The sequence below is a fragment of the Acinonyx jubatus genome, chromosome A3 (genome assembly GCF_027475565.1).
Source record: "Acinonyx jubatus isolate Ajub_Pintada_27869175 chromosome A3, VMU_Ajub_asm_v1.0, whole genome shotgun sequence".
NCBI classification, from domain to species: Eukaryota; Metazoa; Chordata; class Mammalia; order Carnivora; family Felidae; genus Acinonyx; species Acinonyx jubatus.
Window position 1 is genome coordinate 20,325,728 of NC_069388.1, and position 286,312 is coordinate 20,612,039.

The following is a 286,312-nucleotide window of genomic DNA, read 5'->3' on the forward strand; positions in this document are numbered from 1 at the left end:
TCCTGCCGATGGACGTGACTCACCCCTCCCAACTACTACGGTCCCCCTCCCACCGCACTCCCATTGGGTTAAGCGGCCTCCCGCGTGCCTCCTTATGCCGCAGGTGATCATTTTGTTGGGAACGTTTACCCAGACGTGGAATTTCCGGACTGTGGGGCACGGTGCCCTCTAGCATGGCCACACCAACATTCCACTGGGGTCCCCACATCTCTGCCAACGCTTGGCATTACCCACCTTTGCACTTTTCACTAATCCGACAGGTGCAAAGAGCTAATAGTTGCTTTGGTTTAGATGACTGAAACATCTCTCCATAGGCGGGGTAGACTTTAGGGTCTGTTTTCCTCAACTGTTCGTTCCCCTTGCCCATGCTATTTTTCTGTTTTTTCTATTGTCTTTTGATGGGTGATTTGTAGGAGTTCCTTGTCTATTCTTGGCAGTGAATCCTTTGCCCATTTCAACCACTGCAAACCTCTTCGCTCAGCTCCCACACCTACCAGTTAGGCCTGTCGCCAACCATGAAAACAAACGAAGCTGACTAAGATATAGCAGAAGGCGGGTAATGGAGGGGAAATGAAATGGAAAGTAAATTGTACAGGGGAGTTTAAAAAATAGTAATATTAAGGGGCGCTTGGGTGGCTCAGTTGGTTGAGCATCCGACTCTTGGTTTCAGCTCAGGTCATGATCGTGAGTTTCCGTCCGTGAGTTTGAGCCCAGCGTGAGGCTCTGTGCTGAGCATGGCACCTGCTTGGAATTTTCTCTCTCTCTCTCTCTCTCTGCTGCTCCCCTGCTTGTGCTCTATCTCTCTCTCTCAAAATAAACATTAAAAATAACTAGTAACAGGGGCGCCTGGGTGGCTCCATCGGTTAAGGGTCTCAGGTCACGATCTCGCAGTTCGTGGGCTCCAGCCCCATTTAAATATTTAAATGAATGTTTAAAAAAATAACTGGTAATATTAAAATGAAAATAATGTTAGGAAATATTTACAGAACAAAAACAAAAACCTAACTAAATGAGATTTCTTTTTGTACCTAAAAGTACAAAATAAAAGTTAGAAACAAATAAATAAAGTATAAACAAGATCAAGAAGTTAGGGACGCCTGCATGGCTCAGTTGGTTGAGAATCTGACGTCAGCTCATGCTGTCTCTCAAAAATAAAAAAAACATTAAAAACTTTTTTAAAAAGTTAGACTATAGGCTAAGGTAAAAATACTTTTTTTCTTTTTTTTAAAAGTTTATTCATTTTTTGAGAGACACAGACAGAGTGCGAGTGCGAGTGGGGAAGGGGCAAAGAGGGAGACACAGAATCCAAAGGAGGCTCCAGGCTCTGAGCTGTCAGCGCAGAGCCCGACATGGGGCTCGAGTTCACAAACCGCGAGATCATGACCTGAGCCGAAGTCAGACGCTTAACCGACTGAGCCACCCAGGCGCCCCAAGGTAAAAATACTTCTTAAAAAAAGTAGACAAATGAAGCAAACCCCGCACATCCATATTCACTTTCAAGTTTCATGGTAAAAAGGGAAACAATGCAGAAGTCAGAGAGGTAAAGACTAAAGGGACAAAGCATCTGCCCCAGTGGAAGTCAAGCAACAGGTACTAAGAGTAAACACGGTAACAACAGAACAGAACAGAAAGCAAGCAGGACCGAAAGAAAAGGCTAAAATAAACCAGTTGAGGGCAGACAGGTAAGCCCTTATCAGCCAATCCTGCCCTCAGGGCTCCTGGGGTCCAGGGGTGAGGGCAGGAGGCAGGGAGCCTGGCTCCTTTTGGATCATGTAAGTGTTTGTCCCCTGAGTCCGGGGCCAGCGAAGAGCCCAGCCTGGACCTCCGGATTCAGGGCCACGGTTAACAGACAAGTCTTGGGCACCACCACACTGGCTCCCTTGCAAACCTTCCGGCCTCCTTGGCTGGCTCACTGCCTTCAGCAGAACCCAGGCGGAGGCTGAGGCCGCGTATGCCCCACGGCCGGGGGCAGGTGCCACACTGGGATCTCTGCTGTGAGTTGGGAGATGGCCTGTTGGAACAAGCTCAATACCACCCAAGAGCACAAGGTAGCACCTCCGTGATCCGCCAGAGACAGTGGAACGTCATCTTGGCTTGCCAGAGGGAGCAATGACCTTGAGGACCGTCTTTAGGAGCCCTGCCACGCAGGCTCCAGCTACTTACCCGAAGTGGCCAGCGGTGTGGAAAATGATTTGATTGGCTATTTCCAGTTTCGATGACAGAAGGATTAAACTGAAATGCAGAGTTCCACCATCCTGTTTTAGCACGAGTTAAAAGCCTGAGGAAGATTCCAGGTGAGTCATGAGAGTGGAAAATATCTGATCTTATCTAAAGATGAGGTAAGGGATGTGGGGGCCCAGTCCCGCTAATTCGAATCCTTCCAATTACATCAAGACAAGGGAACCTCCCAGCGGCTCCCAAGGTTCACCGGAGAGTCAGCTGCTTGCCAGGAAGGTCGCTCTCCCAGGGCTGCGCTGCCCAGTGCTGATGTCACCAGCAGGCCCCAAATCTGCTTGGCCCACAATCCAAGGGGTCCCTGCCTTGCGGATCTCATCAACCAGTTTTCGTGTTTGTTTCGAATTCGTTTTGAACGGGGAGACTGATGTAAGGCTGTAGGGATTTTACTTTTCCAAGGAACAGACTTTCAAACTACCATGTAATTGTCGCCATCATTTTCTAAAAGAAGGAACGTGTAGCACCAAAAATGGAAAAAAAAAAAAAAAAAAAGACTAAAAGGTCTCTTACAGACTCACTTCAGCTTTTCAGAATGCTCATTACTCCATGCCCCTCATTCTGGAAGGGCAGCTGGTAAAAGTGTGGGGCCGGCACCTCGTGACCCCCCCAAAGGACCAGCCAGCCCATCGGCACTGGGGCCCGCAAAGCACAGCTGAGAACAGGGCAGAAGGCCCGAGGGGGCCCCGACTAAATGGCAGCACCCGGGCCACCGAGAGCAAGCAGCGCCGGTCACAGGCTGCCCCGATGTCGGACAACAGTAGACGAGCGCGGAGCTGGGGCCCTGCATCCGCCAAGTTCACAGTCGAAGTGAAACGTTCAGCTGGGACAGCACAGACAGGGCGGGACATGAGCACGATCTACGTTCACAAGGAAAGGGTCTTGTCGTGGGGAAGCCTCTTCTGGGTGCTGCCCTGGCCTCTAAGTGCCACCTTGGCCTCTGCGGTCCCTCCCACGGGGTAGCTCTCACCCGCCCACCAGCCCAGTCGCTTGTCACCAGCACACAGCCCGCGTGCCCAGGCTGTGCTGATGGACTGGGTGAGCAGCGCTGGGCCAGGGCCCCTGTGACGGCACCCTCAGGGAGACCGGCGACAGGAAAAGAGCCACCAGCCAAGAAAACTCCATCTCGGGGGTACAGGACACCACCGCCTCTATGATGCTTCCAGCACAAACTCCCCTCCACCGTCTCACCTGAGCACCTGCCTTCAAAGAAAGACACTCAGTGCCGTAGAAACGTCACTAAAAACACCTGGAAACCTCTGATGAGCCCCAGGGAACTGGCTGTCGTGAAACTACACGGGGACAGTCTTGGGGTGCCAGGCAATGTGGCCACGATGGCCACGGTCCCCACTTTCTCCTCCAGGCCGGGACGTGGCTGACAGGCTACATTCTTGTTCATACACAGGAAGGGGGCCTTCAGCCAGGTCGGGTCTTTGTGGCTGTGCCCCGGACAGTGACGATCCCTCTCCACCTATAACAGCCGCCCTGCTGAGGGCTGCCCTGAGAGGCGGAGGTACAGGGGCAGATGTGTCCAGAGCCAGTGACACCCAGGGAGAGGTGGCCAGTGACGCCGTGCTCCAACCAGTCTGCGCACTGCCCCACCCCCACCACCTATTCACTCTCCCATTCTGGATCCCCAGCCTCACCCCAGAGGGTTCGGATCTTGTGCATTTTCTTCCTCCCGCCTCCCACAGCGGTTTATTGCGATCAGCCCTGGTCCTAAATTCAGACCTTACTGACCTTTCTACGGAATGATCCCAATCAGAAACTGGCAAAAATTAGCACCTCTTTCGCACTTTATTTAAACAACATCTCATGGTTTGCTCTAATGAGCTCCTGAGGGCACATGGCTGCATCGACCTCGTTTTATGAGGCTTCCCATGTCCACGGGGCCTCAAAGGCTACTGTGCACCAGATCATCAGGTGTCTTAGCGAATGTCAGCCCCTCTCTCAGAATTCACTGGACCACGTTAAAATACAGACCACGAGGACCATGGGCGGGAGGGAACATGTTTACTTTAGGTAGAAAGGTTTACTGTTATTAACAAGTTATCACTATTATTTACATGTTTACAAAATGGAAATAAAAATGACATACATATTTGGTGCCAAAAGTGGCACATCCAAACTAAGATCAGTACAAAAATAAATTTTCAAGCTACATGTTTTTAAAATAAAGGTCATTGAAACAGTAAGGGGAAAAACACCTGCATCGGCATGTGCTGAAACACAAACGTCATCACGGCAAAGAAGCCCCGGGGCAGCACCGAGACCAGGGCCTGCTGGAGGGACTGCCCCGGTGTTCTCACAGAACCCAAGCAAACAAAAACCAAATATACAAGTTGTATTCCTGAGCTACAGAAGCTTAGAGCCTCTAAACGGTTGTGAATTTCTGCGAAAGAGGGTTCCCGACGGGGTTTGAGCTGACGAGCTCACCGGTGCTCAGCTGATGGCATCAGGACGTGGTGTCGTACGCAGACAGAAAGCTAAGCCCACTTGTGAGAGAGAGAAATCTTCTCTGCTAACAAAGGACAGTGCGCACGAGTCCCGCCTACGGATCACCAAGCCTTGCGCATCTCCTGCCGCACACAGACAGGGACACGGCACAGAGGGAGAACAGAAGCTGCTCACCTGGGGAGCCCCTGTGCCTGCCAGACACGCGCCTCAGTGACTCCAGCAGAAACTGCAGTGCGGTCTCCTCCCTTCGTAGACGCATGCTTGTCACACCTGGCAGCGGACTTCGTTGGTCAGCACAGCCGTGGCCCCGCCAGGGAAAGCGAAGCCAGCCCAGCAACCCTCATCCACCCTGCATAGCACTTCTGCCTGCGGTGGCTAGCTTTCCTCCTGGTTCCCCAGGAAGCTGGGCCAGAACTCTGTGCCTGCTGGAAGTGGCATGCTGGGTCAGCGAGGGTGCTGAGTGAGCAGAGAGCACGGCCCTCCCACCCCCACTCGGCCTGGGTGCGGCACAGCGGGATGCCTGCTCATGCACAGACTCCCCCGGGATCCCAGCAAGGAACGCAAACGTGGAGGGCAGCGGGAAGGAAGGGGCTAACGGACGGGCTGCGGCCCACTGCAGGACAGCGGAAGATTCCATGTGAGCCGGGGCCTGCTCACTACCCAGGGCTGGGGGGCCACAGTGTGGAGGAGAGGGCACCGAGGCCCCTGCGGCTGAGCTCTGCTCACTGGTCCTGGACCTTGGCCCTTTTCGCTTTGAGGGACAGGTGCTGCAAGAGAAAAGAAACACCAGAGTTAGGGGTGCTAAGAGACCGGACTTCACAACGCCCACATATACAATCAAAGCCACCCTCTGGCTCACACCTTCTCAGCAGATGCCATGCCCCTCGGGCAACAGTCTGGAGGGAAAAAGCCCAAGTGACGGACAAAGGCGATGGACCGGCTTTGGGAAGGCACAGCAGCCCGAGGCCCAGCCCGCCATGGCCGAGCCTGCTCACCAAGGGCTCTGCAGGAAGGTGTCGATGGAACACGCTCTCCCTCTGCCCCAGCCCCTCGGACAGCACTGCAGCCACACCTTCCGTGCTCAGGGGACTGGGCTCAGGCTGCAGGTCACTTCACGTTTCCAGGAATTTCTTGCAAATGGTCAAGGAACCAGGAAATGGAGGAACCATTCCTCCTCCCCTCAGGAACAAGGAGATCCATCATTTCACCAAGCATCTCCGCGTGCAAGTGCATGTGCTCAGGGCACAGACCCCCGTGCACCCCCTTGCAAGTGTGCGTGCAGGGAAGGCACACAGGAAAAGGACACCTTTTTTTCCTTTCAGAAATGTTGCTCCCCACCAGTACAACGTACGATGTACAACATCATCATGGGCATCGGATGATAGATTTAGGGTTTCCATCAGACTTGATGTTCTAAGGTAAAGTCAGAAGTGCCTTTGAACATGTGAAATATGCATTTAAGGCAGAGTATGTAAACATATGCTTTTGATAAAGGACCTCTGTTTACCATCTGAGGTATCCCTGGTACCCCCTCGACAGTCACAAACAAGCAGCCAAGGGACCTTCACACGAGCAACTCCCAATCGGACCACCAGTCCCCAGCGCGCTCACGCCCAGCACCCGACGGCCGCACACCCACGTGGGCGGAGGCGGCCGCGCCACTGCTGAAGGGGAGTTGCAGGCCCTGGAAGAGCGCGGGGTGCAAAAGATGCCACACACCACCGAGCACGATGCACCAGTTGATGGAGTGAGTGGGACACGAGTCTAAGGGAGTCACAAGAAGTCTCCTTCTAACCGCGTAAGCTGGAGAAAGGACCCATACGGGCTCTTGCAAAGGCCCTGGTTAGGGTTCTTCCTAGATCCCAAGGGCATCTCTGAGAATCAGGACATACAATTTAAGGACAAGAAGGCGAATCTCTGAACGGGTCACCCTGCTGCCTCCAGCTGGGAGTCATTTCTCTCCTCCTCGCACTTTACCCGCTGTGACCCCTCCAACTAACGTGAGACGCTCACAGCCCTTAGCTTGGGGGTGAGGATGACGTCATCACGCCTGTGGGACCGTTTTTGGTGCTCTTTTCCGACAAGAATGCTGAGTATGAACACAGCCGACTCTGGACCATTTCAGGCCCCTACACAGGGTGAGAGTGACACTCTGAAGACAACAGCGATGGAAAGTCACCACAGGTGCCAGGAACAGAGCCGGGGATCACAGGTGGGGGGGGGGGGGGGCGCGGGGCGCTGTGTTCCACAAAGGAGCATCCACCACACATGGGCAGCCACTGGGGACCTGCGGGGCTCCTGGAGAAGTCCGTTCATTCCGGGCAAGTTCATACAGAAGGACCTCTGAACCGTCTGGGTAAGAAGGGACCGAGGTTCTTGGGGGGTTTCAGGGCCTTCGCCTGTACAGTGAAGGTGTGGCACCGGATGACCTGTAGAGGCCCGGGCATCTCTAAAGATACTCCGATCGCAGGCAGTGATCTGAATGGACTGATGAGTGGACCACAGGCATCTGGAGAGAAGAGGCCAGTGCAGAAACCTGCGATTGTCATTTCTTCAAACTCCTGGGGGCTCTCTGCCCTTTAACTTGCTGGGCTCCAACTGTGGTTCCGAGCTGAGAGGGGAAAAGGACCCAGCCTCTAGGTCAATCCTGCTCCCCAAAGAACGAGTCCAAGACGGCTCCGGGTTCACCCCTCGAGCCCCCGCACGCTACGACCTGAACCAGCCCTTCCCTAGCGTGTCGCTCTCAGCTCCCAGCCGGCGGCTCTGCCCACGTCTCCTGGACCTCGGAACTCTGCTGTTTCCCACCCGAAAGGTTCTCAGGGGCAGACGCTCCCTCACTCCAGGTGTGTTCTTGCCAGCCGGACCCAGCACGGGCGACACACTCTGAATTCTGATCAGTGCCTGTGGCTGATCTCGTTCCCAGCTGAAGTATCCGTATGAGGACATGTGGAGAACTATACAGGCTTGAGATAGTTTTCCTTTGACTGGATAAGATTTAAATAGTGTAAGAAAGTTCTGGAAGAACAATGTCCCCTGATATTGCTGGAGGGGAAGAGATGAGAAGAGCTTTCCATTTATGGGGCCACAAGTCAAATGTGTCCCAGAGTTGAACAAGTGAATTAATACACAAGTGAAGCCGGACTGTGGCCCCGGGACAGTAACAGTCACAGTGCGCAGCCGCTCCTCACCCCTGCTGATTGCTGCCGACGGGTCATGCGGGCCCAGGGCCGGCAGACTTAACATTCCGAGAGAAACTTGAAATCCATAGTCATCGTGAAATCTCCCCATTTTTAGATGCGCCCGTCAATCCAAGTTTTGGGTTGAGGACACTGCAGTCTGGTTACAACCCTGATGACGGAACAGGTTTTGGACTTTCCTTTCTGGGGCACATAGTGGTAAAACTGAAAAAGTATCTGAAGCAACTGTCTTTGGGCACTGGGCAACAGACAGCAAGGCAGGAAAAAAGAGAAAACGAAAAACAAAACCAAACTAATTCAGACGACAGAAAACCACCAGCAAGATGGCGGACTTCACTCTAACCATTCCAATAACTGCACGATGTGTGATTATGCTGAACCATCCAGTGAAATACAGGACGCAGACCAAACAGCAGGAGTCAACGGAAGTTTGTGGACGCTGGTTTACCTGTTTTCACGCCAGCCTTCCAGATAGAACCACCACTCAATTAAAGATCTTATTAGAAGAATGTATGGCCTTCCCCCCTCGCCCGATGAACAGACCATTTTTTTGGTGAAAATAAAGAAAACAGGACCACGGGTCTCCTCTGCAAGGCTCACCACCCTGCGGGCCCTGCGCGTGGGCTTGGCAGGGAAGAAGGACAGACGTTCACGGTAATGCCAGCGCTCAGCATCACCCACCACTGTGTGAACCACGCCGGGTTTAAGCTCGCACACCTGGTTGTGTTGTTTGTGAGGCAATCTTCACCAGAGAATATTTGTGCCACTCCTTGTGAACATGGTCCAAAGTGTGATATACTTTCTTTCGAAGAAAAAAAGCAGAGGGGGAGAGGAAGAGTGGAAGATACATTCTCTTTGTTGTCTTTTAGGTTGGAGGGATTATTTCTAAAGAAATACCTCTAAGTGCACTTCATGATGAGCAAATGGTCCAGTGCTTTTACCCAGAATGGGGCAGAGATATGGTAGTGACCTTTGCACCCCATGCACTTTTGAGGGGGAACAAACTTAGGGCACTAAACGGGCGCGGAGCACCGATCTGTACTTCAACATACGGAGAGGCAGCTAACGGGTGGTTTTGAGGGACGGTCTCTATTCACCCCTACCGTTCCTTGTTGATAGAAGTGCGGAGCCAGCTCCAACAGCCAAGCAGACTCAATGGCGGTCACGTCCCTCATGTAGTACTTGGAGGTCTGTATGACTTCATTGTAGATGACCCTGCAACCAGGAGAAAACATGGATTTCCTGTGTCTTACAATGAAAATCAAGCACCACAGCAATCAGAGACGGCGGATTCCCTCCCGTTTACCAGGGACCCATCACGTGCACCAGAGACCACACACAGACGCGTCCGCGCTGCTCGCTCGCGCCTCATGACCTGAGGGGTGGGTAAGTGTGTCCACTTTACAGGCGAGACTCAGTCTGACATGACTGTTGTCTGACACATCAAGTCTGTTCAGACTCATGTCTGAGCATCTGTTATCAGCACAGGACCTTTCCGGATTCCAGGTCTGCATTTACAGAACTCTCAACAGAACACCTGACTCTATTAGAAGATGTAGAAATAGAAGCAAAGACCTACCCGATTCTGAAGGGGATGGAAATTAACTGTAAAGAGACACAGGGAGGTTCTTAGAGATGAAAACATTCTCCATCCTATTTGGAGTGTGGCTTACATGGGTGTGCACAGGTGCCAATGAGCTCACTGTACATAAATTACACCTCTACGTAAGAGAAAAAAGGAGTTGGGGGCGGGGGGGTTGGCCTGAGGCTGAGGTAAAAGACACCAAGAGCCAAGAAGATCACTTCAAATCCCCAGATTTTAGAATGCATTTTTAGATAAGATACCGTTTCTGAGCGCCCGAACTGCTGATTCAGGGCTCCCCTAACAACTATAATCACCCAGCCACACTGCCACCGTGCGCCCTTTGAAGACGGCAAATAATCGGCTGTTGAAGGGCGGATCCAGTGAAGGGGGGCTGTCTGCAGAAGCAGGAGGGGAAGGGTGCTTCCTCGGCCACCCTAAGGTTACGGGGCTGCCTCAGGACGGGCCCTATTCAGCCACGCTCCCTTTGCCCTTGAGGGCTCTTTGGGAATGAAGCAGGAAAAAGAAGTCTCCCAAATTAAGCAACTCCCAAATTAGTCATCCCGAAGTCAGCAGACCCTTGGGGAAGGATCTAGAACGGAGATTCGCTTCCCTCTTCAACTCATTCTGCACGCTAATGGACAGAGTATTTTAATCCATTAAAAAAAAATTTTTTTTTAATGTTTATTTTTGAGAGAGTGAGCGAGCAAGAGAGAGACAAAGAGAAGATCTGAAGTAGGCCCTATGCTGACAGCAGACAACCCAATGTGGGGCTTGAACCCATGAACTGCAAGATCATGACCTGAGACCAAGTCAGATGCCCAATCATCTGAGCCACCCTGGCGCCTCGACATCGGGTAACATCTCTAAACCCCGAACTGACTGACCAAGCCCTGCACTGGCTCAGCAGCTTTTGGACCTGCACTGGTTACAGGACAGAGTCTGATTCCTTGGTCTTGGGGACAGGATCTCAAACTTGACCCCTCATCAGATCACCTGGAGGGCCTGTTGAAACTGGCTGCTGGACCACCCCCACCCCAGCTTCTGATTCAGAAAGGCTGGGCAAGGCCTGAAAATCTTCCTTTCTAACAGGCTTCCAGGTGAATCGGATGCTTACCTGGAGATGACACTTTGGAAACCACTACTCTGAGGTGCCAAGTACCTTACAATGGGCCTTCTTGCCCTCTACTTTCTCCTGCCGTGATCCCCTCTCCCCTCTCCACACATGGCACGCTCTTGCCTAGGCTTCTCCACCTAGCTGTGGTGAAGAACCAGCTGTTATTGTAAAATTTTCCCATCCGTTGGGAAAGACATGTTTTTGTAAAACACAATACAAATGAATTACTAGAAAAATGAGATTTGAAAGACACACAAAAGGTAGGCTCCAGTTCTCCATTATTAAATTGGGCAGACAAAAACTTAACCTAAACGTGAAGCACCGGGATGGCTCAGTCGGTTAAGCATCCGACTTCGGCTCAGGTCACGATCTCACGGTTCGTCGGGCTCTGCGCTGCCAGCTCGGAGCCTGGAGCCTGCTTCGGATCCTGTGTCTCCCTCTCTCTCTGCCCCTCCTCTGCTCACACGCTGCCTCTCTCTCAAAAATAAATACATGTTAAAAAAAAAAAAGTCTAACTGCCTCCTTTTAACTCGAGCGTATGTCTCTTCCTCCAGACACGTCGCAGACTCACACCGCCTCCCAGACCACTTTGGGGCAGGCCGCCCCGATGACTCCCCACTTCTCAGAAAGGGGGTTCTTTCACGTTCCCATGACTTTGCTTCCTCAGTCTGTATTCCCTTCTCATCCTTTTCTGCCCAACAACTCCTATCTGCAGGCCCCAGAGCAAATGTCGATTCCTCCACGAAACCAGCCGTCACTCTCCCTGGCACATGAGGTGCCAACCTCCGTGTTTTCTACCCCTCCCCCGGGGCCCTTGTCCTGAGGTGCTGGATGCTCAGGCCTGTGGCCCAGGACCCAAATTCGCCTCCACACTGCTGTGCCCAGTGCAGGGTTTGGCATCTAGTCTGTGGGTGAAAATGAACATTTGCTGAGTCCACGAATGAGCAGAGGAACATCACCATTTGCATAAGGAAATCTGTGACAGGGCAGAATCCTGTGGACGACTCAGCATAACAAAGTCAACAAATGTGTACTCCTGGCACAGTGCCAGGTCCGGGGGCCCAGGGGTGAACGGGAACCAGTCCTGGCCTTCTGAGCCGTTACTAGGCTAAGGAGTAGGGGGGTGCTCACCAGCGAGGCGGCTTCTCTGCGTAGAGGACCGAGGCAGGGTGGATATGTAATTCATGGTCGTCACGGATAGTCCTTGCGAACAGAAGAATTTAATCGGAAGTCAGTTTGAAATACTTACAGCAGGACTCTCCCACAGATGGTTCATATTATCAACAAATGTATGCAGATCATACTTGACTCGGCCGATTGTTCTCTGTATCTTCTCTAGAGCCCTGACTGACCCCTTGCCCACTGCCCCCCGGAAGTCAGGAACAAATCACGCAAAAAAGGGAAGAGGAGAAAAAAACAGCATGTGGCCATTCGGGGAAAAACATGAGAATCATACTGCTCTGCCCACGTTTATGTTTATCTTGCACACGTTCTTTTTCACAACAATCTCCTTAGGGAGAGAAATAACATACATGGTTACCTCTATAAACTTTTCTATTCCACAAAGTAGTAAAGATAAAGACCATGGGGGACATAAAAATAGGGGAAGAAGAAGGTTAAGTATGGGACCCTCCATTTCTCTGAGACAGTATTTCAAATTCCAACTCGGATTTGATTCAATTTAACTAAAAAAATAACTACAGAAACACAACAGTAAGATCCGATCACAAGAGAGCATGAACACGTTAGAATGCTGCCACCCAAACCCTAATTATGGAGTGTTTCTGTGGGTGCCAGGGAAGCAGTTCGAGCACCATGGGTGAGCTCCTCTCCAGATCTGTAATAAACCAACATGCTGGGGTCCTGGCTGTGCCACCAGGTGGCCTGAGCTCATTGACACTGAACTTTTGTCTCAGAGGAACTGACTGACCACTAAACCCTGTTATGAAGCCCTTAGTTGAGGACTCCAGTGAAAGAATTTTTTCAATACTGGTAGAAATTGCTTATTAATACCCTTGAGGCAGGTGGGACAATCAAAATGACAACAAAATGACAGGCCTCACTGGAGAAGCTCACAGGCCTCTCCAGAGTTGCCTCCAACATGGACAACTCAGTGCCGGGAGGGGGAGCTCATCATGATGGGCAACAGAATCAGGACACTGATCACGGGCTAGAAAACTTGGCCATACTAGTATGGAACTCGTATAAAACATACCAGAGGTAAATGTCAAGGGCAGGGGCTCCGTCAGCTACTAGGATAGCAGATGTAAGAGACCTGGCTGCCAGAGCTCAATGCAACTCTGAACTAGCTCACAAAGCCCGGTGTCTGGGAGGGAACATCGTGGCTGACCTCCCCCCCAGGGAATGGGAACAGAGTATTTTCTGAGGGAAGAAGGATGACAAAATAGTATGAGGAGGAAATGCAAAGAAAAGTCGGAGAGAAAGCCTTTGGATTGCTCCCGTTTGAAAGAACAGATGCACTTTAACAGGCTCCGGTGAAGTTCTGGAGCAGAACAGCCGAGGTTCTGAGGTTATTAGGAGGGTGTCGGTGACCAGTGATTTTCTGCCCAGAAAGTGGAACTACAAGAAACGGGATGTGGTCTGGGGCAACAGGCAGATCCAGCGCCGGAAGAAACACCTGCCAACACCCACAGACCAAAGTTACGGCGCATCAGGGCAGGCCGGGGTCTCGGTCCCCCAGATCGCTAGAGACCAAGTGCCGACGGCCAAGGGAGCTTCTCCTGGAAAGACAGTCTCTAATAGTCCCTTCTGGTTGTATTATTCTGTTATTAGAATGGAAACATTTCCAGCCTCCAGGCTTGTAATTATCATCCTTCTACAACATATGGATGGGCTAAATATTTGGGAATCATTTCCGTGAAGTTAAGATATTATGCTTAAAGCTATGTAGTTAATCTCAACTGACCTCTGGAAGCAGGCAGATAAAGACAACTTATTTAACTTAATTTCTGTACTTTCCCGGCACATCAGCTTTCTAAGGGGGCTGGGTCATTTTTAAGATTTCTCCTTTAACAAATGACTTTGCAAGGTACTAGTTACCTATAAGCTCCAGTGGAATGAAACCTTGCTGCATTGGCAAAGAATCCCGAAACAAGGCACCTCAGGACGGGATCCGGATCACCTGTACAAGGTGGCAAACAGAGCGATGTGTGAGCCCCCGGCCTGCCCTATACTCTGCGCGCTCAGGCCTGTGTTGTGAGGCCCCACCCAAGGCTGTTTCGAGCCTCCTTGAAACCCCGTCCTGAACCAGCCCCAGCCCCGTGCCTCCCGGTGCTGGATGCCTGCCCTGGCAGTATCCATGGAGGCCCCACCCGCCCACAACTGGCTGTTGAGGGTAGCACGCTGAACTGTCCCTTTAACTTGGGATGCCCCAACCTTCCTAGGCCACAGGATGACCCAACCAAGGCTGGGCACCAGAACCCAAGAGAGCACACCACAGGCTGGCCAGTGACCAAAAACTCCTTTTTAGGAGACAATCTTGTGCGAATAACGTTTCTTCTGTAAGACACAACGTTATTTCTGTGGTTATGAGCTACTGCACGTAATTCTTTGCAAGTTTTCAAATGTTCCATTTTGATTGGTATCTGTATTGCTACAGTGATCATCTTCCAAGGATACAGGCTGACCATTTATGAGATGATGTCCACAGGACGCATTCCAAATTATTGTGCAAAGCATAAGGTCACCGAGGTGGCTTATGACATATGGTATTTTTCATTCATTCTAAGGTTCACTCTTTTTTTCCCCTTTAACTCACTGAAATCAGGACAGCCTTTTGTAATTATAAGTCACAGTACTTTTTTCTCTCTTAGTGGTACATAAAATAACAGCATGCCTTACAAATGACGGCATCTTAGAGCCAATGAAATACAGTATGTCTGTAAATAAGTTCCCAAAAGGTGGTATAATTTACAGAGCCATCAACAGTGCAGAACAATGTCAGTTTCACTGCATTCTTACCGGCAATGTTTTGGCAAAAAGGCACCCCTTCTTTTATTGTGTTTATCAATTACTATCCGTAGTTCTTCTTTTGTGAGTTTTCTGTTCTTGTGCCCATTTATCAACTTGGAAACTAGTGTTTTTTTGGAGCATGTTAAAGGAACTCATTCTATGATAAGCTTTTTAATTTTTTATCTCTTAGATCTGCTGAAAATATTTTCATTATTTGCATTTTCTTTAACATCTAGAAGTTTCAAATGTGTAATTTACTGTGTTTCCATGATTTTCTCTATTGTTCCTCAGCACAGAACTGATAAATCTCAAATCTACATTTCTAACCACAATCTGATCCAAGATTCAGTCTCTTCTCTCCCACTGCTGCCCAAAAGAAATTTCTATGTAGACCATACATTCTTATCATTATTAGGGTGACGTCACTTCCAAAGGGATGAAAATGGGCTCTTGGGGGCAGGGAAGGGGGAAAATCTCAGATATTACAATGGCTATGGCCCACCAAGGCTCAACCCTACCTTACAGAATCTTATTCTCCTTCGTATTTAACTTCTCTCGTTAGGAAGAATTTTATTTTATTTTTTTAAATTATTATTTTTTTTAAGTTTGTTTATTTTTGACAGAGACAGAGTGTGAGCAGGAGCTGGGGAGGGGCAGAGAGAGAGGGAGACACAGAACTTGAAGCAGGCTCCAGGCTCCAAGCTGTCAGCACAGAGCCCGATGTGGGGCTCGAACTCACGAACTGTGAGATCATGACCTGGGCCAAAGTCGGACACCCAACTGACTGAGCCACCCAGGCGCCACCAGGAAGAATTTTAATTTAATGTAACTTTTCTCCTGACCGAGGGGTTGATAATGAAAAACAGGTTAGGAAACACAGATGTAGAAGTAAGGCTGTCCTCTGTCTGCTAAGTGACAGGCACTAGATCAACTAACTTCAGGCGGCTCTTGGTTTCAGCTCAGGTAATGATTTCACGGTTTGTGGGTTCAAGCCCTGTGTGTGACAAGTGTGGAGCCTGCTTGGGATTCTCTCTCTTTCCCTCTCTCTCTGCCCCTCTCCCATTCATGTTCTCTCTCTCCCTCTCTCTCTCTCTCTCTCTCTCAAAACAAATAAATAAACTTAAAAAAAAAAAAACCCCTCAGAAATAAAAATGGACCTTCTTAGAAAAAACAGGCTACTTTTACACACTCTGCTTTTCGCCGACACATGCCTGTGAGCCCGGTGCCGCACATCAGCACCACACCGGCATGTCCAGGGGTGTGACTGAGCAGCAGAGAAGGGGGCGTCCCCAGGCGAGGTGGCCTGCTCTTACCTTCGCTAGATTTCTTGGGCACTTGAAACTTGACAAGAAGCTTCTTCAACTGCTCTCGCACTGTCGCAGCTCTGACAAGACCCTTGTAATTCAGGAAATGCTCCTGGCACCACTGAGAGTTTTTATTGTGCTGCAGGGCGACCGAGACAGAGGGTGAGTGAGAGACACACAGACAAGTTCTCGACCACAGCTAAGCTGCGAGGTGCACCGCTTCCTCATGGGGACAAGAGCTTCTGGTGCCGATGGGCCCCTTTCGACCCCACCTCCCTAAATGGGCGCTGGCCACCGTGCACTGTGACTGCTCTTCCAGCTCAGTCCCTGTGCTCAAGGGCAAAGGAAAATGTGCTGACAAGCAGTTGTTTCCTATCTGAAACACCCACCCGGGTGGCGAATTATCAGAAAGAACCACTTCCCTGTGGGTCTTTGTCAATTAACTTTGTAAGTCAACTTTCTCCGAGTTTATCAATTTGCGAGACTACAGGTGAGCAGCACTTGCCAATCTAGAAATAATGTGCAAGTTATTATTATTTATCCCCAAAGTATGATTTTTCTATCAACAGTGCTTAATTTTATTCTACATTCCTAAGCGTGATCATTATGTCTTACACTGAGTTACTGCCGTGGGAATGTTATGTCTGAAATTATGCCGTAAGCCAGAAAGGACGATGTTTCACGTAAGAAGATGTAATTCACAGACTTTCGGAGGCAACTCCGCACAACGGTGGTGTAGACCTGTGCCCGCCCTCCCCCGGTGGAGGGAGCCTCAGACTGCAGACAGCACACTGTGCCGGTACAAACGAATTCTAACTGAAGTAACTCATAATTCGTGATCTCAGTTAAGAGATGGGGCTTTTCTGAAGACTGTTCATTAACTGAATAATCTCCCTTAGATCCCTGGCAAAACAAAAATTCAGTACTTCTCCACTTCTAAGAAAGTATTTAAGAAAATGATACAAGATACTGAAAACCTGAAGCATCTAATTTCCCCCTCCCACCCATTCCTATATATAAGAGGTTTCTTATGGTTTTCATCAGCTTTAGAGCTGTCAGGACAGCTTTTCAGCGGTTTTTAGTGACAATTTCAAGCCGCATTATTTGCTGAGTTTTACAAAATGTTAAGAATATTCCAGAAAAACACAATAAAAATGAACAGTACCTACGGCTAAATATGGGTACGGCGTGTGAACAGACACGGGTCCTCACCACACGCCCCTCCCACGGCCTGTCACGCCATCTCACACGCCCAGAGACAGCTCTGGAGATGCCACTCAGGGCCTTGCTTATTTGGCAGAAAATAGAACAGGGCTTGGTATTCAGATGCTGGCTAGTGCGAACCAGCATCACCGGCGGGTGTGAGGCAGTAGGGAGAGCGCGGGCCCTGGAGGGGCACGGCCAGCCGGCCACGTCTCCAGGCAGGGGAAAGCCAGGGCGACTCGTGCGTTCTTCCAGGCAAAAGCGCACCACGGACTCTGGCAGGGGCCCCGCCCGTGGATCAGAAGTCCTGGCAATAATCTAATAGGAAGATAGGAGGTCTCTCGGTCATTCCTTTATAAACTGAACCTCTGGACTCCCCACTCCTAGCTCACCTCGAGTGGGGTGGAGGGGCCTTTCGGGTGGGAGCTGTGCTTACTTTGATAAACGCTTCATACACGTTGAGCATAGTGAGATGATCACCCTCCTCCACAGCAAATTTTCGGTGCACTCGCATCTGGAAAGAACAAAGTTGACTCCTGTGAGCCTCCTGTACCGGGAGCTAACATCACGCGGTGAGCAGCTCATGGCCTGCGTAGTCAGAAAGACCTGGTCTGCACCGATGCTAGCTCTGCCTTCCCTGAAAACCTGACTAGTGACGTAACCTTTCTCTTCCTCAACTTCCTCATCTGTCAAATCAGGGTATCAAACCCATCGAGACTGTTGTAGGATTAAGGTGATTCACTGTAACAACACCGGCCACAGACGTCAGACAGATGTCAGCGTTCTTGTCTCTCTCCTCCTCTGTGCAGTCAACACCACCTCTTTCAGAAGAACCCCTCCAGCCCCCAGTAGAATATAAATTCTAGGGGGCTGGGTGGGGGCAGCTGTCTGGCGCGTGGTAGACACTGTATTCGTGGGCTATCACCAGCTGCACGATCCTTTCAGACCCCATCATTCAATTTTCCTTTCTGTTACCTCCTGGGCAACACCACCCTGCTCCCGGGAGTTCAAGCAGCACGTACGATACAGATTTGAGCTCGCAAATACACTTATCTGCACAATTTTCTCCTTGCCTCAAATGCCACATAATTAACCGACCTACCTACCCGCCTCCCTGCCTTCCATCCATTCCTTCATTAACTGGTATTTCCTGAGCACGACCAGAGGCCAGGCGCTGTTCTAAGCACTTGGAATGTAACAGTGAACAAAACAGGGGTGGGAGCAAAAACCCAACAGGTTAACAAGCCAAACATATAGTAGAGCAGGTTGTAAGAAGCGTTGGAGGAGAGCAGGGCAGCGGAGGGGGTGCACGGCCACGGGGACGTGCTGCCATTTCAGACATATGGCGGTCAGGACCTCAGGTTCCTCACCTTGGAAATGAGTCTGCCTGTTCTGAAGGAGGAGCGTTAGATTAACAGAAAAGCAAACAGGGGAGCCTGGGTGGCTCAGTCGGTTAAGCGTCCGACTTCAGCTCAGGTCATGATCTCGTGGTCTGTGGGTTTGAGCCCCGCATCGGGCTCTATCCTGACAGCTCAGAGCCTGGAGCCTGCTTGGGATTCTGTGTCTCCCTCTCTCTGCCCCTCCCCTGCTCACGCTCTGTCTCTCTGTCCTCTGAAATAAACACTAAAAAAATAAATAAAAAGGAAAAAAAGGAAAAAAAGATAATAGAAAAGCAAACAAACAAACAAAAAAACAATGGAGGAAATGGACATAACCACCAGGCACAGGGACAGGCAAACTTTGCAACATATGACACGACTGTCAGGAAAGGGGACACCAGCCCGTAAGAAAGTCTCTCCTCCCCGGCACACACCCAAGCTGAGTTCCCGTGTGTGCAGGGCGGCCGCTTCTCGGCCTCTTCCCGCAGGAACCATCCCAACCTCACCTGGCCCGCCTCACCCCCAGGGGCTGACTTCTCCAGTCTCCCCAGCACCCACTCCTGCAGTGCTGTCTGGTGCCGGGGCCTCAGGCGGGGGGTCCTGCCGCCTCCTGGGCTCGGAGCACCCCTCCACCAAAAGCAGCCTGCTTTGCCTAGGCACGACTCATTACGTCACTAGTGTGTGCCACCCGGCTTGTCCCGGAGCAGCCTGAAGGCCCGTCTCCCTTATGGGGAAGTCAGCGGGACACAGGTTAAGACCGGGGTCTCTGGACTGTGAAAGGCAACGGCCCCATGGCTGTGCAATCACAGACGAGTTACCTAACCTTTCTGGCCCTTCACCTCTAAAAATGGTGAGGACGGTGTCTACCCTTCCAGGTTTATGAAGATATGACGGAATGAGGCACAATGTCAGGCAAACACTGAGGATGCACACAGACTCCATCTGCACAGCCCTGTCATCGGTGGCTCCCGGGTCCTTTCAACAAGGAAAGCCCAGAATAAAGACTTAGGTAGGAATGGCTTGGGGAAAAGGCTGAACTTACTGCCTGAGACTTCTGGTTTGAGGGGACCACAAAGATATTCTGGATTTGCATCATGGCTGCAATGCTTAGAATTTCCTGAGAACAGCCAAAATTTCCTATAAAACAAAAAAAGCACGTTTGATTTCAAACACATATTGTGTCGCTGAGAAGTGAAAGACATCTTGTTATTTTCCTTACACCACAGTGTCACCAAAATCATACATTTATAAATCGTCTGATTACCACATGAACTTTCCCCTGCTGAACGTAACGTCCCATATGTGGCCCCGGTGAACGCAGGCCTGGGAGGATTCTGAGAAAGCACAGCCTCCGGGCTCAGCAGCTGACGGGGGCGGGAGGGCAGGGGGCCGCATCACTCGGGGCAGGTCCACTCCACACCGGTTCCCTACTCCCATGTGGACAGAGGATCCTGGCCAAAACCCAAGAGGGAACAGAGGGGCAGCAGGGAGTGTGTGGGCTGTGTCCCCTCTGTGATTTCTCTCCTCCTGTACCCTCCTCTGGGGTGGCCTCCCTCTCGCTAGGGCCCACCCCACCTGGCAAGCTCAAGGCACACGTAGACCAGGGCAGCACCCTGCCCTGGAAACTGGGTCTGTGGCAATCAATGCCTCAGGGCACTGGACAGTGAGAGCAAACTGCACTGCCTGGCCCCCTTCCCACAGCTCCCTGCCTCACGACTGATATGCCCCCCCCCCCCAAACTTAAGAGTCCCGCTTCTCAGTGTAAGCCCGAGGTCATCTGGGCACTCCTAAACACAAGTATAGCTAACTCCCACCATGCTTAGTCTGGCTTAGTCTGAAATACAGCTTTGCAAATTCCTAGAGAGTGCACAAGCTAGCCAAAGGCAAGAAAAAATTCTTACTTCCTTTCCCACCAGGGGTGGTGGCTGGGGGGAGAAACACATAAACTATAGTCTCCAGATGATTCTGACGTACAATGAGAAGATCTCTGACTTATGAACTCAACTCATAATCTCACAAAAATCTGAAGGCGTCAGAGAAGTTGGGACCCTCGTGTGCTGGGAGAGGGAATACAAAACAGTGGAGCCTCTGGGGAAAACGGTATGGTGCCTCCTCAAAAAAATTACAGAGTTACTGGATGGCCCAGCGATTCCACTGTAAAGTATATACCCCAAAAAAGTGAAAGCAGGGACTCAAACAGATGCTCGCGTGCCCATGTTCACAGCAGCACTATTCACAACAGCCAAAAGGTGGAAGCCATCTAAGTGTCCCTCTGCAGATGAATGGTACATACACACAATGGAATATTATTCAGCCTTGAAGAAGGACATTCTGACAGATGCTACAACATGAATGAACCTTGGAAGACAGTACATCAAGTGAACTAAATCAGTCACAGAAGGACGGACGCTGTAGGGTTCCACGGAAGTGAGGTTCCCAGAGTAGTCAAATTCATAGAGACAGAGAGGAGAAAGGTGGTTGCAGGGGCTGGAGGGGAGGGAACAGGGAGTTGGTATTTAAGGGGTACAGAGTTTCAGTCTGAAAAGATGAAAAACTTCTTCTGGCAGGTCTGGAAGCGGACAGTGATAGGGGCTGAACAACAATGTGAATGTACTCAATGCCTCAAAACTACACACTTAAAAATGGTTAAAATGGTAAATTTTACGTATTTTTTACCAGAATGAAAAAAAAAAGAAGAAAACCTCCCTGTTTTTGTTTGTTTGTTTGTTTGTTTGTTTTAAACAGGTCAGGCATTAGGTCTAGGCCCCCAGAAAAGAAACAAAAGTTTTTGCTGAATTAATGATGACGGACACTGAATCCCAAGTTAACAACATGCCCCACATCAGACAGCATTATGGGAAAGCTCCTTCGCTCCTCAGAAGATTCCGTGCCCTCTTCCCCAGGGTGCACAAAAGTCGAAGAAGTTGGTGACAAAATCAGTGAGAACTGTCCGTCTCCACCTACCTGATTCAAGCAGCATTTTTGCAAACATGGGATTCAAAGGAAACTCTGCTATTCTCATGCCGAGCGGTTCAGTGAGGCGACAGTCTTTGTCCAGACCTTCCAGAAGAACAACAAGGAAAATCAGAAGGCACGTACCACTGTGTTGGAAGATGTAGTTATCAAGAGAATAAAAGAAGATATATGCTAAAAAAGATACCCAAAGGATGAATCATGCTACCAAACTCCATCTGACACCAGAGGGCTGTTACAGTGAAAGAAGAAAAGATCCCCTCTGGGCTCCTGAATACCCAATTTTGAAAAACGGAGACTTCTAACAGCTTCTATTCAAGGACTGAATTACAAGGAAAGGGCCCTGCAGCCCCCCCTCCTTCCCGCTCCCCTCACCCACCCCAGAGCCTGCTCTTTTCAAGTGCAGATGTCCCAGAATGGCATCCTGCACCCTCTGTTCCTCCCAAGAGAGCCAGTACAAGGCCAGCGACTCTGAAGCCGAACACTTGCCCACATCTCTCTTGGATGCCAGTGCCGGAAGTGTTTATCCAACTGCCTCCTGGGCAGTCTACTGAATTGGGCGGATCCCAGTTCCCCACATCCCTCCTTGCCTCTTCACCACTAGCCAATATACAGGGACTGGATTCCTGAGACGGTGACTTTTATTTTACTACTGTTTAGACTGTTCCCGAGGTGTGCCGGCCCAGAGAGAGTGTGAGCTGCAGAGCTCAGAGTAAGACAGAAAAGGCAATTTCTCCTCTGTTCCCATGTAATCAATCATCTCTTGAAAGGTGGTAATTCGGCTGGTAACTGTTAATTAAGTCAGGTGGTTCCCCCTGCCTTCTCCAGCTTATTCAGGGAGGTGAAGAAAGAGAAAATAATTTTAACTTCCATTCTGTTGGACTGGAGGAAAATCAAGCCAAATGAAAAACTATGTAGTCAGTGTTCCCTCATACTCGTTACAGACCATCCCAGGAAAGCCGACTCTCGGGTTCCTACTACACGCCTGAGAACAAGGGATGGAAACCTGCTCCAGCTCACACTCTCCCTGGCTGACATGATGAAGACCCACCTAAAGGTCTTTTAAATCACCGACCATCTTTTAAATCAGTCATTGGCTATTCCTTCCCAGAGAAGTATCATAAAGGTAATGGATACAGATGGACCCCATACAAAAAAAATTAACCCATAAACGGATCACAGGGTCACCGCGGTGGCTCAGTCGGTTGAGCGTCCAACTTCTGCTCAGGTCACGATCTCGCAGTTGGTGAATTCGAGCCCCGCATCGGGCTCTCTGCTGTCAGCACGGAGCCAACTTCAGATCCTCTGTCCTCCCCTCTCTCTGCCCCTCCCCAGCTTGTGCTATCTCTCTCAAAAAAATAAACATTAAAAAAAAGGGGGGGGGGTCACAAATGTACTAAATGTAAGAGCTAAAAACTATACAAACCTTCCAAAGAAAACCTAAGAGATACCCATGCCCATGGGTCGGGCAATGGTTTCTTAGGTTAACACACCAAAAGCACAAGCAACAGAATTAGAAATATGTATACTGAACTGCGTGAAAACTTAAAGCTTTTGTATTACCAACGATACCATCAAGAAAAGTGAAAAGCCAACCCACTGAGTGGGACAAGTATTTACAAATCACAGATCTGATAAGAAATGTATACCCAGAATACATAAAGAACTCCTCCAACTCAATAATAAAAAGACAATAACCCCAGGGAAAATGGGCAAAGGATTTGAATGGACATTTCTCCAAAGTTCTACGAATGGCCAATAAGCACAGGAAAAAGTGCTTAACGTCATTAGTCATTAGGGAAATGCAAATCAAAACCACAAGATACCACTTCATATCCACGAGGATGACTATAACACAAAACACAGGTAACAGGTGTTGGCAACTTGCTCGAATGTTATTATGTGAAGCAAGTGGAATCTTCATACACGGCTGGTAGGAATGTCCACCAAAAACTAGCACACAAATGTTTACAGCAGCATTACCTGTATTAGCCAAAAAGGGGAAACAACCCAAATCAACTGCTCAGTGGATAAGGATACTATCTGGTATATCCAACCCACACGATGCTATGTTATTCAGCCGTAAAAGGGAATGAATTATCAACACACACTACAACATACATGAACCGTGAAAACATCATGCTGAATGAAAGAAACCAACCGCAAGAGACCACATATATGTGACTCCACTTCTGTGAAATGTCCAGAACAGGCAAATCTACAGAGACAGAGATTCGATTAGCAGTTGCCTAGGACAGTTGCGAGGAGGAGGGGACAGAGAGTGGGAGTGAGCACGAGTGGGTACAGGGTTTCTTTCTTAGGTGATAAAACTGTTCCAAATGTTCTAAACGTGGGGTGATGGCTGCACAACCCTGGGAATATAGTAAAACCACAGAAATGTACATTTTAAATGGGTAAATTCCACAGTATGTGAATTATACTTCAATAAAGATGTTAAAAACAAAACAATCTCAAAGGACAAAACCTCTACTGAAACTCACTACCATACCAGACATTATGCTCACTTGGGGCAACATTCATAGAAAAGATAGGTACTTCCTGAACAGATGAATTCAGGCTACAGTTTTCTCTATCTTAAGATAAACACTACATTTTTATTTATTTATTTTTCATTAATTTTTTTCAAAGCAGGCTTCCCATCCAGCGCAGAGCCCAACATGGGGCTTGAACTCACGACCCTGAGATCAAGACCTGAGCCGAGACGAAGAGCTTAACCAACTGAGCCATTCGGGCTCCAACACTACATTTTTAAACGAAGAGAATAGAGGTTTCTCGATAACCTGGTGTTTCCTTGCCCCCAAAGAATTCCACAGGCTGGTCATCAACCCAATTCTCCACAGGGAACTCCAAGAATGGAATGATGGGGAAGAGGGAGACAATAGTGAGCCTGAGATTTCAGGATGCAGTGGAGGGACTGAGAAAAAGGTCTGGAGAGGTAACACCTGAAATACTGGTAGGCAATCTTCTAGATGTCTTTCAGGAGTGTGGCTCCAATGATGGTTATTAATAGCTTCTGATGTACTGACATGCTTTAGGTATTCATTGTCATAAGTGGACTTCATCTATTAATTATGATCCCACCTTTTTTATTTCAATAAAGCTTAAGGGTTATTAAAAGGATTGCATATGTGGGGAGAACCAATCCCACTCCTAAAGACACCAAGAGCCCTAGTGTGAATACAACCTACCTAATACCATCTATTAGTAAACAGATTAGAGAACACGGATGAGACAGGCATACCTCCCAGAGCATAGAGTAACTCCAATGCTTGAACCATCGACTGTGCTGGAGGGGGCTGTAAAAACATAAAAATCCTCCTAAGTTAATTTTTTCGGGTACCAGACACAAAATGTGACTATTTCCTGCTCAAAGCCGCTCTTCCCTCTTACGTGCCCCATACTTCCCGGCCTCCGGGCCTCTATTCATGTCAGCGCCCCCTGAGGTGTCCTTTCTCTCCTCAGCATCCTTAGTGCTAATAGGTCTTCAACCTCAGCCTGATTAAACATTGCCCCTTGAAGCGCTCCCCACGCTCCCCTCCATCAGGAGTGATGGCTCCCTATCTTGAACAACCTCCCTGTTTTTCTCCACTCCCATCGGACATTTCTGATTTTTTTACTTCATAGTCTCCACCTTCCATTCCAGCAGCCCCGGTGGCCAACCCTGGACCACCCAGAGCCCAGCTCCAGGCCTTGCCTACAGAGGGCAAATGACAGAGGCGGGATCTGAATTGCTGAAAACAACAGAGAATGCGAGGCAATCTGAAGTTAAGCAAAGCTGCTATTGTGACCTTCAGTCTGACTCTCTGAATCCAAATCACATCCCTAGTATTTTCACCTAACCACACACACCTAGTATTTCTCTCTGGCCTCATCTGATTTGGGACCGTATGTGAACACTATGTTTTAAGATAGCTGGAAGGACTACTTATGTATAATTTTAGTTCGTTTTTCTCATTGTATGATTTTGTGTTTTTTCACCCATAGAAACTTCACCGTGATTATTTGGATGGCTGCATAATATTCCAACCAGGTCATACTCTGTAAAGTAAGCAACTGTCTTAGTCCTGCGCAACTGACTTGTTTCCAGTTCTTTGCTACATAATTAACACTGCTAAATATACAAAGTTACATGTACCCTGTGATTTCAATTGTTAAAAAAAAAAAAAAAGAACAACACAGTTTCAGGAGAAAACAACCAGAGGGAAATCAACAAAGATGAATTTATACGTATTTTCCTCATTCTTCAACTGTCCACAAGTTTATGATTTTCATTATTCTACTTAAAAATTTGATACACAATGATACTATAAACATGATCATACACCGAAGTGTTTTTTCTTCTGAATTATTTTTTCAGGAGAAATTTCCCTGAGAAGAAATACCAGGCATTTCTACGGCTCCTTAGATAATGTCGGAGAGCCCTCAGGGACTCAAACGGGAGAATATAACTGCCGTCCCAAACCGTGCCAGCTTTGGATTTTACCATTTTGCTTCATGGGATCATTTAACTAACGTAAAGCGGTGCCTTATAGCTCTTTCAGTCCGCACATATCTGTCTCCCACAGAAGCATGGGTAAGCTTCCACTGTCCACGCACTCTGCTGCCTCCTTTCCTTCGGCTCCTTCCCCAGCAGGTAGCTCACAAGTTCCAAAGGACGCCTGAAAACTCTTTGCACTTTCTCAAGTGCTGATACGTCATTTCTGCCATAATACATATTTCCTTTCATCCTAGATGTGAGGTTCTTCTTAAGCTTCTAATTTGCATGTACTGTTATCTTTTCTTTATAACTTCTTGCACACACCAGTAAACAAGGCGTGCGTTTTTTCCATATTTATGGTGAACACACAATTGTTTTCTTTGGGACACAGGCTGACGTTTTCTATTCCTTCATTCACCTAGTTCATCATGACATGTATATGCCATCAGGGACTTTACCATCCGGGAACCCAGGGTTGTCACACAACAATGCAGTCGGGGCAAAACAGAGTTAAAATTCAAGCCTTCAAATCATAAAAATTCAGGAAGAAAACATGACTGAATGTTTATTAACTGACCTAGATACGGGGAAGTGTGTCATAAGCAAGGGAACAACAAAACAAATCATAGAGACAAAGACTTGACTGTGGGAATATTTATAATGTCTGCACATTTAAAAAACAAATACAAAAAAGAGTAAAATAACTGGAAAAACCATTTCCAAGAAATACAACAGACAAAGGTTACTGTCTTTATTAAAGGACTCCTAAAAATCACCACGGACACTAATTCTAACAGAGAAACGGCTTAACGATTCGGAAGAAATATAAAGTGGACAATAAATTTTTTTTAACTGTCTTTTAAGAAATCAAATATTAAGGTACAGCTATTTTTCCTTCCTCCCTCCCTGCCACCAATGCAATCAGCAAAGCTCTACCAGAAAACAAAACGGCATGATGAAGGCACCACGAGTGGGCATCGTGCAATGCCGGACTTCAGGCATAAAAGCAATCTGGCCACAGGTCAAGGATGTACAAAATGGCTATGGCCGTTGGACCCAATAATTTCACTCCTGGAAACCTGTCTCAGGAAATAATCCGGAAGGAGAGCGGCCACAAGGACGTCCCTGCAGCTCTCCCCCAGCTGTCAAGCTCCCTCACGTAGGCCCACACACGCTGGCTGTCCTGGCTCTCCCGCCCCTCCCACGTGCTGAGATCCTTCTTGCCTTTCAGGTCTCACTTCACACACGACTAACCAGGGCGGGGGCCTTCCTTGGTCTCTCAGAGCACCGGGCCCACGCACTGCAATCAGTTACTTGTCTCCCCCCCGGCAGACAAGTACAGGACGTTGCGTCTGCCGTCTGCCTCCACTCCCCCGTACCCTGCGAGGGCCTGGTGCAAAGTGGCACACGACGCATGAGCTAAGTGGAAATAAAAAAGAAGAGTGACGTGCTCTGCTCTATCTGATGTCCTGACATTCACCAGTGGGCATGCAGACAGAGAGCAGGACTTACCGACATGAAGTGGAACCTGAGGACGTTGTCGACCCCTAGTGCTTTCAGCTGGAGGATGACAGGTGCCAAGTTGCTACGCTGCATCTCAGGGACAGTACATTGAGGCAGCTTGTCAAAGGCTTCCTCTGAGGATAGGAAATCAGAACTGTTTGGGGTCAAATGCCACAGTCAAATGCAATCGTTGTGCCCAAGGCACAGATGTTCGTCTCTGACAAGAGGCTTTAAGATTCTAGGATCGGATGCCTAGGATGTCACACAACAAAGTTGTTTCATATTTAGAAAAGACCACTCTATACAAAAATACCTTAGCTGTTTATATCTTTATAAACAATATACCTTTTATTGAAAGAGAGAAAGGGGGAGAGGGAGAAAGAGAGAGAGAGAGAGAGAGAGAGAGAGAGAGAGAGAGGGAGGGAGGGAGGGAGAATGTGTGAACACGAGTTGGGGAGGGGCAGAGGGAGAGAGAGGGACAGAGGATCCGAAGCAGGCTCTGTGCTGACAGCAGAGTCCGACGCGGGGCTCAAACTCACAAACCGTGAGATCATGACCTGTGCCAAAGTTGGACATTTAACCGACTGAGCCACCCAGGAGACCCCCTCCCTCTTTTTTATTTTTGAGAGAGAGAGAGTATCTTTATAAAAGTCTGTCCTTTTACTTTAAGAGCCTTTTTTAATGTGCTTTTTGCCAGTAAAACATTAATCAAAGCAACAAGTACTTGCTGAATCCCTACTGGTGCCCAGGCACCATTACCCTCTGCCTGGGCTGCATCAAGTCTAGAAAGCAAGAACTGTACATATCGGCCAAGAACAATCTCAACGCAAATCACCAAAACGGTAACCACAATAGAGCAAATGACCAAATCTTACAAAGGGCAAAAATCGCCCAAATCTATCTTTTAAAACCAACGGGCCAGGCATGCGTCACACTCAGAATCTGAGGCTGCCCCAAACAGATCAAGGAATGCTGACATGCCCCATCAGGGACAAAAGGTGACCGACAGGAAAAAGCACCACAAGGTGATGCCAAGATGGGAGGCCACAGGAGAGGGGTAGGGAGGAAGAGGCTTTGGGAGGCCTTTTAATAAAAGCCTGACAAACAGGGTGGAGGAAAAAGAGGGAGGAAGGGATTAAATCACTTCTGTATATATTCAGTAAGCTTCTGGATTATACACAGCATGCTCCACCCACAAATCCCTCTAATCAGTCAACATTTTAACTACGCACACCCTCTTTAACACAAGGCTCACCCAACCTCCATGCAGATCATAAGGTTTTGGTTAACTAAGGAAAGAAAACAACAAAAGGTATCATGAAGAAACAGCACTATCCCTGAAGAACTTCAAAAATGTTTTCAGAAACAACCAATATTCTGAGGACTGATGGATGCAGATTGCCAAATGCACAGGTCTAGCTGGAAGGTTCAGAATAACAGGCGACAACAGGAAGTTCCAAATGGGATCCTCCCTCTGGGTTTCAAGAGTATCTGGGGACAGCTTTTGGTAGGATAACCACATTTTCCAAGCACACTGCTGGCCAAGGGAGAGCAAAGTTATCAGATACGAGACAACCCTGCTGAGATACCGCTCTCAGGAAGCAGTGCTTCCCAAGAGTTCAAGGACACTCAATTAAATTCCACTGAGGACTCGACTACACAAGGCCCTGGGCCAGGAGCTGCGGGAGCAGCTGTGAGATGCTTCAGTGATATGAAAGGGCTGGCACCGAGACCGGAAACAGTAAACTCCAAGGCTGGGTCCCAGTGAATGGTCCTCCTGAAGGAAAATGGAGGCTCAGGGAAGGAGGAAGCACAGTCATTAGAGGAAGCATCTGAGGTCACTTCATGAGGAAGCTGCCATTTGAGAAAGGATCTGAAGGATAAGGGGGATCTGCCGGGCAGAGGAAACAACCCAAGGAAAGGTATCAAAAGGATGAGAAATGGGTGTGGACAGACAGAAGGTATGTTCGGGAAGAGCACGGTTCAGCTCGGATGCAGGGCAGAGCAGGGTACGTGGCTCGTGGCAGAACATAAGTGAGGGCAAGTTCTGGAGGGCTCTGGGAAACGGTGAAGGGTCTGAGCAGAGAGCACTCTGCTCAGGGCTACATTCTGTGGAAGTGCATCTGGAAGCCGGTCAGCCAAAAAAGCCTAGAGGCTGGATGCTAACGCACCCCATTTCGGTCAGGTGAACCCTACCCAACCCCACTCCACTGAAACTGTTCCTGCTAAGGAAGTCAGTGACCTTTCAACCAAATCTACCTGCCTATCTCCAGTCCGCATTCTACGATCTCACTTCTTTGGAGCACGAGATAATGCGGGCCATTTCTTCTTTAAAAATAACAAGAGTTCCTCAAAAAGTTCAACATAGAATTATCATATGACCCCACAATTCCACTTCCAGGTTTATGTCCAAAAGAATTAAAAACAGGTACTCAAAACACACATTTTCATAGCAGCAACTATTCACAAAAGCCAAAAGGCAGAAATAATCAACTGATGAATGGATAAACAAACTGTGGTATATCCATCCAATGGAATACTATTCAGCCATCAAAAAAGAAGGAAGTGCTGGGGCGCCTGGGTGGCTCAGTCAGTTAAGGGTCCAACTTCAGCTCAGGTCATGATCTCACGGTTTGTAAGTTCAAGCCCCACATTGAGCTGTCAGCTCAGAGCCTGGAGACTGCTTTGGATTCTTTGTCTCCCTCTCTCTCTGCCCCTCCTCCCACTTATGCGCATGCGCTCTCTCTCCCTCTCTCCCTCTCTCTCTCAAAAATAAATAAAAATTAAAAAAAAAAGAAGAATGAAGTATGAATACAACAGAGATGAACCCAGAAAACATTTAGCATTCATTATGCTAAATTGAAAGAAGCCAGACACAAAAGGTCAACATCGTATGATCCCATTTATATGAAATATCCCACACAGAAAAATCCACTGAGACAGAACAGACTGGTGGTTGCCAGCGGGCAGGGAGGAATGAGAAGAAAGTGCTTGATGGGTATGGAGCGATGGACATATTCGGACATCAGAGTCAGTGGGGCACACTATAAATGTAACAAATCCCACTGAACCGTTCGATTTAAAATGCTTAATTTTATGTAACGTGAATTCCACCTCAATACATTTATTTTCAAGTATCTTGGAACTTTCTCTTCTCCTAACTTTCCAGATCCTTTCAGGCTCAGTGCTCTCCTCTCCAACCTTTCCTTCGTGCCTTCAGTGGTGGAAGACCCCTCCACTCTGGCCTCAGGCTCCGCCTCCCCACGTCCCATGAACACTCCTTACTCGCTTCCTCCACACCAAGTACCTGCACCTTCCATTCCCTCTGCCTGGTGCTTATCCCTTCACCTGGATAACCACTGGGCAGCCAGTGAGATCAGGTGCAAATACTCAGTCGTGAAGCCCTCCCCAGCGGGATAACTCCCTGCTCTCTGCTTCCAAGGCTCATCCCGTTACGGCAGCCCTATCACACCGCGACGTGCCAATCTGTGTCGGGGGCTGCCTCTACCCCCTGGGCTGTCCGCCACGTGCCCGCAGCCCACGCCTCGCCTAGGCCTGGATCTCCAAACCCTGGCACGATGGCTGGCATACAGCAGGTCCCCCGTAAACATTCGCTACAAGAAAGCATAACATCAAGGACTGAACAAGGGGGATGGTTACCAGAAGGAAAGAAGAGACAAATGACAAAAGCCCTGATCTGGGAAATGAGTGCAGATGGATACTGGACACAGGAGAAAATCAAAAATGGTGTGAAAATTAGGTCTGGACAACTGGGAGAAACCTTGGTGCCATCGCCCACAAAAAGGCAGCACAGAGAGAGAAAGCAGCCGTAGAGATATCACCGCCGAAGGCAAGGCTGTCTTCAAGCTGGAGAGCAAGTTCCGTGAGGACTGCGACAGTCTTTATCCTAATTTTATTTTGCTCCCTCAGAGTCTAGCCTGGTGACTGGAGTGGAACAACTACCCGTTTCCATCAGTGGTCTCAGGACAGAGCTTGCCAGTTTTGCTCTGCAAAGACGCTCTGAACCAGAGGTAAAGATGGAACCCAGTGTGAGGCCTCACAGGAATCAGGGATGCCGGAACAAGAAAGCAGCACATTAAGCTGAGGGAAAAGGTAAGAAAGACAGGACCCGAGACATGAGGCCCAGGCTGCAAGGTCACACGGCCACAGGCAGGCCTACACCCAGACGTGAGGGTGGAACGGGGACAGCAAATAACTGCTGACTCATGGGCTCACTCTGGCCGATGGGAGCAGTAGCAAAAATGTGCTAAGTTTAGAGTCAAGCAAGCAGCAGGGGCCGAGGGCAGAGGGCCTTGTGAGGGGGGTCTGGATTTTATGCGAAGTTCTGCCCATTAGGGAAAACGCGTGATCTTCTCCAGTGCTCAGGCTTCACTATGAGAAAGTCAAAAACCCTTAAGGAAAGCCACACTAACCTGTATAAAGGCGGTAACATTTTCCCGAACGGCTGCGGCCGCCACGTCCTGCGCGCTGGTTGGCTGATGCCTGGGACACTGGGACCACCACCAAGCACTCGATGGCTGTCCTGGGATTGTAGGCTCGGAGTTTCACGAAGCCACAGTCGATCACATACACAATCCCGCTGATTGTAATGGAGGTTTCAGCCACATTGGTGGCTACGATCACCTGGGTCCCCACAGGAAGAAGAGTAAAAAAGAGCTGCTTAGATCTTTTCACTGTTAAGAAACTACTCAAAATCCTACAAGATTTACTAAAGATATTTCCAACAGTGTAGAATCTGTATGAGGCAGTTTAATAGACTGGAAAGGACATGAGTTTTAGGGTCAGTGTGCCCTGGGCTTGAAATCTGCCTAAGGTGTGACTTTGGACAAATTACTTAACCTCCTGCACAGCCCCTCACCTATGTAATATCCACCCCTCCTGGGCTGTGGAGGGGATCAAGTGTGAACTATATACATAAAGTACTTACAGCCTGGCGCTCGGCCCATAATAAACACTCAACGAATGTTAGTTTTTGCCTTTTGCACAACTGAAGGAAATGACCACCTCGTACATCCCTATTCATTTATTTGCTCGCATTCGAACCATTTCTGAGAAGCTGTCTGTGCTTTGCAGGTACTGCTCAAGGTGCCAGGGATGTACGGGGAACAAGAAAGTCAGGGCCCCTGTTCTCCCAGAGTCTGCATCCTTGTGTGAGAGTCTGGGTGAAGAAGCAGTGAGCATGAACAAGCAGACAACCTCAGAGAGTGACAAATACTATGAAGAAAATGCAACAGAGTAATAACACAACATTACCGGGTGCAGTGCTCATTATGTGTTAAATAAGAATAATGTGGTACGCTACTGTGGATGGCCAAGGAAAGTCTCTCTAGAAGATTTTGGGCTGAGGCCTGAGTAACGAGAAACAGTCAACCTGCTAGAGACACAGACAGAAGAAACAGTTCGAAGCGGAAACAGCCAGGGAGGCCAGAATCCAGGGGAAGTACAAGAGGAGGCTGAGGACAGCCAGGACCAGATCGCGTACAGGCTCTGGGCCACCAGGAGGGCTGGCATTTTATTCTAAGTGCACCAGGCACTGCCCCTGGAAGATGTGAAGCAGCAAGGAGCATGCAAAACAGCACTCAGAACCTTTCAAAGGCACTTCTCCGTCTATCATTTTGTAAAAATACACATTTACTAGTTTATACTAGAGACCCACCTATCCAAACTTGTTATTTATGCTTCGCAGCTGAGAAAACTGGGCCTTGAGGTTGAGAAACCCATCCAGGTTCCGAGTAGCTCAGGCACAGAGTCCAGGTCTCCTGACTGGTTGGCCACAGTCCACGGACTCGCAGGCTTGAGGTGCTCCACCCCAACGACCAGGAGGCTGGGCAACTTCTCCCAAGTGATCAGAATCGGGAGTGGATCCTCAGACCGGCCCTCACCCACCGTGTTCTCTACCATCCGCTTGCTGATAAACAGCTACAACAAGCCAGCTTCAGGCCAGGTCTGGGCCTTCCTCGTCCTCTGGGAAGGAAAGCTGAGCCAGGCCCAGGGGACAACGAGCGGGACACAGGCTGGCTGCCTGCTCATTCCTTCCAACTCATGTTTCTCACCACACCCTTCCCCACCCCAATTTCCAGGCTAAATATTTTTAAAACCACACTTTGAATTAACTGATCCAAACTTGGCTCCATAGGCTAACTGCTGATGCCTAAAACAAACGGTTTAGAAACCATTTGTAGTAACTCATCTACACAATTCACTAAGACACTCACGTCAGGCAAGCCAGTTTCGTGCCATAGGGAACAATATTAAGCAGACAGAAAAGAGGCAGAGAGGAGTCACTTGTTCTGATCATTGCTGTCACAGTGATCCTTCTGTGGGGCAGCTTTAGAGATTTCTGAACACAGTATTCATTGTGATTTATTGTGTGCGTTTAGATCTACTGCACAGAAACCCGGACCTAAAAGTCTTACCAAGTTTCACTTCCATTAAAAAACAAGCAAACAAACCAACAAAAAACCTTCCCAGCCATCACAGATGGCTGCCAAGGCCCTGGTCAGCGGGTTAGTCTCACCTTTCTGACGCTGCGTGACACCCTTTCAAACACTTTCATTTGCTCAAAGGAAGGCAGTCCTGCGTACATGGGCAGGACTCGGAGGTGTCTCTTCATCCCAGTTCGCCCTAGAGCCCGAGCCTGCTCGATTAGCATAGACACGACCGTTTCCACCTCTTCCTAAAAACATCGAACCAGGAACCAAAGAACCTGAGATCAGTTTGAAGCACGTCATTTTTGAAAGAAAATGTTAATTCAGGACCAGAATTTTAACTGTGGTAGGATTCACGATTCCCAGGGCGAGCACACTCTGCTCTGGGGCGGTTTTTAATCAAATGCTACTGAACAGTGGTGTCTATGGGGTGAAAATTTGCAACTGTCAGGTTCATTACTGACATCTATACTATCTACAGTGAATACAAGAGCTCCCAATCAACAAAAACAATGACGATCTTACTCGGCTTTCACGTACTGTGGTAAACAAAGCACGTCCTACAGGTGGACAAGCTGTGACACATAAAATCACTACAGGCTTTCCCCAGAAAGGACTACCGTACTGTGGAAAGTGTTCGACAGTGGAAAAGACGACGGCTGGAGGGTGGTTCTGAACAGTGCTCCAACCCTGAGTGAGCAGTGGGGCTTGTTCAGGTGATTTTCCAGGGATGTGCCCGCTCACCACCCCAGGAGGGGTGGTGTCGCCGGGAAAGAGGCATACAGCAGCCAACGCACTTGCACACAGCATTTCACCACGGTTAGCACAACAGCCCGCTGACTGCCTCGTTTACTTTGGAACCAACTAATAAATTTAAAATACGCTGAACCGTCTGCAGATAGAACAGGCGGGAGCTAATGATTCCCTGACAATCCAGTCGGTAGATGAATGACATCAATCCAAACAATTTTATATGCAATTAATTAATCACAAGATACAATAAAATCAGAAATGAATAGTTAAGTAAAGGAACACGCCCCTGTGTTAATTTTGGTGTTGCCTTAACATGTCTGTTTGTCAGAGAAAATTCCAGTGGAATTACCTGGCCAGTAAGAAATGCTAGTATGTCTCCATCTCCCTCTGTCTGGTGAATTTTCATCACAGTCTCTACAGTTGACTTGATATAATCTGGAACAGGACTGAAAAGACGTAGGAGATGAATTCATCACTAGGACATGCTCATCAGTTATAGATTAATTAGCCTCATAATCCAGCAGCAAAGCCTCATGAAAGTTAGTTTGGGCCTGCCTGGCAGGTGAACAGTATGTGAATGAATAAAATAGTCATTCACTTTTTTCCTTTTTTTTTTTTTTAAAGGCAGCATTCAAAAGTAATCCATAGGGGCGCCTGGGTGGCTCGTCAGGTAAAGCGTCCAACTCTCATTATTTCAGCTCAGGTCATGATCTCACGGTTCCTAAAATCCAGCCCCGTGTCGGCTCTGTGCTGACAGTGTGGTGCCTGCTTGGGATTCTCTCTCCCTCCCTCCCTCCCTCTCTCTCTCTCTCCCCCCCCCCCCCACACACACACACGCATGCTTTCACTCTCTCAAAATAAACATTAAAAAAAAGTAACCCATAATTACATGTATACCATGATTCTTAGCTTTACCTGCAAAGATATAAAAACTCATGCAAATAGATGTGCTATCTTTAGCATGCAAAGATGGCTGGTCAGTGGAAACTGAGGGCTATGGTTCCAGTGCTAAATTCCACACTCTTTCTATTTTCCCTCCTGATCACTGGCAGCAAGTCTGAGTGGGGTACTCGAAGCTAATTGGATGCGCTGCCCGGCGAGAACAACTCAGAAGTCAGACTCCCAGCTCTGGCCTTATCAACCACTGCGCCAGGCTCCTGGTGTTCGTCTGTGCAGTGACTAGGTGTAGGAATTAGGATGGACCCTTCCCATCCAAGGGGACTCCTCCCAACCATGTCAGCCAGGCCTTCTTGCAAAGATGAAGAGAGCGAAGAAGCAAATGATTCAAATCGTTACTGCTGCTCTCGCAGACAGGCAGCCTGGGAAACCCCCGTTCTGAAGACCACCAGGCCTCCTCCCTGTAATCTCGTTACCCCTTGGCTCTTTCCCACTGAGACCGTGACTGCAGACGCCCAGAAATCTGCCCACCAGTGTCAAGAGTTCAAACGCATCGAGCAGCGACACCGAGCAGGGCTCCAGAACATCCTGCCAGTGACAGGAGACACGAAACATGCCCCTCTCCCCGGCCTGGCATACTGCCCTTGGGGCTGGGAGCGGATGCAATTGCTTCTCGTTCCACAACACAGGCCAGGTCTACTGACGACCATCATTAAAAAGGCAAGGGTCATCAAACCTTTGTAGATAAAAGATGTCCACTGGAAATGTTCGCCCTTCTACTGTAAGGATCACGCACGTATCCCTCGTTGGGTCGCTGGTCTCATTTTGATTAAAGAAATCCCGGAATTTCTATTAAAACAACAAAACAAAACAAAACAAAACTTAATTTCTCTAAAAAAAAAAATAATAATTCACAGTAACTCACAAAAAGAAAGAAAATAATATAAAACTGGAAGAGCAGGGGCTGGGTAGAAGAGACTGAATATATATTACATGGCCTATGGGTTATAAAATAACTACTAAAAATTGTGTTTTTATTACTGCAATTTTCAGGAATGACATTTCAATGACGGACTGACTCTACTAAGGTTTGATAAAAAATAATGGAGATTTCAAAACTATTCACTAATGGATCTGGGTCAACATGTAGCTGTGGTATTACTTATTTTTACCCTGTGTATTTTATTTAACAGAAAACTGGGTCAAAAGGTGTGATGCAAATTAAACACAGATTAAATCGGGCCAATCTGGAAAGCACATATGTGATCACACAGGTTATCAATTAATAGAGGAAACTTACACTTCCATGAACACCAGGTATGGTCCTGGCACCATGGTTACGGATACCTATTTACGATAACCTTCTCAGACTTTAAGCAGGGACGGTGTCTCCTCCGTCTTTCCATGCCCTGTGGGAGCGGGCACAACACTGTGTATGGGGGTCATGCACTACACACCTGAGCCCTCCCACAGCACCCAGCGGACAGAAGTAGCTCCTGGCAGTTTCTCCGGGAAAGGCGGCTATGTCCTCTTTGGGGGCACTTGACCACTAGACTGGCAGTCTATAGGGAGGCCTGGCCCGAGAGCTCTGGCCAAAGATGCAGCAGGGAGGCACCACTGAAGATCCCCTCTCGGAGAACACGACCCAAGATACACAGAGAAGCTGGCAGGGGAGCGAGTGCCAGACAGGAAGTGGCTGTGCCAACGGCAGAGGAACACGGAAACCCTGCTGGGTGGAGTGTGTCATCTGATTCCCGCCGGTGATATCCCAGTCCCCCCGAGGCCTGGCTGGGCATCCCTTTCTATTATCCTGGGAGGTCTGCCTACGTGATCACAAGTCCTGCCTCCTTTACTTCCCCGCCTATCTTTGCCAACCATGCCGCGGCCCGCTCCTGGTGCCCGGGAGCCGGGGGCGCAAGGAGGACGGCATCGAGTACCGAGTGAATGGACGTGGAGGAATACTTCTTCTACAGTCGACCGGATTGAACTACAGAAAATGGGATGCTATACGCTGACCTCAAAGTTGTGTCTGAGAAGAGTCGGCACAGACATACAAGTGCCTCATGCCAGCAAAGGACCATGTTTTGCTATGAAGAACCACAGGGCACCATTCTTCGCTTCCCTTTTGGATAAATTCCCTTCAAGGGACTTCAGCCCTCCTGTGTCCGTTGATGTGCATGTATAACAGGCAGGCTGCAAGCGACGCCCAAACAACTGAGCAGGGACGGCTCCTCCACACTAGAGAGACTGAATACTCCAGGGGACAGGCGCGCAGAGAACCAGTCACAACACAAAGCGAGGCAGAGTGACTACGTGACCAGAACAAAGCTGCCAGTGACTGGGAGAGAACGAAAGGTCAACGCTGAGTGGCTTTCAGGGAAGGCTTCAGAGAGGCAGCAGCACCCCTGGCTGAGCCTGAACGGATGAGGAAGATGATCACTGGCTGCGAAGGAGATCAGACACCGCCCCCCCTGACCCCAGGATGAGAGCAGAGTGCAGACTAAGACATAAAGCGGCCCCCGACAGAGGAGAGGGCCCAAGGTCTAGGGCAGGCCAGCCCTGTTCGGAACTAGTCCTCTTGTCTACAAAAGAGACAAACTGCTATCTCCCCTGCAAGGCCACCACACAGGCCACATAAAGCGTACGTGACTATAGTCCACAGGTCTGGCCTAAAGTATGTATCATCAGTAAGCGATTGTATTACCGCTCTGAAAGGGCCAACGTCAGGCCGCACGGGCACTTCACCTGACTCACAAGGCGAGAGCGGTGAGGACAGGCGTGACGTCATCAGACCTGCCTTCTGGATGCCTGGCTCCGGTGGCCGTTGTGAAGGCAGGCAGGGGCAAGAAGAGGTTGGAGGCCAGCCGACTAACTCAGGAAGCTATCGGAAGAGCTCAGAGGAGAGAATGAGGCGTACGCTGGGCAGGGGCCGGGTGAAAGCGAAGCATATGCCAGAGGTAAGACTGACGGGGCCCGGCAGCCGGGGAGTGGAGAGAATGGAATTACTTCTTGGTCAGGGATAACACTCCCTGAAGCAATGCAAGTCTTGAGCCTGAACAACTACGATGAGAGAGGACCACAGAGAAGCCAACAGTCACGGGGCTGTGAGTTCAGGTGGCCGGTGACCAGCCAGCTGCGAACAACTCAGCGGGAGCACAGGAACGTGGTCGAGATGGCCACAAGCACAAAGTGTAGGCTGAACCAGAGGCCGCGGAGGCGGGCAGCCCTGAGGAGGAACAGCAGCCGGCAAAGAAGTCTGAGGGGAAGCCGCAGGGAGGCAGGAGAGAGGGGAGACGGCAGGGATCCGGAAGTAGCAGACTGAGAAGGAAGATTTTAAGAAGGGCTTGGTGGGGGTGCCTGGGTGGTTCAGTGGGTCAAGCGGCTGACTCCTGACTTCGGCTCGGGTCAAGGCCTCACGGTTTGGGAGTTCAAGCCCCACGTCGGGCTCTGAGCTGATGGCTCTGCGCAGACAGTGAGGTGCCTGTTTGGGATTCTCTCTCCCACTCTCTCGGCCCCTCCCCTGCTCGTGCTCTCTCTCAAAATAATAAACATTAGGAAAAAAAAGGGGGGGGGGCCTGGTGAAGAGAACCGAATGTTACCAAAAAGGCAAGCAGAACAAGGAGGATGGCTACACCTCATTCCGAACATGTGGTGCCGAAGAGAACGGACAGGGACTTGCTCTTTCAGGAAATGAAACTCAGCGTTACTGAGGAGGCACAAGATTTTTAGCCTCAGGATAATTACCTTTCATCTTCATCTGGAAACGTAAAACACACACTACATAGAGTTACAGGCTAGAGAGCAAATACAGCGTGAGGCCGAATGAAGGAGCGGCGAGAGCGAGGAGGTGAGGAAGGAGCTCCAGGAAAAGGAGCGTGTGAGTCAGGTCTTAAAGAGGTGGGCTCGGACCAACACAGACACATGGCCCAGAACATCAAATGACAAAAAGAGGACGGTCTCTGGAACAGAGTATAAATGACGAGGACATCTGCTGGGCTGTCTTCCCAGCTCACCACTTTCCCCTCCCCGACAGCTGCCCAGACCTGACCCACAGAAGTGGACTCCCAGCGGCCATGTCTACACCACACGCCCACAGCCCTTGGTCAATGCAGATTGGTCCCGAGGGGGTACCTGACCCCAGCTGACCCTCAGTTCCTTCTCTAGGAATCTGGAAAGACAAATCAGTCTTCTGCAAGCAGCTGGACCAGTGACAAAAAACCTCGGCATTGTCAGCAACCAGATTTCCTGCCATGTGGATGGAAGCACATAAAAGAAAAACAATAGCCTGTGATACAATGGTCAATTAATACTTCCTAATTATACCTGGTCATGTTCTAGAATTGCTCGCACAATTAAGCTTCCATTAACAAAGCAGCTAACCCAATCAAGGCCACGATCCGATGGGCCCTGCCTCTGCCCCCCCCAGGCCGCGGTCACCGGTGTCTTCACTGCCAGGCTAGGTGTCCCCAGGCCCTGAAACCAGAGCAGATGGCATCTACCCCTCCAGACAGCGGGGCCTGGAATTAGTCCGTCACCCACAGAGCCAGGAGCTGAGAAGCCAGGGGCGAGGGTCTGGCACGCCTGGGCCTCCAGGGCAAATGCTGCTGTAGCCACATCCTGCCACCTCGACCCTCACTGTCCCCACTCCCTCACTCCAGTACACTGATTTCCCTCACCCTCTTCCTCTCACGTAGGGACTCCCACCCCACGCCCCACACGCACCCACTCCCACCCTCCGACGCCCTCAGTCACATAGGACTAACTCCGGCCCACGAGATCCCTGCTCACACACACACAGGCTCCTCCCCCTGGCAGGGGAGAAGCTGAGCAAGGGTGGGTGAAGGAGCGAAGGCCCAGCATGCCTTGCATCATAAAGCACCCCCAGGCCGCGCCAAGCTTCCTACACTCCACTCTCCCACTTAAAAAACCTACTTCCAGAAAGTCCACCTATATCAACTACTATAGGCAGAATGGAAAGAAGCCGTTTTTTTTTTAAGTCTCTGGGCCACACCAAAAGACAAGGAAAGGATACTGGAAGCAATAAATTTCCACAACAATTCTAAGAAAACACTGGGACGTCATCATTTTCAAACACAATAAAAACTGTTGGCAATCATTTTTAAAAGAGAAGGGGAGACGAAGGTAAGAGGTCAAACAGAAGCAGATGCTCTGTGCAACGTGGGCACGGAGGCAATGACGGGAGGTGAGGTGGGGCAGAGCCCTCTAACCCGTGTGCCGGCAGGTGCCATAGGCCATGGGGTGAGAAGTAATTCAAGAGGGCAACAAAGAGCTTTGACCCAAAGGTTATCAAGAGCCAACTAAAGACAAGAGACGGCCTTGAGAAGGTCCGAGAAATCAGCCAGGCTACACACGCAGACACCCCTCTTAGACACACTGAGTTTTTGCTCTCTCCAAGTTTCTCTGAATCCCTGAAGCCACAGGGAGGCCAGGAGCCAGGGGCCAGGCCCTTTTCACATCTCAGCTGGATGAAAGAACTGGCCTGCTGACTGGTATCTCTCTCCACATCTACTCCTGCCTCGTCTACAGGGCACCCAGAGTGATCTTTCTAGAACTTAAATGTGATCAAGGCACTGCCCCTCCTCACACTATCCCAGGGCTCCCAACCAGGTGTGGGGTGGATCCTTCCTCCTCTGCTTGGCCTATAAGACCTTCCATCATCTGACCCCTCCCAACCTCTCCATTTTAATTTCCAGGGCTTCCCATTCTGTCAAAATTCCCTAAACCTAAAAGCATCTACTCTGTGCCAGACACTGTTTCAGGTGAAAGGGATAAAATACTAAGACATTCCAAGTCCCAATCTTTGCAGAACTTTTATTTCACTGACGGGAGACACGCAATAAACGAACACTTGGCTATGCATACAATGCTGGGTACTAACAAATGCTAAACAGAAGAACTGAGCAGAATACGATAATGGAGAGCAGCAAGGCGCGGTTTCAGTCAGGGTAGTGAGAAAAGGCCTCTCAGAGAGACTAATACACGGTCAAACCCGGGATGAAGTGAGGGAGCCACGAGAACGTGTGGGAGCACCGTCTAGAGAGAGGGTCCCGCCAGAGTAAAAGCATACTTGGGTTTTTCTGAGGAACAGCAAGATGAGGCCGGGTGTGAGGTGCATAGGAGAGACTGTGGACGGAGAGGAAGTCAAAGAGGTGACAAGAGAGGGGACTGGGGGCAGATCGTACCCCATAGGCCCTGGAGGCAAGGGAAGACTCCCACCTCCCCTTGCCTCACAGCCCCCTGGACACATGGCATCATGCGCCCATGGTTCTATGCTTGCTTAGAATGTCCTTCCCCACCCCTGCCCATCTGGTAGACTTCTGCGCATCTTTTGAACCCAAATGGGATGTCTGACTTCCGTGAAAGCTTCTGGACGTCCTCCAGCCAGCTGGACTTAAGCAGCCCTCGCTTTAGCCGTCTCAGCACCTTGACATACTGATCTGTAAACATCTATTTATGTGTCAGCTTCCCAAGAAGTTCAGGGAGGGTATCGATCACCCGTAGTCAGCACTGTGCTTATTAGCACAGTATATTAGTATATACTTATACTTACTTTATTAGTATATATTTATACTTATATTTATTTACGTATTTACATACAGGAAGTGATCAAAATTATCTAAGTTGAACTGCTATTAGAACTAAAATATTACTTGGTAAGAAAGAAAAATAATGTAAGCTGGGCTGTCAAAGCAATAACATGGAAATTATTATACATACAGGGAAAACTTCAACTGCACGTGCAAAAAAAATCTAAACATAAGTGCCGCAGTCATAAATAAATCCAAGAAATATAACCTCATACCGAGAAAAGTAACAAAGAAACTGCCTGCGTGGGGAGAACCACAGTATGTAGAGAAACAAGACAAGTAGGTAATTATGAACTCACTTGATTACAGGCTAATTTCCACCCACAAGCTAAAAAGGAGTATCCTCTGATCAAACGGAATCTAGGACATCGGATGGCCCCACAGGGAAGGTAGGCCATTCCACCAGAGATCAGCTCTCGTTACAGGTAACTTCCCATGGACACGTCCAACAATCCCAGTGCTTACAGGGGACAGCGGGGGCTGGGGGAAATGCTTGTACCTCTGCATCCAGAGTGGCTGAAGCCACAATCAATCGAAGATCCCCTCGCTTTCTCTGAATCTAAAAAAGAAGGCATTAAGAAACAATGACACAGTGCAATACTCTGGTCCCTGAAATTTACTTCAGAATAATTCAGTGCGTCTATTTTTGGGGGGCCTGGGGGGAGCTTACAGTTATAAGCTGGTGTTAGAGTGACAGGTAAAAAGGTGGCTCAACATACTATGCTAACTGTGTAAGTAGTAAAATTTTCCAAAATAAAAAGCTAAAAAAAATGTCTATAGAAAGCATAAAGGAGCTTTAAGAACTGAATTTGAATTTACCAAAGGTAAAACCATTTTTTCCTGATACTTGGGTCTCTGGATAGCCAGACAGTATACACAGTTAAAGCATAAAAAAATTCATTAAAAGCAAACAAATAAACATTAACACCAAGACAGAAATATGGACAAAAGATCTTAAGGTATTCAGAGAAAGAAACGGTCAACAGGCAGAGAAGCAATGATCATATGAACTGCAGCAAAAATATACAGTAACAATGACATTTCTTTCATCTACCACACTGGCAAAAATCTATTTAAGGCTAATTACTCAGGATTGGCAAAGATGCAGTGACATAAGCCTCTTATTATACTGTTCCCAAGAGGATACAAGCAGGTGGGATAATCCCTCCTAAGTATCAGAAGTATAAATCTCTGGCCAAAGAATAAAAATAACAAAAATAACAGGAACAATGGCAACTAACAGAACTAACGTAAACTAAGTCACGCGCTATTCCAGGGTCCCTGTGTACAGCCGTGTGGCCTATGTGCTGCACAAAGATGCCTGGCTGAGGCGGCTAGGGGCATCTGAAGTCCAGACCACCCTCCCCTCACCTAACTGTGGACAGACTCTTAGTGTGGGCATCTTTTTCTAATTTGCACAAAGGTGGGACCTCACAGTCTATTTGTGACTCGGTGCCGGGTACCGTCCTACGAATTGTACACGATCTTACTTGAGCCTCACAATAAATTATGATACAGAGCAGCTCTGTCCCAGAGAGCTCTCTCCAGTGACAGAGAGGCTCCGTCCAGTGCAGTAGCCCCTGGCCACGCATGCTTATAGAGCTCTTGAAATTTAGTCAATGTGACAGAGGAACTGCGTTTAAATTTTTAATTCTACTTTCACTAATTTAAATCCGACTAGCCACGGGTGGCTAGTGGCCATATGGGAAAGTGTACTAGCACAGATGGAGACTTCTACTATCCCTATTTGAGAGATACGTAAACCCAGCAGAGTCAGAATCTGAACCCAGGCGGTCTGACCCAGAGTCCATGCTTTTAATCACCCTGTTCTATCACCTACCTCTCTCTAGACTCCTGCGATTAGGACTGCGTCCAAAGAAAACAATCGGAAAGTACGGGGAAGGGAGGCGAGGTAAAACTGAAACAAGACTGGCAATAAGTTGTAATAGGTGAATCCGGATGATGGGCACAGAGGGGTCATTAAGCCCCTCTCTTTACTCCGTGGTATACCTGAAACCTGCTACAGTAAAAAGTTAAAAAAAGAAAAGAAACAAATGCAACAGATTTCATTACAAAGGTGCTCACTGCAGTATTATTGAAAAGACTTCAAATCTGGAAGCCATTCAAATGCCTAACAGTAAGGCAAGAGAGAGACATGTGATTATATAGCCATTATTAAAAATAATGTCTTCGGGGACTATTTAATGACACAGAGAAACGATCTCGATGTAATATTAAGAGAGATGTGCGAGATACAAGTTAGCACATACAATCCAATGCCTCTTATTGCCAACACAGATTCAGGTACACACACAGATACACACAAGAATAGAAAGAACCGTATCAACATTCTACCAGTAATTTTCTCTGAGTGAGCAGAAGTATGGATCATTTGAATGTCTTTCCTTCATATTTTACTGGATTTCCCAAATTGCTACAATTACTTTCCTAACCAAGCAATAAAACAAAACAGAAACAGAAAAACAAAAGTCTGGCGGCGAAATCACACCTTTTTCAGCAAGCCAATGGCAATGTCTGTGTACAAGGTCCTCTCGTGGGCTTCATCCAGCATGATGGCACTAAGGATCAAAGGGAAGACCTCAGTGAGCACCAAACAAACCACCTGCATAATCCCACCCAGACCATCAAAGGGACTTCTGGGTATCTAGTCCCCATGCAATCACCTTGTATCGAAAGGAGAGCTAAGTAACTCGTCTTTGTCAAGGAGCCGACTATTCAGCTAACAAGAATGGTGACACTGACATATCTTGGTGAAGAACGGTGCATATTTTTTTTGCTATCTTTAAAGAGTGGTATAACCCACACTGGATTCTCATAGGACCTAATACCTGACTTTTAAATCACAATATAACACATAACCCCCACAAAGCACATAGAATTACGAGCAAGGCCCCACTACCCGAAGACTGTTAGGCTGCAGATAACAGCACAGACATGTGAGCACAGATGGGTCACATGTATACATGGGTGTCAAATGCGACATCCTTTCCCAACATACCCCAGAGCCTGTGTAGGACAACGTTGGTACGTTAATGAGTAATGGACAAAGACACACAGAGTGTAAGTAATTATTTGGACTCTGCATATAATATCCAACCAACATCGCCCATTTCTATGCTGGCATCCACAGTCACCATCAAGCCGGGGATATAACAGTGGCCAAGATAAGTATGACGAGTCAACAGATTATTCAAATAATGACAGGGCTTTTAAAGTGCCCATTTTTTACTGTCAGTAAACTCTGAGAAAGCGTCAAAGGTCAAAACAGCCCAGGTAAGGAGGGAAAGCTTTGGGCCAACTGAAGGCAGTTGCAAATCCCAGCTATTGACACAACTGCTTCTCAATCTACTTGTGTGCCTTTCAAACTTCAGGGAAGTTATCATAGGAAAAACACATTTACCTATATTTTGTTAACAACGGATCAACCATCATTTCCCTGACCAACATTCCATCAGTCAGAAACTAAAAAACAGAGACACAAAGTTTTAGAAATAATTCATTTACGCTGTACGTTCATGATTTTTTTTCAAAGCTCAAGTGTAACCAAATGCATACAGCCTCTTTGCCAGTATGCGTACAAGGTAATTCCCACAGAGGACTGAGGAAATGCCCCGACATTTTTGTTATCAAGCCATGAAACTGTTCACAAACAAGACTTCAATTACGGGGTCCGCGGCTGGGGCCTGCAAATCTTCCAGCAGAATCCCACCCGCATTTACCATCTGACATCGGCTCAACCCCGCTTCCTCCGGGCCTGCACTCCCAGTACTGTGGATGAATGGCCATGAAGACAAACCCTGTCTGCGCAAAGAAAGGCCATGAATCTGAGGCCGTTGTTCTTAAGATGTTCCAGGGGCCCCTGGGTGGCTCAGTCGGTGAGCGTCCGACTTCGGCTCAGGTCATGATCTCACGGTTCCTGAGTTTAAGCCCCACGTCGGGCTCTGTGCGGACAGCTCGGAGCCCAGAGCCTGCTTCGGACTCTGTGTCTCCCTCTCTCTCTCTGTCCCTCCCCAGCTTGCACTCTGCCTCTCCCTCTCTCAAAAATAAATAAACATTAAAAAAATTTTTTAAAAAATGTTCCAACTCAGACTTGCAGCTCTGAGGTTGCTAACTTGGGCTTCGCCTGCTATTATCTTAGGGAGGCTGGATAGGGCGGTGGTTAAGAAAGGCTGTGGTGTCCGTGGGCTGGGAGCCCGGATCCTCTTTCCGCCTCTCACGAGCTGTGTGAACCTTGGGCAAGCCACCTACCCTCTCTGAGCCTGATTCCTCATTTGTAAAACGGAGATAATAAAGGGATGTACCTCAGAGGGTTACTGTGGTATAACTAAGAGAGACAGTACACGTAAAGTGTTCAGCACGGGACCTGGCACACAGTGTTCAAGAATATCAGCTATTATTATTTAGGATTAACGAATGTTTATAAAATGCTTCAAAAACATGCAGTAGTAACTACGTTATTAATGTCGTCTAAAACAGCTCAGTACTTTAACCAGGCTAACCATCTCCCTCGCATGCTGTAGCTCAGTGTTTCTACTTTTTGTTTCGTGTTTAAGAACAGGATGCGCTTCCATCCTGAGCCTGGTACCAGCTGCCACACACACGCAGAGCAGTGAGGAGGAGGACCCACCACCGACGACAGGCACCAGGTAGGAGCAGAGCACCTTAAAAATGATGGCCAAATGGAATACAGAAGCTTCTCGTGAAAGACTCAGAAACGACCATTTGTTTTAACAATTTGCTAAATTACCTACTTTAAATATATTTGATGGTACAGAAGAATGTTCCCTTGACCTGGCAAAATCTCAAAGGTAACAAAATACAGAAATCTAGAAAATAAGATCCCTATTTTTATAAAACACCACCTTGTTTGGTTCATCTGATTATTTTCAACTTTCCTCTGCTGCAAATTGAGAGGTAATGGAGATTCTTATAACCAATTTCCATTTCATCAGGGCATTTTCATTGTTCTGCAGTACTGTCTGATGAGAACGACTCCAGCACTGCCCTGAGGAGCAGACGCCCCGGTGACTGTACACTGATTACCACGGATGCTGATTGTTTCAACAGTAGCAACTAGTCAAAGAACACACAAGTAAAATCTGTCATCCTGTAAAAATGGCCAAGTTCTAACTTTGGGAATTCCATGCTTATCAACTGATACTGCCTTGTCCCTGTCGTTAAGTCTTTCGCAGGCAAGTTTCTTTGTTTTGACAGCTGTGTGAATTGGTGGAAAAACAATAAAACACATGGAAGAAAGGACAGCCTCAAGTCCTGGTTCCATCACCAACGGGCACAGACCTCAGACAAGCCATTCAACCTCCCGGGCCCTCAACCTCTTCATCTGTCGAACCAAGGGCTTAACCTTCCTTCCAAGGTCCCTTCTGGGCTATGATTCAAGGACTCTCTGGGAGAGCGCCGCACCTCCCGCGGACTCATCTCCCTGAGGGCAGGGTGAGTTCATACACTTTCTGCCATGGCATCAAGGTCCCCGTCAGCAGTGAGGCTGCACGTTCGTAATTTCCCCCCAATAATCTTCTTGGTTCACAGCACGAAAAGCAGTGTGAGCACTTCACCTTAATTCTCGTGGCCAGTGGGTCGGTGCAGTCATCAAAGCGGATGCAGTAGCCCACCTCGTGGCCCAGCAGCGCACCCCTTTCCTCAGCTACTCTCCCTGCAACCTTTGGGAAGAAAGATCATGCTGAAAACAGAGACGCAGAAATTACTGCACAGAGCACATCCTGTGGAAAATCTAAAGGTCCCTTATTTTTTGAATAGTATGTGAACACCATGGAGAATGAGAAGAAAAGGGGCAGGTCATTAGAGAGCAAGCATGTGATTTATTCTACACCCAACTTGAGGCAGCTTATAATTAACTACCATGTAACAATAAGCCGCACAATGGAATCACATAAAGATGTTACGGACCAAAGAAATGGCAGATAAAATTCAAAAGACCAAAGCCAATGAGAGAATTTTAAAACATGGATGTGCCAAAATGATTTCAGTTGAGCCACAAATTCGGCTCGGCATTTCCTGGCGGCTGAAGCAAAAAGTTGAAGAAGTGACAAGATTACACCCTAGTAAAGCTTTCTTTAGCACACGGACTAAGGACAAATTTTCACGTCTTCACGCCTCGAAATAAAGTACCTTCCACTGGACCATGAAGGCAGGAGAACAGGAATGATCCCATTCAACACTGGGCCAAGTTCATTTTCCCTTTGGAGGCAAAGCAATGACGTTTCCAGAGGCAGATAACCTAAAACAATTTGCAACAGTGCCCCAGCTACCAAAAAAGCAGTAAAAGGGGAAACAAAAAAGAAGAACGTAGGTTAAAAGATGAAAAAAAGGAACAGGGTGGATAAGCAGGTGAGAAGGTTAATGAAGGATCCAAGTTACCTTAATAAAGTAAGAGTAGAAAACAAGGCACATAACAATATATTAGAAAGACCACAATCCATAGATTTCTTCTTCACTTACCAACATATGACAAATGAGAGGTGAACACAGGAAAGAGAAGACAAAACCCAACGGCAAGAACTCCCACCACCCCTCGAAGGCAAAGGCTGTCAACTCATTAATGGAGAATATTTGAAATAATAGATAAATATCAAAGTGGGAGAGCAATAAAAAGAAAATAAAGAGTTTAATGTTCACCGTATAAACTACCTAACTGAAAAGAACCACAGGCAAACGGTAGTAGAGAGGCTTCCCGGGGACCTGGCACACCGCCCCCCACGCGAGGCAGGCAGCCGGGCACCCGCTCCCACAGGTGAGGCGACCTCTCCACGGAGTCTCCGAGTCCTGGGTCGGGGACGTGGGCCGGCACAGGAGGTGTCTGCAGGCAGGGCTTCCTGCCAGTGCCGCTGGGCTGCGGCGGCCCCAGGGGCAGGAGCCCGGAGCCTCCCTGCACTCAGCCCTCGGGCCAAGCCTTATTACTTCATGATTCGGACACATCTGCTATCCAAGATATTTTATTTTCAAACTTTTTATTTTAGTCTTTCATGTATGATCACATCACTGGACACTGAAAAGGCTTTCTGACAGATTTTTACCTCTACTATTTAAGTTTCACTCCCAATGACTCCATCAACCGGACCGGGTAAATACTATGTTTTTGACACAGGCAAACAAACACAGGGAAAAGGAAACAAAAAGGAGAACCCAGTCACCGAGCACTAACCACTGGCCCGTGCTGTGCTCCAAGTTTCCAAAAACTGTATCTCGCTAAATACGCGCACGGCCCACGAGGTAGGCGAGGTACCCTTGTTTTCCCAGAGGAAGAAACCGAAGTAAGACAGGGTTAGGGCTTGTCCTGAATCACAGGTCAAGGCAGGGCCTGGTCTTGAAGGCGAACCCAGACCCTAGCAGTCCAACAGATATCCTCATTAGGCGGACCGCCTCTCACGGAGATCGAGCAAAGGCTTGCGCGATCTGTTCTCAGGCTCTGAGATGGTTTTCAGAGTTTAGTCTGCACACAAAGTACTTTTTGAGATGTAGCATTCCCAACTTCACAGCTCTATTAACACTACCCCGTTGATTTATACACTCTTTGACCTTTCAAGAGAAGGCATGGGGCTTCGTGGAAATTATCCATAGCTACAAATTTGGAGCAAAACGCGGCATGATTAAGAGCTGGGAGTCTGAACTACATACAGGAAAAATTGCTCTAATTCCTAAGTAACTGAGTCATCTTTCAGTGACATAGAAGGTTACTAAGTCTAGTGGTTTCCCAACTGTTATCTCTTGTTTTTACTTACACAGGCTCAGAAAAAATGTTTATCAATAATTTCTGCCTTGAAGACAATCAGAAAATGGACTTTGGGGAAAAAAAAGAGGACACAATAATTAAAACTCAGTACAGAGCACAAGTAACTCAAGGCAACAGGATTAGTTTCTTGTCCAGGTAAAGATGGCAAAATAGAGGCATTCCTCTGAAGAGCTAATTTAAAACAATAAAAGAAATAAAACATATTAATCAGCCACAACCTGTATCTCCGATGAAAGGAGGAAAGAGCCACAAGGCCAGACAACAAACTGGGAAGCACAGCTGCCAGATGCCCTGAGGCCTGACTCTAGAGAGGCTCCAAGGTCAACCATGGCCGACTACTACGGCTTAATGTGGCGCCACGGCCCCAACAGTCAGGACGGGCAATCCTTATTTTAGGAAGACAAGAAACAGCAGCGTGTTCGGGTCCAGAAGACCTAGGACATGTCTCAGTGGAAATCCATTTTGATAGCAGACAATCACAAGGGGGAGAGGACTGAAGGAGAGGCATGCAGTCAGGCAGCAAGTATCGAATCCTAAGCCAGAGAGCCCAAAGAATTTTGTCATGAGCCTTGACAGACCTCTGCAATCACCTCGGCGTGCGCCTCGAGCTCCGCAGCCCCACCTTGGCCCAGCAAAGGAGGAGAAGAGATGTGGGGGGAGGCCGTGCGTTATCCAGCCCAGCGGAGCCTCACCATTCTGCAGCCGTCGGTGGCCCACTGCAAGGATGAGCAATTATCATCAAAGTACTAACGCCAGCCCGCCGCAGCGAAGCCGACCAGGAAGGAAAGAAAGGCAGGAACACAAGGAAAAAAGCAATTAAAAAGAAATTTTAAAAGTCTTTTCCACAGTTTAATCCTAGGTTCCGGCACACACGAAAAAGGGATTTTCCCAAGAAACAAGCAGGATTAAGGTCTTAAGTGGGCAGGTCACAAGTCAGTCTGTGGAGGTCCCCAAATCTCACAGCTTCCATAGGACAGAACCCTGAGAGGCTTTTCTCAAATTTGAGAACAATTCCCCAAATGTATACAATGCTACAAACAACCACTTACAAAATTAAAGAAACTTTTCCTCAGTGGCAATAATAAAAAGCAAATGTGAATCGACTGTTCCGGGGAAACACGAAAATGTTGCTCTACTCCCTCTGTAAAAAAAAGAATAGGAAATCACTGTCGTGTGAAGAGGCGATCCATGGCAAGGCAGTCAACAACTGCCGGCCAAAAGGATTTACAGAAATGTGTCAGGCAGTTAATAATAGCACTGTGTTATTTTTCTGGATTTTTTAAAAAAAATTTGTAATATTATCACCTTTAAAATTTGTAATGTATTGTAATATCTCCTCCCATTTTAGACATTTATTTTGAGGGAGAGAGAGAGAGAGAGAGAGAGAGAGAGAGACAGTGTGTGTGCACATGCAGGGGAGGGGAGAGAGAGAATCCCAATGCAGGGCTCAAACTCGTGAACCATGAGATCACCACCTGAGCTGAAACCAAGAGTCAGACAACTGGGCTACCCAGGCGCCCCTCACTTCTCTTTTAAAGCAAAACAAATAACAAAACAAAACAAAATGAAAAAAACCTTCAAAGAAGTGATTATGAGACCCAAGTAGAGATATAAAGGAACCCAAACAGAATACATTTGACTAAAAACAATCACAAACATTGCGGACAGGCTTGGAGAAATCTTACAAAAGAAACCGCAAAAGAGCAGATGATTCCAGAGATGGTGATAAACACTAAAAGCAAACAAAGGATATCTAATATCACTGAATTGATGCCCTTACACAAAAGAAAACATATATGGAACGGAAGTTTGCCAACATCTAACAGAAGAAAACCTGAGATTTGAACCTGAAGGCGGAAAGTTCTTCCATATTTAAGAAAAAATGAGACAGAACAATCAGCATCGAGATGTATCCTGGCACAAAAACAAGCTTACAAGCAGGGAAAGTGAGCCAGGAGGGCAGCGGAGAGAACCCACTGGAACTCAGGCATCTACACAGTGATCCTCCAGGCCAAGGGCAGTGCAAAGTGTCTGCACAGTTCCTAGGGAAAGAGAGTGTGAACCAAGAATTTCGTAACAAAGACCACAATCAAACGTTCTCAGGCACAGAAAATTCAGCCAATGAAGCAATAAGGCAAAATGAACCATTTGAGGTTAGCAAAACCACGGAAGAGAACTGGTGATGAACACTGGCTCTATTTAAACTGATGAATTAAAGTTCATCAGCTGTGGGAGCGATTGGTGATTACAGGAAAAGAACATGTATTTATAACCCTTGAAATTAAAAATCCTAGCGCTGCATCTATAACAAACGGAGGGAGAAAATATACAGAGAGTTAAGTGTGCATTTGTTCGTCTGTCACAGGAAACTACCGAACGTGGTTTCAAAAACGAGTAACATCGTCAAGCTCTTTGGAATCTTTTTTCTTCGTTTTTAAGCTCTCATACATTTTCCTGTGGCGAACACCCATCTCTCCCGCGTTCAGCACCGACTCCTGCTTCACTCCAGTTTCCCCTTTTGTTAAATCCAACAAAGGCAAATGCACAGCCGGGACCCCATGTTTGCAGAACTACTCCCGTCCATCCAGCCGATTCATCCTTACGTGAACATAAAAGCAGAGCTTGGAACGAGGTTCACAAATGTTCACAAGGTTTTCACTGGGCGATGAGATTTTCGTTTTTTCATTATTTTTTATTTGTTGTGATTTCCTCTGTACTTTATTACTACTTAAAAAATTCGTCAAGCTCATACAAGCACCAACTTTGCAAAAGTAAGCAGGTCACAGCTCTTTTTAAACTGAGGAATTAAAATACTTAAGGAGCCACTTCATATTCACTTGGAGCTCTCAGGAAACAAGAAAACAAAATAAGCCACTGAAAACAGAAGATGCAGATGGAGTTTTTGCAACCCGGAAAAGAGACTCACTGTGACAGCTGCCACTCTTCGGGGCTGGGTCACTCCCACGACTCTTCCTTCGGCCGTCCAGCCAGCTTCTGCAAGGTACTGCAGAAAAAAGCACACCTAAGTTTGCACGCGACACCACTTCTCCAGAACCCACTTTCCCCAAGGTAACCTCGTCTTGTGTCAAAATCGCCGACAAAGTTAGTAACAGAGCGTTCTGATCCCAGCAGACATTTTGGAAATTATTTCGCAAATGAGGGATCTGAGGCTTGGAAATGTTAGGTAATTTGCCTGCGTTCACATCAGAGCTAATAATCAGAAGAACCAAGGCACATGGTCAACATTCTGACGCTCCGGTCTTACTAATTTCCAGGTGCCAGCGCTGCCTGGAGGAATAAACAGCTATCCGTGGGTCACACAGAACGCTGCTGAATCCACAGAACAAAGAATTTTAAAGTACACGCCGAGCCAACTCAATGTAAATATCAACCATACAAAACATCTTAGTCAGATTAAATAAAAATAACTGGGTTTTGTCCGTGTACATACGCCATTACATCAGTACACAAAAAATTTGATTATGTGTATTTATCTGATTTATTTACATATTTATTTGCTTTATGTATTCATTTGTTATATATTTATTTTATCGTTTACATTTTTAAAGCCTAAAGTGGATAACAGTGGTTATCGGTTATATATTTTTATAACGTCTACATTGTTTCACCAGGAGTACGTATTCTACAGTAGGAAAAAAAGAACAAAAATGCCACTACATAAAAACGTACCTGCTCACTTGTTCAAAAGAAATAAGGGAAGGAACTAGAGAGAATGCCGGTCTACGAAGGATTCGCAGGAAAAAGGGAGAAATAGAAACAGGGCAGCAGGGGACGAAGAGGGAGTGACAATGTTCTGAGTAGATGATTTTGTGGAGCTCTGACTGTTAGAGCCAGTCATGTTTCACGTGGTCTTCAAGTACCCAAAAACTAAACAAACTGACCGAGATGTAAGTGAAGAGAAATCAGAAGGAAATACAAACGCTGACACATGGCCCTTTCTGTAGTACAAATGAATAACGTGATCACAACGAAGCCAGTGGAAAAGACCTGACCTAAGTAACTGGAGAACAATGTCTGGACTGGATGCTGTAAAGCCAAAGACAAAGAGAACTGTGATCCAGTTAGTAAATGTTAGTAAATAAGCAAATGGGCATATGGGTTAGCAATTCTAAAAGTGCTTTATGTTTATACTAGGATCTAACACATAAGTTAACATACTGTAAACAATGAGGTCTGAGTTTCTCCCTGTTGGAGAAAAGTTACAAATCAAGAAAGGCTAAAATGAGCCCTGTGGTGTGGGACTGGAATCAGAAGTATCGGCATAAGTTCAAGGTTTTTAATACATATACAGATTGACACAGATATACAGATGCTCTTATATGTGGGGATTGGTAGTCACATAAAGATTTCCTAAATCTACCCACTGAAGACTCACAGCAATGTCACCTCAGTAGCAATGGGCACCCTAGCACCCAAATCTTGATTTCTAAACACCATTCTCCAATAAAGGAACCAGGGCTCCTTGCAGTGTGTTGGATTCCAGGTCTAGTGCAGGGAAAACCTTAGACAAGCCTGGAACATCCTATGGTACTAGAAGGTAAGGAAAGGTTCAAAAAAAAAAGGACGGAGGCTTTTAGAAAGAACACAGGGCCTAAGTAAAGAGCTCCTAATGATCAAACTAACAAACTAAAAAGGATAGCACTGGATTTTAACCCACAGAACAAAATATAGAGCCATGAATCCACATTGATGTACATAAATAATTGAATAAATAAATGAGCGAGAAAAGACAGTTCTTCCTTACAGAAGATTCCATTTAATGAAGGAAAAAAAAGAGAAAAGAGAAAAGAGAAAAGTATTAAGCAAACACCTGAGTAACTGCTGCAGACAAGACCCACTGAGGGAGGGGCATCTGGGTGGCCCAGTCAGTTAAATGTTTGATTTCAGTTCAGGTCACACATGGTCCTGCAGTTCGTGAGTTCGAGCCCTGCATCGGGCTCCTCGCACTGACAGTGTGGAGCTGGCTTGGGATTCTCCCTCTCTCTCCCTCTCTCTCTGCCCCTCTCCTGCTTGTGCGCGCGCTCTCTCTCCCTCTCTCTCTCTCTCAAAATAAATAAATTAATTAAAAGAAAAAAACAAAAGATCCACTGAGGGATGCTAACGTTAGGAGGCAAATCCTGAAGGGAAGGGGAGTATCTGCAGTCTAAAAATATCTCCCCCCAGGATATTTACCAACTACAAAGGGAAAGACAGTAACTTTATAGGCAAACCCTGGCACCTTAACCAAGATGAACCTCACCAGTGATCACACATTAGCATCTCAAACCCCGTGATATGACGCACTGAGAAGGATACCGCAATTCTGTGGTATTCTTTCCCAAAATGCATCAATGCATCAGCCCATTCTAATCATGGGAAAACACCATACAAATCCAAACTGAGAGGGATTCCAGAAAATAAATGCTCAGTACTCTTCAAAAATGTCAAGGTCACGAAAGATGAGAAGACAGACTCCAGGCTAGGTCACTGTGCCAGCCTAGAGAAGACCAGGCAGAAATAACAACTAACTACAACATAGGGTCCTGGATCTTGGAACTGGAAAAGGACACTGGTGAGAAAACTGAAGAGACTGGGTACGATCTCCAGCCCAGCTGTTGCACCATACCAACAGTGATGTCCCGTTTTTGATTACTGTACTAGGGGAGGTGGGGTGAGAGGTTTAAGGGAATTCTGCATTGTTTTTGCAACTGTTCCGTTCGTCCAGAATTAGCTGGAAATAACAGTTTTTAAAAAAAATGACTAAGGAACAACATGTTTTAGATAATGTAGGTTTTTTGCTATAAAAACTGTCAAGTTTCTCTCTCTTCTATTAAACATTAAATACATACACAAGACACTACCAACCACACCAAACAACACAAACGCAAAACCAGAGCCACAAGAAACAATAGTTACAGGGCGCCTGGGTGGCTCGGTCCATGGAGCATGTGACTCTTGATTTTGGCTCAGGTCATGATCCCAGAGTCATGGGATCAAGTCCTGCGCTGGGCTTCTCACTGGGTGTGAAGCCTGCTTGAGATTTTCCCTCCCTCCCTCCCCCCACGCCTTTCTACCTCTCTCTCTCTCTCCCCCTCTGCCATTCTCCCCTGCATGCTCTCTCTAAAATAAAGAAAAAAAAAAAAACTTAAGAAAAAAAATGAAATAATAGCCAAGATTCAAGGACTACCTTATTAAGTGCCAGAACCGTGCTGAGCACCTTGCACACACAAGCCCATTTAATCCTCGCAACAAATCCTATAAGGAAGGTTAACAGCATCATCAACAATTTAGAGATAAGCAAACAAAGAGATCACATAACTTGTCCCGGGGGGACAGATTAAAAATCTAAGCCCTGGAATTTAAGCTCTGCAAACCACAGCCCTGTCACAAAACTGGGACACAATTCTCCCATCCAAAATAAAACATACATAACTGTAGTCAATCTCTTAATAACAGTGGTAAGCGAAAGAAAAAGAATTTCCATAATAACAAACAACCTGTCCACAAGGCCAGTCTCCTCAATACACCTGTGATTCAGACTTCTGCATGCTAATGACCACTGACAGATGGAAATGTAAAGCTGCTGCAAAAGCAGGTATAGTGTTGCTATCAAAAGGCAGTGTTATGTCACGCTGAATTCCATCTCCGCTCTTTTTAAGGGTCACCAAATCCGGTCCTCCTGTTAAGGAGTGGGATTAGGAAGCACTCCATCAAAAACAGCACTAATAAAAATTGTAGTAAGGAAGCTTGTTTGCATAATCCATTGTTTTGACAGAGCTCTGGGAAAAAATATCATCTGGGTTCTACATATAGTTTGTGAAATTTCAAAACTGGTGTTTGGTGCTTCAGCATGCAGTACTTTTCCAAGGAAAGATATTATATAAATCCAGCAAGACGGTTTGTTAAGAAAACCTGCTCCATGTTCTTGCCATGACCTTCAGCTCCTCACTCAGCCTGTCCAATTTTCCTAGGCCATAATAAGAAGTTGTGGTAATCTCGGAGAAGAGAAACTCCGTGGTGAGGAAAGGGAGATGATCCGTCCACACGAGGGGTAGCAGATATTCGGACCAACAATATAATCATCTATCACAATGACCTAGCCAATTTCACCAGCAAAGCTTAGGAGACTCACGCTTTCCCATTTATTCTTTTGCGCTTTTTTCAACTGTGTACCAGAAGAATGCATTAAAAAAACACAGTGCCTGTAAGAAAATACAGTTCCTTAAAAGTAATTAAATTCAAATGTACGTGCCCTTGGATCCATTACCTCCATAACTCCTCTATTTATTCTGTAAGTATACCCATATGCGTACAAAATGATACATATGAAAATTGACTCACTTCATCACTGCGATAATACAAAACTGGAAACAACCTAAATGCCTCTCAACTGGGAACAGGTAAAATAAATTATGGAGAATCTATGCAACTGAAAAATGACACATTAAGTGGAAAAAAGGACCAGGTATATTAAAGCATGGATACGTGCCACCATTTGTGCTTTAAAAAGAGGTACACGCACACTTTTCTGTAAACGCAATAAGAAAATCTCTATCTGCGAAACTACTAACATCCGTTGTATCTGTATAAAGGAAATGAGTATCAGAAGATAGGGCAAAAGAGAAATCCTTTCTTTTGATGTTCTTCCATGCCTTTGAATTTTAAACGATGTGAACCTATTGAATATTCCTCCAAAATTAAAAAGATGAAAATAAAGTAAACGTTAAAATAAACCTTAAAATTTAAAACAAATTACCTTCGTTCGCTGCCACACTGCCCAGGCTGGATCCTCAGACCCCGCTCTCTGGCCTCCAGGCCACTCTTTCCCTGGACTCGCCGCTCAGCAGGCCCTCTCTGTTACCTGGCAGCTAAGCCTTGCTGGGGGAAATGACCAGATCGTTGTGCTGTACGGTACTATGGATCCAAATATCTGCCACCCACCTGATAGGAGGATTACATATACCGCCACCCTACTGCTATCGGGCCGGGCCGTGAAACTTGCTTTCTCCAAGGCAACGTGAGGAGTGCCAAACCAGTCACGAGTCCTGAAACCTGAGCCATCTCACAATTCCGCCAGCTACCGTGAAGACTCCCAAGGCCCAGACAAGAACTGGGCCAGCATCCTAGGTCCCACTGACCATGTGGAGCAGCCATCTTGGGTCATCGACCCAAGACCACACGGCGTAAAGAAGAAATACACCTTTGTGTTAAGCCACCGAGATTTTCAGGTTCTTTGTTAACATAACACAGTTAGGTTGAGATGACTAAATAAGCATACAGACTGACTCCAAAACAAACTGAGACCACCTCAACTCACATGGCCCATCTTTCACCCTTGCCCCCTCCTCCACATCACTGCTAATGTCCTCATCTGTAACATGAAGGTAATAATAACAGTACTGCCTGGCAGGGTCACTGGGAATTAAACAGAGTAACGTGTGCAAAGTGACCACTTTATGTAGCACTTGTTTACTACTCATTACTTGTTTCATGAGGATGATGGCTGGGATTATCACGACTCTCTGGTAGTCTCTTGGTAACTTGGCGTGGCCCTTCTCCCGTGGCTCTCTGCAGGAAGCAAGTAATTTGCTAAGGGCTTGATACCACGTGCACCTGTCTTCCTTGCAGCTTGCCATGTGCCCTGCCGTCCTTCCTCTACTGCTGTCCGTTCCCTTCCGCCTGTCTTTCCCGGGCTAGACATTAATCACCGGGGGACCTTTTAAGAAATACCTATGTCTGGGTCACATCCTAAACCCATTATTGGGTCGGGTAAAGGAAGTTGTATTATCTCTTTATACAAGTTCAAAAATAGGCAGAACAGGGCCGCCTGGGTGGCTCAGTCGGTTAAGCGGCCGACTTTGGCTCAGGGCATGATCTCGCAGTTTGTGAGTTCGTGTCGGGCTCTGTCCTGACAGCTCGGAGCCTGGAGGCTGCTTCAGATTCTGTGTCTCCTCCCCTCCCCAACTTGTGCTCTGCCTCTCTCTATCAAAAATACATAATTTTTTTTAATTTAAAAAAAAAATAGGCAGAACAAATCTGTGGTATGAGAAGCCAGAATAAGAAATACCCTTGTGTTGCAGGACCAGGAGGAGAGGCCAGGAGACCAGAAGGGGACACAAGGGGACTTCTGGGGCTCTGGTAATAGTGTTCTGCTTCTTGATCCGGGTGCTGGTAACACAGGTGTATTCACTTGTGAAAATTTATCAAGCTGTACAATTAGGACATGAGAACTTCTCAACATGCGTTTTATACTTCAATAAAAATCTACATTAAAAAGGAAAGAAAGACCTGCAACGACCCCCATCCCTGACCACTTACTTACACATCACTCTTCACCCTCATAAGACATACTTTGATCCCACCCTAACTGTGAACTCTTGCTGAGTCCCAAACACTTCTCACACCCCAGCAGCCCTGAGCACAATATTCCCTGGAGGAGAACGTCTTCCCACCAGCTGCCATGGGTGTTCAGTGTCTACTCTAAATGTCACTTCTCTCACAAGGCCTTTCCCGATCCTTCCGTCAACTTGTGTCCACGCTAGATAGGGCTTTGCCCTGCACGGGGGGCTCCTTCCACTCCCACGGAGGGTATTTCTTTAGTCGTCCATTTTTATTTACAACTGTAGCAGTATTCCTTTTACCTTCCTCTTCACCTGTAACTATTCGAAGGCCAAAACTACACATTACACCTCTTTGAAGGAGCCCCCACCGTTCCTTTCAGAGTATGGCTATTCAATCGTTACTGTGGAATTATATTAAATCCAAGACGAGTGTTACTTTGACACTAATCAAAGAAACCACAAGAGCCAGAAGTTGAATAAAAAACATCCAGTTCGGTTGATATTTTCTCTCTGATGGCAGATCTTAAAAATGCAAATTATAGTAAAGAGAGTTCTCAAGTTACAAAACCCTTCCAGTCAAATATAAGTGCAAAGACACATCGAAGCGTATACTCACTTGTGGGATCTGTGTGCTCTTTCCACATCCCGTCTCTCCGACAATCACCACTGTCTGATAGTTTTCGACCAAGTATAATATATGATTCCGAAGCTGAAAAATACAACCCTACGTTGTAAAAAGCCATACATTTCCTCAAAAGAACGAAACAAAGACTTTTAAACATTACGAAATGAGCTGTCGGCCAAAGGCAAGTCAATTTTATTTTATTTTATTTTTTTAATTTTTTTTTCAACGTTTATTTATTTTTGAGACAGAGAGAGACAGAGCATGAACGGGGGAGGGGCAGAGAGAGAGGGAGACACAGAATCGGAAACAGGCTCCAGGCTCCGAGCCATCAGCCCAGAGCCTGACGCAGGGCTCGAACTCACGGACCGCGAGATCGTGACCTGGCTGAAGTCGGACGCTTAACCGACTGCGCCACCCAGGCGCCCCATGCAAGTCAATTTTAAAAAGAACTATCCAAATGTATTTCCAACTCGCAGACATACTCTTGGTGTCTATATAAGCTGAACCAAGTGCAATTGAGAGCAATAACTCACCAAAATATACAATGTACTTAACCTTTAATTCAACATGGTCACTTCCAAAGAGTTTAATTGCAGACGTACTAATACATGTGAACAAAGAAGTGCACATACAGCACACTCACTGAAGGGTTGTGAACAGCCAAAACTTCAAACAGTCTAAATGTTCACTAACAGGGTTAAGTCAGTTATGATACACTCCAATAACGGAATACACATGGTTGTTAAAAAGAACGAATGTCTATTTGCACTGATAACCAATGGTCAACAAGATATGTTAAGAGAGGAAAGCAAGACACAGAACTGTGTAAATAATACACTACCATTTATGCTTTTAAAGAAAGGGTAAATACATATATGCTTATGTACAAGCTCTCTTTGGGAGAAACAAAACAAAACAAAACAAGAAACTGGTCATTGTAATGTCTCCAGGAGTGGAAGAGGGTGGCCAGGGAGGGGCAAGGATGTGAAGGAGACCTTTACACTTTGTACAATTATGTATTATCTAATTACAAATTCTTCCATTTATTAACTGGGGGGAAAAAAGAAAGAAAGAAAAAAGAATATGCTTTCACCTCTACCTCTATATCTGAGTTCATACTACAGCACCTGTAGGTTGCATCTAGATTTCAAGTGAGCCTTCCTTTACCCATTTAGTGTGAGCAGAAATACTGGTTTGGCCCCTGAAAATTCAGATCATTTCCACATCCTATCTACTTAGCTTCAGGATATATTTTTGTACCCGCATTTGTTTACAGATGCACCTGATATTCCGGAGAGTCATGAAAGTATTCCCTAACTACCTGGTTTGGAATGAAGTAAGCCCTGCCAAGTTCCCGCACTCTGACCACCGCTCAACCCATCTGATTCTGCACCAATAATGTGGTGAGGACTGGGAGAGCAGAAAGGCTGCCTAACTGACCCAGTAAGGTACTGGCTGTTTGGGGTTTTTGAATTTGGCATATGGGGTCTAAGCATGTAGGTCTCACATCCTAGTGTGAAAAACCTCTTAGGATATTTGTTAAAAAATGAAGATTCCTAAGGCGCCTGGGTGGCTCAGTCGGTTAAGCATCCGACTCTTGATTTCAGCCCAGGTCACCATCTCACGGTTTGTGAGTTCGAGCCCTGTGTCAGGCTCTGCGGTGTTGGCATAGAGCTTGCCTGAGGATTCTCTCTCTCCCTCTCTCTCTGCCCCTCCCCCGCGCTCGCTCTCTCTCTCTCTCTCTCTCTCTCTCTCTCAAAATAAGTAACACTTAAACAAAGTAAAAATGAAGATTCCCAGCCCTACCCTCAGGGTTTGATTCAACAGGTTTAGGACAGAGCCCAGGAATCGGCATAGCTCAAGCCCCCAAAGGAGAGCCTGCTGCAGGTGACCTATACTGACTAGCCTACACGCTGGACTTTGTGCTTTCTTTTGTTTTGGGTAAGGGAAGGTGAGAGGTTTGGGATCTTTGCAGGTACTTTGTAAATGGAAAATCCATCCAGTCGATGGGTGAATGGATAAATGGACGGATGGTCAAGGAAAACTTGAAAGACAATCTGCATACAGACAGAAACAGACAAGGCATTCCAGGAAAGGGAAATAACATAAGCAAAAGAAAGAAAACAGAAACAAGCAAATAGTACCAACTCTATTCAAGGGGCACCAACAAAAGCCCACGAAAAGCTCCGGGAATGGTTTGGAAACGATTACAAGAAGGGTGGTCCGGGCTTCCCTGTGAAAGGCCGTGCATGCAGAGCGAGAGTCTGGACTTTCCCGGGGGGCGCTGGATGGGCTGTCAGTGCTGTGAGAAAACCGGGCAGCACCACACGAGACTGGGCACGAAAAAACAGAAGGCAATTAATTCATACGTCACATCCTAAATACGAAGGACTGCGAATGGAGAAGTCCAGTGTGTGACAACAGAGAGAGAAATGACAAAATTTCCGATTTGGAGGCAGAGAATGACACTACCACCCAGAGGCCCAAGCAGGGAAATCCAAGAGCTGGTGAGGAGGGGGGGACTGGGCTACAAGAGGCGGCTGTTGAGGGAGTAAGAGGAAACCTCTCATAGCGGCGTCAGGGCCCTAAGGGGAACACCAGCCGACAGGAGGCAGTCGAGGAGCAGGCAGCCTTGTAACGTCATCAGGGGAAAGGGAGTGACTTTAAATTTATTGCCCCTTTCGTTTCAGTTTGTTTTTAAATCTACTTTTAGTTAATGGCGCAGGGGTTGGTGAATGAGTTAACTTTTACCCTTTTTGTCTACACTTATCTTTAATCTCAAGAGATCCAAAATGTGCTTAAATTTAAATTGTTTTGCTTATCAATAACTTACATCCCTCTTCTTACCATTTTAATTTCCGTCAACGTACGTTAAATCTTGATGGCTTTTTCCCACTGTTTCATTTTATCATATCTTGTAAGTTCAGTTGGAGAATGAAGAACAGTCCAGAAAAGGCCAAAATTCAATACTTGGTAAACAGTAATTATCTGTGTACTCGAACGTTTACTGTATGTCAGGTACCCAGCTAAAGGCTCGATGTGGATTAGCTCGTCTGGGCCCCCTATGGATCCTCTGAGGTAGGTGACATCAGTCCCATGTCACAGAAAACAAAACAGAAGCTCAGATGGTCAAGCAAGATTGCACAGCACACAAGCGATGAAGCTTGGGTTTGAACTCTGAAGTTGAGCTCCAGAGTCTCGATACTTCACCGCAGTTCAGGCTGTCCCTTACCACTGAGGCAGCAACAGTGAACCTATAAGCTTATCTCCTGAGGGGCAAACCTGTTTACATTCACACGTACTGGATGAGGCTAATCACCTGAGGGAGAAATCCAGAAACATCAGTACACGAGTGACTAAAATGTTTGGGGCCACATAAAGCTCTAACCAAGGTGACTTGGCTAAAGAAGGATTCTGCTTCAAATCCACTTGGAGAAAGCACGAATTAATAGAAGAGGAATCATTAGCACAGTCTACACAGAGGGACTCCCTTAGCAGAAGAACTTGGCAGCCTTCCCCCAGCACTGTCCAAGCGAAAGAGAGACAATCACGGGTGCTGGTGGCCACACCTACTTGGGTCATTCCAGAGGCACCTCGTGAGGCAGGGAGAGCTCGTCACCCTTGATGGGGGGCTATATGAAAGAAACATTCTTCAGCTATATCTAAATGGCCTTTGGCCCTGCACTCACTTCGCGATTACAATTTGGCTTCCCATGTGGTCTTGGCAACAGGGAGAAAGTGTGTCCATGGACCGTGTCTGTCCGTACTGAAGAACTATGGCTATAAATGAACATATTCTGAATTCTAGTTTATGCTCTGGCCTCTTGAGATAAATATGTCCACTTCATGAGACCAATAAAGTGTCTAGATGTGCACACAGCCCATAACAACCACCCACATCCCGTCACTGGGTCAGTTGGAGTTGACCTCTTCCACCGAAACAACCTCACATTCCCAACTAGTCTTGTTTAAAATTTGCCTTTAAAAATAAAGCTAAGGGGCGCCCGGGTGGCTCAGTTGGTTGAGCATCCAACTGGCTGAGGTTATGATCTCGCGGTTCGTGAGTTTGAGTCCCACGTCGAGCTCTGTGCTGACAGCTCGGAGCCTGGAGTCTCCTTCGGATTCTGTGTCTCCCTCCCTCTCTACCTCTAACCCACTTGCATTCTGTCTATGTCTCTCTCAACAATAAATAAACACTAAAAAAAAATGTTTTAATGAAGCTAAAACTGGCCATATGTTGGTTAATTTGTTGAAGCTGGAGGCATAGAAGTTCGTTGTGCTATTTTCTCTACTCTTCTTCATATTTTAATTTGTCCACAACTGAAAGCAAAGTTTTTCAATACATAAGATTTAACTAAAAAAAACCTTAAGGACTTTCAAGATTGATATGGTTAGCTAACACACACACATTTTGAAAAGCTAATCCCCTTACATAAGGGTAGCTCTGAGCTCACTGTGTTCTGAAGAATCTTTTTTTTTTAATTTTTTTTTTTAATGTTTACTCATTTTTGAGAGACAGAGCGCATGAGTGGGGAAGGGGCAGAGGGAGAAGGAGACACAGAATCCGAAGCAGGCTCCAGGCTCCAAGCTGTCAGCACAGAGCCCGATGCGGGGCTCGAACTCACGAACCGTGAGATCATGACCTGAGCCGAAGTTGGACGCTCAACTGACTGAGCCACCCAGGCGCCCCTCTAAAGAATCAGTAAGAGTCGCCCCTCTAAAGAATCATTAAGAGTCCACTTCAGTACCAAGTACGGAGCCACTGCACGCTGCTTTAGACCAACAGACTGCGCATTCTTATTCAGTGTACCTTGAACACCGGCAGCTTCTGCCTCTGCTGCTCTATGGAAAGGGCAGCGTAAGGATTGTAAACAACGGTTGTTGCAGAATTTTCGGCTAGACTCTGTCTCTCTTCAGAGATGCTGACACCGGGTCCCTCTGTACCTGCAACAGAAATGCTTTTTTCAGATGCTCTGATGCAACCAACGAACAGAAAAATGTGCAGACGTTGCAAATTCAAAGACGAAGGTAAACAACACCAGCAATGCGCTTTATCTCAAACTACTAAAAGAGAATCAACTTTAACTTGAGGAAAGCATCTAGGAAAGGACCTGGGAAAATACAAAAATCTTCCCTAAAAGCATCAAGAACAGAGATGAGAGTCCCACTGGGCTCCAAACTGGCCACACGTAACTGTATGTCACAGAGGACAATATGCTTTCAGGCCCGGCCTCCACATATTACTACTAATTACTGAAAGTGACAGAAACCCAATGGGAATTGGCAGAGGCGAAGGAGGGGCGGCACTACCGCAGGACTCCAGCAGCAAGGCCTGGGGATGCCAGGGACCGGGTACTCCAAAGCTGCGCTGGCTTTCTTTCTCTCATCTCAGAGCCTCTCAATCAGCTCCTTTCTGTCGCTAAGTTTGGCTTCTTGTAGCAGCTGGAATCAAGGCTGCTGACAGGGCCAGAGCTCAGGCTCACCCTCCCTCACCGATCACCCGTTCGCTCACCCGACAAGGACAGGAGGGCAAGAGATACCGCAGCGAACACTACAGAGGCAGGCCCTCCCCTCTGCAGCTTGCTTGCTTCTTTTATTCTGCCTCCCAAGAGAATGTAACTTAGTGCATGAAGTGGTTCTAAGTGCTAAGGAGAAAATAAAAGACTAGGTAAGGGGATCGGGAGTCCCAGGTGTGTGTGGTCTGGAGGGTGGGGAGCCTCTCCTCCCAGGTCAGGTCCAAAGCCCAGCCTGATCCGGTCAACCATGGCCAGTGGAGCGGGATGCGCTAGACGGCAGCCCCCGCTGTGAATCACAGAACCGGGGTGGCTGGGTGCAAAGCGCTGTTCCAAGAAACCACTGTGCTCAGCAGATTAAACAACAGCTTCCCACGACAGCTGCTTGGTAAGAACAATGACAAACTGGTGCTCAGGATAGTGAAGAGTAGGGAAGCCATATCCCACCATGAAACACTGTTCAAGGTACCGTGGATTTTAGCCTGAGAAGGAAAATGCCTTACAAGGAACATGGGTCCAATTTTTATGATCAGCTTCCGTAACTTTTCACGGGGATTCATTTGTGTAGCCCTCGAACAGAAACTGGAAGTGGTAAGTGACACGTAACGCGACATAAGGAAGCAATTTTCAAAAGCTAGAGCTGGTCAGCACTGGGGTGCGATGTCTTTGGGAGTCATAAAAACCCTCCCTGGAAGTTCAACGACGTGCCCCACTGCCTTCTGTTGGGGGGGGCGCTACAGAGATGCTTATCCAAAACTATCATCCCCCAGGCCTTCTGAACTCATGGAGAAGATAATGCTATGTGGAAACACAGGGGCTTTGTGACAAGCACATTTAGCCACCGATTTATTTTTACATTTTTTGGAGGTCCCATATCCCTTCAACAATCTAGAAAAGGCTATGGACTCTCTCTCCTGAAAAATACACCAGAATGTAATTGGTCAGGAGACGAAATGCTCGTGGTCCATAAACCCCCTAGAGCTAAGTTTAGAATCATTGCCACAGATCTTTAATCCCTTTTCCATTTATTTCGAGGAACACAGTTGTGTTCCAGAGGTCCAAGATTGCCAACAATCGAGTAAGTGGGGCACTGCTGTATTGTTTTTTGCCAAAACGCTGACCTTCCTTTCAACAAGATAAAAGATAGAAAAGGACCTGGAACAAAGCCTGGGCTCAAAGAAGCAGGTTTCCTTTCCTTTTGTCTCTTATTACCGCTACCTCTTAATAACTTCTTGTAGACTTTACCCACGAAAAATCTGCAAAGAATACCTTAGCCTCACCAGCTCTGTTTTTGTCGCAAATTCCCTCCTTTTCAGAACACATTTAAAACTTTTACAGCATGTCTAGAACATGCTAGCATTGCTCCCGCAAGGTCACTTCCTTCCCCCCCGACCAGGGTCCAATCCACCCAGGTATCCTCACTACCCCACCCCTCCCTGTCTCTAACGTACATCCAAGTATATTGTTATGAGATGTTTTACAAGAGCTACTGCCAATCAATAAGGAACATGTCTCCTCCTGACAAAAGACTTCATTCAGGGGAGTCTGGGTGGCTCAGCTGGTTAAACACCTGGCTCTTGATTTTTGGCTCAGGTCATGATCTCAGAGTTTCGGAAGCCTGAGCTCGGCATTGGGTTCTGCATACTGACCTCGTGGAGCCTGCCTGGGATTCTCCCTCTCTCTCTGCCCCCCCCCCCCTGGCTGGAGTTCTCTCTGTCTCTCTCAAAATAAATAAACTTTAAAAAAAAAAAGAAAGAAAGAAAGAAAGAAAGAAAGACTTCATCTGACCAAATCAGAACTGCTTCCTTCTATGTATATTCCACCTCCCATTCTGACCGCCTATGGCTGCCTTTCCCTTGGGAGCATTCTCTTTACTTACAAGAGTACACGTCTGTAATCCTGCAAACCACAAATGCCTTCATTTCTCCATCTACAAAACAAGGATGACAACAGCACCCACACCCTCCCATCTGGCATTCCCTCTAAACCAGTTTTTTAATTTGAGTGGTGCCCAATTAGTGGATTATGGAAAGCACGTAGTGGGTCACGACCAGCATTTTTTTTCTTAATTTTTTTTTTTTAATGTTTGTTTATTTTTGAGAGAGACAGAGACAGAATGTGCGTGGGTTAGGGGGGCAGAGAGGGAGGGAGACACAGAATCCGAAGCGGGCTCCAGGCTCCGAGCTGTCGAGCACAGAACCCGACGCGGGGCTCGAACTCACGGACCGTGAGATCATGACCTGAGCCGAAGTCGGACACTCAACCGACCGAGCCACCCAGGCGTCCCAGCATTTTTTTCCAGTAACGAACTAGAAATAGAATACCATCATCTCCTGCCTCGACCCAAAATATAACTTATCCTATCACAACATCATCTTGCTACTCAATTATCTTGGTTTTTAGGACATGCTTGAGGCACACATCTCACTTTGCCTTGTTCACGCTGCGCCCTTTGCCCAGCTCTGTACTCCTACCTCTCCACGAAATAAACCTTATTCGTGCTTCAATGTTCACCTCAAAAATGTCACTATCTTCATGAAGTACTTCCTATCCACACAATCTTTCCCTCTCTTCTATACTTTTATGTAATTATAATACTTAATGTGTATCTAGTGCTAAAACTTTTACATGTATTCTCATTTAATCCTCAAAAGAATCCTTTGGTAGGTGTTATGCCCAATTTACAGATGAGGATCACTGAGACTCAGAGCACTTAAGTGACTTTGCCAAATCACCAGTTTAGTATATGGCAGTCAAGGATAGCTCTACAGACTGACTTGTGGAGACTATCTTCCTTACCATCACTTTTTTCTGCCTCATTTTAGCATCTCTCCTAGAGGCGCCTGGGTGGCTCAGCCGAATGAGCATCCGACTCTTGATTTCAGCTCAGGTCATAATCTCACAGTTAGTGAGTTCAAGCCCTGCATCGGGCTCTGCGCTGACAGCGTGGAGACTACTTGGGATTCTCTCTCTCCCTCTCTCTCTGCCCCTCCCCCCCCTCAAAATATAAACAAACTAATAAAAAAAAATTAAAGGATACCCAACTTCATATTCTAACTGAGAGAAAAAGAATAAATCTTGAGAGCAGAGCAGCAGCCTGGTCACCTGTCTCCTGACCACAAGGTTAGGTGTTCAATAAGTATACCCTCAACAAATGAGCCAAATAACAGAATAGAATACTTAGAATAACCACATGTTTTTTAGCCAAAATAGTATCCTGTTCTGATTTTCAACATTTCATTCAGGCCTTTATCATACTTGACACTTTGACCTGTTAATAAAGGCTTGAATAAATAAAATGCAGGCTATCTCATTACCTAATGAGATCTAATTTCTGGCTACAAATAAAATTCATGATGGATAACTGACGATTTTAAATACTGAATAAAACTGTCGCTAAGTGACAAACTACATATTCTTTAAAAAAGAATTAACACATCCCTTGCTTGGGCTTCTCTCCTACATCACTTACATGCAAGGTTAGAATTCCATCTAACTCTGTTCTCATTTCATTTTTTGCTGCAATCTACTTTGCACACCCGGACATGCAGAGGTGCAAGTGGTGGAAAAAACCAAACTGGTAATTGTTCAGAAACTTTTGCTTTTTACAAGAAATTGATGGAAGGGGAGGAACTAATGTATCTAGCAGGATCTGGCAAGTACACATTCTATAAAATCCTGATTAATGAAGAAATTAAACCAAATCAGGCCAAGCATTTTGTGACTAAGATTCGTGTTTGCCTGCAAGACAGAAAGCGGTGGTAGCCAATACGAAGGAGGATGGTCACTTTCTGGAAGCCACTCGGGATGGGCAAGAATTACCCTAAAACAAAACAAGGCTTCTTTCCCTTTTTATGAGGACTTACTCAACGTCAGGCAAGGCGCTGTGCTCATTATTCAATCCCACAGGATAGTTATTATTCTACCCATTTTACAGGCGAAGAGGTCAAGGCGACTCAAAAAATTAAGTGACTTGCCCCAAGGAACTCTGCTACCACAGGGCAGAGCCGAGAAGTCTGACCCCGGCAGCGAGACTCCAAAGCTTGAGCTCCTGAACCCTGAGCAGCACCGCCCGTCCCGCCCCAGCGTAGCCCCAGGACGGTAACAGGACACGCGTGGGCGCTTCAGCGCTTTTCCAGCGTTGGGCAAGACACGCGTCAGGAGCGAGGAAAACGAGGCCCGGGGAAGCTGAGACTCGAACAAGGTGACACAGAGACTTTCTGCCCAGCCTGGGGGCGGACCCCCGAATCCGTCCGGACCACGGTGAGCGCCAGAGCCACAGAACCCACCAGCTCCGCGGCGGCGGTGGCCAGCCCACCGAGGTCAGGCCCGCGAGCAGGTCCGCAGGCCCCAGGACGCCGGCTGCGGGGCCAAGACCAAAGTCAGGCCGCCGCATCTGCCCAGCGTTCCTCCAAGGGCCTTACCGGGTCGCCAGAACTTCACCGGTCCCACGGGCGCAGCCATGCTGGGGTGAAAGGTCACGAGGGAGACTCCACCCCTCCGCTGCGCGTGAGCCCCCGGAGGGGCCGGGGGGCGTGGCCCGCGAGGAGCCTCGGCCCAGGAGGCGCCGGCGGAGTTACGGCCACGCCCCCGTGGTCACCACCGCCCCCGAGCCACGTGACCTACAGCGGTTCTCCAAGACCGCCCCGGCCCGCCCCCTGACCCACGTGACCGGGCCCGCCATATTGAGGGAAAGGATGCCGTTCTCCGTGCTCTTTAGTGTGATATGTGAAGATTCTGGATGCCCTGCCCAGGAGCTTGGCGTGGACTGCGTGGCCGCCGTACACCTCCGGAAGGACGAGCTTTGGGAGAAAACCGCCGGCACGAGAGTCTTGCGGCTACCGGCGGCACGCGGTGGGCACGGAGATAATCCATCCCGAATTAGCTGTTACGTGATTATGTTACAAGCCGTCCCAGACCTACTGGGTTTTTTTAAGTTTCCTCCGTATTTTCAAATGAAGGTTCATAGTAACTACCTCGTGAGTTTGCCGGTCTAGTAAATAATTCTTGGGAGCCCACTGTACGCCCAGGTACTGCGGTTTCCGCCCCTTATTTGCAGTTTCTGTCCAAGGCGGTTGGGGAGGGTGAATAGTGAATGAAAAAAAATGCTCGATAAACAGTAGTACTTATTATCAGTGAATAAAGCCATCGGAAATGGTATGGAAATTTTCCGGAGCCTTAAGAGTAATGCTCTTCAGTAATGCTCGAGTAATGCTCGAAAAACAGTGAGGGGGAAATGGGTTGAAATGAGAGCCTTAGAAATGGGCAGATAAGTTAGGCCAGGGTACTAACCCAGTACTTCCTCCAATTTGACTGCTCATAGGATTCCAGCGCTGGTTAAAAATACAGATTGTAGGCGTGCCTGGGTGGCTCAGTCGGTTGAGCGTCCGACTTCGGCTCAGGTCATGATCTCCCGGTGTGTGAGTTCGAGCCCCCGCGTCGGGGCTCTGTGCTGACAGCTCGGAGCCTGCTTTGGATTCTATGTCTCCCTCTCTCTCTCTCTGCCCCTCCCCTGCTCACACTGTCTCTCTCTATCTCAAAAATAAATAAAACATTAAGAAAAAAATTTTTAAATAAAAATACAGATTGTAGGCCCTGATCCAATCCTGAGTCAGAATCTCAGGGGTATGCCCTGGGAACCTGCATTTTAGGAAACCCCACAGATGATTCTTTCAGTCAACAAGCTTGAAAAGGATCCCGCTAGCCCAAAGAAGAGAAGAAATATTTTATGGGTTGGCAACTAATAGGAAGGGATAGGCCTCAGAATTTATGCATTTTTAGAGCTGTGAAGAAAATTCTGCATTTATGAGAAATGGCAGAGTCATGGAAAGACCAAGAGCTTTGGAGATAGTCGATATGACTTGGAATCCTAATTTTGCCATTTGCTCCAGCCTAGCTGTAATATAATCTAATCATGTAAAATGAGTTATTTAAAGGTTCTGCTAAATGACATAACATGTAAAATACCTAACAGTGTAAGACATAAGCATTCAATGTTGGTTCTCATTAACTCAAATAGAGCAAATCCACCAGGGGGAAAAATACATCAGAATTTACATACCTATATTCATTTTCCAAATATCCCCTTTGATTTATTTCCACAGTAATAAAAATAGGGTTCAATACATGATAATCTCTCTGCCAAGAACTCTTTATTCATCTTTAAAATATACGGGCACCTGGGTGGTTCAGTCGATTGAGCATCAGTCTCTTGGTTTCTGAGTTTGAGCATCAGTCTCTTGGTGTGGATCTCATTGTTTCTGAGTTTGAGCCCTGCATCAGGCTCTGTGCTGACAGTGCAGAGCCCGCCTGGGGTTCTGTCTCTCTCCCTGCCCCTTCCGTCTCTCTCTCTCTCTCTAAATAATCAAACTTTTAAAAAATAAAAATATACAGGCCAGCTCTAAGAATAAATTCACTGGCTTAAGCCTTTCTCCTCTGGACTCAGAACCAGTGTGTTCACTATTGTGTTAACACTTATTTAGTTGAACTATAATTTGCCTCCACTATTAACATGGAGAGCTTGTCACATTCATACTCATAGCCCAGTAACAAAGCACCTGTTGAATCCTGTACAGGTGAACGCTGTGCTTTATAGTTTTAATTCTTCATGTCATTGATCCTTCCTTCTTTTATTTTCACTAAGGGCCAAAGTATAGAAGGAGGGGTTTATACATGAATACAAGGGAAAATGAAATAAAAGCCACTTTTTATTATTTCTATATTTTAGAAATCACTCTGACTTACATGAAGAAGTCTTCTTATTTACAAAGAGGCAGTAGATTGGCCATTCCCGAATTACTGGATCATCATCTTAAAGCTAGAGGAGACATCTAGCCTAAATTCTTTGTTTTATTGAAGAAAAAAAAACCTTGGCTCTTGGAGATTAAAAGGACTTGGTCAGACCCAATGAGCTAATTTTAGCATCAGAACTGAAACTAGAATTCAGGCTTTCTAATTCCCAAGCCAGTGGTTTTTCACCCACATGGGCCATTTAAAACCATTAGAGCTTAGCTCTCCTAGATGAGAATTAGTTCATCGGCCTCAGAAAGTTCTCAAAGCCCGACTGTCCCTAATGGGTTGTTTTGCTTTCACAAACTTCTTTTAGAGGAAACACCTAAGTAAGAACCTAGATGCTGATGGTGTGGTTTTATTGTCACAAACTAGGAGTGTTTTAATAGACTATTTTATTCTTCTTAACTATTTTCAGAAAGATTGGCCTTAAAATAACTACTCTAAAATTAAAACTTGCTTCTTGAGATGGCATCCAGAATTTAGTTCATTGCCAACAATTCCATGAAAGTTGATCATTTTGTTACATAGTATATTGTGTAACTTGTGAATAATTGCTTTTCCAGAAAGATAATATTCTTCAAAACCACGTGTCATGGATATGTTAAGAAGTTTCTCTGTGCCAGGGCGCCTGGATGGCTCAACCCGTTAAGTATCCGACTGTTGATTTTGGCTCAGGTCATGATTCCAGGTCCTAGAATCAATCCCCCAGTTGGGCTGCTCCATGCTTGGCATAGAGCCAGCTAACAATTCTGTTCCTCCCTTCCTCTGTCCCCTTTCCCCCTTCCTGCTTGCGCTCTCTGTCTCTCTCTCCCCCGCTCTCTCAAATAAAAAAATAGTATCTGACTGTGTTTCCATCCCTGAACCAATCACCAGGACCACGGAATATGATGTTCTGAGTGGCTTGAACCTCGGTCATTAGCTCCACCCCAAGTCAGCTGTGGCTGTGGTCAGCTTCACCAGAACCACATGGACTGAGAGTTGGAAGCAGAATGGTTCCTCAGAGGAAAATCTCAGGATGACATTATCAGAGGTGGATTGAAGGAAGCAAAAATAACAGATGTCCATTACACCATCCATGCATTCGTGTGTTAGAACTCTTGGCTTCTGAGAAAAAAGTCCTAACTGCCCTGGGTCTCCTCCCCAAAGCCAGATCAGAAAGAGCTTTGCTCCAGCCCGAAAAGAGGTCGTTCTTTGCAGAATTGCATGATACTGGGATTTCCCCCTGGGTCTCAGTGCAGCCCTCTGCAATTTGTAACTTACGTAAATCTGTCTGGTTTGTTGGCTTGCACACAAATGAACGAGTTCACGCACGTATTAGCATAAGCAAAAGTGTTACTTAGCTCCGAGGATTTGGGTACAGAGGTGTGGAGATCCACTAGGAAAGAGATTCAGCTATCAGGGGAGTGACTGTCACATTGGCCTGAGGGACGATGCACATCTGTGCAGTTGGATGCGCTGGGGAAGGCCTCCTTAGACCTACCAGGTGCTTTCAAGGTAGGAAGACCGTATGCTTTATTGTACAAGCTGGGGACACTTCTGGGACTGAAAGGGGGTGGGGATCTACAGACATAAACTGGAACTCTGCCAAGCAAACTGGGGCGTATTCTCATAGAGTGAATACATTCAATTCACTAAAGCTTTCGGCAACTGCCCTGGTGCGTTGTCTGGGCATACCTCAAAGTATCTGTCGTGGGGTTTATCATCAGGGCATTATTATCCAAATTCTTCACAGTTATCATTTGGAAAAATTTTTTTTGTTTTTATTTTATTTTTGAGAAAGAGAGACAGAGTGTGAGTGGGGGAGGGGCAGAGAGAGAGGGAGACACAGAATCCGAAGCAGGCTCCAGGCTGTGAGCTGTCAGCACAGAGCCCGACGCGGGGCTCGAACTCACGGACCGTGAGATCATGACCCGAGCTGAAGTCAGACGCTTAACTGACTTAGCCATCCAGGTGTCCCCACAGTATCATTTTTCTTAAGTTTACTTATTTATTTAAGTAATCTCTATATCCAACGTGGGGCTTGCACTCACGACCCCAAGATCACGAGCCACACATTCTTCTGATGGGACCAGCCACGTGCCTCCCCCAGTATCCTCTTTATAGGAGGGTCCTTGTGAAAAATTCTTACCTTATCTTAGTTGCAAGAATTATTCCTGAACTCGAATTTAATCTTACGGACGCTGTGAATGGTGGATCTGACCAGGTTTCTCTCTCTGCCTCAGCTATCGAGAAGCTTAAAGGTAAACATGTGGCCTGCCAAAGGGAGTGTGCTGGTCGTTATGGCACGCACATGTAACCTCATTCCAATCCACCCTTGGGCTTCTTCATGTAACTTTTCCTTTACATGATCTGTACCCTAGGTTTTCTTCTGAGTAACCTCAAGTTCCCTTAGTAAAAGATAAATACCCCCCAACCCAACTGCCTACAGGGGTGGGGTGGCCAGCTCTCCAGTTGACTGCTTAAGTTTTTCAAAAGAATGTCGACCCTGCAATCCAATTGGGTTGACCTTAAAATTGTACGGATCTCTAATTTCAAACAAATCAGCAAGGAGAAAATAAGACAACTGAATTTCAACACCATTTGATGATACCGGGAAATTTTTAAAGTTGTTCAGGTACGATCTTGGTGGTATTGTGGTTTTTACAAGGGAGCTGTTTTTTGTTTTGATCTTTTAGACAGATATTCTGAAATATTTACAGCCAAATTTGCAATGGCTAAGTCTGCCATTTGATGAGGAAATAATAATTCTCTTGCAGAAGGGGCAACAAATATTTTGTACCAAAAGTCTGCCCTAGTCACCCTCCCCTCCCCTGGGAACAGGGCCAATAATGGACATTGGAAACAAGGACCCAGCTCACTCTGATGCAGGTGGTCCTCAGACCTCACCCTGACACGCTCTGCCCTGGAATGATCTTTCCACGCTCAAGTGCCAGAAAAGCTTTACTCCAAGAAACCTGGCCATTTTCTTGGGATCCCATATTTCTCTTGTTCTAATTTCTAATCATTGGCAACACCTTCAGAGAATAATGGTTTGGGGTCCGACTCCACAGGAAGAGGACTCTGTGGGCAGATGAGTTTGTCATGGGCCACATACCTGCCCTCCTCTGAGAAAATCACTGGGATCATCACCTCTCTCAAAACTCTTGAGTCATCCCATGTAAATTTATTTGATCCATCAATTCCCAAACTCAGTTATCATCAATTATCCCGGTGCACAGCCTTTTTTATGAACACCTATCAGCAGTTCCTTAGAACACACTGAGTTGAAATTTCGAATGTGCCTACATTTGTTACTCAGGTTAAATTTTAACTCTGAATTCATCAGGGTATTAACTGCATTTCCCAAGGTACACCCTGTAATGCCTCTACGCTCCCTGCAGACAGACAGTGGTACAACCAAGTACCAGACTCAGAATCTGAAAACCTGTGTTCATTGCCTTTATCAGCCTTGTGACCTAGAATACGCCACTTTACCTGAGCTTCAGTTTCTTTGCCTGTTTATTGGGAATAACAGCTGTCCAGCCGCGACTTGGTTGCGAGGGTCAGAGACAGCATATAGGAAATTCTCTCAATCTGCAAATGGTTTCAACCAGCACTATGTCTGTGTGAGGCTTGGGCCTGAGTTGTTTACAATCAGACGGGAACCGGTTGTCTGGCTGGCTTCACGGCCCAGATTAAGGCACGAATCCAGCAAATAACCTGGTGAGCATAAGGGAGGCCTGGTGCATGCATGAAAACCTGCAGGCACGCCGCTCATGAGCGGCTGCATCGGCAACGTGCTGACGTGGCAGACAACGCCCTCCCTTATTACAGATCTCTGCTGCTTTGACCAAATCAGAAGGAGGAAGCCACCTCTGAATTCTCTTCCTCTGGTCTGTCCACACAAATGAGACTGGACAAAAACAGGATTCCACAGCCAATACCAATCCTGATTAGCAGGGTGTAGAAACCAGTTGCATCGCCTGCCACCGAACTAGGAATCTGGGATAATTGTCAGTGTCCTCTTCTGCCCCTACTCCAGGATATTAGATTGCTAAATCAATGTCAGTACACCCATCTGATGAAATGGGGCCCATGGGGCCACTAGAGTTATTATCAGGGATGAATCCGGGAATGCACACTAAGGCCGCCTTTGGCAGAGAAGCAAAGAACCAAGGTCCTTGTCTAAAGGGCTCAAGCTTTTTCTTCCAAGAAAAGACAAGCAGAGCACATGAAAAGACCTGCAGGTCCTGGCAAGTTCCCTCATTCAAACTATACGGCTAGTAACGCCAACATTCCCATCCCTAAGGAAGGCATGACCCTGAAACTTATTTTAGGTCTTCTAACTTTTAAGTGGGTATTTTCTCTTAACAATCTGGGCCATCTACTTCTTCCCCACCCCAACACTATTAAAAAATTCTTCAGAAATTGCTGTTATGTGCATTTACTTGTGACACACTCCTAGGGTTAAAAAGAAAAGTGTCAGCGGGGAAAAATAACACTCAAGCCATCACCAAACACAAGTTGGTTGTATTTATTTAATCCTAAGAACACAGATACCCTGAAGAAGAGACAGACAATAAGAAAGTTTTTTCTAAACAGGATTTTGATAAGACCTAGTGTTCAAATCTCTAAAACAGAAGAGCACACAAATCTAAAAAAACACAGCACCCATTTTATCTCTTACCTGAATGAACCTGAGAACCCCTAAACACTCTCTTTAAGAGATATCAATATTAAAGTCGTGCAAAGAAATTGTACCCATAGTGTTTCGACCATAAAACCAACACCTGGTTTATACATGACAAGAACAGGATAAAAGCACATAAAATAATGTGCAGTTTATAGAATTTAGAGACGAGCGGGGGACCAAAGATCAGGTGAACAAACTGTAAAGCAGGGTGCTCGGTGGATCAGCACCGCGCGCCTGATGGAACCAGGAGGCGCTGAACGCCGAGCAGTCACTGGTAGGAGGGATACAGCGCGGTGTCTCTCACAGCCAGGAGATTCACTGATGCTCTGGCAACGTTTCCGGAATGAAAACCGAGGTAGTTCTCAGCAAGGAATGTTCTCCTGGAGAGCATGGCCAGCATGTGGTTGAGCCGGGACCTGATACCAGCAAAGTGAAACTGGCGCTCTTGATTCAAGTTCCTGAAGGAGTCTCGCAAGCACAGATCCAAGTGGGGGGCGCCCCAGTACTTGGCGTGTCCAGCGGGGACAAAGTCAGGGGCTCTGCTGGACGTCTGGGAGCCCAGGGAGCTCGCCACAGAGCCCTGCGAAGACAGAGAGGAGGAAGACCTCAAACTGGGAGATCTGGACACAGACATCCTGGACACTGGTGACCCTTCTTTAGGCTGGGTGCCCTGAGAAAAGAGAACATTCTCGTCCACGTCAGTCTGGGTGGTGGCCGACGTGGACCGAACCGCAGCTTGGGAGCTCGCGACCCTGGTGGTGACCGCGGTCTGGGTCCCGGCACATGCCGTGGTGACGCTGGCTTGTGTCCCCGCGTCGCTCGTGCTCACTGCTGGAACCTCCTCTCCTGGCTCCGTCTGGGTGGCCGCATCGGTCGTCCTCCTCCCGCCCTGTGGTCTGTCCTGGCAGCTGATGACATCGTCCTCATCGCCGACGGTGGAGGACTCGCAGTTCTGGTGCCTGGCCTCTGCCCTGCCCTCAGCGGGGGCCTCACACCCCAGCTCAGCCTTCTTGGGGGTGCTCGAGAGCCGGGACAGCCGCAGGCGCAGCAGGCCGCCCAACGTGAGCTCCTTAGACAGGGGTTTACTGTCCACTAGATGGTCAAACTTGCCGCTGATCTGGAAGTCAGACAGCAGCTTGGAGCTGATGGGCTTCGACTGTGCATACAGGATTCGGAACTCCAGATCAAAGTGTTCAACCACTTGGCCAGACAGAATGACCAAGTTACTGCTATTTAATTTGCCATCTGTCCACGTAAAACTTAAGGATTAAAAACAAACAAACAGAAGCTGGTAAGCATGAGCACTCCTAGTTTACTCACTGTCAAAATGAACAATAAAGCCTAGATATCCTGCTCCAGGAGTCACAACTCTGGTGACAGCATACCCACCATTCAGTGTAAATTCAACACCCCAACCCCCTACATAACGTATGTATGCGGTAACAGAAAGAAAAAGGCCAACTGTTTAACCAACACACTGAGACTTAGACATCCACAGCCTCAGCGTTTCTACAAACTAGAAAGGGCTTCAAAAAGATTTAGGCAAGCACCCTGATTTTAGAAGTGATGAAACTAGCTAGTGATGTCCCAGCGGGAAGCTGGTCTAGACTGCAGACTAGACCCCAGGACGTAAGGACTGTTAGTGCAGTGCTCGTTACTACCTGCTCCCATGCTGCCATTTTCTTCCTTTCTTTTTTAAGATTTTCATTTATTTATTTTGAGAGAGAAAGTGCAAGCAGGGGAAGGACAGAGACAGAATGCGAAGCAGGATCCGCACTGCCAGCACGGAGCCCAATGTGGGGCTTGAACTCATGAACCGTGAGATCATGACCTGAGCTGAAGTTGAAAGCTCAACCAAATGAGCCACCCAGGTGCCCCTTCTTTTTCTTTTTCTTTTTTTTTTAATGTTTATTTATCTTTGAGAGAGAAAGAGCAAACGGGGGAGGGGCAGAGAGAGAAGGAGGCAGAGGATTCGAAGTGGGTTCTGTGCTGACAGCAGCGAGCCTGACGCGAGGCTCAAACTCACAAACAGTGAGATCGTGACCTGAGCCAAAGTCAGACACTTAACCGAGCTACCCAGGTGCTGCCAGTGCTGCCATTTTCAATGGGGACAGTAGCACATTCAGGGCAGATTAGTGGCCATGTGCCCTGCCTGTCAGGCATCCTTCTTCCTCTAGTAATAGAACCCCATCCACCCCAGCCTTCTTAGGCACTTCCTGCAATCACAATGGGGTGGACATATGACCCACGCTGACCAGAGTATCCCACCCACTTGGGTCAGGGACCTACCCAGGATGGGCACGTGACCTAGCTAGGACCAAGTAATTCTTCAAGGACTGATGCCAGTGCAGGCAGAAAGAAAGTCTCTCTCTTTGGGAGAGATACTAAAGGTTATGTAAGTAAGCCTGGACCTTGCCTTCAAAGGGAGAGTGTGACTGAGAATAAAGATCAACTAGAAAAAAAGCAGGACCAGGGGACAATATTCTGATCAATGTATGCCCTCCAGGTCAAGATGAACTGAAAACCAACTGCACCTTTCTACACTCCCAAGTTATGGAACTCAATAAATTCTATTTTGCATAAAGTAGTTTGAGCTAGCTTTCTGCACTCCCGATCGCCCCACTGATAAAGAAGTTTGTATCAGGAATAGGATGTTTTATGGGCACCTGGGTGGCTCAGTGGGTTAAGCATCCGACTTTAGCCCGACTTCAGCTCAGGTCGTGATCTCCCCGTCTGTGGGTTCGAACCCCGTGTCAGGCTCTGTGCTGACAGCTCAGAGACTGGAGCCTGCTTCGTATTCTGTAACTCCCTCTCTCTACCCCTCCCCCGCTTGCACTCCGTCTCCCTCTCTCTCAAAAATAAATAATAAACATTAAAAAATTTTTTTAAAGGAATAGGATGTTTTAAATGAGAGATCATGAAACATAGTGTCAGATCTGTCTCTACCTTGAGAACTGCCTTCAAAGCCCCAGAAGAAAGATTCTGAAAACCTTCAATGAGATCATGCAAACAAGACACCTATCCAACACCAGGAGTATAAAATACCGTCAACGAATAGAAGCTATAATCCTCGGGGCATCTGGGTGACTCAGATGGTTAACCAGCTCTTGGGTTCATCTCAAGTCACGATCTCATGGTTTGTGAGTTCGAGCCCTGCATCAAACTCCATGTGGACAATGCGGAGCCTGCTTGGGATTCTGTCTCCCTCTCTCTCTGCCCCTCCCCCCACTCAATCTCTCTCTCTCTCTCTCTCTCTCTCTCTCTCTCTCTGTCTCTCACTCACTCAAAATAAATAGACTTAAAAAAAAACCTATCATCATCATCCTCAATGGTAGCATATCTCATTTGCAGAGGGTAATTTTTATATTTGATATTTCAGGATGGCCAAAAACCATTTGGGACTAAGTTTGTATACGCAGATAAAGCTTGCTTCGGGTGAAAATCTAGTCTCCTCCTGTTATTTATAAACGTCTTATGAAAGGAAGTCTCGAGGAAGTGTGAATTTTGTTCTGAGCAATGATGGTACTGTCTGAAAAGAAAGGCACCAAGAGTTTCTTGATCTGACCCCCTCAGCTTCCACAACCTTTTGCACATCTGCCAGGGCTGACACAATCATCACTCGGGAATGCGCGTTTCTCCAAAAATGAGTTTTTCTTTTTTAAACTCAAGACATGCCTCACACACACCGTCAGACGATCAAATGCACAGACACACTGCCATTGGAGCCACGTAAGTAAACACGGTGCATCTTAACTTCTGGAGATTCGTGAAAATCAATGATCCAATCATCTGCACCCTCTATTCGACGACACTCTACCGTAAGATACCACTGCCAAGTTAAGACTTCAAAGGTGGGGCCAGAAACCTGGATCAGTACTTTCTAGACTAAAGCACTAAGTTATAAGGCTTGACGGAAGGTGAAGGATTTAAGCATAAGGTAACAGCTTCGGCTCTGCCCTCCACACTGACGCTGAGACCTGTGATGACCCTTACCTGCAAGTGAACAGGGACAAGGGGCGGGGGGGGACCAAGGAACAGGAATTGAGACTGCTCCTGTCACCGGTAACCCCAGTTTGGCCACCGCAGGCCTGGCAGGGGCTCGAGGCAAGTTTCAACATCCACGCCTCAGTTTCATGGCCCCCCAGGGCAGGGGAGGTGACCCGCACCCCAACCACCTCCTGCAAAAGGCCGCTCGGACTGACGTCCTCACACGCACAGATGCACACCTACCAGAACGCCTGGCCACGGAGGCTCACGTTGAGAGGAAAAGCAGCTTTTCCTTTATCCAGCATGCACCCACTGCAAAGTTCAGAGTCACAAGCACGGGCAGGCTAGAGACTTACCTATAGGAGCCTGTAGCCACGCGAATGCCATCAATCAGTGTGAACTTCTCGTGAACCTGCCCAACTATCTTAGTCCCCGACCTCGCATAGTAAGTGTTTCCGGTAATAGTCCGGACGGTCATCAGCTGTCGGCGGGGAACGGGGGAAAAAGAAACACACAGGCCAGTGAGCAAACGACAGAGGGCTTGGTCTACAGTTCCCGAAAAGACGCACTAGGTGGCAAAGGAGTGGTCCCCCGTCCCCTTTGGTAACGGCACACACGCACACTAGCCAGTGGTTCTCGGGACTCGACGAATGTCACTTCATTTGGTCCGTCTTCTCGTGTGCCCTGTTCTCACACGGACTTGTGAGACTCTTGGTTCACGGGTACATGTGCTCTCAAAGAAGAGCCACTCGTTCTTTGACACGACAGAATCCAAGAAATGACATTGAAACAGAATGTGGGGGATAAAATCAGCAAAGAAAACACACTAATAATAAATAGCATGTTAACGAAGGCTTAAGGAAGCTAAGCTGATATTTCTCCTACTTTCTTATTTGACTGCATCAGTAATGACTAACAGCCCACCCTCACTTACCCCCATGCCATCCTCAGTATGGGGAACAGGACGAGCCTTCTCTAACACGGGACCTCTGAGGCTGGCACACATCACATGTGGCTTCACCAACAATGTCACATCTCCTACGAATTTACCAAAAAGGTACTCCGGTAATACGCTGGGGCCCCACAGTGCGTAATCATCCTTGTAAAATGACCCGCATAAATGTATATCCGATGGTATGTAAAACACTACGACGATCTGCATTATTTGGAGCAAATCAGGACGGTGTCAGCTTTATGCCTTTAGAAACCTTACACAATTCAAATTAAATGCTTAAGATTTTTGTTTAATTCTCTCATTCATTCCATAAGCAAAGAAAGTCCCTACCGTGTGCTGAGCCTTGAGACAATAGGGGGATCAGGCATGTTCCTTACCTTTAGGGACTAAGGGAGAGAAAAGTAATGCGTGATTCAAAAAGCAAGGTATGACATCATCCAGAGAAGTGAAAACCTACATCCACACAAAAACCTGTGCACAAATACAGCAACTTTATTCATCATAGTAAGAAACTGGAAACTATCCTAAAGTCCTTCAGCGGGTGAACTGTTCAACTGTGGCACAACCACACCACATGACACTCCTTAGCAGCAGAAAAGAACTAACAAGTGATACAATAATTTGGATGGATCTCAAGCGCCTTATGCAGAATGAAAAAAGCCAATCTCAATAGGTCATATACTATATGATTCCATTTATAGAACGTTCTCTAGATGACAAAATTACAGAGATGGGGAATAAATTACTGGTCTCCAAGGGTTAAAAACGAGGAGGAGGGCACAGAGAGGAGCGCAGATGGGACCATAATGGGAGCAAGGAGATGACTGTGGTGATAGAATAGTCCTGTATCCCGACAGTGGTGGGACAGTTCTGGATCCTGATGGCAGGGGGGGTTCCATAGGTATACACATGTGATAAAAATGGCATAGAACTGTCAACACATGTTGTGCCAGCCCCAGATTCCAGGCTGTGATTTTGTACTAGAAGTCACATAGGATGTAACCATTGGGAAAACCGGGTGAGGGACACATGGAAACCTCTATGTATGACCTTTGCAACTTCTGTGAATCTGTTGTTCCCTTTTTATTTAAAAAAAAAAAAAAAAAAAAAAAGAGAGAGACGGAGCATGAGCGGGGAGGGGAGAGAGAGAAGGAGACACAGAATCCAAAGCAGGATCCAGGCTCTGAGCTGTCAGCAGAGCCCGACGCAAGGCTCGAACTCACAAACTGTGAGATCATGACCTGAGCCGAAGTCGGACACTCAACAGACTGAGCCACCCAGGCGCCCTGAACCTACTGTTCCTTTAAAATAAAAACATAAGATAAAACAAAAACACCATGGCATGATGTAGCATCACTTCCGTGGTCTTACCAAAACACAATCTGAATTTAGCCACGAGGAAGCAGCAGACAAACCCAAATCCTACAGAAAACTGGCTAATGTTCTTCCAAAGCACCAAGACCCTAAAAGACAAAGACAGAGGAGCAGCTCCAAATGAGAAGACGCTAAGGAGATAGGACAACTCAATGCAAGATTCGGTCCTGTTTTGGATCGTGAATAAGGAAAAGGGCATTCGTGGAATGATCAGTGAGACTTAGAAGGTCTGTAAATTATGGTATTATATCAAATTTATTTCTCAATTTTGAAATTTGCACAGAGGTTTATAAGACGTTAACATTTAGATAATTTGGGCAAAGAGTATTCAGGAACTCCTTATATTATATCGCTAATTCCTTTGAAAATCCCATTATTTCAAAATAAAATTAAAGAAACAAACAAAGAAACTAGGACCTTCCATAGAGGTGCACCCGGAGCAAGGTGGGGCAGGGGGTTCCTGGAGGAGATACCGATTCCTGACCCAGGTTTCAAAGGATCCACATATAATAGCAAGCATTCAAAAATGTCACTGTGGGCACATTTAGGTGTAGTTTTCTGCATCTTTTCCGTCGGTGCTTACCTAAATGTCGTACAGGCCTCTGTGACTGCAGTCAAAGCGCTTTTGAGGGCCTACGCACAAACACGTGACCAAGTGCCTACAGACAGGACACCCAGCATCCAGAACCAGCCACAGAGCGAGGGCATGGCAGATGTCAGCCCCCACTGGGGGAGGGTACAGACTCACCAACAGACATGTCCTGGTGAGAGAAGCCGCCAGGGAAGACGGTGCTGCTCTAGGAAGAAGTCAAGGCGCTACAAAAATTGGGGCGCCTGGCTGGCTCGGTCAGTACAGCATGCGACTCTTCGTCTCAGGGTTATGAGTTCGAGCCCCGTGTTGGGTGCAGAGATTACTTAAAAAAAACTAAAATCTTAAAAAAAAAAAGACACTACAAGAACTGCTGAGGCCAAAGGTACAGACTTCCTTTCGACTCCTCCTGGAGGCAACAGTCAACACTGTGCAAGCGAGTCGGTAAATAATGCTGGATTGGATAACTGGATCGTCTCTAAGCCAATCTCACGATCAGAGCTGAGGCCAGAGCCACTCTGTGATTCGCCTGCTGCTGGCACACAGCCGTCGTTGCAGAGAGAGCCTCAGAGTCAAACAGCACATCTTCCATCGCTTCCCCTGGCTCTGTGTAAAAGCAGTCCCAGGCTGAATGTCTGCGTGCTTTTCCACGCTGACACGCATTTGCCTTGGGTCCCCCTGACCTCGTACTTTAACCGAGTGCGGGTCACACGGCTGGCTCATTTCATCCTGGCTCCAAGCTCCGATTCTACCTCCGCCAGGAATTGGCTTTGTAGCGGCCGTGATAAGTTAGCAACAACCTGATCCTCGGTTTCCCCATTCGGGAAAACGACCACCAAGAACTCTGTGGGGGAAGTCGAATAGCCGAATTTTGTAAACCAAATTACTTGACAACGGGGGGCGGGGGGGGGGGGGGCAGTGCGCTGATGTCCACTCTGCAAGCAGCCTATAGTACCGAAGCCCAATGCGTTGTTCGGTTTGCTGACTGCTTTATTTCCAGCGCCTGGAACAGTTAAGTGGCTCAGAGAAGGTGCTCACATAGGTGATGAGCCAAGTGGATGAATTAAGTCCCAAAGCTCCCAGCTCACATTAAGCTGCTTAATTGAAAAAGATGAATAACAAATACGACGATGCTGCTTGCCTCTTTCTGCTACAGAGAACAAGCTGGCTGAGTTATGTAACCGTACATTTAAAGACTTCAGTTTGCATTACTGTCATGCTCAGAGCAAAGGACATGAAAAGCCTAATTTTACAGCAGCGAGAACGGAGAGGCAGCATGTGACGGTGATCAGGAACACGGGGCTGGAGGCAGGCCCACCACGAGGGAGGCACACCCCCGCTCCTTTCCAGCAGCAGACCCCGGGCTCTCTGTGCCACCACGTCTGCGCTGAAACAGGTACTTACCCGGCAGGGCTGCGGTGAGGACGGAGTTGCCTAACACTTGGCACGAGCCCAGGACAGTGCCAAGGACGGAGCAGGGGCTCCGTCAGCGGTGGCCGGGCCGGCGCTACTGTCAAAAGCAGCGCCTCCAAGGCAGCCCCGTGCGGCCAACAGCCGAGCTCCCGGCTGTTCAGGGGAGGCCAAGGTTTGAAACCTGGCTCTGTGGTTTCTTTTCTGTGAGATTTCAGACAAATGGCTTTGGCCACAGCCTCCGCTGCCTCTCGTGTCATGGGGATCCAACCCCCGCCCCACCCCGCACCATCATGTAGATCATGTAGGTTACAGATGCTCAGTCTTACTGCTGATTAAGGAGAAACTGGAAACACGTAACACAAACCTTCTCCTTTTCAGGATGCACTTTCAGGTCCATGCACATATCCAAAAACTGCGAGAGCAGAGCCTGGTCCAGGAGGATGTAGACAGCGACTCCCTGTTTCCGACATATTTCCTGTAGGTCCCTGAAGATGTCGATGTCCGTGAAAACATCCATCACCACCGCAATCACCTATGGCGTGAGGCAGAGGGAAGAGCAAGCTGTCGGCTCGCGGGAACACCAGTTTATGGTGCACCGTCCAGACTCTGGAGCCCATCTCTGAGCCAGGAAAGGATCCCAACCCTACGGGATCCTTCCTCCCTTCTCCTTCTGCACTATCGGTTTGCCCCCAGCCGCAGACACCTCCTTCTCCAAAGACACTCAGGCCACATCTGGATTTGGTCCAGCTGACCCTCCCGATCGCCTCCTAGCCACTGTCCTCCACGCTTCCTCGGACCAGTCCTTTTTCCTCCCCGGCAGCACTCCATTCATGCCTGCTGCTCAATCTTCCACACTCGGCATCAGACTACAGTTCCAAGATGCCTCAGCCATGTGGCCCTAAGCAAATTACAGTTGTTCCCAAGGTCTGGTCCTGCGTCTGCAAAATAGGCATGTGGTCAGAACTGAATGACTACGTTACATGAAGCACAAGGTACAAAAATCCCTCAAGTGTCTGTTCGCGGGTTCCCTTCGCCAGTCCAGACAGCTCACCACAGGGAGGCATCGCTCCAGCCGCCAAGCCTCTCATGACACCCTTTGCAAGTTTAAGAGTGGGGCCCTCAGCAAAATCCCTCCAAGGCTATGGGGTGTCAGAATGTGCAGGCTCAGTACAAGTCTCTGCACACCAAGCCAGAGCTGGGGCCCCGAGCTAAGGCCACGGCTCCCTGGGCCACGGTTTGCAGCAGTCTGGGCCGGAAGGGGGTCTCCCTCCTCCTCACTTCAAAAGTGAAAACTAGTGTCTCTTAGGACCACATTAACTCCTTTTCGAACGTTAAGGTAATTTATTTATGGGTCTCACTTCCTCTATGGGGACGGAGGCCCTGGAATGGGATAGACTCATCTCTGTGACCCTAGAGGACTCAAGACAGTACCCGACAGTCATGACCCCTCAAGGACGTGGGTGTTCAAGAAGCAAACGGAGACAAACAGGAGATCCCGTGCTCTGTCTCCAACACCCCAAATCTCGCCTACCAGGGCGAGGGACCTTGAAAGGCCAGCTCCCGGGAAGTCACTGCTATGAGGAGTCTGGGAAGATCCATTTCTCTCTGGCTACTTATCCCCGCCCCTCCCCAGTGTTGACGAAGCCCCAGCTGTCGAGCTATTCCTCCCGGGAAAGGGTTTGCCTCAACCCCCCGGACACGTGATTTTTCTGAACTGGTGGCACCTTGAGAAGTTCACGGCCTCCCACGTGCTTTTATGAATCTTATTGGGAGTTGTATCCACCCCCAGGTCACACAGCATCGTGGGCAAAAGGCAGAGAGGCCTGGTCACAGATGTCAGCTCTGCAGCTCACCACCGTGTGACCCGAGGCATGCTGCGGAGCCTCAGTTTTCTTCTCTGGAAGAGATGGACAGTAACAGCATCTATGTAAGGGGCTGCTGTCAGGATCGCAGGGGACAAAGACAGAAAGGGCTTAGCTCGGGCATGAAACGGGCGTTCCATTTTGCGGCTGGCACCTCTTCAGAGTCTATGGCGGGCCGAAGCCTGGGCCAGGCAGAAAAGACGGCTCTACAGAATGTGACAGACACCAGACTTGTCCGCAAAAGGAAGACACGCATGCAGGGGGGCCGAATGATACACACCGGACGAGGCGATCACATCACGGGAACTTGGAGGTAGGGAGGAGACGGTCAAGCTGCGGTAGACACGCTCTAGGCACTCAAATGTTTACAAGGGCAGAGAAGGATTCCTGGCGGGGAGGGCCTTTGAGCTGAGTCACGAAGAAGGGCGCAGTCTTGACAGGGGAGAAGTGAAGGGGAGGGTCTTGAAGCCACGTGGAGGCAGAAGAGGCAGGGAATGATGGGGCAGGGGCCAGTGTGGCCGGAACGGAGAGTGTGCGTGATGGGGAGCAGCGGGACAGGACTGAGAGACAGACGGGTGAGCCAGGCGGTAAAACCAGGCGGTGACACCTCCACAGAGGTTTTGAACACACTCGTGTAGGAATGAGCGCAGCGCTCACGAGAGAAAGCTGGAGGAAGACACATCCAGGGTCCGTCCCTGTCCTCAAGAAACCCAGGCCAATGGGGGACAGAGGCGGCACATGGACGTGCACCCAGACTCCCCGTGGGAGGGACAGAAAACCCTGCCCAGCTGGCTGGCTTAGAGAGGGCTGGAGGGTTGCTGGAGGCAGGGACCCAGGAGCAGGGCCTGCCAAACTGGGCTTTGATTCACCACTGAACCAAACAATACAAACGCCACCTTTGTTAGGTGGTGAGTAAGTCTCTAATTTGTTATTGGTTTCATTATTTGGTGTTAAAGCCCCAGCCTTTCCTGTGGGTGCTGAAAATAACTGGATCTGAACATGAGGTGTTAAGAAGGTGGGTGCAAGTGCTTCCCTCCCTAACTTCCCCCTGTACCCAACATCCCCTCCCTCTCTTACTAGAGCGGGACTCTTGAAAGGTTTGCGACGGAGGCACAGCCCTGCGCAGGAAAGCAATGAGCACGAAGACCTTCCCTCCTTCAAGACCCCACCCCACTTTCCTGTACTCTCCCTACTCCAGCCCCGTGCAACCAAGTCCTGCAGACTCAACGAGACCTGGGGCTTCTCAAATCTCTCAAGGGACAGTCTCCTCACTGAGCTCAGCAATGGCCTGGACTCATTCGCTGGCCAGCCAAGTGTCTGCTTTCCAAGGCCGGACCCATCTCCCAGGTGCTGGGGCTCCTGCTACAGGTCTCTGGGCCCTGCAAGGATGCCCAGACTTGGAACCGGTCCCTGCTGTCACTCCCTGAGACATCATGCGGGATGGACAAAGGAGAGACGCATCTGGAAAGCGGGCATCCTGTGCCCATCAAGCCCCCACACGGCCACTGTGGGCACTGCCTACCCCAGCCTGTGCTGCAAAGAGCCTGCCCGATCTCTTAGGGCTAGAAAGCTCTGCAAGAGGTGACTTTTGAGAGTCTATTCCAGGTCAACCCCCATCTGCAACTCTGTGCAAATCAGTCATTACAGGAGGAAACATCTAGCCGCCAGAAGCCCGGCTGGCTGGTCTGCCGCCCGGTACCCCATAGTTCCTGCACACCTCCAGCCACATCTAGAGCAGCCGTGACTGTGTCAAGCCCCACACCATCCTCACAGGTGCCCCCCACCACCGCCACAGTCACTGCAACTACTCCTTGATGATTTAAACCAAGGGACCGAATAACACACACAGTTACACAGTAGCAACCACTGCGCTATTGTGTATTGGGGCCAAGCAGAGACTCTACTCACGTTCATTTTTTACATGACCTGGGAGCTTTTCCATTTGCTTTCTTGCACAAAAGCTCTAAAGAGAGATCTAGAGATTTCAAAACACCAGTAATTGTTATCTCTGATTTACGGATGAGGAAAATAAAGCTTGGAGGGGCTAGGTGACTCGTTCGTAGGGATATTCTTAAACGAATGCAGGAGCTGGTGTCTCAACCCCGGCCTGAGTGACTCTAGAGCCACCTATTAGAAGAGGGTTAAATATTATTCCAAACAAGCCTGAGGTTCAGTGTTCAAGGGACAGAGCTTGGAATACATCCTGCAGGGACCAGTGGAATATTTCGCAAAGGACATGGGATGGAGCCCGTCGGAGGATGATTACTAACAACACGAAACAGCTCACAGAACGAACGTTCAGGAAGTGTGGAGTGCCGTAGCACGTGGGCACCTTCTCTCTGCAGGCAGTCCCGCCGAATAACCCAGAACGGACTAAATCGGGAAACCTTGGGAGCACAGGCCATAGAGGTGGACCTGACGCGGAAGCCAGCTCCTCCGCTTTCGAGCACCCCATGCCCGCTGGCGCGGTACCTAAGTGTCGCTGCCTCCTGTCGCCTGCAAATACTACTGCCGATCCGGTAGCGGCTGCAGTGGGTTCAGTCCAGAGGGCACCTGACGGCTCCTGGCACACAGGAAGCCCTCACACGGCAGCCTGTGTGTCTTAGCCCCAAGTCCGCCACGGTCTCCCTCCCTTCCCACCCACAGCCACAAAGCAAAGACACGTGTGCAACACGCTTGGAATTCTGCCAGAGGTCTGCGCACATTCAATGATGCGTCAACCTGCCTGGGGGGGTGGGGGGGGGCCAACGCCAGCCCGGCAACTGGATTCTTCGCGCGGACCACATGGCTCTGAAACCCATTTCCTCCAGGTCCCCCGTGCTCTCCCACCTACTCTTCTGGAGATGGTCTCGCTCAAAAACAAGAGACCTCTTTTCTCCCCATTCATTACAGGTTTTAAATAGAACAGAAATGATCTCCTTGAAATGTCTTAAAAAATTTTTAAGTTAACTTGGCATTATCTTCCGGATTTAGAAACAAAGCAAATGTCCAGAGTCGACCCTAACCTTGCCTGTGCGAGTTGGTCTCTCGGTTTCATGGGCTGTCAGTGTACGATTAACCATTTAAGTGCCGGACTAAGGTGCTGGCGTGGCCTCCGTCTGCAGCCTGGCACAGCAGCTCTCCCGGGAGGCGGGAAGGTGTGCCAACTGCTCGCGGGCCACGGTGGCAGCCACGTGGCTGCTGTCGTGTTCCAGCGTGAAGTACGCATGCCCGCTGGGCTTTCAGAAAGAAAAAGAAAAGCATCCAGAGGGGCTTGGGGGACTTAGGGGGCTATCATTCTTGAGTTATTGATAATTACGTAAAACATTTACCTGGCTCCGACGTCCGATTTACAAAACGGTGCTTTCAGAGACACCTAGCTTCCGTCCTTGTCCCTTCCCTTTTTCTCCTTTCCCTTCCTCCTTCTGCATTACAATCATTTCAATCCATTTTTGGTTCCTCTTCCATTTTCTTGAATATAAAGAAGTCTGCCTTAGGCCCATGTATGTACATACTTGTTTGCTATAAACAAGAATGTGTATTATGTACGTGTGTGTGTGTGTGTGTGTTCACATCCCCCTGTAGATTACAAGGCAGAATGTGATGCACGCTGTTCTAGAGCAGTGCTCATCAATGCAAGCTTCTGAGAGGAAGGAAACGTGCTAGGTCTGTGCCATCCACACAGCAGCCGCTAGCCACCAGTGGAGACTGAACACCTGAAATATAGCTCGTGAGGCAGAGGAACTGAGTTTTTCACATTTCATTTGAATGCATATAAATTGAAATTGCCACTGGTGGCTAACGGTGACTTCACTGGTCGGTGTGGCCCTAGACACTTAGTCACTGCTTTCTCAGAGCCGCAGGGGACTTCACTCTGGGGACGCATCCGTTCTACTGAAGGACATCTCAGCTCCCCCAGCCTCTCGCTATTGTAAATAGTGCCGCAAACAGCCTGCTACACGCATCTATGTGTGTTTTTGCCAGTGTTATCTTTGGGACAGACACACACACGTGGAGTTGCTAGGCTGATGCATAAATACAACTGAAGTAAATACAACTAAATATTTATGCTAGGCTGATGCATAAATACAACTGAAGTGTTGCCCCATATGGTCAAATTTCCCTCCAGAGGCTATATCGTTTGCATCAGTGTCTTTAGAAAGCCTGCATACCCAGTACTTTTTTGGCGAGCGAACCGATCCTTTATCTGTAAAGGAATCCGGATAATCCTGTATCTGTAAAGGAATCCGGATGATCCTGTGGCTTCCCTGCTGCCTGATGGATGCCAGCTGGAAACAGTGAAGGAAGGAACAGGCCGACAGAGAAGGTGGCTACAGGACCGAGAGCAGGAGGGAGTGGGAGTGGCTGTTCCCTGGGGGCAGAGCTTCAGTCAGGGAACACGAAACCATTCTGCGGACAGATGGTGGAGACGGATACAGGATGTGAATGTGCTCAAGGCCAGTTAATGGTTAAAATGGCAAATCGACTTGGAGTGTATTTTACTGTAATTTAAAAAAAAAAAAAAAGAGGGGCACCTGGGCGACTCAGTTAAGTGTCTGACTCGATCTCAACTCAGGTCTTGATCTCAGGGTCACGAGTTCAAGCCCCACACTGGGCTCCACACTAGGCGTGGAGCCTACTTGAAAAAATATAAAATAAAAAATAGGGGCACCTGGGCGGCCTAATGGGTTAAGCTTCTGACTCTTGATTTCCGCTCAGGTCGTGATCTCACAGTTCATGAGTTTGAGCCCCACACTGGGCTGTGCACTGACAGTGCAGAGCCTGCTTGGGAATCTCTCTCTCCCTCTCTCTCTCTTCCTCCTCCTCCTCCTCCTCCTCCCCTGCTCATGCTCTCTCTCTCTCTCAAAATGAGTAAACTTAAAAAAAATAAAAAATAAGTAAAAAGAAAGAAATGAAGTGGCTAACAATTCCAAAATCCTTCACCTGACTCATAAAACCAAAAGGAAGAGATAAAAAGCAGCCACCCTGTCTGGTGAGGCACAGCCTAAAGTTGTGCATCAGACAGGCTTTCTAGGCCAGCACTTCTCAACCAGGGACAATTTTCTTCCCCAGGGGACATCTGGCAATCTCTTTGAATTGTGGTAAAATAGATAATAAACCTGCCATCTTCATCATTTTCAAGTGTATTTTCAGCGGCATGAATTACGTTCACCGCATTGTGCAATCATCACCACTATCTGTTTCCAAGAGGTTTTCATCACCCCAAACAGAAACTCTATAACCTTTAAGCGATAGCTCCCTATCCTCCCCAACCCCCCTCGGGAGACTTTTTTGAACATCATGACTCTTGGCCGGGGATGGTGCTTCTGGCGTCTGGTGGATGGGGCCCGGGGAGGCTGCTGGGCACCCAAGGCACAGGACAGCCCTCCAAGACAGAGCGTGATCTGGTCCAAAACATCCACGGCAGAGTGATGCTGAGAAAGCCCGCCCCGGGCTGACTGGGGCATCCGGAGCAGGAACTTGATCACACTGCACAGATTCTACTGAAACCCAGAGGAGCGTGAAACAAGATCAGGAGCACCTTAGTTCTCTGATACATCCACATGCACATCAGGGCCCTCGGCCAGATTTCTCAGCAGCCACTCCTGGCAGGACTCTTCATCAACACAGTGACGCTTCTCCCAATGCTCAGGTTATCAAATGGATGCCCCAGGGCGCGTCATAGCGCAGGTGTCTCTCTGGAACACGGGCAGCTGGTAAGAAGGATGCCTGAGGAGTGTGGAACCTCCAGAATGGGCTCTGCCCATGAACTCCCATTCAAAACCCAGAGATACCCCAAGGGCCAGCACAGAAACCCATCACCAGTGAGGGCACGCAGCACGTCCAGGGAAGGTCTCTACTCCCACCTGACCCCTGGGGAGGCGGGGCCCAGCCACACGCATGACTCCTCGACAAATTCAGTAATGTAGGGAAAGACTCCAGAGTAGGTGTGTCAGGGAAAAATCCTGTTCAGTTCAAAATTATTCTAGAATTAAATCCCTTGGGAAGCCAACATCTTGGCTCTCGGGTCCAAAGCAGTATTTCCTCCAGCTTTGGTGGAGCTCGACCAGGTCAGCAGTCAGCCTGCATTCAGAAGCCAGGCCGCACATACATCATGTGTGTTTTCAACGCCGTCCCTCACTCACGAGGCAGGATGCCCACGCTTTGAAAGGCGCTCAGAAACTGAGCCAGCGGAGGGCCTGGCAGACTCACAGCCCCAGTCACACCTACTCTGGGGCAAGAACTCGCTGGAAAGGCAGGCGGAATCGCTCAGACCATTTTGTCACTCTGCCCCGCCTCTCCTCTCCCGGCCAACCGCACCAGACACCCTGCATGCGGCCCAGGTCCCAGGTGAGGATGAAACCTGTCCGAAAACCCTCCGTCCAGGCTGCAAAGCTAGGATTAGACACCTCCGTTTCCCAGGTGACCCCGGTTTCTTGGGCCTGTATCCTGACCACTCCAGTCTTCTTCCCGAAACGGACAGGAAGTATTCGTCCTGTCCTAGTCGTTTTCCTGTTTATAGGATATGCAAGGAGGAAATAAAAAGTCCCAATCTTCAGAAACTGTTAAAAACCTTCAGCCTGTCGCTGAAAACTGCCAAGGTGCCAATCCTCTCTCATGCCAGGGAATCCACGGGGAGCAGAGATTGCGAGCATGGGCTTGGGAGCTAGGCAGACGGGCTACCTCTGTGATCTTGGGCAAGTTACTTAACCTCTCTGGGCCTGGTCTCTTCTTACCTGTGGCCTCCTCCTAACAGTGGGAGGGTTCAATGGGAGACTCCAGGTAAAGGGTGCAGCACAGAAATTGACCCACTGCAGGGGCTCAAGCATACCATCAGGACACAGATGCGTAACAGCTTTTCATCTCATCCTGAGACAGCCCGGGACCGGCATCGTCAGCGTCCTTGCTGTCACAGGGACTGAACTTCAAAGGACGCAGCCGGAGTGACGCAGCCACTCCTGTGCACACAAGGCGCAACTCTACCCCGAGCCGCAGCTCTGGTGGGGCCACCCGGTGAGCTCCCTATGATATCACCCCCATAAGGCCCTGTCCACCTGAGGACGGAGACAGCGCCTTATCCTTGCACGGCACGAGGCGGAGCGCTGGGGCTGTCGGGGGCTGAGGGCCGCCATACTTCAGTTGGGAGTCCTGGCTCTGTCTTTCCCCAGCTATGTGACCTCGGGGCAACTTAACTTCTCCGTGCCTCAGCTCCATCACCTGCAGAGTGGGTATAACTGCACCTACCTCGGGACTACCTGCTTCGCAGAGCATTATCGTCTTCTTTAAAGTAAAGGGGATGAGGCCTCAAGGTTAGCATGTCTCAAATCCAACCCGTCTCCGGGTCCCCAGTCTCGGCCTTGTTCTTCCTCCTAATTTGGTAGCTTCACTGCCCACCAAGCTAAAAAAAAAACCTCTGTCCTCCCCAACCCTGCCTCTCCCGTGTTCTCCTTGGCCTTGCTCACTCTCCTGTTCCCTCCCAGGCCAACGAATGACCGAGTCCTGTCATTAAAACTTCCCCTGCCCAACTCCCCAGCACTGCCTTAGCACACACCCTCTCCTGGTCGCTAGATCCCTATGGCATCCTCCTTACAGGCACCCCACACACCAGCCTCGGCCCTCTCTAACCCAGGCTCCCTTGTGCTCCCACCAGAATGACTGCTCAGGAATGCCAATTTGATCATGCTCCTCCTTCAAAACCTTCAATGGCTCCCCAGTGCTCTTTAGCGGGCAAAGCACGGCTCCAGCCTCCCCTTCAGCCTCCTCTTCTACCACTAACCCTGCCTACTCGTTGTTCAAGCTGTGAGGAACTTGGCTGCCTCCAAACATGCCAGGTCCTTTCACACTTCTGGGCCAGTCTCTACCCTCTGGCCTGGCAAGTCCCACGCATCCTCCTGGACCCAGATCCAAGGTCACCACCTCTCCTGAGGCTTGCTTTCTTTCTTCCTCCAATGTCTCTATCTGTAGCAACCTCCCCACCCATTCCACCAGCAGACTGTCAACTCTCAAGTGTCCGGCAAGCATCATGCCCTTCACCTGTGGCCCCTAGCCCCTGGCACAGCATCCAATACGTGGTAGGTGCCAAATGAGCGAGCAATTTGGCATCCGGCAGAGACACTGAAAATATTAATCTGATCTAAAGGTCATGTACCACCTTTCACCATTAAAATCGCCCAGGTTCCAAATACAGCATCTCAAAGATGTGAGTGTGTGGCTGGACTGGGGCACAGAACAGGGCAGGACATTCTACCCTGGAATGCCAGTATTACAGAATGCCCCCAGGACAAAAGGGTTGCTGAGGGCCAGCCTCGAGCCCCTTCTAAGGCCAGCACATGAGTCGACAGGCAGCTTTCCCTCTGGCCTTAGCTCCAGAATCCCTTCACTACCACTAAGAAGTCGAGCTGGGCAAGAGGTGAGGGCAATTCTCCTCCTCTCTTTCACGGAGACCTATTCATTGCTTTTCTCAAGTTGCAAGTGCCCAAATTCCCTCCTGGAGGCAAGCCTGGAAATGCACCCCACCATCAGGCCTTTTTCCATCCTCTTACTCTTCTCGAGCGTCTGCTCCATCAAAAGGACCGTCAGCACACCCAAAGCACTGCACGGCTGATACCAGCATAGCTGGAGACTGCACCTACTCCCCCAAAAGCAAAGCCCTAGCCCACACTACCCTCTACCCACTGCAACCCCACCAGCAGGAAAGGAACAGGCAGCATCAAGAACACTGGTGAGAATCCGGGCTTGTTCCTGGGCTTGACTGTCTCCGCCAGAATGATGCAGATATCATAAGCCACAGACACACGCAGGTACCAGCCCTCCTGAGTCTAACCATGGCCTGGGGCTTCACCTGCCATGTTCCTGGCACAGGTGGCCGCTAGGAAGATGGGCACTATGCCAGTCAGCAAGCAAGGTGGCAGCTAACTACGGCTCTAGACTAAGGCAGCTAACTACGGCTCCGACCCCACTCACCTGGTGCTACGTTCTCGCAGACCCCTGGGTACCCAGCACCCTGCTGCAGTCGAGATTTCCCACCCCACCCATTCTAAGAGTCAAGACAACAGCACCAAAACCCACTGGGAAGAGAGATGACCCAAAGCAGCGGTATCTGCCCGCCTCATTCACAGAAAGAGCAATTTCCTGGGGCGCCCTGGGTGCTCAGGAGGTTGGGTGTCTGACTTTCGCTCAGGTCCATGATCTCCCGGTTGGAGGGTTCCAGCCCCATCAGGCTCTGTGCCGGCAGCTCAGAGCCTGCGCAGCCTGCTTCGGATTCTGTTGTCTCCCTCTCTCTCTGTCCCTCCCCCACTCGCTGTCGCTGTTTCTCTCTCTCTCTCACACACACACAAATAAATAAGCATTAAAAAGAGAGAGAGAGAGCAATTTCTCTGGTCAATGGCAGGACGGAAAGAGGCAGGATTCTCAGTTTACCACTGGAATGTATTGGCTTTCTACAAGATAAGACACGCGGCGGTGACTAGCAATGAACAGACTCCTAAGCCCCAAAGTTGTCTCTGGGTACAATCTTTCTGGAATTTTCCCCTAGGTAACGCACTTACTTCTTAGGAGATGGGATCCAGTGTTGGCTGGCAGCCAGGAAAATTAGCACTCTCGTTTGGTTTTAACTAAAATGTGGAACTAGAAGTATTTCTGGTCCCCTCCCCCAGGGGATGTGAATGTCAGGAGTTGGACCTCGGCCACAATGCTCCTCCTTGAGGACTGCGGCTTCCCCCCACGTCCCTGACACAACGAGCGGCCGAGTGATCAGTGATCCGAGCGAAGCCACGCAGAAGGGGCGAGTCGGGGGCCCCCGGGACCACCCGGCCCCGCGCTCCATTGTTCCGAGGGCCTCCCGTCCGCCCCGGGCCCCGAGCCGGGGCGCTCACCTCCCGCGCGGAGCGGAGCTGCTGGCGCAGCGCGTCCTTGCAGCCGTAGGGGCCGCCGGCGCCCGCGCCGCGGGGCTGGAAGTGCGCCTCGACGCGCGTGGCGCCGCGGTAGGCGCCCTGGTAGAAGGCGGGCCAGCCGAGCTCCAGCAGCGGCGGCTCCAGGTCCGACTGCTCGGGGAAGTAGGTGCCGGACGAGCAGTCGTGCGACGAGCCGAAGGAGTCCTCGGCCCCCGCCGCCGCGCCCTCCTGACCGGGCCTCTGGGCCGCCCGCAGGATGGCGCGCACCTCGTCCGGGTTCAGGAAGCGGCCCAGGCGCTCTCTTCGCAGGAAGGCTTCGAAGGCACAGGGGCCGCCCGCCACCAGCTCCTCGAGCGCCAGGCGCCGCGCCTCGCTGTACAGCTCGGCCGGGTTGGGCGGCCCGCACGGCGACAGGCAGGCGGCGAGCAGCTCGTCCGGACCCTCGGTGCGCAGAGCCATTGCGAAGTCCGGACAGAACAGGACCGCTGCAGAGTCGGCGGAGCGCGGGCGTGCCGGCAGCTTTATACGCACCTTTGAATCTAACCGGCCCGCGTCCCGGCCCTCTCATTGGCTGCCACCTCTAACGGCGGAATCCAGGCGCTGCGAACGCCACCACGGCCCCTCCCCCTGGTGTGCTATTGGCTGCTCCGCCGCCCGGCCCCGCCCCGCGCCTCCGCATTGGCTGCCGGCGGCGGCCGAGTCCAAACTCTGGGGTCGCTCCGTGGAGTTTCAACGTGGCGGCTCCACGGCTGCGCTGATGAGTTGCTCCTGCTCCGGGCCTGCGGGTAGCCGAGCTCTTAAGGGTCAGCTAGAGAGAGGGAGTAACGAGCCCCAGTGACCCGGCCGCGGCGCAAGTAGCGGATTCCGAACTGAAGCCTGAGAGTCCGGCCCCCTCCATCCTAGCGCGCCCCCTGCTGGCCGCGCTGCTCCCGGGCTCTCACTCCGGGCTTGGGCGTGACTGACCGACCAGTCCTGTCTCCGTAATCCCCTGCATTTAAATCATTCGTAAATCCGTTCAAAAAATACTGGCTTTGATTACACCTTCAGGTAGCTTTTCCTTTTCTCGGCCCATCAAGTTATTGTCCTGGCAAAATCCCAACCCTGGTTAAACCCCACTCTTCACCTACTTTCCCCCGCACCTGGGCAGCCCTACGGTCCTGGGGAAAAGACTACGCAACCAAGCTGTCTGTGCCTTAAATTCACAGTTTCAAGTGGATCCTTAAGATTGACTGCTAGCCTACATTTCCCTCAGTCACCCTACCTTTTCCTTTCGTTCTTACTCTTAGCGTTTGCTTCGTATTTCACTGAGAAAATAGAAGCAACCAGAGAGAACTTCTTCCACATGCTGCCACCACATCTACCTACCCGTCTACATCTCTGCCCACTTACTGGGCCTTCTGTTACTACCAATGAACTGTCCCTGAGCCTAACACCAATCCTTCCATTGGGGCATTAGCTTCCAACCCCTCTACTACTAACCTATATCCCTACAGCAATGCTCTTTCCCGGATCATCAGTTTCCCTTCTTTTACTGCTTCATTCCTCTCAGCATACTGATATTGGAGTATTTTTCATCTTAAATCAACCTTCTCTTGACCTTCCTCTAGAGTTTCCTCTCCATTTCTCTGCTTATTTTTATAGCATAAAACCTGAAATCAGTTGTCTCTACTTGCTGTCTCCAGTCTTCCTCCCATTCTTTCTTGAACTAGTCGAAGGGGCTGTGCCTCCCCTGCTCAACCAAAACCTCTTGTCAAGGTCATGAGGAGCTCCACAGCACTAAATCCAATAGTCAGCTCTCAGGCCACATTTTCTTTGTGTAAATGAGAAAGTAAATACACAACTGTAAAGTGCTTCTTCATAAATGTGACCCAGGAGGATCCAAGAGAGCACGGTTCTCTACCCTCTTTCAAGACACCAACAAACTTCTGCTTATGACAAAGACAAGGACCACAGTCTGGGGCTGTGCAGCCACATAGCTTGTCAATGCCCCTATTGCTGGAAATAAAAAGTGAGAATAACCAGGGTCTCCCCTGCTGTCGTCTTGTAGTAATGTAAAGTAGTATAGAGTATTTTACCAGTAGGAGGACCAGGGTGGAGGGGTGAAAGACGGTAAGGCAGGTCAGCAGGTGCACTCCAAAACTAGAAGGGCAGCCCCGTTATTTATACATGTTACCAGATAAACCTTTGAAAGTAGGGGGGAAAAAAACCCCATATACTTATGAGTTATTACAGGGTTCCATGTTATTCTAAAGGGAACATTTGACAAAGCGAAGGTCATTCCCAACCACCCTTCTTTGGATTTCACCATCCCCCGATGCATTGGATTTCACCATCCCCCAATCTAGAAAGACATCTACTCCGTGTCTGAGCCCTCAGAGCTCCCTCTGCTTTAGGGGCCTTCCAGGAGAGCCTTCTGTCGTGGGGACGGGGACCAGGAGCCCTCCCCTGCCCTCCATCCCAGAGATCATCTCTTTGTGACTTCAACTCAGCATAATTCAAGTGAGCTCGCCGCAATGACCACAGCCACACTAGCAGGTGTTATTAAAAGGAATTTTAATAATCTTAATTAAAAACTCTCAACAGTGAATTCTGTCACAGGCCTTGGCAGCTGGAAGCAACCCCAGGGTCACGCCCCTTTGGGGTGTGGTCGAGCCACGGTCTTGGATCGAGGCCCACCACTGCCACGTGGCGAGGAGCTACCCGGAAGTTACTTCAATACAATATCAAAGATCCGCGAGGATTTTTTTTTTAAAAAAGTTTTAAATATATTAGACTCTCTTGATTGCCATTTTTTACACAAAGCTGCTGATACAGTATACAGAGTTTTAACGTTTTTTCACATAAAATACATTTTTCTTCAGTGTTCTCTGTACATCAGTGGCTTCTGGTCTGGTGAATTATTGCGGAGGGCTGGGTGTCTGCAGACTTTTCCTCGGTGCACAGAGCCAGGCCCCGCACTGTGGCACTTGCAATGTTCATGGGAAGCAGGCCCTCTGGCCAACTGGCCAACAAGACACTCCTATCAAGGAGAGGTCTACAGCTTCTAGCAAAGGGGGTCACTTCTGGAGAGTCAACCACTGACCGCATGACCCTTCGCTCTTACATGCACTGGGATGGCGGAGGCTGTCCCCAGGCTACAATAGCAAGAGTTAAATGCAGTCCCTCTGAGCATCTTGTAAAAACTGCCCTTCTGGAAAGTGCCCCAGTAAAACCTACTCTGGGAAGGCAAGTGGGAGAGAGAGCTCAACACCAAAAGGTATCTGGTACCAATTGCCAAAAACGGTCTCGTTATCACAGAGCCAGCAAACCATGGCGGTGTAGAACAGGGTTACCCCCTTGTTTGCTTTCCTAAGCCCACTGACCCTGATCCAACAGTGTGGAGCAGTCCAATCGCAGCTGCATATTTGGTGGAGAATTACATCCTGAACCTGGGTCTAAGGTTTACTCCACTTCCCTGAGCTCCTGGCCAGGAACTATCTGGTGACAGCCACAGTCTTCAGTGGTCCGGGGGCACAGGGTGGGAGCAAAGGCCAGAGCTCACAGTGAGCCACGTGGCACGTGATTTGTGAGTAGCCTCCTGTAATCAGCCAGGAACTACCACCGGACCTGGGGCTCAGGAGTGAGCTGAGCATCTGGTATACCTTGCTAGCGTTCTCCCCGCTCCTTGATCCACACCTGCCAGGAGGAGGCAGATGCATGAGGAAAGGCTTCAGTGTTAAAGGAGAAGTTCCTCACCTCCCATTATCCATTGGTGGGGCAGGGGGACTCCGTAACAAAGGAGCACAAATGAGCAAGAGACAGTGAGTTTCAGAACCCGAGGTGCAAGCAGCAGCAAATTCCAGACTCTCTGTTCTTCCACATACTGACCTCACATCTGCCAGTCTATGATGCCCCAAAGATGCTGGCCTGAAGGCAGCTCTCCCTGAAAGTCCCAGACAGACTTGGAATGCTGTCTCCATGGAACTCAAGAGCCAGCATCTGCGTTTAGTGGCAAATGTTATCCGGGGATGGCCAGGACGGCAGTTTGGCTGCTGATGGGTTTCCCACTCTAGAGACTCCAGAGCTAGAAACCAAGGTGAAGCTATACCAGGATGCTGTCCCTCTGTCTCAGGTGAACTTCAGAGGGGCTCCTGAGACCTCAAGGTATCAGATGCTGGCCGTCAAGGGATAAAAACTGTAAAACGAAGTCTCCTCGCCTTGTCTTGCTCCTCCTTTACCCCCAGAGCCTAACCTAGTGCCTGGTATGTCTCAGCTACTCAATAAACGACATGAGCGAATAAATGAATGACCCTGACCCCGCCTTGTCCCTCAACACCACGGAGACCCGCAGGTTGAGTTCCCAGGTACTCGAAGCCCTAGCAAGGAACGGCTTACCCGGACTGAAAACAAGAGCTAAAATGCCCATGAGTCTGCGCTTGGCTGCTGTCCGGGAATCAGCTGGGATTCCCGGCCTTCTTTCCAGCTGGGAGATGAGTGGCCCAGGAGGCAGGAAGTGAGGGGAAAGAGGGAGCGGCCAGAAGGGCTCGGAGTGGGCAACGAACGCCTTCAGTCTCTGGCCCCTGAGCCAGCAGATCCGAAAACCTGCACAGCCCTCTCCTGGGAGGGTGTGGCTTCCCTTGGCATTCTTCTGCTTGCAGCTTAAGTTGGCTCAAAAGGAGTTCAGGGTCAGTCTAATTTGAACACTGTTTTAAAGTCAAAGGTATGTGTGTTCTGATCATTCTTGCCCCGCTCCAGCCATGGGCTGACGTGATGGAGAGACTGCCGCAGAGGCCAGGGGCACAGGAGGCATCACACATCCCTGCCTGCAGTCTCCTGAGCTGCCCCTCCACCCTCCACTGGATCTGTCCTGGACTTGGGGTGGGGCTGGCCTGCTGCTGTGACCCTCCCTGCTCCCAGGAGCCACCAGGTGCACAGTGACTCCACTGAGCCCTCTGCTCTCTGGTCCAGCTGCCCTGCTCCTGGAAAAGCATCAGCCAGGCCCCTGGGATCCAGCTCCCTCTCTGGGCTATGGGGCCATGGAGGCCACAGTGGGGACTGGGGCTGATAAACAGCAGACCCCCTTACTGGAATTGTGGCACAGGGGGGCTCCTCCAGCCCCGGCTCCCTGGCCCAGGGGCCCCTCAGGGAGAATTTCTCACAGGCTCAGAAAGAAGTTTAAAGGGAACCCAGATTTGTCCCCCAAATCCCAGAATTTGGACCTAGGGAGCCCCTTCAGAGCTCTAAGGAGGTAGTTGTAGGATAAATAAAAGGCGCACAGAGCAGGGAACAAACCTGCGGCTTATGAAGTACACCAGTAGGTTTTGGCTGAGCCTGTGAATAGTACCCAACTCGTGGGCAGCAATTTCAAAGGGGCTCTTGAGAAAATGCAGTCGAGAGACGGTGAGCAGCTTGGTTTTCCCTCCCCAGCATCAGGGAGATCAGGGCTTTGAGACTGTTGGGCTGCAGTGAGGCCCCTCTCTAGCCCCATCACCGCTGTCCTGAATGCAATGCAGGGTGTTGGCCATGGGCGCCTTGGATTTGCAGCCCTGGGGTGTCACCACTCCCACGAGAGCAGGCTGGGAGACCCTGGGCCAAGCAGGACCTCCCAAGGGCCAACTGGAAAACTTGTCTCAACGAGCATTTCAGAAAAGGCAAATCTGGGCTGGGGGTCCTGGGCATTTACCCCGGGAGGGGTGGGGGCTCCCAGCAGTTTCTCACTGTTCACTCCGATGGCTCACTCAGCCTGAGGAAGTCTGGCTGACAGAGGCTGGACCGAAATCACCTGGATATTCACAAAGATTGGCCAGGGCACTTGGCTCCCTCAGGTCACCAGAGAGGGTTGTAGAAATTAACAACACAAACTCACTCCTCGCCCTGGAAAGCCCTTGCAACCGAAGCTCCTCACTTAGCTTCATTCTTCCAACACCAGTCAGTAAAACCCAGTGAGCATGATGCTATCCACGAAAGAAAGCAAGAAAGCAAATTCAGTTCTCTCCCACCTGTAGTTTTACAGCCTAAAAGAATCCTTTTATCCAACGCACTTTCGGAAACACTAACCTTATTCCCCCTCGCCTCCAATTTTTGACACTTCCGTCCAAAAGTAAAATAGGATTTGGATTATCCCAGGCATGGAATATCCCAGGCGTTAGCCTGGTTTTCTACCTCAGCCTCTGGGTGGTCACACAGCTGGCCTCCGGCATGGGCAAGGCTGTGGGGAGAAGGCCATTGCCCGTCTCATTGACCCCACATGGGTTCAGAGCTTCCTCTGAACAAAGAGTGGACCTCCTCTCCTCTAGATGTGGATGGTAGCCCAGCACCACCCCCCACCGCGTGACCCTGGGCAGGACCATGGGTCTCAGCTTCGCAGCCCCCCTCCCCTACTAAAGCCACGTTGGCAGTGGTGATGAAACGGGAGTCTTAGCCTCAATCCTCTTGGGAAGAACCCACAAATTCTCAGTCCCACCTGCTTCCCATGAGCCCAGCTGTGTCATTCCTACACAGGGTTGAGCGTGTGTGTGTGTGTGTGTGTGTGTGCGCGTGCACATGCGCACCGATATGGGATATGCGAGTCCCGGTCCAGAGAAGCCTTAACCGACAACAGAACTGGAATGGAATCCCAGAGCCCCCCCCAAAATCTGACAGCGGGGTGAGTCAGGAAGCCACGATGGGGCCTTGTTTCTGACGGCAGACAATGCAGCGGAAGCAGAGCCGTTGGGAAGTGGTGATGCTATGGGCCACTGGGTGAGAGGTGGGCTCAGCTCTGGAAAGCAAAGCCCACCTCCCCGCAAGCTGCCCTCTGATGTCTCCCCAGCCAGGGCTGCCGGGTGGGTGGATTCCAGAGACCCCTCCCCGAAGCATCTCTCTCCTCCGTCACACAGAGACTAGGAGATGCGGCAGCAGCCGTGGACCTTCTCCTCCATCTCCTCCATGGGGGCCTTGAACTTCAAGAGCGGGGGATCTCCGCTGGTGACCGTGTAATATACCGAGGTTCCATTGCTGCTGTAGGGTGAAGTTCTGCCTCCGATCAAGGGGGCCTTGCCTTCGCTGCTGCTCTCGCCCGTCCTGCCCATGCTGCTGCCCAGGTGAGTGCTCAGGAAGGGGTGGCTGAGCAGCTTGGCCGCGGCCCGCTGCCGCTTCAGCTCCAGAAGCGTCTGGGGACTCTGTTCCTTGTAGCCACTCCAGGGCGAGGTGGCATCGGCCACGCCGGGGCTGCCATAGGCCATGTTGTAGTCAGGCACCTCGTGCACTTTCCAGACATCCCCGTTGGACAGTGCATACTGGTAGGTGCTGACTGGAGCCCGGAGGCCATTCTCAACAGGCCCGTCCATTTCACTTCGTGGGATCTTGGTAGAAAACTCGGAGAGCAGCACGGGCTTCTCCAGCCGGGGGTTCTGAGGGGGAGAAGGACAACGTTACCAGCCGGGTAGAGGATCCAAACCCACTCCCTGCTTGCACCTCTGCTGAGGGCCTTATTGCCTGGACCTGTCCTCGCTCCATGCTCCCAACCGAGCTCACAGGACCTCCGTTCTGCTTCAGGGGACTCGCCGATCTATGCGTTTTGACAGAGCTAGCCAATCCCCATCCTTGCCGTGAGGACTGGACCATGACCCCAGGCATGGCCAGTAGGCAGACTCACTGCAGGAATTGGTTCTTGGCTGAAACTGGTTGCACAAAACTCATCCCTGGGATCTGTGCCAGAACAACTGGGAAACAGAGGTTCTGTTTATGCCGAACTCGAGGGTGGCCACAGTGATGGCAGCTGGGGGCCTGGGGGAGACGGCATGTCAAAGGGTCCACTCGACAGTGCCGCTGACATAAAGGGAGGCTGAAGGGGTGCACCTTGAGCCCCAGTGTCCAGTCGGCCCCAGACTTTGCGGTGACACGAGCCGATAAATTCTTGTTTTGTGTAAGCCATTTCTAGCTGAGTTTTTGGTCACTTGTCATCTTCCTTCTGTATTCCCAGCAAATATCCACTCCAAACAGCAGAAATGCTAACCCAGAAACCCCTGGATAACGAGAGCTTTGAAAGAAGCTGCTGCCTATAAACTAGAAACTAAAAGGTGGCTGTATTTGGTGACAAAAAAAGCAGAGCAAAACTCACCATAAATAAAGTCAAAAGGCACATAAAAATATTTGCAACGCACATGACAGAAATGGGACTAATTTCCCAAATAAATAAGAGCTCTTAAAAGTCCATTTTAAAAAGCCCAACTACCCAGGGGCACCTGGGTGGCTCCGCCGGTTAAGCGTCCGACTCTTGATTCCGGCTCAGGTCATGATCTCATAGTTTGTGAGTTCAAGCCTTGCATCTGCTGTCAGGGCAGAGCCTGCTTGGGATTCTGCCTCCTCTCTCTCTCTCTCTTTTTTTTTTTTTTAATTTTTTTTTTAATGTTTATTTATTTTTGAGACAGAGAGACAGAGCATGAACGGGGGAGGGGCAGAGAGAGAGGGAGACACAGAATCGGAAGCAGGCTCCAGGCTCTGAGCCATCAGCCCAGAGCCCGACGTAGGGCTCGAACTCACGGACCGCGAGATCGTGACCTGAGCTGAAGTCGGACGCTTAACCGACTGAGCCACCCAGGCGCCCCCCTCTCTCTCTCTCTCTCTCTCAATGACCCTCCCCACTTGCTGTCTATCTCTCTCTCAAAATAAATAAAAACTTTTAAAAACTTTAAAAATTGAAAAATATATATATATAAGGCCAATTACCCAACAGAAAAACAACAACAAAGGACGCTAATGTGCAGCTCCCAACAATAATAATAATATTCATAGCACATAAACACAGGAGACAATATTCAGTCTCACTAACAACTAATGACATAAAAATAAAAGCAACAGAATATTTTTACCTATCGCATTAACAAATATTTTTTTTTAATTTTTTTTTTAACATTTATTTATTTTTGAGACAGAGAGAGACAGAGCATGAATGGGGGAGGGGCAGAGAGAGAGGGAGACACAGAATCGGAAGCAGACTCCAGGCTCGGAGCCATCAGCCCAGAGCCCGACGCGGGGCTCGAACTCACGGACCGCGAGATCGTGACCTGAGCTGAAGTCGGATGCTTAACCGACTGAGCCACCCAGGCGCCCCAACAAATATTTTAAAACTCTGTTATGCCTCAGGGTCGGCAAGAGTGTGGGAAAACTGGCAGGTATATAAACTCTGCCACCACACCTCTTTGGGGGATAATATCACATCACCCCCCCCCACATGCACCCCACCAAAAAAAATTGGTTTTTAAGGAAAAATGCATACTCTACACCAGCAAGCTCATTTCTAGGACTTCATTTCACAGATGTATGCTCCCTTAGGGGAGAAAAGCCTGGAAGTCACCATTAGGCAGTGGGGAAATTATGGCAAGTAGTTGTGCTGGAACGTTCTGCATCTGATAAAAAGAATGAAGGCAATCTTCATGTGCTGATTTGTGATTCCAAGAATTTCCATTTCTTGGAAAGACCTCCAAGAAATATACAATTGGGTTAAATCATGGTAAGGGGAGGGGCCCTTTCTATAGTCAGCTTCCATGTATGTGTGTATATTCTTTTTGTTTTTAACGGCTCCTTCCGAGCTACACAGGCAGATTGAAGCCACATTTGAGGCGATTTTTTTTTTTTTTTTTTTTTTTTGGCAGCTTGAATTTTTGTATCTATTTTCTTTGCTTCCGGAATGGTCCTGGAAAAAGACCATTCTTCATTGTCTAAATAAGTGCTTCTCTAACTTCATGTGCATATGAGTCACCTGGGGCTCTTGTTAAAATGCACATGCTGAGTCACCAGATCCGGGTTGGGACTTGAATTTCAGCATTTTTCTAAGAAAATTCCGGACTGACGCTTTGAGTACAGGGATCTAAAACCCGGATGCACAATGGCATCACCTGGGGAGTTAAAAACACATATCCATGCCAACCTGAAAAGGCTACATAGTGTGATTCCAACTTGATGACATTCTGGAAAAGGCAAAACCACGGAGATGGTAAAAAGATCAGTGGTCGCCAGGGGGTTGGGGAGGGATGAACAGGTACACCAGGGATTTTTAGGGCAGTGAAAGTATTCTGTATAAAAGTTTGACGATGGATATGTGACATTACACATTTGTCAAAATCCACAGAATGTACAACATCCAGGGTAAACCCTAACATAAACAATAGACTTCAGCTAATCATCATATATCCATATTGGCTCATCAATGATAACGTACCTACCACACTAATATAAGATGTTAATACCAGTGGATATCGGGGGACATGATGAGGGGTGTGTGTGGAAACTTTATGTACTTTCTACATATGTTTTCTATAAACTACAACTGCTCCAAAAAATCAAGTCTATTAGTTTCTTTTTAAATACATCAGTACAGGGGCGCCTGGGTGGCTCAGTCAGTTGAGCGTCCGACTTCAGCTCAGTTCAGGATCTCGCAGTTTGTGAGGTCGAGCCCCACGTCGGGTTCTGTGCTGACAGCTCAGAGCCTGGAGCCTGCTTCAGATTCTGTCTTCTCCTGTCTCTGCCCCTCCCATGCCCATGCTCTGTCCCTCTCTGGGTCTCTCAATAATAAATAAACATTAAAAAAATTTTTAAATACATCAATACAATGCCTGGACACCAGTCCCAAAGATTCAGATTTCATTTGTCTGGGTAGCAACCTAGACATCAGAATTTTTTGAAAACAAACCCAAAAACACCGCCCCAGGTGATTTTCTCATACAGTTAAGTTTGTGAACTACTGGTTAAGAGACGGGATTGTCCCATCACTCCTGAATTCCAGGGATTCAGCTCTGCCAAAAGCGTGTGCCAAAGCCAGCCCTGGGGGTTAACCGGATAGAGTCTTGGCAGAAACCTGACTTGCGGGTCAAGCTGAGCAAATACTCCCCCCCAGATGCATGGTCCTCAAACTCTTGTGTGCCCCAGAATCCCCTGGAGGCCTGGTGAAAACACAGATTGCTAGTTAAACCCAGAGCCCAGTGTTTATGATTCAGTACCTCTGGGGCGAGGCCAGAGAATGTGCATTTCTAAATTTTTTTTTAATGTTTATTTATTTTTTGAGAGAGATACAAACAGAACACGAGCTGAGGAGGTGCAGAGAGGGAGGGAGACACAGAATGTGAAGCAGGCTCCAGGCTCTGAGCTGTCAGCACAGAGCCCGACATGGGGCTCGAGTTCACAGACTGCAAGATGGTGACCTGAGCCGAAGTCAGATGCTTAACTGACTGAGCCACCCAGGCGCCCCTGGGAATCTGTATTTCCAACAAGTTCCCAGGTGATGCCGCTGCTGCTGGTCCAGGGACCACACTTGGAGAATGTCTGTCTTAGAGACCATCGCAGCCCTGTCAGTACCTACAGCCTTGAAAGGGGGAGGTAAGAAAAAGGAAGGAGCTGTGGGCTTTGTAGCTGTGCCCTGCGATCTCGTTGGTTTACCCTGGGGGCTGGGACTGATATCTGGGGCCCTGGACCCTGACAGCTGCCCTTGACGCTGGATGGCTGGGCAACTGGCAGGAAGACAGCCATCTTCGGAATGGTCTCTTTCCAGGACCATTCTGGAAGTAAAGAAAACAAATACAAAAATTCAAGCTGCCATCTCTCCCCAGGCCTGAAACCCCAGCCCCAGAGGCAAAATGGCCCATTCTTTTGCCTTCAACAAACCCCTAAATAAACTGCAGTCTGACGAGGAAGCCGTAGAAATTATCAACAGACTCGGGCCACCCCCCTCCCACCCTAATTCCCTGCAGGGCTAATGATTTACACGGCTCCACGACAACTGAGCACTTGTGGCAGAGTCCCTGGCCTGGGAGGTCTGAACAAACACAGTAGGTGTGAAGGAGGAGCTGCTTCCATGAGGATTTAAGAATCTCGGTCTCTCTCCCACCCATCAATAAGGAAAAGATAAGCAGCCCAACAAAAAGGGGCAGAAGAACAGACGAAGCACAAAAAAAGATAACCAGACGGCCAATAAGCACATGAAAATGTGTTCACCACCAACCACCATCAGGCAAATACCAATTTAAAATGCAAGGGACGCCTGGGTGGCTCAGTCGGTCAAGCGTCCAACCCTTGATTTCGGCCCAGGTCATGATCCCCTGGTTCGTGACTTCAAGCCCCACATCAGGCTCTGCACTGACAGAGTGGAGACTGTTTGGGATTCTCTCTCTGTCTCCCTCTGTCCCTCCCCCCCTCTCTGTCTCTCTCTCTCTCTCTCTCTCTCTCAAAATAAACATTTAAAAATGAAATGAAATGAAATAACTAAAATAGAAAATAATAAAATAAAATGAAATGAAATAAAATAAATGAAATGAAATGAAATGAAATGAAATGAAATGAAATGAAATAAAATAAAATAAAATAAAATAAAATAAAATAAAATAAATAAAATGCGAGCTACCACAGTAACCCCACCAGGATGGCTCGGATGGAAAGGAATGAGTACACCAAGGATTGGCAAGAAGCTCTCATGTTTCTTGAGCACTGTTGGGAGAGTAGATGGGTATTATCACTCTGGCAAAGTGCTTGGCGGTATCTTGCGTACGTAGCCTCCCCATGACTCATCCTGCATTTCTGGGTATAGAGCCTACAGAAAATAGTGCTGATGCCCACCAAAAGACATGGATGAGAATGTTTTGAGCAGCTTTATTCAAAATAGCCCCAAACTTGAAACAACCCAAAGCAGGAACAACCTGCTCCTCCACCAGCAGGAGAATGGACACGTGCGTCGTAGCCTAGCTAAACGACAGAACTTTCCAGAGCAATGAAAACGAATGAACTCTGCTGCTACGTGCCTGTACATGGACGAGTCTCATAGTCAAGAATGAAGTCAGATACAAAAGACCACCTACTGGGGCGCCTGGGTGGCGCAGTCGGTTAAGCGTCCGACTTCAGCCAGGTCACGATCTCGCGGTCTGTGAGTTAGAGCCCCGCGTCGGGCTCTGGGCTGATGGCTCGGAGCCTGGAGCCTGCTTCTGATTCTGTGTCTCCCTCTCTCTCTGCCCCTCCCCCGTTCATGCTCTGTCTCTCTCTGTCCCAAAAATAAATAAACGTTGAAAAAAAAAATTAAAAAAAAAAAAAAAGACCACCTACTACCTGGATCCATTCGTATGCAGATGTGGACACAAAACTAACCTCTACCTTTCCAAGTTAAGTAGCGTCTCTCTTTGGGGAGGTGGGGAGGAAGGACCACTGGAAGAGAGAACATGGGAACTTCCTGGGGGCGATCGAAATGTTCTATGCATTCGCCTGAGGGTACACATTTATAAAAGTCCATTGAAAAATCCATTTAAGATTTGTGTACTGGGGCATCTGGGTGGCTCAGTCGGTTGAGTGTCCGACTTTGGCTCAGGTCATGATCTCACGGTCCGTGAGTTCGAGCCCCGCGTCGGGTTCTGTGCTGACAGCTCAGAGCCTGGAGGCTGCTTCGGATTCTGTGTCTCCCTCTCTCTCTGACCCTCCCCCGTTCATGCTCTGTCTCTCTCTGTCTCAACAATAAATAAATGTTAAAAAAAAATTAAAAAAAAAAGATTTGTGTACTTTACCGTACATAAATCCAACTCACGAAGGAAAAGTAAATAATGTGTAGTGGAAGACATCTGAAATGTGATTTGATTTCAGTCTAGAGCTGTTTTCTCCCCAACCCCCAAGCTTAGGGACCAGGCAGAACAAAGCCTCCGAGGTGCCCTCTCTGTCCCCAGCCAAGGCTCCAGTGGATTCCCTTCAGTGGGCACCTTCCCCTGCGGGTGAGACAAGGCTGCACGTGACCTCTCTGCTCCAGCTGGGAAGCAGGGTCCCACTGCGACAGGTGGGCACTCTGGGCAGCTAATCATTTCGCATCCCACCAAAGCCACACTGTCTAGAGATGTGTTCAGCTGCTCATGGTCGGTAGAAGAACCAAAAAAGGCAGACCACTGCTGGGATGGTCAGCCCCTCCCTTTTTTGTCCCCAGCAATTCTGCTCTGGCCCCAAACTTGCTGGCCCCACGAAGCGAGACAGCAGCCATGCATGGAACCTGAGTCCAGTAGTGTCCTCCCAAAAGTCATGGCCAACCCACACCTCCGAATGTGACCTTAGTTGGAGGTAGGGTCTTTGCAGATGTAATACATTAAAATAAGGTGAAGTCACACTGAGTTAGGCTGGGCCCTAATCCAACAACTGCCGTCTTTCTACGAAGAGAAAACAGAAACACAGACACACACAAGGAAGAAGGCCATGTGAAGACAGAAGCAGAGACTGGAGTCATGGAATGCCCGAGCCACCGGAAGCTAGGAGAGAGGTGTGGAAAGATACCCTTTCAGAACCCCCAGAAGAAACCAACCCCGTGGACACTTTGATAGTAGACTTCTGGCCTCCAGAACCACGAGAGAATAAATCTCTACTGCTCTGAGCCACCAAGTTGACGGTAATGTGATACATACAGCAATCCTAGGAAACCAACACAGCATCATTCCCTTAAGAAAGTTGAACGCCCATGGGGCACCTGGGTGGCTCAGTCAGTTAGGCGTCCAGCTTCGGCTTAGGTCACGATCTCACGGTTCGTGAGTTTGAGCCCCGCATTGGGATCTCTGCTGTCAGCATAGAGGCCACTTCAGATCCTCTGTCTCCCTCTCTCTCTGCTCCTCCCCTGCTCACTCTCTAAATAAATACATAGATAGATGATAGATAGATAGATAGATAGATAGATAGATACTAAAAAAAAGAAAGAAAGTTTAATGCCCAGACCCCTGGCTACTCCTCGAGCAGGCTTCTTGGAGGTCCTCTCACTACCCTCCTCAGGTTTTCAAAAAATGTCTTCCAACCGACGTGTTCTGCAAACACAATGGTCAGCATCTTGTTATTCCCCCCCCACCACGGCCAAAAAGTTTTAGTGCCTTTATCTCCCAGGGTGGCTGCTGCACTGAACCTCCCTTCTGGGAAGCCCAGAACTAGGTTTGCGGGAGCACAAGCAGGTGCATGGCAGTTACCTCCCGTCTGTTATGAGACCCTACTGTGTGCCGAAGCTCCTGGCTCTGACTCTCACAACCCCAGGATCGCCTCACTAACCACAGGAGCCACCAGCATCAGATGGGGTCCTGCTGGTTGAAGGGCACTGCCCGGCTACCCTCCCTTGGAAGGCCCTGAGAAGAAGAGGCAAGACCGGGCTGGGGTCCTGGCCACCTCCCAAGTCGGGGCTGACACCGAGGCAGGGGCATGAAGCCACTCACTGGGTCCTTATTCTCTTGGTCTGTTCTGGTCTCCCTGATGTCCCCGTTGTAGGCGGAAGTCCGCTGATCCTCGGCCGCACTCCGCTGCTGCCATGGGATGGCCTCTCCCTCATACTCCTTCCGGTACAGGTTGGTCCTGTCCGACAGGCTGGCTCGCCGCACCACCTTCCTGAGGGGAGAGAGGAGGTGCTAGAGGGCTGTGCCCAGGTGCCACGGGCAGGAGCATCCCCAGGGGCCAAGGCTGGCCGGCCCTGGCTCACCCACGGCTCCCGGCGCTGGATGTTCTCCGGCTCAAGGACGATTTGTGTCTCAGCTGTGACTTCATGATCACGTCATGCTTGTGTTTTAGCTCCAGCAGCAGGACTTTGAACTCCTCCTCCTCACACAGGTCTGAAGAGGCAAAGGAGACTGTTGTGGGGAGCAGTGCAGGGGCCGGTGGCCCCTGAGGGCCCTCCAGGCCACGGCAGCTGCCATCCCAACACCCTGAGAACTCCCAGCATCTTTTGGGGCATCATCCAGGGAGGAAAGAAAACAATGCCAGCCTTACTTCCTGGGCTACACCCCAATCCTTAGAGGATAAGAACAGGAACCCCAGGATCTGTACAGTCACAGCTCCTAAGGTTCCCAGCTATGGGAAGAGCCATCCCCCTTTGGTAGTTTCCAACAGGAGTCATCAACTCTCCAGCGATATAAGACACATCAAGAGAAACAAGCAAGTACTCTACGTAGTCCAAGCCCCAAATTACATGTATGTCAAATCATAGATACCTACCCATTCAATCCACCTAATCATTTCATTCATCTGTCTTCTTGTTCACTGACCCAGCCATCCATCCACAGATTCATCCCCTACCCTCCCATCCATTTATTCATCCATCTATCCAACCATCCAGCCATCCAGCTGTCCATCCATCCATCCGGCCAGCCAGCCAGCCATCTAGCCATCCGTCCATCCATCCATCCATCCATCCATCCATCCACCCATCCATCCAGCTGTCCATCCACCTATCCTCACATCCATCCATCCATCCATCCATCCATCCATCCATCCATCTATCCATCCAACCACACATCCATCCATCCATCCACCCATCCATCTATCCATCCAACCTTCCATCCATACATTCATCCACTTACCCATACACGTATCTATCCACCTATCCAGCTGTGCATCTGCACATTAAACTACCCTTCATTAATTTATTCATTCATCCTATCCATCCACACACGAATCCACCATCTAGCCAACTATATATTTATCCAATTATTCCACTATCCATCAAATAATTAATGAGTACCTATGTGTATATTAGTTTTTACGCTGGACTCACCTATTGGCATCTCATCCATGGATGTCCTAGCACTGAGACTGGCCCCATGGGACACCAATAGCTCTGCCATCTGCATCTGAAACACAGGAAGAAGCCCACATTCCCCTTCGGCTCAAAAAGCCTGGGAGGCAGTAAGAGTGCCCAATGTCTCTCAGGATATGACATAAAGAATGATGGGGCAGAGCGGGTTCCCAGGGAAGGCTCTGCACCCTGGAGCCAGGGATCCTGTCCACACAATGGGCTTGACACCTCCTCCAGCATGCCTGGGCCATGCCAAGGGACAGAAGAAGAAGGAGTCAGCTGTAAATCTAGAGCTGTCAGGAATCCAAGGAGGGACGGCAACAGCTGTAATCAGAGTTTTGTATCTGGGAAACAAAAGGGGAAACTACTCAAATCAAAAATGTGAGGAATTTTCTAATTTGGCAAATGTGATCATCATCTTCTTAGGACACAACCTGTCAAATGGTTTTGCAAACTCTCAAGGTCCTTTCCTATCCCACAAACTAGCTGTGGTCAACCCCTTCGGTGGGTCTTGTGAACCCTCTGCCGGCCCAAAGGACAGCGGGCTGGTCCTGCGTGCCCTCCCTCCCAGCCCGACGGCGGAGAGTTACCTGTCCCCAGAAAGCGGCCGCGTGCAGGGGCTCCCAGCCATCCCAGTCCTTCACGTCCACACGCACTCCATGGTCCAGGAGGAGCTCGGCTGCCCGCAGGTACCCGTTGGCTCCAGCTATGTGCAGCTGAAGGAGAGAAGGAAAGTGAGCATTCCCTACGGGCACCAGTCCCACTTCTTCCCAAATCCCAGCTCATTCCGGGGGGCAGTGAATGGAAGAGAATGAGTCGGAAATCCAGCCACATTACAAAGCATTCTTAAGGCCACTCTCCATCCTGTGGTGGGTCTGAGAGCCCCTATGGTTAAGGCAACAGCACTCACTGAGTCCCTACCACGTGCTGAGCTCTGAGGAAGGGGTTTCAGAGGCCCAAAATGGTGGTTTTAAAATGTCTACAAATTCTCTGACATACCTCCCTTGAGAGATGAAGTTTCATTCCTCTCCCCTTGAATGTGGGCCAGAACAAGTGACCCGCTTCTAACAAACAAGACATTGTGAGGTGGTGGTGTGTGATTTGAGGTGAGGTCATACGAGGCATTGCTGGTTCTACCTTAGGCTCTCTTGGATCAATCACTCTAGGAATCAGCCATCGTGTAGTGCAGACCCTTAAGCAGCCACAAGGAGAGGTTGTAAGGAGGTGAAAAACTGAGGCTTCCGGCCAACAGCCAGCCCTAACTTCTTAGCCATGTGAGTGCGCCATCTTGGAAGTGGATCTTCCAGCCCCAGTCAAGCCTTCAGATGGCCACAACCTCGTGAGAGGCCCCAACCAGAGCTACCCAGCTAAGCTGTTCCCAATTCCCTACCCACAGAAACCATGTGAGATAACAAATATTTACTGTTGTTCTAAGATGCTAAGTGTTGGGGTCACTGGTCTCACAACGATAGGTAACCAACACATCCAACAAGGGAAAGCTTCATGTTGAGGCCACAACTCTTCTACCCAGTACCATTCAAGGCCTCTGGGGATGGATGCCGCCTTGCAGACCACAAATATCCCATCTGCTTGACCTCCAGAAAATATATAAAGTGCTTAGCGCATGACAAACAATAAGTGATTGTCTTGGAGGGCCGTGAGTGATGGTAAGGTGCACCCTGGGAAGCAAGGAAGGAGTAAGGAGATGAGGCAAAGAGAAACCAACTGCCCAGCCAAGGTGGGAGATAGAGCTGAGATCCCAAGGACGCCAGAGCTCTGGCGGGGCTGAGCTCTGCAGCCACAGAGCTCCAGTCAGTGGGACAGAGAAGGCATGACCCCAGGAAGTGGCCCTTCAGAACACAGCCCTGATGGTCAGACGCTGCCCCATCCCGGGGTAAGGTTGCTATGGGGTTCCGGCAAATAGAGGTTTTCCTTTATTTTTTTAATTTTCAGAATAAACCCGGGCTGTGATCTGGTACAGGCATACATGAAAATTAGAACAATCATCTGATTTACAAACGCGTGGTTTGCCAGTTGTGGAGAAGGACACCGAGCAGGCCAGCCAGACATTACAAACTGTGGGGCCCCATACTTGGCTGGGAAGAAAATGGCACGACCGGGAGAGTGATTTTGCTAGAATAACCATAACACTGGGGCGCCTGGGCGGCTCGGCTGGTTAGGTGTCTGACTCTTGCTCTCAGCTCAGGCCATGATCTCACAGTTCGTGGGTTCGAGCCCCACATCAGGCTCCACGCTGACAGCGTGGGCCTGCCTTGGATTCTCTCTCCCTCTCTCCCCCTGTCCCCTGAGCTCGCTCACTCTCTCTCTCTCTCTCTGTCACAGACGCACACGTGCGCGCACACACACACACACGTAAATAAACTTAAAAAGATGTTAATCACTAACATCCACTGCGAGTTTATAGACTCTGTGCTAAGCACCTATATGCAGAATCTCACTTATTCCTCCCAACAACCTGGTGAGGAAGGTGCTATTCGTATCCCCGCTTTACTGGGACGACCTGAGACCCAGTAGGGGCCTGGCCCATGTGGTCTGGGCCACCCCGAGGCCAGCCCTCAGCCCAAGAGAAGACCCGTGTGTCTAAAGGGCCCAGCCACACACCCAAAGGAGCTCCAGCCAGGGTGGGCCATGCCCTGGGACAGCTTAGCTTTGATTTCATACTGCCGTGTTCAGTCTCACTACCTAACTCTATCTTTTAGCGCTGGGCTGAGCAGGGACCCAGTGAACAGGAAAAGGCATAAGGCAGAGGGTGGGGCTCAGGAACCGGGTGGGGGAAGCCCAGTAACCACACCTGGGCCACCAGGTCAGGCCTGAGGGGCACTGAGGGGTCTTGCTGGTGAACTGCAGCTGGTCAGCTCAAGATGCTGAGACTCCTGAGTGCTTACGACCAGCACGGACCCCAAGCCCAGGCCAGGGCCCAGCCATCAGCAAGGGTTGCGGGGGGAGGGGGCGTCCGGGCTTCCAAGGCCCTGCTCTTGTTTTCAGTTTAGAGCCTCAGAAGCAGGCCCTCCCCAGTACTAGGCTGCATCGTCCTATGAAAGCCTATGGAGAGAGGTCAAGGTTTCTAATCGCTGACACTCGAGCCAAAAGGATGAATGGAGCCAATCAGGCAGATCTGAGAGAGCAGGTTCACTGTTCTAGCTCTCCAAAGTCTAGTAAAGCATGTGGCACGGAGGTCTGTGTCGACTGGATGGATGAATGATGGCACCAGCCACCCCTGGAGGAGGGGGAAATCATGAGCTCAGGATGGACACCTGGAGCTCGAAGTAGAGGAGGAACTTGGACACAGAACGGGCGGACAGCAGGGCTCCTGACTCCCAGCCCCAGCTGAAAGTGGCCAGATTCTCAAAGGGGGTGAGCCCCCTGCTCTGCTGACGCTCCATATTCCAGAGCCAACTCTGGCCCCAAAGCCGTCTGGAGGAGGTTCAAGGCCCCAACTGTATAAGCTTAACCTCCACCAGGTGCTGGCCCACTTCGGCCACAGCTGGTCTTGGTTCCGGTGCTGACGCCCCCCGCCCCAGCCCAAACCCGCCAGGCCCATCTGCTCACCAGTGTGGCACCCTGGGCATCTATCCAGTCAAGGTCCTGGCCCGCTGCGATCATACAGTGGATGTCCGCAATCATCTGCTGCTCAGGGGCTGCCCGCATCTCGTTGATTTTCTCTTGGGTGATGCCTGCATGGGGGGGGGGGGGCACTGAGTCAGCACCCCGGACCTAGGCCCCGAGCGGGGAGGGGTGGCGGGGCAGAAGGGTGAGGCACGGCTCCTGCTCCCCGAGGTCTGGCGGGGAAGGGAGAAGACAGACATGCCCATGGGTCACTGTCTCCCAGGCCCAGTGAACACGCACACCGTGCACTGGCCCAAAGATCAAGGGCCATGCCTGCCTGGAGCCCAGGATGCACTTAAATAGGATTGGTTACTGCAACATATTCTGTCTCTCTACACCAGAAATCCCTACATCCACCTGCCTGCCTGCAACCGCTCAGTCGGCTGGCCCTGTCTTATCCTGCAGGTCTGGCCGGGATCACCTCCCTTGCCGACGCCCCCCCCCGCCTCGACCACCTGTCTGACCAGGGTCTCTCTGTTAGTTCTCTTCATGTCTCCCATGGCTGTGTCTGTAGCACGAGGGCTCAATGCTTAATGAATTTCTGTTATGGGCATGGATGAATTAGCGACCATGTAACTTCTGAATGGCAAGTTGAATAAACTGGAGTGGAAGGACCCGGACAAACATTCGACAGCCTGAATCTCCGACTAAAAGTCTAAGCGTTACTGACAGTTACTTCATGGGGTTTAAAAAGGCGAAAGTGACGTGTTCCACAGAAATGTCCCTCAAATCAAACATTCTTGGGCAGAACTGAGGGGAGGTCTATAAACTCGAAAGGAGGGGAAAAAAATTACACGTTTATTGTCACCAACCATGAAATGAAATACAGTTATTTCCTTCCACCGGGGACGTGGGGAAAATCCACAGAATTAGCAGGTGCCCGTGACCGTCACCAACAGAAAACTGCAGGTATTTTCTTACTGTTTCGTGAATTAACGAAGTTTCTACGTAACACATTTAAAAATGTTTTGGTAGCCATGTTTTAACATGACTGATCTCCGCTATGATGCCGGGAATTTGAGAACCGCATTTAAAAGCACTATTCCTGAAGAGGTGCCCCTGGATTCACCAGACTAGTACAAAAGTGAAGGACCCCTGCAGCAGAGGAATAGGGAGACCCCGGGCCAGCGACCACATCGGTGGCTACTGCCCCAACCCGGAAGGAGACTCAACAGCAGGGTCCCGGCCGGACCTCAGACTGCAGTCAAGGGTCTGGATTTGAGACTTCTTTGCAAGGAGGCCTTCAGAAATATGCGTGCGGGGTGGTGGGGGCGGGCAGGTCTCTGATTGCCACATTTGTTTCCTCTCTGCGGCTCATTTGTGAGCTGAGAACAGCCCACATCTTGTTTATCCCGGCCCCTGGCAGCCAGCGTGGTGCCTGGCACAGAGCGGGCACCCGCGAATGTTCTTGACTCTCGATTATGTTTCCAAAGGGGAATATATCTTTATTGTGAGTGTTTATTGAATTGAATTGTCACAGCTGACGAAGAGGAGACGAGGCCAGCTGAGGCCGCCTGCGCGTGTGGGTGACGTGATGAGAACAGTGCCTCCCTCCTGCACAGCACGTTTTCCAGGGGCCTTTTGTGGCCTCGTCCTGTTAGTCACCCGGATAACAACCACGACGAGGACCCATCCTACTTCCTGAGTGGGGAGCATGAGGCAGGCCTGCAGCCAGCTAACGCGTTCACCTGTGCCCATCCCTGGTACTCCACCCTTACCCTGGTACGCCATGCACGTCTCGATGACATCCAGGGTGGGCTCATCCTCACAGAGGTCGTAGGGCATGTTTCCATCCGAGTTGACGGCGAGCAAGTCGGCCCCACTGCAGAAAAAGAGAGAGCGTGAGGGCCCGGGAGGGGTGGCTAGGGTTGGTCTGGCTGCCTCGCCCCCGCCGCCCCCAGCCTCTCCCCCGCAACCCCACTGGGCACCCCAGCACCCACTACCCCTCCGCCTCGCTGGGGCACCCCAGCCAGGACGGCAGCTTCAGGATCCCCGGGGGCCTCTGACAGGAGCTCCCAGGAAAGCCGTCCCAAGCAGACCACCCCCAGCTTGCTGCTCTGTTGGGCCAGCAGACAGGCTCTTGAGGACAGATGTCAAAGTCTTCCTTGGTGATGATAATACAAATAACACTAACGGCACAAATTATCACACATCTGCTTAGAGCCAGGCTTGATCTAAGCCCTATACACACATCGTCTGAGTGAATCTTCGTGCTAGTCCTTTTGAGTTGTTATTGCGGACCCATCTCACTCAAGGGGAAACAGTCACTTGTCCAAGGTCACCCAGCAAGCAGGCGGGAGGGTCAAGGTTCAAACCCCGGCTCTATTTCAGTCCTTGTCCACCAGCTCCCCCTGACCTTCTCCCAAGTCCTGGCCCGAAAGGCTGACAGGACAGGGGCAGGACAGAGCCCTGGGGCTCTCTGGCAGAATCTGGTTTTTGGCCCAGTGGTTCCCACACGCGATCTTGAGATGCCCTGCAGAATTACCCAGGGAATCACCGAAATACATTGCAGCTTCCTGGGCTCCGCTCCAGACCTCCTGAAACACGGTCTCTGGGGGTGCGGCTTTGGATTATGTATTCTGAACCCACGCCCCACATGATTCTGGTACAGATCAGCGCTGGGGACCCACTGTACTCGGCTGGCACTCCCTTTTCCTCTGGGCACCATCACTGATCGGGCTGTGGCCACTCGATGTTCCCCGCGGCTCAGTCAGAAGTGCGATAATTTAAAATTGAATGTTGTCTTTTCTGTGTGTCTACAGAACTGAGCAGACTGGAAAGCCTTCTAGGGCAGGAAAGAACCCTCAGAACAGCATACAGAGAAATGGCCATATTCCTAGGAAAAACACTGCCACGTGGTGCCCCTCAAAGCAGGTTCTGTCCTGAAGAAAAGCATGTAAATAACATTTGAGAGGCAGGGCCAAGGAAGCAAGTATGTTTTTGTTTTTGTTTTGTTTTTTAATAGCAAAAGAAACCAAAAATGGCAACGAAACCCAAAGAGAGTAGAGGAGATGAGTGTAAACTCATGGACCCACAGAGACAGAAAAAAAAGAGATTTACAAAAAGAGAATGCTACCCTGATACAAAGCCAGACCAAGACCCTCCAGGAGATGGAAACTACAGACCCATATCCCTTGTGAACACGGATGCAAAAATCCTCAACAAAATACTAGCAACCCCCACTCAGCAGCCTATTAAAAGGATTCACACCAAGACTGATCGGGATTATTCCTGCAATGCAAGAAAGGTGAGTTTTTATGTCGTGTGCTAATATTTTGGGGGGAAACCGCAGGGAGAGACAGATTGAAAAGAGACAAGAGCCGGTGGGGGAGAGGGGAGGGTGGGTGACGGGCAGGGAGGAGGGCACTTGTTGGGATGAGCACTGGGTGTTGTATGGAAACCCATTTGACAATAAATTATATTAAAAAGAGAGACAGAGAGACAAGAGTGGGAAAGGAACACAGAGGTGGAGGGAGGAAGGGAACTGGGAGCCAGAGGAAGAGAGAGAGAAACAGAGACAGAGGTGAAGGGAGGGCATGGGGAGAAAGACAGACACACGAGGCACCACAAGAGACAGAGAAAATGGCACCGCAGGAGGAAAAGGAGAGACGGAGAGGGGAGCGGGGGGGAAGGGGTGGAAGGCAGAAACAAAACAAATAGAAAACCACCAAAGGCAGAGGGGAGGCTGTCCCTGGGGAAGAGAGGGTCACGTACTACTGAACGAGGATCTTCACCAGGTTGATGTGACCGCAGGTGGCCGCGGCATGCAGGGGCGTCCACAGCTCGTTGTCCTTGGCATTCACGTTGGCACCATGGGAAAGGAGCAGCTTGACAATTTCCTCAAAGTTGTCGATGCAGCACTGCGGGGGGTGAGGGGGGACACAGGGTCAGCTTCAGCGGGGCCCCGGCCCTTGCGGGGTTCCCCTCGAGAGGCCACAAGAAGGACAGTGCAGCCAAACTGTCTGCATTTGAATCAAGTTGCATTACTCACACACTGTGTGACGTTGGGCAAGCCACATAGCCTCTCTGAGCCTCGGTTTCCCCACGAGAAAGTTAATAACATTCGAGATAAAAATATAAGTGAAATATAAAAAATCCAAGGGGCAGAGAGAAAATACTTTGTGAGTGGTGGAAACGAAACAAAATTTTGAATGAGGCTTCAAAATCTTGTTCTTTTTTAAGCCCCAAGTAACCAAGCCTCCCCTCCCCCCCCCCCCCCCCGCAAAGAACCCTCCTCCACATCAGGGCTCTGGGGACCCTGACAGAGTCCCTGAAAGGACACAGCCGGGTTTATGCTCTGGCCTGTCCACATTTAGGTCAGCCCTGGGGACAGGGAAGGCTCAGGAACCCGTAGCCCCCCAGGGAGACAAAGACCTCTGACAGCCACCGGAGCCCCCAAACTCCAGGGACAGAGAGTGAACGATTCCAAGGGGACAGGGGGGCCTCAAGCCAGGGCCCTGAGAGGACAGAGGCGAGGATAGAGGAGGAAGAAGACAGGGAGTCACTCTATAGACCGGGATGGAGAAGCCAGCAGGGGACAAAGCAGGCATCTGTGCTCAGTGCTGCCCCATCCAGGGAAGGGCTTGGTCCCCGTGCAATGGGAGACGTGGCAGAGTTATACTCAGAGGAGCGACATAATCAGACTTGTTTTAAAAAAAAAAAAATCCTTCCTCTGGGTGCATGTGGAGAACAGACTGCATGTGAGCACTTTTTGAGGACGAGAGGGACAGGGAGAAGCTATGGCAAAATCATCCAGTTAAGAGACGATGGTGGCTGGGCCGACAGGACTATCTGTGGACATGGGGAGAAGTGACTGGATGCCAGCAGAAGGATCAGGGGCACTCTTGGGAGCCCATGGCCCTACGTGGCGATGGGGCTGGGGATAGGGTGGTACCATGGCCCCCCACCCCATCCCCGGCAGAGCCAGGGTTCAGTGCCAGAAGGACGTGCGGGAAAAGAGCAACCGTTTGTGCAGATAATGCCAGAGATCTCTTTCCAGCCTGTCTAGAGTTGACTGGGTCTGAGGGCATCTCTCCAGACAAGTGGGGCAGAGGTGTGACCCCAGAGGGGTGTGCCTCAGGTGGTGGAGAGAACCATGCAGTGGCACAGCACGGCCAGCAGAGGGAGCCAAAGGCACTGGAGGGAGGCAGTGGGGACATACAAGGGGCCCCCGTCACTGGGAGCTGGGTCTGGGGAGTTTCTGTCCACAGCAGGAGCAGGTCAGCCCCTGGTGTCAGGGGACAGCCGGGCCAGAGAACCCGCCCTTAGGGCTACAGAAAACGTGAGGACGGGGTAGCGGAGGAGCTCGGGTTGAAAGGGGAGGGGACTGCGCACCCAGAATTGCAGCCTTATGAGAGGGATGCCCAGGGACTGGACCGGCCTGCACCTCCGAGGCTCGGCCAGACGAAGGGCTGGGTTTGGGGTGCACGCTGGGGCGGTAGGTGGTGGGGTGGGCAGGCCTCCTCCCCTACATTCCCCAAGGTGGGAAATGGCACCTGCGGTTGGATGACTCCTCCCGCCCCCTCACTGCCCACATCCAATCTCTCATGGGGTGTGGATGCCGCCTTCTAAATCACTGCCCCCAGCCCCACTGCCCTGATGCGGCTTCATCATCTCTCCCTGCCTCCCCGTCGCCCCCCTTCCCACACCCTCAACCCACAGAGCTCCTCCTCGTCAATCCATGAGTCCCAGTTTACAAGCCCCGAAGGTTCCCTGTTGCCAAGGGGAGGAGAGCCACACGCCTTTACCAGGCGTGCGAAGGCGCTTCCAGCCTGTGTCGGATGCAGCCGCAGTGACACAGCAATGACAGCCGGGCAGTGGCAATAACAGCCTGTCACGTTATCAAATAACCCTGGCTGGTGCTTTCTGAGGTGCCGCTAGGGCCACCTCGCTAACTTTTGGCCACAGACGACCTCATTCAATCCTCAGAGCAATATTCCGAGTGCCGCACAGCCCCGCGAGGCTAGCGTCCTGCACAGTGCAGATGCACAGGACATCCCATCACCCTAGAAAATTCTACTAGACAGTGCCGGCCCTGAGCCTCGGTTTCCTGGGCTATAAAATGGGAACCATAATATTTCAAAGGGCTGTTGAGAGGATCAACTACACTTCACATAAGTGGCTCTGCACAGAAGCCAACGAGGTGACAAATTTCAGTAACGATAATGCCGTCTAATATTTATGCAGCGTCAGGAGACGCTTGAAGGGCTGTCATGCGTATTCGTTTAATCCTCGCAACGGCCCAGTGAGGTGGGTACTTACTATTTTACGGATGAAGAAAGTGAGGCACAGAGAGCTTACGTAACTTGCCCAAGATCACACAGCTAGAATAGTGGGTGAATGAAGCCCTGCGGAGCGGAAGAGAAGCCAAAAGGACAGATAGGAAGCCACTGGGCTGATGGCTGGGGGTGGGGCTTGCCCCTGGGGCTCACGGGTAGGGCAGCGGCCAGTCTCCGTCCATCCCTTCCTGCCCTCGTGAGCTCATGGAGACACTCTCGGGGAGACAGCTTGGGGTTCAGGCAGCCTGGGCTCCCACCTGCCAGACTGCGTGCAAGTCCACCTGCTCAGAAACTCGGGCCAGGGCACCGGGAGACTTCCGTGTGTTCAAGTCAGCACACACATATCGAGCACTGACTGTATACCAGCACGGGGAAAGATGGTAGGACGTACCAATGGGCAGGAGACATGGGCTCTGTCTGGATAGAGGGAGGCCAGCATCGAATGGCTAAAATGGCTACCGGAGCAGGTGCTCAGAAGAAAAGGACACTATACGATAGCACAGCTCTCAGGCTCTTGCTGCACACGGGGGCTAACTAGGGCACACCCCCACACGCCATGGGAAACGTGGTGGGAGGAGCCAGTGTGTGGAAGGAACAGAAAAGCCATGCGGCTGGAGCCCGGAGAGTCAGGGAGCATGGAGCACTGGTCAGGGGCCAGGCCTCGAGGCACCATGTGGGAGGACACCAAGAGTGCTTTGAGTAACATCAGACTTTTGGCCCGAGCGTCCCTGAGGCCACCGCGGGAAGAACGAAACACGGCAGGGCAACTGAATGCCGGGGACCAGCTAGGAGGCTCTGGCAGCACCCAGCTGAGTGATGACAGCGAGAACAGCCCCTCTCGGGCCAAGGGGGGGCTGGCCCATCGCGCCGCCCCGGAAAGGATGTGGGCCACGAGGGCACCTGGTTCACGGCCACGGACCACGGCTGTGCGACCCCAGGCGGCTCACGTGGCCTCCCTGTCAATCACCCTTCCCACCAGGGTGGACGGAGGCCTCGGTGGGTGCGAACAAACATGCTTCATAAACCTTGAGCTCAGAACAAACTTGCTTTGTCTGTTGAGCCCTTCGCTGGGCAGAGAGGACGCGGTGACAAAGGCTCCCTGTGCCGGGAGGCTGTGCGTGTGCCGCACGCACGTGTGCCCAGGGGCTCCGTGGGCGTATCGGTGACAGACACGCACATCTCCCAAGTAGACAAGAGCCTTTCAGACGAGACAGCTGAGGCTGCCCTTCCTCCCCTCCGCCCTGGGCGTTCTGGGCAGGAAAAGGCCGGGAGATGGCGTGACCGTTCCGCTGGGGTGCACGGATCCAGGGACCCCAGGTCCAAGGACCTGGCCTTACCTGGTGCAGGGCTGTGAGTCCGTCCTCATTGCACAGATCAGGGCTGACCTTGTTCTTCAGGAAATAGCGCACTGCAACGGAGGGCAGAGGAGTGAGCAGGTGTGCAGGGGGGCCCAGGTAAGACCCACCGCGCCCAGGTCCTGATGCGAACGTCCTGGGCACAGGAGGCAAGTGTGAACAGCCCTCCACCATACAGATGAGGAGCTGCTGTGGGGAAACTAGGGGGGATCTGGGAAGGGCAGGGACACGGCCGCTGCTTCTGCAGGACGGATACCGGCTCAGCACCCCCCGGGGGTGGGAGCAGGGGAAGAGACGAGGTCTCAGGCGCAGAGGGGATGGACGCGGCCCCTCAGCTCTACCCTCACCAGGCCCAGTTCCTAGAACCACAGGCCTGTGGCCTCCCTGGCCCGAGGGTGAACTGAGGTCCACATGAGGGGGGAGTCTGAGGCCTCCGCCCAGCCTTCTGGCAAGCGGCGACGTCTCCAGCAGGGCAGGAGTCTGGGGGGGGACATGGTCTCAGTCTCTGGAGCAGCCTGTCCACTATGGAGCCAGCAGCCGCATCTGGCTATTACAGCCTTTTAAACTTACACTCATAAGGATTCAAAAGTCACGTCCTTGGTCACTCTGGCCACATTTCAAGTGCTCAAGAGCCACACGTGGCTACCGTATTAGAAAGTGCCGAAATAGAACGTTTCCATCCTCACAGAAAGTTCTACTGGACAGCGCCGCTTTGGGGCACTATAAATGGAAATGAGCCCCATCGCCAACTGTCAAAAGCCTTCCGTAGCTCCCCAGTGCTCTGGGAACAAAGTCCAAAACCCCTCCTAAGACATACGGTGTTCGCATGATGGGCTCCCTCCTGCAGGCCTCCATCTTGCACAGCCCGGGGGGCACCGTTCATACCGCCATCTATAAGACCGGCACCCCCTGGAGCAGTGCGCAACTTGCTCAGCGGTACATGGTGCTCCTACCTACCTACCTCTCCAGTCTCATTCCTTAAACTCCAAACACCTTCCACAATGGTCTCTCATCAGTTACAGGGTCACCTTGCATCCTCTGGTCTCTGAGCTTTTGCATAGCCTGTTCCCACTGCCTGGAAGACTCACTCATCCATCCACGCGTCCCTTCATTCATCCACCCATTCGCTATCCGTCCATCTTCATCCGCAGCTTCATTCATACATCTGCCCCTGACACACACACCCGCGCGCGCGCGCACACACACACACACACACACACACACACACACATCTGCCTCACTCCTCAACCTTCAGGTCTCAGCTCAAACTCCCCAGACGAGGCACTCCCCTGTTAACATACACCCACAGCTCCTCTGTATCTAGTTTATAGCCTTTCACAACCGAAATTACATAACTATCTGGGTCATTAGGGGCTTTGGGTCTGTCTGCCGTAGGACACTAAGCCCCAAAAGGGCAGGACGGTGACCTGGCACTTACTGTTCCTTCCCCGAGGCCTGGCACACGGTAAGTCCTCAGCCACTCTTCCTGGACCGTGGCCTAATCGGCAGCCCCCTAGCTCAGCCCAAGGACACAGCCTCTCAGGCTCCGAGCAAATCAGACCACCCTGCAGCGGTGACCCCCACAGCCTCGGGGCAGGTAAGAGTTATGGCAAGATCACTGATCACCGAGGGCCAGCCTGCCGATCCAGGGGCCAGTGGAGAGCCTGTGGGGCTGGCTGGTGGCCTTTGGGAGAGCAGAAGTGGCCATGGTGCCCCTGTACAGGACGGATTCTGGGAAGGTTCTGCTTATACGAGGCAAGCCATCAAATCCCACGGGGAGCGCCGGGGTGGGGGTGGGGGGGACCAGGCTCCCTGTCCAGAAGACACTCTTGGAGACAGAAATGAAACACCAGCTGCCAAAAACAGCGTCCGTGTGCAGGAATTATTGGGAACCCAAGATGAGGAATCACTCCCATGGCGGGCAGTTATTTTCAGCCCAAGAGGTAGGAAGCATCACCCCCATCTCCACGGAGCCCTTCGCATGTATGAGCCACGGTGTCCTTGGAAGTGTGCTCTGCCCCAGCTGGGAGCCTGGATCTGGGCACAGCTCACTGGAGCAAAGAGCCCACGGCACGCGCCCAGGGCGCGACCGGGCTTTCCTGCCTCCGGTTCAGCAAGAAAAAGGATTCTTACATCCACAGTGCCTCCTTACTGAGCTCCTCCTGTGCCCCCAGGTCCGTGCAGAACCATCTTCCTTCATGGGGCTCCTGTCTGTAACGATGCCCCTCATGGAGAAGAAGAGACAAAGGGTCATAGTCACAGGAGACCAAGCAGAGGAAAGCAGGTCCTCCGACTCCGAGGCCCTGACTGTTGACCACGGGGCTGCTCCCCTCTGCCCCTGAGGCCAGTGGGAACCAGCACTAACAGAGTGATCCACACACAGGACGGAAGAAACACTGCAGGTCCTGGGGGCACAGTCAGGTCTTTCAGAACCGTGTTAACTGCGAACTTGCACCTCTCACTTCCTGTTTAAACCCTCTCATGGCTCCCCACGGCTCTTAGAATGAAGTTCAAAATCCTTTCGTGGCCTTCACCGGGGTGGGCACACGGGCCAAATCTGGCAGGCAGCCTGTTTCTGTAGATCAGGTTGTTTATTGGAACAAGAAACATTTATCTACATATCGCCAATGACTGCTTTCATCCTGAAACAGCACAGTTGAGTCACAGAGCAGAGACTTTATGGACCACACAGTCTAAAATATTTACTCTCTGGCCCTTTGCAGAAAATGTTTGCTGGGCTTCAAGGTCCTGCATGGTAGGGTCCCGCCTCCAGGGCTACCACCTTGCACAATTCCCAGGCTGCATTCCTCTCATCACGGTCTATGGGAATGGCTTCCTCTGGAGTTGTGCAGTGTGCAGCTTGCTCAGCTGTACCCAGCAGTCCTGTCTCCCTACCCCTCCAGGCTCATCTCCCGAAAGCTACTACCACCATTTTTTTTTAAATTTTTTAATGTTTATTTATTTTTGAGAGAGAGAGAGACAGAGGGTGAGCAGGGGAGGTGCAGAGAGAGAAGGAGACACAGAATCGGAAGCAGGCTCCAGGCTCCGAGCTGTCAGCACAGAGCCCAACGCGGGGCTCGAACTCACGGGACGTGAGATCATGACCTGAGCCCAAGTCGGACGCTCAACCGACTGAGCCACCCAGGCGCCCCTTATTTTTAAAACACAAATAAAAAACAACCACTAAGCTCCCGCCTGGTCCCGCCAGGCGCTGGGGATGAAAACAGTCAACATCTCGCATTTCTCAAAAGCTCCTGGCCTGGCTGTAAAAGACAGAAGCATCTCTCTCGAGGGAGCTCCAAGCCTCTGTTGGCTCAAGGACCGCAATGAGGTGGTCCCCACCGCCCCCCGTGCAAGCAAGGTCCCCCTGAGATGGCAAGGAGGTGGCTCCCACCCTCCTCTCCTGTATTCCTGCTCCTGGCACCCACCCTGTCGCTCCGCCCACACCTCCCTGGCAATCTGGCTGGAATCTGGGCCAAGCAGGGCCGTCTGCTCCCCTCCATCTCCAGCTGTAGCGAGTGAGGCTGAAGGGACCCATCTCGGCAGGAAGCTGGTGGCGGCTGCCTTTGCCGGGAGAAATCACTGCTGATGAGCTGGTGGTTTTTCTACCACCTGACCCACTCTACCCCACAGAGCAGACGGCCTGACCTCGAGCTGGTCTGTGTGGCACCTGCTCCCGGCCCTGGACGGAAGGACAGAGGTGTCTGTCCATCGAGGCGGACCTTGGGCAATCCACACTTGCGGGGGGCGCTCTGGGGCTGAGCAGCTGCCGCCCGGCCATGTGACTTGCACAGTCATGTCTGTGGGGCACCCACTCACCGGCCCTCCTCCCCCCTCCCCGCCCCCTCTCACCTCCTTTTCCACCCAGCGCCCAGCAACGAGGCCACATCCTTCCACTGCCTCCGAGGCACCGCGTGATGCAGCCTCTGCCCCTCCCCAAATCCCTCAGTGACCGATTCAGTGGCCGCTGGCTTCTTTCATTTACCAAATCAAAATGAAAGAAAACAAAAACAGAGCTCCTCCAGGCTTTTACACGTGCAGGTTCCTGTGGCTGGAGCCCTCCTTCTTCTCACTCTTGGGCCAGCGAACTCTTCTTCAAACCTCAGATTCCAGCTGAAACGTCACCTCCTCTGAGAGGCCTTCCCTGATCACCCCAGTCTCGGGCAAGTTGCCTGAGTTACCCACTCCCATAGTACCTTGCATTTCTGCATTTCAGCTCCACAGCAGTGCCTCTCCTGGTTTGTGAATACAGGCTGATTAGTCTACAATGATTATATAACTCTTTCTTTAGTTTTTTGGGCTCCGCGAGGGAGCCCGGCTCCTAGCAGGGGCTCCAGAAATTATTGTAGCAAAAGCACCAGAAATATGCTCCCTCAGCAAATTTCTAGTTTTTGATTATTATTTTTTAAATGTTTATTTATTTATTTTGAGAGAGAGAGAGAGAGAGCAGGCGGGGGGGCGGAGAGAGAGGGGGAGACAGAGAGAATCCCAAGCAGGCCCCATGCTGTCAGCACAGAGCCCGACGCAGGGCTCGATTTCAGGAACCATGAGATCATGACCTGAGCTGAAATCAAGAGTCGGACACTCAACCAACTCAGCCACCCAGGCTCCCCAATAAAGCATTCACTATAGTCACTATGCTGTGCATTAGATTCCATATAACGAACTGAAACTTTGTGCCCTTTGGCCAATATCTAAAAAAAAAAAAAAAGGTTACTATATAGGGAGATGGGTATGTGAATTAGCTTCACTCTATTAATCATTTCTCTCTCTAGATCAACATCCTGTTGTATATCTTACATATATTCAATTTTTATTTAAAAATAAAAATTTTAAAAAGCAAGTCTATTGTGTGAATGGACGAAGGAAGGAAGCGAGGGAGGAAGGGAAGATTGCTCGGGGGGAGGGCGGGAGGGGAGGGCCCAGAGAGCTGCTTGCCCCTGGGACCAGAGAACCCTGGGGACATGCGTACAGCCCTGCACACACCACAGGGTGTGTGACTCAGGAACTGAAAAGCCACAATACGGATTTGGTACAGAAATGAAGCAGCAAATATCCCTCCCTGAGCCTCCACTGGCAATGCAGCTGGACCCGGCAGCTGACTGCAGGCGTCCTTCAGGCCACTCCCAGGCCGGGCACGGACACCCATCAGTCCCCTCCTGCCCGGGGTCCCAGACCTCACGCCCTCTGCCTGACACCTTCCATTGCTCTTTGTGCAGCCAGCCCTAACCGTGCCGGGCACGGCGTTAAGCACTTTGTCTTTCAATCCGTTAGTCCTCCTGATCCAGTATGAGGATTAACGACCGGCTAGTATCACCTGCCTGCTATTATTGCCCCCAATTCACAGATGGGAAAACTGAGGCTCAGTCTTGAGCAAGGGAAAGGACTTGTCCAAGGGCACGTGTCTGGGAACGGCAGAGCTCGGACTTCTGACCTCGGCTGGCTGCCTCCAAAAGCTGAACGCTTCACCGCTTGGCTAAAATTGTGGCCACACAAGGGCCCGGGCAGGAACGTGGACGGCAGAGAGAGGAGCAGGGTGAATGCAGCAGAGAGCCACAGACAGGATGAAAAGCCAGAAGGGCCGGGACCATCGCCGATCATTCAGTGTTCAGTACTGGTTAATGAAGACGGTGATCCGTGATAGTCATCACAGCGACTCTCTTAGTGCAGCCTGCAGACGGGGACGCGGTGGCACAGAGGTTAACACTTAGCCTGAGGTCCCGTGACAGGTGAGTAGCAGCTCTGGGGTAGACACAGAAGCCTGAGCTCCAATGCATCCTCTGTCCATCTCCCTGTGCACCTCCGTTCTAGGCAGACCTCCCCACCCGATGCCAGGCACGCGGGAGGCACACGGCCAGCTGCGACGCCAACCCACTGGGCTGCTCCCCCTCCACGGAGTCTCCCGGGTCCAGCACGTGCAGCCTGGTCCAACCAGCCCCTCCACCTGCCCTCCCGCTCTCCACCTTCCCAGGGTGCTGTCGGAGTGGCCGGGCGCCCAGCCTGACCAGCGCTCTCAGAAAGGTTGTCCTGGGCCCTCGATGCGCCATGCCTCCAAACTCACTCGACTGCAACCTCTCCACCCACCACTGCCCCCCCTCCCTGGAGCAGAAACAGCCAGAGATAGCTGCTTCCAGGGAAGCCCAGCCGCCCCAAGGCTGGGGGTGGAGATTCAGTCAAGTTTAATGGTGGCTTCTGCAGGGGCTGGTGCAGCCCATCCCACTGCCGGCCGGTTCACCCCAAGATGCCGGACGGTGACTCAGCCGCAGTGGAGGGTGGGCAAGGCAGACCCGGGCTTCCTTCAAAGCCACATTCCCAAGTGCAGGCCCCAGGAGCCAGGCCTTGTTCTTCCCCAGGGAGCCTCTCTCCAGGACCCATCTGGGAAGAAAAAAAGGCAGACGATAACAGGGTTGGCAAGGAGGAAGGGACTCCGGAACCCTTGTGTGTTGCTGGTGGGAATGTGAAATGGGGCGGCCGCCGAGGAGAAGTCTGGCAGTGGCTCAGAAAGTAAATATAGAGTCACCAAGTGATCCAGTGATTCCAATCCTGGGTATAGACCCAGGAGGAATAAACACAAGTTTCCCCACAAAAACTTGCCCACAAACGTTTATTAGGAGCAGTATTTAGAATTGCCCAAAAGTGAAAACACGCAGATGTCCAGCAATGGATAAGGAAATAAGTAAAATGGGGTTTGTTCGTAGTGGAATATTATGCGGCTATGAAAAAGAATGAAATGCTGACACATGCCACAGCATGGACGAATCCTGAGAACATCACACCAAGGGAAGGAAGCCAGACGCAAAAGGCCACGTGTTGTATGATTCCATTTGTATGAAATTTTCAGAGTAGGCAAACCCATAACGATAGAAAATAGATCAGTGGCTGCCAAGGGCTGAGGGCAAGGGGCCCTGGGATGTGACCGGCTAATGGTACAGGGTTTCATTTGGGGTGATAACAATTTTCTGGAATTAGACAGTGGTAATGGTTGCACAACCTTATGAATATACTAAAGACCACAGATTGCACACTTTAATGTTTATTTATTTATTTTGAATTGGGCGGGCGGGGGGAGCGTGAGCAGGGGAGGGGAAGAGACAGAGGGAGAGAGACAGAATCCCAAGTTACCACCACAGAGCCCGACGCGGGGCTCGATCTCACGAACCACAGATCATGACCCGAGCCAAAATCAAGAGTCAGACGTTTAGCCGACTGAGCCGCCCAGGCATCCTTTGCACACTTTAAACAGGTAAATTTTGTGGTATGTGAGTGATATTTCAATTAAAAAAAAAAAATAGGGAGAGGGGGCGCCTGGGTGGCTCAGTCGGTTAAGCGCCCGACTTCAGCTCAGGCCATGATCTCATGGTTCCTGAGTTCGAGCCCCACGTCAGGCTCTCTGCTGACGGCTCAGAGCCCGGAGCCTGTTTCAGATTCTGTGTCTCCCTCTCTCTCTCTGCCCTCCCCTGCTCGTGTTCTCTCTCTCTCTCTCTCTCTCTCTCTCTCTCTCTCTCAAAAATAAATAAACATTAAAAAAAAAAAAAGAGGAGGAAGGGGCTCTAAGGTGGCCTTGAGCACCCTGCTGAGAGCTCGTTCCCCTGCCAGCCTGGGGGTTCCACGAGGTGAGGACCGTATCTGTCTCATCCATTACTGTACCCACGGTGCCTAGGACAATACCTGGTAAACAATAGGTGTTTGATTCTTACTTAAAACAGGGAAAGAAAGAAGGAGGCCACTGGCCACTTGATCCCTCCAGGGCCCTGCATGATCTGGCCTCTGCCCACCTCTGCTGGCACCTTCCCTCCTAACCACCCGGACCCTTCCAGGACCACCATGTACCACCCTCTCTCTTGACTCTCGTGCCCTTCTCCTGGGCTATCCCTCTGCCTGACTTTCTCAGCCTTCACTTCATGGTTAATTCTTAACCGGGTTTCAGGTTAAATGTCTCAGCTTAAATGTCACTTCCTCTGTGAAGCTGACACCGAGGCTGGGGGAGGCACCCTTCTCATGCGCTTCCTGTTCCCTCCCCCAAACACTTAACACTATGATGTATTTGTGCATGCATTTGTCTGTGTTTTTACTAGACCAGGAGGTCTAGTGAAAGGGCTGCAGGGGTAGGAGAGTGGGAGCCGTAAACTTTTTAGCTACTGTGAGATGGTTTGGGATCCCAGTCAATATCTGATGACTGCGGTGGTAAAGAGAGCCTGCTCGGTCTCTACCCAAGCCTCAGAACTGGCCAGAGCATCCTCTCCTGGGCTGGTCTATACTTCGTGCTCTGAACAAAAATGCTCCCAGGCCAGGCCATAGACATTTTAATCTCAGAGAGAATCTTCATTCCTTGACTTATACAAAGAGGCTGGTTTCTCTCTTAGCATCTCCGATACCTTCAAAACTAGGAAGGCAAGATGGCCAAGGGCATGTCAGTCATGTAGCTATAATATTTTCTTTTCTAGAACCTCCATGCCCAAGACACATGGTCATGCTGGACAGATGTTGTTGACAGGGACTCGCATCAGCTACCCAGAAGCCTCTGCACATGTGTCACTTATATCTAGTATTAGATGTGCACAGGAAAAGGGATTGCAGACCCTTTAGAATGCCAACTCTGTGCAGGCAAATCCTGTCTGTCTTCTTATCTGGAATATCCAGCATCTAGAGTAAGAGCTCAACAAATAGTTGTTGAGAGAATTAACAAATAAAAAAGTTCTCCTGAGAAAATAAAACTAAAGATACCAGGAAAATCTAAGAAAAATATGTATATGATCCATATGAGCAAAACTACAAAACTCAAATGAATGAAATCAAAGAAAAATAAATAGAGAAATAGTCTATGTTCACGGACAGGAAGATTCAATATTGTCAAAATGTTAGTTCTTTCCAACTTGATCTATAGATTCAATGCCAACCAAAATCTCAGTCAGTGATTTTATTAATACTGACACATCGATTCTAAGATTTATAGAAAAAGACAAAAGCCCCGACACTATGTTGAAGAAGAAGAACAAAGTTGGGGTACTGGCACCAGTTGGCCTCAAGACTTACCCCTAAAGCTACCGTAATCAAGAAAGTGTGGTATTGGTGGAAGAAGAGACAAACAGATCAACGGAACAGAATAGAGGGCCCAGAAATAGACCCACATGAATATAGTCAACGTTCATCCATTGCTGGTGGGAATGCAAAATGGTACAGCAACTTTTGACGGTTTCTTACAAAACTAAACATACCCTTACCGCATAATCCAGTAGTCACACTCCCTAGTGTCTACTCTAAGAAGTTGAAAACTATATCCACAAAAGCCTGCACACAAAAATTTATAACTGCTTTAGTCATAATCACCAACGCTTGGAAGTAACCCAGAGGTCCTTCAGCAGGTAAGCGGGCAAACCATGGTACATCCAGACGACGGAATATTTATCCAGTGCTAAGAAGAAATGAGCTGTCCGGTCATGACAAGACATGGGAGAATCTTAAATGCATATTGCTAAGTGAAAGAAGCCAATGTGAAAAGGCTGCATGTTGTATGATTCCAACTATATGATGTTCTAGAAAAGACAGAACTATGGAGACAGTAAAAAAAAAAAAAATCAGTGGTTGCTAGGAGTTGGGGAGGGGGGAGGGATGAATAGGCAAAACACAGGGGATTTTTAGGACACTGAAAACAGTCCGTATGCTACCATAATGATGGATACACATCATTATACATTATACATTTGTCCAAACCCACAGAATGCACAACACCAAGAGTGAACCCTAATGTAAACCGGGGTCTTTGTAGGCTAATGATAGGTCAATGTAGGCTCATCAGTGGTAACCAAAGTAGCACACTGGTGGGGGTTGTTGATGATGGAGGAGACTATGCATGTGTAGCTCCAAGGGGTATATGGAAAATCTCTGTACCCACCCTCTTTTTTTGCTGTGCGCCTACAACTGTTCTCGGAAAATTCAGTCCAAATAAGTAAATAAACGGAAGGCAACCAGGGAAACCTTGAGGCAAAATAAGCTACAGTCAATGCTCGTGGCAAATGCAGAGTCTTTCCGAAACGTGGGGGAGGGAGAAGAATAAGTTCCTAATGTAGCAGCGATATTTTGCTAGATTTCCTCAAAGGGAGAAAGAACTGAACTTATCTCATAAGAGAAGACGTGGGTCTGTAAGGTTTCTCCACCAAAGCTACAAAGGCCGTGCCAATTTACTGTTTTCTTTTCAATGTTTGTTTATTGTTTATTTATTTTGAGAGAGAGAGAGAGAGAGAGAGAGAGAGAGAGAGAGAGCAAGTGGGGATGGGGCAGAGAGAAAGATGGGGACAGAATCCTAAGCAGGCTCCACAGCTTAAAGCGCAGAGCCCAATGTAGGGCTCGAACTCACAAAGCCGTGAGACCATGACCTGAGCTGAAATCAAGAGTTGGACGCTTAACCAGCTGAGCCACCCAGGTGCACCTGTGCCTGTTAACACCTCAGACTCAAAGTGAGGGTACCGCCAGTCCGGAAACGTGACCCTGGAACTTCCCCCATTCCATTCACGAACATCCTGGACCCCAACTGTGCCAGGTCCCTGTTCTTCACTAATTCTGCTTCCAGAATTTTCCCGGTACCTCTCCCTGCAGCTTCTCTGGGGATCTGGGAACCTGATCTCCCTTCTGCCCTCCAGAGCCTTGGCCTCCTGGGAACTCTCCAAGGTACCTGTTCTTTTTTTTCCCCAACCGCCCTCTCTCCCCAAACTCCCTGCACTCCTCTTCGGGACTTCCCCCTGCTGCTGCCCCAATCCCATCGCTCTATCACCTCTCTTCTCTGTCTACTTATTGTTCCTCATTTTTTAAAGTAATTATTTCAGGGGCTCCTGGGTGGCTCAGTCGGTTAAGCGTCCGACTTTGGCTCAGGTCATGATCTCACTGTCCGTGCGTTCGTACCCTGCGTCGGGCTCTGTGCTGACAGCTCAGAGCCTGGAGCCTGGTTCTGATTCTGTGTCTCCCTCTCTCTCTCTGACCCTCCCCCATTCATGCTCTGTCTCTCCCTGTGTCAAAAATAAATAAACGTTAAAAAATTTAAAAAAAAATAATTATTTCATCTCTCCATGCAAGTAACAGATAAAAATATTCCCAGCTCTACACGCAGGAGCTGCATATACATAAAAACGAAAATGGCTTCACAGCCATCATAATAATATCTAACGTTTACTGAATATTTTCCAAGCGTGAAGAATACCCAGAAGAATACCCAGAAGAATGCCCAGATGCTACATGTCTCATCCCAGTTAACTACGACAACAATCCTATGACTTAGGTGCTATCGTCAGCTCGTTCAACAGGGAACGTCCATGATTTGCTCAAACTCACTTAGCTCATAAGTGTTGAGAACCAATATTAGTGTGGTTGATTCCAGGTACAGCTGGTGTTTCAGGCATAACTAGTGACAGGAGAGACTCACCCATATATAACTAAGAATAAAACCCATTCCTATCGATATTTAGTAAGAGGAAACAAGTTGCCTATGAAGGGGGATATTCCTCCAGCTCCCACCCGTCCACTTGGAACCTTCTGTCTGTTTTCCCTGGTTCCACTCTCCTGTCCCATAACCACATCCTTCCCACCCCCCGTCTATCTGCCTGGCTCTCAATTTTCTCCTAAAGACAATGCATCTTGCTTCTGTCTCTCAGTGCTGTGTCACACAGAACACCAGCAAATCCCACTCTGGGCTTCCACCTGTCTAGCTGAGGAAATTAAACAAGACTTTTGAAATTGTAAAGGGAACCACCGGAGAAACTAAAACCAGGATTTTGTCTTCCATACCAACGGGAAAGATAAAAGAAAACATAGTATTCATTAAAGTCACAGAATGAAAGAACACAGAAACATAAATGTCACAAGGCCTAAGGCAAGATGACCAAAAACCAACTATCTACTACAATAAATGAAATCATCTACCCTCCCCTATAAAGTAGTGAAGATTTGGTTGTCAAAAAGAGAAAAAAAAAAAACCATTCATCTGTGTGTTGCTTACAAGAGATACATCCCAACAAAATAACAGAGAGCGTAAAAATAAAGGAATGCTCAAAAATAAACCACCAAATGCGAAAACAAAGAAAGTGGGGGTGGCAACATTACTCTGGTGCAGAATGGATTTAAAATTTTTTTTTCAGTTTATTTATTTATTTATTTTTTTTTTGAGAGAGAGAGAGAGACAGAGAGAGAGCAGGGGAGGGGCGGAGAGACAGCGAGAGAGAAAATCCCAAGCAGGCTCTGTGGTGTCAGTGCAGAGCTGGATGTGGGACTTGAACTCACGAGCCGTGAGATCATGGACCTGAGTTGGTCCATAAAACCAAGAGTCGGTCGCTTGACTGACAGAGCCACCCAGGCACCCCTTAGGGTGGTTTTTTAAAAAGATATTTCAAAATGAAATCATAAACAGAAAGCAGATTAGTGGCTGCCTGGGTCAGCGGTGGGGTGGGGAGAACGAAGCAATTATCAGTGAAGAAAGCCTGTGAATCGCATAATACACCAAGCAAAATCCAGTAAAACAAAAATCGTCCATAGATAAGTCAAAACTATGTGTTTTTTTGCGAGGAATCTCCAGCACATACACATGCTAAAGATAAGAGGAGGGGTGGCGGAAAAAGATTTATGGACAAGGACGTTCACAGCAGCACTGTTTATATACATTGTTTATAATAAAGAATTACCGGAAGCAACCCAACATCTAAACAATTAGAGACTGATTAGGTAAATTATGGAACATTCATATGATGGAATATTCTGCAGCTCGTATCTTTGAGGAATTTTTAAGGATGTGGGAAATTGCTTGATATATAGTGTAGAATGGAAAATGAGAGACTAAAACTGTACATTCAATGCAATCTCAATTAGAAAGGAAAAATGGGGGCGCCTGGGTGGCGCAGTCGGTTAAGCGTCCGACTTCGGCCAGGTCACGATCGCGCGGTCCGTGAGTTCGAGCCCCGCGTCGGGCTCTGGGATGATGGCTCGGAGCCTGGAGCCTGTTTCCGATTCTGTGTCTCCCTCTCTCTCTGCCCCTCCCCCGTTCATGCTCTGTCTCTCTCTGTCCCCAAAATAAATAAACGTTGAAAAAAAAATTTTTTTAAAAAGAAAGGAAAAATGCCTTCCACACAGGCACACACTGCTTATTGGAAAAACAATTAAGATACGAACGGTGGTTATCAGTGACTTTTATTTTATGGTGGCCAGAATTGTCCAAGCATTTAAAAATACATATGCACTACTTTCATAACCAGAATTTTCTTTTCAAAAAAAAATGTGTTTGAGACAGAGCGTGAGTGGGGAGGAGCAGAGAGAGAGGGGGACACAGAATCCAAAGCAGGCTCCAGGCTCTGAGCTGTCAGCCCAGAGCCTGACGCGAGGCTCAAACCCACAAACCGTGAGACCATGACCTGAGCCAAAGTCAGACTCAACCAAGTGAGCCACCCAGGCGCCCCAGTAACCAGAATGTTCCAATTTCACTAAAACACAAAATGATACATTCCACACACCATGAGAGCCAAGCGGTAAGAACTACATTTCTGTGAAATTTCTAGGGCAGAAATGAGGTCTCACGCTGGCTGACCCCTTGAAGCAAATGCTGAAGCTGAAATTCCTGTGTTGGGTAGGATGTTAAATAGAAACAATAATAATAATAACCCCTTTGTTTGCATTGTGCAGGGGTCGGCAAACTATGGTCCAATGGCTAACATCGTGCAATTTTGAACTGCTTACAACTTAAGAATGATTCTCTCTCTATATATATTTTTGGCAGTTGGGGGAATAAAATCAAAGAAGCATCATATTTTATGACACAGGAAAATTACATGAAAGCCAAAAATCAGTGCCCGTAAATGAAGTTTAACTGGAACACAGGCTCGTTTGTTTATGTATTGCCTTTGGCTGCTTCCTCTGTCAGAACAGAGACTGGGTGGCCCACGCGGCCGACGGTGTTTCTTATCTGGCCCTTTACAGAAAAAGTTTGCTGATCCCTGGTGCAGGGCTTTTTAGCTCACAAAGCATGTTGAAAACCGCAGTCATTTCCCTCCCACAATAAAAGCCTCGTGGTGCCAGGTAGGAGAGGAAGAAATCAACACACATCGAAGGTAGGCCATTGCATCGTGGCCAGGCGGGCCATGGGCAGATCGGGTTCAATGTCTGCACCTGCTGAGAAACACGGGGGCACAAAGCCCCGAGAGCCTGCTGTCGCCTCTCTCCCCACCAGCTCAGCCCCCGGAGCCCCAACTCAGCCACGCAGCGCAGCCGAGTTTCCTGTTAAGAGCGTGACCTTCTGAAACCGGTGTAGTGGAGGCTGCAGCTGCAGGAAGGAGGGTATTTTTATCCGGGCCCTGCTTCCTGTTTGACGGCTGGGGGGTTTCGTGTGCTGGCGTTCGGTTTTGTCATTTCTGGTACAGACTCAGCACCCTTGCCACAGCGGAACAGAGGCGTCTCCTAACAGGATAGCTGCCTGCCACCCAGGCCCACCGCCCAAGGCCCCTGTCCTTTGTCCCCCATCCACGCCCCCTGGCTGCTGTAGGACCACCTGTGAAACGTGTAGAAACGAGAGAGCCTGGCTGGGCAGGGGAGACAGATGCGTTTCTGCTACAGGATGGAAAAACCCGCTCTTTTATCAGAGAGGAGCAATCTGGGCCAGGAGGGGAGCAAGTCTGCAGGTTTTCCAGAGCTTCTGGAACCCACTGCTCTTAGCAAGGCCTGGCTTGGGGAGGGCCGGCCTGCTGCTGGAGCAGAGTTAAATACAGAACTTGGGAATGTCCTCAGCCCTGGGACCTGGGGATCATTTGCTGATGCTCCCAGCAGCAGACGAAAATGGACTGTCCCCAACGGTCCTGTCCCCAGGACTCAGCCAGATGCGGGAACAGAGAGCAAACACATCAGCATCTAACAAGCCAGCGATAGCAAGAACACACATGTGCCGGGCACTGCCTTGTGTGCCTGGCACAGAGTAGGAATTAGCTCACCGGATCCCCACCACGGCCCCGGGCTGGAAGGGGGCAGCCTCTCTGATCACTCCTATTTTACAGCTAGGGATACTGAGTCACAGCGCATCTAATCAACTTGCTAATCAAGCCACTCAGGTGGTAAGAGACTCCAGTAGCCCCACACTTGAACTCCCTGCTTGCTCTGCCATAACAATTTCAACACAGGTCTTAGAGCTAAGCTGGACCCCAGGTCTCCAGAGCCAGGGGATCTGCAGCCCGGAACCTTCCCGTTTCCTGTTCTGCCAGCACGTCCAGCACCAGGCTCTGAGAGGCATGAAAGGGCCAGTCTGACCTTTGCTACGGTCATTCGCACCCTGGAGAGGGGACACCAGAATGCACCGTCGGGGGGACAGGCAAGCCACCCAAGCATGACACCTGGCATGCAAACACAGGGGTAGTGGCTAAGAATTCAGACCCCTTCAGCCAGTGACCTGATCCCAGGCATGTCTCCTCCTCTATCTGAGCCTCAGTTTCCCCCATCTGTAAAAGAGGAGTTATAACCTCATCAGGTTACCTGAGAGGGAGATTATAAGGTATTGATGAGGATGACAATAATAACAGCAATGACAACATGATTTAGTTGGCCCTCCCCCCCCCCCCCACACACACACAAGCCACCCACAGGAATGTGGAACCCAGTGCTCAAGCTCTAAGTCACCTAATGGTGGCTCCAGGCATAAAGCATCTTTGGCAATCTTGTGGGATGACCCTGGGATAGAGGCAAAGGGCAGCCTGGGTGTGGCAGCCCGTCTCCAAACGCTGCTTACGCCTCCCTTCCTCCCAGGCCTCCCACTGACCAGAGCTGACCGGCGTGTGGCACCATGGGACGGAGTGTGGCTTCCGAGGCTGGGTCACAAAAGGTACGGTGGGCTCGGTCTTGCTCCTCCGATCACTCACTTGCAGGGAAGCAGCTGCCATGTCGGGACACGTAAGCAGCCTTGTGGAAAGACCACGTCATGAGGAACGGAGACCTTCTGCCACCAGCCGTGTGAGAGAGCCACGGTCAGAGAGCCACAGTGAATGAGAACCTCCAGCCCCACTCACACCCTCAGATGACGGGAGCCCGGGTGACGTACCGACCACAACTTCCAGAGAAACCCTGAGCCAGAACCATCCAGCTACCAGCCCAGGCCCCCAGCGCCCCAACCTTACCCCCGCCCTCCCGCGCAGTCAGATCTCTGTTGACCAGGGAAAGTCTGCGCTGAATCCTGCAGCTGACTAAGGGCTTCGGTTCCCCACTGCCCTCAGTGCCGAAAACAAGTCGTCTCTTTCTTGTTGTAGGGGCCCAACCCAGGCTCCTGTACTGTGTGAGAATGGAATGGGTCCTGAGGCACCTTCTTGAGCTAAGGTGCCATTGACTTGGCTAGAGACAAGTGGGGAGGACACTGCCATCCCCTGCCCCCAGCGGCCACCTGCCGTCTCCCAAATCGCAGACCTGAAGGTGCTCCTCTCCTGCTCAAAAACCTCCTATGGCTCCCCATTGCCTTCACACTGTCGGTGGACTAGCCCCAAGGTCCTCACAGTGTGAACCAGCAGCAACAGCAGGACTGGGGAATTCGTTGGACACATAAATCCTGTGGTTCTCCCTCAGGAACCTCAGGGGAGGGCCCAGTGATCTACAGTTTGACAAGCCCTCCCGGTGATGCGGATGTTCCAGCCTCCTCTGTCATCATTCCTTCCTGTGTCTCCGGGGCTCTAGAAACACCCTACTCCTCCACCCCCACGTCCCCTCCACAAATACTCACCAGGCACCAACTCTGTGCAGGTGTGGGCGTCCAGCAGTGAACAAGACAGACAAGAGCTCCATTCTCTTCCAGCTTGCAGTCTGCCCTCTCCTCGGTCTGGAATATTCTTCCCTTTTTCCCACCAGCTAAATCCCTGCCCAGCCTCACACCACTGTAGGAGACATTCGGCGATCACCAGACGAAGACTAAATGAGTGAACGAATACAAGACTGAACGTACCACCTCGGCTGAGTCTTCCTTGACCTTGATTCACGTGCCCACCACAGTGGACAGTATGCACCTCATCCGCGGCACCTGTCCCCCTACACCGTGGCCCATAAGGTGCCGTGAGCCCTTTGGGGCTGGGGAGCACTTCGTATGTGCATCACCCAGACTGAGATACACTGTAGGTGTAAAAGGCACTGGGCTTTGAAGATTTATACCAAAAAAAGATACGGAAAATGTCTCAGTAACTTTTTGTACTGATTGCATGTTGAAAGGAGATATTGAGTGAAAGAGAACACGTTATACAAGTTCATTTCGCCTGTTTCTTTTCCACTTGAATGTGGCTACTACAAAATTTAAAATTAAGTATGTGGCTCACATGATTCTTCTGTTGACCAACACTGAGCTGGACTGTACTTAGTCACATGACTATGGGCACAGGTGTGAGCTCTGCAAGGGTATTTCTGTCCATCTATGCTTCCTCCTTCCCTCCCTCCCTTCCTACCCTCCCTTCCTTACCCCTTCCTTTCTTTCCTTCCTTCCCTTCCCTCCTGCTTTCCTTCCCACCTACCGTCCCTCCCTCCTACCCTCCCTCCCTCCTTCCCTCCTTCCTTCCTTCCTTCCTCTCCCCCTCCCTCCCTCCTTCCTTTGTCTCTCCCTCCGTCCCTCCCTCCTTCCTTCCTCTCCCCCCTCCTTCCCTCCCTCCTTCCTTCTTCCTTCCCTCCTTTCTTTCTCTTTCCCTCCGTCCCTCCTTCCTTCCTTCCTCCTTCCCTCCATCCCTCCCTTGCTGGCTTTCTCTCTCTTTGCCCCTCCCCTCCTTCTCCCCACAAGCATTTATTGGCCATCTGTTCTTGCACTGCCACCAGAAGACCTGGCACAAAGTAGGTGCCGGCACCATTTGCTAAATGAATAAACCAACACTCGAAGCAGACCGACCCAGAGATGACCCTAAGGCAGTTTCCCTCCTATTGAACTCCCACACCTGCTTGTTTGAGTGTAGTTTTCCCATTTCATTTCAAAGGGAGCCAAATTCCAAAGATGTCCTTACGTAACACAGAGCTGGGGTCAGTTTTCCTCTTGTAGATGAGGCTCAGGTACACTCGGGTCCTGGGGCCAGGGCTCTGCGTGCAGGACAAATTGTTCTCGAAGCTCCGGAAGGCTGGCCAGAGCTCTTCAGTGCCCAGCTCCCCAGGGAGGGGAGAGCACCGGGCTGAGCCATGCACTGCCCTCAACCTTGTCCCCCGTGAACTTGAGAGGACGAGGGTGTGGGTGTGTCGGCAAGACTCAAGCTTACAAGCCTGCTTTGGGAACCGCGCAAGAGTCCCTGTGGGGATTCCAGGCCCGTGTCCTGGAATCTCGGACTTGGTGCCCCTGACTGCGCCCTTCCCCATCGCCACCACCCTGCCCTCCAGTTCGAGAGGCTGCAAGACACTGGGATGAGCCACAATATCTCAGATGAGCTGCCCCTTGGGGCTGGGAAGGCAGCAAGAAGGCTGGCATGGGGGTGTGGCCCTTCGTGCCCTGGGACCCACTCGCAGCTAACGCAAGGTTGTGGCCCCCACCCCGTGGCGCATCACCAGCAGTAACATCCCTCATGCTCCCACCGGTTCTACACCCTTCCCAACTTAGCGCTGAATCCCCTTTCTCTGCCTCAGGGCCTTTGTTTATGTCACCGTTTCTGCTAGAACGCTCTCCTCTAGCCCACCCTCTTCTGACTTTCTACACAGCTGGCTCCTCTCTCATCCTTCAGGTGTCCCGAAGTCCTCGGAGAGAACTTCCCCAACTGGCCTTCCTCACTACCCACCATCCTCTTCTCCCGACCAAGGCATAGCAGGTGATCTCAGGGGAGGGGGGAGTGAGCTGTCACCTATGCCTTAAAAGAGTCTTCTCTTCCCCTTTAAAGTCCTCCATGGTCCATGACACAGTGTTTCAGGCATTCAACCACACACCTCAAATATCTTCACGGGTAGGCTGGAAGAAGCCCCCCCCCCCCCCACAGGAGTCGACGCTATTATTCCTTCTGAATGAGTTCTAGAACAAGCATAACTAACGGTACTCTTCACACCCACTAGGGTGGCCATAATGAAAAAGCAGACAAAACAAGGATTGGCGAGGATGTGGAGAAACTGGAACGCACCTGTACTGCTGGTGGGAAATGCAATACGGTGCAAGCTGCTTTGGAAAACAATCTGACAGCTCCCTAAACGCTGAAACAGAATTGCCATACGACCCAGCAATTCCACTCCTAGGTACGTGCCTCCAAATCGCTGGAAAGAGGAACTCAAACGCATGCACACTCATGTTCGTAGCAGCATCATTCACAACGGGCACAAAATAGCTCACGAGTAAAACAATCCAAGTGTGTACATACCTTTAGTCATGAAAGGGAATGAAGTACTAATTCATGCTACAGTCTGGGTGAACCTTGAAAACATCATGCTAAGTGAAAGAAGCCACACTCGAAAGGTTACATATCACAGGACTCCATTTATAAGGTATGGCCAGAGAAACAGAAACAGATCGGTGGTTGCCAGGGGCTGGACGGAGGGCAGCATGGGAAGTGACTGTTTACCGGGTACAGAATTTCCTTTTGGGGGCGTGAAAATGTTTTGGGACTAGATGGTAGTGGTGGTTGCACAACACTGTGAATGTATGGAATGTCACTGGCGTGTATACTTGAAAATGGTTAATTTTATGTGATGTGGATTTCCCCCCAAACAGACAGACAGACAAACATCTAACCTGTAGTGGTTAAAAAAAAAAAAAAAAAAAAAGCCATCAGAACAGTACTTGCCAGGAGGTGGGTAGAGGACAGGCTAGGAAGGTGCACAAGGGAACTTTCTGGAGGGATGGTAATGTTCAAGACCAGCACTGTCCAACAGACATACAATGTGGGCCACATATTTTTTTTTTCTGGTGGCAACATTAAAAAATAGATAGGTTTTCAATTTGACAATAAATTTCATATTTAAAAAATAGGTCTTAATAATATATATTTTTAACATTTTTTAAATTTTCTTATTTAATTCAAGGGGAGAGGGAAGAGGGATAGGAGAGAGAGAATCCCAAGCAGGCTCTGCACTGTCAGCACAGAACCCAGTACGGGGCTCGATCTCACAAACCTCAAGATCACGAACTGAGCTGAAATCAAGAGCTGGATGCTTCCCCAACTGAGTCACCCAGGTGCCCCTTAATAATAATATATCTTAATCTTAATACTATATTTTAATCGTAGTATTATTTTAATTGTAATAATACATTTTATTTAACCCACTATATCCAAAATATTATTATTTCAATATGTATGTCATAAATATTTTTAAATCCTGTATCTTGACTGTGGTGTTCGTCACACAAATCTCCATCTGTGATTTAGACAACTGCAGAGCTAAACACACACACACACACACACACACACACACACACACACACACACGAAAATTGGCCAAAAAAAAAAAACTGAGTAGCGTTGATGGATTGTATCAATGTCAATTTCCTAGTTGAGATACTACATTATAGTTTTATAAGATGTTACCGTTGGAGTAAACTGGGCAAAGAGTAAAGGGGATCTATTATTTTTTTTTTATCTAAAATGAATCTAAAATTGTCTCACAATAAAAAGGCATAAGTTTTGCTCACGGGGGGCAGGGACTTGAACTCCTGACGCAGAAAGCAGAAGCAATGTGGGTATGCAGCCTTCATACAGATTTCCCAGGCATATATACTGGGCTGAGCCAAACCAGACCCAGCCCTTGCCTTGGTGGGGGTCGGTCACAGGGATGCATGGTAACAAGACGACCACTCAAATAGATAGAACCATGCCATGAGGATGCCGGGCAGGGACCAGGCCCAGTCAGGGGCTCGGCACCTGCCGCAAGCCTGCAAATGCCAACTCATATAGTCAAAGAATAAGGACAGCCGATAGCTAACGTACTTTGGAACCTTCCGCTATGCTGGACAGTGTGCTGAATAAAGCAAGGCTTCATCTAGTCCTTGGTGCCACCCTTTTGAGAAGGTGATAGTATTTCTATTTGGCCAAAAGAGAAACCAAGGCACAGAGAGGTTGAGTGATGCAAATCACCCAAGATTACCCAACAAGCAGCAGAGCACAGATTTGAGCCCAGACGGTCTCACTCCAAAGCCCTAGGGCTGCCCCGTGCACTCTGGTGACTCACAGGCTGGGTACCTGGTAGATCTTTAACCATCCCCACCCCTGGAACCACCGCCCCTCCATCACTCCCATCAGCACCAGGTTGAATATTTGAGCAGTAATGCGCTGATGAGGCCGGAGGGACCACGTCTGCAGTGCCCTTTGCCCATCATTGCGGGGGGGGGGGGGGGTTGGGAGGGGGGCTTCCGTTGGACTGCAGTGTGTGTGTGTGTGTGTGTGTGTGTGTGTGTGTGTGTGTGTCCCTCTGGGCTCAGACTTGCCCTCTCCTCAAGCCCCTTTTAAAAACAGCAGTTTTAGGGGAGCCTGGGTGGTTCAGTTGGTACAACTCTTGATTTCGGCTCAGGTCATGATCTCACAGATTGCGGGTCAGAGCCTTGTGTTGGGCTTTGTGCTGACAGCACAGAGTTTGCTTGGGATTCTCTCTCCCTCGCTCTTGCTGCCCCTCTCCTGCTCGCTCTCTCTCTCTCAAAATAAATACGTAAACTTTAAAAACAACCCAGCAGGTTTTTTTAATTTTTTTTTTTTTAGAAAAAAGCCATTTCAAAAAACCCGAAAAAACAGCCGTACTCCATCAACCAATGAACAGATAGACAAAACGTGGCACATCCATTCATAGGGCTGTTATCCAACCATAAAAAGGAAAGAAATGCTGATACATGCTGCAACATGGATACACCTTGAAAAGATTATTCTAAGCCAATGAAGTCAGACATCAAAGTCACATACTGTATGACTCCATTTACATGGAATGTCCGGAGTAGGTAAATCCTTAGATTAAGAAGGCAGGTTAGGGGCACCTGGGTGGCGCAGTCGGTTAAGCGTCCGACTTCAGCTCAGGTCACGATCTCGCGGTCTGTGAGTTCGAGCCCCGCGTCAGGCTCTGGGCTGATGGCTCAGAGCCTGGAGCCTGCGATTCTGTGTCTCCCTCTCTCTCTGTCCCTCCCCCCTTCATGCTCTGTGTCTCTCTGTCTCAAAAATAAATAAACGTTAAAAAAAAAATTAAAAAAAAAAAAAGGCAGGTTGGTGTTTACCAGGGGTTGAGGGGAGGGCGCTGGGGAGTGACTGCTAATGGGAACAAGGGTTCCTCTGGGGATGATGAAAAGGTTCTGGAAGAAGGTAGGGGTGATGGTTGCACAACACTATGAATGTACTAAATACCAGTGACTTATGCACTCGGAAACAGTTAATTTTATGTTATGTGAATGGCACTTCAAATTTTTATTTATTTATTTTATCTAAATTCACGGTAGTTAACATATGGTGTAGTATTGATTTCAGGAGCAGAACCCAGTGATTCATCTCTTACGTATAACACCCGGTGTGCATCCCAACAAGTGTCCTCCTGAATGCCCATCACCCACATAACCCATCCCCTCCCCCGACCTCCCCTCGATCAGTTTGTTCTCTGTATTTAAGAGTCTCTTTTGGTTTGCCTCCCTCTCTATCTTTATCTTGTTTTTCCTTTCCTTCCCTGTTCAGCTGTTTTGTTTCTTAAAGTTCACATAGGAGTGAAATCAGACGATATTTGTCTTCCTTTCACTGACTTATTTTGCTTCGCGTGAATACACTCTAGTTCCATCCGCATTTTCAAATTTTAAAAACCCAGTAGTTTCCAGACCGCGGAGCACTTTAACTCCCCAGGTGTACCCCGATTCCTGACATAGGCACGGAGAGCTGTGTCTGGGCCAGGGAGGCCTGCCCTCCACCCCGGGCTGCCCCAGCATGCCCAGCTGTGCCCTCACTGTGGGAAAGGACTTCCTTTGCCTCACACCCCAGACATCCACAGTGTGAGGGGAAAGCAAGCAGCCTCTTTTGTGCCGGGTCCGAGGGGCCGCCCACAACAGGAGTTCGGGTGGGATACTCACTAGGTGCCTTTGTTGTATGTTGCCCTATTTCACCCTCAGGACAACCGTGAGATACATGCTGCTGTTACTCCCATTTCGCAGACAAGGCAAAGAGGCTCCGAGATCAAGTTCACGGCTGAAGTTCACATAGCAAGCCCACGGTAGAACTCACAGGCACCCCGCCTCTTCCGGCTACACACACACGCAGCCCGCAGAAGACCCAACACCTAGGGCGTGGGGGCTCCTCTGTTCCACAGCATGCGTGACGACTCTCCCTCCAAAACCAGAGGCAAAACCAGAGGCAGGGATCGAACCTCACAGGCTTCTGAAACACAGGTGCTGAAAGCTGTCCTCAAATCAGAGACAGGCTCGGCAAGGGGCTGACCAAGTTTGCACAGAAGCCAGGATACAGACACGGGATCCTGGCAGAGCTGGGTCAAATCCTGCCCTGCTACTTCCTGGCTGTGCAAACTCTGGGCAAGGGACACCTTCGCTGAGCCTGTCCCCTCAGCTGTGACGTCGAGCCCACGCTACGGGCACACAGGTGACGCAAAGAAAGGAGCCGGCGCCACGCAGGAAGCAGTCAGAGCTGGGGCAGGGCAGCACACGGGCAGAAAGGCGCAGGGAGGCAGAGTGCGCTGGGGGAAGCCCCTACTTCTCCTCCTTCTGGTCCCCGCACACCCCAGGCCCCAGGGCCAACTTCACCTTGTCATGTGGGAGCCAGGTGCTTCCCGGGCCTGGACAAGAGTAGTATTTGTCTCAGCTCCAGACCGGAAACTCGGGCCATTCTGAATCCAGCCTGGCTAAGAGGACAGAGCCCAAGGGACAGAGAGGATGATGGGACTGGGGCTAGGGCCACTGGCATGATTTCAGGCCAACCCAGCCCACTTAACGGTGTTTTCCCAGCCGGAAGGAGGCCACGCTAATTAAGTGGTGTATGCCCGTCTGCAAATCGATTTCTGCAGTCCCAGCTCTGAGAGGGGCCGGTGGCTCCCAAACTGGGTCAGAGACTGCTAGTCCCTCAGAGTCATTCAGAAGCACTGACTTCTTACCTGCACCTCTGCTGGTGCATCTAGGCCCCACACACCCCCCACCCTGGTGCCTACGTTCGGGTCACTGACCAAGGTCTTAACCTCCCACTGCCTTGTCCACCCTAATGGGCACCGCACTCCTCCCTGGAGAGGCGGGTCCCCGGGCTACTCCGCAATGCGGGGCTAGGAGGTCCAGAGTGAACTTGAAGTCATACTTGGTGGCGGGGTGGGGAGAGGGGAGACATGGCCAGGCATCATGGCTGGTTCAGGGTCAAGGTCTCTGGGGCTGCAAGGCCAGCTCATGGGCAAGGCCTAGCAGAACTCACTGAGTTCACAATGAGAACAGAAGGAACCAGCCCAAACAAAGTCCAAACAAAGTCCAAACAAAGGCAAAGGGGCATCTTGGGGGTTAAAGATTACCAGCCGGAAGGCCCAGGCTGAGGTGCAGAACTCAGACAAGGCCTTCAACGGAAGTCGTCAGCCGTGACCCAGTTATATGCTGGGGATATCCTAACAAAAATGAAAGATTTTGTTTATCAGGGGCTTGCTATGTGCCAGGAAGTATGCCCATGCGGGTGACACGTTTCTTTATTGAAACCTTGCAGCATCCTGTTGGTGTCCCCATTTTACAGATGGTAAAACTGAGGCTCGGAGGGATGGAGTGACTTGCCCAAGGCCACGGCAGAGTCAGGGCTAGACCCCAGGCCTGGCCGACTGCCAAGTCCTTGCTCTCCACCATTTGCTAATCCGCTTCCTGACTCAGGGAAAAATGTCACCGTGCACCCGTGGTGGCCCGCCAAGGTGCTGGGGCTTCACTGAGCCTTAGATTCGGATGTGATCCAATCACACTGGCCTATGAGCTCCCTGGGGTCAGTGCCCAACACCATCATGCTGCCAGAGCTGGCTGCCTGTATATCCCAAGACTCAGGGGCCTGACCAATGGGGATGCAGCGAGGGTGAGGCTCACGGATGTGTCCAGAGGAGACAGAGAGGAGTCAGGCCCCAGGAGGACGTGGAGGGCTTCGTAAGTCAGAGGAACTTGGCTGAAGGAACCCTGGAACTTCCAGCGGAGGGAGGCCCTGGGGGCAGAGGCTGCTGTCTGGCCAAGCCTCCCATTTTGCTGAGGGATTTGCAAACTGAGGGTAGGGCTGGCTCCCCGTGGACAACTGGGGAGATGCGAAGAGGCTGTCGGTGCAGGGTGAGTATGAAAACGAGGACTGACAGAGAAGGCCAGGAGACTGCCACAGGGAACCAAGCCGGGGAACGGGGCGCTCTGACCAGGTGCTGCTGTGTGATAATCCTCTCCTCTGTCTCCCCACAGAGCCGTCAGTGCAACCTTCCCACAGAGAAACCACAAAAGCAGCAGCAACCCTGACACGGCTCCGGGCCCACAGCCCGCCCGGGTCCCAGAAGATCTCCCATGACGGGTGTAGGAGGTCCTTACGGGCTGAGGAAGTCATATGACCCCCTCTGTCCCATGACCTCTGATTGCTGCAGAGGGGGGCAGCTTAGTGTGGAGACCGGGGCATAAGCCAGAAGGCCTGAGTTCGGTTCCCAGGTCCGCCACTAACTAGCTGTGTGACTTTGGGCAAGTTACTTTATCTCTCTGTGCATATGTCCCCACTACCCAGAAACAGGGTAATTCACAGAACCTCTCATAAGGCTGTCAGGAGGACTCAATGGGTGAATATTTATGAAGCACTCGAAGTGCCTGCCACATAGCAGGTGCCAGTAAGTTGGATGCCCCTTTAAGCTGTATGAACTGAGTCAAGGGCAAACAGTATTCAAAGCAAAGCTTCCTCCCACCTGCTCCAAACCTAAGCAAAGCATGCTGACCAGGCCCACGAGCACACAGTAGGTGCTCCGAAAACTGTCAGCTGCTAGGGCAGAATCTGCTGTGTGTTCCCCAAACTCTGTTCCTTCTCTTCCTGAGCATATGGCTAGAGTACCTGCCCCCATTTCCCTTGTAAAGGTAGGACCACACTCTGGGTCCTGGTCAATGGAATGTGGGCACCAACCGCGTTGGTGGAACCCTGCAGAACCCTCCCTTGCCATCCCCACACGTTCTCCATTCCTGGCCTGAATGGACAGGACCTGGGGGTCTACAGCCCAAGATGGTGTTACAAGCCACATACAGTCACGAACACTTGAAATGTGTCCAATCTGAATTGACATATAGTGTCAACACATACACCAGATTTCAAAGACTTCTATAAAAACAAACCCGAATGGGGGCGCCTGGGTGGCTGAGTTGGTTAAGCGACCGACTTGGGCTCAGGTGATGATCTCACGTTCACAAGTTCGAGCTCCGCCTTGGGCTCTGTGCTGACAGCTCCGAGCCTGGAGCCTGCTTCAGATCCTGTGTCTCCCTCTGTCTCTGCCCCTCCCCTACTTGCGTGCGTGCACGCATGCACACTCTTTCTCTATCAAAAATAAATAAAAACATTAAAAAGTGAAAAAAAAAACCCAGAGGTAAGATATCTCAATAAGTTTTTATACTGACTGCATGTTGAAATACTATTTTGGATATACTGGGTTAAAGAAAATATACTATTCAGTCTATTCATAATTTGCTAAAATTAATTTCACCTGTTTATTTTCACCTTTTTGAATGTGGCTACTACGACATTTAAAATGACACAGTTTTCACTCTTATGTGGATCCTGAGAAACTTAACAGAAGACCATGGGGGAGGGGAAGGGGAAAAAAAAGTTAGGGAGGGAGGCAAACCATAAGAGACTCTTAAAAACTTGGGGCGCCTGGGTGGCTCAGTCGGTTAAGCGTCCGACTTCAGCTCAAGTCATGATCTCACAGTTCGTGGGTTCGAGCCCCACATCGGGCTCTGTTCTGACAGCTCGGAGCCTGGAGCCTGTTTCAGATTCTGTGTCTCCCTCTCTCTTTCTCTGCCCCTCCCCTGTTCATGCTCTGTCTCTGTCTCAAAAATAAAAAATAAACAGTTAAAAAAAATTTAAAAAAAAAAGAGAGACTCTTGAAAACTGAGAATAAACTGAGGGTTAATGGGGGGTGAGAGGGAGGGGAAAGTGGGTGATGGGCATTGAGGAGGGCACCTGTTGGGATGAGCACTGGGTGTTGTATGGAAACCAACGTGACAATTTCATATTTAAAAAATAACAAAAAAACTAAAATGACATATGTGGCTTGCATTATGTCTCTACTGGATGGTGCAGACCTGGAGGGCAGAGCTTAAGGATAGAAGGATCTTGGCACAGGGTCATGGCATGGAGGAGAGTTACCTAAGAGGGCCTTTCCAAGTGGGACAACCATCACCACAATCCATTTTAGAACATTCCAGAACCCAAAAAGGAACCCTATGCCCATTAGCAGTCATTCCCCGTTCGCTAGGCAACTCCAGCCCTAGGTAACCCATGAACACCCATGCTGGATGGTTATGTGAGGAAGACATAAACTTCAAAATGTCACTGCAATTAGCACCTTGTTGCAGATTAAAAAGATGGCCACAAATTGTGCGCATCAAACTCCTGCCTTCAGGAGGCGGGGTCTTCACCCCTTCTCCTTAAATCTGGGTGGGCTTTGTAACTGTTCCAGGCCTCAAGATATAGGCAGCTCTGACTTCCTGAATCCCAGAACATGTGCTCTGAGAGCCCTGAGCTACCACATAAGAAGTCTGACTATACCAAGGCCGCCATGCCGGACAGGCCATGTGGAGAAGCCCTCAGACTACACGGAGACAGAGAGGTGCCCAGCCACCTCCAAGAGGCCCCACCCCCACTACGTAAGTCACCCTAGCTAAGGTCTCAGCGGAGACAAAATTTCCCTGCTGTGCTCGATCTGAATTCCTGACCCATGGAAGATCATGATAAAATGGTGGTTATTTCAAACCACTAAGCCGTGGGGGGCACCAGGGTGGCTCAGTCGGTTAAGCGTCCGACTTCGGCTCAGGTCATCATCTCTCAAGATCTGTGAGTTCGAGCCCCGCGTCACGCTCTGTGCTGACAGCTGGGAGCCTGGAGCCTGCTTCGGATTCTGTCTCCCTCTCTCTCTGCCCCTCGTCCGCTCGCATTCTGTCTCTGTCTCTCTCTCAGAAATAAAATAGATACAAAAATAAATAAATAAAATAAACCACTAAGTTTTGGAGTGTTTTTTTATATGGCAACAGAGAATCAGGACCCCTCTCTGGTAATATAGCTCCCCTCCCCATCCCTACTTCCTTACGCTTTTCTGAGTAACTTCAGGGATTTGGTTAATAAGCTCATTGCCCCCTGCATGGTTTTGCAGACCTGGATCGTAGCCCCGTGCTCAAATCGTATTGTCCAAACAGGATGTCAGCTAGTAGGTCCATCCATTTACCCAGCAAATCAGGTTTGATCGTTCCCTCTGCCTCCCTTTCTTTTCCTCTCTGCCTGAAAGTTCTCTTAGACCAGGATTCTCCTCCAAAAATGATACACTCTGGGTCTGCCAGGACCTGGGACCCCCGAGCTCTGCCAATCAACAGTGGACTTCGCTTCAGCACAACCACCCCTTGGGAATAACCTCCTAACTTCAGGCTGCCTTTGTGTCCTCCTTGGCGACTCCCTACCAGCTTCTCCCGATTGCAAGGAACCCCCCGCAATATCAAAGAAGTTGGCCCTCTGGCCCGACAACACAAAGTGCCTGCTATGGACTGAACTGTGTCCCCCTCAAATTTATACGCTGAAGCCCTAACCTCCAATGGCAATGGCATTTGGAGATGGTGCCTTTAGCAGGGAATTAGGTTTAGATGAGGTCATGAGGATGGGGCCTTTGTGATGAGATTAGTGGCTTCATAAGAGACACTGGAGAGCTTCCTCTCTCTCTCTCTCTCTCTCTCTCTCATATAAGGACACAGTAAGAAGGCGTCCATCTAAAAACCAGGAAGATAATTCTCACCAGAAACTGATTACGCTGCCACCTTGATCTTGGACTCTCGGCCTCCAGAAATATGAGAAAATATATGTTTATTGTCTAAGCCACCTGGTCTACGGTATTTTGCTCGGACAGCCCAAGCTGACTAAGACAGAATCCTAGTGCCTGGCTGAGGTCCCCAGGCCATGGCCACCCAGGAAAGACTCGGGGGATTTTGGCTCCCAAGAGCTAAGCCCTGAGAGACACCCAGGTCAATGCAATCACCAGTCATTGAGTGTCATGAGTCACAGGCTGTTTATTAGCCAGAGCACACCGAGACCAGAATACATTTGCCAAAAACGGAGTTTTAAGAAATCTACAGTGTTGTGTGGGCTTTATGAATATATTTTCAGCTGCAGAGACAACGATGGTGTATTTGACATGTCCTCAAACCTACTTACCCATCTATCTGTATAAAATCCAACCCCCTCCATTAATTAGAGCTTAACCTTAAGCTTCTCTTAGCGAAAAACAGTTTTGCCAACCAAGAGCCTCGGGAGTGAACGGCTTATCTCGGAACCGGCAGCTTATTAAATAAGGGATCACGTCACATATGACAATGAGACTGCACTGCTTTCATGAGATACAGTCAGGCTCTTCGGGACCCAAATGTAAATTTTTTTTTTGAATTAAAACAATCTCCCGAAGCCTGAAGTTATTTCCACGTTATGTTTTGCAAGCACCTGGTGTCAGAAAATGTTTTTGAAAACGTCAGCTGGGCACGACCCTTGACATGGCATCTGTCCCAAGACATGCGTCCCAAGAGGACGGAAGGAGAAACTTCCCAAGCCCAGGAGCTTTCTACTCCTATGCCTCAGCCTGTGCAGATGATGGAAATTCACCATGGACTATAAATGTCTAAGTGCAAATGAGGTCTGATTGCCAGTGGTGGGTACACCCTGGGGAAGTCAGGTTCTAAATTGTGACTTTATCCAACAGACCTCGTTGGGAATGGCTTTGGAACACGGCTAACAGGCAGCTGCATCCACCCACAGGTGGGGGCCCCGGGCGCTTGGCTTCTCTCTCAGGCTCCTCACTCAAGTAGGACACTCTACCTGAGCCCTCACTTCTGGACCAGACCTTGCTAAGTCCTCTTAAGGAGTGAATGGGGGAGAGAGGCGCCTGGGTGGCTCATTTGGTTAAGCGTCTGACTTTAGCGCAGGTCGTCATCTCGCGGTTCATGGGTTCGAGCCCCACCTTGGACTCCAGGTCAGAGCCCGGAGCCTGCTTCAGATTCTGTGTCTCCCTCTCTCCCTGCCCCTTCCCTGCTTGCACCCTGTCTCTTTCTCTCAACAATAAAATAATAATAATAAAGAAACATTAAAAAAAAAATTTTAACGTGAATGGGGAGAACTGGGCTTTTGAAGAGGGACTGTGCTCCTTATGGGTGTAATCCGTGACTGTGGCATAAGACTCAGAGCACAGACAGTGCTTGCTCTGCTGCTTAGCTGGGCAAGCAACTAGACCTTACTAAGCCTCAGTTTATCCCCCTGTAAAATGGGGCTACCGGTCATACTTATCTTACGGAGTTGTCAAAAGGATGAAACGAGATAACGCATGCGAAGACGTACCACGGTGCCCGACAGTCAAGTGGCCAATGACAACTGGCAGAGAGAATGACGAAGGTGACAGTGGGGCAGTGGGGGTTCAGACGTGGGCTCTGCTGAGGCCTCTTGGCAGGCGGTTTCACCCATCCTCTGAGGGGCTGAGAGAAGAGAGAGCCCCTCCCCGAAGGGAAGAAACATACTTTCTTCCACACTGCACCCACACCCCACTGCCACAACACCAGCCTGAATCCCGGAGAGCTTTGCCCCACGAGCATACTGTAGACTGGATTGGAGCCAACCGACATACCCTCAGACAGAGTTCGTTTCTCACCGGCAAGACCTAAGAAAGTGGCAGAATGGAGGTGCCTGGAGCATGCACAGGGCAGCATGGTCCCTGCTCCAGGTCGGGGACTCTTCCACGGTCCCACGGCAGGAACTCCCACCTTGTGTCTTACCGTCATTAGCCAGTTACTTTTCCGATCTCCAACCAGCCCTTGACAGCCCAGCTACTCCCCCTCTCCCTCTCCCTCCAGCTACTCCCTCTCTCCAGCTACTTTCCCATTACTTTAGCTGTTCCTTCGCTATCCAACTCCGCGTCAGCCACTCAGAGGATCACTCAGCGCCCAGCTACCCTGCCAGATTCCCCAGCTTCTCTCCCATCTTTGCATGATCTAGAGTTAACATCAGTTTGGAACAATCAAGGGAATCTTGGCTTTAGTCAGGACAAATCTGTCCTGGTCTATATATACCCATCTCTGCAGGAAATTATGTCTTCCTGGACCAAGCAGCTGATGTTTAGAGACAGAATGTTTCCTGCTTATTATCTGTGAGGCCTTTGGTCTGGGCTACTGGGAGTGGGAAGGCAAAGCCCACATGGTGCAGGGCATGGAACGCTGCCAGGCAGAGCCAGGAGTCCCAGCGAGGGGGGAGGGACCCTGGCAGCTTGGGTAGCACGGCCTTGTAGCAGCTCTCTTTGTTCTAGATGTGATGGCAAGCCCAGAGGCTCCCCCCCACACACACACACAGCCCTGCCCATACCCTCCCTGCAGGTTGAGATGCTCTCTCCTAAAAGCCAGGAGAGCTTCATTATGGATCTGATTAAATCATAAGGAATCTCATCCCAAACTTGCCAGAAAACAAGTTATTTTCAGCATCCGTGGGCAGCAAAGGAAGAAGAAAGTCATGAGCCGGAAGGAATGACTGTGTAGAAACCTTGCCCATCCACAGGAAGGTTGGCCGCCATGTCTCTTTGACAAAACGTTAGGGGCCAAGGAACTTGGGAGAAGTTTTGCGAAATAATCTAGGGTATTTTTTTTTTCTTAATGACAAGGGAAGGAATCGTATTAACTTCAAAAGGTCAGAGAAAGCCGTTTATAGAAGCTAATTAGGGTCCCTCCAAAGAGCTTTTATAATTACAGCCGGGTTTTGAACATTCAAATGGCTCAGGCTGAGCAACACAGGTATCTGCGGCCACCTTAAGAGGTGACACACAGCAACCAGGAGATTCCAGGCACCTTGGGCTCTACAGTCTCAGTCAACAGTCTGACAGAAGCTCTCCGGGGGGCAGGCCCTTCCACTCTAGGGAGTCTGAAAGGACCCCCTGATGCAAGCATCCTTTAAGTGTTACATCATGTGGGGTGGCCCAAACCTTTCATTTCCCACTGGCTTGGGACAAGAATTGCTGTAAAACGGCTTAATTTTCACACTAAAGTGTAAATGACTACAACCGGAATACTCTTATATGAATGACTAATGGGAGGCTGGCACTGAGTAAGTGCAGACAGAGGCAACGGAGTAGTTATGGCAGTAGGGGTGAGCGGAAGAAGGATCCGAAAGAAAACAGAAGAGATGTTAACCTTGCCTCTGGCCCATGATAACCAAGGCTAACGGCAGATGACAGCAATAGCTAAGTGGCTGTATGTGCTGTCCAGACTGCATCTCTATTCTCCACTATTCTCTCTCCTTCACAGATTCTCTCTACAGTCACTATTCTCTCTACTTCACAGATGAGGAATCCAAGCGCAAAGAGATCAAGGCATTCACCCGAGGCCACATAATAGAGATTAAAACTTAGTTTTGTCTGACTCCGTGATAACTCCCAAGGCCTATTACCACCTCTGCAAGGCTTCCCCACCTTTCCACCGAAAGCCCCTTCCGATTCGGTTTTCCCTACGCCATCCATGTTTTTAAAGATTCTATCTCTCGGGCACGCTGCGTTTGTGAACTAATAATTCGTTCCATCTGGCTGATGATTATTTTTCTGTTCCTGCTTCTGTTTCAACATTGATCCAGACTTTAACCCCAATTACTGAGGGTTCACCATAATATTATGAAATCACATAAATCATCGTCATGGCTATGTAGTTAATAAGCAATAAAATTAAATAAACGCGAGAACCATTCCCCAGTGCTGAATCCTGACTGCCACATGGTTTTAGAGTCAATGCATATCACATACTTGGCATGCTCAACCCAGGGTCCAGGATGGCACAGTGTTTGGTTCACCTGGTACATCCCGGACATTGCAATATATCAACAACCAATCACAGCATTTGACCAAAACAATATGCCCAGGGTTATCACACGGGGTTGCTGGGATTCTGGTGTAGAGCAAAGCAAAGTCTAGAGTGTGTGGTCGATTGTAACAATCACAGCCCCAACGAATCACGCCTTTCAGTACCTATGCACATGTACAGACTCCTCCCACACAGACTCTGAGCTTGGCCATGTGACTTACTTTGGCCAATGAGACATCAGCAAACATGATGCAGGCAAAGGCCAGACACATGCTTGTGCACTGGAGCTTGCCTTCTTGGAGTCCTGCGGGAAGCCCAGCATAAAGACCGCAGGGAGAGAGAATCCCAGCCATCCCAGCTGCGCCCAGACACTGGCCGACCCAGCCAACAGCTGCAACCTCATACGGAGCCCAGGTAAGAGCGGCAGAAATGCCCAGTCAATCCAAAGGGTCGTTGAGAAGTTGTTTCAAGCCACTGAGTGTTTCAGGGTGGTTTGTTACGTAACAACAGGCAGCCGAGACGGCAGAGTTCTTGCTGATGACTCACTTGGAGAGCTGCCACGACTACCTCTGTGATCCCCGGGAAATGGGGATCCTTAAGCCAAAAAGCCTGTGTCCTCGGGTTTCTCTTGAAGGACCGGGAACACTGGCTCCTCCATCAAGACTGGGCTTCACGTAGCTTTCCGCGTGTAAGTGATGAAGGTAGCACCTCCCTCTCCCCGAGGTAGCAACCGTCCTACGTCTTCATTTAGATTTCACCTCTGCCCCGGACACAACTGTCTCCACCAAACGGGACGGGCAGAGGACGGGGCGGTGGGATCAGCTCTGCTTGCTGGCACAAACACGGGACGGATGTACTAGGACGATTCAATACTTGGAGCAGATTCTAGAACCTTCTTTTATTTGCTAAACCCCAGCCTTCCTCCACATGGTTACTGAATGACTTTGGCTCTGGTGAAAGTTGTAGAAAGGCTTAGGATTTGCTCATTTAAAGAGCCCCTGAGTTCCTCTGGCAGAAATACTGTTTTCTCACTCCATTGTGAAGGCCAACAGTGGTTCCGAGAAGCCAGACAAGAATAAACCATGCCCCAAATATCTCCTCTGTCTTCTCAACAGGGTCAGTTTGGACTGAGAAATGTTAAAGAGAGGGTGTGTCTAGTCTCCAGCGAGCAGCGGACGGCCTCTCACGTAGCTCCTTGTCAATATCCAGGGGAAATACTCATCGGGTGTCACAGTGTTTGGGGTCTGAGGAGGTTCCAGGAGAGTGCCAGTTGGCTGAGCGCCCCAGGGTTGGCCTCATCTTGGTGACTGACCACATGTACCAGCCTACCACAGGTGGCTTCTTCGCCCAAGAGTGGCCTCCTACCATCTGAGTAGAGGAGGCTGCTGAATAAAACCACAATACAGTCTCCCTTGAGGATAGGAATTGTCTTGCACTCCAGAAATTCACTGAAGCATGGGCAACTCATTCTGCGCCTGTAGGCAGACCTGGCTGCGAAGCCAAGTTATAATCAGAGGGCCGCAAGGAAGTACATGATCATCACGTTTAACGGCATTGTATCCAGACGGGTTGAAGTCTCCTTTTTCATAATCACAATGCCTTCCCAACGGGCGGTGACCTTCAAAAGTTGTTGGTCACATTGTCCCGACCCCTGGACAGTATTTAGATGGCCTTGCTCATCGGTGATCTCCTAGCCTCCTCTATTTAGGCATCTGTTCTTCACAAGGCTCTCTAACACAATCCACTCTTCAAATGCTGACTTTGCTAGACTCTGAACTCCATTATGGCCTGACCCAGCCTCCTGTTCACTACTGAACCACTGTTGCCAGTCTGGAGATGTCCAGACTGTGTTTCATGAATGTCTGTGCGTGAAATTCTACCCTGATCCATTGCATGTTTTGTTATAATTCAATCCTCCGAGGAAAATTTCTTCTGGGTCTCTTGTTGTTTTTTTTTTTTTATAGTGGAGACTCCTGCTATTGTTCCCACATACCAACTACAAAAACAGTATAGTTAAATTCATTTCAGATAAACAACTATCCCTGATGGGTAATGATTGGCTCGGATACATGAATAAGGAGCAGGGTCTTTGGTTGCGTCCCAGGCTCTCCTTGGCTGTAGCCTGCTTAACATTCTTATCAAGGATTTAGATGGGGTCCAGGACTGTGTTGTCTGATACAGTGACCTGTAGCCTAGTCACAGGGGACTCCTAAAATGATTTTAAATTAAATAAAATCAAAACTTCAGTTCCTCAGGCTCCTAGTCACATTTTAAGTGCTCAAGCAGCTACCGTAACAGACAGCGCATTTTCATCATCAGAAAAAGTTCTACTGAACAACTAACTCTGGGGTAGAAGGCAAATGCTGATTTCATTGTGTTTGTGAATGGCACGGAATAGAAAGTGCCGGTGAATATTTCATCTAAGGTGGACATATTTAATTATGGCCTGCCCATAATCCATCCTCCCTCCTGCTGGTAACAGCATCCCAATTTTCCCTGGGGCAGGTATAACATATCTCCAAGTGTCAGGCCATGTGTTTTGGAAGGAGCTGACTTCAGGGGTGGGCACGTGACTTAGATCAGACCAATCACAGCATTGTATCCACGCTCAAGCCCCTGTGATTGGCTCCGAGGTAGGCATCTTGGCCAATGAGATTCAATTCTGGGACTTGGTGAACCTGGGAGACTGTTGGAAAGAGAAATTATTCCTAAGGAGGTTACTGTAAGGACAAAATACACACTTTGAGCTGCTGACAGTGATCTATTATTCAGAGACACTTTTTGGTGGCCCCCTGTAGCCACATAGGCTTAAATTAGTTTGAGTTGGATTTCCTGTCACTGGTCGCACAGAAGTCTTACTATATCATTCAAAGTCCAAATTTTTGAGCATGTGGATAATGGGCTCAAAATTCAACAAGATAAATTTAGAGTCTCGACTTCAGTGTTGAAAATCACCTGTGTGTCCTACAAGGCTTCTAGAGTGCCAGCGATGTTCCATTGCTCAGAGGGAGGACGAGTTACATAGGCACACACAACTTATGAAAATGGAACCAATTTTGTCATTTTCTGTATGAAAAATATACTTCGACAGATAGTTTTTTTAAAAAAGCACTCAGTGTTAGCTCAGTTGGTTAAGTGGCCCTTGATTTCGGCTCACATCATGATCTTGCAGTTCATGGGATGGAGTCCCTCCTTGGGCTCTGTGCTGAGGTGTGGAGGCTGCTTGGGATTCTCTCTCCCTCTCCTCTCTCTCTACGCCTCTCCCCCCGCTTATGCTCTCTGTCTCAAAATAAATAAAATAAACATTTTTTAAAGACAAAAATAAAGTCACTTGCATAACAACAGGATGGGGAAGATATAACTTCACTAATGGGACACCCACTTGAGGGTTTTAGTTTCTTATAAATACCATATGAGTTGACAGCTGGCCAAAAAGCCAATGGAAATTTGGGCCATACGAATAGACACACTCAACCAGAATGAGGAAACTGACAGTTCCATCCACCTGAGGGTGAGCCAGATCAGACTCGGGAAAGCTATAGACAAAGGAGAGCATGTTCACAAACCTCAAAGTCACATCTTATAAAAATCCGTAAAAGGAACAGGGGGTTGTTAGCCTAGAGAGAAGAGGTGGGAGCAGAGGTTATAGGCATGACAGCCTCAGTGAAATACCAGAATGAACAGATAACCTTATCATCTGCAAATAAGGTTATTTTCTACACAAAAGCCCTAAAAGCACCGACTGAAAAAATATGAGACAGTAAAATGGCTTTCCACAAAATTAATACATAAAAACTTAAAGCCATCCTTTCAAGACATAAACAGGACTTATATGGTAACAGAAAAAAAAAATCTGTAGCTTTCCTAGAGGGCATAAAAGAATACTTGCCCAGGGGTGCCTGGGCGGCTCATTCGGTTAAGCGTCTGGCTTTAGCTCAAGTCATGACCTCACGGCTCTTGAGTTCAAGCCCCGCGTCGGGCTCTGTGCTGACAGCTCAGAACCTGGAGCCTGCTTCCGATTCTGTGTCTCCCTCTCTGCCCCTCTCCCAGTCATGCTCTGTTTTTCCCTGTCAAAAATAAACATCAAAGAAAACATTAAAAAAAAAAAAAAAGAATACTTGCCCAGTAGAAACAGGTGCCATTGGCCTGCTTAGACAAAACTCATGACAAGGGAATCAGTTTGGCCCAAATGAATTTTTTTCAATTGTGGTAAAATATACAGAAGATACAACTCACCATATCAGCCACTTTTTAGTGTATGGTTCAGTGACATTAATCACATTCACATTACCGTGCACCCGAAACCACCATCCATCCCTATGACTTTTTCCATCTCCCCAACCGAAGCTCTGGACCCATTAGACAATGACTTCCCCCTTCTCCCTTCCCTCCAGCCCCTGGCTAAATGGGGGGGGGGGGGGTTGTTTTTTAATGTTTTTCATTTGTTTAATTGTGGTAAAATACACACAAAATCTACCGGCTTCATTATTTTCAAGTGTCCAGTTCGATGGTATTAAATACATTCACAATGTCATACAACCATCACCGCCATCGATCTCCAGAATTCTCTGCATCTCGTGAAACCGAAACTCTCTACCGATCTACAATATTAATCAATGTTGGAGGAATCTATTTTTGAGCTCTAGTGGGAAAGCTTGACCGAAAGTTCTTAAATGTGACGTGTACGACTGAAAATAACCGAGAACATTTTGCAAAAGACGAGCAATTTGAGGAAGGACTTGTTCTCTCGTATATGAAGCCACACTAGAAAGCTAGGATCAAAACATTGCGTAACTGGCACAGAATCAGATTGCTGGAACACAATAAACAGCTTGGAAAGTCACCCTTCTTCACCGACGAGGCTCAGAGTACGAGCGTGGCATCACATACTCCCCGGCAAGGGAAGGAAGCCGGACAATTGATAATGCCTTGGAAACAAAATGGATATAGACAGATTTTCATTTACTACTTTACGCTGTAACGAGTCCCAAAAGAATTAAGTGTTTAATTTATTTACAAAAGGCCACGAAAATCTAGAAGAGCATGTAGGTTAATATACAACACTGGATGAAGAAACACTTTACAGCAAGAGTCAGCAAACGTTTTTCTGTAAAGGGCATATTTTCATCTTTACAGGTCCCGTGGTCTCTGTTGCCATCACCTAACACTGTCATTGTCGTGTGAAAGCAGCCATAGACAATATGTAAATGGCTGGGTGTGGCCGTGTTCCAATAACATTTTATTTACAAAAACAGACGGTGGCATTCAAGCCATAGTTTTGTCACCCTGCTTTAAAGGGATAAAAGCAAAGAACAAAATAATGAAGAAAAAAAGCCAATATCATTAGATTTAACTACATAAAAACGATCTATACACAAAATGTTAAAGCAAACACACACACACACACACATACACACACACACTCTCTCTGAGAAAGTGTGTGCATCATACATGACAGCACAGGGTTGACATCCTCCCCACCATTTTCATGCTGTCTCTCCTCCTTTTCTCTCCTCTGTCACCCACAAACATTACCCCGTCATTGAAATCAATTAAGAAAAAGAAACAAGCTAGTAGAACAAATGGAGACACAAAAAAATAGACAATTTGGAGAAATAAAGAAATGAATGCCCAGTAAGCCTATGAATAGGTATTCAACCTTAAACTTCTCAGGGCGCCTGGGTGGCTCAGTCGGTTAACCATCTGACTTTGGCTCAGGTCATGATCTCAGGGTTCGTGAGTTCGAGCCCCACATCAGACTCTGTGCCGATAGCTCAAAGTCTGGAGCCTGTTTCAGATTCTGTGTGTGTGTGTGTGTGTCTCTTTCTCTGCCCCTCCCCTGCTCGTGCTCTCTCTCTCTCTCTCACTCTCAAAAATAAATAAACATTAAACTTCTTAGTTATATATGAATTAAGACAACAGAACTATTTTCCCTATATTGAATCTGTCAGCTTTCTGTTCATCCAGCAGTGTCAATGAGCAAGGCAGAGGGGAGGCAAGGCTGGACACGGGCTGAGGGAGGTGCAAACTAACCAAATAAGCAATTTATACCAAAGCCTTGCAGATGTTTATATCGCAAATCTATGAACCTCGAATCTACCCAAAGTAAATAACCAAAGTCGTGACCAGATACTTTCATACGAAGATAAACAATGATAATCACTATGGCATCATTTATAGTAGCAAAAATTGGAAACCACCTGAAAATCCAATCATAGGGAGTGGTTACGTACATTTTGGTACATTCAGACGAGGGAGATTGAGGGCGTCATTAAAAATCTCCTTTGCAAAGACCGTATTAAGACAATAAAAAACTGTCGACCTCTAAGCAACATCTGAGTCAACCAACAGACCTTTCTTCTAAAAATGCCTCCCTCAAAAAAAAATAAAAATAAAAATAAAAAATAAAAATGAAATAAAATAAAATAAAATAAAATAAAATAAAATAAAATAAAATAAAATAAAATAAAATAAAAATGCCTCCCTCCCTAGGCTTCTGAGATGCCACACCACCCTAGGTGTCTTTCTTCCACCTGGCAGATGACTACTGGTCCCCTTCCTTCTCTTCTTGGCTCAGCACATAGCATCTGAGGTGTCCCAGGGCTTTCTCTTGGTTTGGTTCTTTGCTCCATCTACCTTGCTATTACTATGGGCACAAAGTCATTATAGTTCTTCTGTGTCTTAAATGAAGTGATACCTCATTGTGGCTTTGATCTTCATCTGCCTAATGAGGAGTGATGTTGAGCATCTTATCACGTGTCTGTTGGCCGTCTACAGGTCTTCTTTGGGAAAATGTCTATTCAGGTCCTCTGCCCATTTTTCATTGGATCGTTTGGGCCTTCTGCTATTGAGTTGTATGAGTTCTTTATATATGTTGGATATTAACCCCCTATCTAATACATAGTTTGCAAACACTTTCTCCCACTCCGTAATTTGCTTCTTCTTTTGTTGACTGTTTCTTTTGCTGTGGATAAGCTTTTGGGTTTGATATAGGCCCACCTGCTTATTTTTTCCTTTTGTTGCTTGTACTTTTGGTGTAATATCCCCCAAGAAATGAGCTAATATTTTCTAACAGATAATACATTACATTTAAAAAAAATAGGTATGGATAAAAGAGCCATTCAAAACGCAAAGCCACCAATGGATTTTAACATAACAAAGTTAAGAAAAGCTAAAACTTCATATGGTTTCAGATTCCACATTGAGATTAATCATCAAGAAACTATCACCTGTTGGGACGCCTGGGTGGCTCAGTCAGTTAAGCGTCTGACTCGACCTCAGCTCAGGTCATGATCTCACAATTCGTGAGTTCGAGCCCCACATCAGGCTCTGTGCTGGCAGTGCAGAGCCTGCTTGGGATTCTGTCTCCCTCTCTGTCCCTCTCCTGCTTGCTCTCTATCCTTCTCTCAAATAAAAATAAACTAAAAACTAAAAAATAAAATAAAATAAGAAAAAACTACCACCTGTTGAGTTGAGTATTAAAGAATATCCACAATTATCTGAAAAGGCAATTAAAATATTTCCTCTATTTTCCAACATATCTGTGTGAAGTAAGATTTTGTCCACTTACTTTAACCAAAATAATATATCACAACAGAGAGAAGCAAAAGCAGATTAAAAAAAAATCCAGCCACCTTCTTTTAAGCCAGACCTTACAAAGATTTGCAAAAGTATAAAACAAGGCTACTCTATGTTTTTTGTTTTGAGAAATATCAGTATTTTTCATAAAAACATTTATGTTAACATGTGTGGTAGTTTTGGAACATGCCCACCCTTTCTCCTCCCTTCAAGAGGTGAAGCCTCATCCCCCTACCTTTGAACGATTTAGTGACTCATCTCTAATGAACACAATATGGCAGAAGGGATGATATGTGACTTAAAAGTCTAGATCATAAAAGGCATTGTGGTTTCCCCCTTGCTCTCTCGGATCACTCACTCTGAAGAAGGCCAGCCGCCATGTTCCGAAGACACTCAAGCAGCCCTGTGAAGAGGGTTATATGGCAAGAATCGGAGGCCTCCTGCCAAGAGCCATGCGAGTGCGCCATCTTGGACACAGCTATTCCAGCTTCATTAGGCCTTGGGGTGTCTGCAACCTTGTGAGAGACCCTAAGCTAGAACCACCCAAGCTCCGTTGGCCCCAGATTCTTGATCCACGGAAATTGTGTGAGACAGTAAGTGTTTATTGTTTTAAGCTGCTAAATTTTGAGCTCCTGTACTATGTAGCAATAGATAACTAGATAACTAGCGTCTAGATAACAATAGATAACTTGGTGTTTATGGTTTAATGAGCACATGTTTATTTTAATTACTCAGCTTTCATTTCTAGTGGTAAATATCAACACAGAACCCAGGTAAACAAAAGCTCTTAAGAGTTCTCAGTTTTTAATAATATAAAGGGGCCCTGAGACCAAAAAGGTTGAGAACTATTGCCCTAAGCTTTTTGGCCATTGCCCCTTTATTAAACTTTTCTCAAACTACCTCATGTCAGGGCACCATTTCTTTCCTATCAGGACCCTGAGTAATAGGAAAATACCAAAATGTTACTGATAGTTGTTGCTGTTTTGGGTATCTTGATTTTACTGTCTTAATGGTTTTTTTTTTCTGTACTTTAACAATTTCCTACAAGGATGAATGATTTTTATAATTAAGAGAAGAGAAACTTCCCTTTTGAAAATCATCAAAAGTGAAAGTCAGACCTGTATTTCCTTTGGATGAGTCGACCGTTTAAGCACAACGTGCGGAGGCCAGATGTCCGTCAGTGCACCTGCGTGCCGGGGAGAGGTCCGAAGGGCAGATGGTGGATGAGGGGCCAGTAGCCACAACACCTGCCCCCCCAACAACCTCAGCCAGACTGGCTCTTTCGTGCATGTTACACATTGAGTTTCTGCATAATTTCACATAAAAGTTTCCACTGCTTGAAAAAAAAAAAAAGTTTGAAAACCTTTACCGTGAGAATGAATAACAGTTGAAGAGTTAAAATTAGGCTATAGAAGAACCACTCAAACTTTTTTTGGGAATGTGAACAGAGTTTCCATAAAGAAAATCCTGCACATTCTGAGAGAACAGAAGCCCTGACAACTTAACAAATGTTCGGTGGTTTCAACAGAGGCTCGCTCATGTGGCCATGGAAAAGGTGACAGCTAGGGATGAAGAGCTTATCCGGGGACCCCTCCGATCCAAAGGGCCCAAGAGGCCAGCAGAAGCAGCAGGGCCTTAAGGCCCTGGGAGAGACAGATCAGAACCACAGGTGAGTGGCTCTCTCGTTTTCTCAGGAAAATCCAAAGCAGGAGATGCTAAAAGCACGGACTTCGGAGACACCAGATCTGGGTTCAAGTTCCAGGTCTGACACTAAAAACTTAAGAGATCTTTGGCAAGTGACACAGCCAAACTGAAGTTGGAGAACGCAAAATGGTACAGCCATTTTGGAAAACAGGTTACCGGTTTCCTAAACAGAAATTTGCCATGTGACCCAGCAATTCCACACAACTGTTCTTAGCAGCATTATTCATCATAACTCAAGGTGGAAGCGATCCAAATGTTCCTCAACCGGTGAACGGAGAAACAAATGCGCCATATCCATACGATGGAATACCAAAGGGCGATAAAAGGAAGAAAGTCCTGATACATGCCACAACCTGAACGCACCCTGAAAACATTACTCTAAATGAAACAAGCCAATCGCAAAAGATCACATATTAGCTGAGTCCATGTACGTGGAACATTCCAGAAAAGGCAAAGATAGAGGCAGAAAACAGACTAGTGGTTGCCTGGGGCTGGGGACAGGAGTGACTACAAGTGGGCACAAAGTGTCTTTTTGGGGTGACGGAATGTTCAAAACTCGGGTTGTGGTGATGGGGGCACAACTCTGTAAATGTCTTGAAAATTATTGAATCGCACCCTTAAAATGGGCACATTCTGCGATATGTAAATTAAAACTCAATAGAGCTGTTTTTAAACAATGGGATTTGACTCTCTATCTCAGAGGGTTGTTGTGAGGATGAACTGAGATGACGTCTGATACGTCATCAAGTAAGCACTCGATAAATACTAGTAATGATGACAATCGGTGTATATACTAGTAACGGATTATGTAAGTGGAGACCACGCATAATGCAGAATTGCAACAATTTATAGCACTTATCTGCTCCTTAGCATGCCACTCCAACATCTGTAAAGTCGATTTAACCCCAGGACAACTTTTTTTTTTCTTTTTTTTTAACGTTTTTATTTATTTTTGAGAGACAGAGCACAAGCAGGAGAGAGGCAAAGAGAGAGGGAGACATAGAATCCGAAGCAGGCTCCAGGCTCTGAGCGGCCAGCACAGAGCCCGACGCGGGGCTCAAATCCACGAACCATAAGATCATGGCCTGAGCCGAAGTCGGACGCTTAACCAACTGAGCCACCCTGGCTCCCCAGCTCCAGGACAACTTTCTGAGGCAGGTGTATTATATCATCTTCATTTTCACAGACAGGGAAACTGAGGCCCCAAGAAGTTTAGTAACCTTCCCACGATTGCACAGCTGGGACACAGCAGAGGTGGGATCTGAATCCTGGAGAAATGGCTCTGGAGTGCCTACTCTTGGCCACGACACCGCACAGCCTGTCAGTAAACGCCAGCTTGTCTATTCAGTTACTGCTCTCACTGGCGGTGCAGTGGGGTGCAGAGAAGGCTCACAGACAGCTCCCCAAGACTCAAGACCCAACCCCTAGGGTTACAGGAGTCAGGGGAAAGAGTGTTCCAGACAGAGGGGTCTGCATATACAAAGGCGGGGAGGTAAGAGAACGCATGGCGTATGGGAAGAACGGGAGATGGCTGGAGGATGGGGCGATGCTGGGCAGAGGGCGCCTGAGGGTGGGATTCAGGCAGGTCCAAGGCCAAGGAGGGTCCCTGGTGCCCGGACGTTAGCCTGAAGGCAATGCAGAGCCAGAGAAGGAAATACAGAGAGTCCCTCCCCAACGCTGCCTTTCTCTGGGTCGACTCACATTGCCCTGGCAGGTGGAGAAGGTTGACTCAGCCACTGCTGTGAGCTGAAGGGAGCGGGGGAGCTGCCACCCCCATTCCCATCCCGCCGCGAGCTGACGCCCCTGCAGCCTCCCCAACACCAGCTCTACCGGCACATAGAAACCATCGCAGCCAGCTGGGAGCAGCGGGCTCTGTCATGCTGCCAGGGAGCTGAGCGTAGCCCGGCCAGACTGCCGGCTGCCTGATGGAAGCTTCACGCCCCTGCCCAAACCCAGCCGCCTGAGGACCCCGGTGGGACCGCTCACCCCACCCCACGGCCCACCACAGCGCCCAGTATGCTGGCCGTCCATCCTCGCTCGGCTGGCCCCAGGGGCCAGCACTTTGCTCATTCAAATTGAATACACATGTCCTTGCCTCCGGCTCTTCCATTTTCCCACGTCCGTCCTTGAGACACAGCTGCCTGTGTGCACGGAACGTTCACTTGGGCCAAAGCAAAACTACTGAGGAAGCCTCCACGCCTATCAATGAGGAACCAGTTCAAAAATTCTGCTGATGGGGTGCCTAAGTGGCTCAGTCGGTTGAGCGTCTGACTTCGGCTCAGGTCATGATCTCGCGGTTCGGGAGTTCGAGCCCCGCGTCGGGCTCTGGGCTGACAGCTCGGAGCCTGGAGCCTGTTTCGGATTCTGTGTCTGCCTCTCTCTCTCTTTCTCAAAAATAAATATTAAAAAAAGATTTTTGTTTAAATTCTGGTGAATCCATACCACGGAATACTACACAGCAGTTAAAAAGAATAATACAGATCTATTATCCCGGGGTACCGGCATGAAAACACCTCCAAGACACGTTGGAGAAACGTGGGTGGAAAAACAAATTGCAGAGTAACGTATCCAGCGTATCATCATTTGGGTAAAAACAAAACAAAAACAGGGGCGCCTGGGTGGCTCAGTCGGTAAGGCGTCTGACTTCGGCTCAGGTCACGATCGGGCGGTTCATGAGTTCGAGCCCCGCGTCGGGCTCTGGGCTGACGGCTTGGAGCCTGGAGCCTGTTTCAGATGCTGTGTCTCCCTCTTTCCCTGCCCCTCCCCCACTCGCACTCTGTCTCTCTCTTTCTCTCAAAAACATAGGAACATTAAAAAAAAACAAAAACAAAAAACCCCAATTCGTGGCCTCTCGAATTCTCCAAGTCTACAAACACACAGGTAAATGAGAAAAGCACCTGGAAGGAAGCACATCAAAGTAACAGAAAGAACGAAGAGGTGGAGGGAGGGACCCTGTGTATGCCTCTGTGTTGAGTTTTAGAAGAAGAATGTGTTTATGGATATTTGGGTTCTTTAAAAAGTGTGTTAAAACACACACACACACACACACACACACACACACACACACACAGGGGGAAAAGCGGGTTAAAATGCCCACCACCCTGGGGCTGCGTTCAGCGTCACTTTTCAGACAGCTGTCACATTCAGCATCTTGTCTAATTCTTGCCACACCCCCCCCCCCTTGAGGACAAGGTTCAAAACTCCATTTTACAGACCCAGAAACTGGACCAGAGAGGTGTAACAAGCCGCTCCAGATCGCACGCAAGGCCAAGGGGGCTCACGGTCCTGGCCCCGAGCCCAGGGCTCCTTCTCAGCGGCACGTGGGCGCCTATGAGGGTGTGGGGCCCACGCTGGGGCCGGGCAGGCGCCCCTGTTCTGAGCTGTCAGCCAGCTCACAGAGCCCCTTCAGGGAGGGGAGTGGGGCTTTGTCAGGGAAAGAGGGAAGAAAAGACGAGCGGCAAAAGAAGAGATGATGAACCGCCACCCACGACAAAAATCAGACATCATTGATGTGTCGCCCACTGAGTGGGATGGGTCTGCCGCGTCACCCAGCAAATCTCGTGTGGGAAGGAGCCTCGCAGGGCCGGTCCCCCGAGCCTGACATTTCAAGCCTCTCCCTCTCTCTCTCTCTCTCTCCCCACCCCTCCCCCCCCCCCCCCAGGCTGCTCACCCCAGGCTCTCAGCTGCACGGTTTCCAGCTGAGTGGTTCCAGGAATGCTTCTGCTCAGTTCCCAGAACACCATAGCCGGGGCATTAGAACTGTGCTTCTCAGAAGGTGCTAGAACCTGAGGAGCAATGTGCGAAAAACCCAACACCCTCTAGTGCAGAAAGTGCCGTCCCTCTTTCAACAACTATTTTAGCACCACGTGTCTGAGGGTGTGCAGAGGCAGGAGGAGGCCGGAGGGACCCAGGAAGCATGGCTAGGCCTCTCCAGGGACAGCCAGAAAGGACTCCTGTACAGAAGGAGGGGACTGGAGGGGGCACAGGACACATATGCAAACCTCAGCTGCACAAGGACCGGGCACGTTCAGAGAAGAGAGCTTTGGTCAAATCATGGATCCTCCAGTCATTCATATAACGGGAAACAAACCCACGAGGCCATGAGACCAGCGACAACAGCTGGCATCCTGAGCTTTCTGGTCCCAGCTTTGCCACCTTGGTCAAGGCTCTGAACCTCTCTGGGTCTCAGTTTCCCTATCTGTAACATGGGTGCCTATTACACGTGTCTTTAGGGTATTGTGATATCTGGATGGAGGACAGATAATACCATAATTAAGTCAAATGTAACAAGTACAGGGTATCCATAAAATCTGGAAACGGATTCTATGAGTGTATCTATATGTGTTCGTGTTCATTTGTTTGTTCTATGTGTGTTCGTGCTCATTTATTTGTTCGCTTTATAGAGTGAAAATGTCCTAGACAACATTGTATATATTTGTCCGTTTCTAGACTTTATGAACACTCTATGTATAAACATAATTACACATACAAATAGTATATTAGACAAACGTTATATATATATATTCATTATATAAATATAATGAAATAAACTATAGTCATAACATAATAAAATAAAACATACTAATAACTCCTCACACAGAATGAGGGACTATCCATGCCCAAGAACTCGGGGGTATTCCCTCATTTCATGCTCACAGCAAGGCCTTGCAGCGGATACTAGCATTTATCCGCACGTTACAGAGGGGCAAACTAAGGCACAGGGAACCGAAGTGAGCCGCCTACTTGCCAGAGTCACCCGGGGGTCTAAAAGACAAAGCCAGCTTCAGAAGGGAGGGCAGTCTAACTTCCGGCCTGTGCTATTAACCACCGCTCTACACCCGCCCCGCTCTGCAGCCAAGGCCAGACAAAACTCAACCGCACACAGAGCGCCCTGGGCGCTGGTGCGGCGCCCAACAGGGCCTTAAATGCAAGATCCTCGAGTATGGCGCTCTTGGAGGGGCAAGACCAGATCGAATTTGTTCACCACACATGGAATAGAAATGCGCAAGGGGTGGGGTGGGGGGTGGGGGGTCCTAAACATTCACGAAGGGAAGGGAAATCAGCATGGAATTCATCAGCCAAAGGCTAAAAAAAAAAAAAAAAGTCTCCGATAATTCAGGCCCCGCGAAGTAAGCGCCCTTGCTAGCACCTGCGGGGGACTGCCCAAACCTGGGAGGGGGCCAGACCCCCACCGGCACCCCTCCGCCGCGCAGCCCCTGGAGGCCAGCCCCGGGGGGGAGGGGGGGGACGCCCAGGGCCGAGGGCGGAGCGGCCTACCTTCCTCGGCGTCGTTCCTCAGGGAGGCCTCCAGCAGGGCCACGCTGGCCTCGAAGGACACCTTCTTCCGCCGGCCACCCGTGCTGCGCTTCCGCTCGTGCTTCCGCTTGCGGTGCTGCAAGTCCTGCTCGTACTGCGCCCACTTCTTGAGCTGCTGGGCCCGGCGCTTCTGGGCGGCGCGCAGCCGCTCCAGAGTGGGCACCTTCTCCAACAGCTGCAGCTCCGTCAACAGGTCCACGTGGCTGGCCATGGCCTTGGCGCCTCCCCACACCCCGGCGGGGCGCTAGCGCGGTGCGCCGGGTGCCAGCGGAGCGCGGGGGCTCCTGCGGGACTGGGGCCTCATGGTGGGGCCTGTGCGGGGAGAGAGACACAGATGGACACGCCGGTCAGGCTCAAAACACCGATCAGAGGGTGTCGCTCGCCCCGTGTTGAGAACACTATTTTATTCCTTTTTAAAAATTGAGATATAATTGGCCTATAACGTTGCGGAAGTCTAGGGCGCAAAGCGTTGATTTGATACACTTATCTATTGGCAATATGGTGACCCTTGCAGCCTTAGCTGCGTGATTACTCCGTCGCGCCGCATAATTACTGCTTTTTTGGGGTTGCATTGTTATTTCACAGAAGGTTGTTATAGTGTTATAACATATAAGGAGCTTGTTATACTGCTATAACACATAAAGGGTTTTGGTCATTTTTAAAGGAATTAATACCATATTTTACATTTCTCGGTATTAATTTATAATATGGTAAATACTGACAGATATAATCCACAAAAACAAAATCTCTTGGAGATCCTTAATTTTAAGAGCATAAAGGGGTCCTAAGACCCCTTTAGGCAAGTTTGGTAATTGCCTACCTACAGGAGTCTAGAACATCTTAGTTCAAGTTTTCTTCTTTGGGTGACCTTAAATTTTTCTTTTAAATCATGCCTTTTGTGGGTCGCCTAGGTGGCCCAGTCGGTTATGCCTCGACTCCTGGTTTCAGCTCAGGTCACGATCTCACAGTTTGTGAGTTTGAGCCCCACATTGGGCTCCATGCTAACAGCTAGGAGCCTGCTTGAGATTCTCTCTCTCCCTCACTCTCTGCCCTTCTCCCACTTGTGCTCTCTCTCTCTCTCTCTCTCAGAATAAATAAACAATAGGGGTGCCTGGGTGGTTCAGTCGGTTGAGCATCCGACTTCGGCTCAGGTCATGATCTTGTGGTTTGTGAGTTCAAGCCCCGCGTAGGGCTCTGCGCTGACAGCTGGGAGCCTCCTTCAGAGTCTGTGTCTCCTCCTCTCTCTGCCCCTCCCCTGCTCATGCTCTGTCTCTCTGTCTCTCAATAATAATAAATAAGCGTTAAAGAAAAATTTTTTTTAAAGAATAAATAAACAAATCACACCTCTTGCTCTCATAGATTCCTGGACAACACGAAGTCGACAAAATTTCAATCTCATTCCAGCGGGTGCCTGTCCCTCATTCAGCACAGACCCTATGGGTTCTCACACACAGGGAAAGGGTCTTGGCATAATCACTCGCACCTCTTTAAGCCTGTTTTCCTGCCTTTATAATGTTGTAGCCACCTCCCAGAACTGATAGGAATAAAGAGAGCTGACCAAAAAGGGTTATACAACTAACAGCAGAAACAGCTTGGAGGAAGAAGATCAGGGACATGTACATGCAGCCCATCCGGGAAGCCACAGCAAGGCTGGTGGATGATTGTGGGCTGTTGGGTAATTAGACAGGAGACTGGCGCAGGTCTGCATTTGCATAATGCCTTAATGCCTGCTGGTCCCAAGGGGTCAGGATAGCCTTGGGCTTCAGGAACTGATCACTGGTCTTCTGGGTTCCCTGCTCTGCTCCCAGACTGTCCATCCTCCAGACGCTAAAGACCAGGCTTCAGCCTTAGCCTGGACCCTTGGGAGCTCAGGTTGGGCCAGGTTGTTCTTCTGGTCCCTCCCAGCTCCCAGTCTGGAGGGCAGACAAGCAAATGGGGAAGGGGCTGGCTTGGGCTGGCTTGGCCAGGCTGGAGGGCAAAAGCCCTAAGGGTCCGAGTAAACTTGATTCAAATGTAAACAGAAGCTGAAGGTAAGACTCAGCAAAAAAACAAAACAAAACAAAACAAAAAAACACAAACAAACAGCAGGCCTACAGCCTTTGGTTGCTTTTTGTTTCGTTTTGCTTTGAATACCATGCAATGCTTTATTTCTTTATTTCTTTATTGAGAGAGAGAGAGAGAGAGAGATGCAAGTGCATGAGGGGAGGGGAGTGCGGGGGTGGAGAGAGAAAAGTGGGGCTCACCTAGGGCTTGTGTTTTTACCTGAATCGGGGCTGGAGCTCACCAGAAGGGAGGCGCAAGCCCACCCCACGCGGGGCTCGTGCTCACCTGATGTGGGGCTCGAACTCACCAACTGCAAGATCACGACCTGAGCGGAAGTCAGATGCTTAACAGCTGAGCCTCCCAGGCGGCCCCCATGCAATGCTTTTTAAATTAATTTATTAAAATTTTTATTTTGAGATGTTGTAGATGCACATGCAGTTGTGGCAAATAATAGGCAACGTTTACCTAGTTTATCCCTATGATAGCATCCTGCCAAACTGTAGTACAAGATCACAACCGGGGACCCTGACATTGACACAACCTAGCAATCCATTCAGAGTAGGTTTGGGGCGCCTGGGTGCCTCAGTCGGTTAACCGTCCTACTCTTGATATCTGCTCAGGTCATGAGCTCACAGTTTCATGAGTTCAAGCCCCGGGTCAGGTTCTGCACGCTGACAGCACAGAGCCTGCTTGGGATTCTCTCTCTCCCACTCTCTCTGCCCCTCCCCCGTTTGTGCTCTCTCTGTCTCTCTCAAAATAAATAAATAAACTTAAAAAAAAATCCCTGGGGCGCCTGGGTGGCTCAGTCAGTTAAGCGTCCGACTTCGGGTCAGGTCGTGATCTCGCAGTCCGTGAGTTCGAGCCCGCGTTGGGTTCTGTGCTGACAGCTCAGAGCCTGGAGCCTGTTTCAGATTCTGTGTCTCCCTCTCTCTCTGACCCTCCCACACTCTGTCTCTGTCTCTCTCAAAACATAAGCAAACATTAAAAAAATTAAAAAGGGGCGCCTGTGTGGCTCAGTCGGTTAAGCGTCGACTTCAGCTCAGGTCGCGATCTTGCGGTCCGTGGGTTCGAGCCCCACGTCAGGCTCTGGGCTGATGGCTCAGAGCCTGGAGCCTGCTTCAGATTCTGTGTCTCCCTCTCTCTCTGACCCTCCCCCATTCATGCTGTCTCTCTCTGTCTCAAAAATAAATAAAGGTTAAAAAAAAATTTTTTTTAAATCCCTGGTTTTACATGAACTCGTTTGTGTGTGTGTGTTTAGTTTTACACAACGTCATCCGACGTGTAGGTTTGTGTGTCCACCACCACGGTCGAGGTACGAACAGCTCCATCACCCGAGGATCCCTAACCTCCCTTCTCTCAAAGCACTCCCGTCCTTGCCCTTGGCAGTCACTAACCTGGTCCCCATCTCCAGAATTTTGTCACTTCGAAAATGAGTAGGGTTCCATTGTGCGGATGTACCACGGTGTGTTAACCCTTTACTCACCGAAGAATGTCTGGGCTCTTTCCAGCTTGGGGCTATCACATTCATGTGCAAGCTTTGTGTGAATACAAGTTTTCACTTCTTTGGAGCAAATGCCCAAGAGTACAACTGCTGGCCCATGTGGTAATGACATGACTAGTTCTATGTGAAAACAAAACAAAACTGCCAAACTGTTTCCCAGAGTGACGGTACCATTGTTCATTCCCGCCAGCGACGTATGAGCATTCCGGTTCCTCCACCAGCATTTGGTGCTGTCACTGTGTCGTATTTTAGCCATTTAGATAGATATTTTGGTTGCCTTTTTCAAAAGTGGGGAGTTCGGAAGCGCTGTATTCACAACCACATCATCTCATCGTGATGGCCAGAGCTGGCGGACCACATATTCACGTCTCCCCACTTCCTCAAGTGATCAAACGCTGAACGCATACCTGCTCTGTGACAAGCCCTGCTTCAGAGACGGAACACGGACTAGCTCTACCTTCTAGGAAACCCCAGTCTGTCTGTCTTCTGTCTGTCTACCAGCGTATCTACAGATTCTTTTAATCCTCCTGGCAATCTAATGAGGTAGGTACTATCAGCATCCCCGTTTCACAGAGAGGGAAATTGAGGCACAGAGAGATTAAATAATTTACTAGCGTCACATCCTAGCTAAAAAATGGAAGAGCCAGTCCGCCTGGGGTTATGAGGAAGGCTCTCCAGAGCAGGGGACAACCATTAAGAAGGAGGAGGAGGAGGAGGGGCACCTGGGTGGCTCAGTCGGTTAAGCATCCGACTTTGGCTCAGGTCATGATCTTGGGGTTCATGAGTTCGAGCCCCGCGTCAGTCTGTGTGCTGCCAGCTCGGAGCCTGGAGCCTGCTTTGGACTCTGTGTCTCCCTCTCTCTCTGCCCCTCTCCCTTTCACACACACACTCTCTCTCTCTCTCTCTCTCTCTCTCTCTCAAAAATAAATAAACATTAAAATTAAAAAAAAAAGGGAATGACGAGGAAGAGTAGTTTGCCAGATGAAAAGGACAGACACAGGCGGAGAGGAAGCTGGGCAGTGTTTAAAGGCATGCAGGGGGGCCGACCACCATGGAGGGAATTCTAGGGACCAACACCCACAGTCACGGCTTGAGGAGAATGGGCTGCTCAGCCCAAAAAGAAGAAGGGGCAGGGCGGGGGAGAGGGCAATTTGTGGCGAGAGGCCAGACTTCACTGGGAAGCCCCCTGGTCCACGTCGCATCTGGCTGGCCAGCTGGTTGGGTGTTGGACCACACCATGTTTTATCACGCTGTAATGTATTGCTAATGTTTACAACTTGAACCTTTAACATCCAAAATCAGATCTTCAGGTTTTCTTAGACCATCTCAGCATCAGCCACACGGGGCTCACGCGGCAACAACCCGCAGATGCGGAGGAGGACTGTCCCATGCAGGTAGGGACACTACCCTCCCACCCATTACCCCACCTGACCTCCTTCACTAATTGGCATCACTTTGCCGGCTCCTGTGGTCATCTGAGTTCGCAAGCCCCGTCTTAGGCAGAATGAGACAGCAGTCTCCAAATACCCAGAAAGAAAGAAAAGAGAGTCTATGTATCTCCCCAGGGAAGAACAGGACTGGGCACAGGGGCACAGTGCTGTGCACCTGTCCTCAGAGCAGCCCAACAAACAATTCAGCGAGGGGCTTGTGGTCTCAGGAGGCGGCAGATTCTCCATCACTCACTGGAGAACGCCGTTTCCCCTTCGGTCAGATCGGCCTGAGTATTCCACAAGATTGCTTTTGGCCCTCACATTCTGTACACACTTACTCCTTTTTGCAATATTGAGTGTTTACTGATCACCCACTAAGTGAGAGGTACCAAAAGCCTGCCAAGACTAAAGATAAGAAGCATACCAATCACTTATCCTGTTCATTAAAGCACTTAATCCTTTTCTGAGGACTCCCAGCCATCTTCTTAGCCAAGTGTTTCCCTAAGTGTGGAAAGAGAATCCACTCCAAGAAAATTTTCAAAAGTATGGGACAAGATTTAACATCACGGGAACTCAGAGAAAGAGCAACTTCTCTTCTTCGCCTCTTTTTTAATCCATCAGATCTTCTCCAGGAGACAGTGTCCGTGGGGTGCTCATAGACCTTAAACATCATTATAACCCTGTCAATCTCCCTTGTAAACAAAGAGAAGGCGGGCCTCAGGCTCATAGCGTTGGGGATAGAACGCAAAAACATTGTTTTGTTTTCTGTGGATTTGTTTTCGCAGTTACTGTTTATTTATGGTGGTGATAAAATAAATAAAATTTCCTTTTGAAATGAATCCACTTCCGTGGAAAACTAGCAAGGTGGCTGCCAAAAATACGAAATAATGATGGCACTCAATGCTGGCAAAAATTGTAAGTGATTGGCGTTTGGGATATCCAGCAGGCTATTGATGGCCAATGACAATTTTATAAGGGAAACACTCATGTGAACTCATGATTTCATCTGACAAATATTTCCTGGATATCTGTATCTATCGCGTGCCAGGACTGTGCTGATGGCTAGGGGTACAGCAGGGCCAAAGACAGGCACAGTCCTTAGCCACTGGATAGATGGCATCAGGCCCCAGGCAGACAGAAGGCACTCACTGCAGTGTCCTCCCTGTCTAGGGCAGTGTGCTTGGGAGGACAGAATTAAGGGCAATTGCCCAGCCCCCTGCAGCAAGGTGAGGACGGTGCCTCCCAAGGGCCAATAAAAGGGGCCAGAGCACATTTTCCTCTGACTTTGCTCTCCCTGCCAGCCCCTCCTGCCTCACCCCTCTAGGTTCCCTGGAGCTGGAGCTCCAGGACAGCTCCCTCTTGACTGCTGGTTTTCAGGTGACCCAGTTTCCCCCAATAGACCCACACACCTCCTCCCACCCCCGTCCGAGAAAACCCTGCTTGGTCTAATTAAAGAATTGCCATCGTGCTGCTAACACAGCAGCTGGGCGGCCCCCAAGGCAGGGCACTTGCCTGGGTGCTGGGGCAGCCCACAGAAGTCCCGGCTCCTATGGGCTGTGGACCGGCCCCCTCCGAGACCTGGGCGCACCTGTCCGCACTCTCAGAGGAAGCCCTGGATGGTGATGGGGACGCAGCCCAAACTGTCAGGACCTGGGAGACCAACGGCATCATCAGCACTTAAAGGGGATCCCCAAGGAGGCCCTCATTTGTAGGAACACCAGCCCCACGGAGATATATGAAGCCCAGTGTTTTGCGGGAACGTCCACAAGGGCCATCCTGCAGAGAGCTGGGCACACGTGGCCGAAAGTCAGTGGCGTGGTCAGCGGCGTGGCCAGGCTGGCGAGGCAGGTGTGGAAGCGGTCTGCAGAGGCCAGGTTGGGGTGAGATCACCCAGGAAGTGTGTGTGATATAAGGAGAGAAATCAGAAGCAGGGGGAAATAGGGCAGGCACTTAATTCTCCCACAGGTGTCTGTATGAGGTCTGGGCGGATGAAACAAAAGAGGCTGAGGGTGGGCAGCCGGAAGTCTGAGGCCAAGCCACTTGACCTCGGCGGGGCAGGACAGGCATCTGGGGTGAGCCTCGATTCCGCCTCTGGTTCCTGTCTGACAAAATCTGAACTTGATTTCTCTTGGTGCCTCTACTAACCCTTGCTGTCTGCTAAGGGGGAAACTGAGTCGGTATATACCTGCGGGAACAGGGGCTGCACTCCAGAAAGCTGAGCCTTGAGGGGAAAAGGGTGAGGAAGTTTGCTGGGGCTTGGAGGCAAGGTGGAAGCGGGGCTGGGGAGGACACTCTACAGAACCCCTTCCTCCTTGAAAATAAGAAGACGGCCGTTACAGGAGTGTCGTTTGGGGAATGATGGGTCTCTGGGGAAACCAGAAAAGGAAGAAAGGCATGGGTCCCTTGAAAGGCACAGTGTGCTTGCTCGTGGTCCTTGTAGTTTCCCCAGGGTTACTCTGTGCTGGGCCCGGATTGGCCAGAACCTGTCAGCGAGGGCCAAAGCCCAGCCATGTGTGATTGGCTGGGGGTAGGCACGTGACCTAAACTGCCCCAGTCAGGAGCTCTGTTTTCCTCTTGCCCCTGAAGTGGAAACATGAACCCCAGTGGCAGCTGGAAACCAGCCTTTGGAAGGAACCAATACTTGGGAGTAGGAAGAGGGAAACGAGGGTCCTTTAACTTAGGGGCTTCTGGACTTCCAGAAGGCACTGTTGTCTGAAGCAAGATGAGTGGCCTCTTGCTGGGGCACATTGCCCGATACAGCGGCCTAAACTTGGGGCCCCACGCTGAAGGCCAGCCTCGAGGAAGAAGGGGAAGGCCAAAGCCACGTTCTATCAGGTTCTATCAGCAGCCCCACCCCCCTCCCCCCACCCCAAGATGGGAGCAGGGGACCCGGGCCTTGGGACTCCTTAATCCCAGGGGAGAAACTGGCTGACCCCTCTTTGGACCCGAGCCTAGTAGCGCTTGAGAAAAACAACACGGAGGCAGGTGAATTCAAATTGAAGAGCCTTCAAAACATGAGTCAGACGGTGTCTCAAAGTTCACGCCGTTAAAATGTGAAGATTTTTTTTCTTTTCCTTGTTCTTTGGCTATTCTCCTCCACACAGTATTGGCAGGATCCTAGAGGAAGACCGTGCGTGCTTTCTCCTCGCTCTTCCTGTGCTGTCAAGCACGAGGGAAAGGGGGAAACAAAACAAACAGCACTGGCTTGCCCTCCTCCTTGGATCTCACTTGGGACCCACTTTCTCTCCTAAAGGATGTACGCCCCCACCCTTCCGCAACACGCATCTTTGAAAAACAGCATCGCCACCCCACCCTCCCCACCCCACCCCCACCCCGCTCCCCTGCCCCGGTATAAAAATGCCTTACTCATGAGCAAAGAGACTTCCGGCACCCTTGGTGCTCCAACTACCTGAGTTAGAAATAAGCCTGGTCACCCTCAACCCCATCCTCACGGGATGTGATGGACTCACTCTCCTATCCCTGCTGGGAGGTACCTTCTAGACTTCAAGCACAGTCATCCTAGACAGACATTCTGGTTTTAAGTCTGGGGACTCGGGTCCCCAACGGCCTGCTCCTCAAGTCTGCCTCTCCCAGCTGGGCTCCTTCATTCGGACCTCTGAGTGACGGCCGTGGGCTCGGCCCTGACTTGTCACTGGCTCTTGAAGCCCGTTTACCATGACCCGATTTGGCAAGGCTTTGAGGGGAACCAGGGCGAGGGAGGGTGGCAGGATTCAAAACCCCACAAGTTCAGCAAGAACAAGGAGGGATCAAGTAACTTGCACAGCTTGAACTTTCTTGGGAAAAGAGTCTTACCCAGCACCGGGGATAATAATAGCCCAGTGGACCTCTGACGGAACTGGCTGGGCCATATTGGCAGGAAAAGACCAGGCCTTAACAAAAGCCATGAGCTATTTTCCAGGTCTCTAGAGGACAGGGTTGGGATCATGGAGGAGCAAAATGAAGAAGCAGGATCAGCCTGGCATGGGGAAAAATCGTCTCACGTTGACAACTGAACAAAGCCCAGCCATGGCACAATGCTGGGGTCCCCTCCAAGGCCACTCACGAGGCTGCTGAGAGAGAAGGTCCCACCACCCATGTGGGCTGGTAGGTGGGACGGTCCCAGGGAGCCCCCATCCTGGCCCAGCAGGCAGATCATCTGTGTTAGGAGCAAGTACTCCATCATGCACATTCGCAGCCCAGAACTTGGTAACCACCAGGCTAGATAGTCTGTAAGGACTATTCCAAGTAGACACTGATTGACGATGTTTCGGATTCATCCTGCCCGTGATGGTGAGGCAGCTCACACAGGCTCAGCTCCAAGAAAGCTTCAAAGGAAACCACAGCTCGAACAGGTGAAGGAAAACCCATGCACACATCAGTCTTTCATGCTGAGTTTCTCCCCGCGAACCTGAACCCACAGAGAGGCCCACGTACTTTTGGATAAGAATGTCAAGTGTGGGGGAGGCTGCAGGGGCCAGAGGGAAGGTGCCAAGGATGGGGCACACACAAAGCTGACATGATGTCTACGAACATTAGTCAGTCACAGTGACAGTGCTGCACCAAACAGCCAGGCTTCTAAAGAAGCTTATGTAAGAGCTAAGCACGGGGAAACAGGAGTCAAATTACACATACTGCTTCTCCAGGCTTCAGGGAGTGTGGTCCACCCCCTCTCTTTGCAGGGAGAGAAAAAGCTCCCTTTGCAGCTGGAAGGATCCTTTTCCAAAGGAGGCCACCTGTGGCCACAAAATGCCCTCCTGGGTTACACATTTATTGAACAGGGGATGGCCATTCACACTGGCTAAGCCTAGAGTGGCCTCTGTCTTCTCTGCCTGCCTCTTTCTGCCCGGTAAAGCTTTCTTTTTTGACAGCCCAGGCTAAGCTTTTCTCTGTTGCACCAGCTCTCAGGTTAGTGATGGCTACTTGGAGCGCTGTGAAGGCAGGGTTTATGGGGCCATGTGTGACAACAGGAGGAATGAGTGGTGGGATCGATTAGTAATGTCTGCCACGGATAAAGCAGTGGGGAGTGGCTTGCATGCTTACTGAGCACACACCTGGGAGCATGCTTGCCTAACCTTGGATTTCAACACTTGCCTTTGCCCCGTTGTTCAAAATCCTTAAACACAAACATCTAGAAAGTTATCAGATTGAGTGGAAGGGCCCCTCAAATCGCAGTTTAGGTTCTAGTAGGAATCTCTCTAATAATTCACCCTATTCTCTAATCACTTCAAGGGGGTAGAATGAAGAACCAACCCCTTAAATTGACCGGATCCGGATTCTAGGAAGTGTATGCTGAGCCAGCTCAAGCAAAGGAGGGCAGCTTGCGAGCTGACCGCCACCTCTCTCAGCTCTGCCCCTGGAGAGTAGGAGATACACATTCTGGTGACGGGATGGGGTCCATTCTTGAAGGGGGAGGGGCAGAGTCACTACTACAAGCCCGGGATCACTTTCTCGTCTGTTCCAAACATCGCGGGTCCAACACCACTGCCAACATAAAGGAAGAAGGGGACTGTGGTCTGCTTCCTAACAAGACCTCTCTTTCCACTTCAGAAACTAACAAGCTCTCTCCTCCCCTTTGGGCCAGGGGTGTTCTTGGCCAATTGGAAGTAGCAGAGATGGAAATTTTAAGGAGTTTTTCATATCGTTTGTTCACTGAGGTTTAGAGAAGATTCCAAGGAAGTGAGGACAGCAAAAAAAAAAAAAAGAGAGAGAGAGAGAGAAAGTCCCACAATGGAGGAAGGAAGAAAGAGGAGGGAAGGTCAAGGCGGAGAGTGGACACCTTGACCATGCAACCAATAAGTGGTCGAGCTGGGATGTGAACCCAGGTCTGCTTAATTCCAAAGTCTATGTACATAAAGGGAGAAGAAGAAGAGGAGGAGAAGGAGAGGAAGAAGAGGAAGAAGAGGAGGAAGGAACTAAGGAGAACCCTACAAGAACCTGAACTGCTTTAAAAGACCTTCCTCATGGGGCCCCTGCGTGGCTCACTTGGTTAAGCTTCTGACTCTTGATTTCAGTTCAGGCCATGATCTCACAGTTCGAAAGTTCGAGCCCTGCATCGAGCTCTGCACTGACAATATGAGGCCTGCTTCGGATTCTGTGTCTCCCTCTCTCTCTGTCCCACCCACGCACTCTCTCTCTCTCCCTTCTCCCCCTTTCTCTCAAAAATAAATAAATAAACTTTAAAAGACCTTCCTCATGAAATGCAAGATTTCAGAGAATCCACAGTGTTAGTGATCAAGGAGACAGGAGGACACTTTGACTAAGAAAACGAACAGCTGAGTTTGTACTAAAACAAATATTTAGTGAAGTCAGTAGAAAGTAAAATGTAATGACTTAATGAAACTAAGGTATCACATCAGAGAAGCTATAAGATGTGTAGAAGAAATTAACCCAGGGATAAACAATGCAAAGTGACAAAGGCAGCGTCTGTCCACGGTGCACTCCCCACGTATCAGGCTCTCTCCATGTAATGGCCCTTGGAACCATTGTACCAACCCTGCAGTGGAGGTATTGTTCCCATTTCAAAGACGGGAAGACTGAGACTCAGAGGTAAGGAACTTGGAAGGAGGGCTGATATTCTGGTTGTTGGTGGCTAGCCTCTCTTCTGACTGGTCTATGCCTGTGCCATGATGGTTAGGTAATTTTAATATCTCCCCTGCTTGAAAAGAAAAAATAATAGCCCACTGTCGACCAGAAGCCTTACTGTTAACATAATATAACATAAACAATGGATTAATGCATCTTTGTAGGTTATATGTACTATATTCCATATCCTTGCAATGAAGTAAGCTAGAGAGAAGAAAATGTTATTAAGAAACTCATAAGAGGGGCACCTGAATGGCTCAGTTGGTTAGGCATCCGACTTTGGCTCAGGTCATGGTCCCTCGGTTTGTGAGTTCAAGCCCCACGTAGGGCTCTGTGCTGACAGCTCAGAGCCTGGAGCCTGCTTCAGATTCTGTGTCTCCGTCTCTCTCTGCCCCTCCCCTGTTCATGCTCTCTCTCTCTCTCTCTCTCTCTCTCTCAAAAATGAATAAAGGTTAAAAAAAAAAAGAAAAATTCATAAGAGAAAATACACTTCTGGGACTGTACTGTATCGAAAAAAAATCCACGGATATGTAGACCCATGCAGTTCAAACCTGTGCTGTTCAAGGGTCAACTGTAAACTCACCCTAAGTTTCATAAAACCTGCCTTCCTAAACCCCTGTGGGCCCAGGCTTCCCTTTCTTGGTGAGCACTTTCTCATTTTTGCTTCCCCCAACAGCTCCTGAGCCAGATTCCCACCAGCAACTGTCCTGTCTCCTCTCCTCCCCTCTCCTCCCTTCTCCTCTCCTCTCCACGAGATGAAATTCAGTAGTTAGCCAGGAAGTTTCCAGATGCCCGGGGTTTCACTAAATGACACTTCTGTGCATTAGGTAGCCTTTGAAGTCCCTCTATCCTGGGTCTGTGACCTCCCAGGTCAGCACGCGGCGAGGAACAAGCCACATTGGACTGCCTTTCATTACTTTCCTTCCTCCGCTCTTTGATCGCCAGCCAGCCTCCCTTCTGATTCTCTCCCCTTGGCTCCTCTGGAGCGTGCAGCACTCCAGGCAGACCTCTGCTTCCCCTCTGACCAGCTGTATTTCCACCGAACATGGTCAGTTCTCAGCGAGCCACAGACGCGATGCCCTGAAAGTGATGTTACAGTCACAGCTGAATCTGTCTCCTCGCGATGAAAACACAGGTTCACTTCGTGAGCCACTTCGGTCTATCCTCAGACGTCTGGGGCCCTAATCACAACCCTGCACTCGACATTGCCCCCAGCAAGTTACCGAAAACCCTCCCTATCTTATACCTGGTGTCACCCGGGGGGGAGCTGGTTTCAGGATTTTCTTCTGGCAGTTTTTCTCCCCTGATTCACTTTCATTTTTTGTTTTTTAACTTAAGACCTCATGCATTTACTCAATAAAATTACTCAGACCTAAAAGGGGCTGCCGTCTACTATGTGCTAGGAAGTAAAATAAGGGGGGCTCTGAGAGTCCCTGAATGAACCAAACTATTGATCAGAAAGGTTCTGCTTTAGGTAATGGCAGAGTAGCCTCTCAGATATAATTATTATAAACCACACACACGCGCGCACACACACACACACACACATCTATCAGAAGGCACTCGGTTTGTTCAATTACAAGCATACAGAAAATAGAGGGGAATCAACACCCAAAAGAAGGAAATGGTGACTTCCGTGTTTTTATAGGGTTTTCCCCAAGGACAGAACCCAGTTAACGTTCATGGTGGCTACAACGTGGATGGAGACCTTTGCTCTTATTGTCTGAGCAATTAGAGGGCAGAATTCAAGTAACTACACCTGGAAAGTGAGGAGACAGGTCTCAGAAAATAGCCACAGGACAGTAGCCCCGAATTCTGAGTATAAATTCCACCCAAGTTTCTCTGAATGACGCATGTATGGGGGGAGGTTCCAAGCAGCTCAGCTAAGACCAAAGGAACAGAACAAAAGATTCCAGCTGTTGTCCACACAGGGGAAACTGAGTTCAGAGTTTGAGTTTGGTCAAGTTAACTGCCTGATAAAACAAACGAAGGAAATCATTACCGTTCTGGGGAACATAATAAAATCAACGGTCTCTTCAAGTCTCGCTCACAATGGTTCAGAATGTCATCCAAAATTACTAGAAAAAAAAAAATTAAAAACAAACAGGAAAATGTGGCCCAAAGTCAAGAGGAAAGGCAATCAACAGAGATCTACCCCAAGATGCCCCAGATGTTGGAAGTCAACAGATAAGGATTTAAAGCAGCTACCTGTAACTTTGCTCGAGGGTGTAAAAGAACATAAATGAGCAAATAGAAACTATCGACACAGCAAAGAAGAAAACCCAAACTCTTCATGAGATCAGCTAAACCCCCACCAATGCCTTCCTCGGCATCCTGACTCGTGCTTTCCACTAAGGACAATCACGAAGTTCTCTCTCATACTGAGTGCAGTGACCCTTTTTTGAGTACCTTCCAAGTGCCAGGTATTGGGCATGTTTTGAGGGGCAAAAACACAACACAGAATCTTGAACCCTGGTCCCAAAGACCAGATCGGTCATCTGACAACATCTGTTTAGACCACTAGCCCCTTCTCAGCTCCTTTCCTTCTCTTTCACGTCTTCAAGTAGGAAAAGAGAGTAAAGTCCCACTGTGGCCTCTTTCCAGCTTCCAGATCATTCCTGACGGCACCATGTGCCCGACAAAAAGCACACACAGGAATGAGGGGCAGGCTGTCAGACCTCCGCAGTCTCCTTCCACAGCAAAAGCATGGTCCAGTGGCTGATTACACTCAGTGGGTCCGTAAAAAACTCTACGTACAGACATCAGAGGGAGTCGACAGGGAGGCCCTTCTTCATCCTGTTGTGTTAAGAGGTGTTTTCCTTTTTCTTTGTTTTCAAATGTCTGTTTATTTTGAGAGACAGAGAGACAGAGAGAGAGCATGTGAGCGGGCAAAGGGCAGAGAGAGAGAGAGGGAGGGAAAGAATCCCAAGCAGGCTCTGCACTGTCATTGAGGAGCCCAATGTGGGGCCCAAACTCACGAACTATGAGATCATGATCACCTGAGCTGAAACCAAGAGTCAGACGTTTAACCAACTGAGCCTCCCAGGCACTCCCTGCTTTTTCAAAACCTGTTAAGAAAGAAGTTCTCAAACTCAGCTACACATTGGAATCACCTGGAGATGCTAGGAACTTATATTAAGACCGCAGAGCAAGACTACTATACATCCACGAGCACGGCCAAAAAAATTTTTAAGACAGAAAATAGCAGCTCTTGGCAAGAATTCTTATACACTGGGGATATAAATTGGTACCACCACTTTTAAAAACTGCTCGGCAGTTTTAATCTAGCAGTTTCATTCCTAGAAGTATACCCAAACAGAAATTTCTGCATACGTTCCCCAAAAGGCACGTATAAGAATGTCAATAGCGCGGCTTGTGATTGTCCTAAGGTATGTAAACTATCCAAAATGCCCACCCTCAGTAGTCTAGAGAAGAATGGCTCAGTCACGCTAGGAACCATTGTAGAGCAAGGAGAGTGGGCAATCCGCAATTACACCCGTCAGTACGGAAGATTCTCACGGCGTTAACCAAAATAAGCCAAACACACACGACGGTGCACGCTATACGATTCCATTTAGGTGAAATTCAGCAGCAGGCAATTGATCGGCATAGTGGTTTTGGGGTGGAGGAGCTTCTGGAAAGGGACCTAAAAGGGGCTGCAGGAATACTGGTAATATCCTGGTTTTTGAGCAGGATCTGGGCATCTGCAGCCAGTGAACGATTCATTCACTTGAGGGTTGTGTACTTTCCTATATTTGTTTTACCTTAATAAATCATTAAAACTAAAAAAAAAAAAAAAAAAAAAAATACCGACGTGTGTGGGTCCCACCTCGAGAGATTCTGGTTTAATTGGTCTCGGCGAGGCATTGCCATTTTGAAAAGCTCCCCAGTTGGGCTAATGTACATCCAAGAACCACTGTGTTAGAACTTGGCAACCCTCCTTACTACTTCTTGGAGCAAACAGTGCTGCTGCTTCTCCAGAAAAGTCTAAAGCAAGATGTTTTCTGTCGTAACACCAGCAGCTCCAGAGATGGTTAATAGGTGTCACGTGGGGAACGGGGTTTCATGGTCAAAGATGTGATTTTAAAAATTCTGATGATCAGCTTTTATTGGGCACTTAGTGAACTCCTAGAGCTAGCTTTCTTGCTTCGTCCCCACTGTCACGTTCAGTTAGCACAACAAGGGGTGCCCAGGTGGTTCCATGGGTTGAGCTTCCGGCTCTTCGTCTCAGCTCAGGTCTTGATATCACGGTAGTGAGTTCAAGCCCCACGCGGGGCATGGAGCCTGCTTAAAAAAAAAGTAATCATCACAACAAGTCTATGAGGAAGGTACTGTGAGCCCTCCTTTTATAGAAGGGTTGAGCACAGCTCAGGGGGGTTAAGAGATTGCCAAGTTTACACAGCCAGGAAAGCAACAGGGCTAGGATCCACATCCACATTGGCCTTGACACCAAAGCCCGTGCTCTGAACCACTACTCTAGACTGTCTCTCCAGGAAGTGCCTGACTGCAGAACTCACCAGAACTTTCACCAGGCTAATGTGAGCTGTGGGTTGTCAAGACAGGATCGGGGAAGGCAGCATCTCCCAAAGTGGTTCCCTTACCTCCGGCCCACCACAGACACCACTGGCAGGAGTGGTCATTCTGAAACCAAGTCTGATGCCACAGCGCTTCCCTCGTAAGGAAGCATTTCATGGCTCCCTATGGCCTCCAGAGTCATGGGTAGACGCCTCAGTCTCACAGCCCATCTGGTGTCTGGCCTGGGCATTTTAGCTTTATCTCTAGCCAGCCCAACCTCCCTCCCCAGCCGCAACCTGCTAACGCTTAATTTTCCAGCTACAAAGAACCAGACCGATGGCCTCACGCCTCAGCAATGGTAGCCCCCGGGGGCCGAGACTCTGCTGTCTCGAGACTCTGCCACACACGGATTCACTGCAATCCACACAGCCAGCCTTGAAAGACAGACATGATTGTCCCCAACAGACAAATTGGGAAATGGAGGGTACTCTTGAATGGCCCGAGCCACACTTCGAAAGGGGCAGAACTAGGATCTGAACACAGACTCGGGTTTCTCCGCTCCACGGCCCGCACAATTTTCACTACACCACACCCCCCCTCCTCACCTTCCTTCATTCTGTTCCACAGGGTGGCATCACCCTTCTGTCCCTCCACCTGGCAGACTCCCCATTCTCTGAGAGCGGCTACAAGCACTGGGATCATATCCATCATCCCTGAAGTGCTTTCCAGGCACCAAGCTCAACACCCGCTTTGTCTCCTTTACACAGTATTGTCTCAATGCTCCTTTTCTTCCCTCTGGATTGTTCTTTATCTGCCCTGTGCCAAATGGGTTTCATTCTCCTCCTCTCCAGTTCCAAGGCACGTGACCACATCTCCCCTGTGGCGCTCAACCCTCTGTAGTAATTGTTAGTTTTATATCTGCCTCTTCCCTTGGACGAGAAGCCCTCCAAAGACAAGGGATACATATCATTCCCCTTTATGTCCCACCACACAGCCACCCCAGCACGCGGTAGGTGTTCCATGGGAGGACAGTGGACAGGAAGTCAGGAGAACGAGAGACTGAAAATTCAGAGATTATTCCATCCATGCGTCACAAGGAGTTATCCTGGTTTGGAACCAGCGCTGGAGAATCAAACCAGACAAAATAGATCTGGCTGATGGGGGGAATGGGGGAACACTGAGGAGTCAACCCAGGACACCCCTCCCGGGGCCCCTGCCACAGAAGGGTGGGATAAGATTGCCCCTAGCTTCATGGGCTCTGTGTGCCCCCGCTTAGGTGATTTGCTGTAAAGTGATGCTTATGTTCATCCCCACAGTGTGGTTTCAGATATTCTCAACTGCTCCCCACCTTGTGTCGTAGTTAAACCATCCCAACTGAATGAAGAGACATCGGGACCGTGGCCCAAAGCAAATGTACAGCTATGGCCTGGCTCCCCACAGATGGGCAGACTAGGTGATCATACCCCTTTCTAAATGGTCCTGTTCTTTTCAAGTAGGAGGCCCGCTTACAAAACAGAGGCGTCTCTGATGTCCTCTCATTCACTGAATACCCTTTCTGTGCATCTGCCCCACGGTGGGTACCGTCCGGAGTTCGTCTCCTCCTAACCCCTGGGGAAACCGCCCATTCCTGCCACCCACGGCCAGCCTCTGCGAGGGCCAGGGTCGTGGGTATTCGGATCCAGCTTTCTGGTCCTTTGCTCTCACTCTTTCCGGACTAACGTGCACGTTTGCCCGGGCGTGAGTGATCGGTAATGAGTGCTACAGACTCAGTGGGGATTCTGCACCACCTCCTTCGGCCTGATGGGTTTCCCTGAGCAAACCCGGAAACCACCAAAACGACTCTCTGAAAATTTCCTATCTCCCCACCTTCCTAGCTGCCTGCCTCTTCTGCTGCCCCCACTAGGGGTAAGCTGGAGGATTTTTCTGCTTCTAACCAAGTCATTTTCTTCTGAGGATTTCAAGTACCCCTTTTTCCCTCAGGACAGGGTGTATTCTGTATTTTACAAGTTCATCTGTGATGTTCATGCGGATAGAGTTTATCGAGCAAAAGTTAGCTTCGTTTATGCATTCCTCTGGCACGCTTGGACCACACTGCTCGGTTTTTATCTTTCCACGTGTTTGCTTCCTCCAGAAGACAGGGATCAACCTGAGGGCAGAAACTGGCTTCGTTTAATTTTAGATCGCTAATCCCAAGCTTAAGGCCAGGTAAAATGTAGTTCTTGAATATTTAACAATGCTTATGTAGGCAGAGTCTAAAAGGTTATAAAACCAGAATTAACGTGGCCCCTGAAACATTCTTTCCAGTTTATTCCTATTGGACTGGCAAAACCATAGTTGCGGGAAGAGGGTGGGGAAGAGGCATCTGCACACACTGCTGAGGGGATAGAAAGTGGTCTGGCCTCTTGGGAGGAGAGTTTGATGATGCCCATCATAGTTCAAACTGCGTGGAAATTTCCACAGGGATCACATCGCGCCAGGGTACAAAGAGATATGCTGCACCGGCAAGGATGCTGTGACTTCACAGCTCTAGTAGGAGAAAAACTGGAAACAACCTTCACTGTCACAAGGAACTAGAAAATCCATTACGATAAATGCTTATTCCTGGAGTACCACATAGCCCTAAAGACAGAGGTATGTTGACATGTGCTAAGATAAATGAGCTGAAAGGGGGAGTTTCAGAAGCATGCTGCAGAGGCATGTTAAGAAAAAAGGACAGACACATAAATGAATAGGGGTTTGTATGGATGTATATAAGACATTTATGGAAAGTTTCAAAAACATCCAGGGATTTCTTCTGGTGAAAAGAAATGAGTGGCTGGAGATGATGGGTGGGGACATTTCACTTTCTGTTTTCCAGATTTCTGTACTATTCGGATGGTAACAATGATTTTGTATTCTTTTTATAACTAAACAGGATCAAATGCCGCAATAAGAAAACTAAAGCTTGGCTTTATATGTAAAAGAAGATAACTGGGGCGCCTGGGAGGCTCAGTCAGTCGGTGAAGTGTCCAACTTCGGCTCAGGTCATGGTCTCGTGGTCCGTGAGTTCGAGCCCCGCATCGGGCTGGCTCTGTGCTGGCAGCTCAGAGCCTGGAGTCTGCTTCGGATTCTGTGTCTCCCTCTCTCTCTGCCCCTCCCCCGCTCATGCTCTGTCTCTCAAAAAGGAATAAACGTTAAAAAACATTTGAAAATAAAAATAGAGGGGCGCCTGGGGGCTCAGTCAGTGAAGCGTCCGACTTCGGCTCAGGTCATGATCTCGCGGTCCGTGAGTTCGAGCCCTGTGTCGGGCTCTGTGCTGACAGCTCGGAGCCTGGAGCCTGTTTCGGATTCTGTGTCTCCCTCTCTCTCTGCCCCTCCCCTGTTCATGCTCTGTCTCTCTCTGTCTCAAAAATAAATAAAAACATTAAAAAAAAAAAGATAACTAATGAAATTTTGGAGAAAATCTTCCCTATTTCTTTATACGGCAATAGGCAATGTCTATAAAGCAACATTGGCTCTCTGTCCAGTTCATGGGGCGCCAATGATGTCTACAGAGTTCCAGAAAGGAACCTGGAGACAGGGACAGACACCAAGAAGGGCCAAGAGCCCTGAAGGAAATAAATATGGGAATGTGTGCCTTTGGTTGCTCTTGGATGACAGAAAATAAAGCCAGTTCTGATTGAGACTCTGAATCAGTCTGGGAGCCAAGAAATTCTGAGAACTCACCAAACTGGAAGGTACATGGGGCCTCTGACCAGTGCCAAGAAGTAAAGGCTAGGGATGTCTAAGTAAGTAATAGACGTAAATAAGTCATCTGGGTGAGCTCAGGCCCCAGGGACGTAAATGACCCAGGACTCTGCACACCTATCCCCTCTGTTCTGAAGGGATGCTCCCAGGGCAGACGTGACGGATGCTGATGTCCCTGACTCCAGGGACGGCCAAGGCCACCGCTAGCCTTTCCCCTACCTGGGAAAGAAATAGAAAAAGGCACTTCCTCGGAGTCGGGACAGCCCCAAAGCGCAACGGCATTTTTGCCCAGAGAAAAGCCAGAGAACATAATGATTTAAGTGCCAGCACATTGAAGCCAGACGCCCTGTATTCAAATCCTGACTCCCGCACTTAATGGCCATGTGACCTGACGTAAGTCATTGCACCTCTCTGTGCCTCGCTTTCCTCAGCAGTAAAATCAAGGTCGCTGTAATGCCCCCTCTACAGTTTGCGAGGATGAGACTAAAGGGGTTAAATAAACAGTGCTTGCCTCGTGATACGTACCAGATGTTGACGATTATTATTACGATTAAGAAAAAGGTGTCCTTCCTTCCAGGCAGATGTAACCCTGCAGGGTGCAGAGCTTAGCAAGTGGGGCAGACGAGGTTTCTGCCCCCTCCCTGTGCCATCGGGCAGTGCACAAGTCCACAACCTCACATATCATGCCTGCTGCGCGATTCACTTCCACATGTAGCCATTCTTTCCTCCCAGCTTCCCCTCTGCCAGCCTGGCTGTGGGTCAGAATCTCCTGGCCCACTTTTTACAAACACAGATTCCCAGGGCCTGGCCAGTTCTGATACAGGCGGGTTGGGCTAAGCAGGGCCTGAGGATCTGTATGTTCAACAAGCCCCAGGTGATCAGTGACGCGGGAACGGCATGTCCCTGGACACACATCTCTGGAAGCACCAGACGTCCCCACCTGTTCCTGCCCTTGGGAGCAAGCGGCCTCGTTTTCATGTTTGGTCCCAGGCCTGGACACACGGAGAGGGGGAGCAAGAAACATGTGCCCCTGCAAGCCAGCCGGCAGAGCAGATGGCTGGGCCAACAGGAGTGACGAGCTGAATGCTGCTGTGTTTGCGTGAGTGACACCAGAGACCCTTCCCCTGGAGACGTGGGCTTCCCCAGACCCTTGCCACTCGAAGTACAGCTTGCAAACCAGCAGAATGGCTCCCCCTTGGGAACCTGTGAGAAATGCAGACACTCAGGACCCAGACCTACTAAATTAGGTTGTGCGTTTTACAGGAACCCCCAGATGACTCGTGAGCAAGTTTGAGGCACATTGTCCAAGAAGGCGTCCCCCATCAGAATAAGTTCTAACTCGTGCGCACCTCTAACCTGTCCAAGCACCCTCTGGGGCCGATCTTTTCCTTTGGACTCCCAGAGAGCCCCAGAAAAACAGCTTTGCATAGCCCAGATCCATGCTCGGCAGCCAGCCTAGGGCTCACAGTGAACCTCTGCTTAAATGAGTTACTTATTTCTAAGTCGGCATTAAAATAAGCCTTCCCGGGGCGCCTGGGTGGCTCAGTCGGTTAAGCGTCCGACTTCAGCTCGGGTCATGATCTCACGGTCCGTGAGTTCGGGCCCCGCGTCAGGCTCTGTGCTGACAGCTCAGAGCCTGCTTCAGATTCTGTGTCTCCCTCTCTCTCTGCCCCTCCCCTGCTCATGCTCTGTCTCTCTCTGTCTCAAAAATAAATAAAAACATTTTAAAAAATTTAAAATAAGCCTTCCCAATGAATTGAAAAAGAGACAACAACTCCAGCCTCTAGAATTCTGGGGCGTAAAAACATTCCCTTCTTTTGTACGGAGTTGTGACCCCTGCTTCCCTGGCCAAAGCCATCCAAAGACATCAAATAGCCCAAAGAAAACAAGCCGTGTCTTCCTGTTGGCCCAGCTTCAAGTTATCGGGCAGATTTCACACTGGAGCTTGACCTCATTAATCCAAAGCCTATCACATTGCTGTAAATGTCAGTGGAAAAATAGCCATTCAGTGGGTTTCCTTCATTCCACCAGAAAGGGAAAAAACAGGAAGGCAACAGCAGCTGCGGCCCAGCTTGGCAAATCCCAAGGGCCCCGCTGACAGGGCGTTCCTTGTCAGCACCTAGTTCGCCTGCCCCGGCCGGCTCGTCCAGATAAAGGTGAGTCCTATGGGCACGTGACCAAAATGCACTGGTCACTGCAGCAATGGTTCAGATCAGTTGGGCCCCCCAGCACCTGCTGGCGAAGGAAAATAGCTTGGTCTGAATTTCCTTGGCCTGCATCACCAACTGGCCATTTATCATTCAGTTTCATCTAAATCTCTCCTGCCCATTCAAAATGTCCTACAAGCCAAACCTCTGGGACTCCAGGGGACACAAGGCCTTCCAAGTCCTCATTCATCCTTTTAATGCATATTGATTGTCTCCCATGTACCGGGCTCCATGCTGGGCAACCGGGGACACAGAGCTGAATGAATTAGACACAGTCACTGACCTTATGAGGCTCATAGCCCAGTGCAACTTTTCTCAGCCTCGGCACTATTGACATTTGGGTGACTCTTTGCTATGAAAGGCTGTCCTGTGTGGTGTAAGAAATTCAGCAGCATCCCTGGCCTGTACCCGCTAGACGCCAGTAGCACCCCCCCACACACACCCCGCACCTCCCCAGTTGTGACAACCAAAAATGTCTCCAGACATTCCCAAAGGACTCCTGGGGGCCGAACTGTTACCAGCTGAGAACCGCTGGTCTAGCGAGTAAGACAGACTCACAAAGTAACGACCACAAATAACCATATGATCACAACTACGATAAGTACCACAGAGGTCAATGTTGTGGATATTATACCGATGTTATCTACGACGTGGAAGCCAGGTTTTCTTTGTATGATTACAAGTCTTTATTACAACTCCGAATTATACATATTATGTATATAGTATATATGATCTGTATTTCCAGGTGAAGAAATTGAGGCTCAAGGAAGCGAAGAAATTGCCCAAGGCCCCAAAGCCAGTGGAAGGCAGAACCTGGATTTGAACCCCAGCCCTAAACTCTGCCTCCTATGGAAAAGGAAATTTGAGCCTTTGCCTTCTGAAAACAGGTAAGGTCACACGACGCGCTGACTAGCCGTCCTAAAAGACTCATTCCTTCCTAGGGGGTCCCGGTAGAACTCAACCACCACCTGCCACATCAATGAGGTTACAAACTGCCTGCCTCAAGGCACATTTGTGGGACCCTACGGGCCAAGGGAAGCGGCCCTGAATTCCGAGACAGCCAAGAACACCTCCTCCCCTTTGCCAAATGCCTGCCCACGGGGCCTCCCCAAAAATCAGGGCAGGGAGAGAATGGAGCAGTGTCCAGGAAGCCAGAGCACCCCCCACCGTGACCCATCTCCAAGGTGCCTACTGCCCAGCATCCAAGGGTACACAGTGGAAGAAACCAGACGTTCTGCATGAGTGAAACATCTAGCGATTTACAAGGAGCATGAGTGAAGTGGTACAGGACAGCACGTGGAAGCTTTGGAGACCACCGACATGAGTTCCCGCCACTTAGGAGCCCCAGGCCCCTTAGCAAATCGCCTCACCCTTGGTGCCTCAGTGTCCCCTTCTGTACAACAGGGATAAATGCATCCACTTCAAGTCAGTCGGTATGAGCATTCCATGGCAATGCAAGCAAAGACCTTGGACAGTGACCAGCCTCCAGGAAGCGTACCGGCACCTGGTACAATGTTATAATCAATAAGGAGCCAGATCACGGCACTTCCTCCACGTACATCCCCTTCCTTCAAATGAGCTACTGAGTCCCAGGAAGAGAGAAACAGATGAAGAAGTAGGAAAAGCATCTCGGGAAGAAGGAGGGGATCTCCGTGCTTTCCTAGTAGAAGGAAGAGGAAGGGACAGCTAACATACTGGCCGATGAGCCCGGGGCCAGCCCTCCCTCCCGTGCAGAAGTTAATCCTAGACTTTCTTGGGTGTGCAACCGGACAGCCCTCCACAGGCCGCAGGGTGCCTGCTTCGGGTCAGCGAGTGTTTAATCATTTGGGACCCCTCGGAAGGATGGCCTCTGCCCACCTCCCTGGCCTCGCCTGCCGCCCCAGCGTCCGTCACGCCCTATGGTGATGGCACTCCAGCCGCGGCCTCTGCCCACTGCTCTCAGAGACACCAAGCGCTTTCAAGCCCCTGTGCTGTTGCACAAGCCGCTCCCTCTGCTCAGCCTGCCCGCCCCTCTAGTACCCGCCACCTGCAAAACTGTCTCTGAAGGCCCGCGACGCGCTCCCACAGCAGCTTGCCCACCTGTCATCGGTCATCACAGACTAGTAATAATGGCAACTAACATGTGCAAAGCTCTGATTAATATCTAAAAGGCCCTGCGCTGAGTTTCTTACCCAGGCATCTGTCCATCACCAGCCAGCAGCAAGGTGGCAGCTTCAGGAGGGAAACCTGGGTTGGTTAGCCCCGGCCACCCGTCCACCCGCCGCTCGGCTCTCCCCTCCCCTTCTCACCAGTGAAGCTGTTATCCCACGGTGTCCTCGCTATCTGTTTCCAGGCCTGCGTCTCCCCCGCAGAGGGGAGCCCTGATTGCTGCTTGATTCATCTTGAAATCCCTCGCTAAGCACAAGGTCTACAATGGAGTAAACATCTATAGAGTGAACCCACAAATCCTGGAAAATGGCAGCCAGATGTGAGAGGCTAACTCACAGACTTCCTGGGGACAGGCCCACGCTGGACTCCAGTTCCCAGGAGTCAGGCCTCCCCAGCCAAGAGGCTTTCCCTGTCCTGAGAGCTAGAGGCAGAAGAGGTCTGACTCCCCCAGACTGGAGGCGGTGGGACCTTTGACAGCCCAAGGCAGAGGAGGAAATGGTGGTGATGATGACGATAATCATTTCCTGCATTCCTGCCCACACCAGGTGCTGCACTAAGCACTTTCTGTGCATTATTATCTCACAGAATCCTCACAACCCCACGAAGTAGGCAGTACTATTTGCTCCCATGTTACAGATGAGAAAACCAGGACTCAGAGAGAGCAGTAATTTACCTGTCATCACACAGCTTTTAAGTACCGAGCTATCATTTGAACTAAACCTGCCTGGTGCTCGTGGTCTGCAAACTTTGTAGCTTTCTGCAGGAGGCAGGCTGGTCCAAGCCCTCCCTGAGCCCAGCCTCTAAGATGTGCTCGGGCTAAAGAAGGTTTGTCCTGATCTCTGCTGGCAGAATGCCCTGTGGGACCCACTATACGCCAAATGGTTCAAGTCCGAGGTGCAGGCAGGGTACAGGCTGGGGCAGCTAGTTGGGGGAAAGCAGCAAGGTTGGGTGGGGTTCTTGAGGGTCCAAGTACGGCACAGGAATCCAGGAATGTGCCTTCCCCCATCTGCAAAACCAGGCTAGCTGCAAACTCTGTTGGCCAAAGAAAGGTCCCTCTGGGGATGGGACTGGTTTTGAAAAGAAACTGAGGCCCTAGTTTCCAATGAGTCCAAATGGGCTCAGCTGAAAGGTTCTGGCCTTGGGGAAAATCCCACCTTCCTGTGTCAGCATCCCCTTCCCCCTGTCCCTCAGGCTCCCAAACAGACTTAGCGGCTAGATTAGGATTTAACCTTCCCTCCAGCACCAGTGACCGGAATGAAGTCTGAGCATACGTTGGCCTTGCCCGCGTGTCCTTCCAGGAGGCAAGGAGCCTCCGCACGCTAACCAGAGAATGTGCAGGTGAATGTCCCAGTGGGAGGAGGTTGACAGAGGGACAGGGAGGGTCAACTGGTCTTCCTGAAGGAGCCACTGCAGAGGCTGGGACCAGGAAACGGGTCAGGAAGGTTTCAGGGTGGGCGACACTGTTGGGTACGCTCCAGTTGACCAGAGGGTTCAAAGTCGAACGTCCAGAGTGGCCTGGGTGACATCTTGTCTCTAGCATCTTGCTGGCAGGGGGGAGAGAAGGGGCCGGGGAAATCTGTGTGGGATGGCTCTGTGAGCAGGCGGCGAGCTGAAAGGACTCGCTCACCAGGGCCCACAAGCCGCCTGCAGGCTGGAGCTTTGTGACCAAGCTGGGGGAAGATGTGGAAACTCCCCCGGCCCCTGCAGAACCACCCTCCAGGACTCCACAGGCTGCTCCTGCCTAAAAGAGACACACCCCACTCAAAACCACTAGGAAGGGCGCCAGTATTTACCTAAGAGCATTCCTCCCCACCCGCTCCACTGCACCAAGCACTTCACGTGGGTCCCCTCGCCACCCCTGCCCACGCCTGAGTATTAGCCCCATTGTCTTAGAGGCAACTGAGGCTCCTGGAGGCCAAGTGCCTTGCCTTCCAGCCCAGCGCCAGTCACTGGCTGAGCTAAGAAGCTTTATTACCAACCTAGGGGGAAGCCTCCCAGATGGAGGGTTTTCCCCCTCGCTGTTTCACCAGCCGCAGGAAATGGCAGGGCACTCAGGAAAGTACCCCGTGGGCTCAGGCGGCTAATGACAGGCCCCTTTCCAGAGACAGCCCTGCGGGAAAGGGAGCCTGGTACCTCGGGGCCCTGGGTCCTCCACAGAGGGCGATTCAGAGGCGGCACCTGGTGCCCGCGGCCGCGGGGAGCTGGTGAGCGCTTCTGACAGCGAGAACAGGGGCCCATTATGTGGAATCCAATCACATGGGCGCGCAAGCAGCTCGGCTTTCGGTTCTGAGAAGCGCTTATGCAGCCACCTCTCTCCCCGCTCCCGAGTGCCCGGGAGTCCCGGGTCCCAGGCTTTGAGCGCGGCCCTCCCGGGAACACCGGATTCAAAGCTCGCCTCGGCTCAATCATCCGCTCGGGGCTGGGAGCTGCATCAGCAGCGGCTCCCGAGGAGCCGGGTCCAGACTGGGGGAGGAGGAGGGAGGGAGGGAGTCTGCATCAGGGAAAGGAGGCTGGCAGCGGGCGCCTCCCCCTCCCTGCGTTCCACTCGGGCGGTCTGGGCAGCTCAGCCTGGGCGCTCCGGGTGACCTTGGGCAGACCCCTCCGCGCGACCTCTTTGGGGCGGGTTGCACGGGTTCTGCCCATCCCAGGCTCTCGGGGGCGCTCCTCGGGCCGGAGTCGGGCGCGGGACTCGGGAGGAGAGGCGCGCTCCTGGCGCGGGGACCCGGCAGCCCGCGCACGGCGGCCCTTTGGAGAGGCCGGGAGCACCTCCCGCGGGGAAGAAGCGCGCGGGGTCTCCCGGGGCCGGCGGGCGCTGTCAGCTGGAGCCAGCAGCGGGGCGGGTCCGCACGCGGAGGCGCCCGCCTTGGGGACCTTTCCCGCCCGGGCAGAAGCGCTCCCTGCGGGGATCTGGCGTCGCCACGCGAGGGGGCGGCGCCCCCACGGCGGGCCCCGAGGCTGGGCGCCCCGGCCGTTTGATGCTGGTTGTGGCTCCCGCTTCGCGGCACTGCCACCCCCTGCAGAAGCAGCCGAAATCCCACAGGCTGCCCCAAGAGCGGGCCCCGGTGGCCCCGGCCAACAGCCTGCCGATGCGCCCCCTACCCCAGCCTCGTCGTAGGCGCGCCAGACCCGGAGAACGCCGCCACCCCAGCCCGACTCCCCGGCCTGCGCTCCCCGCACCCGCCGTTCCAGCGCCCCCTCCCCCAATTACCTCCAGCCGCCGGCCCTCGGCCCACGCGCCCCACACACCCCCGACCAGACCTTCCGCGGCTGGGACCACCTCCCCGCCGCGATCCTCATCCCCGCCGGCTCCAGCCAGGGAGGGGCGGCGTCGCCGGGGAACTCACCCGCTCTCCCTAGCCCGGCCCCGAGCGGCTCCGGCCCTGGCTCTGTCAGTCGGTCCCCGAGCCGCAGCTGCCCGTGCGGCGACAGAAGCTGGGTGAGCCCGGCCGCCAGCCTCCGCGCCGCCCCTCGGCTCCTCCCCCTAGGCGGGGCCTGAGCTCCGGGGAAGTGGGTGGGCACGCTCACCCCGCTCCTCCCGCCCCGCTGGGAGCTCGCAGAAGGGTCCCGGCACCCTGGGGGTGCGGGCCCCTCCACTGAGCAGCGGAAGTCGAGGGCCATGGACGTTGCCAGGCTTCGGAACAGTCGACCTTACAGTCTTCCCCCCTTTCCACGCCCTCTCCTCACCATCACCAAACGCGGAAAGGGGGAAGCCCAGGACTGCATTCCTGCTCCCATTTCGTGGAAGGGCATCATGAAGCCCAGAGGGGAGCAGTAACCTGCCCGAGGTCATACAGAATCAGTACCAGTGCCAGAAACCCAGGTCTCCTACCTCGAAGGCCTGCGCAGCCTGAGTCTGAAGCCTTTCCAGGACCTCAAGAAGCCCAACTAGGCCTTGCCCTGGGGACAGGTTTGTGGGGGCAGGTTCCCCAGACGGGGCGGGGATGGGGGGTGAGGAGAGATCGGTGGGAGCTTGGGGGTTGTGGCCTGCGACACGGACTCTCATCATTTCCTCTTTGTGTAAAGAAAGGAGGCTAAGTGAAGGAGGAAGGAAGTGGTCGTACCTCGGCTGACGTCCGTCACTGTCTGAGGTGTGCAGCCTCCAGAAAGGGGCTGCCCTCCGGAGATCTAGTGGTAAAAATGAAAAAACGAAAAGCAAAACACGCCGAGGTGGTTTCGATCATCGAATTCGAGCCTCTTTCCGGGGCTGAAGGCCTCAGCACTCTGAACACCATCTTTTTTTTTTTTTTTTTTTTTTTTTTTTTTTTTTTTACAGGATCTAACTATTTTTACGTCGCTGTTGAGAGGGCCCTACTCCCCACCCCACCCCCCAGGAAGAGAAGAGAAAGTTAACAAAGGGAAAAAACCCATACCAAAACATTCTCTGGAATCCACACTCCCTGAACACTGGCTTTAGAACAATAGAATTCTCTTGTCCACAAAGGGCCTTGTTTCCTGAGCTTTCTCCGCCTCAGCTTAGAGCCCCAGGCAGCCCAGGGCCAGTCAGTGATGGTGCAGACAAGGTTTAAGTTTGGGGAGTTTTGGGGTGATGCGCAGTTTTTCACATCCCAGCAATCCAGTTTGAAGGAAGAATTCCTCTTGGCCATCACACTAGCAATGTCCTTTTGCGGTGGCGGGTAGAACCTGAGTTTAGGGATTTCCTGTTTGCTAAGGCAACTCAGTAACCTTCCTTGGGGAAGGTGAAAAACTCAGGGCTGGGCTTGTTTCAGGCCCTGGGGCCCCTCAAGTCCTCTGAAAGCCCCCTCCCTCATTCACCCCCCTGGCTCCCTCTTAGTTCATTAATAATCCAGTGGTGAATGACACTGTTTCAGTAAGAGCAATTAGAGAGCAGAGCAGGTGGGGGAGAAGACATAAAGCGATGTTTAAAATAACCCAAGGGGATCATTGTTCTCCACAGAATGTTTCCGTTGATTTATCGAGCAGAGCTGTCGGCTCAGAGGGCGGGAATCCATCTAAGGCAGGTATTGAACTTGGAGCCTATGTTCTTGACATGAAGCCTTGAGGATGGGCCCAAATCCCCATGTTGTATTGTTCATTCACACCTTTCACCGTATCTGATGCCAAAAGTTCCGGTGCACTTGGAAGAACATAGAGGACTCACGCTTCCTGATTTCAAAACACAGCTACAGTAATCGAGGCAGTGAAGTATGGGTATAAGGATAGATATGCAGACAATGGGATAAAACTGAGAGTCCAAATATAAACCCTTCCACCTACGACCAATTAATTTTCAACAAGAGTGACAACGCAATTTAACGAGGAACCGATAATCTTTTCAACAAATCTTTTCATGCACAACTGGATGTCACGCTGGGACAAATGGATTTCCTTGTGCAGAAGAATGAGGCTGGACCCCTACCTCACACTGTGTACAGAAATTAACTCAAAACAGACCAGACTGACACATAAGAGCTAAAGGTGCAAAACACTCATCAGAAAATGTAGGCATAAACTGTGACCATCGATTAAGTAATGGCTTCTTAGATGTGGCACCTAAAGCGCAAACAACAAAGAAAAAAAAAAAACAGAGAAGTCAGGCCCTATCAAAAAAAAAAGTTTGTGCTTCAAAAGTTGGGACATCATCAGGATACCTACCTGGGTGGCTCAGTTCGTTGAGCATCCAGCTCGGCTCAGGTCATGATCTCACAACTCATGAGTTCGAGCCCCGCGTCAGTCTCTGTGCTGAAAGCTCAGAGCCTGGAGTCTGCTTCAGATTCTGTGTTTCCCTCTCTCTCTCTGCCCCTCCCCTGCTCACGCTCTGTCTCTCTCTCTCTCAAAAATAAATAAAAACATAAAAAAATTTTTTTAATTTGGGACACCATCAAGAAAGTGAAGAGAAAGTAACTGTTATGGGCTGAATTGTGTCCCCGCAAAATTCACAATTCTAAGTCCCAACCCCCAGTACCTCAGAATTAACTGTATTTGGAAACTAGCCTTTAAAGCGGTGATTAAGTCAAACTGAGGCCCTTAGGATAGGGCCTGAATCCAGTGTGACTAGTGTCCTTATAAATGGAGAAAAGGACATCCGGGATGCACACATAGAGGGGAGACCTTGTGAAGACATAGACAGGGAACGGATGGCTATCTACAAGCCAAGGAGAGAAACCTTGGGAGAAACCAAATCTGCAAACACCTTGATCTTGGACTTCTAGCGTCCAGAGCTGTGAGAAATAAACTTCTGTTGTTTAAGCCACCCAGAATGTGGCATTTTGTCACAGCAGCCCTAGCAAACTAATACAATAACTCACCAGATGGGAGGAAAGATTTGCAAATCATACATCTGATAAGGTCTTGTATCTAGAATATGTAAAGAGCTCTTACAACTCAATAATAAAAAGGCAAACAGTAAAAACCTTGGTGTGCGAGTAACTCGTTCTCCGAGTGTTCTTCCAGATGGGCCAACATTTCTAATAAATTTTAACTTGATTAAACAATCGATGTCTTGCAATACAAGTAGTACCTGATGACAAAAGTCACATGATCACAACTGAGCCAATGGTTCTTCTCTCCCTCTCCCTCCCTCCCCGAGGGATTCTGGGTGATTGTCTCTCATGCTCAGATGCTTGGTCTTAATGCCTCAGTGCTTGGCAGAAATCAGTGAGTTTTCAGAACATTGGAAGGTGCCCACAACAGGCACTACTGTATTTTTTGTCACTTCAAAGCATCTAGGGACAGTCCTTTGCTTTCCCATACAAGAGTAAGCTTAGGAATGGTTTGCTTCATCCGAGGTCAGGCTGCCTGCAGATAGAAACCCTTTCCTCTGCTGCCTTATTGCCAGTTACATTACATACAGTATATGACTGTGGTCAACATCCGTGCGAGTGTCTACGATGGCCCCCGTGCAGAAGATTCCGTTGAGCCAACAGACAGCAGTGATTCCATTAGTGATAGTGACAGTCGTTCTACACAATAACCCTCCTCTCTCTTGTCTCCTGCACACCAGCCAGGAAGGTTTTCAAAGGTAAGTACGGGTTAATTTGTTTATTTTTCTTTACATTTTGTATTTTCTTTATTATTTTGTTTTACATTACAGTATTGTAATCATTTTTATATGAATATTCTTGGGTTGTGGAATGAATCATCTGAGTGTCCCTTATTTCTTACAGCGAAATTTGCTTTGATATACAAGTGCTTTGGAATACAAGCATGCTTCCAGAACAAGTTATGCTCGCAAACCGAGGGTTTGCTATAACTCGATTCAAAATTTGACAAAGAATCTGAATAGACATTTCTCCAAAGAAGATACATAAGTGGCCCGTAAGTGCACGAAGACACGTTCAACGTCATTAGCCATCAAGGAAATGCAAATCAAACCTAGGATATGATCCCATTTCACTTAATAGGAAGGCTGTAATCAAAACGACAGGCAATAACAAGGGCTGGCAAGGAAGTGAAGAAATTAGACACCTCATACATTGCTTGTAGAAATGTAAGATGGGGTAATTGCTTTCAAAAACGGCCCGCCAGTTGCTCAAAATGTTAAACATAGAGTTACCAGATGATCCAGAAATTCTACTGGTAGGTACACAGCCGGGAGAAATAAAGGCATGCCTCCACACAAACCTGTGCATGAACCTTCACAGAGCATTCTGCACAACAGCACCAAAGTGGAAACAGCCCAAATGTCCATCATCTGTTGGATGGGTAAATAAAATGCGATATATGTCCACACAATGCAGTATTACTTGGCAATCAAGAGGAATGAGGTACCAATACATACCACAATACGGATGCACCTCGAAAGAAGCCAGACACGAGACCACAGGTTGTACGATTCTACTGGTAGGTAATGTCCAGAACAGGCAAATGTAGAGACAGAAAGTAGATCAGTGGTTTTCTGGAATTGGGAGAGGGTTTGGGGGGCAAGCGAAGCATGATTGATCAAAGGCACTAGATTCTTTTGGGGGTGATTAAAATACTAAAACCGATGCGGTGATGGCTGCCCGACTATGAATATACCAGAGCCCGCTGGATTGCACACTTTATTTTTTTTTAATCTTTTTAATGTTTGAGAGAGAGACAGAGTGTGTGCAGGGGAAGGGCAGAGAGAGAGAGAAAGACACAGAATCTGAAGCAGGCTCCAGGCTCTGAGCTGTCAACACAGAACCTGATGCGGGGCGGGGCTCGAACTCACGCACCGTGAGATCATGACCTGAGCCGGTCGGATGCTTAACCGACTGAGCCATCCAGGCACCCCTGGATTGTATACTTTAAGTGGGTGAATTGTGTAGTATATGGATTGCAATAAAGTTTTCACCAAAAAAAAAAGGTAAACTGGTCCCTTGAAAGCAACCAGAGGACTGTGTCTCCCAGCCTGTCCCCTGTCCCCAGGCACGAAAGCCCTGCTTTATATTTTGAGCTCACCTATGGTCTATGAGACATTAGGATACAGTCCAAGGCCAATGAACATTCTAATTGATGGCGGGAAATCTTTGAGGACCTAAAAATAAACGGATTGGCCCAAACATATAAAATCTGACACATCAGTGTTTACAAATACAGAATTAAATATCTACGTAACTTTCCACTAGTCAAGTGCAGCTCAAGTGAACTCACAGTTACATAATTACACAGGAGGTAGAACGGGGGTTCATTATATGGTTGTTATGAGGTAAAGCAAGGGGTCCAGAAGAAGAAAGGCCCAGAGGCTCCTGAGTCTGTGGGAAAAATGAGCTAATCCCACTCACAGGGATTCATTTTCGAGGTTATTTGAGCCACTGATTCTTAATACCAGCCGGTGGGCAGGTGCCGGGCTGGCTACATTCATTCATTCAACAAATACGTCCTGCGATGGCTGGCCCCCGGTGAGCCTTGCTGGGTGGCAGGTGCTGCTGGCGAAGGTGTCGGCAGGAGGGCAGGGAGTGCAGAGGGTGCAGCGTGGGCTCCGGGGAAAATGAGCCAGGGTGGTAGAAAGGCATGCTGTGTAAGCGTCCTGGCTCCACTGTGAACCTGCTGGGTGGTCATTTCCCCTTCCAGGGTGTCAGTTTCCTGGTCGGTAAAACTCCTTTTGTACAATACTCGCACGGGTTTGTGTGTGTGTGTGTTTTCCCACGTCCTCGTGCTTTTGAGGGAAGTGACCTTTCTTCGACCTCTTTTGTAAGCTTCCCAAAGAGCACGGTCAGAAATGTTTGCACACAGTGGGAGCCCCATAGAGGTGTGGAGGGAACACTAGATGTTCTTGGCTAGCAGGTGAGCTCCTTGCTGGGGATCCTGTGAGTTTCAGGGTGACTGGGGGAGGGGGCGGGCGGGATTTCATTTTTATATTCCGTTTACAGAGAATTCTCGTAACACGGTGCCTTTCGATCTTGGCGGTACGTTGGAATCACTGAGGGAGTGCTGGAAAGGGTGGATGCCCCAGGCCACTTCAATCGGATTCTGGAGATGCGGCTCCTACTTTTAAACACACTTATTGGGGTGGCTGGGTGGTTAAGTGTCCAACTTCAGCTCAGATCATGATCTCACAGTTTGTGAGTTCCAGCCCTGCATTAGGCTCTGTGCTGACAGCTCACAGCCTGGAGCTTGCTTCAGATTCTGTGTGTGTATGTGTGTCTCTCTATCCCTCCCCCACTCATGCTCTCTCTCTCTCTCAAAAGTAAACATTAAAAAAAAATAAACACACACACGTATACACAGGGATCACAAAAACTCCCCAGGTGATTTGAAAATGCAATGTGCATCCTTGGGGCGCCCGGGTGGTTCAGTCGGTTAAGTGTTCAACTTTGGGTCAGGTCATGATCTCACAGTTTGTGAGTTGAAGACGTGCGTCGGGCTCTGTGCTGATAGCTCAGAGCCTGGAGCCTGCTTCGGATTCCGTGTCTCCCTCTTTCTGCTCCTCCCCCGCTCATGCTCTGTCTCTTTCAAAAATAAATAAACATTAAAAATATTTTTTTTTAATGTAATGTGCATCCAGGCTAAGGATCACCACCTAAGTCTGTGTTTCTCAAAGTTCACAGAGCACAGAATTACCTAGGGCAAAGGGAGGAAGAGGGTGTTAAAACGCTGCTCCCCAGGCCTGTCTTTGGCAGTGCTTTTTCATTGTTTGGTGTAATACAGTCCTAGGAATATGCATTTTAACTGATCCCCTAAGAACAACAGGTCTTAGCTAATGCCTCCAGCTGCCAATGCCATAGTGATCTCCTCCTGCAACTCTTACCTTGACTTAAGCAGGGTTTCCCAAATTTCCTGAGTAAAAGAATCACCTGGGGCACTTATTAAAAATGCAGATGTCACCGTGTGGTCACCACTATAATGACAATTGAGGAAGCAAGGGTCATCAACGGATGCTAGAGCCACTGAGTAAAAAGTTGCTGGATGACAGAATGTTCACGTGGCTCAAATGACCATGTCCCAAATTATGTACTGATTTAAAAAGGGGGACATGCACCTTTACAATAGAGAGATCCAGAAGGCCCCACCTCAGCCCAGTGATGGAACCCAGCCTCGCCAAGAATGGGACAGCCTGACATTGTGTGTGTGCCCTGATGTGATGCAATATGACGTACGCGTCACCTTCTATGGCATATTCTTGCCAAAAATACTTAACCTGATTTTAATCATGAGGAAAATTTAGACAAATCTAGAATGTGGGGCATTCCACCAGCCTGGACTCTCTTTTACAAAGTTAATTTTTTATTTAAAGGTGGGGAGCTATTCTAGATTAAGAGGGAGTAAAGGGGCATCAACCAAAAGTACATAAAGCGTGGACCTTGGTCGGATCCTGGATTGAGGAAGTGAAGGGCTACAAAAGAATTTTGTAGACTATAGAGAATTTAGCTCTTGTGTGTATATGAGATGCCATTACCGAAGCAACGTTAATACTCTGAGATGCGATCACGGTGTTGTGGTCATGGAGGACGGCTCCTTCCCTCATTCTTCGGGGATGCCTGCCAAGGGGAGGGTGAATGAGGAAGAAAGAAAAGCCTAAATGTGCCAAAGTGTTCACCATCGGTGAATCTAGGTGAAGGGTATTCAAGGGTTCCTTGTACTTCGCTTTCGATTTCTCTGCGAGTTTGATATTTTTCGAAATAACAAAATCTGGACACTGGGAAGGAATGCAGATCCCGGAGCCCCGTGCCTTGAAGGTTCGGATTCCGTGGGCCTGGAGTCAGGCCCAGGCTCTGTGGTTTTAAGGGGTGCCCAGGTGATTTTTCCCTGACGCAGGGCCTCGCCATCCCTGGAGGTCCCCTCCCCCCCCCCCCCCCCCCCGCTAACAGCACCCCCCCCCACACTGGCTGCCCTCCAGTTCCCCAACACCTTGCAGATACGGTACTCCCATCTCCTGGAACATCCTGTTCCCTCGTTCTCTGCTGAAACCCCACGGGTCTTTCAGGTCTCAGCCCCAATGTCACTTCCTCAGTGAAGGCTTTCCGGAAGCCTCTCAGTTAAACCCCCTGGCCTTGGCTCTCATGGTCCCCGGGACCACAGCTATCATTTTACATCTCTTTGTCACCATTGGATTCATGTCTGCCTCTCCCGTTTGGACAGTGTGAGGGGTTGAATGGTGTTTCCCCCTCCACCCCCCCCCACCCTCCCTTCAAATGTGGGGAGGACCCTCAGGACCTCGGAATGTGACTGCATTTGGAGACAGGACCCGGCTGACACCTTGATCCCGGACTTCCATCTTTCAGCACTGTGGGAAAAGGAGTTTCTGCAGTTTAAGTCCCCAGTGTGTGTCTCCTGTCCTGTCCTGTCCTCTGCTAGCGGACAGATGGGTGGGGCGCGTCCCCCAGCAGGCGCCAGGTCTGTTTTGTCTGCAGGAGGAGCACAGGGAGGATGAAGGGATCCTGCTTCACAAGGTGTGGGAAGGGTTTACAGAGGCCCTGCCGCCGGTCCCAGCTAGCTCCGGGGTTCAATAAACAGCTCCCGGATGCGGCAACATTTTGGACAGCGGGCAGCTTCAGGTTTGTGTTTTTGTGGTCGCCGTGGTGGCCCTCAGCTCTGTGTCCATCTGGCCGCTGTCACTCTTTGCTTCTGGGGGAGGACAGAGACCACCCGGAGCAAACAAAGTCGTTCTCCACTCCTGAGTGGTAACACCCACGCTGGAAAGTCAAAGCGCTCGTCCTGGGTTACGCCTGGGACAAGAGAGGAAGGGCCTGGCAGAATGCTAGAAATCCAGGCTCCGCAGATGAAGCAGCGCTTATCCCCACACAGGAGGCTCGGCTTCTGCGTTCTTGAGCGAAGGCAAGCAAAACACCCAGGCGAGAAAGGTTGCCGGCCGGCAGAAAGGCAAAGCAAGTTCTTCCTCTCAAGGGAGGAACAGGCCAGGGATACGACACAGGAATCCCTTGGAGTGAGGGGGAACCCAACACCAGTACAGCCACTTTAGAGAGGACTTTTGCACTTGTTTGGAAAAGTTGGATATGCGTGTCCTGTGACCCAGAAACTCCACTTTTAGGAGGACCTGGCCTGGAGCAAGGCTCCCACCGGTGTAGGAAAAGAGGAGTCTAAGAATATTTATTGTAGTTTGATTTGTAATGGTAAAAGATGGGCAACATTCTGAATATCTACCGACAGGGGACTGGAGATCAATAAGCGAAGGGCTATTTTATTTATTAAAAAAAAATTTTTTTTATGTTTATTTATTTCTGAGACAGAGACAGAGCATGAGCAGGGGAGGGACAGAGAGAGACGGAGACACAGAATCCGAAGCAGGCTCCAGGCTTCGAGCTGTCAGCACAGAGCCCGACGCGGGGCTCAAACTCACAAACCGTGAGATCATGACCTGAGCTGAAGTCGGTCGCTCAACCGACTGAGCCACCCAGGCGCCCCTACGAAGGGCTCTTTTATTATGATGGAATTCTAGACAACACAGAAAATGAACTAAAATAGAGCTACCTGTGTCAACACAGACAAATCTAGAAAACAAAAATGTGAGTGAAAACGAAAGCAAGTTGCAAATGGATCCTTGCAATGTGATACTTTTATATTTAAACACACAGCAGCATCCAGTTATGATACATACACTCGCCGTAGAAGTGTGAAACAGTGGCCCCCGTAGATCTAGTCCGCTCTGCACCGCTGTGGGCTAAGCCGTAGGGATTCCCTCGTTCTCTGGCTTCTTGCAGAGCTTAGCCAAAGGGAGGCACCAGCAGGTTTCGGAACACTGAAGAAACAAGGCCCTGTGATTTGCCAGTATCCCTCCGCTGAAGCCAGGGCCTCCTTTGGGGGGTCCTCTCCGTGCTTTGGTAATTGCTCACTCCCCTCACCTCAGTTTTCCCATTCGTAAAATGGGGATGATAAAGATGCCTACTTTCTAAGTTCATTGTGTGGACCTGGTGAGCCCAGGTACTTGGCACAGTGCCCGCCAGGTTATAAACACTCAGAAAGTTAGCTTTTATTATTATCAATCATCCTTTCTCTAGGCCTACAAGGAAGCACCGCCCTCTTTCTTACACATAAAAGTCTCCTGGCTTCCTTTAACGTGACTTGAAATTTCAAAATACAAGTCTGCAAGGAATCTCTTCTCTGAAACCATGGGAACCAAGTGTGCTCTGGAATTCAGGCTCTGGGGTTTCATAAATATAATGTGGTGCATATACTCTATATCAGTGATTCTCATACTTGAACATGAATCAGAATTACTCTTAGGGGTCGTTGAGGCACAGATGGCGGGACTCCATCCCAGAGTTTTTGATTCAGGTCCGGGGTGGGGCCTGAGAAGTTCCATGTTTGACAAGATCCCAGTTGATACTGATGCCACGGGTCTGGGAACCACACTTGAGAACCAGTGCCATTATATAACACCCCTAGAGGGGATCTAGGGCAGCACCCCATAATCAAACACTGATATTTCTGCTGTGAACTGTCAGTGAGAGACGATGCATGGCCTCACGTCAGTTCAGATTGGGTCTAGCTATTGAGCGAGCTTTTGTAAACTGATGAAAACCTTTCACTTTTCAGAGAATTTTGGATTTTAAAGGAAAGTTTAAGGGATTGGGGACTTGTAAATGAAATCTCATGACCAAAGACAAACGCATACAAGAAACAGTAGTGTTAGATTATGCTTTTTCATGTTTTTTTTTTTTTAATTTATTTTTGAGAGAGAGAGAGGGCGAGCTGGGGAGGGGCAGAGAGAGAGGGGGACAGAGGTTCCAAAGCGGGCTCTGCGCCGACAGCAACGAGCCAGATGCGGGGCCCGAAGTCACAAACCGTGAGATTATGACCTAAACCAAAGTCGGATGGTTAACCGACTGAGCCACCCAGGCACCCCAGATTATGCTTTTTAAAACTACACTTGACCCGCCACCATCAGGGATTGTGACTGAATGAATGAATGAATGAATGAGAATAAGCTGCTCGTGAGGGAGAACAGTAGGTCTCGCATTCTCCCTATTGGCCACCAGGTGGCAACAACAGCTCTGCCTCAAGGCTGGGGAGAACGTTGGATGGAGAGGGGCGGTCCGTGCCTTTCCGTGAGAGAGCCAGGCTCACGGTAGCTGCTCTAGAAGAGCCTTTGGGAATTCATGGTGCTATGTAACTACCCCAAAACCTTAATGGGGCAAACAACCATTTTATTATGCTCATAAATTGTGGATCTCAAATTTGAAAAGGGCACAGTAGGGACAGTTTGTCTCCGTTCCACATGTCTGGGGTGTCAGCTGGGAAGACTCAGGGGTTGGGGGTGACTCAACAGCTCAGAGCGGGAATCACCTGGAGGTGTCGTCACTCAGTGTGTGATGTCCTTGCTGGGTGTCAGCTGGGACCTCAGCTAGATCCGCAACAGGAACATCTACGTGGGGTCTCTCCATGTGAGCGTGGGATTCCTCGCAACATGGCAGCTTGCTTCAAGCGTGAATGTCTCCACCCAGCCTCAAGGGGAGAGAACACGGACTGCCACGGGATGGGAGGAATGTCAAGGTCACTGTGGTCATTTGCTAGGGCCGCCATAACAAAATGCCACAGACTGAACAGCTTAAACAATAAAAATCTACTTCCCATACCTCTGGAGGCTAAAAGTCCAAGATGGAGGTGTCAGTGGGTTTGGTTTCTCCTGAGGCTTCTCTTCTTAGCTTGCAGATGGCGGCCCTCTTGCTCTGTTCTCACATGGTCTTTCCTCTGTGTGCCCACCCCTGTGTCTCTGTGTGTCCACATTTCCTCTTATAAGCGCACCAGTCAAACTGGATTAGGGCCACCCTGATGCTTATTTATTTTGGACGGAAAGAGCGACAGAGTGTGAGTGGGGGAGGGGCAGAGAGAGGAGGAGACCCAGAATCCGAAGCAGGCTCCAGGCTCTGAGCTGGCAGCACAGGGCCCGACGTGGGGCTCAAACTCACCAGCCGTGAGATCGTAACTTGAGCTGAAATCCAACGCTTAACCAAGCCACCTAGGCACCCCCTTAATCACATTTTTAAAGACCTTATCTCCACATTCTGAGATACTAGGGTTAGGGCTTCAACATATGAACTTGGGGGGACTCAATTCAGCCTATAACAGCCACACTGTCAGAAGAGCATGTGGGATGGGAGACAGTCCTACGGCCATCTTGGGAAAACACAATCTGCACGGCCCCCCCTCCCCTCATTGCACCAAAGGCTCCAAAGGCATCACAGTTTGTTAAGCACATCAGACTCAGCCTACCCCCGTGCTTTTGAACACAATGTTCTGCCTGCCCGGGATGCCCTCACCCACCCTGCTCTAATAGGCCACCCTCATTCACCCGTCCAGAGCTCACTGCTCGTCCAGAGCATTCCTGACCTCTGTCCCGGGTCATCGCTGACCATCATTATCTTCACCACCACTCTTGCCAGCCTGGCCACAACCACTGCCACTCATGGGCCGCTTCTTTGTCCCAACCTAAGTTCTACTGGTCTCATTTAATCCTTAACCCTCGAGGTCAGTTTTATAGATGAAGAGGCCAAAGCAGAGAAGTCAGCAACCCAGAGCTATGAACAAGTAAATGGCAAAGTCAAGACTTGAACTCAGGTCTGCCTGCTCCGGAGCCTGTGTTTGTCACTTCTTACCCTCCGGGGCCTCTGATGGCCTCCTCTGTGCCACCCCCACTTTGGTTCAACCCTCCTATCAAAGCATCAACCCCTGCAATGATTCGGACTGCACCAGCTCTGGTCCCATCTGCTGGTCTTACCGGCTTATGCTCTGGCTGCTCCAGGGACGGTCTCACCTGAGACTGTGAGGAGGCCGAGGGCCCAGCACGCCTTGCACGTTACATTGTCCACTACGTTGTAATGCGGTCACATTGACGGTTCACCATGAACCACGTCTCTCAGTATTGACGCCTTTGTGTACCCCCTCCCACGTGGACTTGGGACTTGCCCCAGTGACTTGTTGTGGCCAGGGGGACATCAGCAAATGTGATGCGAGTAGGCGCTCCAGAAGCACGCGTGCACAAGCTTGGAACACTGCCACCTTGTGCACAAAACCGGACTATACCTGAGGATGGGAGACCTTGGGCAGAGAATGACCCTGTCGCCCTACCTGTCCCAGGAATCCCAGCTGGGGCCTGGATTGCCCATGGTCATAGCCAGCGTGCATGTTTTCGTCTCAGATTTGCCTTCTTCACTGACCTTCTCAACCTCAGGGACTGACTTTCTTTCCCCAAGTTCACACAGCCTGTGAGTGGAGGACTCAGAATTCCAGCCCAGGTCTGGCCATCTAGAAAGCTACAACAATAGCAGCAAGAATAACAATAATTAATAAATATCATAACAAAATACAAAATAAGTAAAATAAAATTTAAATTAAAAATCATAAAAATAGATAAGGAGTATAATAATAAATATGTTATTATTATAATTTTACTTTTTTGCTATAGTCCTCTACTTAGTATCAAGGACATTATAGATTTGAACCTTATTTGGTATACTTTTATCTCCATATTCTTGTTTAGATTTTCAGGATAGCACACTGCTCTTTAATTAGAATAGCCATGATGTTGGGGCACCTGGGTGGCTCAGTCGGTTAAGTGTCCGGCTTTGGCTCAGGACATGATCTCACTGTTCCTGAGTTCAAGCCCCGCATCGGGCTCTTTGCTGACAGCTCAGAGCCAGGGGCCTGCTTCGGATTCTGTGTCTCCCTCTCTCCCTGCCCCTTCCCTGTGCACGCTCTGTCTCTCTCTGTCTCTCAAAAATAAATAAAACATTAAAAAAAATAGCCACGATGTTGCCACCTTGCCGTCCATTTGTTTGTTCCATTATATTAATACAGTATTCTTCCTGTTTCCTTTCTTCTTTAGTTCCTTTGCTCCAGGCACACAGTCTTGGGCTCGGTCTGTGCATGACTGTAGCAGGTATAAGCCAGGATCCGTGACATCCAATCCCAAAGCACTGCTGGAGTTAAGGCAAGCACAGTACAGGCCCCAAAATGTTACAAATAACCCAGCTTTTGTTTTTCAAATGCCATGAAAGGAAATGCAGACGCGAACTTCCCAGGAACACTTAACTCAACGCCTTGTTTCCCCCCTGGCCACTACCCGCACACCTGCCAGTCTTCCCAGTTCCCCTGTCTCTCTCGACCATCTCTTTCCTGTCCTGCTTCCTCAATTTCTCCCAGCCTCTGCAGTTCTGTCTCCCTCTCCCTGCTTCCTGGATTCTACATCACAAGGCTTAACTACCTGTTGCTCACACGACACTAGAAATGTCTGATTTTTTACGTTTAAAAATCCAGGGGCGCCTGGGTTGGCTCAGTCAGTTAAGCATCTGACTCTCGGTTTTGGCTCCGGTCATGATCTCACGGTTTGTGGGTTCGAGCCCCGCACTGACAGCATGGAGCCTGCTTGGGATTCTCTGTCTCCCCTCTCTCGCTGCCTCTATCCCATTCGTGCTTTCTCTTTCTCTCCAAAGAAATTAATAAAAACTTTAAAAATGTGTTTTTAAATAAAAGTAAAGTCCAACAGATTCTCACTCAGGTCCTGAGGACTAACAGGGGAGCGTTGTGGGGCTGGTGGACACAGCATCACTAAACAAACATCACTGATACGAATCAATTCCATTCCTGCATGCCGGCAACAAACAATTAGGAAATAGACTTTTTAAAAAAAAGATGCCATTTACGATAGCAATGAAATCTAGGAGGTGTCTAGGAATAATAAACCACATAAGATCTTTATGGAGAAAATTAGAACACTGTAACTCCGGACAGTGAAGAATTAAATGTTCCAGACTTTAATAAAAGGTTCGCACGTGAAATAAATAGCATATACAAAACCCGTACGGAAAAGATATATATGTCCCATGTCAAACTAGGTAAAGGATATAAATGGGGAATGCTCAGAAGAAATATAGGTAAGCAGAAATCAAAGAGCTATTCACTAAAACCACAGTAAGATATAATGTACTGAGCATTAGAAAAAGATTTTAAACTTATAAATATGCAGGATCTGTTGAAGTCTGGAAAATGGGTGGCTACCTGTAGACAGAGTGTAAATTGGTATCATTTGGGACAGTGCTTTGAAGTACCAGTCGACATTTAAAACATCCTCTCATCCAGCAACTTCATTTGCAGAGTGTATCCTTTCCGAATATTGCGCGTGTGCGGGGATATTCACTGCAGCGTGATCCCTAAGGGAATAAATTCAGAAACAGAGCTATTTAGGGGCGCCTGGGTGGCTCAGTCAGTTAAGCGTCTGACTTGGGCTCAGGTCATGCATGATCTCGTGTTCGTGAGTTCGAGCCCCACATCGGGCTCTGTGCTGACAGCTCTGAGCCAGGAGCCTGCTTCGGATTCTGTGTCTCCCTCTCTCTCTGCCCCTCCCCCGCTCACACTCTGTGTCTTTCTGTCTCTCAAAAATAAACAAAGATTAAAAAAAATAAATAAGTTTAGAAACAGAGCTATTCAAACGCTATTTAAAAGCAGAATTGTTAAATAAATCGTGACATGAACTATCATGGAATACCATTCAAATGTTCGAATGAATGAGCTGACTTCACAAACAATGTGCAGAAAATATATGAATAAAACTGGTGTAGTCCTACTGCATGACATGAAGACCTGAACAAAGGAAAAAGGCACTTTTCCATTTGGGGCTAGAAGAGTCAATAAAGGAAAGATACCATCTCTCATTTCTCGATCTGTAATTTTAATGGGATGCAAATAAATATTCCAACAGGATTTTTCTGGAACTTCACAAACTGATTCCTAGGATCATGCAGGAAAAAAAAATTTTTGAAGTCCTTAAAAAAAGAGAGAGAATTCTGGGGAGACAAACTCTGTTGCATTTTAAAGTGTGCAACAAGGTAAGAGTACGAGTTCATTATGAATTCAGGAACAGACAGAGAGATGAATAGAGCAGATGAGTGAGTCTGGAAGTAAACCACAAAATATAAGGTCATTTAATAAATAATGAAGGTGGCATTTAAATCAGTGGAGAAAAGACAGATTACTTAATAAATATTGTTGGTACAATTGGCTAGTTATCCGAAAAGTAATTCAGCTGGAGTCCTACCATAAACCTCCCAACAGCAACTCCAACTGGATAAATAAATCATGATACATGCGTGCAGTGAAATACTCCAGAGCAACGGGCATGAGCGAACCACGGCTACATGCGACAGGGATGGGTCTCAAATTTTTATTTAATGCTTATTTTTGAGAGAGTATGAGCCGGGGAGGGGCAGAAAGAGAAGGGGACAGAAGTTCTGAAGCAGGCTCCGTGCCGACAGCAGTGAGCCCGATGCGGGGCTCGAACACACGAACCGTGAGATCGTGTCCTAAGCCGAAGCCCGACACTCAACTGACTGAGCCACCCAGGTGCCCCACAACAGGGATGCGTCTTCAAGACCATGGTTAGGGATGCACAATTAGGTGGCAAAACTATAGAGAGCACAAAAAAGAATATATTAGAAGTTGATACAGTGGTTTCTTAACAAGGGAAAAGGACAGATTTTGATCAGGAAAGATCATATTGGGGGTTTCCGGGGAGGGGCATGGACGCCAATGTTCAGTTTCTTGACCACCATGATTACACAGGTGCTCATTTTCTAACAAGTTGTTAAGTTATATGCATTTATAGTGTATGCCATTATGTTTTTTTTACATTAAAAGGTTTAAAAGAACTAAATATATGGAAAGAACACATAAGATTTTTTTTTCATTATCTCAGAGTAAAGCTTTTCTAAAGATGAGATAAAACCCAAAAGCAATTTTAAAAGACTGCTTGATTTGAGACCATAAAGAATTATGCATGGAAAAATACCTCAACAAAAGTCAAATGACAAACACCCATTACAGGAAAATGTTTGCAATTCTTACCACATTTCTTAGTATAAAAGGGCAAAGGGTCGGGGGGCAGTTTTTCAGAAGGCTGTGAATGAGTTATCCATGGAACATAACACAAAAACAAAGATAAAAGAAAGAACACGGAGGTTCTCTTTGTACTGATGTGGTATGATTTCCAAGATATACTGTTATACTGTGCATAGCACGCTACTGTTTGTGGGGAAAGCATATATAGGTCATGGACATGCTGATCACATTCTCACGGAGTTGTCATGTTTGTGACACATATACACATACATACGTTTTTCAAAGATGAGAAAGAAGCCACTCCGTATGCAACGACGTGGAATGACATCTAAGACATATCGCTATGTGACAAACAAAACAAGGCTAAATGAGAGTACTAATGCTTTTTAATTTAATTTTTTTAATGTTTATTTATTTTTCGCAGAGAGAGAGAGAGACAGAACGTGAGCAGGGGAGGGGCAGAGAGAGAGGGAGACAGAATCCGAAGCAGGCTCCAGGCTCCGAGCTGTCAGCACAGAGCCCAATGCGGGGCTCGAACTCACACACTGCGAGATCATGACCTGAGCCGAAGTCGGACGCTCAACCGACTGAACGACCCGGGTGCCCCTTTAATTTTATTTTTTTAACGTTTATTTATTGTTGAGAGAGACCGAGAGACAGCGTGAGAGTGGAGGAGGGACACAGAGAGAGAGAATCCCAAGCAGGCTCCGTGCAGTCAGTGCAGAGCCCGATGCGGGGCTCAAACCCATGAACCAATTGAGATCGTGACCGGAGCTGAAATCTAGAGTTGGACGTTTGACTGAGCCACCCGGGCGCCCTGGAAAATGGTGGTATTCTATCATTCCTTCTTCTTCTATTCGCTGGGAATCCTCTATAAAGAAAAATTCCCCTGTCATGTTATCTGTTTACCATGGGGTACATTTGGTATGGGAAAGGCAAGATGAATACCTGCTTCTTTCACTTTATATCCTTTTCAAAATTATGAGCTGATTCCTCCAAAGATTACCAATGATGAATTCATGGATTTCGACATCTGATGTGCTTTAACCCTTTGTTTGTGTTCTTTCTGATGCTCCAACGATCTCATTCCTTGGCCAGTGGGAGCCACTTCAAGTTAGCTCCTGGGTTCTTCAAGACGACCCGGGAGTCTTTGGGAATCTTTGATAGTTTCCTTGCTTTCTGATGCAACAAGATTTTCCAGGTTCATCTTGTATAATTCCTGCCCCAGAACGGGAAGCAGTCATTTCTCCAAGGAGCCCTGGTTCCTTTTAATAAGAAACAGTGCCTTTTAATGAGCCCTGGTTCCCTTTAATGGGAAGCCACACTGGGGGTGTTCCTTGATACTGGGTTGTTCATTATTTCTAGATCCTATTTCAAGTAAGACGGTACTATGTTCGGAGAGAAAATACATCATGTGCTCTGATACTTGTGATCCAAATTCAGGATTATAGGACTTTTAATTTTTGATTTTATATTTTTATCTTTGGTCTCTTAGGCTGGAAATGTTGGTTTCTAACAACATTAACATAATTATTTGCATACATATGTATACATATATATACACATATATATGTGTGTATATATATGTATACATATGTGTGTGTGTGTATATATATATTCATATCTTCAGAATAGCCATACCAATGCCATTACTAATAACATAATTGCTGAAAACAGCAAGATTTGCTTACAGTTGTTTTGTTCTTAGACTATATCCCACGAAAGATGTACATTCACTTACTGGACTTTTTTTCTTCATTGCTGTGAAAAAAGTCACTTAAAATAAAATCACCTAATTAAAGTCACCTCATTGAAGACATAAAACTAAGACCCCTCTGTGTAAGTAGGCTGCCAACTTGATAATGAGGTTCACTTGTGCCACTCTGCTTTTGATTTTTAAGGATTGTGCTCACATTGTGAATAAAAAGTTGGTTTGTTTTATAACTGCATGTAACATACACACAGTTCCAAAGCCAAATATACAAAGCGTGTATTGTTAATTCAAAGTCATAGTCAGAGGAGAAAGAAGAAGAGGGAGATTGCAAATACAGACAACGGACAAATAGTTTTACCTTCATTTTTAAGCAGAGATATGTCAAATGAAATGCTATTATTTGGGCAATATATAATTAAGCAAAGCTACCAATTACTTTTTTTTTTTTTTTAATTTTTAAAGATACCAACCTTTTTGAAGATTTATTTTTACAGCACGATTACGTTTCTCTGAAACCCAGATGACTTAAGAGAGTCCTTTGTTACAAATAACATTTGCAGCCAAAGTCAGAGCAGGATGAGAGTCCCACATTTTATCTGAACGGGCTCTTTGAAACAGCTTTCTGCTGCTCTCAGGAGAGTGCCTGCTTTTCCAAACTTTCAGGGGGAAGAGGGACCGCCTCCTTCTTTCTGAGAGTCTCTTCCCTAGAAATTGCCAATGAGGAAGATCTTCATTCTCAAGGTCGAGCCTTGAGCAGGCCTGGGAATTCAGAAGACAGAAAGGAAAAGAGCTTTGGGGAGTTTGCCAACTCTGCTCCCAGAGCTCACAAGGGGCCAAGGCCCAGGAACCTCACCTTCCCCAGCCACCCCCTGCTTTTATCTTCTTCACCCAAGCAGACTCTCTGGAAGCTCTTTTCATTCTGGTCCTTCTCCAACATCAGTCCCAAATTCAGAAAAGAGGCTTCGGGATATTCTGCATCCACGTCACCTTTGGTGCGCCCCCAAAGTGGGGGCACCACAGGTCTGTTTGCTCATCCTATGTCCCAAACCCAAGGCTCACCACACAGAGGGGATGCCAGGATGAACTGGGTGTAATTGGCAGGTCCCCAGACTTCCCAGCTACCTCAATAATCTTGGAAGAGCTTCCCTACTGTCAGACCCAGAATGTGGGGAGAGCTGCCAAGAAGAGGCTAGATTCTCCTCCTCCTGGGGGGGGGGGGGGAGGGTCTTTGTAAATGTTTCGGTTTTATTCAGATTCTTATTTGTGTACTTTAGCAACTGGGTGTGCCTTTTCACAATGGCTGACGGGAAGGCCTATGACAAAGCCTGACAGGACCGCTATCAACAAAAAGACTTCCTCAGTTCATACTCTTGGAACATCCTTTACTGCGAGGGCATGGACATTTGCTGGCAAGGATAACGCCTTCTAGATTTAACAACACTTCTATTTGACCCAGTCCAAAGAATTGCTGGTGTTCCAAGGTGGGGAAGGATCATCAAGTAAACTCCTCCTCCCAAACTAAAGTTGAAGAGTTTCCAGAGGTTCGTCTAGACTGAGGAATGCCCATCAACTTGGCTCCCGGGCAATCCCCAGATGGTTGTCCAGGCTGGGACAGGGCTGGCAGGATCCAGTACAGCCCCCTCCCAGCCAAGTGTTCAACAAAATGTTACTCAGGCTGGAAAGAACCAAGCAGGTGAATGCATCTTCCAGACAACTCTTGTTGTCCAGGTTGGAGAATGGCTATGGGGAGAATCCCAGTACACTTCTTCTAGATGGTTTCCAAAATCTTCCTTCCAGAAGGAAGCCTCCGCCCGTCCTGTGGCATTTCCTGAGAAGAATGTGCAAGTACTGAAGCCAAGGAAGCCTCCCCCCCGCCATCACTTTCTTGACCAGTAAGAGTCAACATGCAGGTAATCTATTTTTCTAGATTTCTCCAAGACTACCGACTAAATTTAAAAAATTAAAAACGTGTTACGGGGTTTACACCATAAGTGAATAGCAAAGCACATGACACCAACAGCAAATCTCCAATGTGAAAAATGGAGTTCTATGTGACAACATTCTTACACTGTAGGTGAAGTGTTCTAGAATTAATGGCAGACTATGATAAGCATGTACACTGTAACTTCTAGATCACCTTTCCAAAATGACAGAGACATAACTAGTCAGAGGAGATAAAATGGAATGCTAAATCACACAGGGCTAAATTATGTGCTCTGGCCAATGAAAGAAATCTTGAGTAGGTGTGCTATACATAATGTCAGTTCTTGGTGGAAGCATTTCGGAGCCGGGACCGGACTCCTGATGTTCCTGGTTCCTTCCTTTGCGTTGAGATGGCAGAATCCTAAGATGGCGTGCAATGATTCTGTGGGACAGTGCATGCCCCCCACCCCCAGCCCACACGCACATGCTGACATTCACTGGACACACAGCATACGAAATACACCTTGTGTGAAGACTCTGAGGTTTTCGGTATTTGGTGGCTATGCTTGCATTCCCGGAGTAAAAACCACTTGGTCACCATGTATTATCCTTTCATGTGCTGATGGATTCCGTTTGTAAATAACTGACTTAGTGTTTACTTCACTGATATTTTTAAGGGAGGCTGGGCTATGGTGGGTGTGTGTGTGTGTGTGTGCACGCAATCAGATTTGGACAGAAGTTATGCCTAAAAATAATGTAGTAGAGAATTTTTGTTTTCTATGCTCTGAAAAGTTTAAGGAACATTGGAAGGATCTGTTCTTTAAAGGCTAATAGAATTCTGTGAACATAACTGGATCAGGAGCCTTTTTGAGGGGGCAGCTCTGTGACAATGGTCTTTAGTTTCTGTATGGAAATGGGTCTTTCCAAACTTTATAGATCTCTATCAGGGTCAGTCTTGGTAAATGACATTTGCCTAAAATATGATGATTTTATCTATATTTTCAAATGTATTTGCAAAGACTTGTCCCACAGTTCTGATTTTTCTTGTTTTAGTATTATTTCCTTATTTCATGAATTTGTTCTTTCTCTATTCGTTCCACTAAATTTTTGTTGGTCTTTTGCTAGCAGGTTTTGTAGTATTTCTTAAATGTTATTGTGGTTTTTTTTCAAATAAGCATATTTTACCATTTTCGTTTATCATTATTCAATTTCTTCTGCCAACTCCTTAGTGTTATACAGTGCCTTTAGAAAGTCTGATGACACCTAATTTTCCTTTATAGTGCAAATCACTTTGTCTTTTCGCCTGAAGGCCCAGAGGACTTATTTGGCTAGGATTTTCTTAGAGTTGGCACTTCTGAGCCAGTTTTCCCAAGCATGTACACAGCATGTCTCTGCAGTACTTCTATTCAGAACATTTTCTCTTAAGGGGTAAAGTATTATCCAATTACCCTTTAAACATGAATTTCGTTCCATTGTTTCTCTTCTTCCTTTACAATATAAAATTCAACACAGTCAAATTTTCTTCAACTATGTTCCGCTTGATTCAGGTTCCTTTGCCTTATCTGTAACTTTCTCTTAATTCTCTCTCATTTGGTTATTTCGTTTTCTTTCTTTCCGGGTGAGTATCTCCCGCCTTGAGCAGCTTGGATTTAGGATTCTGAGATCATTTTTCGGTTTTATTCAGTTCCTTTCCTGGGTCCTGTCAGTTCCCATTTCACATCCGTCTGGTCATTTCTACCCAAAGCTCTCCATTTCTGTTGTGGCACCCTCCCGACTATATGTGCTTACCTAATTATTTAATTCATGTCAGAATGCCGCACTGCAATTTTCCTCTGGCTTCTTTTCCCTCAGTGTTTTCTGCTCACAAGTTTGACTTCGAATTTTCTGGATTTGGTCTTTTCTCGCAGATCCCCATTAGGATGCTGCAGTGTTACTAATGTTCACAGTCGAGCGTGTTAGGTTCACCTGAGCAACTCTCAGCTGGAGGATCCGGGTAAGGAGCAGAGCAGGGAGAGGGTCTGGGCGGGTCTCCAAGTCTCTCGGGGGCTCCCCCTCCAGGCGCTGCAGCGAGGCATTCTGCGGTACTCGGCACGGCTGGCTGCGTGGCCAAGCTTCCTCTGATCCTCTGTTGGCTGTAGTAAGTCAGTCTCGGAGCGCCAGCCCCTTCTGTGCTTCCCCCTACACCATCTCAGGCTGCGTCGGGGCCTCCCTCATCCCCAGAAGGGGATCCTCTCCAGGACCGTCAGTTCTGGTCTTGTGCCCTTTCCAAACCCTCCTCCCTATTCCTTCTAGGAATCTTCTATCTTGTGGGCAACTTATCTGCTTCCTTATGGCTTAAAAACTTCCCACCCATATTCAGATTCCTTCCCAGACTCAACCTGGACATCTGTTTCTGTAACCAGTGATCACAAACGTGGTGGCTAAAGCAACAGAAATTTATCCTTTCCCAGTTCTGCACTGGGGACACCCAGATCAAGGGGTCATCCGGGCCATACTCCCTATGAAAGGGGAGAATCCTTCCTTGCCTCTTCCAGCTTCTGGTGGCTTCTGGCGTTCCCTGGCTTGTGGCCACCTTACTCCAGTCTCTGTCTCTGTCTTCGCATGGCCTTCTCCCCTGTGTCATTTCTTATACAAGGACACCAGTCACTGGATGGAGGGCCCACCCTAAATCCAGGCGCCTGAGATTTTGTGGGTAACTGCTTTTGTCACACCAACATCACCATTTTTTGTACATGTGCGAAAGGCCTCCACCTGCTGGGCATTCACACAATTCTGAATGAAGTCAGAAAAACGTCTACACTGATAGTATAAATTTTAAAGGATTTTTTTTTTAGGGATTTTCTTTAAAAAAGATGTTTTTGAAATGAAGAAATACAATTTTTACATTTTGTACATCCCTGTCCTCCACCCGGTCTTCATTTACTGCTGCGGAAAGCCGATGCCACAGCTCATCCGTGGTTCAGCGAAGACACCAGAAGGTCACATAAAGTCTCTTCGTTGCAGGAGCCCCAAGTGAATGCAGTTCCAAGAGTAACTCCCAGTGTCCCTTCACTGCTCTCCCCGGTGCTTGCACCCCAGCACTACCAGAGGGCTCAGAGTGGACAACAGCTGGCACAGCCCCCGTCCGTCATGCTGGCCGACATGGCCCCGGGTCCCAGAGGGCCCCTGCTAAGCGTGTTCGCCAGCGCCGCCTCCACTGGCCCCCGAGCCTTTGCCGGGGGCCTGGGCGTCTGAGAAGCGTGAGGCCTGCTTGGGCAGGCGGATGGGGACATAGATGTTGGATGCGCAGTGCTCCTTGAGGTACTCTCCTCCCTTCTCTTCATACTCCTTCCTGGTGATCCAGACCTCGTCATCATCCAGGTGATCCAAGGCCCAGTCCCGAGCGCCGTACCAAGCGTCCAGCACCGGGTTGGAGGCAAGCTGAACCTGAAACACAAACAGCGCTCAGCAGAGGGCTTGAGGAGTGAGGGTGCACAGGCGCGGCTGCAGCTCCCCCCGTGGCATCCCCGGAAACACACGCGCGGGACGGCCCCCACCCTCCAAACACGGCCGAGCCGAGACGCCGCGGATGTTCCGAGAGAGCACACAGGAGCGCAGGGCACACCAGACTCGACCTCAATCCACGGTCGGCAGCTATTTTACAAACGCCAGGCCCGCGCTGGGTCAGAGAGGGCCCAGCTGCCCCGCCCCTGCTCCCGCGCTGTCCACAAGCGGAGGGCAGCGGAGGCTGATGCGAGGCGGCTCTAGCCTCCGAGGCAGACAAGCCTCGGATTGGAGACCGAAGAGCAGCACCTGGCGCGTTCTCCAGGACGCGGCCAGTGCTCTTTCCGCGGCCTAGTGTCACAGCGAGGCTGAGGTCAGCGGCCCCGTGGGGGCCCCTCGACGAGGCTCACCGGACCAGAGTGGGGAACAGCCTCTGTAGCTCGAATCGGGCTTCCTGCTTCCCGGAGTCTCTACCTGACTTCCCGCCTCCTTCCCCCCTCCCTCCCCCAACCCAGGAGCCCGGGGTTGGGATGGTGGGTTCAGAACTTTCTGAAGTAACAGGCAGGCGACACGGCGTGCGATCGGCGGGCACAGATGGAGGCGGATGAAGCACATAAACACCAAAGTCAGGAGGCTGATGGACGGGGCTGCCGTGGGAGGGACTTGCGATAAGAGACCGCGAATAAACGCGGGTAACAAGGACCCTGCGCTCTGGCCAGAAACTCAGAGAGACGAGCGCTAGCAGGGGGACACTCCTGGCACCGGCTGAGTAGTGAGTGACAACCGGTGGCTTTTGTTATTACCAGTGAAAAAGCAGTCAGATACACGGATATAACAATGGAATACGATACAGCCATACAAAAGAGGCTTCGAATGTGTACCTACTGACACAGCAAAACAGTAATTTAAGAAGTTAAAAAAAAATACAGGTCACAAAATAAGCCATCGACATTCTCTTTTTTTAGTTAAAATCATACACGTTTAAAAGTTCATGTAACTTTTAAAACACTACTACAGTTGGATTTAAAATGTTTTGCTGTTAAATAAGAAAAAACTGGGGTGCCCGGATGGCTCTGTCAGTTAAGCATCCGACTCTTGATTTCAGCTCAGGTCATAATCTCAGGGTCGTGAGGTCGGGCCTGGCGATGGACACGGAGCCTAATTAAGATTCCCTCACTCTCCCCCTCCCCTCCTTTTACACACTCTTTCTCTCTCAAAAGAAGAAAGGAGGAGGGAGGAAAGAGGGAGGAAGGTGAGAGAAAGAAGGGAGGAGGAAGGAAGAGAAGGGAAGAGAAGGGAAAAGAAGGGAAGAGGGGGGAAGAGGGAGGAGGAGGGACGGGGAGGGACGGGGAGGGACGGGGAGGGACGGGGAGGGACGGGGAGGGACGGGGAGGGACGGGGAGGGACGGGGAGGGACGGGGAGGGACGGGGAGGGACGAGGAGGGACGAGGAGGGAGGAGAAAGAACCAAAAGAAACTTAAAGTATGCAAAAGTACACATTTAGGGTCTTAAATGGTCCATGTTTGAGCCACTGCTGAATACATAACCTAAATTTTGAAGATCAGGGGTAGTTCTGACATGACGCACACTTGTCACATCAGCAGCTGCAAAGGAGCAGGACAGGAGGAAGAGACGGAAGATGGGGTTGTGCCACAGGAGACCGAACCAGCTGACGGACAGCTGGAAGGGAGCCCTGGCAGCATTCCTACAACGAATGTTCACAGAGTAATTCACGGGAAAGGCTTTCACGAAGATCAAGATATAGAGCTTAAGAATCCAGTAATACGACGTGTGCTCAGTTCTGTCATCACAAGTCACGGCCACTGGCGCACACCCACACCCACCCTCTGCGCCATTACCCCCACGGTCTGGGCACCCCCACCCTTCCGAGGCCCTTAAATGCTGGTGTCATGTAAGGCCTAACCATGGACATCACCCAGCCTCCCAACAGCGCCCTCTAAAGACACGGTTACGCTAGGGGCTCTGCATCCACCCTCCCGCGGCTCTCTCGAGCACTCGGCAGCTGGCTAGGAGTCACTGCTTCCTGGACATTCCCCCGGAAACTCCACTCTACCTGCCGCAGGAGTGGAACTCCTTATCCACCCTCTGGCCTGCTCTCCCTCTCCCATTCCCCAGTCCAGCGGAGGTCATCTGTATCCCATCAGCTACCCAACTCAGAACCTGGGGGTTGTCTTGGGTCCCACCCTTCTCTCCCCAAATCTGGCCTGTTACTCAGCTCACCCCCCTCACCTCTGCCACATCAACGTCCCCCTGCTCTCTCCTGATGCCTGCTGCATGTTTCCTGCACAGCTACCAATGACACCGAGCCAAGGCCCGGCACACGACAGTTCACAGGACAGTCTGTTCTTCCCTGATGCAGGTGGGCCTAGTAAGGAGTACAGTTAAGGACAGGGAAGGCTTCTGGAGGAAGTGACATGTAAGCCAGCCGTGGGACACTGGACTGAGATGGAAAGAGTGTTCCAGGCAAAGGGACTGAGCAAGTGCAAATGCCCTGAGGCAAGAAAACATGGCTTACTGGGGAACAAAGTAGAGGGTGGCAGGGAGAGTGATTCAAGGTCAGATCACAAGAGACACTGCAGACTGTGGTGAGGAGTGAGGACTCCACCGTAAAGCCCAGGAGTTGCTGCCTAACTGTTCCCCTGCTTCCGATATTTCTCCTGATTCTCCCATTTTCCACATCAGTCAAAAGTATGTTCCTAAATTCAAACCGAAGGAAACAATTCCCATGCTTAGACTCCTTCTCGGTCCCATGTGGCCTAACAGTAACAACAGCTATGCAGGAAAGTTGACCCACAGGCCTGACTGCTTACGAGGCCGCCCCTGGCTGGCACCCGGGGACCTGGGTTTCAGGAGACTCGTGAAAGCAGCTCAGTGCTCCCGATGTCTGAATGAGCTTTATGCTGAACACCTGCTTCCTTCTGTGAGTCTGGAAATTTGGGTACGTGCCCCGCGGGGGTGCCTACACGATCAGCCCCCGGTGAAAACCTCGGACACTGAGTCTCTCACGAACTTCACTGGTTGGTGACATTCCACGTAAGTTGTCACAGCTCGTTGCTGGGGAGAATTCAATGTGCCCTGTGCGACTTCACCGGGTGAGGACTCTGGGAGCTTGCACCTGCGTTCGTTCCCCTGCACTCCGCCCCCGTGCACCTTTTCTCCTTACTGATTTTGCTTTGTTTCCTTTCCAGTCATAGCCAGGAGTATGATCGTATGTGGATTCCTGTGAGCCCTAGCCAATCATGGAACCTGGAATGATCCCAGGGAGCCCTCCCCTACCCCGCTGCCCCCTACAACAGTTAAGGTCTGAGTGTTCGTTTTGTGCAGGCCCTATGCTGAGCACTTGACCTGCACCAGCACTCTGAATCCTGCTCACAGGAGGTCGGATTACCTCTTTGTACCAGGGAGAAAACAAAGGCGTGGCAAAATTCAGTAATGGAGATGATGGACTAGGGACCAAAGCCCAAAACCCACGCCGTGACTGTGTAATACATCATGCAGCACAGGGGACCGAGGCCACCTCTCAGCAGGACGCGTGGGCTCTGCGTGGCTCTCCACCACACCGCTCTCCACTCCTCTTTAGCAGCCCAATGCTCCAGCCACACTCAGCTGCAGCTTACGCCCTCGGCCGGCCTCGGGCCCCCGAGCCTTTGCTCATGCTGATCGCGGTCTCCAATGCTCCCTCCATCCCACCCCTCTCCAGTGTCTATATGGAGAACACCTCCTCATCCTAGGAAGAACTCATTTCCATGGAGCCTTTCCTGACCTCCAAGACTGACAGGTGCCCATGCCTGAACGTCCATCATGTTCTGGGCTATCATGGCCTATTTAGTCAGCTTCTGTCCCTCTGGTAGCAAGTTCCTTGCAGCTAAGGGCCGTGTCTAGGACGTGTCGGCATCTGCAAGGTGCCTGGTCCTCGATGGGGGCTCAGACCATGTTTCTCAACGATCAGAGATTCACTGGATACGTTATGGGACATCCACACCATAGAATAAAAATTTTACAAAACAGTACTTTGGAAGAATGACGTCAGGCAACGCTCATGGTGGGTTAAAGAAACGTAGGTTACAAGACAGGTTACCCTCAAGTATGGAGAATCTGTGAAAGAGAAGCTTTGTCTGTAGAATAAGGGATGGGTGAAGAGAATGACTATTCTTAGTGGGTACTGACTGTATTCTCTGAATTTTATTAGATTGTATGTCTTTTTTCAGTTAAAAAAAAAAGAGAGAGAAATATTAAAAACATGATTCCCATTCTGCTTTAACAATTCGACGTATATCAAAGACCAGAAGGAAAGCCACAAAAATGTTAACAGTGGACATTTGTGGATGATGGAATTAGAAAGTAATTTTCCTCCTCTAAACTACTGTTTGTTACTTCTGCTACCAGAAAACACTGATGCTATTTACGAAACAGCCGGTTACATAAACAAGCAGTACCTTAAAAGAAGACTGAAAGGGCCTCATCTCCAACAGCTCCTTCTCGACTCTACCTTTCACCCCAGGGTACATCATGTTCCCACCGGTGAGGAAAACGTTCTGAACCAGCATGTCCTGCACGTCCTTGGGGTACCTAGGAGAGAGACAGTTCCTTCCGGTATACTGCTACCAACTTGAAGCTCAGGGCAGAATGCAGACGTAGAAATATAAACCCTTGGCACGAAAAAGAAAACATCTGCACAGAAAGTGCTTAAAGAAACAAAAAAACACCCGGCATTTTTCACTTACAACTTTATAGAATTCATTTCAGTAGCAGGATTAGAAGTTTTGTGCCTCGACACGTTTTTTAAAAAGTGACTTTATGGAGGACTGATTTACAAACGTTTCGACGAGGTCTGATAAATCTATACATCCTAGTAACTATCACAAGATACAGAACAGTTCCATCACCCCAAAAAGCCCATCTTTCTACCTATGTGCTTATTAAAAAAAAAAAAAAAAAATATATATATATATATATATATATATATATATATAATAGCTTCATCTTATACGTGTTCGAGCACTTTCTTGTTACGACAAAGCTTAAAGCCACTCCAACAAAGTGGCTGCCATAGTTTCCTTCCTTGCCAGGTGACAGTTTTCACCCTCTTTCAACCAAGGGTGGCCAGAGTACTACAAATCATGCTCTCGGCTTGTCCAGCTTGAACTATGAAAACTCGCACTGCAGGAAAACGCCTGTAGAAATGGGATAGGGAGGAGCATTTTACAGAACTGCAAACTCTTAAATACAATGTCTGCAAGGAGGAAAAAACTTTTATAGGCTCTGCACATATTTAGGGCACTTAAAAATCGCTCATCTTCAATAACGTCAAGGTTTATACGAAAACCAACGCACATATGTTATTGTTGCTGAAACATAAAAGAATTTCTTAAAGCTCCTCAAATCAACTGAGCATTTGCATGTTCAGAAAAGAATTACAGAGTCCTTCCTCTGTGCCGGGGCTGGGGAGAGACAAAAGAATACCATCTGAGCACAGCAAGTCAATGAAAAGGAGGACATGAGGCACATTTTCAAATGCCCGACCCATCTCATCTATCATTCAGTGCAAAATCCAAGGAAACGGTTCTGGTAAATCTAAGGCAAAGAAGGACCAGCCTCACCTGTCCAGGATGTACTGAAGGGTCTCTGCGACCCCCGCCTGCTCTTCCCCGATGAGAGACGGCTGGAAGATAATTTCTGGAGCCCGAATTCTTTCTGTCCCAACAAACAGCTGATGATAGGCTGCCAAGTTAAACACGGGCTTTAAAAACCCAAGGTTTAGAAGATATTTTTAGGCCACAGTGACAAACATTCCAGTTGCCAGTTCCCTCAAACCGCACTTCGTATTCCAACATAGCTTCTGTCCTTTGTTCGTGCCAGAACAACCTCTCCCCAGCTCTCCTGATACACTAATTCCATTTTCTACCTTTCTTCCACTTCTGAATCACAAATACCTACAACTTTGCGTCATGAAATGGTCCCTGCGTTGCAAGAAAAGAGACCTCAAGAAGAGCAGCAGCGGGAAGTTTTCTCCCAGGTGAGCCCCAGACTCGGGTCAGTCTGTCTGGTTGCCATTGCAATGACAGAAACGTAGGCCCAAATGAGGATTAAGCACAATGACGCTGGCTTAAATGTATATGAAACCATAGGGCACCTGGATGACTCAGTCGTTAAGTGGTTAAACGTCTGACCCTTGGTTTCGGCTCAGGTCATGATCTCGAGGTTCGTGAGTTCGAGCCCTGTGTCAGGCTCTGTGCTAACAGCGTGGGGCCTGCTGGGGATTCTTTCTCTCTCTCTCTCTCTCTCTCTCTCTCTCTCTCTCTCTCTCTCTCTCTCTCTCTCTCTCCGCCCCTCTCTCTGCCCCTCCCCTACTCATGCTCGCTCTCTCTCTCTCAAAATAAATAGACGTTAAAACAAAAATAAAATAAATGAAACCACTAAAGCTAGTCTTTAAGTCTAAACTTCTCAATTACTTGCCTAAATGTTTCTGCCAAGCAGACTGTTTCCCACAGGTTCACAGATCTTAGTGCGGGAACCCCATTAACCAGCAGGAAAAGTTTTGACTGCAGAAGTTGTAAGCATTAGTACCCCCACCTCCCGCCTTCCTAGAAAATACAACAGGAATTTTTTTTTTTTTTTAAACATTCCTAAACAAGCAGACTAGACCAGACTGGTCACTTATGTCAACAGTTTCAAAGCAGAAACATGGTGCAGGTCATCGGAGCCCAACCTGGACAGTGGCGACTGGCTTCTCCACCTCAGGGGTCTCCTCTGAAAACAAGGGTTCAAAATCATTGATGCTTTCCACGTCTTCCAGAGTCAGCTCGAGCTGCTCCAGGTCAGGGGTCTAAGGACAGAACAAACAGGACGAAACAGCACCTGTAACTTCAGGCCTTCATTCTACCAGTTCACCGTCACGGACGAGAATTGGTGTTTCGCTCCATGTCCTAAAAGTTGATATAAAAACGATGAAAATTTTCTAGACTGTTAAAAAAAAAAAAAAAGAGGAAGACAAGTGAACACAAGGATTAAAACCCTAAAAAGCCAGGAACAGGCTTTGCTCCTGTCCCCTACCTCACACAAACCTCAACAGCCCCCGACCCCACCTTCTCTCTGAAGCCCTGCGGTGGGGCTGCTCAAACGGGACCCAGGGGAGGGCAGGCACGCACCACACGCACAGTTCGGGGGACCAGGGTGCAAGAGCTGGCGTCCCACAAAGTGGCCCAGACACCAGCAAAATTAAATAAATCTCTTATCTGCTTAATAAATACGACTGCCAACACTAATGGGCTTAACAGCCAGTCCCTTAACAGCCAGTCCACTGGGCTGGAGACGTGACTAAGAGCCCCCGAGGTGACAGCTTCGGAACTGTGGCGTCCCACACAACAGGCTTTCCTCTTCAGCCACAGGGAACCTGGGTGGAGCCTACGCACGCTGGCACCGCTCCCAATAGAAGGTTCAGGGCCCACTGTAACTTGGACCTGCACAAGGAATCTGGACAGCGGTAGTGTGGTTCTAGATGACATCTCTAGCCATCTGTGGTTCTGCCATGGGAAAGGCAGAGGAGTTTTACCTCTGGACTCACGGGGGAGAAGTTACAGGAAAAAATGCTGTGTCGCCTTCCTCGAAAAAGGGTTCTAACAGTGACAGCTGCTATAGAAAGGACTGTCTCACAAGGTGTCTTGGGAGGGTGCAAGCTGACTCAATACTGCCCGCCTGGCATGCCTGAGGGGAGGTCCCTACGTTGCGTAAGTGTCCTGTGAGTCTGTCCTTACCCTTGGAGTCTGCAACGTATGTAAACTAGCGACGTAACTCACAACACTTACACATACTTCTCTAGAACACGGCCACATATACCCAAACGTACACTAGCATCCAAATTCACTCTTAAACAACGCTCTTCAACACTCATCCAGCAAACACATACCAGAACAGTCACGTGCATATATAGCTTCTAGAACGAGGTACAATGAATCCTAAGTTCTATTCAATATAGATGATTCTACCATATTTAAGGGGAGGGTAAACCTTGGAAAGGACGAGGACACTTCTTCCCTTGAGATTAGAGAACAGGAAGAGAGGGACTGGTTTGGAAATAGGTGATTTAAGGAGGAAAGAGGGTGGGCTGGGAGGCAAGAATCTAAGCACCTCACCCTCAGTGAAGGAGGCAAGAGCCATCCGAATACTGCATCCAATCCGGGAGCAGGGAACCTGCTCCTTGCACGATCCCCCTGCAGAGACGACTACTACCCTTCCCGGGTGGGGAAACGGGCTCAGCAGGCGAAATGACTTGCCCAGGATCACGTGACACTAGGAAGTGGGGGAAACTTGGCCTAAGACAGATGGCTCACTCCAAAGTCCTCGCTCTGCCTCCAGCTGAAATTCCATACATCATGAATCTGAGTGTGACAGGACAGCCGGGCTCGAGGAGTACGGAAAACATCTACCTGAGGTCATGGTGAATGAATGAGAACCCAAGATTTTACATGCAGCAGCAAGGCCAGCGGAGTGAATGACAGACAGGCTTCTCTGCCCCAGCGGGGGCTGCAGAGCGTGTGTGAAGGAACGCTCCCCCCACAGGTCTGCGGTCTCGAATCTGCAAGACTCTCATCTTCCAGAAAGGAGCCCCAACCCCGGGAGCACCTGTGCGTGTTCCGGCTCGGCACTAAGCTCAGGGGTCCCAACAGAGGGTCAGATACAGATCGTGAAAATTCCCTCTCACTGGGTGGCTTGTGGATGATGAGCCACCAGGAGCAGTGGCCTGTTGCAGAAAAGAGATGAGGCTTTGAGATCACATGGATCCCGCTCTGAATGGCAAAGATTTACTTAAGGTCACAGCGGCGCAGTCTGAGGCCTCGTCCTCCTCTGTAAGCAGGGCACGACCCTAGGGCGGCGGTGGGCCGAGAACAGTTAGTTCGTCCTTCTCTTTTAGCCAGGCACTCACTTTGGCCCCTTAAATAACTGTTATACCAGGCTGGAGACACACAGATGGCACCTGTGTATTTAAAATAACTACAGGCAAAACCTATGGACCCCGGCCCCCAAATAACGAGTGAATGAGCTCCAGGGAGCTCTCACCTACCTCCCGCTCTACTCCCCACACCTCCGTCGTCCTCTACTCCATCCCAACCTCCACTCCTCTGACCTCTCTGACCTCCCAGTGACGAGCTCCCCTGTGCACGCACACCTCCCTCCACCCACCTGGAGCCCGATCACAACTGCCACCCCCACCCCTACTCTATCTGCTCTGCTGCTCCAGCGGCCACTCTCGAAGCCTAAAGGTCACCACCCGGTGCTCTCTCCACTTCTGCCCCGGGGTAGACCGTACTTCTCGAAGACGCTCACAGTATTTTCCATCCCACATGCTCTTCCTTAATGGGACTTCGACACTCCCCATGAAGAGGTGGGTTCTATTTCCTCCCCTTGAATCTTATTAGGGACCCGTGAGGCTCCAACCAACACAGTATGGTGGAAGCAGTGTCACGTGCATTCCAATGCGATGTCATAAAAGGCCACACAGCCTCCTTCCCCTTGACCTCTTGAAGCATTCGTGCTCTGGCTGCTCTCCCTTGGGGAGCTCCCTCCTGGAAGCCAGCTGCCATGCTGAAAAGCCCAAGGCACACGTTCAGGCCACGTGTAGGTGCTCAGGTCCACCCTCCCGCTGACACAGCACATCCCTAGCCCAGGTGCCAGTGACGTGAAAAGCCCTCTGGGGTCCCAGTCCCCAGCTATCCAAGCCTTCGCAGCGGAGGCCCCAGGTGGGCGTCACGGAGCAGAGATCCCTGCTACGCTCTCTCTGGACCCCTGACCCGTCAAACTTGGAAGCACGACACACTGGTCATCATTTCACGCTGCTAAGTGTGGAGTGGTTTTCCACACGATGGCAGGTGAGGGAAACGCGCTCCTGGTGGGCAGAAGTGAGAAAGCCGCAGGCCGCCACGGGCGGGCCTGTCGTCCTCTTGAGCTTCCCTGTGCGTCCCCCGGGGCAGGGTCTTCCACCCCAGGGCCCCTAATCAGTGGACCCGGGCATCCTTCTTCTCTCACTCCCCATGCGATTCCAGGTCCTTCCGTGGCTGGATCCCGGCAAGTTCCACCTGAAGTCCCACTGAGACTTTAAAGACAAGGTGCTCAACCCCAAGGCTGCCTCCACCCACCGCCTTTCAGGATGGCCTCTGTGTGACCAGAGTGAACCTGCAACCGGACTGCTTGGGTCTGAAGATGGGCGGCACTACCTCCGGCTAAGCAGCCTCGGGCAGACTCCTTCACCCCTGCGCCCCAGCTGCCTCATCTGTCAAGTGGAAATACGATAGTACTTACCCAACCGCGAAGACTCATCAAGACCACACCTGCAGAAGTGCTCATGGTCTGGCACACGTCACACGTTCTATTATCAGCAACGGCCACTCCTGTCACCACTGCCCCTACATGGCGCCAAGATCCCTGGATGCTACCTTTTTATGTTTATTTATTTGAGAGAGAGAGAGAGAGAGAGTACACACGTGCGTGCGTGAGCGGGGAGGGGCAGAAAAAGAGGGAGAGAGAATCTCAAGCAGGCTCCATGCTGGCAGCACAGAGCCTGACGTGGGGCTCGATCTCACGAACCCATGAGATCATGACCTGAGCCGAAATCAAGAATCGGACGCTTAACCGACTGAGCCCCCCAGGCACCCGGACGCTACCCTTGAAGTGTCTCCTGCACCCGCCATGCCCATGGCTACTCTCCCACCCTCCATGAGCTTTCTCCCGGATTACCACACACATTTCTACCCTGCTTCCCGCCTCCAGCCTCACCTCTCTCCAAACCCATCATCCTAACTGCCAGCAGTTACCTTCCTAACATCAAGTCTCCTTGTATTAGTTCCTTGCCAGACATCCTCCGAAGGCTCTGTCGGAAGGATAATACCCAGGCTGACTGATAAGGACCTCTGTAGGCTGCCCCCCGCCCCCACTTCCCTGCTTTATCACCCACACCGTACACCAAACCTACCGGGCTCCCTTGCACGCGTGCTTCCTGGCATCGAACTGTCTCCGTCTATAATGTCCTTCCCTCCTCATCTGCTACCTACTGAAATCCTATCATCTTCCAGGCCCCAGCTCAAATATCCCAAGACTTTCTTAAAACTTCATCAGGGGCACCTGGGTGGCTCAGTTGGTTAAGTGTCGGACTCTTGATTTCGGCTCAGGTCATGATCTCACCGTTCATGAGATCAAGCTCCACACTGGGCTCTGTGCTGACAGCACGCTGCCTGCCTGGGATATTCATTCATTCTCTCTGTCTCTCTCTCTGTCTCTGTCTCTCTCTCTCTCAAAATAAATAAATAAATATTTAAAAAACAAAACAAAACAAAAAAAACTTCACCTAAATTCCCACACCATCTGCCAGCACACCAGATAAGCTTTATTACAGTCAACTAAGTGTGATTCGATAGCCCTATTTTTTTAGGTACCAAAGAATGCAAGAACCGTGCATCTGCATCACTAGTCCCTGGCATGCCATGCCTACCACTGAGCGGTCAGCCCCTGGGAGATACCCTCAAATTTTCCTGGAACAGAGGATTACAAAATGTTCGAGTTTCAAAAGGCTTCTCCAGCTACAGCAAAGATATCATCATCCACCTTCACCTAGCTACATTCAAAAGCATGCTACCTTAAAGATAACTTCTAAGCTTCACTAAAAATGATAAAAAGAGGGGCACCTGGGTGGCTCAGCTGGTTGAGCATCCGACTTCAGCTCAGGCCATGATCTCACATTCCGTGGGTTTGAGCCCCACATCAGGCTCGCTGCTGTCAGCCGGGAGCACAGAGCCCGCTTCAGATCCTCCGTCTGCCCCTCCCTCGCTTGTGCTCTCTCAAAGATAAATAATTAAAAAAATAAAACGATACGAAGATATTTTACTTATCCAAATTCATACGATTCACGGAGAAACAAAGCTAGTAATTTCAGAGCGGACGACGGGCCTCCAACAGAGAACAGATTTCTCCACTGTGGCTGGCTTCTCTCCCTCTAGGGTTTGCCAGGGTCTCCACACGTATTGTGTGGCGTTCAGGAACACAAATAGGCATTCTTTTGGAACTGAACTGAACGACAGTTTGCCAAAGCACATCACAGAAGATGCAGCATGTTCCCTGGAACAGTCTTGATTGCGTGGCATAGGAACAAGCAGGGGCCAGCTCTCATCTTGGCTAATCAGGCAAGAGAACCTTCTATATTAAGCTCATTGTGCTCTCCAACAAGCGATGTGCTCTAGAACTGTGCTCCCCCTCCTGACGGAAAGCCAACATCCTCTACTTCAAATACTTCATTAGAATGCTGACAAAGCCTACTCCTTCACAACACCCTCATCAGAATATCTGCAGAACAGCAAGGGCTGGAATGGACTGGTCTGTGGGGACAAATGGATTTTAGAAAACACTGTAAGTTAAAAATTTTGCTGAATTAATCCAATACAGCATTACTGCTTGGATGGCATTTCAGTATGAGCTCTGATTCCACATAAATCCATTCTCTCCATTCTAAAAGAATTACATGGTTGGAAAACACTACAAATACTTTTTGAGAACCAGCCAGCCAGTGATGCGGTCACACGGGACATATATCCCACGAAAGTTACGTAATCGACCCTAATCACTAACAATCACCTTCAATAAATGCTGACTGACCCTCATAGCTTTGGGTACAGATCAACTCATCAAATTTGTTGTATACAGAGAAACTAAAGTCCAACATCTCAAAATCTCCCCAAGCCCAGAGAGAACGAGAATGCATATCCCCAGAGCACAGAACAAAGTACGGACTTAATTAATACCTGCTAAATGCATGAAAGAGGGGCTGAATCACAGCATGTAACAAATGCAGAAAAATCAACAAACAGAAGGAAAAACTAGGTCTCCAACTGCTCAGGAATCACATTTTACAGTCATTTGGGCTTTTCATCTTATAATTTTTTTTTTTAATGTGTGTTTTTTATTTTTGACAGACAGCACGAGCAGGGGAGGGGCGGACAGAAAGACACAGAATCCAAAAAGCAGGCTCCAGGCTCCCAGCTGTTAGCACAGAACCCAACATGGGGCTCAAACTCACAAACTCACAAACCGTGAGATCATGACCTGAGCTGAAGTCAGATGCTTAACGGACTGAACCACCCAGGCTTTTCATTTTAAATTTGAAATCCCTTGCCCACCTGCCAGTGGCTCAGCAACACATCTGTGGTATAAAGATGCTGATGTCCTGTCAGGCATGACAAAAACTGAATATGGGTGAATAAACAACAAAGGCAACACGGGTCTGGATCCCAGTAAATAGCTGAGATCTGAAGCACAACCGGAAAACTCTCAGAGAGGGGAACTAGGAAGGCCCCATTGGGTGCTGTGAGGCTGACCTGGGACGCCATGCCAGAGTAGGACCTCAGCCATCCAGGGAACCATGTCTAGGAAGGTTGACGTGGGGTCTGCTCTACCCGATACACATGCCCTGGCCAGCTGCTGGCCTCCGGGAGTCTCAGCTGTGGGAGAGCTGGAGCTGGAGGCTGAGCGCAGCAAGTGTGTGAGTGAGCCTCCAGCTGAGAGCTGGAATCTCAAGAACAGGCTCCCCGCTGAGCCAAAGACAGCTCCCAAGTCACTGGCAAGTAACCACACCACCCTGCACCAAACTGGATTTTTCCATTTCTACAAGTATAGGTTTTAGAATTTAAAGAAAGTTGATTTAAAAACAAAAACCACCAGGGCACCCAAGTGGCTCAGTCAGTTAAGCCTGACTTCGGCTCAGGTCATGATCTCACAGTTCATGAGTTCAGGCCCCGTGCTGGCCTCTGTGCTGACCCTCGGAGCCTGGAGCCTGCTTTGGATTCTATGTCTCCCTCTCTCTCTGCCCCTCCCCTGCTTGTTCTCTCTCTCTCCCTTTCTCGTTCTCTCTCAAAAATAAATAAATATTAAAAACTAAAACAAAACCCACCAAGCTAGCCTGGTTAATCCTGGTCCAGAAGTGCCACAAGGCAATGAACAAGTCCTTTGTTTTAGAACTCTAGAGCTGACAGATTCAGGAACAATGCACACACTTATTAACACTCTCCTCCAGTTTTTTTTTTTCTTTAAAAAAATTTTTTTTAACGTTTATTTATTTTTGAAGGAGAGAGAGACAGAGTGTGAGTGGGAGAGGGGCAGAGAGAGAGGGAAACATAGAATCTGAAGCAGGCTCCAGGCTGTGAGCTGGCAGCACAGAGCCCGACGTGGGGCTCGAACTCACAAACCGCGAGATCATGACCTGAGCCAAAGTTGGACGCTTAACCAACTGAGCCACCCAGGCGCCCCTACTCTCCTCCAGTTCTAAAGACAGGCAACCAGCTACTGATTTCGGTGCTACTGTGCAGCACCCAGGGCCCCATCTCAGCCCTGCCACCTGATCTTAGGCCACCTCAACACTAAGAGTCCACTGGCAGGGACACAAAAAGGGTAAGACAGAGATCAAATGGCTTATTCAGTTTTAGTAATAAAAGGCTGATCTTAAACCAACCCACAGATACCTTATTGAGCACGTCTACCAGTTGCTGTAAAAAATCCATCAACTATTACGAAGCACGATCTCCGACAGTAGGGGGCGTCAAGATAGAAAGGAAGTAAGTGAAGTATCAACCACAATATACTTAAGTAAACATCAGAAAAAAGTGGAAGGGACTGCAAATAACCATCGGAGGAGAAGGTTCAGGTTCAAGACGGCACCACACGACCGGTCCGCGAAGGCTCTTCCTACCCTACATGCAGAGTTCTCCCGCCCAGGGGGCCAGAGGTCCACAGGGTGAAATCTCTCAGGTCAGAACTTCAGTCGGCACGCGTGTCCCCACAGACGGCACTCCCCACCCACATCGCTTTCCCAAGTCTGGTCACACCTCTTTATGCCAGCCTCCTCAAGACACTCCTCCCGCCCCCAGGAAGGGCTGTCCTCTCTAAATGACCCTACGGGACCCTCCTCCCAAGGCCCTTGGTACCTCTGGCTTGCTGTCCACCACATCCACCTCGAGGGTGACTTCTGCTTGAAGGATTTTCTGCTTAGCCTGCTCCACGGCCGAGCTGAGCTTCTGTATGTAGGACTGCAGCTCTTCTGGGGAGTCCATGTTCAGCTCTATCAGAGCCTTGTGAAACTGATCCATCTGGCCATCCTCTAGAAGTTCCTGAAACCAGAGCGGTCACAATTCACTTCAAAGATGTCAGTGCGCTCACACACAGGAAGGAGAGAGAAGTAGCTTAGAAGCCGAACAGAGAGAAACTACAGCAGGAGGGGGCTCCCAGAACGCTCGGAGCCTGCGCCTCCACAAAATCTCACCTCCCACCGGAGCTCCACACCCCACCCTCCTCCCCAGCTGTCTCTAGGCTGCATCGCGTCAGGGCCTCAGCACCACCTGATTCGGAAAAACTAATCTATGGTGACAGAGGTCAGAAATGTTACCTTTTGAGTGGGGTGGGAAGGTAACTGGCTAAGAGGGGACATGCTGGAGGTGCTCTGGGTGGCAGACACATGGTGTGTTCCACGTTGTGAAAATCCATCGAGCTATATACACACGCTTAAGACTTGTGCACTTTGTAGTATGTGTGCTACGTTTCAATCAAAAAGTTGTAAGACAGGATGCCTGCTTGGCCCAGTCAGTTAAGCATCCGACTCCTGGTTTCAGGTCATGAGGTTGCGGGTTCATGAGTTCAAGCCCCGCATTGGGCCCCGTGCTGACGGCGTGGAGCCCGCCTGGGATTCTCAAGTCTCCCTTTCTCTCTGTCCCTCCCCAACTCACCTGCACATTCACGCGCACTCTCTCTCTCCAAAAAATAAATAAACTTTAAAAAGAAGTTATGAAACAAAGGAGATTATAAGGCCAAAGTAAATGAGTGAGGCCAAGTCCAGAGACACCTGCTGCTGTGTACCGGGTACAGGCCCCCCATGCTGAGCCTACACCGGAGCCCCTCGCGGGACCCGCCAGCACCTGCACGCAGAGCAGTCTGTCCAGCCGCTCCTGGTCCAGCTGTAGCTTCTCCTCCCGCCGGCGGGCATTGAGCTCCTGCAGGCGCCGCAGCTGCTGCTGCCGCCGTTCCTGCTTCTCCTCGGAGCTCAGAGTGCTGCCCAGGATCTTGTTGGAAAACGGGAGCTGCATCTTGTGGACGTTGTTCTCGTAATAATCAGGGCACCGCCATTTCTGCAGTTCTTCGGAGAAATCATTTTGAAGTTATGAAATGGAAACAGTATTAGCAGAGAAATCAGAAAGGCGATACCAGGGTTCTGGATCCGGGGAAGATGGAGAAGGCACAATCCACCCAATTTCTGAATCCACCCGGTCAACAAAATGCAGCTGTAACACCTGAACATAAGGCCCACCGATCCTTCTCAAAGAACTGTCGAGTAAAGGGGGAGCCTGGGTGGCTCAGTCGGTTAAGTGGCTGACTTTGGCTCAGGTCATGATCTTGCAGTTGGTGAGTTCGAGCCCCACGTCGGGCTCTGTGCTGACAGCTCAGAGCCTGGAGCCTGGTTGGGATCCTGTGTCTCCCTCTCCCTCTGACACTCCCCCTCCCGCACTCACACGCTGTGTCTGTCTCAAAAATAAATACACATTAAAAAAAAAAAAAAAGAACTGTCGAATAAGGTTCGCCAGACAGAAATGACACCAGAAGGAAATTCAGAACATTGGGAATGAAGGAAGAGCAATAGAAAGGACAAAAATCTGGTTCAACATGATAGGCTAACCTCCTCCTGAGTTCTTTAAAGTATGTTTGACAATTCCAAGTAAAAAACCATCACAGGTCCGCTGGGTTTCCCTTGTGTGTAGATGTGATACATAGGACAACCCAACATAAAAGAGGAAGGCTAAAGGGGCCTCTGGGGTGCTAACATTTCCACATTCCACCTGAAGTCACAAAACACAGATTCTAAGAACACCGTGAAAAGTCTGTCTCCTGTAATCCCAGGGCAACCATTAAAAAACTACACAGAACGATACAGTAAAAACACAACGGATAAATTAAAATGCCAGTACCAAAAAAAGTTTTAAATACTCTAACCCAAAAGAGGGCAGGAGAAAGAAACAGGAACACCAAAGAGAAGGAACACCAGAAAACAAATAATACAATGGTACAACTAAATTCGACATAGAATTAATTTTAAATGATCTTGGGGTGCCTGGGTGGCTTAGTAAAAGTGTCTGACTCTTGACTTGGGCTCGGGCCCCCATCTCAGGTCATGAGATCAAGTTCTGCGTCCACACTCAGTGTGGAGCCTGCTTGGGATTCCCTCCCCCCTTCTAAGTCCCTCCCCCAAGTGTGGGTGAGCACACAGGCTCTCTCAAAAAATTAAAAAAAAAAAAAGGTCTTAACATACTAATTAAAAGATAGAGACTGACATAACAGATTTTAAAAAGACAGCTACTGAACTCACTTTGGGTATAATGGTATAAGTAGACTAAACGATGGGAAGACCATTCCATGCAAGCACGCATCAAAAGAAAGTTGGAGTGGCTACATTAATGTCCGAGTAGACTTCAAAGCCAAGAAAATTGCAAGGCATAAAAAAAGATACTGTATAATGATAAAAGGTAAATTTGTCAAGATGACGTAAGAAACCTAAATATATACCTAACCAAAGTGCTTTAGATACTTGAAAGCATAAGCTGACAGAAATGAAAGGAGAAATAAAAAATCTACAAATCATCCCTTGAGACTTCGAAACTCTTAATACTCAACAGAGCTAGTGGATGGAAAAGGAACAGGGACACCGAAGAGCCGAGCAGCACCACGAACTAGCATGCCCAAGCGACGTCACAGAACACTCCGCCCAACAGCAGAGTCCGTGTTCTTTCCAAGCATGAATGGGACATTCCCCAGAGACCGTGCCTGGGCCATGAAACAAACCTTCACGAGCTTCCCTGATATTCGACCATAATGAAACTAAGCCAGAAATAAATCGCAAAAATATAACAGGAATATCTCCAAATACTTGGATATATAACAACACATTTGTTTTTTGTTTTTTTTTACTTTCTGCTTTCCACATCAACTATTTTGTAAAATATCAAATTGGACTTAACCCCTAAAACCTGAAGATTGTTTTTATTCTAATTCTACCAGAGTTAATATACAGTGTCACACTGGTTTCAGGCGTCCGATATAGTGATTCAGCACATCCATACATCACCCGGTGCTCAGCCCAAGTGCACGCCTTCATACCATCACCTTTTTCACCCATCCCCCACCCCCTCCCCTCTGGAAACAATCAATTTGTTCTCTATAGTTAAGAGTCTGTGTCTCAGTTTGCCCTCCTCTCTTTTTTCCCTTTGCTCATTTGCTTTCTTAATTTCCACATGAGTAAAATCACACAATATTTGTCTTTCCCTGATTGACTTATTTCACTCAGCATTCTACTCTCTAGCTCCAACCATGTCGTTGCAAATGACAAGATTTCATTCACTTTTATGGCTAAAAGTTTCTATGTATGCCACATCTTCTTTATCCATTCATCTATCAGTGGACATTTGGGCTGCTTCCATAATTTGGCTATTGTTAAATAATGCTGCTATAAACACAGGGGTGTATGTATCCCTTTGAATTAGTGTTTTTCTATTTTTGGGGTAAATACCTAGTAGTGTAACTGCTGGATCGTAGGGTAGTTCTATTTTTAGCTTTCTGAGGAACCTCCATACTGTTTTCCCCAGTGGCTGCACCAGTTTGCATTCCCACCAACAGTGTAAGAGGCTTCCTTTCTCTCCACATCCTCACCAACACTTGTTCTCGTGTTGTTGATTTTGGCCATTCTGACAGGTACGAGGTGATATCTCTCTGTGGTTTTGATTTGCATTTCCCCGAGGATGAGTGATGTTGAGCATCTTTTCACGTGTCAGTTGGCCCTCTGGATGTCTTCTTGTGGAGAAAGGTCTGTTCATGTCTTCTGCCCTCTTCTTCATTTTAAAAACCTTACACAAATCACCCTTCTCATTCAAATATATAAAATCAAACAAAAATTATATAAATCTTTTCATTTTAACAGAAATGAACAAACTGAAATCGCTTCTAAAGAATCCTGTGTGGATAACGTAAGACATTACTCACTTTGTAAAATAGACTTAGACATGAAAAGCAACTATTTTATTTTATTTTTTTTTTTATTTTAGAGAGTCATGTGAATGGGGGAAGGGGCAGAGGGAGAAGGAGAGAGAGAATCTTAAGTAGGCTCCATGCTGAGCCACTCCACATGTGACTGGATCCCACGACCAGGAGATCATGACCTGAGCCGAGATCAAGAGTCAGACGTTTAACCAAATGAGCCACCCAGGAACCCTGAGAAACAATTATTTTAAGTTATATTCATTCGAATTAACATTATAGAACACATTCAACTTCCGTGGCGCATGGGTGGCTCGGTTGGTTCAGCGTCCGACTCTTGATCTCAGCTCAGGTTATGATCTTATGTTTGTGGGATTGAGCCCTGTGTTGGATTCCATGCTGACAGTGTGGAGCCTGCTTGGGATTCTCTCTCCCTCTCTCTCTCTCTCTGCCTCTCTCCCAACTTGCACTCTCTTTCTCTCAAAATAAATAAACTTAAAAAAAATTCATCTTCATTAAATACTTAAGAAAATTCTGCCCATTTTTAAATTGGATTATTTGTGCTTTGGGTGTCGCCTTGTTATCAGTTCTTTATATAATTTGGATACTAACCCTTTTTCAGATATGTCATTTGCAAATACCTTCTCCCATTCAGTGGGTGGCTTTTTAGTTTTGTTGATTGTTTTCTTCTCTGTGCAGAAGCTTTTTATTTTGATGTACTCCCAATAAAACAATACATTTCCAAATAATCTATGGTTCATAAAAAGAAGTCTTGAGGGGAATAAGAAAATATCTGAACTCGGGGCGCTTGGGTGGCTCAGTCAGTTGTGCATCTGACTCTTCACTGTGGCTCAGGTCAAGATCCCAGCATCATGGGATCGAGCCATGCACTGGGCCGAGTACTGAGCGTGGAGCCTGCTGAAGATTCTCTCTCTCTCTCTCTCTCTCTCTCTCTCTGTCTCTCTCCCTCTCTCTCTCTCTCCTTCTGCCCCTCTCCCCTAGTTGTCCTTTCTCTCTCAAATTAAAAAAAAGAAAGAAAATACCTGAACTCAGTAAAAATGAAAATATAACAAAATCTGTAGAATGTAGACAAAGCAATGCTGAAAGGGAAATTTTGCAGCATTAAATGCTTATATTACAAGAAGAATGATCTTGGGGGCACCTGTGTGGCTTAGTCTGTTAAACATCTGACTTTAGCTCACGTCATGATCTCATGGTTCCTGAGTTTGAGCCCCTCATCGGGCTCTGTGCTGACAGCTCAGAGCCTGGAGCCTGTTTGGGATTCTGTGTCTCCCTCTCTCTCTGCCCCTCCCCCACTTGAGCTCTCTCTCTCTCTCTCTCTCTCTCTCTCTCTCTCTCTCTCTCAAGAATAAACATTAAAAAAAAATTTTTTTTAGGGGCACCTGGGTGGCTCAGTCAGTTAAGCATCCAACTTCAGCTCAGGTCATGATCTCACAGTTTGTGAGTTCAAGCCCCGCATCGGGCTCTGGGCTGACAGCTCAGAGCCTGGAGCCTGCTTCTGAATCTGTGTCTCCCTCTCCCTCTCCCCCTCCCCGACTCGCACTCTGTCTCTCAAAAATAAACATTAAAAAAAAAAAAAGCATGAAAAAAGAAAACTACAGATCAACATCCCTCATGAATATAGACATAAAACCCCACAAAATATTACCAAATCAAATCCAGCAACGTATAAAAAGACAAATATACATGAACAAGTGGCATCTACCACCCCCAAATCAATGCTAGTTCAATATCCAAAAAGCAATCATTATAATCTCCCATATGAATAGTCCAGAGCAGAAACACCATAGGATCATATCAACTGGTGCAGAAAAAGAAAACATTCAAAATTCACTCATGATAAAAATGCTCACTAAAACTAGGAACAGAAGGCAATTTCCTCAGCTTGATAAAGGACATCTGTAAAACACTTCAAGCCAACATCATATACTTAATAGTGAAAGACTATGTCCCCCCACCATGCCAAAAATAGGAACCGGGAACAAGAAAAGGATGCCCACTATCACCACTCCTATTCAACACTGTACTGGAAGTCCAGCCAGTCAAATAAGAAAAAGAGAAAGAAAGGCAAACAGATTGCAAAGGAAGAGACAAAACTGTTCCTATTCACAGGTGACATGTCTATGTGGAAATTCCCAAGGAATCTACAAAACACTAAAAATAAATAAATTTAACAAGGTCAACACATAAAAATTGACTGCACTTCTATACACGAACAATGAGCCGCCAGAAAGTGAAATAAAAAAGCAAAAACTTAGACACAGATCTAACCGAACATGTATAGGATCTGTATGTCAAAAACTACAAAATGCTGATGAAAGAAATCAATGAAGGCCGAGGTCAATGGAAAGACCTACTATGTTCATGGAGTAGAAGATCCAGCATCGTACAAAATGTCACTTCTCCCCAATCTACATTCAATGTTACATCTCGACTTAATATTATGTTTGGGTTTATATTAAAAATGCTGTTGTTTCATATCCCACCTGATCTATAGATTTCATATACTTTCAATCAAAATCCCAAAAGAACATTTTTGTAGACATGAAGAAGCTAATCCTAACTATTTTTTTTTTTTTTAAGTAGGCTCCACGGGAGCCCAACTTGGGGCTTGAAACTCACGACTCTGGGATCAAGAGTCAGACACTCAACTGACTGAGCCACCCAGGCACCCCCGTAATCCTAATGTTGATATGGGAAGGCAAAGGAACTAACATAGCCAAAACCATTTTGAAAAAAAAAAAAAAAAACCTACAGATGTAAGTTAGCAGTTTATTGAATAGTTTAAGTAAATACCAAAAGGAAAAGGGGATGCTAATGAGAATAAAAAGTGAGCAAGAGAGTCATCCTGGAAACGATTTAAGGAACACCCCGAACACAGACAATATCTAAAAGCCTCAAGCAGGGACGCCTGGGTGGCTCGGTGGGTTAAGCATCTGACTCTTGATTTCACCAGGTCATGATCTCGCGGTTCACGAGGTCCGAGCCCTGCACCTGGCTCTGCACCAACAGCATGGAGCCTGCTTGGGATTCTCTCCCCCTCTCTTTGCCCCTCCCCAACTCATGCTTGTTCACACACTCTCAAAAATAATCAACAGTTTTTAAAAACTCTTTGAAAAAATTATAAATAAATAAATGCCACAAACAGAGGTCGTCTCCATTACCTGCCACATAATCTTCAGCAACGTAGCTGTGCTCGTGAAGGATCTCCTCCATGCGGCTGAGAGTGATGGCTGCCAGATGCCCAGGGTATTTCAGCTGCAGGAGACGCTGGAGGTAGCCAGCTGCTTGGCTTCCTCCCAGATTGATGCGTTTGCAGTTTTTAGCATCTAACCTACAAGCAAGGAATGGAAAAGAGCACTGAAATTTGTGGCAACATGGGAGAAAGGACAGGGAACACTTCGTGGGGGGTTCGGGGGGAGGGTGACAATGCAGACGAACGAGGAAGAGACAGAGCAGCCGGGGGAACAGAAAACTTTAGAGATGAAGGGACTCTGAAGTTCCCTCGATTCAGCCTCTGACTCAGTGCAGGAATTCCTAGTCCACACCCAGACACGTGGCATCTAACTTCTGGCAAGGGTGTCACAAGGAAACAAGGTTCAACGGGAAGAATATGTACTCTGAAGTCAGACCCTTATGTGGCTCGTCATTCATTTCTCAAACTGTGGTCCTGGTAGAATTAGCTGGGGGAAATGTTAAACGTGCCGATTCCCGGGACTCATTTGCTTTGGGGTAGGGCTGGGAGTATGCATTTTATTTAACAAGCTCTCCAGGTAAGTCTAACATAGGCTAGAGTTTGAGAACCCTCCCTTGGACACTCCACTTCTGCTGATGCATACACATTAAGTAACCACGCACATACTGGCTTACTGTAACCTCCTGAAAGGACCAGGTCCCTTCCACATCTTGTGAAGGGGAAGAGAAATCAGAATAGCCTCTTTCTTAATGTGAGAAAGGGTAGCAGGACACTAGGATCTTGCCGCAATTGCAAAGTCTTTGTTATATCACGCTTCACCAGCAGATGCCAGCATAGAACAGGACAGGCTCCAATGTGATCGTGTCTTAACTTTCAGGTAAAACACTTTTCTCTCAATACTTTTCTGTACATTCTGTTTACATAAAATAAAAAAAATTCCAAATATAAGGAGTGTTTGGTAACGTGTAAAATAAATACTTCTATCTTCATAAATGTTTGTAGAAACTTCAAGAGAAATTACCACTATAGGTCTCAATAAATTCAACATTTATTTTGACTTAAATACTCAGACTCTTTTACAGTTCCCAAAGTGCCATCACCTACATTTATCTCACTTCATCCTCAGAGTAACCCTGAAAAATTAGTTTTTCCCAATTTTACGTGTTAAGAAGAGGCTAAGTGGAGAGGGTAAATAACCTCATCCTCAGCAGGGCCACAAACCCAGGCATTTAACTCCAAAGCCAGGGCTCTGCTCCCTAATTCCCCTCTGTATGCAATAAGAAACTTTCTCCCGAGAGCACGATGCTGGCCTAGTCTCTTCTCCAACAATGAAAGCCCAACTATAAAATGAAAACTGGTCTAAAAATGACAGAAACTGGGGCACCTGGGTGGTTTAGTCGGTTAAGGTCTGACTTCGGCTTAGGTCATGATCTCACAGTTCATGGGTTCGAGCCCCACATCAGGCTCTGCACTGATAGCATGGAGTCTGCTTTGGATTTGTCTCTCCCGCTCTCTCTGCCCCTCTCTCCAGCTCAAAATAAATAAATAAATACATATATATATTTTTTTTAATGAGAGAAACTACCCTCACCTTTTATCCAATTGGAAATATTTAATAAGTATCTATATTACGTGCCAGGCACTGTACCTGAAAAGTACTAACCAACTGTGATTAAAGAGCTTTAAATTAAAAAATAACCTTTTTCTCTTTTTTTTTAAATTTTAGAGAGAGCATGAGTGGAGGAGAGCTGCGGGGGGGGAGAGAGAGACAAAGAATCTTAAGCAGGCCCCACACTCAGTGTGAAACCTGATGTGGGGCTTGGTCCTACAACCCCGGGTTCGTGACTGACCTGAAAACCCAGAACCTCCCCCCCCCAAAAAAAATAACCTCTCAATAAAAAAGTGACTCCAGAACAGAAAGGCCATTTAAATCATTCAAATAATTTCTTCAAAACGTTTTTTTATGGGCACCTGCTACCTGCAGGTGATTATCTTGCCATAATCAAAATAGTAAAATTCTACAATTATGGAGTTGGACTTCGAAGACCATCTACAACAACTCCCTCCAGGTTCCAAAGGATGGAAGGTGAAGTGACTTACCTGAAGTCACATAGTGAAGCATGTCAGAGCCAAGGCCAGAGGCTAGTTCCCAGTCCAATACTTGTTCTTTCCACCCCACCTTTAAGGTGGGCACCCAACAAATGTTTCCTGAATGCTTCTCCAGTGCCCTAAGTGCTACTCACCTCCCATCTAAGATGGGTAAAATATGGGTACACTGGTAACCAGATGAAATGATGAGCCCGCTGGAAATCAAGTTCTTTGGCTTATTGTGGTAGAAGCTGAAGAGGCTGTCTATTCCATAGGCAACCTTAGGAATCCCATAGCACTCGAAAAGAAGCTCGGACATCATTTGTCGAGAATACAGCGGGTTGCACACAGCTTCCGTCAAAACTATGGGATGATCGACACAGCCCTACTTTGAAAGAAAAGAGAGAACAGACCACTAATAAAAGAATACTCTTCCTAAAGAATAAAAGAAACCAAAGGCCTACTGTAAAGACTGAATTTGCTTTCGGTCTTCAAACACCTGGCCAGAAGCAACTGTAAAACGCTCATCTCTACTGGAGGTTGTTTTTGGAGAATATGAAAGTACGGTCAATTGAAAGTTATTAAGTCAAGCCCCAACCAGACTGTCAGCAAATCATATTGGCTCGATCTTCAAAATACCTCCAGAATCAAACTGCTTCTTGCCACATCCCCCTCCCCTGACCTTCACCTTAGTCACCATCATCACTCACTTGGGTGACTGCAATGGTCTCCTAACTGGTCTCCCGATTCTACCCTATGACCCATGCCAGTCCATTCTTCATACAGCAGCTACGGCGGGTCTTCTGGAGCATAGGTCATGTCCCTCCTCCGCTCAACACCCTGCAATGGCTCCTCGTTACACTCCGAGTAAAAGCCTATAAGGTGTGTGATTTGCCCCTCATCACTTGTGACTTCCTCTCCACTTACTACTCTCCTCTCACTCTGGCTGCTCTCACTTAGGATTAGGGCACACTTCTCCCTCAGGGCCTTTTCACTGGCTGTTCCCTCTGTTTGGAATACTATTCCCTCAGATATTCCCATGGCTTGCTCCCTCAATCACCTCCTTCAATCCTTGCTTGAACATCCCCTTCTCCCTGAGTCCTACCCTGACCATCCGAAAAGACGTGAACCGCCCCCCCTCCTCCTACCATGCCACAGAATCTACTACTTAATTCTATTGTTTATTGGCTGCCTTTTCATACTAGAATGTCTTTCCATTCTAGCTCCATAGCGTAAGTAATTTTGTGTTACATTCATGGATGTATTCCAAACGCCTGGAAAAGTGCCTGACACAGAGTAGGTAGGTGCTCAATGAATGAATTTATCAACGAATGAGCACCTATGCCCGAAGGTATGCTGCAAGAGAAAAGGACCGTTGTTTAGTCCACTATTTCCCAAGAGCCCAGCACAGGGCTTAAACACGTTGGGCGCTTAAGATTTGCTCGACAGACGAAAGGAATGGCTAAATGACAATGAGAGCTAGAGTTACCCTAGTGACTACGACCTCTCAGCGAAATGCGCGGGCACAAGACCTCACCCCTCCCCTCCAGCCCAACCAACCCACCTCCCCCTCGCTTCACCTGTGAGGAGACACCCAGGTGCTGGAAGCTGTAGTCAAGCAGCAGCTCCTGCAGCTCCAGGTTGACCGGTACGTTGCGGTCGAAGGGCGAGCGCAGCATCCAGCGCAGCGGCTCCAGGCTGCCAAGCGCGTTGCCCACCTGCGGGCCCGCTCCGCCCCGAGCCCCGCCACGCCCGCGGGCGCACACAGCGCGGAACTGCAGGCGCGGCTCGGGGCCCGGGTCCGGCCCGGGGCATGCCCAGCCGGCGCGGGCCTGGAACGACCCGTTGTCCAGCACCAGTGGCACTGGCAGTGGCCCGTGTGCCTCCGGGCTGGCCTCCAGCACTGGGTCTGGCGCGGCGCGGGCATCGCGGAACGGGAACACATTCCCTACCGGTCCGGCCGCACTGGCCGCGGCCATCTTGGAGCGCGCGCGCTGTGCCCGCCCCTTGCCGCAACGTCCGCCCAAACGACGCGAAGCCCCGCCCCTCACCGCAATGCCCGCCCAGACGACACGAGACTCCGCCCCGTGCGTGACGATTGCTCCCAAGCTTCCTCCCCTCACGAAACCCCGCCAGTCTTTTCGCCTGACTCGCCCCTAGCGACCCGGGCGGCCTTTGGGATCGCTAGGCCTCGCCCATCCTGGCCTCGAAGTCCCGCCTTTGCTTAACCTCGCCCCCAACATCCGATCTGGCCACGCCCCTTCGCTCCAGCCGGGACGCCGGACAGTTAGCCCCGCCCCGGATGCGTAACGCCACCAGGCCCCGCCCCTTCCGGGCCTCCAGAACCTGTCCCTAAACTACTTCAGGCCCCGCCTTTTCTCTTAGTCACACCCCCATTTCCCGGGTAACTCACCTTCAATCGCCCTTGGCTCCGCCTCCACAGAGTTACGAAGCCCTTAGCCCAGCCGTCAGGGAAACAAACTCGGGGGTATTGACAGTGTTCAATTTCTTGACCAGGGAGCTCGCTACGTACACACTTTCAGTTTGTGAAAATTCATCAAACTGTCCATTTACGATTTGTGCACTTTCCTGTGTGTAGGCTTTTGTAATACAATATGAACTCTTAAGAGATTCATTATTAAATAATTCAATTATTTATTATTACTAACTCCCATAGCCCTCTCACTGAGACCTCAAAGACTGAGAAAAGGACTAATTGATTCTCAATATATACATTCTCTCTTCCTTTTAGTGGTATAACTCCCTCAAAATTTCATCTAGTATGATTTTGTGACTAAATTCTGGCCAGTGGGGGTGGGAGTGGAGATAATGTGACACCTCCCTTCCAGTTTAGCTCTAAAAGGATTGGGCAAGCTCTCCCCTGCCCCATTTCTCCCAGCTAGGGGTATAAAAACGTTTAAAAGCACATCCCTTGACTGTACGCTTTCAGGTCTGGAACCTGCAACTTTGAGAGAAAAAAGCAAGTTAGGGGCGCCTGGGTGGCTCAGTCGGTTGAGCGGCTGACTTCGGCTCAGGTCATGATCTCGCAGTCCTGAGTTCAAGCCCCGCATCGGGCTCTGTGCTGACTGCTCGGAGCCTGCAGCCTGCTTTGGGTTTTGTGTCTCCCTCTCTCTGGCCCTCCCCCATTCATGCTATGTCTCTCTCTGTCTCAAAAATAAACAAACATTAAAAAAAAAAGAAATTGAAAAAAGCAAGTTAGTTATAAAAGATGGTAACGTTTTGGGGCACCTGGGTGTGGCTCAGTTGGTTGAGTGTCCAAATTCGGCTCAGGTATAATCTCACAGTTTGTGAATTTGAGCCCCGCATGGGTCTCACTGCTGTCAGTGCAGAGCCCACTTTGGATCCTCTGTCCCCTTTCTCTCGCTCTCTCGCTCTCTCTCTCAAAAATAAATAAACATTAAAAAAATTTTTTTAATGGTAACATTTTCAGCAAGAGATGAAACCTTAAACTTTTCTCAAAATCTCTGTGAACTCTTCTAGGCCAAACTGAGACCCAGCCTAGTGGCAAAGTCAGATTAAGGGTGTTGCCTTCCAAAGCAAACCCATTATCTCATCTGAAAGTATCTGAAAGTATCTCATCAGTCATTAAACTGAGAAAGCAGGGATAAGCAGAACACAGAGAACAGTAAATATAAGTGAATGTAAGTTCAAGAGCTACATTTATGGGGCACTGGGTGGCTCAGTCGGTTAAGCATCAGACTTCGGCTCAGGTCATGATCTCACGGTTCGTGAGTTCGAGCCCCACGTCAGGCTCTGTGCTGACAGCTCAGAGCCTGGAGCCCATTTCAGATCCTGTGTCTCCCTCTCTCTCTGCCCCTCCCCTGTTCATGCTCTGTCTCTCTGTCTCAAAAATAAATAAACGTTAAAAAAAATTAAAAAAAAAAGAGCTGCATTTATGTATACTAACATGGGAAAAACTTCAAGATTTATTTTTAAAAGAAGTAAGTGAAAGCAGCACAGTGTATAGTAAACTACCTTGAAGAAAGGGTGGGGACAAATATATATGGATTTGCTTGTATTTTCATACAGATAGACAAGAAACTAATATAAGAGTATACTTATAAAGAGAGGAGCCAAGGTGGGAGGGTCAGGTATGGGGAAAATGTTCACAGCATACTTTAAAACATTTTTAGCCATGTGAATGTATTACTTTTTCAGGGAAAAAAAAAAGCACTGTGTATAAGTAAGGTAGACTGGATTCTCGTGTCTGGTTCTCCACTACCATATAATAAGATTATAATCCATACCACCTGCCATGTAACTTTGTAGGGCCTCTCGCTATAAACATTGATACTGGGCTTGGCCACGTGGCTTGCTTTCAGCCAGCGCTAAACAAATGTGATCTGAGCAGAGGCTTTAAGTGTGCTTTGTGGTTTAGACTGCCCTCTTTGCACTCCTGCTGTTAGTCATAAGAAGAACATGCCCGGAGTGTGAAGAGGATGGAAAATGCAGGGAGCAGACCCAAACCCAAACTGCAGCCTAGAGCCAAGTCCAAGTTGACCCATAATCTACAGTTGGGCTGCCCCATGGATCCATGAACAGCAACAAAATGCTTGTTCTCCACTGAAATTCTGGGTTGCCACGCAGCATTACTGCAGGAGAAAATGGACACACTAGACTAATGCTATCCAATAGTACTTTCTGCCATGATGGAAATGTTCTACAGTCTGCAGTGTCTAATGCATGCGCCACAAGTGAGTAGTGCAACAGAGGAGCTGATTTTTAATTTAATTTAATTTAAATTTACATTTGCATTTATTTAAAAAAAATTTTTTTTTCAACGTTTATTTATTTTTGGGACAGAGAGAGAGAGACATAGCATGAACGGGGGAGGGGCAGAGAGAGAGGGAGACACAGAATCGGAAACAGGCTCCAGGCTCTGAGCCATCAGCCCAGAGCCCGACGCGGGGCTCGAACTCAGGGACCGCAAGATTGTGACTTGGCTGAAGTCGGACACTTAACCGACTGCGCCACCCAGGCGCCCTACATTTGCATTTAAATAGCCCCGTGTAGCTGGTGGCTACTCTGTTGTACAACACAGCACTAGACAAAATCTACGGTGGTAATTATTTGCCCGTAGAAATGACTAGAAGAAAATAGATCAGAAGCCTACTGTATTCATTTCCTAGGGTCGGCATAATAAAGTACCACTAGGAATGGCTGAAAACAGAAGAAATTTATTCTCTCGTAGTTCTGGATGCCAGAAGTCCCAAAGAAGGTGTGGACAGAGCCATGCTCTTTCTGACGGCTTTAAGGAAGAATTCGTTCCACGCCTTTATCTTATATTTGGGTGTCGCTTGTAGTCCTTGGCTTGTACACCCATCACTCCACTCTCCGCCTCCACTGTCACATGGAATTCTCCCTGTGTGTGTATCTCTTTTCCTCTTCTTGTAAGGACACCAGTCATATTGAATGAAGGGCCCATCCTGACCTTATCTTAACAATTGCATCTGTATGCCCTGTTTCCATCCCACCCACTGAGTGTTATTTGGAGCTGCTGGCAGGTGTAAAGCTCCTCCCCTCCCCATCCCCTTCCAGAGCTTGACCCTTAACGCTGCTGGACCACCCTGCTGGGCGTTTGTGGCTAGAGGTCTCTCCCCTCCTGGCCCCTCTTCGACCCCACAACTGGCAGAGATGGTACCCACAGCATCACTGTGGGATGAGTCATAGCCAGGCTCTTGAACAGATTCACTCCAAACCTCTAGGAAGGAAGTAGAACTCCTCTCCCAAGCCCTACCTCACACTTAGGACTGGGATGAGCATGAGGCAAGTGAAGCATTTGCTCAGAGAGCAAAGTTTAAGACGGTGCAAAAAAATTCAATGAGATATTTGATGCACGATTTTTTTTTAATTTTTTAATGTTTATTTATTTAGAGAGAGCGCATGCATGGGTGAGCTGGTGAGGGACAAGAGACAGTGGGAGAGAGAGAATCACAAGCAGGCTCCATGCCGTCAGCACAAAGTTCCACGCAGGGCTCGATCTCACAAAGCACGAGATCATGACCTGAGCCGACATCAAGGATTGGAGGCTCAATCGACTGAGCCACCCAGGCACCCCTTGATGCACTATTTTAAAGATCAAAATTCAGGGGCACCTGGCTGGCTTAGTCAGTAGAGCATGTGACCCTCAATCTCGGGGTCTTGAGCTCAAGCCTCACATTGGGCATGGAGCCAACACACACACACACACACACACACACACACACACACACACACAAATACATAATAAATCAATATCAAGATTTAAGCCTGCACCATAATGTTCAAAATAACATGAACAAAATAATAAAATGTGAAATCAAGACAGGATCCTTATCGCTGATATTTTGCTTTTGCTTTGGACTCGGGATGGCTGAGCAGAGATAAGCACTGCCACTGGTCCTGTGCTATCTGAATGTCACTGGTACCGATCCTGCATGCTTCCATAACAGGGAAATACGCTGACGGCTGCAACTTGGAAGGACACTTTTTAAAAAGGTGGATCGCTACCTGGATAGATGGATAGCTATAGGGTAGATAATCCAACACGGTAAAACTGTCGATTGTTCAGTCTAGGTGGCAGGCGTATGCACTGTCAGTGGAGAATTCTTCCACCTTTTCTGTAAGCTCTCAAGTGTTCTTTGAAGAGGAAGAAAAATAAATAAATAAAAGCCGTGGGAAAAACACCCAAGGTTGGTTCTCTGGGGTCAAACCAGCTCCACCTCCTGAATCCCTGCACGTCCAGGCCTGGGTTTCCCACCACACCTTCACTGGCAGTGACGACTAAGCCCTCTGGCTGATCTGCCCCCTCCTTGACTGCAACCTCTCTCTGGCCCTTGCCCTTGAGATCTTTCATCCCCACCAACAGAAAGGCGAGGATCCTTCTCAACTTCCTGACTGGTCCCTACGAGCCTATTTGGCTCCCTCCATCCATCCAAATGGATAAAGGGAACAGATCAGTCCCTGGGGCAGGACATGTCATTCAATGAAACACTTGGACAACATAGCCTCCTTCTCCTCCTTCTGTTTGAGGGGAAAACGATCAAAAGCCCACTTTTGAAATATGAAGGACCTGAAAATAAAGCACTAGAGGTAAGCAGTGATTATCAATGGGGCAGGGCGGGGGATGGCAGGGTGGGAAGAAGCAGTTAGAAATCTGGGGTATGCAGAAAGAGATTACCCAAAATCTAACGGTGGAGAGCCTTCTTTGAGGGCCGGCAGCTTGCGCTCTCACCGCTGGGGGGCGAGGGAGGACACCGCTGGGGAGCAGGCGGCGACTCCTGGGTTCCTCCGGGGACAAGTGTCTTGGTTCCCAAGCCTTGAGCCAGGTACGGCAATAACACCGTTGCAAGGCTGCCGCCGGAAGGGACCGCTTATCTGGATCCGTGCTGGGAAATGATGGGCACCCTGGGACCCGGAGGTGGATTCCGCCTCTCCTCTTCAGTTCGACCCCCTGATGAATCTGACCGGGCCTATCCGCTCCCTCGGACTCGTACCCGAAGCAAAATCGGAATGCTTCCTTTGAACTTCTACCCACACACTTTGGTGTTGGCGGGAGGAGTTTGGAGATGGGCCTCAGCTACCCAGGCTCCCTATTTCTTCCAGTTGCCTGAATGCGAGTCTGGAATGGATGTCCTACCCACGAGGGTGCAGGGTTTCTTCTGGGGCGCCTAGAAGGCTGGGTCTCCTGACCCTCACCCTCCGGATTCGCTGTGGGGGAGGGGGGAACCCAGGCTCCTGTAAGCCGAGCACAAAGCCCGGAGCAGGACGCAAGGGAGTGGATCTAGGCAAGTCCGCGGAGGTGGCAGCCACTGTCCAGAACCTGCCTGCTGTCTCATTTGTCCTTCTAAAGACGGGAAACATGGAGCTGGTGCAGCCTGAGGCTCCCACTTCCCATCCACTGCAGCAGCCCGGGCTTTTTCTGAAGACTGCACACCTCCCTGCGACTCAGAGTGCACCCTAGGGTCTGTGGACCCACTGAGAAGTGGCGGGTAGGGAAGGGAGGGGTGGTCAGCTTCGGGACTGAGAGACATCAGAGAACTTAGCAAACAGGATCCTCTGCTCAGCTCTGGATCCTGAATGCGCGACAATAGTGACAAGCGGGATTAGGAGACAGCGGACATCCCAAATAGCCCGTTTAAATAGTCAGAACCCCGGGCAGCAGAGGGCAGATCTTATCCCTGTTCTGCTCCATAGCTGCAGAATCAGGATGGTGCGAGGTCACCTCTACCACAGGCACGCCCACCCAATGCTCTGCACACACGCACGCGCACACACACACACATATTCATCAAGGCTCTCACAAGACTTCCGTCCACCCCACACGCAGATCTTTATATCTCCTACACATGCGCATACAGGCCTCCACAGCCGTCGCTGAGGGCAGGGAGGATGGACATTGTTCTTAGGCAATCTCCCAGTGCTTTCTGGTGCAGAGATCACACCAAGAGAATTCGTTCCAAACTAGTCCTCTCTGCCTTGGTGGCGGTGACAAAAAACCCTCCCGCAAGGCTACTCTCAAAGTGAGAGAGGACCCCAGGAATGGCCCAGCCTTCCTGCATTCCTGGATCCCGTATGCTAATTCTGACTGTGACCCTCGGCAACCATGCCCAGGACTGGCACCCCGCAGTTGGATCTGCACACACACAAAAAGGACTGGACCCTCTAGGTAATTAAAAAAAAAAAAAAAAAAAAAATCCAACAGGCCGCTCAAGGAGAGGGGAGACTGGGATCCAAATAGCTCAGGCTGTTGATTCTAAACAGCTAGATCTCTTCGCTGTGGCTGTGTAAACCTCAGCTTGGACTTGAGGGGGGATTTCTTGGGTGAGAGATGCCTGGGAGGCCGGGTTGGCCCCTGGCCCTGGGAGCCCTGGGAAATACACAACCTGCGGCTGATTTCCTTTGTATAGTATCTTCACAGTCCACAATCAAGTGTGAATTTCTGCATGCCTTTGTTTATTGTCTTTTTTCTTTTTTTTCCTTTCAGGATTGGAGGTTGAGGGTCTCTGGAATGCTCTCAGATGGATTCGGAACAAATCTTATCTTGGTGGCGGCAGGGCCCTGGCCACACTGAGACTGCTGCAAGCCCCACAGGCTCCTTCCCCTGCCTCCCCCCAAACACCTGGAGAGCCTCCTCTTAGTGCAGACCATCCTTCTCACTCCCCCCAGGCTCTCCTACAGGCGCTCTTCCATCCACACCTGCTTCACCCGGTCCGGCCAGAGTCGTTCCGGCGCTCCAACGCTTTGGGATCCCCGCGGGCGCAAAAATGCAGAACCGACAAGAAGCCCGCACACCTTTGTTTCTTCTTTATTTACGGATATAATTAATGTACCGCACTCTAAATTAGAGATAGATTTTTTTTTTCTGATATACATTTCGTCTTATTCACCACGAGCACACCACACGCACAGTAGAACAGTTCCACGACCTGATAAATTGCACAAGATGAGTTTGGATTCCTGAAAACCGGCAGGCAAGCCGGCCCTGCCTTGGCTTCTCGCCTCCCCGCTTCGTGGAAGGAAATCGCCCACCCGAAACGGATTTCCCGGCCAGCCTTTCCCTCTGCAGAGTTGGAATGTCTCTGGAATGGGAAGCGCTCTTGCTGGAAATGGCTGGACGCTGCAGATTCCGAGCACTGGATGGCTGTGAAATGTCCCCCCAAGGTCAAGTTTCTGCGCCTGCGAGCTGAGCCCCTTCTCCCTCCCTTCCCACCCGCTCGGTGACAGGGACCAAAGAGTAGGGGGCCCTCCGGGAAGGACAGAAAGCCCTGCCCACAAATTCGCCCCCCGCCTCCCCAGAAACTAGGGTGTTGTGGGAAAGAAAGGACAACAGAAACGCAGACGCGATGGATTGTGGATTCCTATCCCTCCCACCCCACCCCACCCCCGTCCCCAATAATCAGAAACTAGGAACCAGAGATGTTTAAAGCTTGGCTTCCCAAGCGCGGCGGCAGGGCGCACAGGGCTGGTGGGGGAGGGTGGGGAGGGCGGGAAGGGCGCGGGAGCGCGGGAGCCCTCCCGCCCTAGTCCTCCGCGTTGGTTCGGTAGGCCTCGATGAGGCCCTCAAGCGAGTGCACGAAGCCGGACACACTGCAGATGCCACCGATGACGAAGATGGCGACATCGAAGAAGACTTGGTGCCACAGCAGCTTGCGCCAGAGCAGGCGCAGGTGGAAGAGGCTGGGCAGCAGGAAGCAGAGGCCGGCGCCCGTGAGACTGCCGGTGAGACCCATGAGCAGCGCGAAGTGCGGCACGTAGATGGCCATGAGCAGCGTGAAGACGACCAGCGCACAGCGCAGCGTCAGGCCCCACGATTTGAGGCGCCCGTCGCCGCCGTAGCAGGCCGGGAAGAAGGCGCGGCTGCCTTCCTGGAAGAGCGACTTCTCCAGCACCTCCACAGCAGCGAAGAAGGGCAGCGGGTAAGACAACAGCGCCTTGGCCACCAGGAAGATGTTGACCACGGCACGGATGGAACCGGGCAGGTTATCCGTGATGACCTCCTTGGTCTCGTCGGCCCAGGTGAGGTAGGCGACCAGCGCGAAGAGGCCCTTGAGCACGCAGGCGGCGATGTGAGTCCAGTTCATCATGCAGTGGAACTCGCTGGGCTGCTGCATGTTGCCCTCCAGCGAAGGCAGGAAGATCTGGGACGTGTAGCTGAACACGATGATGCCAATGGAGATGGGAAACTTCTTGACGTCGATGTAGAACTTGACCTTCTCCCAGGCCCAGTCGCGTGCCCGTGACAGGCAGTAGGCGATAACCAGGATGTTGATGACGAAGTGGGCCAGAGTGCACAGCAGGCTGAACTTGGACACCGCCTTGAGGTTCTTAAGGAAGGCGCAGGGCAGCAGCACGGCGGTGGCGATAATGGCCCAGGACTTCTGCGACACGGGCAGCCCCGGGAAGCTGTTGTACATGAGGTTGCCGCTGACCACCACGTACAGGATGCAAGTCATCACCAGCTCGATGATCTGCGCCACGTTCACCACGCGGCCTCCCAGCGTCGGGAAGCGCGGCGCGCAGCACGCGTTGGCGATGGCCACGTACGAGTCCCGCACGCGCACCACCTCGCCGTCCTCGTTCTCCTCGTACAGGCACGCGATGAGGATCTTGCCGGTGTAGCAGCACACCACGGCGGCGAAGATGATGAGGAACAACCCTAGGTAGCCGCCGTGCAGGATGGCGTAGGGCAGGCCCAGCACGAACATGCCCTGCGGAGCGGAAAAGGGAACCAGACGCCGGGGCTCAGCGGCAGCAGCCTCGTCAGAGGGGGCCTAGAGGCGTGGCCTAAAACTGGGGCCGCGAGGGGGCGCTACGCGGAGTGAGAACCGGGCTTCAGCCCCGGGGAAGGGAGGTTAACGGGCGGCTGCAATGGGGGTGTCCCGCGGCCTCACCGGGGGAAGCCCGGGCGTCGAGTCAGATGGAGAGGGAGGTGTTCAAGGACGGAACTGAGAGGGAAAGGTTCGCTAAGGGCCGGGAGGTGGGGAGGAGGCTGAGCGTGGGGTCAAGCCACAAGGAGGGAAAAGGTATATGGAGATATTTTGGAAGTAGATAAGAAGGGGCTGGAGGGGTCAGGGCCAGAAAAGGGCGGCGAGAAAGGTAGAGAGCTAGGCCTGAGCCACTAGGAAGAGGGGGTGAGGGATTTTAGGTGCGGCTCCAATGGGGTACAGGGAAGCTAACGAGGGCCTAAGGCCGATTGGAGAAGGGAGCGTTATAACAGCAGGGGCCGGGAAGAGAGCTGGGGTAGGGCGGAAGAGGGGCTACAGGTGAGCGAAGCAGAGGGAGGCCAGAACGGAGGAAATGTGAGAGTGGCCAGAAGGCTCTAGGGGGGAGAGGCCAGAAGGGTAATGGCCGGGGGGGGGGGGGGGGGGGGGGGAGGAGGAGAAGCGCGAGCAGTGACTGAGAGGCTACATCAAGCAGGAATCAAGCTGTGGACTCAGGCGGGCGGACTGTGGAAGGAAGGTTTAGAATCCACAAAGAGAAGAAAAGCTAACGAAATCCAGGGTTTCCGAGGCCTCCAGGCCTCCCGGCTCCCACCCTGGCCTCCCTCTGGGCCTATGGAACGGGGCCTTCAAAGACGCCCCTGGAGAAGGCGGGGGTGGCAAGGAGGCGGTCGCGGTCTCCTGCCCCCGGTTCCGCACGGCCGTCTCGCAGGCCTCGGGAGCGGAAGGCGCCTCGGGCCCGACCACTTAGTGCGCAGGGCCCTGCTCAGCCCGGGTCCCCGAGCAAACCCGCCGCGGCCCTCCCGCTCCCGGGAGGCCCACGTTGTGCGTCCCAACGACCGTGCGCTCCGGGGACGCGAGGGGGACCAAGCTACAGGGCCCGGGGGCACCTAGGGCTGAGGCCTCCTCCGCTCCGCGTGCCGCGGCCTGCCCGCCTCCGCCAGTTCCGGGGGTCGTTGTGCGCATTCCAAACCCGGTCCCAGAAGAGTCCGGCGCCTCCTGGTGGGGAGTGGGGCGTTGCGAGTAGCCTGAAGGGGTGGCCGGCCTGGAGGGTAGAGGCAGTTCAGAGCATCCAGGGGCGGCTTCTCCAGGGTCACAGGCGGAGAAGCTGGTCGCCTCTTTGCGGTGTAGCCGGAATTTCGGGCGAAAGGGGTGAGTCTGTGCGCAGAAGCACTGAGGTACCACGGGCCATTTGTGCTTGTGTGGGCACATAATATGTGTGCTTATGTTTGGGTACACCTGTATGTCCCCAGTAGGGCTGCACTTGAGAAAGTGGGCTGAATCCTGTTTGCAGGAGTCTGCGCTTGTGTGCCTGTGAATGTTCAAATAGGTTCGTGTGTGTGCTTGGTATGTCCGGGTATGTGCTTGTGTGGGGGCGTGTGAAGGTGCGTTTGAGGATAACCCCGTGGTCTATATATAGACGCATGTCGTGCGCACCTGTGCGGGGAGTTTGTTCGTGCGGGAGGGGGGATGTGAGCCTGTGTGTCGGTGCCGGTGTCAGAGCAGGAGACTCCCAGCTCAGCAGTTCCCCCTTCTCTTTTCCTCCCCAACATGCAGCTGTGAATCCATTCCGGAGTCCCGGGAGACACCGTTCCCTCCAATCCTGATTTTCCTTCTCCCTCACCACTCCCCGATCCCCCTCCTCCTGTTTCCCTCCCTTTTGCAGGGTCTCAGGGCAAGTGCCTCGGACCAAACAGCAGCCCGGCTGTCCAGCGGCTAGCGCCGCTGGAGGGAGCGCGGATCTGGGCGGGAGCCGCCGCTTGTAGGGTTGTAGATCCCCCCGGCAGGGCTGGGAGGGAAGGGGGAAGGCGACGTCCTGAGGAGGGGAGGGGGGTCTCTCGGCCGAGATCGCCCGGGGACTCAGCTGGGGGTAGGGCCTGGTTCTCTGAGCTAAAGGAGGTGGAGGGTGGGGGCAGGCAGAGCAGGGAATCCCGCGCTCACCTGGATAGCGTTGGTCACGTTCCAGCCCGCCTCCCACGCCGTGATCTTGGGTTTGTCGTGGCCCCCGAACTCGCCACCGGCCCCCAGAGCCTGGTCCTTGGAGCCCGAGGGCGGCAGGGGCGCGCCTCCGCCGCGCTGGTAATGGATGTCTCCCTCGACGGGCGGCTCGGCGCCCTCGTCCCCGCAGGGCTCGCCCTCGGTTTTCAGGATGTCCATCTGCAGGCCCTGACGGTGCTCAAAGTCGAGGTCGTCGCAGTGAGCAAAACCCACCGCCTCCTCGTCGGTGGCCGCCTGAAAACCCATCCTGGCGAACATGCCGCTCACCTTGGCCTGGGACTTGTTGGACACTGTTGTGGCCACGTTGGACAGCTTGCTGCGTAAAAGGGTGGCCATGGCTGCGGCGGGGTCCGTGGAAAGGACACAAGGGGCTGGGGGCGCGGGGGACGCGCGGCAAGGCGGCGAGGGCCAGGGGGGCGCGAGGCCGCTATCTTCGCTCGCTTTCCCCGCGGCGTCCCAGGGCGCTCTGGCTCATGACCCCTTCGGCTGGCGTTTGAGGCTCGCTCGAAGCCCACCCCGCGGGCGGGCGGCGGGGCTGGCGGAGCGGCGGCGGCGAGTGCACTGCGGAGCTGCCGCGGGGCGCGCGCTGGGCTGCGGAGGGCGGCGGCGGCGGCGGCGGCGTCAGAGCAGCTACGCGAGGCTGGCGCGGCGCCCCCACCCGTGCGCAGCCCAATGCGCTCCCGCCCCTCGGAATCAGGCGGGGGGCGGGCGCTGGGGAAGGGGAAACACCCGGAGGCAGGGGGTGCGCGGGGAGGAGGGCAGCGAGAAGAAACAGGGTCGCGAAGGGACTCGGGAGAACGGAGAAGGGCGCCCGCGGGAGGGCACCGACAGGGAGCGCACCGGGGAGGGGGCTCGGAGGGCACGGTGGGGGGGCTGGAGTGCTGCATTTCTGGGGGAGGTGCTAAGCTCGGATCCTAGCCCTTCCCACCTCGCCGCCGCAAGGAGGGAGGGGACCGGAGCCTGCTGATTCTAGCGGTCCCGCGGCGGCGACTACCCCCTCCAGAGCCTGGGAGGCTTTCGGCCCCAGAGCTTCTGGCCAAGGACCAGTCTAGACGTCCAGAAAGGCAGCGGGGCAGTTACCTGTCTCGGGCGGCGCCGGCCGTCTGGGCGTCTATCTGTACCAATTACTCACACTGAAACCTGGCCGCAAGCCCCCTTCGGAGGCAGACAGTGTCCGTCCTGGTCCAGTTTCAAGAATGCTCAGCCGGGCCTCGGTCACCGGGCTGTCTCAACCCGTCCAGGGACGCCGCGATGGAAGCGATTCTGCGGCTCGGTCGCCACCAGCCGCTCTCCAACCGCCACCAACCGCTCTCACTTTCTTTTCGTTGAGGAGTCTGGAAGGAGCAGGACTTCGTGAGGGCCTTTCTCGACAGCCTCTTGGCGGGTCTGCGAATGCACTCGCCGCACAGGGGCTCAGCCGGTGTCCGGCCCGGAGGGAAGAAGGGCTCGCCGCGGGCCCGGGGCGCAGAGGTGCGCGGTGCGCTCGCCTAGGCGGTGAAAACCTAGATCGTTGCTGATGAGTGAGGTGCTCGAGTCAGAGAGCGACCCCGAGACAAAGACCGATACTGTATCAGATACTGCTACGGGCTGAATCTGAAAGGACTCCGAGGGTGAGATTTGGTAACTGTGTTTATTCTGTACATGTGTGGTTTCGTGCGCATTTCAGCCTGTGCGTGCGCAGAGCTTGTGTGCTGGATTGTGTGGATAAGTGTTGCCGACTGGCTTGCCTGCGTTTCTGCCTGTGTGAGCCCTTTTGTAGTTGTGTCTCCGTGAGGGTCCACAGCTCGGTAAGGGTCCCTGCGTGTGTTCCCAGCTGGGCTCCCGCCGGGAACGACTCCTGAGCAGTAAACAGCAGCTTGGCGACCTGGCTTCCGTGGAGGAGGTCTAGCGGCTGTGACTGGGGTGGGAGTGGGGGGAGGGAGAAACTGAAGGAAAGGAAAAGAAAGCGATCCCCAATCTCCCCCTCTCAAGGCTCTGTCTCTCTGAGAACCCCAGTCTCTCCCCCCCCCACCCCACCCCCGTAGTATTTCTAGATTAGCTCACGTCAGCGCACAAGTAGGGCGGCCTGAGGGCTTTGACCAGCGAGTTGGAGCTTCCTGGACAAGACAGGCTTCCCCCCTACTCCCTACCCCCCACTGCCAGTGCCTTCCGGTCTCCCTGAAGCTCTTCTCCAGATAGGAACCTCTGCCACATTGGACGGAGATGCTCCCTTGATCCCTCCCCAGGTACTCTCTTATATTCTCCCAAAAGCCTGCTTACCAGAAGCCAAGACAGAAGCCCACCCCCTAACCTGAGCAATCCACTCCCCTGCACTATGAGGAGAAGATACTGCCAAGAAAACCTCCCCATAGAGCCCAGCTCCAAACACAGACCCCCCAAGTCACGATATGACCTAGAACAAAGAACAGAAATCCTTCCTCCCCAAACACAGATTGTCTCGTCCAAGGAGACTTGAAATAGAACTGATCTCCCATCCCAGAGATCATCTTCCACTCCATCCCCAAAGGCTGGGGAGAGAGATCCCCTCTCCCTACAGACTCCTACAGGCAAAGATCTTCACCTCCTCATCCTTATCCCAGCTTTTCTGTTCCTGGTGAAATTCTTTAGTTCCACACGAGGTGGTCCAGGCAGAGACTAGGGGTCCCTAGTGTCTTCCCCTACCCCATACACCCCCACACCTGGGGGTGGCCATTGATGCCTTTTGACAACTATGTACCAGTTGGTCATTCCTGATTTATGGGTTGATTTATGATGGTCCAAAATGCTTATCCTCTCTTTCCTTTTCCCTTATGATGTTTGCTGCTGTAAGACCCAAGGTGGACTGGGAAGTTCTTTCATTAGTGAGAAATGGTGTCATTCATCATTCATTCATTCAGCAAACGTTCTCAGCACCCTACTGTGCATGTGACTCTCTTCCCACTGTTGTGGGAACGACCAAGACAATGCAAGCATGACCCCTGTCTAGGCTCCTGTGGCAATTCTTGGGTCGGTGGGGACACTGGAGAACATTCAGTCCAATCATCCTTTCTGCGATGCTTACACCGTCCCTAAAACATCCCAACAGAGCCTCACATTTACAGATAGGCACACTCAGGCCTGGCAGTGAGGTGTCCTGCTCAAGGTCATTCAGAGTCCAGGGTAGAGGCAGTCTAGGCCGCAGGAATCCTGATGCCCCTCCTGTGCCTTCTCTTCCATGACCTTGTCTGTCCTCCCATCTCCTCTCCCTGGTTGTTTGGTATTCGGTCACCTCACCGTCAAAAGAGATGACATTTCGAGCAGACGTTAGTTCTTTTGGCAATAATTAGATGCCAACATTGGAGGAGGAAAGCCTCTGTATCCCTCTTTTTTTTTTTTAATGTTTATTTATTTTTGAGAGAGAAAGAGTGAGCAGGGAAGGGGCAGAGAGAGAGGGAGAGAGAGAATCCCAGCCAGGCTTTGCTGCCACAGAGCCTGACTTGGGGCTCGAACTCATGAACCATGAGATCATGACCTGAGCTGAAATTAAGAGCCGGATGCTTAACCGATTGAGCCACCCAGGTGCCCCTGTATCCCTCTTTCTTGCTATTTGCAATAAATGCCTCTTCCCAGGCCAGGGTGGCATGCTCCCAAGCAGCCTTCCTTTACTAGAAAATTCTGCTCCATCATGTATTAGCTGTGTGACATTGGACTACTCACTTAACTTCCCTTAGCTTCTACTTCCTCAACACTAAAATGTGAAAATAATAACAACTGCCTCATTCGGTTCTTGAAAGGATTCAGTGAGTCCTGTATACAAAATGCCGAACAATGGACGCTCAGTGCCCGATGCATGGTAGCAATTATCTTATCATCCTGTTGTTGTTGCCATACCAAATAGCCAGGTCTCATTGTTTAGGAAAAAGTGAGTGTACAAGAGAAAGTCTGTGATTGGGTGTGAAAGTCAGAGTGAGTTGGCATGTGCACTCTTCCGTCTTTGTCTCACCTCCCTGTCCTCACCCCTTCCAAGGAAAGGAATGGAGGTCAGGAGTTGGACAGAGGGCAGGGGACCTGGCAGGCAGCCCCAGGAGGCAAACCGGACAACCTGCCTAGCTGGTAATGAGCTGGGCCCGCTCTAGTGAAGCCATCAACCTCCAGATTCTTCTGATAGCTCCTCTAGGGGCACCCTCGAGAGAGGAATTTGCAGCAACGTGGCCCCCTGCGTTGAAACAACACACACATATACACTCACACAACAGAGAAGGACAAGCCAACCGACAGATGCACAAAGAAACGAGGGCCAGCACATAGCTTCAAGTACACCGGCAGATTTACACTGGGCAATGCACACAGGTCAAGGACAGGCCAGCACACAGACACAAGATTTGAACTGACACTGCCTGCCACACAAAGAAGCCAGGACAGACACCCACAGATGGATCCCCATGCGCACCGGCACCCGGATAATAGACTTAGACACAGCAGCAGCACCGGACAGGCATGGACGTGGAGAGTTGTGCACACACTGACAGATGCCCAGACATGGGAACACACATGCAGATTCACACTGAGACCGATAGGCACCCCCGAATGAAAGAATACCCCTATATGATTACTGAAGGGGAAAATAGGGGAGAAAAAAAGGGAGGAACAGGAGGAACAGGGTGGAGGAGACACAAAAAGGAACGTGCTGGAAGAGGGAAGAGGAAGACAGAGGGAAGAGGACATTCCAGGCAGGAGCACAAAAGAGAGAGGTGCCACTGCCTCCTTTTGGCCAATGCCAGAACCCAGACCTGTGACTAAGAAAATGGCAGCTGGGAGGGCTTGTGGAGGGGGAGGAGGACCTGTCCCTGTAGCCCACCCTGGGAGTGGGGGCAGGGGCTCTCCTCTCAGGGCCACACAAGGTCCCAAAGTCTTGAGGGGCTTGGGCCACATAAGAGGGAGTGTGAGGGGACCCCAGGACTCCTGCCAAGCCCCCTGATACAAGGATAGTACTCTGGATCAGTCCTGAAGCCTGGGCCCAGGGGGAAAACGTATCCCTCTCCCAACATGAGATCCGGTCTCTCTGTTTTTGATGCCTTCAGTACCCAAGGGGTTAAATGCCTGGCTGATGGAGTTGGAGGCCACTTTTGGGGGGAATAAATAGGGTTAAATAGAACTGGGCTTATCTGCCAGAGCAGGCAGCAACATGGGGGATGGGGCAGGAAGCCCTTGAATTAATGGCCTGGAAAGCCAACATCATGAGCATCATTTCGGGGCTGAATGATCACAGACAGACCCCCCTCCTCCTCTTCCTTTTCCAGAGCAAGTTCTGTCTGTGAGCCTTTTCCTGCTGAAGGGACAGAAGCTGGCTCTATACATCAGGCCCCCTCCCTCTAGCTGGGGCATAGGTGAGGTTTTCCTACGGTTGGAGAAAGCCACAGCTACCTTGCCTGAAACCAGAACTCAATTTCCTGATGCTGTGTCTATGGGCACAAAGGAGGAGAGGGACCAGCAAGGCTGAGGGTTCCGAGTGGAACAAAGACCCCGATTCTTCCCCTGCTTTGGTGTGACAAATCAGGTGGGACCATGGAGGGTATCAGTGCTGCCTCTGATAGCTCAGGGTAAAAGATATTAAAATACATTAATGACTAAATATTAGTGGTTTTCCTTGCTGAAGTAGCATCCCATCTCTGGGGGTATGCAGGCAGAGGCTGGATTCCTATCAGGGACAATGTCCAGGGGAGTCTTGTCTCAGGGCAAGGGAGGCTGGATTTCATAACTTTTTATTTTATTTTATTTTATTTTATTTTATTTTATTTTATTTTATTTTATTTTATTTTATTTAGAGAGAGAGCAGGGGAAAAGGGCAGAGGGAGAGAGAGAGAGAGAGAGAGAGAGAGAGAGAGAGAGAGAAAGAGAATCTTAAGCAGGCTCCATGCTGTCAGCATGGAGCCCCATTGAGGCTGGATCACACAACCCTGGGATCATGACCTGAGCTGAAATCAAGAGGTGAACGCTCAACTGACTGAGCCACCCACGCGCCCCAGGATTTCATAACTTCTGGGCTTCTAGGGCCAAGCCTTCTGTGAAGGTGGCTCTGAGAAGAGTCCAGGGCCAGGGCCCATGGGGACCCAGGCCTGGCCCTCAGCAGCCTTTGAAACCAGAAGAAGCTGCCTGGAAGTGAAGAAGGAGCGCTGGACCAGACTTGATGGGTTAGATCAGTGATTTTTGCCTTTTTCTGGGAGCACAGCCTCCTGTTATGCTGGAAAACAGGGAACATAGCGACCTCACTCCCCGCTGGGTACCAGTGCACAGTAGACACTCAATAAACGTAGGCGGGGTTGTGTTAAATTGATGTCATAAAACCATTTGCACCCCTGAACTTTCAGTATAATTGGTTGAAGAAACACACATACACAATGGCCAAAATCCAGCCCTGAATTCTGGGTTCTGTAGCTCTTCTAAATGGATCTGTCTTTTATGCCCACATCACCTTCTGCAGAGTTGAAAGCTAGTCATGCATACGCGTGTAAGATGGGATCTTTGTTCAGAATGGGCTTGGGGTGCACACACAGATTCAGGGACTCCTTTCCAGACCACTCAGCACCCTTAGGAATCTGTGGGTCACTGGTTATAGCGACTGGGAGAGACAGCCACGGAGGAGGCTCTGAGTCTGGTGAGCCCTGCCTCGAGGACCCCGGGCTCCAGGAGTGCAACGGGGCTCCTGGACCCTCAAACCTTGCTTGTTCTCTCTGCCGGGTAAGGAAGGACACAGTGACAAGGTGGCCCTCTGCAGGCCAGGAAGAATCCTCAGAAACAGACCCTGCCAGATCTTGATCTGGAAGTTCCAGCCTCCGAACTGTGAGAGAATTAATGCCGGTTGTGTAAGCCACCCAGCCTGTGGTGTTTTGTTACAGCACTCCAGCTGACTAAGACACTGAGGGCCTCTGCCAGCCCCTGACCAGCACTAGCTTAGCGGGCAAAGATTTTTCTAGGTCACACACACGTCACACAGACTTTCCAATTCTCTATAGCCTGTGCATGATGACTCCATGGCCTTCAGCTTAAGAGCCCAATCTGTTAAGTTTGTCTCTCTCCCAGTTGCGCTGAGAGCTGGCCCCGGGTGAGATGCCAATGTTAATATTTAACAAGTGTTTATTCTGTGCATGTATTCTTACGTGATTGCCTTACGGCGTCCCTGTGAGCTTGGACTGGTTTCGTGTCCATTGACAGATGAGGACCCTGGTGCACAGAGAGGTTCAATAACTTGCCTAAGGTCTCACAGATAGGTTGTGGTAGATCCAGGATTCAAATCCAGGTTCAGAGCTGTCCTTACAACCTTAGTGCCCTAGGTGAGCTCGCCTGGAAGGACTTGGACCCTGGGCTCCAGGGAGGGGCTACAATCCGGATCTGGCTCCCAATGACCAGATAGATCTCCATGCACTGACTGGTGTATATGTCCACTCTGGCACCTTCTTCTTCCAACTATTCAGGTGACTTCTCTGGGACAGGGAGGTAGGGAGGCACAGGGTGGGCACATAGTAGGTGCTCAGGAGAGCTTGTGGATTTCACTAAACTCTGGTCCTGGGGAGCTGCATCCTGTGTCTTGGGCTTTCCAGCCTCAAGAGTCTTGTGGCTCTTCCCCCACAGGATGGCTTAGCCCAGCAGAGTTGATAAAGGCTCCTGGGAAATCAGTTGTTTCCTAAACTGCGATGTGTGAGCTCTCACCCAGAATTGGTTCTTTTTATATTATTATTCTTTAATGTGTATTTATTTTTGAGAGAGAGAGGGAGACAGAGCATGAGCAGGGGAGGGGCAGAGAGAGAGGGAGACACAGAATCTGAAGCAGGCTCCGGGCTCTGAGCTGACAGCTCATGAACTGCGGGGCTGGAACTCATGAACTGTGAGATCATAACCTAAGCCGAAGTCGGACCCTCAATGGACAGAGCCACCCAGGTGCCTCTATATTATTATTATTGTTTAAGATTTTATTTTTAAGTAATCTCTACACCCCATGTGGGGCTTGAACTCACAATCCTGAGATCAAGAGTCATATGCTCCACCCACTGAACCAACCAGGCGCCCCTTTATGATATTATTTTATATCTAAAAAGTCTACCAGCAGATTCTAGGTCTCCTGGATGACCAGACTGCTTTAATTGTCATAGGTCTCATGACAAAAGAACAGAGGGGGGCTAAATGCTAAAGCACACAGAACCATACTCACTATGCAAGTGGCGATTTAATTTCAGCAGTACATCATCCATCACATTAAATTAATCGTGTTATTTTGACGTGTGTGTGTGTGTGTGTGTGTGTGTGTAGCTTTGTTTGTATCCCACTAGCACATCGTCCTAGCTTTTCCTGTTGTATAGAGCAAAAAGGATAAAGCTTTATACTTAGCTTTATGTTTGTACATATTTCGGTAAAATTGTAATAAAGATAATCCATCAATTGTTGGCAAGGGGCTGTAATTTTTTTCCCCCTTTAAAAGTGGTTTGTGTATTACTCAAGTGTGAGAAGCATGCGTTTAATTCATTCTGACCAAGTAGAAAATAAGCTTCACACATTGGTGCCCCACACACAGCCCCTGCCACCTGGATGGGTCCCCATCCTCAGTTTGGCTCCCCCACTGCTGCCTTCGAGGGGAAATATGACAGCGTAATGAACAGTTGTACGACGTGCTATAAAAAGGCAATTAAGGGAACTATTGGACTGGGACAAGCCAGCGTGACCTGGTTAATAGCTCTGAGCCCAGACGGGCTGCGGGGAGGAGGGGCAGAAAGAGGGGGAGGGGTTTGCTGCTCTACAGTGGGCGCAGAGGCTGATCATCCCGCTGCCCACTAGGTACCCAGGGCACCCAGGCCAGCCTCACGACTAGTGGGTCCAGGGACAGCCTGAAGGGAATGCTGGTTCAGAGCTCAGCTCTGGAAGTCCCCTCTGCCACTGTTGGTCGAGTGACCGTGGGCAGGTGGCTCAGGGTCTCTCAGCTTCAAATTACCCATCTATTAAAAAGGGACAAAAAGGATTGTCCTAGAACGAAGGCAGTAGGATGGAGGGATGAGGCATTCACTGTTAAACTGGTCAGTGCTCAGAAATGCACATGGAGGGGCGCCTGGCTGGCTCAGTCGGTAGAGCGTGGGATTTTTCAAAAACTAATTTTTAATCATTTTGAGAGAAAGAACACGAGCATGGGAGGGGCAGAGAGAGGGGGGGAGAGAGAATCCCAAGCATGCTCTGTGCAGTCAGTCAGTGCACAGCCCGACACGGGGCTTGAACCCACAAAAGGATAAGACTGTGACCTGAGCTGAAATCAAGAGTTGGACACTCAACCGACTGAGCCACCCAGGCACCCTGAGCATGTGACTCTTGATCTCAGAGTCCTCAGTTCAAGGGCCATGTTGGGCGTGGAGCCTCTTTAAAATAAAATTTTTAAAAATTGAAAGAAAGAATCACTTTGCGTTCATCGGGATCTTTCAATTCAGCACAATCTGTGGCTGTGTGTGTGTGTGTGTGTGTGTGTGTGTGTGTTCTGTTCTAATTAGCCCACCCAGGCTCTGCAGGCTGTGGGTTCTTGGATCAGATCTTCTGGAGTTGTCCATGTGGCCATCCCCCTTGCGATGAGCCCTCCCCTTTGGGCCCTCTCTCTTATGTCCTTAGGCTCTAGTCCTCGTTGTCTCTGAATGCTCCTGTTTGTGAACCATCTCAGGTCTGTGGAGACAGAGAGAAACACTTCCTGCCCCATCCAAGCACCTGTTTCACTCTCCTTAACAGTGTGGGTGGCAAGAATGGCGAACTGTACCATGACGAGTACCTGGCACCTAGTAAATGCTCAGTAAAAGCTAGCTATTATCATTGTCGTCACCATTGGAAAAGCTCTGGGTTTATAGTTGACACATAGCGTGGCGCCTGACACAGAGTAGGTGCTCAATAAATGTCGGCTGACTTGGTTCCACTCTTCACCATGCGTGATTGTATACTAACCCCCCCCCCACCCCCGGGCCCTGATTACCAATTAGTCAAATAAGGATACAATCCTACCCCATGGTCGGTCGGTCAGAGATCTGCCTTGTAAACTGTGGCAACTGGTTCTGTTCGTCTCCACCTTCACCCCCACTCATCTGTGCCTGGCACGTGGATCTGAGAGCCTGAGGAGGCTCAACCCCCTCCCCACGTGCATTTATCCTAAAATAGAAAACCAAGCAGCATGCATGCATTGGTCTACAGGGCCCCTATTTCCTCCTCCCCACAGCCTCAGATGGAAGTGGCATTGAAAGCCAGCCCAGCGACAAAGGAGCAATCAGGAGTCATTATGGCTCATTTAGGGTGGGCTTGGTGATTGGCTGAGATGCACCAGCTCGCTCCCCACTTGGGAGGAAGAGGGTCTGAGCCTGGCGGCTGGAAACCCAGTCCCTCAGCCCCCTCCCTCCAGCCCCTGGCCCCACGCCAGGCAGAAGGGCTCTGAAGGCAGGGCTCAGAAGGGGGCTCTGAGCCCCACTCAGGCCCGCCATCCCCAGCCACCTAAGGCTTCATCTGTGGCCAGACACTTAACTGGTAGGGTTCTAACGTCACATCTGGCCTTCTCCATCATCCAGCTGCCCTCACGACAAAGTCCAAACTCCCTCCCCAGCACTCCCAGTGGGCAAGGCCCCTTGAGTTCTGACCCCAGGCCTGCCTCAGCAGCCTCCTATCCAGCAGCTCAGGGAGATCTCTTTGCTCCCCCTGCAAGGAGGGACCTGCTGCCCACCCCTGCTCCCATCCACTCTCGTTTCTGCGGCTCAGAACCCACACTTAAACCAGGAAGGGCCGAATTCAAATCTGATCTCCGCCACTTTGTAGACGCCGGACCAGGAGTCTCACCTGTTCAATGGGGATAATCAGACCTCCCTCCCAGGGTGGCCGAAAGGATTACATCAAAGGATGTAAAGGATCTGAAAGATCTCATAATAATACACCCTTTGTGGATATTAGCTAGTATTCTTAAGCATTCTTAGGTGGCTGTTTCGAGGTTACCGCCTCCTGGAAGCCCTCTTCGATTCCCCAAGATTGGGTTCACCTCTCCCAAGTATTCCTACAACCCTCTCATACTTTGCCCTGGCCTGCTGCATGCACACGCAGGTGTGGCCTGTGTCTTACTCGTCCGTGTAGCCTGGCACTCAGGGCACAGAGTCTGCCCTGGAGGACGCTCCTTACTAGCCTCTGGACAAACCATCGTGCTGACCGCCAGGGGCAGATGGGGATGCCCAGCACCCCTGGCCCCCAAGAGGCTGGACCCAGGAAGGTGAATCCCCATGCCCCCCCGCCCACAAGTCTGTCTACAGGGCTTTCCAGGACCACTCGCGGTAGCATGTGGAAAATAGATCGTGCTCCTGTGCCCCGCCGAGGCCGCCTCTCAGGGTGTGCATTGAGCTGAGTCTGTGTCCTCTTAATTAGAGTGATAACAGCTATCACTTATGGAAGACATTTTTTCCATCTAAAGAGCTAAATGTGTTATCTCATTTATCCTCACCCTCAGCCCCTAGCTTAGGTCCAGATGGGCATTGCTGGAAGCATGCTGCGGTCTCAGGTAACTATGGAAAGCGAACAGGGGCACGGCCTCAGGAAAGCTGGGACCGGGCACCCCTCTCCGTTTCCCACGTCTGCGGCTGTGCCCTCAGCACGTAACTTTTGTTTTCTGCCTGACCTTCCAGGTTGAGGGAAACATGACTGCCTATAGCTCTCGAGCCTCCCGTATCATAAGTCGTCACCACCAGAGTGGGACTGGCTGTTTGAAAAGTCCCAGGCAGCTGGAAATAAGGGTCTACCTCCCCGGTGAGACTGATGTGAGGATCAAGGGAGATAATGTGCACAAAGTCCTGTGCCTCTTGGGAAGGACTCAGTAAATGGCAGCTGGGATTAACATCGGTTTTGTTGTTGTTAACAGTGGTGGTATCACCAGAGTGGACCACGCTCAGCCTGAGAGGATGCTGCACTCGCAGGTAGGCATGTGAGGCTGGTGCCCACGACGTGTGGGTCTGTTCTGAGGATGAACAAACCCTGTTCTGAAGACCGTGCCCTGGACCCAGCCTGTCACGGCAGCCAGGGATTTGACCGGGCTCCGGGGCAGGTTCAAAGGATGGGGCTCTCTATGAGCCTGCAGGAGTCCTCCTGCTGGCCTTGATCCTTCCAGCTGCAGACCAAGGCTGGGGTTTTCCTCACGGCCTGGGCTACGTTGTCAATGTGAAGGTCACTGAAGGGTTAGGAGGCCTCCTCCAAGCAAAGATATTAAAGCCAAATGAATGCACTTACCAAAGAGCCTCTGGTAGAGGGCACCCCTCAGTGTCAGAAATTCAAAGGCCATAGGCCTGCTTGAGGCAGGGGCTCTCTGCAGGCTCCCTGAGTCTAGATCCCATAGACATGGAAAGATCCTGGTGCCTGGACAGCGAGACCCAGCCGCTGGCTCCTGAATCAATCTGACCCCAGACGTGGGTACTACAGGCACCCTTTCCCCATTCTCCCAGTTCACGGTGCTGGGGCTCAGCTCCTGGGCCCCTCAGTGCCCAGCGTGGCATAAAAACACTTGTGCTATTTCCACACTGGACTGTTATAAATGGAGCCCTGATGTCGGCGGGTGCTCTCTGTCCCTGGACATCCGGGAGAGGGTCCCCACCCAGGACAGCCCCCGCCCTAATTCCATGGCCGGTGGATCTTTCCTGCCCTTTCAGCAGGTGGGTGTGGGGAGGGGTGCAGTGAAGCCAGAGACAAAGTTTCCTTCTTTTTGCTCCTGGGCCTCTTGTACCCAGGCCTTTGGGCTTCTCCCCTTCTCCTCCTCCAGGACAGCTTCCGGGCCCCCCAAGAATTCTCTCCTGCTGCCTGTTGTCCCAGTGGCCACCACCCCAGGGAAGGGTGCAGAGGCTACAAAAGAGACGTGGAGTTTAGGGAAATGATTTCTGAAAGCCTGGAGCTCCTGGGAACTCACCTAATGCTTTCTGGTCCGAGATCAATAGGTTAGGAGATCTCTAAGGCCTTAATTAAACTAAGTCCTTGAGAAGATAACTAAGCATCCTTTCCTTTCCCCAGCATCAAGCAAGGGGTGACTCTTGTGTGTTTTCTTGGAGGGGAAATTTTCTTTTTTTCTTTTTTTTTTTCTTTTCTTGATTTTTTTCCCACATGGCTCAGAAAAAAAATATGTGTATTATTATATATTATATAAAATATAATGAAAAGTGGCCCTGTAGCTCCTGTCATCCATCTGCCTACCCACCTTCCATTTCTCCAAAACCACTGTTACTGGTTTCCTAAGGACCCTTCCATTTGCCTATACAACATGTACAAGGATATAAGTAAATACAAATGTGTTCTTGTTGTCGTTTTCCCCTTTTTAAATACAAAAAGGTAGCATATTCTATGTTCAGTTGTGTGCATTGGTTTGTTTGGGGTTTTTTGTTTGTTTGTTTTTTGTTTTTTGTTTTTTTTTTTTTACCTAATTTGTCTTTGGAGATCTTTCACATCAGAATATAGAGATTGTTCAGTATTCTAAAGGCACTGAAAATAGCACTAATTATTTCTCCTTCCCTCTTTTCTTCATTCTTTACAGCTTCCTCCAAATAGATATGCCATTCATTCGTTCTTTCGTTCGTTCATTTGTTTCTTTCTTCAGCCTTCCCAGACGCCCTGTTCAGGGCTGGGTCTCGTGCTGGGTGCTGGGGTGACATCAGTGAATTCTCCCAGGCCCTTTCCCCAGGGGATCAGGGGCGCCAGGACACCAGCAAGCCATGAGTGGGGGAGGGGACAATCCCTGGCTGACTTTGGCAGTGTGTGACTTCTCTTTGTGTGCCTTGATCTGGACCGGGTCTTTCTTTTTTCTTCCCTTTACTGCACCCTGGCCGCACGCTTGCCAGTCTGTCCATCTGGATGTCCAGGAGAGCCAATTTCCTTTCTTCTGGGGTGATACTTTTTCAAACGAGGTTGGGCGATTCCTAAGAATCTGTAGCGGGAGTGTCTGTGTAAGCTTAATAAAAACAAATCCATCAGCAGAATTTATGTGACTCACCTGGGAACAGACAAAAATTCCCCCAACAGTCCTCATACAAAGGACGGAAAATGCTAGCCCCCTGAGGCGTGGGCGGCTGAGGGATCAAGAAGGTAGAGAGAGAAGATTCAGAACATGCCCGGCATTTTGTGAATGAAACGTTCTTGAGTTACTTGTGTTTGTCATGTGCGTAGGGTGCAAATAGCATGTATTATGGTCCACGTTGCGCACCTGATGCATTTACTGTGTTAAAGTTGTTGTGCAACACGGTATGGAAGCATTTTCCTTCTGGACGCCTGGGTGGCTGTCAGCTGAGGGTCCAACTCTCGATTTCAGCTCAGGTCATGAGCTCCCAGTTCTTGCATTTGAGTCCCGCATTGGTCTCCACACTGATGGTGCGGAGCCTTCTTGGGATTCTCTCTCTTCCCCTCTCTCTGCCCCTCCCACACACGCACTCTCTCTTAAAATAAATAAACTTAAAAAAAAAACAAAAACCCCATCTACCTTCTAAAGCCACACAACTGCCGTTTATTGAATGCTTCACATTCAACCCAAACACTGTCCGAGCAACCCTATGAGGTGGGTGTGACCATCGTCACCCCTTCGTAGATGAGGAAACTGAGGCACAGGGAAGGTAAGTACCTGGCTCAGGGCAAATGAGTAGCGAGGGACGTGAATGGGTCTGCACTCCAGAGCCTGTGCTCCAACCATGCCATTTTCCCATCCCCTGAGAGCCCGTGTCACTGCTCTGGGCCTCAGCCTTTCTTAGCTGTAAAAGAGGGATATTCCAGCTGTACAAGAGGGTCACATCAAAGGACTTTCTTGAACATTTGCAGAGATAATGCTTGTAAAGAATGCAGGACATCACTCAATACACGGCGGTTAATATTACAGAAGACTAATACTAACAACACTCCTCTACTCCGGCTGCCAAGAAAGAGCCACTTCTGAGCAGAGCCCCCCCCCCCCCCCCCCGAGAAGACTGTGCCTGTCACCAGGAGTCAGAGAAAAGGCAGGACAAGGAGCCAGAAGAAGCTCATTGTTTTAATAAATTCACCTCTGCGTCACAGCCCTTTCCCTGGCTCCCTGGGGCTCATCCTCTGTTGAGCAGGCCAGGGTCCCTCTGGGCAGGGGAGTCTGTTTGAGTCCCATTTCCATTACACACTTGGCTGAACAGAGGGGGCAGGGGAGCCAGCAGCCCGCCAGGCAGTAATTAATTGCCTATTTGGCCGCCTGCTGTCTCCTGGATGGGGGATGCAGGATGGGTCTGCCTGGGCGGAGTGCTGGGCGTGTCCTTACTCATCCTGCCCACGCCACCCCCTCTGAACCCATGCCCAGCCCTTTGGGGAGGGATCATGACAGAGCAGAGGTCCCTTCTATCCACTTCGGTAAAAAGGCCTTGTGGTCCTGGCCAGGGGGACTAGAGATGGCCGCAGAGTGCTCTGTCTGGGGAATTTATTGAAGGTAGTAAGGGTCACTTGGTTTTAGCCTCTGAGGGGCAGTCTTAATGAAGGGAAAAGCATCCCGGACTCAGAGATTTAGGACCCTGGGTTTTCATACTGGCACTCCCACCTGCCGGCTGTGTGACTTTGGGTAAGGCATCTGCCATCTCTGAGCATCCATTCCCCCCTCTGGAAAACAGGGTGGGCATGGGCAATCATGCTCCCATGGACTCGTGCTTTTGGACCTCCAGAATCCATTCTCTCCGAGAATCACTTGCTCCCTGTCCATTTCATAATCATCCTTCTCTGGATCCCAGGGACAGAGTTGTGACCCAGGCCTAGACATCGGCATTCTCCATGGGGCTTTATTCAAGCATGTTTGAAGGGGGGAAAAATCTTCTGTTAGTTACAACCCAGTGAGGCCTGAATAAAGCAACGACCTATCTTTGAAGGTTGAAGGGGTAAAGCTATGGAAGTGAGGTTGCTGATAGTACTTTGCAAGCCTCAAATCACAATGGACATCTGTGAATACGATCGTCATCACCACTCTCTTCACCAACACCATCGCCAGCATCATCATTATCATCATCATTATCACGGTTGTGGCCTGGGCCCAAAGACTTTTGCTCAAATGCAGATGAGTTTTCCAATCATTTGGCAGTGCTTACAGAAGCCCTGGATTCTGAGGCTAGGTGTATCCTCAGTGGGAAGGGTTATCCGATTAGTTAGTGATGTTTGCCCTGGGGGTAGGAGGGGACCGTGTACCTACTGGTCATGCTTTATTCACCACTCCCGGTTGGAGGTGGAGGTTCAAGGTTAAGTGACGCCTCTGATACTATGAGCAAACACAGGACCTTGTGAGAAAAGAGTGAGATGATTCATTTCCAGAAATATCAAATAAAAGCTGTGCTGTCTAGTTAACAATAGGTTTACAACCTATTGGAAATAGGTATAACCCTCCCCACATCCCCACACTGGACCCTTAGACCCTTCTTCCCCCCTCCTTTTCGTGGGCTTAGTTTCACAGGCTTTGCAATGAGCATGCGCCATAGAATAAAGGGAGGAGGGACTGAAAGTCTCTGCATCACCTCAGGGAATGTACGTTTGTTCCAATCAGACTATTTTTTGCCTTACGTGGGCATAGGCAACGTCCAGATAAGGCTGTGACCTCTGTAGTCCTTAGCCAATGAGGAACCAGGGGAGGGACTTGCCTCTGAAGTACTTAGCCAATGAGGAACTAGGGGAGGGACTTGTACGCTAGGAGATAAACTGTCTGCTGTGATTGCCCCCGGTGTGCCTGTCCATCAGATACCGGCTCTTGCAAGAACGTTGTTTAAAGCCTCGCTTCACTGTGCTCCGAGCCTCCGGCGTCCTCCTTTGATTGGGACAGTGGCCTTATTTCTCACAGACCTCAAACTAGAAACCAGATGTGGCCCCATAGGATACAGAGGTGAATTTATCTAGCCAAAGCCAGAGCTATGGGAGTGCTTCCTGCACCAATGATTGAGAGCTTGGCTTGGACATGAGAGGAGAATTAAAGACCTCTCCCCCTGCCCCGCCCCCCACCCCCCCACCCCCCCCCCCCCCCCCCGCCACAAAAAAGCTGCTATGTTCTCAAGCCCTGGAGTGTTCCTGGGCAGAAGAATTGGTAGGAGGCTCAAAGCAGATGAGCAGAGTTATGTAGTGTGGGGGTCTGTAGCTGAGGCCCCCTCTGGCCCGGCTGGTAGCCCGCCTGTCCAGCCATTGCTGATTGACCCATATCTCATCTTCAATCCTCAGCCTGGAGTTTACAGTTTGGTCAAGACTCATGGCCAAAAAATTCTGCCAGTCGGGACAGATCTGATGAAGATGCCTGAGAGAAAGGCTGCAGCTGGATCCCCCCGCCCCCCCCCAAAAAAAAACCTCCCTGCAGCCGGGGTGCCCATGGTCCCATCTTGGGCCACAGAGGAGACCAGTCTCCTCACTCGCAGAGTTCCATGACCCAGCTCCTCAATGCAGATTCCCAAACTGCATTGGCTTGTTCCGAACCCCCCAGAGCTGGTTCTTGCGGAGGACCCCGAACCTTCACCAGCCGGGCACGGCCAGGTGTGAGCAAAAAGGCCACTTCCGGTCACCGCTGTGGCTGGAAAAGTGGCAGAGGTTTTCCAATTGACTTGTCCCATGACAATTATTTTTATAATCTGGTGATGTTGACTGTTTACCAGGCATGGGCTAAGGATTCTATGTTCATTATTTCACTGGACTCACAGCAAGCCTGCAAAGAGGGTATTAATGTTTCCGCTTACAAAGAGGAAGCCACGCCTCAGAAAGTTGAAGTGGCTTGTCCAAGGAGACACAGCTAGGATGTGGCAAGTCCAAGTTTCAACCCCCAGCCTGTCTGATCCCACACTCTTAGGAACACAGGGGCATTTGCAGCCTCACCTCGTTCCCCTGGGCAGGCCTCTGTTCTCATCCCCCAGCTCCAAATGTCTAGGCATCATATAGCGTATCTGTTGAGGCGGTCCTGGGGGTGTGCTGAACCACCTCTTGCCGCTGACCTGAAAAGTCTCAGGGCAAGGTCCAGAAATGGGAATGTCAGGTGTGGGGGGAGCTGGGGAACAGAGAAAGCAAGTCCAAAAGATAGAGCTGTAAGGATGAATGAGGCCACATGGTCTTTTAAGCATCAGGCATCAGGGAGCCATGGACTGTTCAGCAGCAAGGCTATAGAACTGGGCTCACTTGAGGGAGCTTAGATTTAGAGTATTGTGAGGGAGAGGCTGCCCCCAAAGAAAGAGTGTGTGACCAGAAGAATGGGGGTAACGTGTGTCTTAGCTTGAGGGCTCTCAGAAGGGTTCCTGGAAGAGGTGACACCTGAGTTGAGCCCTGAGGGAGTTCAACCCAGGTGAAGAGGGTGGGGGAAGGGCTTTCTAATAGGGATGGGAAAAGGCCTGGTGCATTTGGAAATGTGCAAGCATTTCCATGGCTGGAGCAGGGGACAGACCTGGAGAGGGAAGCAGAGACTTTGGTACAAAAGGGAGGGTCAAGCCACATGGGCTGCTGAACAGTAGGAAAGGCTGGGACTGGAGATCTGGTCTGGGGCAAAGACAGACACCTCCCGTCGGAGGGACCTGATGGACCAGTGCTCAGGACCCCAGGGTGGGGATGACAGCAGGAGTCTGTGAAGAGTAACAGCACTGTGATCCCAGCATATGGGGTGGGCCAGGGCTGGGGGGGCAAAGGAAGCAGTTCCCAGGGAAAGAGGGGGTCTGGAGAAGGCCGGGCTTGTGGCAGGGATCCAGACCCAGTAGGGTCCTGGAAGGCAAATTTGGAAAACCAGCTTTCCTACTCAATGAGTCTGCTCTCCAGAGATTGGTCACTGCATGTACCACAGCCCAGTCCAAACCACCAGCATCTCTCAGCTGGGTTATTGCAGAAGTCTCCTATCTGCCTGCTTTGGTCTTTGTCCCTCCTGGAGTCTCCACTCAACACGAAAGCCCAGATGAGGCTGTCCCAATTTAGGTCCAATCCTGTCCTCTCTGCTCAAAGCCCAGCGGTTCCCATTGTACTTGGAGGACTGGCCGGGTCAGCCAGGTTCTCTTCTGCCCCAGGAGCTTGCCCTGGCTGTCCCTTTCGCCTGAAACCCTCTCCTCCAGTATCCACATGGCTTCCTCCTCCTCCTCCTTCAGTCTGTCCTCAATGCCACCGTCTTGATGCAGCCCTCTCTGTCCCCACCCTTTTAAAATTGCTGCAGGTACACACTTTCTATCACTTGTCTTGGATTTCTTTTTCTCCATGGCACTTCCCGTCATCTGATCTACTGCATATTGAAGTTGTTTATCTTCTTTAGTATCAATCTGCCCTCAAGAATGAAACACCATGAGGCAGAGATTTTTTTTCTATGTTGTGCACTGGTATATCCCAGCTTCTAGAACAGAGTCTTTCACATAGTACGGGCTCAATAAATATTTGTGGAATGAGTGAATGAATGAATGAATGAATGAATGAAATATGCTACACAATAGGACCTATGCTAGAGGGAAGCATGGGGACTAAGGGCATAACAAGCAGGCACTTGACTTGGCTCAGGGAGCAGGCCAGGGTAGACTTCCTGGAGGAGGAGAAATCCAGGAGCTCTGAGGGATTAAAATGGGGATCTACCTCAGTTTATCACCTTGTACACGCTAGGGGTAAGGCTTGGCTCAGTGGGTAGGTGTCCAGGACTTACTCGGGGCCTTTGAAGGATTCAAGTGGCAGAAATAATCCCAGCGCCTACATTCTAGTCCTGCTGGAGGGGGGCAGGGGCTGCCAACCCTCTCCTTCTAGGTCTGAATTGGCTCCTTGCCTGGGAGGGGGGGACTGACTATAGCCTCCGGGAGCTGGGGAAGCAGATGCTGACACCAGCGGTCGTGCAGGGTGCCTTTGAAGAGAAGAGAGACCAGTGAGGAGGCAGGTACCTTCATTCAGGTGGGAAGTGATGAAATCAGACTGAAGGTGACAGCAGAAGGGAGGGGCAGGAGGTGCCCTCCATGCTGGGGACTGCCAAGTCACCAAAACCAGGCCTAGTCCCTGCCCTCATGGAGCTTCTAATCTAGTGGAGCCAGAGGTCTGGTCAAATAATCCAACAAATAGCCCTGTGCCATGGAGTGCTCTGCAGGAGAGGCTGATGCCAGGGGGATGTGACCCAGGCGAGGAGGTAGGAGATAGCAGGAAAGCTCTTCTAGAAGAAGAGCGGACACGATATCGTGGACACGGAGTACAGGGAATAATGTTCGTTTCTAAGGCTCAGCTCATGTGTTAGCTCCTCCAAAGAAAGCCTTCGCTGGCCTCTTTGTGCAGAAGCAAATGCTTCCTTCTCTGTGCTCCCCTTGTGTTGTGTTACTTAGGACATCACTTGTGTTATTTATTTAGGTGTCCACCAGCCCCAGCACACTGGGCCTTTCCAAGGCTCTGGCTCTGGCCCATTTTTTGCCTTTGTCCTCCCCCAAGCCCCCAGCTCCTGGTGGCAGTAAGAAGCTGTTAACACAAAGTGTTATCACGGCCACATTACAGATTGAGGATGGACACATTTGCTGTCATGCTTGTCTTAGTCGGGGTTCCCGCCAAAAACAAGAACTTGGGAGAAAGTGGAGTATTTGGGAGTGGTCCCCGGAAGCAGGGGAGGGAGAAAGCCAGTGAAGGAAAGGTGTGTGAATGAGTGGGCGCCGTAGGGACAATTAGGGCTCAATCCATTGGAGAGACTCTGAGGAATCATGCAGAATGTGTCTCAGAATTGTCCCTCCATCGGATGAGGAGCCTGGAGCATGCATCCACTGACTCCCAGCCTCGCAGGCTGAGGGTTGCCCACCCTCCCAACCCCCTGTGCCTGTTGCCCCCCAGCACTTCCGGCTGCACGTAGTGTGGGTTGGACTGTCATGGCCCCAGAGAAAGCCGAGAAGAGTACAGAATCTGACATCTGACATGGGAAGCTGCCAGCAGGCCCAGACACTGTCCACCAAAGCTGGAGATGAGCTTGGAGGTGGCCAAGGGAATGTGGAGTGGGGCGTCAGCAGCCTGCTACCATTCCCCACTCCAAGCCATCAACAAGCCACTCCACAACCCTCCTCTGGGCCCAGACACAGCTTCAGAATCTGTCTCACTGTGGTGCCCTGGACAGCCAGCCATTCACTGGGGTGACATTCACAAAGACACGTACTTGCTTTTCTAGTGAAGACCCATGGGCCCACGGATCACACCCAGAGCCCCCACTTTCCAGCACTGGAGGGCAAGGCTGGGACGGTACTGTGTATACTAAGAAGTTCTAGGCATTGAAATGACCCCAGAACAAAGCCCAAACGCTCTACTCAGAGGGGCTGACCTTTGGGCAGCTGGGTCTCCTCATAGAGGGGTCTTTTTTCATGCAATACATTCCTGCAGGAAATTGCCAAGGCAGATGGTGGAGCTGCCCAAGGGAGCCAGGCTGGGCTTACCAAAGAGCAGCAGCATCTGACCGTGCAGAGACCGCTTCCAAGCTGGCTGACCGGAGGAATTCAATCCAGATGGAGCTGGAAAGAAGCCTCCAGAACTGGAGCTGCTGGAGGTTTCAGCAGATCCTGCCAGGCCCACAGCTCCCTCCCCCCCCCCCCCCAGGCCAAGGGTTAAGAAGGTGGCCCTAGAAGATGCCCTTGGGTGGAACTGCTGGGGGCCACAAGCTGTGGCCTCAAGAACAACATGCTGGAAGTGGAGACTCCCAACGATCCATCGCGTTGATCCGGCACATCAAAGACTAGAGGGGAAGCAGGTACATTGAGAGAACCTTCACTCATTCTTCAGGGGCCGTGAGCAGGCCGCTCTAGCCCTCTCCAAAAGCAGGGGAAGGTCTCAAACAGCCAGTGGAGGAGGAAGAAGCCTGGGACTCCCCTCCCCAGCTGTTCTTGCTCCATCCAGCATCCCTTGATTCTTCATGCTCAGGAGCTTGGGGATTTCTCTCCCTCCCCTGTCTTAGGTTGAAATCCCCCAAGAAGCCAACCCTGAGACATGGATGTAGGTGCTAGTAGTTTAGATGGCAAGGGATTCCAGAGAGCATCAGCAGGAGAGCAAGAGGGAGCAGGAAGGGGAAAAAGCCCCAAGTAAGTGGGATGGGTAGTTATTGAGCAGGTCTTGCTGTGGATAAGTGGGGTTCAGTCCCACTGGGGACCTCTGGGAGACACAGCAGAACTCACCTCCAATTATACTGACCCCGTGAAGAATGAGAGAGCCAGGTGTTTATTCTCCACTCCCATGCATCTGGGCTGAAGGCTGCCCAGTGCAGAGGGTGGGGTGGGGGGGGTGGTGGATTAAGTCCCAGGCACTCAGGCTGCCCCATGCACAGGCTCCAGTGAAGCGCCCGGAGGACTGGGCACAGTCTGGAATGGGGTGTACCTGGGAGATACGGGCGGACACCGAGGACAACAGCCATGCCCTGGTCTCTAGCTTTCCTCCCCTCCCTCCTTTTCTCAACTTGCTTTCCTCCTCCCTTCTAGATTCTTGCTGTACCTCATGTTCTCAGCATCTTTTCCTAGGGTTCCTGGAATCCAGGCTTTCTTAAACTGTGGTCCTGAGTACCCAGGATTCTTGTTAAAAATGTAGACACCAGGGCCCTGCCCAGTCTTAGTAAATCAGAACTTTTGGTTACGGGTCTAGGAACCTGCATTGAAACAAATATCTCAGGTGGTTCTGATACATGTGGAAGCTGCTAGTCTAACCCCACGACACCGTGGTGGCAACGGATTCACTGGCCAGTTCCAGAATCTTTAGCCCCTGTCCTTGCCCCCACTTGGCCACAGATTCCTTAGGCTTGTCTGACTGCCTCACTTCTCTCCAGGTTCTTCCCCTCATCTGAATACTGGGCTGATTTCCTCTTGGGTGTTGCCTTTGCTTCGGCCTGATGTTTCCTAGGATTCAGGGCTTGGACTTACATCCAACAGTTGAGAAGTGGTGCCCCGCCCCATCTACCACCCATCCAGATTTGCCACATCTGGCCAGATGCTCCTCAGGGTAGCCCTGGTCTCCTGGGAAGACAAATTAGGGATTTAGGTCCTTCCTAAATCATAATAAAGCATCCTACTAAACCAGCGTCTCATGGTGACAACATGACTTCACTGGACGTAGCCCAACGCCCACTTCAAAGAGTTACACACGGTCACAACTTTGTTCAAGTACACTTGTATATGACCAGGAGGTATAACATAGCTATGTACAGGCTCAGGGACAGTTTTACAGCCCATGTGCACACCAACACACACATACAGAGGAGATGTCTCACAGTACCCCACCAAGTCATACACAGGAACATACCATCACAACACACACTGCACAAATTGTCACCGCATGTAAAAAAAACAACATTTGAGTCTTATGGTGATAGAGCCACACATCACACAAATGGTTGCACAGCAAGACAGTGTTGCAAACATACACAGACACAGACACACGCACGCACACACACACACACAATAAGCTCAGTTCACAGTAGCTAGCACACAGAGATTCTTAAATACTGGCATAAAGAAACCCATGCAGGGCACAGCCCCAGAGAAGCCCATGGTCAGGGTCATAACATAACAATAGACCCTGTTGAAATAGCACACCATGTTACAGCCAAGGAGACAGGCAGAACCACAGCCCAACCTGACTGATTCAGCCACAGGCAGACAGAGAAGAGCAGGCACAGGGTGCGGGTGGAGACTGGCCGGGAGGGGAAAGGTTGGCTTTGTTTGAACAGATGTCTCATAAAGGAGCAGGGGTGTTACTTAGCTGCTTTGATGAGCTAATGGATTCCAGTAGCTCCAGAGCCTGGGGGATTCATTAGTGGCCCCAAGAGCAATCACTGCTCCTTCACACTCTTCCACCCTCACTGATTTCTCACTTCCTTGCTATGCAGCCAGCCTCCATCCCCAAAGCAATGCCCTATTTGAACAAGAAGGGCAGAAGCCGAGCAAATATTTATGTCTTCAGGCCTCACTTGGCACTCCCTGTGATGGGGGTTTCCTTCTGGGGTTGGGAACAAGCCTTTGCCAGGCAGATTCTGTGCTTCTTGGCCTGGGCAGTAGGTGGGGACTCAGGCTGGGGTCTGTCCTGGACCCCTCATGTCGCCCTGGGATGGCCCTGCACCCTCCCCCACACCCCACTCCTCAGGCTGCCTCCCTTTCACTCACAGCCAGCCTCTCCTAAGACTGGTCTACACCTGCTGCCTCACACTCACATGCCCCCAGCCCACTGTAATCTGGCTGTCACTCCCCACTCTCCCGAACTGCTTCCTCCAAGAGCCCCAATGTCATCCTCATTCTCCTCAACCACTTGGTGGCCTGTGAAGCTTTTGGTCAAATTCTCTCCTGTCTTGTCTGATCCTCACCCCTCCCATCCACAGCTCCGGCTTCTTTTCCTGCCTCTTAGCTTGCCCCTTCCCATCCCCTTCCCAAGTGCTTCCTTTGCCCTTACATGCCTGTGCCCCCCAGCTCCCAGTCTTTGATCTGCTCTACTCCCACAGAACTTGGGAACTCCCATTCCGCATGCCACCTATATCTCCTTCTGCAGGTGGTCACGTGTGATGGTTAAGAGCACATACTCCCTAGATTGCCTTGGTTCAAACCCTTGCTTTGACACTTGCTAACTATGTTGCCTTGGGGAAGTTACTTTGATTTTGTGTGCCTCGATTTTCTCATTTGTAAACTGGGGGCAATGATGACTTCTAGCTCGTAGGTCTTTTTAATGGTTAGATGAGTTCATATATGTATGGTGCTTAGGACAATGCACGGCATGAAGTGACTGCTGCACAAGGGGGTGGCTGTTATCGTTGGACCCAACATGGTGGTAACTTACTGCATTTGTAACAAAAGAAAAATGTGCTTTGCTAGCTAGCCTCATGGAGTTGGAACACAAAGGGAAATGAACAATCAAAGACTAACAGACATCCC

At 49.6% G+C, this 286,312-nt stretch overlaps 5 protein-coding genes and 3 long non-coding RNA genes across 16 annotated transcripts; 1 reads left to right on the forward strand and 7 right to left on the reverse strand.

The window, feature by feature from the left end:
- Window positions 1-4,228: 4,228 nt before the first annotated feature.
- On the reverse strand, window positions 4,229-69,972 carry DHX35 (DEAH-box helicase 35). 3 transcript variants are annotated; one of them, XM_027070086.2, is made up of 22 exons: window positions 69,817-69,972; window positions 64,690-64,823; window positions 59,871-59,963; window positions 52,840-52,917; window positions 47,719-47,823; window positions 45,546-45,607; window positions 44,634-44,703; window positions 42,624-42,683; window positions 36,253-36,365; window positions 34,969-35,065; window positions 33,956-34,114; window positions 31,851-32,061; window positions 27,427-27,551; window positions 24,679-24,733; window positions 21,408-21,503; window positions 19,486-19,580; window positions 17,501-17,578; window positions 15,871-16,000; window positions 13,646-13,727; window positions 11,717-11,788; window positions 8,990-9,101; window positions 4,229-5,456 (listed from the first exon to the last, which is right to left on the reverse strand). In XM_027070086.2, the coding sequence occupies exons 1-22, from the start codon at window positions 69,854-69,856 to the stop codon at window positions 5,412-5,414; spliced, it is 2,112 nt and encodes a 703-aa protein (XP_026925887.1). In that variant the 5' UTR covers window positions 69,857-69,972; the 3' UTR covers window positions 4,229-5,411. The 3 variants fall into 3 exon arrangements, with proteins under 3 accessions (XP_026925887.1, XP_026925889.1, XP_026925890.1); XM_027070088.2 differs by lacking the exons at window positions 44,634-44,703; window positions 45,546-45,607; window positions 47,719-47,823; XM_027070089.2 differs by lacking the exons at window positions 42,624-42,683; window positions 44,634-44,703; window positions 45,546-45,607; window positions 47,719-47,823.
- Window positions 69,973-76,682: 6,710 nt separating this feature from the next.
- Window positions 76,683-97,434, reverse strand: FAM83D (family with sequence similarity 83 member D). Its single transcript, XM_027070085.2, has 4 exons — window positions 96,891-97,434; window positions 85,539-85,706; window positions 81,200-81,324; window positions 76,683-78,115 (listed from the first exon to the last, which is right to left on the reverse strand). The coding sequence occupies exons 1-4, from the start codon at window positions 97,365-97,367 to the stop codon at window positions 77,125-77,127; spliced, it is 1,761 nt and encodes a 586-aa protein (XP_026925886.1). The 5' UTR covers window positions 97,368-97,434; the 3' UTR covers window positions 76,683-77,124.
- A 2,010-nt stretch (window positions 97,435-99,444) lies between these two features.
- PPP1R16B (protein phosphatase 1 regulatory subunit 16B) lies at window positions 99,445-200,220 on the reverse strand. Of its 5 annotated transcripts, none has more exons than XM_053199966.1 (11): window positions 200,196-200,220; window positions 172,176-172,526; window positions 124,664-124,734; window positions 120,763-120,908; window positions 118,767-118,870; window positions 116,992-117,116; window positions 114,012-114,137; window positions 113,401-113,476; window positions 112,330-112,459; window positions 112,070-112,238; window positions 99,445-104,278 (listed from the first exon to the last, which is right to left on the reverse strand). In XM_053199966.1, exons 2-11 carry the CDS (start codon window positions 172,423-172,425, stop codon window positions 103,769-103,771), a joined length of 1,707 nt encoding a protein of 568 aa, XP_053055941.1. In that variant the 5' UTR covers window positions 172,426-172,526; window positions 200,196-200,220; the 3' UTR covers window positions 99,445-103,768. The 5 variants fall into 5 exon arrangements, with proteins under 5 accessions (XP_053055941.1, XP_026925885.1, XP_053055940.1 ...); XM_027070084.2 differs by lacking the exon at window positions 200,196-200,220 and adding an exon at window positions 199,711-199,867; XM_053199965.1 differs by lacking the exon at window positions 200,196-200,220 and adding an exon at window positions 198,500-198,652.
- Window positions 105,249-112,063, reverse strand: LOC128311119 (uncharacterized). Its single transcript, XR_008289108.1, has 2 exons — window positions 109,952-112,063; window positions 105,249-109,710 (listed from the first exon to the last, which is right to left on the reverse strand). It is a non-coding gene; the product is annotated as an uncharacterized LOC128311119 (long non-coding RNA).
- Window positions 165,245-169,276, forward strand: LOC113602539 (uncharacterized). 3 transcript variants are annotated; one of them, XR_003424013.2, is made up of 3 exons: window positions 165,245-165,787; window positions 166,243-166,863; window positions 167,862-169,276. It is a non-coding gene; the product is annotated as an uncharacterized LOC113602539 (long non-coding RNA). The 3 variants fall into 3 exon arrangements; XR_008289107.1 differs by having other exon boundaries at window positions 168,085-169,276; XR_008289106.1 differs by having other exon boundaries at window positions 166,723-166,863.
- A 22,792-nt stretch (window positions 200,221-223,012) lies between the features above and the next one.
- ACTR5 (actin related protein 5) lies at window positions 223,013-250,091 on the reverse strand. The gene is made up of 9 exons (XM_027070082.2): window positions 249,654-250,091; window positions 248,229-248,458; window positions 245,954-246,123; window positions 239,666-239,883; window positions 238,682-238,864; window positions 230,431-230,547; window positions 229,322-229,461; window positions 228,158-228,290; window positions 223,013-223,643 (listed from the first exon to the last, which is right to left on the reverse strand). The coding sequence occupies exons 1-9, from the start codon at window positions 250,050-250,052 to the stop codon at window positions 223,386-223,388; spliced, it is 1,848 nt and encodes a 615-aa protein (XP_026925883.2). The 5' UTR covers window positions 250,053-250,091; the 3' UTR covers window positions 223,013-223,385.
- LOC128311120 (uncharacterized) lies at window positions 234,174-238,674 on the reverse strand. Its single transcript, XR_008289109.1, has 2 exons — window positions 235,397-238,674; window positions 234,174-234,836 (listed from the first exon to the last, which is right to left on the reverse strand). It is a non-coding gene; the product is annotated as an uncharacterized LOC128311120 (long non-coding RNA).
- A 7,124-nt stretch (window positions 250,092-257,215) lies between the features above and the next one.
- On the reverse strand, window positions 257,216-262,131 carry SLC32A1 (solute carrier family 32 member 1). The gene is made up of 2 exons (XM_027070081.2): window positions 261,456-262,131; window positions 257,216-259,283 (listed from the first exon to the last, which is right to left on the reverse strand). The coding sequence occupies exons 1-2, from the start codon at window positions 261,846-261,848 to the stop codon at window positions 258,096-258,098; spliced, it is 1,581 nt and encodes a 526-aa protein (XP_026925882.1). The 5' UTR covers window positions 261,849-262,131; the 3' UTR covers window positions 257,216-258,095.
- Between the last annotated feature and the right edge of the window lie 24,181 nt (window positions 262,132-286,312).

Coding starts and splice junctions, on each gene's coding strand:
- DHX35 (XM_027070086.2), bottom strand. CDS start 69,856: ATGGCTGCGCCCGTGGGACCGGTGAAGTTCTGGCGACCCG. Junction 36,366..42,623: donor CAGCCACTCTGGATGCAGAG/GTACAAGCATTT, acceptor TTGTTTTAATAG/AAATTCCGGGATTTCTTTAA. Junction 5,457..8,989: donor ACTTCTATCAACAAGGAACG/GTAGGGGTGAAT, acceptor TTTCTCTTGCAG/CACCTGTCCCTCAAAGCGAA.
- PPP1R16B (XM_053199966.1), bottom strand. CDS start 172,425: ATGGCCAGCCACGTGGACCTGTTGACGGAGCTGCAGCTGTTGGAGAAG. Junction 118,871..120,762: donor GTGAAGATCCTCGTTCAGTA/GTACGTGACCCT, acceptor CTTTTTCTGCAG/TGGGGCCGACTTGCTCGCCG. Junction 117,117..118,766: donor GACGTGCATGGCGTACCAGG/GTAAGGGTGGAG, acceptor CCCCCCATGCAG/GCATCACCCAAGAGAAAATC.
- SLC32A1 (XM_027070081.2), bottom strand. CDS start 261,848: ATGGCCACCCTTTTACGCAGCAAGCTGTCCAACGTGGCCACAACAGTG. Junction 259,284..261,455: donor ACGTGACCAACGCTATCCAG/GTGAGCGCGGGA, acceptor TCCGCTCCGCAG/GGCATGTTCGTGCTGGGCCT.
- ACTR5 (XM_027070082.2), bottom strand. CDS start 250,052: ATGGCCGCGGCCAGTGCGGCCGGACCGGTAGGGAATGTGTTCCCGTTC. Junction 248,459..249,653: donor ACCTGGGTGTCTCCTCACAG/GTGAAGCGAGGG, acceptor CTTTCAAAGTAG/GGCTGTGTCGATCATCCCAT. Junction 230,548..238,681: donor TGGTGGACAGCAAGCCAGAG/GTACCAAGGGCC, acceptor TTCTGTCCTTAG/ACCCCTGACCTGGAGCAGCT.
- FAM83D (XM_027070085.2), bottom strand. CDS start 97,367: ATGGCTCTGCGCACCGAGGGTCCGGACGAGCTGCTCGCCGCCTGCCTG. Junction 81,325..85,538: donor TGCATCCTGAAAAGGAGAAG/GTTTGTGTTACG, acceptor CCCCGCCGACAG/CTGATGACCGTCCGGACTAT. Junction 78,116..81,199: donor GTGGCTACAGGCTCCTATAG/GTAAGTCTCTAG, acceptor TTAATCCTTAAG/TTTTACGTGGACAGATGGCA.